Genomic DNA, 252825 nt, shown 5'->3' on the forward strand with positions numbered 1-252825 from the left:
ATTTATCTGAAAACATTTTTAACATGACACCTGTACTGATTTGAGTAGGCTATACATTTCTGATGAATATAAAAAAAATCAGATTTGTATGTAGGCTATAATTGACAGTTTCTAGACATGATAGGTTGTATCACCAAAACAATCGAAAACGATACTATGCTATTTTAAAACGTTACAAAACTCAAATCGTACGGATTTATTCGTTGACCACCTTTAATTAAAATGATATGAACAAATACATGGAAATTCAGGAATATCACATTTATTAATGTCGATGCTGAATTTCATTTCACATTCAGTTTTATATTTACCAAATGTTTAAATTATTGTTATCCAAAATTATACTGATATTCGTTATTGTCGGCATTTTATACATAGAGTAAAATTTTTAAACATGTTTTTAAGCGTGCTCATAAGCTCATAATCAATCTAGTTAGGCTATTTAAACAATTTAAAACTTTTGGTGAAAAATAACACAATTTCAGTCATTTATTTATTTTTTATCTGGAAATAAATTAACCACAAGGCATTCAGTTAAAATGTAGGTCGGAAGTATAGAGAGCAGTATCATAGTCATTTTGGAAGGAAAAGGGGAGGCTATAGGAATTCAAAGCAAATCTAACCAAACCAGGCAGGTATGTCTCTCAAATTCGCGTAAAGCAGGTGTACAGCAGGAGATACAAGACCAACATCGAACAGTACTGGGGATAGTAGAGAACACCATAGGCCTATAACTTGAATTTCGTCTACATACATACCTATGATAAAGTTAAATTATTATAATATTCCCAATAAGACATCAAAACCAATTACTAATAATAAAATAAGACAATTATAACAATATACGGTAATAAACGCTATATGAACGTGGTCTCTTAATCTCCGGAATCGCCACCGTAGTTCAGACGAACTAGCGCTTCTAAACAATACTTGTGGTGTGACGCTGTGAGTGAATGTGCGTATGGTTGGGGCGGAGATGTATTATTTTCATGGGAGGGGTATTGGGGAGCAAGACTGTATAGCTCCATCCTTCTATTCCTTTACTATTCCCGCTTATCCTATACGCAGGGTCGCGGGGATCCCCAACTTATCCCGCAAGCTACAGGCGCAAAGCAGGGAATAACCCAGGACGGGGGGCGGGGGCAAGCCTATGGGGAGGTAGGCTATCCAAAGAGGAAAAATTAAAGCTTTCATCCACTTCCTTCCAAATTCACAACATAAAAACTTATTTTCTCAAACTGTGCAATAATTATGGATATTACTTGTGTATACTTATGCTATTCTGGAAGCTAGTAAAATTATATTTGCGTCACTAACGTGCGTTTGGGAAAACTTCCATGATTGACAGCACTCATAGCCAATAGAAGTTAGGGGGCGATCAGAACAGGGCCTCCGCTCCTGGTGCACGGGAGTACTCTGATGAACTGTGGCCCCGTTCAATGCTGCTCTATGGTAGGCTTAGTTCTTCCCAGCATTGACTCCCTAATACTGTACTTCTAAAGGGATACACAGTTATCGAAGATAGATTAATTTAATGAGTGAATGAGTCACTGAGAATATGATTGCTGTAGAATGTATTAAAGGTCTTAACATAGCGGGAGCATGTAACGAATTGTTTAAGGCATCCTACTTTCTATCCGATGCTGCTACGCACTGCGGACATCTCCAAAGAGAGCCACGGAAAGCCGCGCAGAGCCATAAGGAGAGCTGTCTGGTCGTACTATTGACTGTGATTGTGTGTACACTGTTCTTTTAAAACCAGCAATATAACAGCATTGCTGAGATTAGGCTACATTGGCGGGTTTTTACTCCACTTAGAGAACAATAAGGAAATGGTTTCGAAGTCTCTAAAACATTAACCCACTCCAAGGGTCTGAGAGCTTGTCTCGTACCCTGGAAGGGAGCTATAGCTACTGAACTCCGCGGTTACCCCGAAATGCTTCAGGTTAAAGAACATGTTCTGCTGTGTACGTTTGCAAGTGTTGTCACTTAAATGCATTGGTTTTTAAAAATCCATTAGAAAAATTGCTAAAAAGCACCTTCAATTTAAGAAAGCTTAGACACCGTTTAGGGACACTGTGTTACTACGCGCTCAAGACATCGTCAAACGGATCTTCAATGTGAAATATCCCCGCAATAGTCATTAAAACGGGGGACAGTTTTCCCCGATCATCCAAGACAGATTCCTGCAGAAAGTTCTCCCAGAGTTGTGTACGTCGGTGTTAGTGTGGCTTCTGCATTATCAGCACTATACCGGAGTGTGTCTGAACTGGTTAGACTGGGGAAGGCTCAACGTTTTCATTTTTTAAAAACAAAGTAAGTCATTTAATTAGATTTTGTAAAGAATATTCACGCCGTCCCAGAAACTGAAAACTTTATTTATTTATGGTAATTTTTGGTCGAAATTTGGTGCTTTCTGTGGTAGGGGGTCTGTAGAGATGTTTCCGTTAGAGGATTACGGGTATTTACAGTTTGTTTACTCACCACTGTTCGGGGCGAAAAATATATGTTACAAAGGAGAAAGGTTGAAACGCCCACACTAAATTAATAAACACACGAACAGGCTCCGGCGACCCTATTCAGGATATGCATTTGCAGGCAGAAGGGATCGGCAGTGAAATGACTGTGCAAAAGAATAGATTCATAGGTATGTCGTTCTTTTACTAAATTAAGCTTTTCCGGTGATGGCACTTAAAAGTAAATCGACTTTGTTGGAACAATACATAGGCTATTAAAAGTGGTTCTGTTTAAACAAAGAGAAAAATCTGTTAATGGCGGACAGGTTAAATCCCCTTATTTAAGTTGTTGCAACAGATGATACAATTTTATACTGCACATTTAGTATTACATGGTTTATGCGTTTTGGCGGTAGAACGTTCGCTAGTCAGCTATGGTTTATCGCTACTGCACAGGTGCACTCACGGCGGTCAGGGTCCAATCTTAAAGCCTGGGAGGCGTTCAGAGCCAAATGCGAGTGACTGGAGCTCGATCCCGCATTATTTGGAAGCCCGTCGGAGACTGGAGGGAATCCCCTGGAAACACCCGGACTCGCACCCGACCCGCGGGACAACAACCACAAGGTCCGGCCACTAGAGGAGCCATATCCGCCTAGCACATGTCACGACGAAATCCAACCCACGACTCGTATCCCTTCACATATAAATATGTCATTTCTATATGGACTGAAGTAATTACATTTGGATGAGAAGGACTGTCGCAGAAGGCGGAAGAAGCTAATCAGCCGTGAAGGTTCACATTCGTCCTTATAAATTACATAGAGCCTATTAAAACAATACATCACATCATCGACTGTTTACAGGTAATTCAGAGTTGGGACAAAAGCGCAGTAATTTTACATTACTGATGGTCAGTTCTATTCTGGATTTTACAATCGTGTCTGTATATTTTACATCGCGTCACCTGAACACTTCGAGCGATTCATTCAAGCATTAGGAACATGCGTGCTATCGCTGAAGTATTAGCTTTTCTTCTTGGTTTCCTGAGTGTAATCATGGTCGGAGTTTCTTTGCAAAATCCGTACTGGAGAGTATCGAGCGATGACGGAAACGTGATCCGAACCTCCACCATCTACGAGAACCTCTGGATGTCCTGCGCAAGCGACTCCAGCGGCTCCTTCAACTGCCGCGACTTCCCCTCTCTCTTCGCGCTGTCCGGTAAGGTACTGAATGCCAGCGTCACACAAGTGGAATATCCATCTTTCAAACTCTTACTCTGGTCACGGTCGCTTGGGAATGTGGACGGTTTCCCAGGCAGCGTAGGGTACAAGGCAGAGGTGCACGCCGGACGGGATATCAGTCACTCGCAGGGCTGGATAACATAATTCAGCAAATCACACTTCCATCCATCCATCCATCCATCCATCCATCTTCTAAACGTTTATCCTAACCAGGGTCGTGGGAGGGCTGGAACCTCCCCAGGCAGCACAGGACACAAGGGTTCACTCAGGACGGGATGCCAGTATATTACACTGCGCGGTCTAATAATAATAGTCCTGCATGCTTAACCACATAAATAATATGCAGGCAAGTTTACTTTTATATTATTTTACAGAAGTGATTTCAGGTCAAGAGAATACAAAACCAGAGCAAGATTTTGTTTCAACCAACAGAGGGCACTCAAAGTGCTTTACAGAAATTAAAAGCACAGACCTAAATTAAACGTTAAAAAAATCAAATTCGAGTATGCGCATATGAAATAATAAACTTTTTTTTTTATAAAATGAGAAGGAAAACAGACTGAAAACGTAGTATTTGACTCTGCTACTTCTACTACTATTATTATTATCATTATTATTGACCGTAACAACAACAACAATTTGTAGTGTAAGCAAATTCTTAATTACATTACACTCTGAAATTGTTCTTTCCCGCCATGAAGGCTTATAAGTTGATCCAGGTTACTAATGATGCATGCAATGAAGTAGACGGCAGTTTAAATTTAAATAACATTTTCAGGCAATTGAGAATTCTTGTAATAGTCTTGGCAACTTAGAACAACTAATTAGTGCTTTGGCATTCCCCCCATTAAAGTGCTTAATGGAAAGAAAAAACTTATAAGGACTGAAGTTTACGGCCGGTGTTCTGTCGAGTTGAGCTACTTTGTCGAGTTAGGCTACCGTAGTGCTAATCGATAGCCCTAACCCTCCAAAAAAACCTAAAACCCTTACCCTACCCTAACCCAAACCCCTAAAACCTAACGCTAACCCCCAAACGGCGGGACTGCACATGCCCAATAAGGCTCGATAGTACATCTAGATAGGTAGCTCAACTCGTCAGAACACCGGCGAACGTTATAGCCTAGTATGGGAAAGTTATGCAAAGGGGGCTATTTCTGCAGGCATAAAACAATGAAGGCCGTGGTAAAACCGTGTCCCGTTTGAACATTGAACATTATCGAAATTTTTATATCGATAAACTATAATTCCTTAACAATCGTCATCTCACAGAAAAGTGCGCGAGGCTGATGTGTGTAAGGTTTTAACTACGACCAAGTCTTGTCGCAAAATAGTAATTATAAATACAGCCTGCAGCTGAGTGATGACCCGAAGATAAGCGGAACGTTTGCCCACATATTGACGTCAAATATAATTAGGTCTACGGAAAGTTTAAAACTGAGCTTGTGGCAGTTTTCGCAAAACATAAGTAGAATTAATGTCGTTGTTGAAGCAGTATCTTTCCTCCTTGGGCTTTTTGGGTGGGTTATGCTGGGGTTGCCTTACCGAACTGTTACTCCGGTATCCACCGTGAATGGAAACGTTATTACTACCGCAAACATTTATGAGAATTTGTGGATCTCCTGTGCGGCCGATTCCATGAGAATCAACAAATGCCGAGACTTCCAAGTCCCTTCTTGCCTTATCTGGTACGTTGTGCTAAAGAAACACTTAGCCCTTCCTCAATATGCGCGTTTGACCTTTCAGGAGGATGGAATGAACCTGAATTGAAAATGTAGACTTTGCCTTTTCTAGTTTGTGTGCTTTATGAAAATTCAAAGAAAAAAAGCTAACCAAGTTGAAATCCTTTAAAATAGGGCCCACCACCGTACACGTTACTTATATTTGCTTTGCCGTTTTTGACAGGGCCCCTTCAAGCGTCCCGAGCGCTTATGATTGCGGCCATATCGATGGGCACGGCCGGCGTCTTTGCCACCCTGGTCGGAATGAAGTGCTCCAAAGTTATGGGAGAAAACTATGTGCTGAAGGGGAGGATCGCTGGAACTGGGGGCGCATTTTTCCTGCTCCAAGGTGAGAAGGGACACTTACGTTAAATTATAGCGGCGCAGTAATTCAGGAATTTACTCCTTTCGTTTTTGTTCTTGTTGTTTCTAGGTCTCTGCACTATGATATCTGTATCTTGGTACGCGTTTAATATCACCCAAGAGTTTTTTGATCCACTCTATCCAGGGATAAAGTAAGTAGGCGTTCGTTAGGGCTCAGTCCCGTTTTTATGTTACGTTATTGCCATCTACTGTTATTGCAGTGTAATTTATCAGCGTCCATCTCGCGCCTGGAACCCTGTCTTATACGGGCTGCACTAAATACTTTCATCCAAAGCCGCTTTCTGCTATTCAATAACGCGGGTTCTCAGGGCGCGAAAGCCGCTCCCATTCTGTGCTATTTGTGTCGTCGGCACACGGAAATGAACGAAATGGAAATGTGCTGCTTCGCAGGTACGAACTCGGAGAGGCGCTGTATATCGGTTGGGTTTCGGCTACGATCGCCATCTGCGGGGGGGTATGTCTGCTGTGCTCCTGCAAGTCGGCGAATTCAGAGAAACTGTGAGTCCGGCAGAGTTCCGCTATAATGCATATTCCCTGTGCGGGTGCCCCTCCGAGTTCTGTACCCAGGGGCGCCGTATGGTGGGGGTGGAGTTAGGAGGATTCCAAGGGACCCGGGCCTAAAAAAAATTTTGAACTAGGGAGCCCAATATGATATTCTTGCATGGGGCCCAAAATCTCTAGAAACACCTCTGGCTGTATCTGCACAACAATTCAAACGTTTACAACAATAAAGTTGTGTTTCTATCGCTCTCTACCCAGGCCTTATCACCACGAGTCGGCAAGAGGTACAGTATACTCAGCGAGGCGAGGAATCGAGGACACTGGGCTACCGAACACGCCCAGTCACTACGGCAGGAATGCCTACGTCTGAGCCAGTCTAGTTCCGTATGAACTCCCCACGACTGTGCATTTCAAACCTTCTCTCCCTTTGGTCTGGAGAGTCTACTATAAAATATCCTGCATCTCTGAATAATAGCTACTTTTAATGGTAACTTTCAAAATGGAGAATATGCCACTGAGCATATTCTCACAATGCTGTAAAAATGTACCAGCAGCGTAAGCTGACGCAGAGGGGTAGCTGTGAAATAATCATATTGAATTGTTTAAATTGGTGCTATTGTATAGCCTGCAAGTGTCATTGGAAAAGCAGTCAAGTCCTGCGCATGTAACCATATGTTAGAACGAAAGTTCATCCTTAACTTAAAATGGAGTTAAATTTGGCATCGGGAACATTGAGACTGTTATTCTCCTGTTCTGCTGCATCATGATGGAAATTTTTATTCAATAATTTGTCTTTATGCTATCCTTTTAATGGGTGATGCTGTGAACGCTTGTGTTAAGACAAGAATTACATTGCTCTGCCGAAGCTATTACATATAACAAAGAAAAACCTTATAATTAACAAAACTATTTGAAACAATCAATGCAATTTAATATAATCAAACTTTATTGCACTCACCTGTTGTGCCGAAGAAATAATGTTTGCCTCCAACCTTAATGTTGAAACCTACTGCTTTTAATGTTTTAATGCCGTTTACCTGAAAAACGTTATGTCGAGGAAAGCGGTCTGTAAATCGAAACTCAAGACGCGTCTGACCGAAAGCAGTGTAAAGTGAATTACCGCAAATCGAAGGATAGCTGTGTATGTATATTTTGCATTGAATAAGGCAGAAATAATGCATGTATTCTTTGTAACGTTTAAATGTTTTTTTTTAAAGTGCGAACTATGTGTCATAAATAAAAAAAAAACACTAGTACATGAACTGGAAGTTATACATCTTTTTGTGTCAAGTTGTTTCTTTTTTGAAAGGAAGTCAATTGTTCATTTAGCAAATATCGATTTATGTAGGCTTATACTCCACTAGTGAAAGTTGTGATGAACAGTACTGAGTATAAAGGCAGGGATTCGTAGGCCTGCACGTCACCATGAAATCGTCAATATGTCCTGGCACTTTACTTAGCTGCCTGTCACAGTCAATAGCTACATTACAAAACAGGGAAAGGATCAAGGGACACAATGATGTACAACAGTGTTTCCCAACCCAGGCTTCAGGGACCCCTGGACAGTCCACATTTTTGCTCCCTATCAGCGCCCAGCCAATCAGGAACACCGAATACCTGGTACAGGCATGTTACAGTAGTAGTAGGTGGGAGCAAAAATGTGGACTGCCTGGGGGTCCCCAAGGTCCAGGTTGGAAAACAATAATGTAGAAGACAGAAAGGAGATGCAAAGCAGAAAAAGGCCTTCAGACTGACAAAACACAGGAAATACCTAAAATTGCCACATGGGGGTGCTGTAATCGTTGATAGTTTGTCCCTTTTTAACTGTTAATTTGTTTAAGAGCTGTAATATTGAGCCCAGCACCTAAGTAATTACTGTCAATCACTGTACTTCAGATTACAAAAATAGCTCTGAGTTGGCTTCTAGACAGATGTTCGCCACAAAGCACATGCCAGCATTAAAAAAAAAAAATGAATCACCAAATTACTCAAAAACGAGGCATAGAATGCGGCCCAGGTTCATTAAAAAGCCACCCGCAGGAATACTGCAGAAACACTGAACTTGTAACACACACAAATCCACACAAGACACGGTGTTTGAAGTAGCGATACTCTTCCAGTTCCAGATTTAGCAAAATCATGTTAACTATGAAATACTGTCATTGATCAGCTGACATTTTTAATCGATGCAACCTTCAGTTCATTTACAGTTGGGTGTTTCAATGAAAATGTTCAGGTTCAGCACCTTTAACACTACACTACGCTGAACATTTTACAGGACGGTGGTGTGTGCGTGCGTGTTACCTGCTCCCTTAGTCCACTTTGCTCCATGACTCACCGGTTTGTTATTCTAAGGCCAGAAATATTATTACTGGGTGACCTAAATAGGTCATGTGATTGAAGAATGTAGCTTTACCACAAGTCAAGTGACCTGTAGCTGGCAAAGACACAGCTACGGCAGACGGCAAAAAAAACCTGTGTGTGTTTGTATGTGTGTGTGTGTGTGCCCAAGCTGGACCTGTGGCATCATAAAGGGGCACAGACGGCGCCACAGCCAAATGAGGAACTGGGACGAATTTGAAAATGACTATATTAGGGAAAAGCCTGGAGTGAAAAAGGACCATTTGCAAGGAAAACTTGCCCTGCAACAGTTGAGCCAAAAACAACCCCAGAATAAAGAGTGAAAGGCTTGAGAAGAGAATAGGGGGGGTGGGGGGGGGTCACGTGGCAGCAGGGCTGAAAGCCGGTGTGACAGGGACAGGAGTGAGACGGACTTTAGAGGGAGGTCATGGGAAAGTGGACGCGACAAACAGGAGAAGGACAGGACGTGCACTCTGTGAAAGGAGAGAGGGGCCTTTGGGGAACAGCAAGTCTGGGTCTTCCAGAGAATCCCAGGGCAGCCAAATCCTCTAAGATGCGCGGCTCCCTCCATTACCCTGAACTGTCTGTCAGCTTTGCTTCAGGTTCATCACCTCCCAAACCCTAACCTTCTTCACTTGTCCTTCTTATGCTACAAGCAGTCTACATTTATCCCTTTCAACAGACCAAGGCATTGACTTCAGCACTGAAGATTGTGATACGCAGCAGAAAGGTTTATCACCCATCAGATGTTCTTCTGTCATTTTTGTTAACAAGTCAAAGGGAAAAAGTCCAAAAATACACTTTGGGATATTTATTTCATGGTGCACTTAATTTGGTTCCCAACTTGTTTACAATGTTTGATACAAACATTAATTTTTGGGTGCCATTTGCGCTAGTTTGTCCAGCGCCTCCCCATCAAATCGCAGTACATGCCAGCCCTCGCTGTCTGTCAGGTCCTGGGCACCCTTGGCTTTGTAAAAGTCCAGAGATGGAGTGTTCCAGTTAAGCACGGAAAACTGCAGACGCACACACTGCTGCTCCTTACCCACCTGCACAGGAAAAAACTACATTACCCACCATACACTGTTTCCTATCACCCACCTACAATGGCAGACACTGCATTACCCATCATGCATCAGTACTCCTTATATTACATTATCCAACATAGAGTGCTGCTCCGTATGCTTCTGCTCATAGGCAAAGAAAAATGACCTCACCTGAGCAACCTTACTCATTAATGCCGTGCCAACACCCTTGCCTGCAAAGCAAAAACAAAATCAGGACCCCCCTAACAAAACCCGGTCCTTATTAGACACAGAAAACTGCATGTAAATGCATTGCTTTGGATCATCACACAGCATAAATGGACAAGTGCTCACCTGGAAACTCACCTCTGAACTCTGGCATGACATAGAGGTCCTCCATGTACACGGAACGGCCTTTCCATGTGCTGTATGTGTAGAAGAACAGGGCATAGCCAATCACTGTATAACCTGCAAAGGCAAATATGGTCAATGTCTTTCTTGCCGAGCTCTGATTGGTTAGCAACACAAAGGGCCAGAATGTCAGATGGCAGTTAGGACCAATTGCAAGTGATGACAAAGGAACATGCTGTCTTGCATGAGATAAAGGCTGATCTGTGGCTGCTCCCCTCAGCAGATTCAGCAGTTAATCAGTCATTGAAAGCTTAGACGGATAACTATGTGGGAGGGTTTGAGTCTACACTGGAGTTATGACTAACTGATATGTCTCTGCTCCCAGTACTGAACAAGGCCTGATGTAAGCATGCAAACATGCAGGCCCATACTGATTCACTCATCTGTTTAGTGTTTACCTACCCTCTGTCGTTCTGTACTGTTCTGCCACCTCTGCAACAAGGCAGTGAAAGAAAGGATTTTTGCAAAACCCATCTTGTTCCAGCACTGGGGACATAAAAGAGAGCATTTGGGGGAAGGTGGTGGATTATAAGAAAATCCCCACTTTCTAACCATGGAGCTTCCTGAACAACTAGCCCACCCAGCTAAGCAGCGTTAGCATCTGCTGCCTGACTGTTACTGTGAATTAGGAGCTTTATAAGATAAAAAATATCGCTGGATGCATTAGATCCTAGCTGTCCTTCCGTGGGAGGTCTCAAATGCTGTTGTACCTTCATGTGAAATCTTCACTTGGTCAGGCATATTCTCATAAACCGCCAATTCCTAGAAGCGCAGAGAAGAGGGGAATTCAGTCACTTTAAGTGAAACCAAACTGATTCGATTTCAGTGATACAACTGTTAGGACATTAGATTTTGCATAGCGCCATACATAGTATGAGAATGAAAATGAGAGACGTACGTAGTTGTAAATCCCAGTACCAAAAATAGAACCGGAGCTGCACGTGACGCGTGTAACCGGCAAACTCGGAACATAATATACAATAGGAGAAGTGTTATTTTGCGGCTAACTGCCAATTTCTTTTCTGCACAGAATCTGATACGGACTAAAGGCAATGCGTTGCTGGGTTACCATGATCATCCGCGATATATCTTTGCAGTCCTCCGGCGTGGCAGCGCGAATCATGAAGTCCATTTCCAAGACCGTGTCCTCGGTTAACTTAACTGTGCTGAAATCGCTCAAACCTGGGATTTACTAAACGCATCCAGAATCCCTTTCGCCAGGCAGATGAATTAGCCCTCTTGGTTAAGAAGACGTTGGTGCAGCTCTACAAGTGTATTCGTTTAGTGCAAAGGGTTATTTCAGTCATGCAACCTGGCATCTACCGTGCAGAAATCCTCTAATGGCGCCTACACAGAAAGCCCTCGCATATCAATAGCAAATCTGCGTTTATCTATTGTAAAGGTGTGCAACCCCTGGACTTCCGCGACAGAGTCCGCTGGTTTTCGTAACCTGCTTGATCTTATTGTAACATGGATCAGTCTGCAAGCGCCACGACAATCCGTACAGATCTACGCCGTTTATTCATTATATATGCAGTACGTATGCAGTATACCTCATTGCATTAAGGCGTTAAACTTGCTTTTACGAGCTTAAATAAATGACCAGATTTAAAGGTACATTTTAATACAGGATGTAAGCTGCTTTAGAATTGATGCTTAACATACAAAATGGTAGAATTACACAAACTATTTGTAAATGACGCTACAGTAAGAGCCAATGATTTTGCAGGCTTTATATTTGACAGCAACATCTTGTTTGCGTCGCAGCGAGGTTACCGAGGACGCTCCTCGATCTTATTGGCTAAATGTCTTACGCGCGACTCAGTCCTTGGCGCTGATTGGATAAGCGGACTTCCGACCTTGATAACATTCCTGATAAACTACTAAAAACCGGAAACTACGCACATATTGTCAATGTGGCTTTGCTGTCTGCTTCTGCTGACGGTAAAAAAAATGTGACATTAGCAATAACAAATATTAAAACTATACAAGATCGGATTGCTCATAGGGTGCTTTGTATAAGGGAGTCAGGTTTACCGGGCGGGGGCGTAAAGTATGCGCTGAAGTGTAGAAATATTTGAAACTTTAAAAAAATTAAGTTTGATTTGGAGGTTTATGCAACTTTCCTCATAAAAAATTAATTGCGGCAAACCTATACGAGATTCTTCGCAAATTGTGTTAATCGTGCACCAGGAGAGTCATCTTACAGTTTAAAATAAACATAAAGTGATTAAAATCACACACCCACAGATTTCACCTATAAAGGCAGATGGCTTGTGTAAGTCAACCAACCTGCACAACCGCAGGTAACCGATCCGCTTCCACATGAAGGCAAACAGGAAATCGTTTAATTTCAAGAATAAATGCTTATTATTCAGACTGCCCATGCGTCAAAATCTGGTTTGGTTGAAGGCATGCAGTCTACCCTTGAAAGTACATGCTGACTGGATGGCCTTCATGGTATCGATTCCCATGCACTGTTTATTTTTGAACGAATCATGTCTGATTCATTATGGCAGTGACGTAGCTGGCGGCGGTAATCTTTAACTCCCACAGTCTTTTCGCCGCGCCGATGTCAGCAGACTCCAGACTAACGTCGCCCTTTTACCGTATTTGGACATTCTAACCACGATATCGGTGTGGTAATAGTTGTGCTGTTTGCGGAGTTTCTGCAATGACCTAAGTATAGCATGACCGAATGAATCCCAGGGCTCAAACTCACATAAATTTGGGTGTGGACGTTTGCTGTTAGAAAGAATTAGTCCTACTTAAAAACAGATGATGTCGCCCCACAAGTAACGTCACGTTGAAATATTCAAAGTTATTAATAAACATTTGTTACCATTTCATCCTACTGATTCTCACATGGTTCCTCACATACCTCTGTTCCACCAATTCAAACATCTAAATTGGCAGCCTGATCACTGTCCAATGCAGGCAAACATACTATGGATAATTTAGGCCAATTCATCTAACTATGTTTTCGGACATCGAAAGCGAACCATATCCTTATGTATCTGCTTGTAAACCATTTAGTCCCACAGAATACTTACACATTTCAAGGAAACTAATTGGATAGGCTTTTTTGCTTTGCGAAGGTCATATTAAATAATACAGTCGTTCAGTATTATTTTGAGTAAAATTAATTTATATAATCAGGTTATCATCTGAGGTGTAAGAATTACGGAGATACGGTGTGGTTTTATCACACAAGTGGCTTTAATTTATACAGGAGAAACGCATGTACCAGAGTACAGCGAGGGCATTTAGAAATAATAAAATAAAATAAAATAAAATAAAATAGACATCTATCACTTTTGTATTCAGAAATGTAATCTTCGTTAAAATCGATCAAATTAAACAGTGTCAGAAATAAAATGCATTTTTCCCACGGCCTTTTAGTTTAATAACGTTCAAACACCTGGACGTGCCGGATATCCTTGTCTTCCCCTATTTGGAACAAACCCATCTAACCAGAACATCCAGTGATCATTTACATATCTCCCCTCTTCTCGTTGTCACGTACAAATATCCTCCTTCAAATGGGAGAGAAAAGGAAAAAGGAGAGAAAGACGGGAGGAAACGCGTCGGGGAAAGTGGAGACGCGGAGGCGCGGGTAACGTCAGCGCTGCCACGCGGAGACGCCTACGGTGAAACGCGGCGAGCCAGAAACCGGCACGGTTCAGTTACATCTGCGGAATAACCGGAATAATTAAGCGACTGCTCCTTCTGCTCGTGAAGCAAAAGAAGTTTATCTCCATAATCCTGGATTCCTCGATAACAATACATTAACTCTGCCTTTTTCACGCAACTTGCATGGCTCAGGTATGAAGTATATTTAATTGTGTTTATAGGTTTCTTCCGGGAAAAGAACAAGAAAAACAGTTACAAGCCGGTCGCTTAGCTCCTTGCACGAATTACTGTGAGATAAAGTTTGCACCAAGTTGAAAACGTAGCCTACTAGATAATTAGCATCCGGCGTAGTTGCAGTTCGTGATGATTTCAGATATTTCGGGTCACCGGCACTTTCAGCCTGTTCATGCCGCCATCTAACTGCATGTGGCTACAGTTCAGGCGCGGACGCTTTGACTAAAGGGCGACATTATTGCAGGGGTAAATTAAAATGCATTGGCATAATTCCGTCTGTTGATAAAACAAAAATAAATGGCGTAAAATAATGCTAAGTTCATCACAAACTATTTTAATTTAATCACCACAATTAGGCTAAATCAAAATCGTTTGCGATTAACTTAATCTACGATTCTTTCTCTCAAGTCCGCCTATATAGTTAGGAAGAATCAAGAAATTAAGAGGTTCTGCCATAACTCCATAATGAAATCAATTGCTTTTTTGACCATTCAGCACTTTAGCAGTGTTCAACACATTTCTCGTACAGTTATTTTGTGTTTTATGTATGTTTATTGACATTCACCCACTTTATGATGTGTTTATATATTGTTACTGACTGAACTTAATTGTACATAGTAAGTGAAAACATTTTACTTTCAAACCATATCTATGAATCATCTTTTACGAAAGGAAGTAAAAGTCTTCTAGTAGTTCATCAGTATAACTGCATTTATTAAAATGCATTCAGTGGTTTACTTATCATTCTGGATATCAGTAGGCTAGATCATCGGTAGCTATTTGAAAGGTCGAGTTTTGGAAGACTACAGATAGTACAAGATAAACATTTGGAGACCAAGTTGGCTACATTAGACGAGGTTGCCAGAAATGTTACAGTTTTCAGTTGCGGGAAACTATGCTCTCGGAAAAAGGGTAAAATGTGTACTTTTGCTTGTCACTGCCAATTTTACCCTTAGCTGTAGGTAATTATACCTTTTAAGGTACAGAAATGGACAGAGAGGAACATGGTACACTAAAGCTGTTTGTACTTTTGAAATGTTCCTCAGAGTAAATTTTTGTACCTTCAAAGGTACAAGGGTACAGCCCCGGTGACAAGCAAAGGTACAAATTTTTACCCTTTTTTCTGAAAGTGTGCAGGATCTTGCAGCTTACAGTAATCAGACATGATAGTCAGAACAACAGTACAACATTTACGTCACGTCTCGGCCTGAAACCTGCATTGGCTTGTGTTTTTGTGCCGTTTTCCCGTTTACTGTAACTTAATAATCAAGATAAAATAGATTAGAGATTAAGTACTGGAAAACGTTTAGGTAATAAGATGCAGGGTATATTCACAAATATAAGTGGCTTCAGCGGTGGTGGAAGCGCTTTGTCAGTTCGGCGATTAGCGTGCAGAAGGCCGATAAAGCCGTTTATTCCCGCCGCTGGTTACGAATGCTCCATAATGATAAACAGCTGTGAGTGTGTTCCTGTGCATATCTGCATGTACACGTAGGCGTTGTTTATGCTTTTCTTCCTATGTGAGTGTTATCTGTGCCGTTTTTGACCGCATGTCTCTTTATGGGAAGAGTCTGTTTCTTGGAGACGTGGAAGAATATTTTAGATCTGTCGGAGATGTTGTTAGGATTAGTTTTATAATAAATTAAGAATTTGAAAGAGAGAGGATACACTGCATCATGATTGTTTGGCGGAGACACTATAAGAAACACTATTTTAACTAGTTTTCTTGTTATTTAATGTAGCTAGCTCTTACTAAATTAAAATAGATTAATTAAATTAATGAATCTAGGCAGCTAATTAAACCCTCACATTACAGTATAGTGAAGTTGATTCAAAGCTTTAATATTACATGCATAGCCTGTTTACATGCAGTAGAAAACTAATGACTGGTTCTCTACATATACACTTACCACACAGACTTCAAGCAAGGACTAGCTTTGCTAAAATAATAAAACAACACTATAATTCAGCATGTGCACTAAAACATACATACGTACAAAGACGCTGTCTAAAAGACGATCTATATCAGCACGAGCAGGGCTCGTGGCTAATTTAAACGAGCCATGGAGCAGACAGTGCGCAACGCTTTCATGCTGCTATTTTTATGTACTGCAAGTGTGTGACCACCTCTCATTAATATGTAATATGTTATAAATACCTGCTTAACTCCTGCTGTTATCAATACCGCGGGTGTGTTTTGGATCATGTAGGAACGTGTGCCACTGCCAGAGCTTTTAGCCAGTGACACGTCAGTAAGCAGCACGCACAGGGTACTGCTGCGTCGGGTTGCGTTCAGGGGCTCTCGGAAATTACGGTGTTCCGCTCAAATCTTTGCCCGATCTCCTCATTGGTATATTTTAATGTTTAGCATTTCCAGCGGGGTGGCACTGGGGGTGGCGAGGGCCCTTTGGCTCCGCCCATGTTAGCAGCGCACTTTACTGATTTTTTTTTTTTGTATCATCGGTCTTTTTGGAGAAATCGCCATGGGACATTGTGAGAAAATTAACATAACGCGATGTTTTTCTTTTACTAAACGGAAAAGAGAGGCCCCTTAGCTTTAGAGGCCTTATAGTTTACAGGCTGAATGTGTGTAGGCCACTGGCCCATGCGGAGTAATCTCAGGAGCAGCGTTTCGGCTTATGTGGTCACATATAATAAAAAGTAATCGAGGCTGAAAATAACTGCAGAATGAGCTGTCCAGGCTGCAGATCTACATTTTATTGATCAGCCCCATCACTGTCCCCCATCACTGCACATGCAGCCGATCTGCTTATCGATGCGTGAAGTGAACTCAGTTGAGGGGTGTTTGGGCAGACACTGTGTGCAGTGAATTTCTACATGATGTCATCCCAGGCAGAGAAAGCCGTGGTTGAGGTGACTAGGTACAGGTAGGGGGATAAGGGACTGGACTGGATATTTGTGGGGAATGTGGTTCTTTGTTTTTTAATGGCTTCTTTTTTCAGCACAGGCCCTCGACCCAGAGCTAGCATGTCCCTGATGCAGAGCCTGAAGAAGTCTCCCGCGGTGCTTCGGCGCCGGCTGCGCCGCGACAGGACCGAGGACCTGTCGCACGGCGACCCTCTCTTCAAGCTGCAGTACTTGGGCTCGGAGAACGTCTACTCTCTGGACCTGGAGCAGGCGCGGGATGCCATCGGCCGGCTGCTGGAGGGCGCCCCCAGCAGGCCGGGGAAGGAGCACGCGCTGGTGGTGCGTCCGCGCTACGTGGAGGTGAAGGAGCTCAGCACGGGCCGGCAGCTGTCCAAGACGTTCCTGCAGGACATCGCGTACTGCACCGCCGACACCGTGCACCCCAACGTCTTCCTCTACATCTGCAAGCAGCGCAACCGGCAGCTGCAGTGCCGCGTGTTCTGGTGCAGCCGGGCCGAGCGGGCCAAGGAACTCACCGCCTGCCTGGCCGCCGCCTTTCAAAGGGCGCTCAGTGACTGGCAGGGCGATTCCTCCAATCGGACGCAAGGGGAGGGCCCTGCCAGTGGTGGCTTCCTGGATCTGTCCAATCAGGAGTCCAGGAGTGCCGCACTGCTGACACACCTTGCCAAAGGTGAGGCTCGAGATGGTGATGTGGGCAGCCACGATACCCTACATTGTGAATTAGTACTATAGCTGCTATTCTGCCATTTTAATCGCCAGTATTCATAACTCAAGGCTTTTTGACCCTGAAGGATTCCTTGTTGCTTATCTCCAGGTTTACCAGTGATATATGGAACGCAGAATGTATCTCAGTAACAGTATGAATGTAGAAGGTATTACATGACAGTGCCATTAACACTTGGCCCCTCCCCGGTGTAGGTGGGTCAGTGGAGGAGGCGGAGCCTGGTTTCCTGCTGTCCAGTGAGAGCGAGCCAGAGGAGGGACATCCTGTTTGACAGCTTATCAAGTATTGCAGACCCCTCTACCCCCACCCCAGGGACTACTGGACCCAAAAGGACCCCTTACATTTTTCTCTTGTGTCAAGAAAAAGGAGTGTTTGGGGTTTTTTTTGGAGGGAGGTTGGCAACGAAAGAGAGATAAGTGACCCGGATGGGAGGCATTCCTTGCTGAAATTCCAGGGACACGTCGTTTCTGGTTAGTTTCCTGTTTATAGGATGGGCGCTCAACCCGAAGCTTGTAGATTCACTTTTACGGAGCAAGCATACGCCCCCACTGTGGGTATTTACCACATTTTCATCTGTGTAGGTCCAGACAAACTGGAAAAAATAGTACAGAGAAGAAAAGTTTCTGATGTTGTTCAGTGACTGTCCAGAGACCATCGCTGCTGCGGATTAAGTGATAGGGGGTTGGGGTGGGGTCGGGCGTCGGTGTGGTCCCCCGGCGAGGCTCAAAGACGGGACCAACGCCGACTCAGCTGACAAGCTGCCAGGAAACCTCAAAATGCAAAGATAAGGAGGAACGGAGCATTACAGGAAGCCTGGCTGGTGCATTGTGGGTAAACTGAAGCCTAACGTGGTGAGGTGAAATCTCACTCGTGGGAGGAGCAGCGGTTTGACGGCCTGTGGGTATCGTTACCGTCAGGCACAGACTGCCTTCAGGCACTTAACTCGCTTTATATCGCGCCACGTTCTTTAGATGTTGATGTTTTTCCAATCACGTTGTTTTAAAAATGTAACTGACTGAACTGTAAGTTGAGTTGTCACCTGAAATTAAATCCTCAATTTAACCTTTCTGGCTCGGCTGCACTTTACAAAGGGCCCTCGTTTATTGGGAAAGTCAGGTTAACCGCGGACCTGCTAGGGAAATGGACAGCTGGTGGAATGTTTTTGAGTTGCGTGGAATGTAAACAGATTCCAATGAGATTCAAAGTGGAAAGTGAGGGAGATGCGGCTGTACAGAAAGCTCCTTCTTCCCGTTGGTATAGAACACCCTGGGCTGGGGGAAAGAGCACATCCTGCTCCTTTTCTAAGTTTGTTTTGCTAGACTAACACTTTCCAGGCAGCCGGTCTGTCTGCTCACTGGCTATTCAGTCCGGTGATAAACATTAAATGTCAAACTGAAACGGCCAGAGATGGCATCAAAGGGGAAGTTAGGACACCCTACACCAGCGTATGTGTTCGACAGACTGAAAATCGTTTAAAATAAGGCGTGGTATAAATGCACAACCTCATCTCGTTAAACAATGGAAAGGAACAACATCACCTGAAAAATGTGTGTCGCCACACGCGCATGGGTACCGCCGCCCACACCCACCAGCCTGCGTGACGGTAACAGGGCACCTGTGTTGCTGTCTGCCCCCTGAACAAGGACTAGCTATTCCCCTGCCAGAATAATTGCTCTACTACACAGCTCACTTTATAGAGAGCCGGGAATTGGACTAACCAGGTCGTCTAGGTAACGTGACTGCACAGCTACAGTTCAGAATCCCTTGGCATGACCGCAGGCCAATTGCTGCACACGCCCAAACCATACTTGGGCTCCAACGCAGCAACCAGTCCTGCAATTTCACAGACCGTGAATCTGCTCTGTGTATTCAAGTGGCTTAAAATCTGAATGGGTACCACAATGGGTTAAACACTGACGAAAGCCAGCTACGCATTTCTGCACCTCAGAGAAGTTTCTGGAAGCAACAGGTTCATTTGGAGAAGGTCAGCAAAGTCACGCGTACATCGCAATAAATGCCAAACGTGACTATTTAAATATGCACTAAAAATTCTCAGCACTATCCTGCGAATCAGGGACAAATCTGCAGAATCTTAGTTATTTTCATTTTTTTTTTGTTTTTTTAGAACCAAGCTCTTTGTTAGGCAGGTGTTTTCCAGCATGTGTTGTCATGAAAGTTTATTTTTTATCAAGTCGGTACTGGACAGTGTGGATCTTGTGTCTGTACATGTTTCTTGGCTGAGTAAAGCCGCGTGACATGTTGCCAGTTACACCCCATTAAACGAATGTAGCACTGCAGATATTCCCAGGACCAGGTCAGCGACGATTAAAGACCTCCTGAAGCCACGGGCCATAGGTGACCAGCACAGAAGCTTCCTGACATCACGTGTTGCCAGAAATGACTCAACCCAGTTGCATTTTTACCTGGGGTCTGTCGAGTATAAACTTTGTGTAGCCAGCAGGTTCTCACAGGTACAACAAAAAAAAAAACACTTTCTCTGACCTACGCCATTGTGCTCTTAATAGGGTGACCAGATAATCCATGTTAGGGGGGGACACTGTGCTACAGGTTTTACAAACTACCTAAAGACTGAAAATCTCCTCCGCTTGGCTAAATACTTCAGTTATACTTGTGCTTTGACTTGTTTCCTTGACTGAAAGACTCATCCAGTGAAATACAGGTCCTTTCAATTGAAATGGTAGTTTGCAAATCCTGTCCTGGCTCAAAGCCTCCCCCTTGATCATCTGGCCACCCTACTTCTTAAACTTCGGCGATACACTGGTGGGTGTCACTTTTTGAGCCCTCTGTGAACCAGCAACATTGAGAGAAATCTGCGAGACCCCACGCGGTCCTGAAAGAGGAAGTTTGGAGTCCAGCCAGAACCCAGGCTGGATGTGGTAAAAACCACCACTGAACTGTGTGAAATATGAAAGTATTGAAAAAAAACCTGAAAAAAAAAAGTCTGAAATGAGATGGGATGGCACCCCCACTCTGGGTTATTCCCTGCCTTGCACCCGTAGCCTCCGGGATAGGCTCCAGACCCCCCGCAACCCTGAATAGGACAAACGTTTACAGAAAATGGATGGATGGAGGTTTGAAATGTTAGAAGCAGTGGATACTGTTCTGGCTGGCTTATTTTTCCCTGTCATTTCCCTTCTCCAGTGCTTCGCCCTATAAGGGCATAGGGTGACAACGTCCAATCGACTGAGGCGACATAACATTGTTCGTGATAATGCATGTTTATTCCATAGCAGTATAATTATCCCAGTGAAACTCACACCTGGCCCTTGACAGAGCGGGATCCTCTGATTACAGATCCCACATTGTACCAGTACTACAATAGATGAGAAATGCACCAGAGCAGCATATACAGGGCATAATATCAGTGCAAAACATGCAAACCGCGGAGCTCTGAGCGCATCCTGTCGTCTTTGGCGTCTATCAAGGCTCAGACAGCAGCTCAGAAATGCTGATCTGATACGATCTGCAAATTTTCTACCGTTAAGCACCCATGGATTTCATGCCATATAACATTTCCTTTCGACAAAAATAGATCACATGTATGTGAGCAGTGAGGCATCACGCTCTGTACAGAGTGAGGCAGCTGGAATTACGCAAGCCTGTGAAGTTCTGCTGATTGTGATTGGTGGGGGGGGGGGGGGAAGCAAGAGGGAGAGGAGGAGAGAGAGAGGGAGAAAAAGGGGGGTGGAAGGGAGAGGAAAGAAACTTTTCCTGTACGGTGTGAGACAAGTTTGTCCAACAACAGAAAGAACAGAGAGAGTATAAGGGACAACACGGCTCGTCCAATTCTGACTCTCACAGTGGTCAGGGGGCTGTCGGTGGGGGGCGAGCCTTCCTCAGACCTCATCAGCCCCCTCTTGGACGCTCTTTCCCAACACACACAAACAGAGCAACATGCAGCAGCCTCCGACTAACATGAGCCCCAGCAGGATGTAGCACAGTGTGGTCGTCCAGAAGGCGAAGAGGTACAGCGTCTTGTTGCAGTATGAGACGCCGGCCTTCGGGTCATAGTCCGGGGCGTAAATGGAGTATATCCACACATTACCTGCGGATACATCGTCACAAGGATCGTGAGTGTCACAGACACATGCCCCCACTTTCCGGGAGGCTGGACGCCACCATGTCAGATACTGGGGTTCCGCCATCAGTAACTAAGGAATTTACAAATAAATTTACAGTTGGCCTGCAAACCTCATCAAGAGTAAAACTAGAGGTATTTTTAAAAACTTTGGCTGCTTTTTTGCACCCGCGTTCAGGTCAAAAACCAAGCAGGGGAATTCGATTGCTAATTGGGCTGCGGATTTATACGTTTGAGGGCCTTTTCTCGGCAAACGCCGGCCTCCCGTCTGGAAGGTGGTCAGGCACCTCGCCGCTGTCCTGATGGAGAGCAACCTCATCGATCGGCGCCGACCCCCAGCAAACATCTTACCGGCGATGAACCAGCAGAAGAGGAAGAAGGAGACCAGGGAATTCCAGGTGGTGCAGAGCTTGTAAAGAGGCCCCTGATCGCCCTCGTCAGACTCCTGGGAACAGGGCAGGCAGGAGAGCACGGCGAGGGCCAGGCTGAAGGAGCCCGTCACCACCAGGTAGATGGGAATGTAGTGCTCTGCCGGACAGTCCTTCATGTACACGACACCTGTGGAGGAGGGGGGGGGGGGGGGTGCAGGAGCATTACGCCTGCCGCACATGGGGTGTTTTGGCGGTACGGGGCAAGGAAGGGTGACACTCACCTATGGCGATCTGCGCGATGGGCAGGACGATCATGATGAGCTTGGAAAGCACTGGCGAGGAGGAGGAAGAGGTCAGCACAGATATTCGCAGGCAGCCAGTTTACCGACACTCAAACCACACATTTGCATGGCGCCCCCTGTTGGCCATAAATGGTCACTACACTAAATATTAAATAAAGACATTTTGGAGATGATGGAGCAGCATGCTCTGCTAACCAGCTAGTATTTATACTCTACATGCTAGCTATTTATTTAGCTTTTCAAACAGCTTAGAGGCACAGTTTCAGGGACATCAACATCCACCAATGAGGCGATGGGACCTGAGCTTGTTATCAGCCTGCACACGGCCCTCATGGGGCCCCTGAAGAGCACAGTGCCCCCGGTGGCTCAGCCTGCACACGGCCCTCATGGGGCCCCTGAAGAGCACAGTGCCCCCGGTGGCACTCACACATCAGTACTCTGGTCACCAGAGCGAGGAAGCAGCTGTACCACCTGAGGCCGCTGAGGAGATTTAGGGTCACTCCAGTGATCCTGAAAACCTTCTACTCAGCTGCTGTGGAGATGATCTTGACCGTGAACATTACAGTATAGTTTGGGAGCTGTTCTCTAAAGGAGCACAAAGACCTGCAGAGGGTCATCAGGGCGGCCGAGCGTCCTGTCAGATCTCCTCTGCCCTCCCTGCTGGACACCTACAAAAAACGCTGCAGGTCCAGAGGTACTAAGATAATTAAGGACTCCTTACACCCCGCAAACTGCCTGTTCCGCAGGCTGAACTCAGGCAGACGGTTCCGTTGCCTGAGGTCCATGACTGAGAGACTCAGGAAGAGTTATTTCCCCCCAGGCCATAAGGCTTCTCAACTCAAACTAATTCCGGTCCTTCTGTACACTACGTATGTGTGTACTGGAATTCACATATACTGCACATGTTCACTTTACTGCACAAATAACTTTAGTCTGTACATCCTCGCCATTGCAGTATATTTTAGGTTGTATATTTGGATTGTATATTTTAGATTATATACTTGGTTCCATAGATTGTATTTATATATTGTAATTGTCTTTTTTACTCCCACTTCTCACCTCTTTTCTTCTATTTTTACACATCCAAACAGGGTGACTCAGAGATACATGTCACTGCATGTTGTACTGCATGTGACGAATAAATCTCTTAAATCTTGAAGAGCACAGTCCCCCCCCGGTGGCTCAGCCTGCACACGGCCCTCACGGGGGCCCCTGAAGAGCACAGTCCCCCCCGGTGGCTCAGCCTGCACACGGCCCTCACGGGGGCCCCTGAAGAGCACAGTCCCCCCTGGTGGCTCACCTAGTACAGGCAGGGAAGGCTTCGGGGTCTGTGGCAGGTTGCGGAGCAAGTTGCGGTTTTCCATCTTCACTTACTGTCAGCGGCCTGCAGGGGGCGAAAAGCAGGTCTGCTGTGAGGAAAAGGGGACGTTCTAACACGGGGTCCAAACCGGAACTAATTTCCCATCATTGGTGTAATCTGTCATTTTCAGCATAGTCTGTAATCGTTTACCTTCATGTTAACTAATGACGCATTCAACGTAATTTTTGACTCTATCTTGTAATTATAGGTATATCAGACGGCAGACTTACCGGTCATGGGATTATTTACACCCCCCCCCCCCCCCAAATAAATAAATAAATAAAACCACCATTTTGCAAAGATCACTTAGTTCAAGGCGATTCACTCCGTTATTCACTGACAATATTTACAATACAGGAACAGACTTAAGCCTATTACTACCAAAATAAGGTAAACATTCATGGCATTTTCAGTCATCTGCACACACTTATTTTCAGCAGCAATTATTAAACATTAAACCTTCCGCACAAGCGGAAATTTAGTCCATTACCGATATAGTTTTGTCTAATATCGCCGGTTACAGCAGTGAAACAACTAACTTATTAGCATGGCACCTTTGCATTGAAAATTAAAACCATGACGCGGGTCTAATAAATAAAATACTGTGGCGCTCGAGTGGCGAAAAGATCATGAGGCGGAAAACGAAGTTTAGTATTTAGCACTTTTTTATTGCGCGGTTCTTGAGAGAACAGCGGTAAAACAACCAGGGAGAATGTGCCTACGTTAATTTCCGAAACAAGTGGAAACGCAGGAATTAAGGTTCTCAAAAGGTACCAAGCGAGATTCAGCCCAGCACCGACTCCGTGTTGGTGGAGATGAGACATGAGATGCGGCAAATAATCAGATTTCTTGGTCGGAAGTAACTGTTGTATAATATACATGCATATATACGCTTATTTAATTCGGCCTACGTTATACAGCAAATGGTGATCCACCCAAATACACCCTAATGGCAGATCCACCGGTTTTATAAGAAACGTGCGAAGATCACCAGAAGCTCTCGTCCATTGATGGCAAGTATAACAAGTGGCTGAGGCGATCCGTTTGGTAAAGGGAGCCTCGAATCAGCCTGGTGTGTATTTTATGATCCAGCTGCATTAATTGCCATGTGAACATATTTGGAAAATCTGCATTCTCAGAAGGACTTACAAACTTTTGTCGATTTCGGTACTTGAACTGCAGGGCGATTTCCTAACTGCGTACGACTGATTTACACGTGACACGCCGCGTTTTATGAGTTAAAGCGCAAGCACCACTTCTACGAGATGGCAAAATAGACTATATAACTTCAAGATGGTTTGCAGTTTTTCTGACCGTGTTTCAGGCTGACAGTGACGAAACGGGCGGCACTGACACGCCCATGTGCACTAGGAAATGCATAGGCTGTGTTAAAAACGATAATACTACAATAAAGGACTTCATGAACTTGGTATCAATAAACATGCTAGGCTTAAATATGTGACATCAGTACAAATAAATGCAACTTGATCGCAGAAACACTGAAACTACAAAGCAGTAACCCAGCAAAGTTTTCCCATTTTTTAAAAATCCCTCGACAATCGTTTAGGTTCACCTTTCGACCAACTTAGCGCATAAGAATAATATTTAAGAGGGTTTTCCTCCTTGGCACTTACCAAATGGGGGTGAAAATGATCCTTGTTTGGAAAGAAAGCGAAACTGAATGTGCAGTGTCGCAGCGGGTGGCTGGGTTAGGGTCCGAATATCGTGCTTTCTCTTCCTCCACGGACCTGCTGTCAAATCAACCCCGGCACTCCTACTTTTAAAAACTGTTTCGTAAATAACTTTTAACGATGCATGAGTTAAAGCGGAGTCCCCCTTTTGAAAGTGAAAATACAGCAGACCCACTCCTCTTGAGCGCACGGGGCCAATGGGGCGTGGACAAGTAGCACTGACGTAAAGTACGGGGTTAAAAAAGCAGACCCTGGATAAACACAGCCGAAAGGCTGCCCAGCCGATTAGGATCGTTTACAGGATCCAAAGGGCTGATAGTTTATGATGTGGTAATGGTGCGGACGCTTGCGTACTTGGGATTAATTGCGATAAATTTACCTGCAGATAATTCCGCATTGCTGATCGCCGTACGTGGCATTTCAGGCAGTCGGCTAACTATTTAGTAATTCATTTCTGTGGGGTGTCATGTGAGGGATCTTGCAGAACCTGCAGTGCTTCCCCATTCAGTTTTTCTACTCTAAACTGATGAGATGAAGTACTTTTGACGGTGATCCATCCATCCATTTTCCAACCTGCTTATCCTACTGGGTCGCGGGGGGTCCGGAGCCTATCCCGGAAGAAATGGGCACGAGGCAGGGAACAACCCTGGACGGGGGGCCAGCCCATCGCAGGGCACACTCACACACCAGTCACCCACACATGCACACCTACGGGCAATTAAGGAACTCCAAGCAGACCCAAATACATTTGGGAACAATTATGGAAAATTTAAAGCAGACAATCCATGGGCGTCGCTAGACATAAAGCTGTACTGGGGCACGTCCATGATCCAGTCCATCTATAATGATTTTAAGGCTGCCGTATGTCCCTCATATCACAATAGCTTTTCAGACGTTGAGTTTGAACGGAGAAACAACGCCACAGTTATCAAAAAGATCTTTCAGCACGATCGCAGCAAACACACATTCCAGACAGATCACAGGTCCCAGTATGCACTGCGCGCGCGGAGCCCACAGCGCGACGGGTACTTCAATGGGGAGCATGTGCCACGCTCACCTCACTAACACTTGTCATTAACCCCCACCACCACCGCACACACATATACACACTCTCCTGGAGAAATTCACCAATGATGAATACTTATAATAACTTCTTTATTTGTAAAATAGTCACGTGTTAAAAAAAAACAACGAATAGCGTGCACATTGTGCCAAAACTAGTGAGGCTGGTTCCTTTGTCTCTGTGGGTGTGACGGGGTGTGTGTGTGTGGGGGGGGGTCATTGTGTGAAGGATCACTCTAGATAAAGGACCTAAGGCCTCATTCTTCATTTCTTTTTACAAAGCTGCTGTCAGTGTGGGAAGCACTCTGTCTCGGGAGTCAGACCATAGGCCTACCTGTCAAGTTTTGGATTTGAAAATAAGGGAAATTTTCCGGCACCCACCGCGAGCCATCCCACCACCCCAACCAAGCTCCAGTATCCCTTACATTTTAAGACATGGGTACAAGAAAACTAAAATAACCACTTGTCATTTACATTTTATTTTCATTACACATTTTCTTTTAATTTCTCATGTTCACTCATGTGGCTCTCTTGCATTCACTAGTGACTTATACAGATCTGTTGCAGACTTTGTATCCTTGTTGAAGTCGTCACAGAAGGTGAAAGTAACGTTGTTTTTGGCACACAGTATTGCCATTTTATCCTCCGCATTTATGACCTGGATAATGTTGTAAATGACCTGCAGGCTACTGCAGGTGGCAGTTCTCTCGAGGCTACTGACAGTTCAGTTTGGAGAGGCAGAGGAATTTTTTTTAAATGATATTATAATACGGGAGATTTACGGGAAAATACTACTACGGGAGGACGGCGGGAAAGAGGGGTAAAATACGGTAGTTTCCCGGCCAAAACGGGAGACTTGACAGCTATGAGTCAGACTATGGCAGGGATGTGCACCACGATGTACTTCTGTGACTCCACCAGAGGCGGGGTGCTGCTAGTGACTGAGGAAGTGAGGATTTCAGGGCTATTGCCTGGGAGTAGGAGGCCATGGTGACCAGGCAGGGACAAATCAGAGTCTTCGGTCTGCAGGGAACTGAACAGGCAGGACACTGGAGACAAATCAAATCAAGGATTAAAGCTCATAAAGTGTGTTATGGACAGAGTTAAGCTGAGCTTACTGTGTTTAATGCCTGGGTTCTGTACCCGAGGTGGTCGCCACCACAGTGTACTAGCTGGCCATCTTGATCTTGCTGGGGGCACGTGACCCCCCAGCTCTCAAGGTCATAAACTTTCTCAATCGTGGGCACTGACCATTGCGTGCTTAGCATTGCCAGTTCCAGCCGATGGGGTAGACAGTGGAAAGACTGAGCGTGCTCACCTCAGAGATCATTTTTTCCAAGTCAAGTCTCGAGTCTTTGTACTCGAGTCCAAGTCAAGTCTCAAATGGCTGAAATGAACGTTCTCTCATCAGATGCTATCTGAGATAATACTGCATTGCTGTATGTTTTGGATTGAAAGCATGTACTGTACTATCATCTATTATTATACACTACAGTATCAAAATATTAGAGCAATATTAACAGTAATACTGCAGTGGAATGGGCCTACAGTATTCTTGTGATAGACGTTCTGAAAGAAATTCTTCTTCATTGACGTTACGTTTAAATATTTTTTCCTGAATAAACACTTGGGCAGCTGAATGGAGTTTTACCAGGGGCACTGATATCATAACAGTAGCCTATTCTATAACAGCGATTAATGCATAGGATTAACGTTAGGCTACATCAATAGACTACATCCATATATACTCTGCTGCCATCTGCTAACTGGTAGCAGAGTATAGGGCTTCTATTGGCCAGCTACTTGCTGGTAGCCTAGGCTTGAACGTAATGAGATGCTAATCAAATAAAACAGGTGGGGAACAATAAAGCTGTAATCTGCATGTAGTCTGTAGAGCCTACAACTGTGGTTTAGTTTGTTAGCAGTAACGTTATTAGTCCATATGCGATAAGTTTCCCTTTCACCTAGCCAAATGACTGATCTATCCTTGTGTGTTTTCAGGTGCCTGATGAAGTTGGACGTAGTTGAGCCGGCATCATTTATCCTGATTCCACACACTTTGCAAGTGGCCGTTCGCTTGTTAGCTGTCTGTGTGAAGGCTTTATAACCAAATGCAATAAGAAATGGCACAGCTCCAGGTGAACTTGCCGTCGCCATGGTCTGTGTTGATTTGAAATCTGTGGCTGCACGCATGCGTTACGTTGCACGTAATATCAAGGGAGGGAAATATTCAGTCTGCTTCCGATTTTCACATAATACATTTGTACGAGAGTTATGGGAGCTTCTCAGGGATACGCTGGTTGAGTAGGTGAAGAAATGGTGGAAGGTGGTTCCGGTTAGAGTACACAGTGGCCCCTTTTCCACTCCACTGGTGCCAGTTCTGGCACTGGGGCTGGTGCTCGGCTGGTGCTGAAGTTGGGAACCAGCAAGAGCCGGCCTGCATTTCCACGGACTTCAGAGCCCAGTGGGAACCGGGTGACAACACTGCGCCCACGTCACAAACCACGCCCACTTTCCAACATTATCTTTACTTTGCGTTGCCTCGGTTACTCCACCCACCTCTCATGGTGACACGGGTGCTTCATCCAGACCAGAAAAGGTTTGGTGCCGGTGTTGTGAGCCAATTTTGCGGCACCGACGCAATTTTTTTTTCTGTGGGAAAAACGTGGCACTGGTTCCGAATTGGGGATCGGCACTGGATCGGCACCGGCGCCTTTGCAGTGGAAAAGGGGTATGCGAGCGCAGCGGACTTATTAACACTTTATTAATACAGGAAAGCAGATTGATAGCTGGTAAACAAGGTTACCATTCTGATCTGTTACATGGGCAGCTGTGATTAGTCTGCTGAATATAACTGGCTGTGGTCTACAACAGAAATAAACATAATCAGTAAATGATCACAATCTTACAGCTGGCATCTGCAATTTGGTAACTATTTAGATCGTTACATTACAAACATTCATTATAATGCAAACTTGCATATTCTAAATAATACAAATTAAATACAGACTCAGATCACAATATATTAAGTCAGATTAATAATAGTAATGTCAATTAGTTAGATAAATCTCTCAACTACTCTATATATATATGGCAGGGTACATTAACAGTCAACTCTGGAAAGAAACTTAACTCGTATTAACAACACGATTGCGCGTTAATGATTATAGATTTCCGGTTTACTCTAAATTAACAATGTTTGAGTTCTATTATAAAATACAAACCAGGATGTAACATATTAGTTACTTACTCATATAGTAAATCATGCACAGCAACAGATAAACGGTGTAACAGACATTCGCGCAATTACATGCCCTCCATTACTGCAGCAGGTACGCATGCATCAGTGACACGTATCACGCTCACATTTAGACCCCCAGATGTCACATCGGCCCTCATTTATCATCGTTTAACATTTTCTGTGCTTGGAACCAGCAAGTCAGTCAGTGTCAGAAGGAAACATGACTCTCCCCCCAGGCAACCTGATCTGTCAGCTGCCCTCCCCACAACACACACCCTCATCCTGGCAGCCAGAAGCCAAAGAATGCACCTGAAAAGCTTGCAACTTGCAAAGAGCCTTTACAATCAGACCTCTGTCCAAGCCAACAAACAGGTGTCTGTTCAGTCAGACTGTTTGGTCAGGTGCAAAAGCCCTGAGCCAATTGAAACTCGGCCACTCAAATTAGGCCAATAGAGACAAAACCATAGGATGCCCATAGCCTTAAACAGAGGTTCATCTCTTACTGAGACAAACCACAAACCCATATTACCCAGCTGAATGTCCGAAAAATGATATTTAAAGTGAGACACCACAGCCTAGAAGTAGAGAATGTGGACGATTATGTTGAGAGATAGAAAGAGAGATAGATGAATACTGGATAAAAGGTCACCATTACCCACTCAGAAGCCACGAGTGGCCAAATGTGTGAAGATGACCGAGGTCCCAGCTCAGCATTTAGTGCAGGATGCATGTGGTGGCTTTGGTATATGTAATATATCATCCCTGAAAGCGTGTGAGTGTGAAACTGTGAGAGAAGACGGAAAGTCAAGATGCTGGACAGGAACTGAGAAGGATCTCATGCTGAAGGTCATGCGCTTGCCTGGACTTTGGCGTTTCCTTTAAACCTCCCAAAGACTTTCACCACACCATTTCCTTCCTGTAAATAAACAATCTGATGGCCATCACATACTTTCGGTATTAAAAGGTCAGCAACCCTAAATTCACTCACTATCCTCCCAAGAGTCACGTGACGAGGGTTTGGTGGTTATGGGCGAAAACATCTGGCTCTGCTCCCAAACCAACCCGAGCGTCACGTACGGACCGGGGAAGCAGGAGCAGGGAGATGAGGAATCTGGAAACGAGGGGTTTATTGTAGAAAATAGCAAGGTAAGGCACACAGACAGACGTTAGACTTCAGGCTTCAATGGCTGGATTGGGGAAACAAACTTAACACAGACTTAAATGCATTGAACTGATAACAGCGACAAGAAACAGCTGGTAACACGGGGATTCCACACAGGGTAGATGAGGGGGCGTGGCACACAGGATGCGTGGGGCATGACACCGAGAGACTTCCTGTGGGTTGTGCCCCACCACTATGATTGGCCACAATAGCCCAGCCCTGATTCTGTTGACATTCCAGGAGGCGGCGACAAGAATTCCGTGACCAATCTAATCCTTCCATTCACCTTTTTCATCTCACCGGTCGCTGACAGCCCTATCGCCCCTGGCAGGTATCCCAGAAGAGACACTGTCCCGCACAGACACACGTGAACGCCGATTAAACTCATTCAGGCTGCTAAAGAAAAACAAGCAAACCTCACACACGCAGCGACACAGACCAAGAATCACGTACAGAGCTGCAGTCGGGCAGGAATCCACAAAGATGGATCACAACTTAGACAGCAGCCCTGAAATACAGGCCGCAATGTCAGCAAACTAAAAAAGAAAGTCTCCACATATCACATGTCTCTAAAGCAGCCCGAGTAATCTAATTTCGGTTTCATTTTGAGAAACAATCTGTTTTTACTGTGTAATCTTCCAGCAGGCTCTGATAGGCGACAGGGAGAGTGGGAAATGCCATGTTTGTCACACACATTGCATAAGAGGAAGACGGCTGCACACAGTTTTGCGTGTGTATCACTGAGGGATGAGTTGGTACTGCGTCCTAAGTCATTATCAAATGTGCCTTTACCCTGGTCATGGCTGCAGGAATAATAATCAGTGGTGGAGGAAGTACTGAAGCTTAGTACTTAAGTAAAAGTACAAGTATCCCGCAAAATATGTACTCAAGTAAAAGTAGAAGTGCTACATCAACAATCTTACTTAAGTGAAAGTACTAAGTACTTACTTTTAAATTTACTTTAAAGTATTTTTTTAAGTAAAAGTACTCACACAATGGTTTGTCTCAACGTCTGGGGTGTGCCATTTTGTAAAAGAATAGTAGATATACTGACTTACGCCTCTACCGATGTCATTGCTCGTAATAATTACAAGAAACTATACAGTATATGTGTATTGGAAAGTTTGGTGTGCTTATTGTGCGTGCACTCTGCAATACTGTGTGTACCCTAACTTAGAATTATGTGGATGACAAGTTATCTACTAGGTATTACCCACTAATATACCATTAAGATAAACCAATCAGGACATGATATATCTTTAAGTCATTTATGTACTTGCAAAACTATTCAACACATTTGTTAAGAGCAGTAAAAGGGAAACACAACAGTAACCAAACACTAGTGGTGGGGTGGCGCCATGTTGAATGTCTCGTCTTCTTGAAATCAAGCCAGTCTACCAGCTCGTGCTGCTAATTGACGCGCGCTCTGCCATCATTGGAACTAATTAAGTCACCTGATTGGTAGGAAATGGCAAACAATGCCAGAACGCAATAGGCTATTTTTTCATGCAAGATTTTGAGGAAATTGTGTTCATAAAATGTAACGACTAACGGCATAAATTGTAGAAATGTAGTGGAGTAGAAAGTACAGATAATTGCCGCAAAATGTAATGGAGTAAAATAAAAAGTATGCATTATTATTTTTACATAAGTAAAGTACAGATACGTAAAAATGTACTTAAGTACAGTAACAAAGTACAAATACTTTGTTACATTCCACCACTGATAATAATCACTATCAATACTCATTTGCTACAAAGCTAATTATATGATAACTACCACTACAATTTCACTTAATATAGTTAAGTTTTATAAGTGGTTATAAAACCTTCTCGTTACATTTTACATACGAAATGAAGAAAACAACTGATGAGAAGACGACGACGATGATGATGATGATGATGATGATGCTGATGATGGCACTTGCCACAAGCTCTGTTATTTAAGATGGGATCGGATAAGATGTACTTTATTCAACTTTACTTGCATATCTTAAATTGAATTTAAATTAAATCTTTGAGTGAGATGCTGGGGGGGGGGGGGGGCATGCTGTTATCACTCAGGCCCACCTCCTTCTCCACGGAGAAGTGCGGAAGTGCAGCTCCCTCCCTGCCAGCGAAACCGAACGGGATGAACTCCTGGCACTGGAGGTAGTAAAGAGGCGGGGGGTGGGAGTGAAGAACAGCCTACACACCTCCCAGCCCCCCCCCCCCCCCTTCTCATGCACGTGTCACTAACCTTCACCTTCTTCATCTTGAGGGTGTGGTTGATGTTGCTGGTGATCAGCTTCTGCCTCTTCCCGTGGCACACAGAACAGGACAGTGAAGACTAATCTCATATCAGGATAAGCGGGTAGAACATGGATGGATGGCAGAGCAGGCAACTTTAGTCAACTGGCTGGAGTCAGATTTTCAATTCAGTTTTTAATTGAGATTTTCAATATTCAGTTAATGGATGGGTGGATGGATGGCTGGATGGATGGAACTATAGCTGCTCCACACCCAAAGAGTCCACCAGGGTCTTCATGGACTCGACGAACAGCACCAAGCAGCTCGACTGAGCAGTGTCTATTCTGCCATGGGTCGAGACGTGGGGATAATGAGGATGACGGCTGGGAGAGTGGACACATTAACATATAAACATTTTACATCTGCATTTATATCAGACCACTAGCGTAGAAACGGATTCGCAGTTTTTGGAGGGTTTATGTAAGATGTTGGAATAGGGCTCCCCCTAGTGGAAAACTATAGGTACATTATCTCAGTGTTAACGATAGTACCCATAGTAAATATGCACACTGCAAGGTTAACTGGCATTTGTAAGACACAGTGAGGGTGCGCTTGGTTAACAGAGGGTCTGGCTAGAGTATGAGGACAGCAAACCTACGTGAAAACACACCTTTATGAAACTTTTACAGGTATCTGACGGCAGGCAGAGTCACAGTCATTAGCTGAAATACAAGTTTTGAATAGCATGGAAATGACTCTGCAGTATTGGTCACAAATTAAACAGTTATTTTTGAATATGGTTACACTTGCATTAGAAAAACACTACATATCATATATCTTTTCACATAGTGTAGTCTTTAAAAAAGAAACCTTGCAAAAATTTTAAATACTATCAGAAATGTAGATGTGATTCATACGAATCTCAGTACACTAAAGCCACGTTTAATTCTTGGTGACTTGGCAGGTCACAAAAATCATATAGTTTGTTTTAAAATAAATACACTCACTGGCCACTTTATTAGGTACACCTCGCTAGTACTGGGTTGAATCCCATTTTGCCTTCAGAACTGGCCCAATTGTCCTTGCCGTAGATTCAACAAGGGGCTTGAAACATTCCTCAGAGACTTTGGACCGTGTTGACATGATCACACAGTTGCTGCAGATTTGTCAACTGCACCATCATGAGGCGAAAATCCTGTTCCATAACTTTGAGTATTACGTTTTGCCATGTAAGTGTCATAACAACGATACTAGGCCAACTTGAAACGACAATGTTTTAAATCATTTTACGTATTTTTTCCTGACAAATTTTATACTGAAACTCCGCGCACATGTTTGGCGATGACAGCCGGGGTTGTGAGTGGTGATCTATACTGATATGCTTAGAACAGTCAGTGTAATCAGTGTGTAAATTAAACTCTGGTGTGCATTTCTTACTTAGTCTGTGCATGGGACCCTACTAGCCGTTGCTTGGTGGCTGTCAGAGGGGTAACATCGACCTTACTGACCCGAGCTGGCACAGTTAAGCGTTGTAGGCACTCATGGGGATCGTGGAAGTAATACGGAGTCTGATCGCTGACCTGTTGATAATTTCTTTAGTAACTGACTGCTACTACGTTGTGCCAGAACTAAGCAGCGCTCCTACGAATGAACACCGAAAGTCTCATCGGCTAGGAAGTAACTATGCATCTCCCAATTTGCTAAAGACTGTCAGCGTCAAATGCCGTGAGTCTGAGCTGGAGATTGCGGTGAAAGCCGATCTTTATAACATAGGTACCCCTATCAAGGGGGCCGATCTAAGATTAGGAGCGGATCCTGGCGTTAAGGAATCGTGCAAGGCTAAGGCTTCTGGACCATCCGCGTATACCATAATCGCTGACCTAAAGGACTGCGGCACCCACAGATTGGTTTGTATTTGAATGGTAACCTGCTCTTGGTGTTTCAGTGCAATGGTATACACCGCGTGCTGACGCATGAATTGCGCGGCTGTTTTTGAAATATCGGGGGGGGGGGGGGAGTTATCTGCACAGATGATTAGGAAACTGCAATGTTGTACCCACGTATTAAATTGATGTATGGAGCGCTTCTTTAGCTTATTCTATTAATAAATTGACTCCTAGGTATTCAGTGTGTACTCTATTCACGAACTGCGCATTAATGTCTAGAACAGACCTCTCGACCAAATACTGCTCTACAACAATATAATTAGTATTCATTTTTATTTTCCTCTCCTTAGGTCATAGAGGATTCATTGATTTATGCAAACCTTCTCGTCTATTCACCGAAACCATCTCCAATCGGCGTCGTGCGGATGAAAGGCGTTGCTATTCCGATTGAGTGCCGTTATACACGGTAAGTCGCGCTGGTGTGTGATGCTGCGTGATACAATAACAAAATTGAGGTTTGACTTGCCGTCCCTCTTAGGAGATTCCGTGTGGAAAGTAGTATCCTTAAACCAACGTGGATGCCCATCGCCTCAGCTCCGCCTGGGGATTTGCTGGATTTCTCCCTGAAACTCATGTCTAGTAAGAATATAATGTAAATAGTGGATGGGGGTAGATGGGTGGGGCCTTGTTAACTGGGACTCCATACCTTTTGCATTGCTATTTGTTGTATCCCCGGCAACCATAGCAGAATTTCCATGTCTTCCTCCGAATTTGAAACTGGAGATTTAATTGTTCAACTTGTGTCTCCAGGTGACTGGCGAACTGACCGAGCTTCTCCTTTCTACTTCCTGGGGGATTTCCTATACATCCAAGCCTCTGTCCGATCAGACAGTCGCCTTCCCCTCACCCTGTTTGTAGACAGCTGCGTTGCTACTCTACACCCATATCAGAGTTCTCGCCCGAGATACTCATTTCTCGAGAACAATGGGTGAGCAAATCCTTATGAATGATTGTAAAGCCAGAGCTGCAGCTGCTGATGTTCTGCTCCTTTGTAGGTGCCTGATTGACACTATGCTGACTGGGTCCAGCTCCATGATTCTGCCCAGAGTCCAGCAGACCACGCTGCAGCTTTTGCTGGAGACCTTTGTGTTTCCTCGGCAACCGGCAAATACGGTTGGTCTGGTTTTTGATTTCCCATCAGTAGCTGCTGGTTCCCATTCTTGATGCTGCCTTATTGCTTTTGACACACAGATGTACATCACATGTCACGTGGTGGCCACAGTCAGTGGGGAGACTATGGATGCCAAACGACGGGCTTGTTCCTTTGTGGATGGAAGGTTAGATCATTCTCAATCAGGTTTATTAGCCAAGTATGTTAGCACGCAGGGAATTCTGTCTGTTGTCTGTGCATTTACTGCATAAGACAATGGTCTATACAGTCTGTATACTATGTGTGGTTGATAAATATCAGTGCAAGGAATGTTGGAATATACAATAACTCAATGTTTCCCAACCCTGTTTCCTGCCACAGCACACCTCTCATTAGGTAATTATCACAGGGCACACTATTGATTAACACCTACTACTAATAGGCTCTTGCCAATGACTCGAATCTCGTTGATCCTGAAATTTATCTTTTTCAAAAATTTGCCCATGATCTTGTTTTTCTACTGCAGGACAGTTCGCAAATTGTTGAACATGCGTAAAACTTAACGTGTTCAGTTCAACTTTTTTTTTTTTTTTTTTTGTCTAAGCCACGTAAAGTACATTCATAATGTAACTAATACGTAAGCTTATAATTTAGTTTATATAACAGATCGGACTAGGTGTGCACACTAGTTCTCACACCATTTAACTGTACTTATTACAGCATTGAGGTCGCATTGCGTTGGTCAGTCCTGTCAATTGTACCTTTTTTTTTAAATTAGCTACTGAATTGTGGTGCTTTTCTACTGTCACTTAGAACTGAGCCTTACGGTGAATTGGTGGCTTTCCAATGTAATATATGCCAGTGATGATTGTGTCGCGGTGGCCCTGGTGTGACCTACCCAAGCTGGAACCGCACTATAACTAGTCTCTCCCCAGTACTGGTCGAGTGTGGCTGGCTTGGTTCCTGTACGCCAGTGGAAAAGTGCTGGACTTTGTAGATGCATGTATGAGCCAAGATGTATATTGATGTCATGTTTCTATTCCCAGTTGGAGATCTGCAGATGGGAATGACTGGGTATGCAGTGGCTGTGACTCGTACCACAGGTCTGGCCGGCCCATTTGGTCCACTGGCCCTGGCAGCCGCCAGTGGCCGGCTAGCATCTCCCGCAATGGCGTGGGCACTCCGAGAGGTATGGGTGCTGTCGTATGGTCCATTCTGTACTTCAATTACAGCTGCTTCTCTCTCCCCTTTAGGATGGGAAATGGAGATAAGCGTGGGGCCTGCGATCATCCTTCCAAACAACGGTGTTGACAACCCCTTGTTCCCAGGCATGCTGGTTCCAGCACAGCCATCTGGAGCTTACTGGAGACCTGTAAAGGATTCCATAAGAGGTTTATTTGGCACATTTCTACACTTCTGCAATAACTGTGTCTTAAGCTGAATTCTAATTTTTACGGTGAGAGCCTTTAAATGTTCATCAAATATCTTGCTTTGGCTCGAACTGATTACACATCAGTGGTTAACTGATGTTCCTAGACAAATGGGGTCTGACATAGATGAACCCTTCTTGGTCTGGCATTTCAATACCAAGAAGTCTGGGTGAATAGGTCCACCTCATTGCTGTGTCCACTGAGGTTCTTGAAACATCTTCCAGACTGGCAGAAGGATGGTAGTTCACACTCTATCCTGGACCTTGCAGAAGATGGTGGTCTGCCAAACAAAATGGCTGGTGAGAACTGTGGGCTGCTTTGTTGCTAAAACTGCAGAATGGGTGGTCTTTCATCAAAATCTCTCTCATTAATATTGAATTCCTCCTTTCAGAAGAGAAGGAAACCGCAGTTGGCCCAATAACACAACATGAACGAAATGGCACCTCCATAGTCCTTCAGCCTCAAGCAGATGTTGGATTAACCAGCTCTTTGGTTCTGTTGGGTGAACTTTCTTCTAAGCCTGAAGTTCTTAGAAGGAAAGACTTCATCCATCCTGTCCCACCATTTCATCAGGATGGCACCCTGGCACAGAGGCCTGCATCACAACCATGAAGCTGTCCAGGAAGGTACTTCAATCTCGTGTGTGTGTGTGTGTGTGTGTGTGTGTGTGTGTGTGTGTGTGTGTGTGTGTGTGTTTTTATTTTGTGAATTATAGAAGTTCGTCACTAGACTTGGAGCTAGAATGTCCTAGTGGACAGAATCTTCATTTTCTGTAACTAGACTCTTTTAACAATTTATGTATCTCCTCCAACACCAGCTCCATGGCCACTGGCTTAGTCATCTTGTGGAAGCCGCCCCACCCCCCCTCCACTCAGCGGTCCTCCCAGCATGGTCCCAGTTATGCCACCCAGCATTCCCTGTGCTAGGAAGTGAAAGTCTGCCCTACTGTCCCTGCGGTCACCACCTACTCTGGATGAGCAGAGAAATGGATTATATATTTTTATTCTGTCTTTTCTTCAGGAGTAAAGAATTGAGTATTTAACCGGGTGTCAGTTTGGTCTCTTGTCTAGATGTTTTCTGAAAGGAGACTGAGTCCAAGACATTGGGGCAGCTTAATTTTGTGTTTCTCAAAGCCTTCATAGTACTACAGTCATCTTAACATCAGAGTCAGAAGTCTATATGATGACCCTGGGCCAGAGGTGGAAAGTTCAGGTGCAGAAAGTACAAATCTAGACTGAGGGTTTTGTCTCAACCAACCAGTTCAGTATAAAGATTCCCAGTCACAGTACTCAGCTGACTGGTTGAGGCATAACCATGTTCTGGGTTTGTAGTTTCTGGACCTTAACTTTCTAACTCTGACTGGGGCCAATTAGGTCTCTGGACTGAGCCCGTGCTAAGATTCTACACCACCCCTGAATTCCTATAATGCACAAACTTTTCTCAGTTTGAATTAATCAGCACTTACTTAAAATAAATGCATTAATACAGTGAAATACTACACGATGGTCTCACTCTTTGGCAAACAAATTTAGCAGCAACATGTGTGACTGTGAGCTAGATGCATTGAGGAATTAAACGCTCATTTTCTAGTTAAGTGGTTGAAGGTAGACAGACCACGTGACGCCGCAATTAATGACAACATTACGGGAAGCCATGGATTTTGGTTCATCGTTACGTCGCGGTGAAACGGGGCAAGGTGCAGCGAGTTATTGGGGTTCGCGATGGTTTAAGGTGAAGGGCAGACATCACGAAATAGGGGGAAAGGAGGAGGGGGCGTCTGTGGGGGTGGGGGCGCGCTCTCGTGACGTCATACGCCGCGTTGGCTCGCGCTGGAGAAACTTTTGGACCCCCCCCTTTTCCCCTGGCAAGAGCAAGGAGCTAGGGAAGAAACTTACACCGTTTGGGTGAATGCATACCTCTGTAAGGAGCAGCTCCTTCAGCAAAGGGGGAATAAGACAGACGATTATATGGAAACCGAGAACAGTTTAACCTTTTAAACTCGGTCGCTATCTGGCTGGAACAAGCTCGGTATCTCGATTGCAATCCCCCCTCCTCCTCCTCGTTTGGTCGTGGGACAGAGAAGCGGAGCAGGGCGAAATGGCGGAAACCAAAATAATCTACCATATAGACGAAGAGGAGACGCCGTACTTGGTGAAAATCCCCGTCGCGGCAGAGGAAATCACGCTGCTGGATTTCAAGCAGGTCCTGAACAAGCCCAGCTACAAATTCTTCTTCAAATCCATGGACCAGGATTTCGGGTGAGTCTCGCATACGGCGGATTCTCTGCTGATGACCAGGGGGCGCCTGGAGGTACTGCCCGAAAAGTGGCCCTTTCAACACTGACATTACAACTTTTTTTGCGATTGCCACAGATTTTTAAACTTAAATACTTGTTACTTTCAGGGGTTTGCAGCGTCAGTAACGTAACAGCAGTTTTGAGAAACGTTTTAAAATGGAAAAATAACTATAGCATTCTCTAACTGGCCCAATGTATATCCACATTTAACTGTTTTATTTGCTTGCATTTGCAGTGTATGAGCAGTTATAATAGTGAAGTGGAAAGAATGACATATTTATGTATGCAAAAAGTATGCATGAAAAGTGTCTTTGGTTATTAAAATTCATATAAAATGTTAAGTACTTTTCCCCCGAAGCACATGTTACACTAATGCTTATTCTTTGGAGTTCATATACTTTTGAATGAAGATGTTATAGAAAAAAGCCGGAAAGTAACAATCTGCAGAGATAAACGTGTTTATATTATTTTGAATAATTTATTTAACCACATAATACATTTCTGTAAATATCTTGATTTGACTAAATCTTCTGTATTGATTAACTGTACCATGTGACTGAATCCACGTGATACGATTTATGACCTATAGTGTTTTCATGCTCATTGCTGCTAGGTATCTGTCGTTTAGCATAAAATACGGCCGATCAGTTTTACATAAATTCAGCCAATGCACTAGTCTAGCATATTTTGTGATTGGCTGAAGTAACTCGTTTCATCATTCTAAAAATACAATTTTCCAACACGTAGGCGCATCTCTTCTATGTAATATTATTTACGTAATTTCTACGTCATATTTTTTCTCATCGTGTCAAATGTAAGGTTGCGAAAGATTTTAACTAAATAGGTAAAAAGAATTTACATAATCTAAAATGCTTAAATATTTGAAATTCGAAGTATAAAAGTATGTATGCAGAGTGGAAATGAACCCTCCTCTGCCCTCTATTTTAGGTTTACTCATTTAAATACCAGGCTGCTCTCTTAAGCATCCAGGACAGTAAAATCCATTTAGCACACAGCGCCATTGTTTGTGTGTGTGTGTGCTGAATGGCGGTGCCAGGTTTAGCGGGGCGAGACTCTTTCTCTGGTAGCACATCTCCAGCAGGGTCTCCTGTGGGGTCCTTTCCTGCTCCTGAGGCATCCAGCGCGCTGCCTGTTGCTGGAATTAATCTGAAGCAGGTTGATGTTGCTCTAAAATTGCGCATCAGCTGATGAGCAGACAGAGGTCCTCTGAAAGCCCCCCCCCCGAGGACCTTGGCAAAAGTTTAAGAGACTTGATGCTGTAAGAGAGGAAGAATGATTCCCAAAGCCAGACCTTCTCCTTAAACCTGCAGCATTTACTAGCTTTGTTTTATGACCAGATCTTTGTGAGAACATACGGTTTGGCGCTATGGTAATGAGGTCTGGGGTTGGCTCAGGCTTTCCCAGCTGGCTTACTGCTTCCAGCTGCCCGGCTTCCCTCCAGACACACAAACCCCAAATGCTGCCCCTCACTCCCCATGATGCGGACTGAGGTATTCCTCAGAAATGCTGTAGTGCACAGGTCAGTGAGCATCCAAACGTAGCCGGTAAACAGGCTCAAGGTGAGACTCCTCGTTTTCTTTGTGTTGGGAAAATGTGGACGTTATGTAGGGATGGCCTGAGGGTTCCCAGCTTACTGGGACTTTACCTTTACACTCTCTCCTGGCGAGCGTGACTAGGAAGCAGCGTGTCGTGTAGGACGTGCTAACGAGCTTAAAGCTGCCATTGGGTTTCCTCGGGTGACGTCAACGGCTGCAGCTGTTCGGGGGTGGGGGGGGGGGGGTCTCTGGACCGCCACGCTGCGTATCGAGTTTCGTCGTCTGGACCTCCTGTAGGTTTCCGAAGCATTCGATACATTACCCCGACAGTTGAGCCGGTCATTTGCACCCGCCATAATATGTCACGAGTCTCTAATCGTCCGTGGAATGAAAATCGCCGGTGGGCGTGGCTATTGTGGCATGGGGTGCAGTCAGGGGATGGGCCTGCTCGTTCGCTTCGTCTGCCTTTTGTTTTGGTGCCTCTCCAGCGTTTTAGTTAAACCCGTTTCCCTGACTGTACTCAAAGCCTCCATTCATTCAGTCGAGGCTAAAATCACTTTGGCTGTTGGTGCTGTTTGCCGGTTGGGGTCCAGACGTTCATGGGGTCCAGCTCTCCTCCCGAAGCCGTCCATGGGGCCCGAGGGAAAGTGTTTATGCATGTGGCGCATGTTCCTCTCACTGTGTGTCTTGCACCCAGGAGATGGGAGGATTTATGGAGCTAACAGTTCCGTTCCTGCCAACCCATGTCTCCTACAACGAATCACAACGCCAGAACTGATCTGGCCCTGACATACGAGTCTGAATTGGTGACTGAAGTGGCTGTTTTTTTTTTTTTTTTTTTTTAAACTATAAATCCTGTTTGTTTTGCCCCGCAGTGAAACACTAGTAAACCTTTCAAAAGAGCTCAGACATGCCGAATAGCGCGGACTTGCAGGCTTTTAAGTGAGTGCATATAGTCGTCGAAAATAACCCGCTGCTGTAATTACGGTGTAATTAACGTCTTTGTCGTGAGCGCTGAAGGGCTGGAGTCACCGAGAGGGGTCTCCGTTCTTCACGTCGATGGGCAGCCGCCCTTTCCTGTAATGCAGATGCTGGTTTCTGAGCTCGAGTTTCGCGGGGCAGGCAAGCCACGGCAAATTCTGTGGCATAATAAGATAACGAGATAAACGTGTAGACAAAACACAAGGTGTGCGAGGGAGTGTAGAGTGCTGATTTTCCATTGTATTTTGTGTCTAGTGGGTGGCTTGCTGTTACTCATGGCTCCCGTGTGCTGGGGGGCACTATGACCCGGGGGATTTCAGGTGTCCTTATTCTCAGCACTAGAGATGTAACGATTTTCCAGATCTACGGTTTAGCTCAGACCTTTTGGAAAAAAATTTGGAACACTGACATGTGCTTTAGTCTTCTTTTGTTTAGATTAACCTCAGTTCACATGAAATAACTACGTAAAAAAAAAAAAGACATTTTTTTTTCTGAAGACCACTTAGAAACGCAGAAAACAACATGACTGCATTCCTTACGCTCCACAGGATAACCAAAATGTTCCCACACCGCTGACTTGATTGTGCTGGGGTGCTCTGCAATCTCAAGGTTATTATCCATCTTGAGCTAATGAAACTAGCCTAGCGCTTCCCACAGGCTCCATCACTCAATCATGATTGGACCAAAAGTTATGTGACACACGCAGTTGGACAACAATAAAATAGGCGTAATGTGTAAAATTTTACAAAACATACAGCTTGCCCCGATTTTAAGTAGAATAATAATTTTGTGTTTTACATGTGTTGCTGTGTTAATTGTGAAATGAAAAATGAGTTTTGTGCCAGAAGTTGTGTAACGAGAGCTCAACAGGCTGCAGCTGCGGTCGTGGCAGGAGGTTGGTGTTGGTGGGTGTGGAGATCGTGAACGAGACCGTGAATGTCTGTTTTGGGGCTTTGGTCTCAGTTTCAGAACCATCACACCACTACTCCCCACCAATGTATGATGGTGCACTTCTCTTCACTCTTGTGTGTCTGCAGGGTTGTGAAAGAGGAGATCTCTGACGACAGCGCCAAACTGCCGTGTTTCAATGGACGGGTGGTGTCATGGGTGAGTTCACATGTGGCAGCTGGGGGGGGGGGACCATGTCTCATGGCTGTTGGGCAGATGCATTGAATCCCCAAGCATCCCATCGCACTATGGGATTGGTGTGATTGTATCGACAGTCCTACTGCAGACATCCCACTTCTCCCGGAAGTTCTGGGAGTCTCAGTTAATTGGACAGCAGCTCCCTGACACCCGGAATGATGCGCGGTGTCCCGGAAGTCTGTCCTTCTGCTATTCAGCGATGGTACAATCAGCTGGCAAGTTTTACCACTGCAGGGTCCCCCCTGGAGTTTGATTTCAATTCTTCACTTTTCTTTGTATTTTTGCTTCTACTAATCAAATTCTTCACTTTTTTTTCAGCATCCGTTTTTTTTAGTCACTCTCTCGCTGCTTCTTAATAAATTAATCATTAAACTCACTGAATATACATCTCTTCTGACAATCACACTGTGATTGGTCAACTAACGGCATGGGCGAGTCACGAGTCTACTTGATAAGGTTGGGAGAATCGTGAATACTGTGTAAAAATTTGCGTGCTGGCGTGCTGAAAACATGATGAATAGTACGCATTTCGGAAATAATGTTCTAATTACTATATATATGGTAAGCTAATACTTTCCCGGTGTTTCATAGTACCTTTGAGAGGGACATTCTAAAACGCTTAATGTGGTTTAATGTACCAAAATAGCGACCAATAATCACCAAATTTCGCACACACACAAAAAATCAAAACCGAAATACAAGGAATATGGACTTTATTTTACGTTAAGCGTTTTCCCCTCCATTGACGCCCATTATAAGGAAAAGGCTTAATGTAACTTAAAGTACCAAGACAGCCACCAAAAATCACCAAATTTCTCACACGTATATCTGGTCATAAACACTTTCACCTGACAAAAAATCTAAACCGAAATACAAGGAATATGGACTTTATTTTACATTAAGCCTTTTCCTTATAATGGGCGTCAATGGAGGGGAAAACGCTTAACGTAAAATAAAGTCCATATTCCTTGTATTTCGGTTTTGATTTTTTGTCAGGTGAAAGTCTTTATGACTAGAGATGTGTGGGCGAAATTTGGTGATTATTGGTCGCTATTTTGGTACATTAAACCACATCAAGCGTTTTCATATTAAGCGTTTTAGAATGTCCCCACACCGATCGATAACATTTGCTACTTTTAGAACGGCCCATGCTCATTTGACATGGATGATCGACGATCGTGTGTCCGGGGCGCCGGGCCAGTTTTGATTAGGCCCTACGAGTGCTACGGTTCAAAATTGGGGAAAAATGAAATTCGACTTTTCAAAAATTCAAAATTCGTCATTTGAAAATTGAATTCCGTTTTTGTCAATGACGAGCGGCAGCGGGAACCCTGCCACTGCAACCTCGCCCCAAATTTGACCACCACTCTCTAGCAGCAAACTTTGTCTCTCCCACTCTCCCCCATCCCAGTCAGCTAGATATATATATGTATATGTGTGTGTGTGTGTGTATATAATATGTATGTATGTATGTGTGTGTGTGTGTGTGTGTGTGTGTGTGTGTGTGTGTGTGTGTGTGTATGTATATATATATATATGTGTGTGTATGTATGTATGTATGTATACACACACACACATATGTAAAATGAATATGATGACTCCCTGAAATCAATATCCCTAAGCTGGGGTGTCTGCTACACCCAACCCTAACCCTAACATGGAGTCAGGCAGTGAAAGAAATATGGAGATTAAAAAAAAAAAAATCTGTAAAAGAGAAAGGAAAGTTAGATGTGTGTCGTTACGGGTGTTGTAGATCATTAGTTGGAACCCCCCCCCACACACGATGTTCCAGTTGTCTATCCCACCCTTCACACTTCACCTTCTCCTGTTAGCTGGTCTCCTCCGAAGGCCCTCTTGTGGAGGCGGGTGCCCCCCCAGCAGAGGTGCGACCTGAGCCATCGCCCCCGCCGCCGCCTCTGCCCCCCCCACCTGCAGAGAGGACCGGGGGCATTGGGGATTCCCGCCCCCCCTCCTTCCAGTAAGTCTTCCTGGGAATCCATCATGTGACCATCTGGATTGTCACCATGACACCCTCCGTCCTGGGGGCTCCATTCGCCTCACTGAGTCCATTTGCAGTGTTTGCCAGCTTCTTTGATCCGTTCCCCACTTCTATGTACACTGCTAGTTGAAGGTTTTTACACACACTGAGATTTTCTACATTTGCATGTTACTTAACATTGACTAAAGATACACCTGATATTCTTTGCTAACAAACTTAGAGTATATTCACCATTCAGGTACCTTTATTAGGAAGAAAATGCCGTATCTTTGATTCATCAAAGTAACCACCTCCAGCAGTTATGAAAGCAGAGAAAATTCGAGGCATTCTTTCTACAAGGGACATTAAATATTGCTCTGTTTCATGGGATGAAATGGGTAACTAGTGTATTTAAAGTTAAAGGACAGCCTAGAATCTGACTCTGCCTTCACCACACAACCAGTTAATAGGGTGTCAGACATGCACTGTTACATACTCTTTCCATGTTACTGGTAGTGTAGGTGACAGTAATGGTCACATTGACTCTTCTGTGGAGAAATAATAGTTGCCATGGCAACCAAATTTAGATGTCAAATTTTGCTACCAAAATGGGCGTTGAGCCCCATGTGCCATCCTCTGTGCAGCCCTAATGCCACGGACAGCATGGAGAACCTGGATGAGCGTACAGAGACGGAGTCGGTGGTGTCGTTCCGGAGGGAGCGGCCGCGGCGGCGGGAGAGCGAGGAGCAGCACGGTGAGCCGCCGCCGACCGCTCGGTTCGTTAGAGCGTCAGCGCTCACATGCTTGACACCGCTGACCGGTCTGCCTTCGCCACCAGGGCAGCGCGTGAACGGGCAGAGCCGCCTAGAGCGCCACCTAGCGGGCTATGAGAGTTCCAGCACGCTAATGAGCAGCGAGCTAGACACCACTAGCTTCTGCGATTCTGAGGAGGACGATGCCATGAGCAGGTCGGTGTGCTAGAGAAGCATCAACTTCCTGTGTATTTTTCCTGAGGTCTTTGTCATTATCGTCATCCAGAACCGACGGTGTGAAACTTTGTGCTCCGTCCCCTCAACACAGGTTTAGCAGTGCCACAGAGCAGAGCACGGCATCCCGCCTGCTGAAGAGGCATCGCAGGCGGAAGAAACAGCGCCCCTCAAGGCTGGAGCGGGTATTGCACCTAGGGAAGAGGGGAGGGTGAATGTGGTCATGGGAAGGGGGTGGTTTATGGGGCTGCTATTGTAGCAAAATTATTTTCAAATCTGTGTGGAGAGTTGTGTACCTGTATCTCAATCTGTGTGTGAGTAATCAGATTTGTAAATGTGTGAAATAATCTCTAAATTTGAAATTATTCGTAAATTTTGAGTTTCAGTGGTTATGATTAAAAACCGAAATATCATACGACAACAAATATAGTGCATTACAGATTGAACCGTTTGCCCTTGAATAGGAATTATTAGCGTAGATATCAGTGCTGAAAGACCTTATTTAACAGGTACCTTTGTACTGTGTTGAAATGGTATAAAAATGCAAGTCTACCTGGGTTTTTTTAAATGCGTATTTTTATGCCATGTCTAAAGGGTAAAACTACCATAGAGACATAAAGAGGGGGGGAAATGCAGTGTCCAGACATATTCTGTCTCAGTTTATACCCTGACTGTGTTCCTTACCCAAGTCCTCAAAAGCTTGCGAGTGGGACAGCCCTCAAAAACGTCATCGATACAGTCACATCTCCACACGCATTTGCAGATCTCTCAGGGCAGAAGTGCAGCAAAAGTCACATGTAAAAAGACAGCCAATTGAGAATTCCACCTGAATTGTAACTGATGACTTTTCTGTCTTTACAGCGATGGAAATACAATACTTTAGACTTTTTATCCATTTGCAAATTTGTCTACGCATGTACAGTGGATTCTGAATACATATTAACAGACTGTTGTACGCATTTACAAATCTCAGTATGCATTTAGAGATTCTTTTACATGTTTTTCGAATCTGATTACACACACACACGGTCTGAGACACAGGTGCACAGCTCTCCATACGGCCCCACAGTGGCCACTAAACTGTCCAGGTTGCCAGATACAAAATCTATGGCACAGCGCTGATGTGTGGGGAATCGTCTGAGTCAGTATTGTGGAGGAGAGAGCGCTTTAATGCCTGCACGTTGGACCTCCCTCCAGTAGGTGTGCTACGCCTTGGGTGGGAGCTGCTTTGGAAGATGACCGTTTTCTCTGGTGTTTCAGGCGTCATCCTTCAGTAGTGTCACGGACTCCACCATGTCCCTCAACATCATCACAGTGACACTGAACATGGGTGCGTGTGGTCAGCTCGCTCCATCATCATCATCCTCTTCCTCGCTTCCCTCTCTGGTGTCGTTTATCTGTTCATAACTCCCACTGTGTGATGTTTGTTTATTGCCTGAGAAATTGTGGTGTTCATCAGTGCTCCTTTTTTGGTTTATTATGTGAAGTAATAAGATTAGTTATTGATTGGCTATGGCGCCCCTCTGCTGTCGAGCAGAGAAGTACAACTTCCTGGGCATCAGCATTGTGGGCCAGAGCAATGAGAGGGGCGACGGGGGCATCTACATCGGCTCCATCATGAAGGGCGGGGCAGTGGGGGCGGATGGCCGCATCGACCCGGGGGACATGCTGCTGCAGGTGAGGGGCATCGCCACGGTAACGCTCTGCTGTTCACTATGCCGGACCACTGTCTGTCTTGTCCTCACGCAACATGCTGCGCTCCCCAGGTCAACGACATCAACTTCGAAAACATGAGCAACGACGACGCGGTCAGGGTGCTGCGGGAGATCGTCCACAAGCCGGGGTAAGTCCGGCCCCCCTGTCGGCCTGAGGGTAGGAGAGGGGGGTCTTTCTCCAGGGTGATGAGAGAGTAGTTATCTGTGATGTCCCCAGTGATGGACTGTCCCCTCTCCACCAGGCCCATCATCCTCACAGTGGCCAAGTGTTGGGACCCCACACCTCAAGGCTACTTCACACTCCCACGCAGTGAGTACCACCACCTCCCCCCAACACACACACACACTGGTGTAGACCACACCACACATTCTCCAGGTCCAGGGTTGAAGTTGCTTTGCAGTGGGCAGCCTTGCATTTTGGGAATTTGGGCCCTGAGCTTACAGGTGAACATGTAGTGCTTTCGGTAAACCAGATGGTGAAATGCATTATGGGAATGGTACCGATGATGTCGCCGCTCCTCTTCCAGATGAGCCAATCCGGCCAATTGACCCCGCGGTGTGGGTGAGCCACTCGGTGGCCCTGACTGGGGTGTACCAGCCGTATCCTGGCAGCTCCTCACTCAGCACCATCACCTCCAGTTCCTCTGTGGCGGAGACCGAGCGTGAGTATTACACCGGCCTGCATCAGAACATGCATGTTTCACTGACCATCTGACACATCCATCAGTCCATCTCTGTCTGTCTGTTTAGTAATTCAGTGACCCTCTTTGCATCTCCAGGTTTTGATGAGTTCAGCCTGTCTCTGCACTCAGACATGGCGTCTGTGGCCAAGGCTATGGCATCCCCAGAGTCGGGCTTGGAGGTCCGAGACCGCATGTGGCTAAAGATCACCATCCCTAATGCCTTCCTGGGTGAGGGTGCAGCCGGGGGTGGGGAGGAGACAGGCCGCCCAGGGTGGATGGCCAGGGGTGAGATTAAAACGGGGGGGTCTGTCCACCTGCAGGCTCAGATGTGGTAGACTGGCTGTACCACCACATCGAGGGCTTCCAGGACCGGCGTGAGGCACGCAAGTACGCCAGCAACCTGCTGAAGGCCGGATTCATCAGGCACACCGTCAACAAGATTACCTTCTCTGAACAGTGCTACTACATCTTTGGGGACTTCAGCGACTGCGAGAACTGTAAGTGATGACATCACCCTGGGAATGTTCCGTGGATGTTCATACAGGGTAATTCAACAGAGCTTGTTTCACATTTAGATGCTGCTTATTATGGAATAATTCAGCTGTAAGTTGATTTCAGGAGAACCCAGGAAAAATCCCCTGACTCAACGGTTTCTGTAAAATGTTTGACCTTGACTAGCTTAGGAAACTTTGTGTCTTTAAATGGGTCTCTGTCTCCATCTTTGTCTCTGCCACTCCCTCACAGACATGGCAAACCTCTCCCTGAACGACAACGATGGCTCCAGTGGGGCATCTGACCAGGACACACTGGCCCCCCTGCCCCTCCCGGGGGCCACACCGTGGCCCCTGCTTCACTCCTTCCCCTACCAGTACCCCCACCCCTACTCCAGCCAGCCGCCGCCCTACCACGAGCTCTCCAGCTACAGCTACGCCCCTGGAAGCACTGGCAGCCAGCACAGCGAAGGTGTGCCAATCTGCATTTCCCTTTTCCTTTTATTTAGATATTCATTTAACTGCTTCAGTCTGGCTCTTTCATTTGTTTCTGTTTTGTTTAGCTGGATTTTTGGTTCAGTTTTGTTTAGCTGCTTTCGTTTTGGTTCTGTTTCATTTAGCCACTTTCATTCGTCTTGTTTGCCGGCTCACATTTGTCCACCTCTTTCTGCCAGGGAGTCGAAGCAGCGGCTCAACGCGCAGCGAGGGCGAGAGGCGTCTGGGAGGCAAGAGTGCAGGGGGCAGCACCCCGGGCAGCGTACGGGAGGATAAGTCACCAGTTGGGGGCGGGGCCGACTCATGCTCGGGCAGCGGCAGCGAATCTGAGTACTCCACCCGCAGCAGCCTGAGGCGTGACCACGGCTTGGCCACGCCCAGTGAGCACAGCCACACCAGCCAGCGGTCACACTCCCGTGCCCCACCCCCACACATGCCCTACCCCCCCGGCATCCCGCTGCCCTACAACCCCATGATGGTCATGATGTTGCCCCAGCACCCACACCCGGCCATGGGCCCCCCGCTGCCTCCACACCCCACTGGGCTCCCTCACCCCACCCTGCCTCCTACTAGCACCCCAGGGGGGCCGCCCGGCGCCCCTCCGACCCGTGACCTGGGCTCCGTGCCCCCCGAGCTCACTGCCTCTCGCCAGTCCTTCCACCTGGCCATGGGCAACCCCAGCGAATTCTTTGTGGATGTGATGTAGTGACGGATGGGGGGGGGGGGGGGGCTGTGTACCTGGCTGTGTATTACCATAGTGGTGGTGGGGTCAGTCTTCCTTGATGGACACCCCAGTTCTGTGCCCTAACAGCTACTACTTCCTCTCCGTCACTTGACCCAGTTGGGATCGTCTTGCGGTTTCCTGTCGCTGTCCAAGCCTTTGTTTTACAGGCAATCACATGACCACGGGCAGCGAATCACAGCACGCCTCCTCGGTCCCTCACTGACCTGTGGGTGTTACGCAGCTGTACTTATTCCCTGCACCTCCCTCCACTTAAGTAACATGGTTACACACTGAGAACATGAGTAGACTTGCTAGTCACTCTAAGGACCATCCTGATACAGAACATCCTGGTCTTCAGAACATTATCCCATCGGTTGGTGTGACGTCTCCGAATTCTGAAGGAGGTGCTTCAGAGGAGCTGTGGGTGGTCTGTCTGCGTTGACGAGGGGTGGGATTTTTTTTTTCTACCTCTGCTCTCAATCATCTGAGTGAAGAGTGACAGACAAGATTAAGCATCAGTCTCAGCTGCTGGAATTGAAGATGGAAGTCCGGGTGAAATGCAAATAGGCAGACTTAAAATGACAGCTTTTCTGTTTTTAACAGATTAGACTGTGGGACGGTACTGAGTCTGCTTGTTTTTTTTTTTTGTTTTTTTAAAGGGGGACAGTTTTATACTTCAGGCAGCATTTGGGGTCGGGCTATATAAACAGCCACAGTGAACGCCCCTTTAATGGCAGAATTGCACCCCAGCCACAGTGAATGCCCCTTTAATGGCAGAATTGCACCCCAGCCACAGTGAACGCCCCTTTAATGGCAGAATTGCATCCCAGCCACAGTGAACGCCCCTTTAATGGCAGAATTGCACCCCAGCCACAGTGAACGCCCCTTTAATGGCAGAATTGCACCCCAGCCACAGTGAACGCCCCTTTAATGGCAGAATTGCACCTCAAATCACGATGAATTTGTATTTGCACCCTCTTGTACAGAAAGGTTGAAGGTGCTGTTCACTTCTGGAAGGACGTGGGATATTTTTTTTGGTTCGGGTTTCAAGACGACACCTGAAATAATGTCATACTTGTCAAAGCCCGGCAAGGGTTATTGAGCTGAGGTTGCGCCTTTAATTTCACTGGGGACATTTTGTATTTTTCCTCCCCCCCCTTCCTGGTAGCCCCACATCATCGAGGCCTGTGCCTCAAGTCATGGCACAGCATCTAAGACGGATGAATCCTTCGATGACGGCTCCCGTAACCACGGGAAACCGCAACGTTACCGTGCAGGGGGCCGTGCGAATGCGTAGTTTGGTGCTGCTGCACACCATGTGCTCACCCCCATGGTGTGCGTCCACAGGGGGTGGGCTCGCTTCTCCCGAATGTTCTGAGCGCTGTGATGCCCACTCCTGTCCTTTTTTGGCTTTTGTTTGTCTGAGTACAATTTTGTATGTAAATTATATATAAAGTGAATCAAATTTGAAGGTCATGAATGAAGAGAAATCATGTCAATTTCAAAAGTCCCTCTTATTTGTATGGAATTGTCACTTTTTTCTATATATTAAAGTGTGCTGGATTTGCACTGGCCTGCAATTGTGTCTGCTCCCCTATTGCACCTGATATCTCTGAAGTTTTCACAGTATGTGATTGCGCGCTTGCGTGTGTCTCCTCACTTGTGTCCAGTGCCATTTGGGATAGACTCTGGGCCCCGTCGCCTCAACCAGAATATGTGGCCGAATGTTGGACTAAATTTTCAACTGATGTAGTTGCGAATTACACTTCTCAGGTTTACCTCGACCATCCAAAGGTGTTTCCATAATAGCCTGTAACAGTGTGGCATCCTGTATAGGGTGGAGTCCAAATTCAGTGACCCAATGTTTAGGATTTTAGATCTACAGGCAGGTACAGGTCGCTGTCGACATGACTGATCGACTTACGAGCATTTCGAGACCGCAAATACATGGCCGCGTCTGGCAGCGCGAGTGTAGCCCAGAGTCAATGACAGTTTCCGGTCCGACTGCCGGTGTTACGGGAAATTCAGTCCCCCCATGTTCCCCCTGTCACACGCTGATTCGAAATCCTGACATCACCCGCTACTTTAGTGTTAGATGGCTTCTCTTTCGTTGGACAGTTTCTCTGTCGTTTTAATGTCTTTCTATGAAGCTCTTGAGGTAAACAAGCCATATATTTTAAATCATCACATGCCTTTTCGATGTTTCTTTCTTTTTACAAATACTAATTGAACTAATTAAATTTGCTGGAAAGAGATATTTCTTGATGAAAACGGTAGTCTTGCTTGTAAGACTATATTATGCGTGACAACCTATTGTATTCACATGTAATAATGTACCTGAGTGATTTTCAGACATCTCACATACCTCTTTGCTTAGATACAGTTGCAAGAAAAAGTATGTGAACCCTTTGGGATTACGTGGAGTTTTGCATGAATTGGTCATAAAATGTGCTCTGATCTTCATCTAAGTCACAACAATAGAAAAACACAGTCTGCTTAAAATAATACTACACAAACATTATATGTTGTCATGTGTTTATTGAACACAACATGTAAACAATCACAGTGCAGGGTGGAAAAAGTATGTGAACCTTTGGACTTAATAACTGGTTGACCCTCCTTTGGCAGCAATAACCTCAACCAAACGTCTCCTGTAGTTGCAGATCTGACCTGCACAACGATCTGGAGTAATTTTGGACCACTCCTCTTCACAAAACTGTTTCAGTGTAGCAATATTCTTGGGATGTCTGGTGTGAATCACTCTCTTAAGGTCACCACAGCATTTCAATCGGCTTGAGGTCAGGAGTCTGACTGGGCCACTCCAGAAGGCGTATTTTGTGCTGTTGAAGCCATTCTTTTGTGGAATTACTTGTATGCTTTGGGTCATTGTCCTGTTGCATCACCCATCCTCTGCAGTGCTTCAGTTGGCGGACTGATGGTCTTACGTTTTCCTGCAAAATGTCTTGATAAACTCTAGAATTAATTTTTCCATCAATGACAACAATCCGTCCAGACCCTGAGGCAGCAAAGCAGCCCCAAACCATGATGCTCCCTCTGCCATGTTTTACAGTGGGGATGAGGTTTTGATGTTGGTGTGCTGAGCCTTTTTTCTCCACACATAGTGTTGTGTGTTATTTCCAAACAACTCAATTTTGGTTTCATCTGTCCACAGAATATTTTGCCAGTAGTGCTGTGGAACATCCAGGTGCTCTTTTGCAAACTTCAAACGTGCTGCAATATTTTTTTTGGACAGCAATGGCTTCCTCCGTGGTGTCCTCCCATGTACTCCATTCTTGTTTAATGTTTTCCTTATTGTAGATGTGTCAACAAAAATATTAGCATGTGCCAGAGATTTCTGTAAGTCTTTAGCTGACACTCTAGGATTCTTCTTCACCTCATTAAGGATTCTGCGCTGTGCTCCTGCAGTCATCTTTACAGGACGACCACGCCTAGGGAGAGTAGCGACAGTGCTGAACTTCCTCCATTTGTAGACAGTCTGTCTTACCGTGGACACATGAACATCAAGGCTTTTGGAGATACTTTTGTAACCCTTTCCAGCTTCATGCAAGTCAACAATTCTTGATCGTAGGTCTTCTGAGAGCTCTTTTCTGCGAGGCATGGGTCACATCAGGCAGTGCTTCTTGAAACCAGTAAACCCAAAACTGGTGTGTGTGTTTTAAAGGGCAGGACAGCTTTCAGCAACACCTGCAATCTCATCACACTGATTGGACTCAAGGTTGGCTCACTCCTGGCTCCAATTAGCTCTTGGAGAAGGCATTAGGCTAGGGGTTCACGTACTTTTCCCACCCTGCACTGTGATTGTTTACATGTTGTGTTCAATAAACACATGACAACATATAATGTTTGTGTAGTATTATTTTAAGCAGACTGTGTTTTTCTATTGTTGTGACTTAGATAGAGATCAGAGCACATTTTATGACCAATTCATGCAAAACTCCACGTAATCCCAAAGGGTTCACATACTTTTTCTTGCAACTGTATTAGCGGAAACATTATTTCCTGATATCCAGGATATTTGGTTTCCCCCTGTTCCACCCACTAGTTTATCCTCCTGTATTTATGTACCCGAGTGATTTTCAGACATTTCACATATTCTTTCCCCATAAGAGGGTGGGGGAACATATGTTTCACTTGATATTGCGTATTTAAAAATCACGTCAGTATGTCAAGTAATAAACCATCCTAAATATTGTATAGAACTACATAATATTGCACACATATATGAACACAACATAATTGGAACCACTGGTCACACTGGTCACAGAAATCTTAGCAGAATTATAAGTGTTACAAATCTATAGCTGTCTCATTAAGAACACCTTGACTGTATAGATCCTATGAAATAATTCTTTGAGAACATTTACAGCTGTGCTTCATACAGTTCGTCAAAGTAATAAATAATGCAGTATGTATGTGTGTATTTGGTATCCATACATGTGTCTATTACATGTCTCTGTTGTGACTAAAACTAGGTCCTAATAAAAATGTATCTGAGGAAGACTAGATAAAACTTATGTCTCTAGACATTTTACAATATGACTGATAAACAGATATTTAGAACATTTTAACCAGTTTACATTTTTAAAGCAATTTGTAAAAAGCATGTCTAGAATTTTACATACGCTGCACATCATTTCATTCAGGAGAACCTAGGCCTAATGACATTACATAGTCAATTATAAAACTATTCTAAATTAATAAAACTGCAAGCAAGCAGGCAAAAAATAAAAGAAAGCATAACGCATTAAAGAATAAAATAAAACAAACATACATAAATGTAAATGCATCATTACCAATGAATCTGTGTAATATGAAAATATCTGTGTCTAATATTTTAATTTATGTTATAATCACACCCAAGTAATTTAAAACTAATAACTAATGAGTGATGCTGTAAAGTACTTCACTATGCAAATGTGACGAAACTAAATGTTTCAGTTTTGCCATTCAACGATTTATGCGCGTTCTGCGGATAGTCAGGTGCATGATTTACAGTGCAGTGGAAGTTGAATAGCAAAGGGTTACTACCTAAAAAAGATAATAAATTAGATGTTAAGTTAAGCTGAAAAGAGTATAGGTTGCAAAATGGACCCAACTTTGTATGATGAGGTTCTGACTTATTTGACTTCTGGAAAATATCCTGAAAATCGGAAAGATATGTCATCCGACAACGTGCACATCAGTATGCTGTCAAAGGTAAGCACATATAAAACCTATATTTTCTGCATATTAATTTCTATAAAGTAATAATATTACATTAATAATAATTGAAAGTATATTTTTGTTGCAATTCTTTGTCATGTATTCAGAGATTGCAGTGTGACACTGTTTGTCTTGATTTCATCTGCCGAATGTCTTCACTAGGATAGTAATGCTAGACAGATGGATCTTGGAGCTACAATGATATATTATTAGAAAGCAAACTGTGTTTCTGAGTTCTGGTGGTTTGGGGCCAGACACTAAAAATGACAATAAAGGAGGAGGGGATTCTCTCTCCACCAGTGATCACCATCCAGTCTTGGTGGAGGGGAGTTGTGGACCGGCGGAAGGCCCGGGTTCGAAAGCAGGCTGCCGACACCATGCGCAGGTACAACCCATAACCGACAGTGTGTACTCGTCCATGAAGGAGGCACGCTCCGGGCTATAGCTGCATCTTCTGTGCTGAGGTCTTTAGGGTGGAGGAGGCACGCTCCGGGCTATAGCTGCATCTCTCCTTCTGCGCTGAGGTCTTTAGGGTGGAGGAGGCACGCTCCGGGCTATAGCTGCATCTTCTGCGCTGAGGTGTTTAGGGTGGAGGAGGCACGCTCCGGGCTGTACCTGCATCTCTCCTTCTGCGCTGAGGTCTTTAGGGTGGAGGAGGCACGCTCCGGGCTATAGCTGCATCTCTCCTTCTGCGCTGAGGTCTTTAGGGTGGAGGAGGCACGCTCTGGGCTGTACCTGCATCTCTCCTTCTGCGCTGAGGTGTTTAGGGTGGAGGAGGCACGCTCCGGGCTGTACCTGCATCTCTCCTTCTGCGCTGAGGTCTTTAGGGTGGAGGAGGCACGCTCCGGGCTATAGCTGCATCTCTCCTTCTGCGCTGAGGTGTTTAGGGTGGAGGAGGCACGCTCCGGGCTGTACCTGCATCTCTCCTTCTGCGCTGAGGTGTTTAGGGTGGAGGAGGCACGCTCCGGGCTGTACCTGCATCTCTCCTTCTGCGCTGAGGTCTTTAGGGTGGAGGAGGCACGCTCCGGGCTGTACCTGCATCTCTCCTTCTGCGCTGAGGTCTTTAGGGTGGAGGAGGCACGCTCCGGGCTGTACCTGCATCTCTCCTTCTGCGCTGAGGTGTTTAGGGTGGAGGAGGCATGCTCCGGGCTGTACCTGCATCTCTCCTTCTGCGCTGAGGTCTTTAGGGTGGAGGAGGCACGCTCCGGGCTATAGCTGCATCTCTCCTTCTGCGCTGAGGTCTTTAGGGTGGAGGAGGCACGCTCCGGGCCTGTACCTGCATCTCTTCTGGAAGCCTTGAGCAGTAGTAATGTTACATTCGAAACTGAGGCTTCGAAACGTGTATTGAGTATGAAGGGGCGTGTCCACTGAAGTCTCACTTTGAGGCCTGTAGCATTCTCAGAAAATCACATGATTGATGAGAAACAGAGCCTTGCTTCCCAGAGTGACATGCTGTTGATTTTACATTGATTTATTGATCATTCATTTAGTAATAGCACTAGCATTCTGTTTTTGCATATTTCTGTGCTGTGCAGCCACTTGCGCAGATCAGCCATCTGCGCAGTCAGTCAGGGGAGCTGGGCAGCATTGTGTGGGATGCAGGAAACATCATTGCTTTTTAATGACTGTCTACGAATTCGGCTTCTTTGGTTGTCATACTTATGTTTCTTACTCTTTCACGGTTTTTTAGCGCTATGCTTTAAATTCAATCTGTTCTTTCCTCCATTATTCTGTTCCTCCATCTCTCCTCTCTTCTGTCAGATGGAGCAAAAGGTGGTGGCTAGTGAGATCTTCAAGGATAAGGACAGCTATGCACAGAGTGTTCCTAGGCTCTTTGTCAGCACCAGACTAAGTGAGAACTAAATATATCTCTGTCACACACACACTCACACACACACGCACGCACGCACGCGCACACACATGTAGGGTATACATATCCTTATGGGGACCGCTCATTCATTTCAATGGGAAAAATGCTAACGCTAACTATGACAACCTTAACCCCTACCCTGCCCTAACCATAACCATAAGTAACCTAACAAAATACAAGAGTTTTTGCATTTTTAGTTTTTTCATAGCAGTCACCAATTTTTATAAAATAGAGTTTTCGCTTATGGGGACCAGTAAATTGGTCCCCATAAGGCAAAGAAAATGGATATGTATCACGTTATAGGGACATTATGTCCCCATAAGGATAGGTAAACCCGCTCACACACACATGCACGCACACTCGCACACACACGCATGCACGCACAAAGACGCACATGCACACACGCGCACGTGCGCACACACATACACACAGATACAAAAGCACACACGCACATGTAGGGTAAACATATCCTTATGGGGACCACTCATTCATTTCAATGCACATACATACACAAACATGCATACACGCACACACAGATACGCACACGCACACACACATAAACGCAATCACATGTTCTTAATTAACCAGTTGCTCATTGGCTCCACCTCCTTTGTGCTCCTGCCGTCTTATTGGCCACAGTTGCTCATTTGCCCCACCTCTTTTCCATTGCTGCCTCCTAAATGGCCATTTGTGGTGTGTGCCCTCCCTCAGACAGTGAAGATATCAAGCCCAAGGTGTTGCAGGTACTGGGTGATGACACAGTGCAGGTGAGTCCTGTAGCTGTCCTTGCTGTGTATGTCGGTGATGTGAAGATGTTCCCACAACATTTTGTTGGTTTGTTTTTCTGTTCTTTTTGGTATGGGGGTTGGACTTGCTGTCAAACAGCAGAGCTCAGCAGTGAGGGGCGGGGCCACACTGATCTTGCCTCAGTCATACAGCAGAGCTCAGCTATGAGGGGCGGGGCCACACAGGTCAGGCTGATGGGTTTGTCTCCATAGGCATCTCCGTCAGCTCCCTAAGCGATGGCATTTTTGTTCTGCATTTGCCTTATGAGGAGAAGAAGCAGAAGGTAAGAGTCGGTCTCAGACCTGATCATGTGACAGATTCTAATCATGTGACCATGTAGTTATGAGTCTTCACTCCAGACCTGCTGTGTGTGGTACGTGTTGATGTGCTAGTGTGTAAAAGTGCTGGCGTGTGGACAGGAAGGCATGTAGACATGCAGGCCTGTAGATGTGTACAGATACAGATGTGTAACAATGAAGACACGTAGATGTGCATACGTGTAGATGTGCAGACTTGTAGATGTGCAGGCATGTATAGGCATGTTGATATGTAGAGATACAGGCATGTAGTTATGAAGGCATGTGCATGTGCAGGCGTGTAGACATGCATGTGTACAGCCATGTAGGTGTGATGACATGTAGGCATGTAGATGTGCAGGTATGTAGATGTTAAGACATTCTTTGCATTCCAGGGTGATGTGGTCCTGCAGACTGAACATGTTATTGAGGCAGTGACCAAGCTAGCCATCAGCGCTGACAAGGTCCACAGTGTCAATGTCAGCCAGGACAGGTAAGGCAGTGCCAGATTGTCTGTCACCTCCTGGGATTGCATGTCTGCACCCTAAATCTGCTTGTGTGTCTGGTGTGCTGTGATTGGCTGATGTTGTATCCCTAACCCTGCTTTTGAATCACGAAGTGCCATGATTGGTTCAGGTGCTAAACATAACCCTACTTGTGTGTACTGGTGTACTGTGATTTGTTCAGGTTCAAACCCTAACCCTGCTTGTGTGTGTTGGTGCGCTGTGATTGGCTGATGTACTGTTTCCCTCCAGAGATGGGTTGCAGGTCATTAACTGGATTTGTCGTTTTTCCAGTTTTCATTCCATCAATTTTCCAGACATGTTACTTTTTCCACATTAAGTCTTTTTTTGTGGTAGAAAATGCAGGCTGACACAGTGCCTCCCCCCCCCTCCCCCTCCCCCAAGTATAAAGTTTGCAGTGGGCCGAGGAAAGGAAGCCGTCATTGATTTCACACCTGGATCCAAACTGGTGGTGGCCAAAGCCAAGAATGGACACCTGTCAGTGGTGAGTCCCAGTACTGACCTAGTTAAATGGAAGCAGGAAATCACATGTAAGCTCATTCAGCAATGCCTGTTAATCATGTGGGTTTAGAAAATAATTCACGTTTTGTTATTTAATCACATTAAATGGCCCCACATCTCCAATCCCGATGACAAGGTCCATCAACTCATCACAGAAGCAAAGCAGCAGCCAAAAGCCTTCTAGATGATTCTGATATAGCCAGGAAGTGATGAGCCTATCAGAGTCTGCATCTTCCTGTTATAACCAATCACGACAAAGCTCATCCCATACCAGTGACTTCAACATTCCAGAAATAAACATTCACAGTGTTTCTGTCTAATAAGGGGTGATTTAAGTGTTATGAAATCTTCTTCTGAAAGATACCTAGGTGCATTTGGACTAGTTCTGTGATGAGTTTTGCTCCTAGGGGAACATGATGGAGAAATACAGTAGATGGATCACCTCTGGGTTTGGTCTGAGAGGGAAATCTTTGCAGTTTCCTGTAGTCTAGTCTTCTATTACTTGGTGAATACGTCACATGATGGATTTTTGTAAACAGTGGTGGTCGCCCCCTTGTGTTAGCGATGGTGTATAGCATGTGCCAGGGCCAGTCCTTCTAATGCCATGTGTCAGACTCTAGCTCACAGTGTAAATATGGACTCACACGTGTGACTTGCATTTGCACCTGCTTGTTGTGCGACTGTCCATCTTCAGAGCAAAAACATATTTCAAGTCAAGCAGTAATTAAGAGAAAACTTCTTAATGGAGCATTGAAATTGAGCCAGAGAAACCAGCAGTTACAATCATCAGTCCAGCATTGCTACTGCACTTCCTGTTGTCTGCATGGGTGAGATTGTTCTTCCAGGAGCTTGTGTTGCACTTTGGCTAAAGGATGAATGAGTTAGTATCTCAGTTATCTGGTATCTGCACAGAAATATACCTTTTTGCTAATCATCAATCAGCGAACCTTTCTGAAAGTGATTTAAAAACTGTAATGTAACGTCACATAGTGTTACTGTAAACTAGGTGAAGATGAAGGTAAATGACATACTGACACAGCAAAACACTACAAGAAAATTGGAGTGGAGTTAGGAAATTACAGTTAAATGATTGTAAGTTTTCTGGTTTAGAGAGAAGACTTGGATCCAGAGAGAGAGAGACAGAGAGAGAGTGAGAGAGAGTGTTAATTGGAAGAGTGAAAACAGTGAAAGAAAGACAGAATGTTCCACTTGTCATGTTAGATTTAGCAAAGCGTAGCACACACACGGCAGAAACTGCCCGTGTCAGTAACCCAGTAACCCTACCTTATCACTTACACAGCTGTGTCAATGAGCTTTTTAAGATTTATGTTCCTTTAGAAGTGTAATCCACTTTATGTCTAACCCACCAATCAGAGATATGCACGCATGCACCAATCAGAAAGCTGCACTTGTGCTTGCCTTCAGGTACACATACATCACATATGCAATCTAACAAACCACAGCCACTCCTGTATATTAAACACGAGGGTGTATCCCAGTTCACTCTGATGTACCAAATTCAATACTTCATACTATTCCGTAGAAAATAATCTGAATAACCCATCAAGTCAAGAGCTTTAGGGTGAATTATCTAAATAAAAAGGTAAAAGTGAAAGATTTTGCCTGACTTTCTCCAGCCTCGTCTGAAACATCTTGTCTCTATCTACAGACGTGTTATTATAGGTTATTATAGACTCCTGTCTTCAATCTGACTTTTGTAGAGTCACTGCTGATGCGTGAAACAGATCTTTGATTACAGAGGGCAAAGCATCAGAAGCACAAAATAATGATTTGAGACGTCAACCAACGTCAAGCAAATATCAACCAGGAGTCTGGGGGGTTCATCATCCTCTAACAAACCCCAATTACCCCATTCTCAAACCACATCTACCCCAGACTCACTCCAATTACCCCATTCTCAGACCACATCTACCCCAGACTCACTCCAATTACCCCATTCTAAAACCACATCTACCCCAGACTCACTACAATTACTCCATTCTCAGACCATATCTACCGCAGACTAACCCCAATTACCATACTCTCAGGCCAAATCTACCCCAGACTCACTCCAATTAGCCCATTCTCAGGCCAAATCTATCTCAGACTCACTCCAATTAGCCCACTCTCAGACTACATCTACCCCAGACTCACTCCAATTAGCCCATTATCAGACCACAACTACCGCAGACTAACCCCAATTGCCCCACTCTCAGACCAAATTTACCCCAGACTAGCCCCATTCATCACACACACAGACCGCATCTACCCCAGACTAACCCCAATTATCCCACCCTCAGATCACATCTACCCAAAAGTAACCCCAATTGCCGCACTCTCAGACCACACCTACCCCAAACTAACCCCAGTTACCCCATTCTCAGACCACATCTACCCCAAACTAACCCCAGTTATCCCACACTCAGACCACATCTACCCCAATTATCCCACTCTTATATCACATCTACCCAAAAGTAACCCCAATTGCCCCGCTCTCAGACCACAGCTATCCCAGACTAACCCCATTTATCACACACTCAGTCCACAGCTACCCCAGACTAACCCCAATTATCCCACTCTCAGACCACATCTACCCCAAACTAGCCCCAGTTACCCTGCTCTCAGGCGACATTTATGCCAGAATAATCCATCTGGCCATAGAGTACTCAACATCTGTGGGAAGATGATTGGCAACCATTTAACCCTCATCCAACCAACTGGGGGCTGCAAAGACGTATATATTTTTTGTCATATCTCACAGGTGCTTTTTAAAATTCCAATTTTTTATGCATTTGTCAATCAATCAACATCATTATTTTCTATTTCTATTTTTAAAAATACAAATGTTTGTACAAATGCTGAACTATTTATTCAGTTAATGTTTGCCATGCGTCCTAATTTAAAGGATCACACAGTATCAAGGCATCTAGGGGCACTCTGCCAGTCAATTTGAAGAAGACAGGCAGAGATTTCCACATGGGCTCTGTAGACAACCTGACATACTGCTGTTCCTAAGGTAACATAATATTTAAAGTCCATCCATCCATTTTCTGCAACCGCTTATTCTATTAAGGGTGGTAGGGGGTCCGGAGCCAATCCCAGACACTATGGGAGCAAGGCGGGGGACAACCCAGGATGGGGCGCCCATCTGCTATGTTTTAATTTATACTGTGCATAATTTAAAATAACCTTTACAGTTCCTGTTTGCTATGTTGCATATACAGGAACACTACACCCCCTGCCAATTAATGTTTGAGTATTAAATACCGTAGTATCATTAAGGAAGGTTTACTGTTGATCGGTTGAGATTACGGTGTTCATGTGCTTTATTTATTCATACCTCTTATAATGTAATGTATAATCAGTTATGCACCTGTAGGTGGTGAGCTGAAATACAGCCTTGCAGCATTCATCACAAGTTCATTACAACTATATGACCATAATGTTTTTTCCCTACCATATTAATGTGGATTTGGATAAAAATGTCTTCCTTTTAAATAAATATAATTCATGTATATTTCTGTTAACCAAAGTCTCACTGTAGATAACAAAGGAGAGACATTTTACACCCTCACAGACCAAAAACAAGGGGTTTTAATTGCCGAGTTCAACATGTGACAACAACACAGTAATGACTGGCTAAGATGTTTCTGTGACTAATATAAACTCACCGTGTTTAGGGCAAGTACAGCAGTATGCATAATGCATCAGGACTCATACTGAAATACCCTATATTTGGATATATTATGTAACTCGTGATTTTGTAGGAATGTTGGTACCTTTGAGACACACATATACAAATATATCATATATGAATTTGGATGTGGCTACAACTGGAGAGGCTTGTAGTACATATTCTGCTAAATTTTTGTAATTGTTGTTGCAAATATTATGTACAAACCATGACAGAGACTTGAATGCATACATGGGTTTATATATCAGTTCATGAAATACATTACTGAGGAAACTGCGGTTGCTTTTAGTCCTATTTAATACGATTAAGCACAAACACACATCACAAGGAAGAGAAAGTATTATTTATAATTATTTATACAGCACACAATATCTACATATAAAAAAATATAGCATAGAAAAATCCAATAATACTATCGGACAAAATGGTGATGTAACAGAGAGCGGTGAGTTGGAGACCAGAGTCTTGACCCCGAGGAGTGAAACATAATTAATTTCTCTGTTGTGTCGCAAATCTTACAAATACCCTACTTTTCAAAAAGAAAAGAACTTACTTCCTCACGCATTTCCAAAAGTATGTTTTTGTCAAATCCCTCCAGCTCACTGGAAAACAACACATCAAGAGCACATATTATGGCCTAAATAAAGATATAATATAGGCATATAATATGAACAGTTCATGGTGCATCTTGTAATACTCAAGACATACCAAGGCCATGCAGAGTGCATACTGATAAAAGGGAGGGGAGGGGGGGAAAACACTTCAATACTTTATATCACAAGTGTTCAATTCAAGGTGGTCTCTTACAATTGTCACGCCCCGCTCGTCCGCTCCTCCCGTGTGCCACGCCCCCTCGTTAAACTAGTGTGGAATGCCGATGTCATTAGCTGTTTGCAGTTGTTTTCATTAGTCCTATGTATTTAAGTCCGCGTCAAAGTATGTTTCCCCAGTCCTGTCATTGAAATGCGTATTTATTGTATGTGCATTCATGCTGTTATGAGAAAAATTGCCGTGCATCTTAACATTTATGTGGATAATTTGTACTTCTTTCACATGCACAGTGATTTCTTGTCGTAACAGTGCGAATGCACATAGAATAAATACGCGTGAGTGAGTACTCTATGAGTACTTTCATACCAGTTATATGCCCCCTGCATATGATAATTTTTGCATATAAAATAAAGGGCCGACTTACGCAGGGTTGCCAACTTTGGTCAGCTGGTCGGCGTGACATTTTCAATTCGAGACAAGTCTACACACGTATTTACAAGTATATAACAGTTTTATTACCTTGTAGTCTGGAGGGTTTACAAACTGCCCCAACGCTTTAGAGGTAGCCAATTTTAGGTTTAAAATGGATTAAGAGATTCGCCATAAGATTTCTTGCTGTGCGCGTTTGAGTCTGAAAGCCCGAGTCTCGCGCCAGATGTGTCAGAGTTGGCAACCTGCTTACGGCCGAATCGGACCTACGACCGGTCAGTCCGAGCCGAACGCGGCCGAAAGTCGCCGATGAGCTGCACAGGATCGCATTGTGTGTTATGGTACGAATGGACGCCCGTGACAACAGCTTGATTACTTTTGAATCACATGCACTTATCTTCTCAAACTTCTTTCGAGATTCTTAAGCAGCGGTTGTATTTTGGAGACTTTAAGCATTCATAAAATGGAGAGCAAAGATATGAAAGTAGTTAAGATTATTATTAAAATTAAAATTAAAGTTAAAATAACAGCGAATGATTGTGAATCTTTTTCAGAAAAAATTCAGGAAAAGATCAACAGCGAGAAGAAGAAAGAAAAAGACGTGATGAAGATGGATGAGACGAACAAGCCTGCTTCGACACGGAGAGTGTGTGACATGCCGAAGGTAAAGCCCTGGCTTAATTAAGAGACCTTATTAGAACATAATTAGAGCATAAAATGTTCTATATCAATAATCTTTCCTTGTCTTAAAACAGAATACTGATAAGGCTGTCCGTGGTCAGAGGGTTTGCCGATGGAGCGGGAGGGACAGGCCACCCCCACAGGAGCAAGCAGGAGCCACTAAGAAGAGGCCCCAGTTAAAGTACCTCCACGGCACGGACAGCAACAGCTCCTGCGCCCAGCGACCAGAGAGGGGCCAGGGGCAGCGTCAGCGATCCGCGGACCAGCAACTCTTAGACAGGATACATGGACTCATGGGTTATGGCCGGAGACGGAAGACTGACAGAGACATTGCTGATGGACTTGTGGGTTATGGCCAGGGTAGGAGGGATGATAATAGAGACTTTATTGCTGATGGACTTGTGGGCTATGGCCGGGGTAGGAGGGATAATAGAAGTACTGTTTAATTGTTAATGTAGATATAAGATAGAATAAGATAAGATAGGATAAAATATGCTAAGTTAAGATAGGATAGGATAAGATAGGAACGGCTAAGATAAAATAGGATAAAATATGCTAAGTTAAGATAGAATAAAATAAAATAGGATAAAATATGCTAAGTTATGATATGATAAGATAGGAACGGCTAAGATAAAATAGGATAAAATATGCTAAGTTAAGATAGGATAAGATAAGATAGGAACGGCTAAGATAAAATAGAATAAGATATGCTAAGTTAAGATAGGATAGGATAAGATAGGAACAGCTAAGATAAAATAGGATAAGATATGCTAAGTTAAGATAGGATAAGATAAGATAGGAACAGCTAAGATAAAATAGGATAAGATATGCTAAGTTAGGATAGGATAAGATAGGAACGGCTAAGATAAAATAGGATAAGATATGCTAAGTTAAGATAGGATAGGATAAGATACGAAAAGCTAAGATAAAATAGGATAAGATATGCTAAGTTAAGATAAAATGAGATAAGAGCTTTACAATAAACCATATACTTACTATTTAAACAGTGTCTTTGTCATCTTTTCAGTGTTGTGTCTGTCTTGGGTTGAAAATTTTGCATCGTTGATTTATATTTGGCACTTTCCTAAACGTCAATAAGCAGAGATGGAGGAAAGGGAGGAAGGAACGGTTAAGTAAAATAATAATAATAATTAATTATTAAAAGCACAGTGTTACTTTATTTTGACATAGAAAGGGTCATTTCAGTGTTACTACCACCTATGAATTAATGGCTGCAAATGTTGATGTTAGACATTCCTGTAAAGAATGCTGAGTAAGTTTCATGATCAGGGTGTTAGTGTGGAACAAGCACAAATGTAACAGTATTTGAGGGAAGAGTGGGAAGGAGGGAAATGCAAGTAGACGGAGGTTCCTCGAAGCTCCGAGATGTGCTTGGCTGTAATAAATCTGGAATATAGCTATATAACATAGTTTTTGATAACAACAGCATTTGTTCTTTAGGCAAAATGGCAAGCAGATCAGAACTGGCCAGATCTGATGTTGCAGGTTTTATTGAAAGACAAAACAAAATTAAAAAGTGCTGAAGTTTGAATGACTGTGTATTTATTTCAGTTATTTTATATTGGGCTCAAGGATTGGTTTCATCATACAAATACAACATACATAATGTTTTCTTGAATTTACTGAAAAGTAAGTGATACCAGAATCAGAGGGTCAATAAGCTTTTAAGTAATAATTTGGATTGTGCTTGGGATAGAAGCTGCACGTTGTATTGAAGCAAAGTATAGATTTTCATTTGACAATATATGCAAATTAATTGTAATAATAATATTAGTAACATTCATCTTTAGATAACATTAATTACATAACTAATGATACTTTGAGAAAAAATGTTTTGTCATTATTATTTCGCTATTATCATTGCTTCTTACAGTAAATTATTCTTGATGCCCCCAGTCAGTAGCCCATGTTTATAAAATATGTGGGTAGGATGACGGTTAAACCCCCCCTGATTCACGTGCAGCATTTGATCACAGTTGATTGCATTCATGCTGGGAAGAGTCATCCCATCTTAGCAGAGTCGCTGCTGAAGCTGTGTGTGAGCTTATTCTCCAGGTCTGACTAGTCTTTGTGTGGCTGCCCACACTCCTGTCACAGTAGATAGTCCTGCCTGCCCTGCAGCTTCATCAATGAAGCGGCTCTTTCCTTGCATATAATTAATGTATCAGCTATGTACTTGCATCTATCACTGAAGCGGCTGCTTTCTTGCATTTGATCTACTACAGTTTTTTATAAGGTGTTTCCTTTGCTTTTGTCAGTCTCTGCCCGAATTCCCAAGTTTCTTTTGCAGTTTTTCCTGCTATCTCTGCCACAACCTCAGCTGCATTTTTTGCAGTCTCTCCTACACCGTCTGCTCTGGCTTTCAGCCCCTCTCCTATGGCTCCAGCTGCAGCCGAAACCCCCGCAGTTACCCCCCTGCCTGTCAGCAGGAGGCACTGTGAATGTGGTGATAATGAACACGAACATGCCATATTGCTGTGGAAATTAAGCATGTCTTGGGTGCAATTACTTTATGCTGTCAGGAGATGGCAGTGCAGAGCCACATAAAGCATAAGCACATGGGGAAGACATAGTGAGAGGTACTTATTTACAGTGGCGGATCTAGGATTTGTCTAAGGGGCCATCAGGAGGCCACAATATTCATAGGGGGGGCAAGTCTTTGTACTATATCCTTGCACACAATCCATGGATTTGGTAAGGTTTATACATTTCACCAGTCACACCATGTTGAAACACTTTAAATAAAAAGGCTTACACAGTAAATCTCCTTACCAATTTTACATACATTTTACTGTACATAGACAAAATACTCACAAACACACACAGCATGTGAGAAAATCCAGCTTTGTATTCATTTTTTAAAAACCTTTTTACTTTTTCACAAATACTCTCTCTCACAATCACAAAGTTCCATGTGGGTGACTACTGTACATTTTGCTCCTCTAAAACAACATTTGTCAGTTTTTGTGACAGGAACTGAATCGTCTTACAAATTCATTTATGTCTAATGCTTTTGCTCGTCGGGACTCAATACTCAGCACCCAAGATGACTGAAACACTCTTCTGTCATTGTTGTTCGTAAATGATTTTTAATCAAACTTAGGGCTGAAAGGCTGGCAGACTCACTCTTTTGGCCAAAAACTGAATTCCCGCCTGAGACTGACCCTTTCTTTTCATACTCTCTATCACTGCCAAACATTATAATATTAAGATACAAATGCAAATTACAAAGAAGCACATGAATTAGCATTACTTTTATTAGCGGAATGCTAATGTTCATGTCTAAACACAAGTAGGTAGGGTGACCAGACGTCCTCTTTTCCCTGGACATGTCCTCTTTTTGAGACCTTCCTTGCGTCCAGCCGGGTTTTTAAAATCGTCCGGGTTTTTGAGCTGCCCAAACATTCGTCACGTCATGGGCATCCTACACGCCTATTCACTTCCACTCACACTAGTGGATCGGATTCCCGCCCGCTCGCGCTACTCGAAATATTGCTAGCACCCCCCCATCCCGCTTGCTCTAAGGTGTCCTCCTCACCTTACAAGTAGGGCCTCAGATAACATTACTGTAAACCAGGGTTCTTCAAATCTGGACCTCGATTCCAAATCCAGGCCTTGTTTTCAGTTCTCCCAGGTAGTTAGTTTAATAATTACTGTTTCTAAATGGTCAGAGGCTTTGATGTTTGTCAGACTTAAGATACGTGACAGCTTTGAGTAAATAAGGATTTATGACTTACCAACAAACTCCTCAAAACGTTATCGGTTGAAAAACTTTCTCCGCAGTATCGTTCAAATCTTCTTCTTCTTCTGTAAGCTTTATTGACGCTTGACATTCCTATTTGGATCATTAGCACCATTAGTGTTTGGGCTTGGAATTGCATCCATCTAATCAGTCTCCGACGAAGGACAGATGAGTGACAGGACAGGGGCACTTCAGAGGGCCAGTCAGATTTCAGCTGGGGCCACTGCCACTGTGGCCCTGCCCTATAACCACCACTGCTTATTTACAATATCTCCTTTCATCACTGAACACAGGTTTCCTCATTCTGCTTAGCCAATGAAAAACCTAATTTCTCTATTTGTTTTTACCTGAACAGGCAGGTACTCTAAGCAGAAGCTGGGCTAAAATAACTGCAATTAACAGGCGGATTTCAGCCCTGCTGCTTCAGGGCAGTCAGTCATGCAGGAAGACAGTGTGCAGGAAGTCATGCAGGAAGACAGTGTGCAGGAAGTCATGCAGGAAGCAGCATGTCTACATCACCAGCAGCTAAACACAGAGATACAGAGAAACAGGATGTGATGCAACTACATACAGCAAAGCCCTATATATATATATATCCTCATGAGACCCAAGGAAAAAAGTCTACTTCAATTTTAGGTTATTTGTCTTTGGAGGAAATGACATCTTACAATATAGATTTTTTTAAAATGTATTTTTATTTTTAATTTCACAGCATGTCCTCTTTAGTGTACAACTGGAATAAATATGTTTCCTTACATCAGTGAAAAGATAGATGCAAAAACAAAATGTCCACTACAATGGACATAAATGAATGGGTGGGGTCTCAGGAGGTTACGACTGTAAAAGTGTCCTTTACAATATCTATGTGTATCGCTGTGATTGGCTGATGTACTGTTTCCCTCCAGAGATGGGTTGCAGGTCATTAACTGGATTTGTCGTTTTTCCAGTTTTCATTCCATCAATTTTCCAGACATGTTACTTTTTCCACATTAAGTCTATTTTTGTGGTAGAAAATGCAGGCTGACACAGTGCCTCCCCCCCCTCCCCCTCCCCCAAGTATAAAGTTTGCAGTGGGCCGAGGAAAGGAAGCCGTCATTGATTTCGCACCTGGATCCAAACTGGTGGTGGCCAAAGCCAAGAATGGACACCTGTCAGTGGTGAGTCCCAGTACTGACCTAGTTAAATGGAAGCAGGAAATCACATGTAGGCTCATTCAGCAATGCCTGTTAATCATGTGGGTTTAGAAAATAATTCACTTTTTTTTATTTAATCACATTAGATGGCCCCACGTCTCAAAACCCGATGACAAGGTCCATCAACTCATCACAAAAGCAATGCAGCAGCCAAAAGCCTTCTAGATGATTCTGATAGCCAGAAAGTGATGAGCCTATCAGAGTCTGCTTCTTCCTGTTATAACCAATCACGACAAAGCTCATCCCATACCAGTGACTTCAACATTCCAGAAATAAGCATTCACAGTGTTTCTGTCTAATAAGGGGTGATTTAAGTGTTATGAAATCTTCTTCTGAAAGATACCTAGGTGCATTTGGACTAGTTCTGTGATGAGTTTTGCTCCTAGGGGAACATGATGGAGAAATACAGTAGATGGATCACCTCTGGGTTTGGGCAGAGAGGGAAATCTTTGCAGTTTCCTGTAGTCTAGTCTTCTATTACTTGGTGAATACGTCACATGATGGATTTTTGTAAAAAGAGGAGGTCGCCCCCTTGTGTTAGCGATGGTGTATAGCATGTGCCAGGGCCAGTCCTTCTAATGCCATGTGTCAGACTCTAGCTCACAGTGTAAATATGGACTCACACGTGTGACTTGCATTTGCACCTGCTTGTTGTGCGACTGTCCATCTTCAGAGCAAAAACATGTTTCAAGTCAAGCAGTAATTAAGAGAAAACTTCTTAATGGAGCATTGAAATTGAGCCAGAGAAACCGGCAGTTACAATCATCAGTCCAGCATTGCTACTGCACTTCCTGTTGTCTGCATGGGTGAGATTGTTCTTCCAGGAGCTTGTGTTGCACTTTGGCAAAAGATGAATGAGTTAGTATCTCAGTTATCTGGTATCTGCACAGAAATATACCTTTTTGCTAATCATCAATCAGCGAGCCTTTCTGAAAGTGATTTAAAAACTGTAATGTAACGTCACATAGTGTTACTGTAAACTAGGTGAAGATGAAGGTAAATGACATACTGACACAGCAAAACACTGCGAGAAGATGGAGTTGAGTTAGGGAATTACGGTTAAATGATTGTAAGTTTTCTGGTTTAGAGAGAAGACTTGGATCCAGACAGAGAGAGAGTGAGAGAGAGTGTTAATTGGAAGAGTGAAAACAGTGAAAGAAAGACAGAATGTTCCACTTGTCATGTTAGATTTAGCAAAGCGTAGCACACACACGGCAGAAACTGCCCGTGTCAGTAACCCAGTAACCCTACCTTATCACTTACACAGCTGTGTCAATGAGCTTTTTAAGATTTATGTTCCTTTAGAAGTGTAATCCACTTTATGTCTAACCCACCAATCAGAGATATGCACGCATGCACCAATCAGAAAGCTGCACTTGTGCTTGCCTTCAGGTACACATACATCACATATGCAATCTAACAAACCACAGCCACTCCTGTATATTAAACACGAGGGTGTATCCCAGTTCACTCTGATGTACCAAATTCAATACTTCATACTATTCCGTAGAAAATAATCTGAATAACCCATCAAGTCAAGAGCTTTAGGGTGAATTATCTAAATAAAAAGGTAAAAGTGAAAGATTTTGCCTGACTTTCTCCAGCCTCGTCTGAAACATCTTGTCTCTATCTACAGACGTGTTATTATAGGTTATTATAGACTCCTGTCTTCAATCTGACTTTTGTAGAGTCACTGCTGATGCGTGATACAGATCTTTGATTACAGAGGGCAAAGCATCAGAAGCACAAAATAATGATTTGAGACGTCAACCAACGTCAAGCAAATATCAACCAGGAGTCTGGGGGGTTCATCATCCTCAAACAAACCCCAATTACCCCATTCTCAAACCACATCTACCCCAGACTCACTCCAATTACCCCATTCTCAGACCACATCTACCCCAGACTCACTCCAATTACCCCATTCTCAAACCACATCTACCCCAGACTCACTACAATTACTCCATTCTCAGACCATATCTACCGCAGACTAACCCCAATTACCATACTCTCAGGCCAAATCTACCTCAGACTCACTCCAATTAGCCCACTCTCAGGCCAAATCTATCTCAGACTCACTCCAATTAGCCCTCTCTCAGACTACATCTACCCCAGACTCACTCCAATTAGCCCATTATCAGACCACAACTACCGCAGACTAACCCCAATTGCCCCACTCTCAGACCAAATTTACCCCAGACTAGCCCCATTCATCACACACACAGACCGCATCTACCCCAGACTAACCCCAATTATCCCACCCTCAGATCACATCTACCCAAAAGTAACCCCAATTGCCGCACTCTCAGACCACACCTACCCCAAACTAACCCCAGTTACCCCATTCTCAGACCACATCTACCCCAGACTAACCCCATTTATCACACAGGCAGACCACATCTACCCCAAACTAACCCCAGTTATCCCACACTCAGACCACATCTACCACAATTATTCCACTCTTATATCACATCTACCCAAAAGTAACCCCAATTGCCCCGCTCTCAGACCACATCTACCCCAAACTAGCCCCAGTTACCCTGCTCTCAGGCGACATTTATGCCAGAATAATCCATCTGGCCATAGAGTACTCAACATCTGTGGGAAGATGATTGGCAACCATTTAACCCTCATCCAACCAACTGGGGGCTGCAAAGACGTATATATTTTTTGTCATATCTCACAGGTGCTTTTTAAAATTCCAATTTTTTATGCATTTGTCAATCAATCAACATCATTATTTTCTATTTCTATTTTTAAAAATACAAATGTTTGTACAAATGTTGAACTATTTATTCAGTTAATGTTTGCCATGCGTCCTAATTTAAAGGATCACACAGTATCAAGGCGTCTAGGGGCACTCTGCCAGTCAATTTGAAGAAGACAGGCAGAGATTTCCACATGGGCTCTGTAGACAACCTGACATACTGCTGTTCCTAAGGTAACATAATATTTAAAGTCCATCCATCCATTTTCTGCAACCGCTTATTCTATTAAGGGTGGTAGGGGGTCCGGAGCCAATCCCAGACACTATGGGAGCAAGGCGGGGGACAACCCAGGATGGGGCGCCCATCTGCTATGTTTTAATTTATACTGTGCATAATTTAAAATAACCTTTACAGTTCCTGTTTGCTATGTTGCATATACAGGAACACTACACCCCCTGCCAATTAATGTTTGAGTATTAAATACCGTAGTATCATTAAGGAAGGTTTACTGTTGATCGGTTGAGATTACGGTGTTCATGTGCTTTATTTATTCATACCTCTTATAATGTAATGTATAATCAGTTATGCACCTGTAGGTGGTGAGCTGAAATACAGCCTTGCAGCATTCATCACAAGTTCATTACAACTATATGACCATAATGTTTTTTCCCCACCATATTAATGTGGATTTGGATAAAAATGTCTTCCTTTTAAATAAATATAATTCATGTATATTTCTGTTAACCAAAGTCTCACTGTAGGTAACAAAGGAGAGACATTTTACACCCTCACAGACCAAAAACAAGGGGTTTTAATTGCCGAGTTCAACATGTGACAACAACACAGTAATGACTGGCTAAGATGTTTCTGTGACTAATATAAACTCACCGTGTTTAGGGCAAGTACAGCAGTATGCATAATGCATCAGGACTCATACTGAAATACCCTATATTTGGATATATTATGTAACTCGTGATTTTGTAGGAATGTTGGTACCTTTGAGACACACATATACAAATATATCATATATGAATTTGGATGTGGCTACAACTGGAGAGGCTTGTAGTACATATTCTGCTAAATTTTTGTAATTGTTGTTGCAAATATTATGTACAAACCATGACAGAGACTTGAATGCATACATGGGTTTATATATCAGTTCATGAAATACATTACTGAGGAAACTGCGGTTGCTTTTACTCCTATTTAATACGATTAAGCACAAACACACATCACAAGGAAGAGAAAGTATTATTTATAATTATTTATACAGCACACAATATCTACATATAAAAAAATATAGCATAGAAAAATCCAATAATACTATTGGACAAAATGGTCATGTAACAGAGAGCGGTGAGTTGGAGACCAGAGTCTTGACCCCGAGGAGTGATACATAATTAATTTCTCTGTTGTGTCGCAAATCTTACAAATACCCTACTTTTCAAAAAGAAAAGAACTTACTTCCTCACGCATTTCCAAAAGTATGTTTTTGTCAAATCCCTCCAGCTCACTGGAAAACAACACATCAAGAGCACATATTATGGCCTAAATAAAGATATAATATAGGCATATAATATAAACAGTTCATGGTGCATCTTGTAATACTCAAGACATACCAAGGCCATGCAGAGTGCATACTGATAAAAGGGAGGGGAGGGGGGGAAAACACTTCAATACTTTATATCACAAGTGTTCAATTCAAGGTGGTCTCTTACAATTGTCACGCCCCGCTCGTCCGCTCCTCCCGTGTGCCACGCCCCCTCGTTAAACTAGTGTGGAATGCCGATGTCATTAGCTGTTTGCAGTTGTTTTCATTAGTCCTATGTATTTAAGTCCGCGTCAAAGTATGTTTCCCCAGTCCTGTCATTGAAATGCGTATTTATTGTATGTGCATTCATGCTGTTATGAGAAAAATTGCCGTGCATCTTAACATTTATGTGGATAATTTGTACTTCTTTCACATGTACAGTGATTTCTTGTCGTAACAGTGCGAATGCACATAGAATAAATACGCGTGAGTGAGTACTGTATGAGTACTTTCATACCAGTTATATGCCCCCTGCATATGATAATTTTTGCATATAAAATAAAGGGCCGACTTACGCAGGGTTGCCAACTTTGGTCAGCTGGTTGGCGTGAGATTTTCAATTCGAGACAAGTCTACACACGTATTTACAAGTATATAACAGTTTTATTACCTTGTAGTCTGGAGGGTTTGCAAACTGCCCCAACGCTTTTGAGGTAGCCAATTTTAGGTTTAAAATGGATTAAGAGATTCGCCATAAGATTTCTTGCTGTGCGCGTTTGAGTCTGAAAGCCCGAGTCTCGCGCCAGATGTGTCAGAGTTGGCAACCTGCTTACGGCCGAATCGGACCTACGACCGGTCAGTCCGAGCCGAACGCGGCCGAAAGTCGCCGATGAGCTGCACAGGATCGCATTGTCTGTTACGGTACGAATGGACGCCCGTGACAACAGCTTGATTACTTTTGAATCACATGCACTTATCTTCTCAAACTTCTTTCGAGATTCTTAAGCAGCGGTTGTATTTTGGAGACTTTAAGCATTCATAAAATGGAGAGCAAAGATATGAAAGTAGTTAAGATTATTATTAAAATTAAAATTAAAGTTAAAATAACAGCGAAGGATTGTGAATCTTTTTCAGAAAAAATTCAGGAAAAGATCAACAGCGAGAAGAAGAAAGAAAAAGACGTGATGAAGATGGATGAGACGGACAAGCCTGCTTCGACACGGAGAGTGTGTGACATGCCGAAGGTAAAGCCCTGGCTTAATTAAGAGACCTTATTAGAACATAATTAGAGCATAAAATGTTCTATATCAATAATCTTTCCTTGTCTTAAAACAGAATACTGATAAGGCTGTCCGTGGTCAGAGGGTTTGCCGATGGAGCGGGAGGGACAGGCCACCCCCACAGGAGCAAGCAGGAGCCACTAAGAAGAGGCCCCAGTTAAAGTACCTCCACGGCACGGACAGCAACAGCTCCTGCGCCCAGCGACCAGAGAGGGGCCAGGGGCAGCGTCAGCGATCCGCGGACCAGCAACTCTTAGACAGGATACATGGACTCATGGGTTATGGCCGGAGACGGAAGACTGACAGAGACATTGCTGATGGACTTGTGGGTTATGGCCGGGGTAGGAGGGATGATAATAGAGACTTTATTGCTGATGGACTTGTGGGCTATGGCCGGGGTAGGAGGGATAATAGAAGTACTGTTTAATTGTTAATGTAGATATAAGATAGAATAAGATAAGATAGGATAAAATATGCTAAGTTAAGATAGGATAGGATAAGATAGGAACGGCTAAGATAAAATAGGATAAAATATGCTAAGTTAGGATAAGATAAGATAGGAACAGCTAAGATAAAATAGGATAAGATATGCTAAGTTAGGATAGGATAAGATAGGAACGGCTAAGATAAAATAGGATAAGATATGCTAAGTTAAGATAGGATAAGATAAGATAGGAACAGCTAAGATAAAATAGGATAAAATATGCTAAGTTAAGATAGGATAGGATAAGATACGAAAAGCTAAGATAAAATAGGATAAGATATGCTAAGTTAAGATAAAATGAGATAAGAGCTTTACAATAAACCATATACTTACTATTTAAACAGTGTCTTTGTCATCTTTTCAGTGTTGTGTCTGTCTTGGGTTGAAAATTTTGCATCGTTGATTTATATTTGGCACATTCCTAAACGTCAATAAGCAGAGACAGAGGAAAGGGAGGAAGGAATGGTTAAGTAAAATAATAATAATAATTAATTATTAAAAGCACAGTGTTACTTTATTTTGACATAGAAAGGGTCATTTCAGTGTTACTACCACCTATGAATTAATGGCTGCAAATGTTGACGTTAGACGTTCCTGTAAATAATGCTGAGTAAGTTTCATGATCAAGACAGGGTGTTAGTGTGGAAAAAGCACAAATGTAACAGTATTTGAGGGAAGAGTGGGAAGGAGGGAAATGCAAGTAGACGGAGGTTCCTCGAAGCTCCGAGATGTGCTTGGCTGTAATAAATCTGGAATATAGCTATATAACATAGTTTTTGATAACAACAGCATTTGTTCTTTAGGCAAAATGGCAAGCAGATCAGAACTGGCCAGATCTGATGTTGCAGGTTTTATTGAAAGACAAAACAAAATTAAAAAGTGCAGAAGTTTGAATGACTGTGTATTTATTTCAGTTATTTTATATTGGGCTCAAGGATTGGTTTCATCATACAAATACAACATACATAATGTTTTCTTGAATTTACTGAAAAGTAAGTGATACCAGAATCAGAGGGTCAATAAGCTTTTAAGTAATAATGTGGATTGTGCTTGGGATAGAAGCTGCACGTTGTATTGAAGAAAAGTATAGATTTTCATTTGACAATATATGCAAATTAATTGTAATAATAATATTAGTAACATTCATCTTTAGATAACATTAATTACATAACTAATGATACTTTGAGAAAAAATGTTTTGTCATTATTATTTCGCTATTATCATTGCTTCTTACAGTAAATTATTCTTGATGCCCCCAGTCAGTAGCCCATGTTTATAAAATATGTGGGTAGGATGACGGTTAAACCCCCCCTGATTCACGTGCAGCATTTGATCACAGTTGATTGCATTCATGCTGGGAAGAGTCATCCCATCTTAGCAGAGTCGCTGCTGAAGCTGTGTGTGAGCTTATTCTCCAGGTCTGACTAGTCTTTGTGTGGCTGCCCACACTCCTGTCACAGTAGATAGTCCTGCCTGCCCTGCAGCTTCATCAATGAAGCGGCTCTTTCCTTGCATATAATTAATGTATCAGCTATGTACTTGCATCTATCACTGAAGCGGCTGCTTTCTTGCATTTGATCTACTACAGTTTTTTATAAGGTGTTTCCTTTGCTTTTGTCAGTCTCTGCCCGAATTCCCAAGTTTCTTTTGCAGTTTTTCCTGCTATCTCTGCCACAACTTCAGCTGCATTTTTTGCAGTCTGTCTTACACCGTCTGCTCTGGCTGCAGCTCTGGCTCTTTTAGCCCCTCTCCTATGGCTCCAGCTGCAGCCGAAACCCCCGCAGTTACACCCACTATTTCTACTACTGCTCCTGCACTACAGATTTGTCTCAGTTTGACTGAAGGCTCATAGCAATGTGCTAAGATCAAGCCTGTCAGCAGGAGGCACTGTGAATGTGGTGATAATGAACACGAACATGCCAAATTGCTGTGGAAATTAAGCATGTCTTGGGTGCAATTACTTTATACTGTCAGGAGATGGCAGTGCAGAGCCACATAAAGCATAAGCACATGGGGAATACATAGTGAGAGGTACTTATTTACAGTGGCGGATCTAGGTTTTGTCTAAGGGGCCATCAGGGGGCCACAATATTCATAGGGGGGCCAAGTCTTTGTACTATATCCTTGCACACAATCCATGGATTTGGTAAGGTTTATACATTTCACCAGTCACACCATGTTGAAACACTTTAAATAAAAAGGCTTACACAGTAAATCTCCTTACCAATTTTACATACATTTTACTGTACATAGACAAAATACTCACAAACACACACAGCATGTGAGAAAATCCAGCATTGTATTCATTTTTTAAAAACCTTTTTACTTTTTCACAAATACTCTCTCTCACAATCACAAAGTTCCACGTGGGTGACTACTGTACATTTTGCTCTTCTACAACAACATTCGTCAGTTTTTGTGACAGGAACTGAATCGTCTTACAAATTCATTTATGTCTAATGCTTTTGCCCGTCGGGACTCAATACTCAGCACCCAAGATGACTGAAACACTCTTCTGTCATTGTTGTTCGTAAATGATTTTTAATCAAACTTAGGGCTGAAAAGCTGGCAGACTCACTCTTTTGGCCAAAAACTGAATTCCCGCCTGAGACTGACCCTGTCTTTTCATACTCTCTATCACTGCCAAACATTATAATATTAAGATACAAATGCAAATTACAAAGAAGCACATGAATTAGCATTACTTTTATTAGCGGAATGCTAATGTTCATGTCATGTAGGGTGACCAGACGTCCTCTTTTCCCTGGACATGTCCTCTTTTTGAGACCATGAAATTGCGTCCGGCCGGGTTTTTTAAATCGTCCGGGTTTTTGAGCTGCCCAAACATTCGTCACGTCATGGGCATCCTACACGCCTATTCACTTCCACTCACACTAGTGGATCGGATTCCCGCCCGCTCGCGCTACTCGAAATATTGCTAGCACCCCCCCATCCCGCTTGCTCTAAGGTGTCCTCCTCACCTTACAAGTAGGGCCTCAGTTAACATTACTGTAAAACTGTGCCACTGTGGCCCTGCCCTATAACCACCACTGCTAATTTACAATATCTCCTTTCATCACTGAACACAGGTTTCCTCATTCTGCTTAGCCAATGAAAAACCTAATTTCTCTATTTGTTTTTACCTGAACAGGCAGGCACTCTAAGCAGAAGCTGGGCTAAAATAACTGCAATTAACAGGCGGATTTCAGCTCTGCTGCTTCAGGGCAGTCAGTCATGCAGGAAGACAGTGTGCAGGAATTCATGCAGGAAGACAGTGTGCAGGAAGTCATGCAGGAAGCAGCATGTCTACATCACCAGCAGCTAAACACAGAGATACAGAGAAACAGGATGTGATGTAACTACATACAGCAAAGCCCTATATATATATCCTCATGAGACCCAAGGAAAAAAGTCTACTTCAATTTTAGGTTATTTGTCTTTGGAGGAAATGACATCTTACAATATAGATTTTTTTAAATTTATTTTTAATTTCACAGCATGTCCTATTTAGTGTACAACTGGAATAAATATGTTTCCTTATATCAGTGAAAAGATAGATGCAAAAACAAAATGTCCACTACAATGGACATAAATGAATGGGTGGGGTCTCAGGAGGTTACGACTGTAAAAGTGTCCTTTACAATATCTATGTGTATCGCTGTGATTGGCTGATGTACTGTTTCCCTCCAGAGATGGGTTGCAGGTCATTAACTGGATTTGTCGTTTTTCCAGTTTTCATTCCATCAATTTTCCAGACATGTTACTTTTTCCACATTAAGTCTTTTTTTGTGGTAGAAAATGCAGGCTGACACAGTGCCTCCCCCCTCCCCTCCCGCTACTGGGGAGAGACGGAAAGCCCAAATAAATATTAAAAGTAGACAATGTAAAAGGCCTACCATTAGTGGTCTGTATTTGAATGCTAGGAGTATTAGAAACAAAATTAATGACTTAGAGGCTTTAATTTCTTCAGACAATTACGACATTATAGGAATAACTGAAACATGGATGAGTGACAATGATGGTGATGAATATAATATGGATGGTTATACGTTGTTCCGTAGAGACCGGATAGGCAAGAAGGGAGGTGGTGTTGCAGTATACGTAAAAGAAAACTTGCAGGCAAGGGAACTCACTGATAAAAATTAAAATTCAGAAGCTGTATGGATCAAACTTGATGCTAAAGATTCAAATGGCCTAATTGTCGGGGTTTGTTATAGGGCACCTAATGTAGCTGTAGAGGAAAGCAGAATATTATATGATGATATCAGGATTATGAGTAATAAAAATGATGTGGTGGTTATGGGTGATTTTAATTTACCTGGGATACAGTGGGACACAGTCTCTGGCTCTTCTGTAAATGAACTTGAGATGGTGGAATTAGTACAGGATTGTTTTTTTACTCAGTTTGTTAATACTCCTACCAGGGGAGAAGCCCTTCTTGATCTCGTTTTTTGTAATAACCAGGATAGGATTGGAAAATTAGAGGTTTTAGACCCATTGTACGGTAGTGATCATAACATGGTTAAATTTGAGGTTAATTTTAGTGTCCGAAGAGCAAAGTCTAAATTAAAAGTATACAATGTTAGGAAGGCTAACTTTAATGATATGAGACGGAAATTAGAAACTGTAAACTGGACAGAGTTAAATAGCAAAACAGTTGAAGAGGCATGGGAATTTTTCAAAAGCACATTGTTGCAAGTGCAAGAGGACTTCATACCTGTTTCCAGCAAAACTAAATCTAGGAAACGACAACCAAGGTGGTTTACTAAGGAAATTAAGAATAAAGTCAGGAGGAAAAGGGCTCTGTTCCACAACTGGAAAATAACTAATGATTTCAAAATCAAGCAGGAGTATCTAAGTCTACAGGCAGAGTTAAAAAATGACATTAGGCTATCAAAGAGGGATGTAGAAAGAAAAATTGCATTGGAGGCTAAGCATGACAGTAAAGGTTTCTTCCAATATTTTAACTCTAAGAGAGCACTAAAAGCTGAAATCACTAATTTGCAGGATAGTAAGGGCCTTATAATTGATAACGAAATTGATATGGTAAACGAGTTTAATGATTATTTTTCAAGGGTGTTCACAATAGAGAACACAAGTAATTTACCACCAATTAATACGAATACAGCATCGTCTATGACCAATATATGTATAACTGAGGTTGATGTGATACTAAGCCTAGCTAAACTCAAAATAAATAAATCGCAGGGGCCTGATGGCATCTTACCTTTAGTCTTGAAAGAGATGAGGGATATTATTAGCCAACCTTTGACTTTAATATTCCAGAAATCGTTATCTGCGGGTGTGGTACCATCAGATTGGAAGCATGCTAATATAACACCCATATTCAAAAAAGGGGATAGAAGTAATCCAGCAAACTATAGGCCAATCAGTTTAACTAGCATTACTGGAAAAATAATGGAAGCTATAATTCAAGTGAAAATGGTAGATTACCTAGATGCAAATAACATTATAAAGGATAGCCAACATGGATTTAGGAGAGGTAGATCCTGCTTAACGAATCTGCTTGAGTTCTTTGAGGAAGCTACAAGTGAAATTGATCACAAAAAGGCCTATGATGTGATTTACTTAGATTTCCAGAAAGCCTTTGATGTTGTCCCCCACAAACGGCTCTTGTTAAAGCTTAAAGCTGCAGGAATTTTAGGAACTGTGGCAGCTTGGATCAAAAACTGGCTAACTGATAGGAAGCAGCGAGTAGTTATTAGAGGCACTATGTCACAGTGGGCCTCCGTTTATAGTGGGGTACCGCAGGGTTCAATTTTAGGACCACTATTGTTCCTAATTTACATTAATGATATTGACACGAATACATACAGTAAACTGGTTAAATTTGCAGACGACACTAAGGTGGGCGGGGTAGCAGATACTAATCAAGCAGCAGAGAGGCTTCAACGGGATCTGGATTTAATTAGCGAATGGGCTGATACTTGGCAGATGAAATTTAACACAGATAAATGTAAGGTAATCCATGCAGGGAGCAGAAATATACAGTACAGATATTTTATGGGTTCCACTGAAATAAAGGTAGCTGATTACGAGAAAGATCTCGGTATGTATGTTGATGCTTCCATGTCCCACTCTCGCCAATGTGGGGAAGCAATAAAAAAGGCGAACAGAATGTTGGGTTATATCTCTAGATGTGTGGAGTTTAAGTCAAGGGAGGTGATGTTACACTTATATAATTCCTTGGTAAGACCCCACCTAGAATACTGTGTGCAGGTTTGGTCACCATACCTCAAGAAGGACATTGCTGCCTTAGAAAAGGTGCAACGAAGAGCTACGAGAATGATTCCTGGTCTTAGAGGAATGTCTTACGAGGAGAGGTTAGCGGAACTGAATCTGTTCAGCCTTGAGCAAAGGAGACTAAGGGGGGATATGATTCAGGTCTATAAGATTCTAACGGGTCTGGATGCTGTTCAGCCAAATGACTATTTCAATATTAGTCTAAATACTAGAACTCGTGGCCATAAGTGGAAATTAGCGGGAGAACATTTTAAAACAAATTTGAGGAAGCACTTCTTTACACAGCGTGTAGTCAGAGTATGGAATAGTCTTCCTGCTATTGTAGTGGAAGCTAAAACCATGGGTTCCTTTAAATCAGAGCTAGATAAGATTTTAAGAACTCTGAGATATTAGCTAAGTTCTCCCCAAACGAGCTTGATGGGCCGAATGGCCTCCTCTCGTTTGTAAATTTCTTATGTTCTTATGTTCTTATGTTCCCCCTCCCCCAAGTATAAAGTTTTCAGTGGGCCGAGGAAAGGAAGCCGTCATTGATTTCACACCTGGATCCAAACTGGTGGTGGCCAAAGCCAAGAATGGACACCTGTCAGTGGTGAGTCCCAGTACTGACCTAGTTAAATGGAAGCAGGAAATCACATGTAGGCTCATTCAGCAATGCCTGTTAATCATGTGGGTTTAGAAAATAATTCACTTTTTTTTATTTAATCACATTAGATGGCCCCACGTCTCAAAACCCGATGACAAGGTCCATCAACTCATCACAGAAGCAACGCAGCAGCCAAAAGCCTTCTAGATGATTCTGATATAGCCAGGAAGTGATGAGCCTATCAGAGTCTGCTTCTTCCTGTTATAACCAATCACGACAAAGCTCATCCCATACCAGTGACTTCAACATTCCAGAAATAAACATTCACAGTGTTTCTGTCTAATAAGGGGTGATTTAAGTGTTATGAAATCTTCTTCTGAAAGATACCTAGGTGCATTTGGACTAGTTCTGTGATGAGTTTTGCTCCTAGGGGAACATGATGGAGAAATACAGTAGATGGATCACCTCTGGGTTTGGGCAGAGAGGGAAATCTTTGCAGTTTCCTGTAGTCTAGTCTTCTATTACTTGGTGAATACGTCACATGATGGATTTTTGTAAACAGTGGTGGTCGCCCCCTTGTGTTAGCGATGGTGTATAGCATGTGCCAGGGCCAGTCCTTCTAATGCCATGTGTCAGACTCTAGCTCAGAGTGTAAATATGGACTCACACGTGTGACTTGCATTTGCACCTGCTTGTTGTGCGACTGTCCATCTTCAGAGCAAAAACATGTTTCAATTCAATCAGTAATTAAGAGAAAACTTCTTAATGGAGCATTGAAATTGAGCCAGAGAAACCGGCAGTTACAATCATCAGTCCAGCATTGCTACTGCACTTCCTGTTGTCTGCATGGGTGAGATTGTTCTTCCAGGAGCTTGTGTTGCACTTTGGCAAAAGATGAATGAGTTAGTATCTCAGTTATCTGGTATCTGCACAGAAATATACCTTTTTGCTAATCATCAATCAAGCGAACCTTTCTGAAAGTGATTTAAAAACTGTAATGTAACGTCACATAGTGTTACTGTAAACTAGGTGAAGATGAAGGTAAATGACATACTGACACAGCAAAACACTACGAGAAGATGGAGTTGAGTTAGGGAATTACGGTTAAATGATTGTAAGTTTTCTGGTTTAGAGAGAAGACTTGGATCCAGACAGAGAGAGAGTGAGAGAGAGTGTTAATTGGAAGAGTGAAAACAGTGAAAGAAAGACAGAATGTTCCACTTGTCATGTTAGATTTAGCAAAGCGTAGCACACACACGGCAGAAACTGCCCGTGTCAGTAACCCAGTAACCCTACCTTATCACTTACACAGCTGTGTCAATGAGCTTTTTAAGATTTATGTTCCTTTAGAAGTGTAATCCACTTTATGTCTAACCCACCAATCAGAGATATGCACGCATGCACCAATCAGAAAGCTGCACTTGTGCTTGCCTTCAGGTACACATACATCACATATGCAATCTAACAAACCACAGCCACTCCTGTATATTAAACACGAGGGTGTATCCCAGTTCACTCTGATGTACCAAATTCAATACTTCATACTATTCCGTAGAAAATAATCTGAATAACCCATCAAGTCAAGAGCTTTAGGGTGAATTATCTAAATAAAAAGGTAAAAGTGAAAGATTTTGCCTGACTTTCTCCAGCCTCGTCTGAAACATCTTGTCTCTATCTACAGAGGTGTTATTATAGGTTATTATAGACTCCTGTCTTCAATCTGACTTTTGTAGAGTCACTGCTGATGCGTGATACAGATCTTTGATTACAGAGGGCAAAGCATCAGAAGCACAAAATAATGATTTGAGACGTCAACCAACGTCAACCAAATATCAACCAGGAGTCTGGGGGGTTCATCATCCTCAAACAAACCCCAATTACCCCATTCTCAAACCACATCTACCCCAGACTCACTCCAATTACCCCATTCTCAGACCACATCTACCCCAGACTCACTCCAATTACCCCATTCTCAAACCACATCTACCCCAGACTCACTACAATTACTCCATTCTCAGACCATATCTACCGCAGACTAACCCCAATTACCATACTCTCAGGCCAAATCTACCTCAGACTCACTCCAATTAGCCCACTCTCAGGCCAAATCTATCTCAGACTCACTCCAATTAGCCCATTATCAGACCACAACTACCGCAGACTAACCCCAATTGCCCCACTCTCAGACCAAATTTACCCCAGACTAGCCCCATTCATCACACACACAGACCGCATCTACCCCAGACTAACCCCAATTATCCCACCCTCAGATCACATCTACCCAAAAGTAACCCCAATTGCCGCACTCTCAGACCACACCTACCCCAAACTAACCCCAGTTACCCCATTCTCAGACCACATCTACCCCAGACTAACCCCATTTATCACACAGGCAGACCACATCTACCCCAAACTAACCCCAGTTATCCCACACTCAGACCACATCTACCACAATTATCCCACTCTTATATCACATCTACCCAAAAGTAACCCCAATTGCCCCGCTCTCAGACCACATCTACCCCAAACTAGCCCCAGTTACCCTGCTCTCAGGCGACATTTATGCCAGAATAATCCATCTGGCCATAGAGTACTCAACATCTGTGGGAAGATGATTGGCAACCATTTAACCCTCATCCAACCAACTGGGGGCTGCAAAGACGTATATATTTTTTGTCATATCTCACAGGTGCTTTTTAAAATTCCAATTTTTTATGCATTTGTCAATCAATCAACATCATTATTTTCTATTTCTATTTTTAAAAATACAAATGTTTGTACAAATGCTGAACTATTTATTCAGTTAATGTTTGCCATGCGTCCTAATTTAAAGGATCACACAGTATCAAGGCATCTAGGGGCACTCTGCCAGTCAATTTGAAGAAGACAGGCAGAGATTTCCACATGGGCTCTGTAGACAACCTGACATACTGCTGTTCCTAAGGTAACATAATATTTAAAGTCCATCCATCCATTTTCTGCAACCGCTTATTCTATTAAGGGTGGTAGGGGGTCCGGAGCCAATCCCAGACACTATGGGAGCAAGGCGGGGGACAACCCAGGATGGGGCGCCCATCTGCTATGTTTTAATTTATACTGTGCAAAATTTAAAATAACCTTTACAGTTCCTGTTTGCTATGTTGCATATACAGGAACACTACACCCCCTGCCAATTAATGTTTGAGTATTAAATACCGTAGTATCATTAAGGAAGGTTTAATGTTGATCGGTTGAGATTACGGTGTTCATGTGCTTTATTTATTCATACCTCTTATAATGTAATGTATAATCAGTCATGCACCTGTAGGTGGTGAGCAGAAATACAGCCTTGCAGCATTCATCACAAGTTCATTACAACTATATGACCATAATGTTTTTTCCCTACCATATTAATGTGGATTTGGATAAAAATGTCTTCCTTTTAAATAAATATAATTCATGTATATTTCTGTTAACCAAAGTCTCACTGTAGGTAACAAAGGAGAGACATTTTACACCCTCACAGACCAAAAACAAGGGGTTTCAATTGCCGAGTTCAACATGTGACAACAACACAGTAATGACTGGCTAAGATGTTTCTGTGACTAATATAAACTCACCGTGTTTAGGGCAAGTACAGCAGTATGCATAATGCATCAGGACTCATACTGAAATACCCTATATTTGGATATATTATGTAACTCGTGATTTTGTAGGAATGTTGGTACCTTTGAGACACACATATACAAATATATCATATATGAATTTGGATGTGGCTACAACTGGAGAGGCTTGTAGTACATATTCTGCTAAATTTTTGTAATTGTTGTTGCAAATATTATGTACAAACCATGACAGAGACTTGAATGCATATATGGGTTTATATATCAGTTCATGAAATACATTACTGAGGAAACTGCGGTTGCTTTTACTCCTATTTAATACGATTAAGCACAAACACACATCACAAGGAAGAGAAAGTATTATTTATAATTATTTATACAGCACACAATATCTACATATAAAAAAATATAGCATAGAAAAATCCAATAATACTATCGGACAAAATGGCGATGTAACAGAGAGCGGTGAGTTGGAGACCAGAGTCTTGACCCCGAGGAGTGAAACATAATTAATTTCTCTGTTGTGTCGCAAATCTTACAAATACCCTACTTTTCAAAAAGAAAAGAACTTACTTCCTCACGCATTTCCAAAAGTATGTTTTTGTCAAATCCCTCCAGCTCACTGGAAAACAACACATCAAGAGCACATATTATGGCCTAAATAAAGATATAATATAGGCATATAATATAAACAGTTCATGGTGCATCTTGTAATACTCAAGACATACCAAGGCCATGCAGAGTGCATACTGATAAAAGGGAGGGGATGGGGAGAAAACACTTCAATACTTTATATCACAAGTGTTCAATTCAAGGTGGTCTCTTACAATTGTCACGCCCCGCTCGTCCGCTCCTCCCGTGTGCCACGCCCCCTCGTTAAACTAGTGTGGAATGCCGATGTCATTAGCTGTTTGCAGTTGTTTTCATTAGTCCTATGTATTTAAGTCCGCGTCAAAGTATGTTTCCCCAGTCCTGTCATTGAAATGCGTATTTATTGTATGTGCATTCATGCTGTTATGAGAAAAATTGCCGTGCATCTTAACATTTATGTGGATAATTTGTACTTCTTTCACATGTACAGTGATTTCTTGTCGTAACAGTGCGAATGCACATAGAATAAATACGCGTGAGTGAGTACTGTATGAGTACTTTCATACCAGTTATATGCCCCCTGCATATGATAATTTTTGCATATAAAATAAAGGGCCGACTTACGCAGGGTTGCCAACTTTGGTCAGCTGGTTGGCGTGAGATTTTCAATTCGAGACAAGTCTACACACGTATTTACAAGTATATAACAGTTTTATTACCTTGTAGTCTGGAGGGTTTGCAAACTGCCCCAACGCTTTTGAGGTAGCCAATTTTAGGTTTAAAATGGATTAAGAGATTCGCCATAAGATTTCTTGCTGTGCGCGTTTGAGTCTGAAAGCCCGAGTCTCGCGCCAGATGTGTCAGAGTTGGCAACCTGCTTACGGCCGAATCGGACCTACGACCGGTCAGTCCGAGCCGAACGCGGCCGAAAGTCGCCGATGAGCTGCACAGGATCGCATTGTCTGTTATGGTACGAATGGACGCCCGTGACAACAGCTTGATTACTTTTGAATCACATGCACTTATCTTCTCAAACTTCTTTCGAGATTCTTAAGCAGCGGTTGTATTTTGGAGACTTTAAGCATTCATAAAATGGAGAGCAAAGATATGAAAGTAGTTAAGATTATTATTAAAATTAAAATTAAAGTTAAAATAACAGCGAATGACTGTGAATCTTTTTCAGAAAAAATTCAGGAAAAGATCAACAGAGAGAAGAAGAAAGAAAAAGACGTGATGAAGATGGATGAGACGGACAAGCCTGCTTCGACACGGAGAGTGTGTGACATGCCGAAGGTAAAGCCCTGGCTTAATTAAGAGACCTTATTAGAACATAATTAGAGCATAAAATGTTCTATATCAATAATCTTTCCTTGTCTTAAAACAGAATACTGATAAGGCTGTCCGTGGTCAGAGGGTTTGCCGATGGAGCGGGAGGGACAGGCCACCCCCACAGGAGCAAGCAGGAGCCACTAAGAAGAGGCCCCAGTTAAAGTACCTCCACGGCACGGACAGCAACAGCTCCTGCGCCCAGCGACCAGAGAGGGGCCAGGGGCAGCGTCAGCGATCCGCGGACCAGCAACTCTTAGACAGGATACATGGACTCATGGGTTATGGCCGGAGACGGAAGACTGACAGAGACATTGCTGATGGACTTGTGGGTTATGGCCGGGGTAGGAGGGATGATAATAGAGACTTTATTGCTGATGGACTTGTGGGCTATGGCCGGGGTAGGAGGGATAATAGAAGTACTGTTTAATTGTTAATGTAGATATAAGATAGAATAAGATAAGATAGGATAAAATATGCTAAGTTAAGATAGGATAGGATAAGATAGGAACGGCTAAGATAAAATAGGATAAAATATGCTAAGTTAAGATAGAATAAAATAAAATAGGATAAAATATGCTAAGTTATGATATGATAAGATAAGATAGGAACGGCTAAGATAAAATAGGATAAAATATGCTAAGTTAAGATAGGATAAGATAAGATAGGAACGGCTAAGATAAAATAGAATAAGATATGCTAAGTTAAGATAGGATAAGATAAGATCGGAACGGCTAAGATAAAATAGAATAAGATATGCTAAGTTAAGATAGGATAGGATAAGATAGGAACAGCTAAGATAAAATAGGATAAGATATGCTAAGTTAGGATAGGATAAGATAGGAACGGCTAAGATAAAATAGGATAAGATATGCTAAGTTAAGATAGGATAAGATAAGATAGGAACAGCTAAGATAAAATAGGATAAAATATGCTAAGTTAAGATAGGATGGGATAAGATACGAAAAGCTAAGATAAAATAGGATAAGATATGCTAAGTTAAGATAAAATGAGATAAGAGCTTTACAATAAACCATATACTTACTATTTAAACAGTGTCTTTGTCATCTTTTCAGTGTTGTGTCTGTCTTGGGTTGAAAATTTTGCATCGTTGATTTATATTTGGCACATTCCTAAACGTCAATAAGCAGAGACAGAGGAAAGGGAGGAAGGAATGGTTAAGTAAAATAATAATAATAATTAATTATTAAAAGCACAGTGTTACTTTTTTTTGACATAGAAAGGGTCATTTCAGTGTTACTACCACCTATGAATTAATGGCTGCAAATGTTGATGTTAGACATTCCTGTAAAGAATGCTGAGTAAGTTTCATGATCAAGACAGGGTGTTAGTGTGGAACAAGCACAAATGTAACAGTATTTGAGGGAAGAGTGGGAAGGAGGGAAATGCAAGTAGACGGAGGTTCCTCGAAGCTCCGAGATGTGCTTGGCTGTAATAAATCTGGAATATAGCTATATAACATAGTTTTTGATAACAACAGCATTTGTTCTTTAGGCAAAATGGCAAGCAGATCAGAACTGGCCAGATCTGATGCTGCAGGTTTTATTGAAAGACAAAACAAAATTAAAAAGTGCTGAAGTTTGAATGACTGTGTATTTATTTCAGTTATTTTATATTGGGCTCAAGGATTGGTTTCATCATACAAATACAACATACATAATGTTTTCTTGAATTTACTGAAAAGTAAGTGATACCAGAATCAGAGGGTCAATAAGCTTTTAAGTAATAATGTGGATTGTGCTTGGGATAGAAGCTGCACGTTGTATTGAAGCAAAGTATAGATTTTCATTTGACAATATATGCAAATTAATTGTAATAATAATATTAGTAACATTCATCTTTAGATAACATTAATTACATAACTAATGATACTTTGAGAAAAAATGTTTTGTCATTATTATTTCGCTATTATCATTGCTTCTTACAGTAAATTATTCTTGATGCCCCCAGTCAGTAGCCCATGTTTATAAAATATGTGGGTAGGATGACGGTTAAACCCCCCCTGATTCACGTGCAGCATTTGATCACAGTTGATTGCATTCATGCTGGGAAGAGTCATCCCATCTTAGCAGAGTCGCTGCTGAAGCTGTGTGTGAGCTTATTCTCCAGGTCTGACTAGTCTTTGTGTGGCTGCCCACACTTCTGTCACAGTAGATAGTCCTGCCTGCCCTGCAGCTTAATCAATGAAGCGGCTCTTTCCTTGCATATAATTAATGTATCAGCTATGTACTTGCATCTATCACTGAAGCGGCTGCTTTCTTGCATTTGATCTACTACAGTTTTTTATAAGGTGTTTCCTTTGCTTTTGTCAGTCTCTGCCCGAATTCCCAAGTTTCTTTTGCAGTTTTTCCTGCTATCTCTGCCACAACTTCAGCTGCATTTTTTGCAGTCTCTCCTACACCGTCTGCTCTGGCTGCAGCTCTGGCTCTTTCAGCCCCTCTCCTATGGCTCCAGCTGCAGCCGAAACCCCCGCAGTTACACCCACTATTCCTACTACTGCTCCTGCACTACAGATTTGTCTCAGTTTGACTGAAGGCTCATAGCAATGTGCTAAGATCAAGCCTGTCAGCAGGAGGCACTGTGAATGTGGTTATAATGAACACGAACATGCCAAATTGCTGTGGAAATTAAGCATGTCTTGGGTGCAATTACTTTATGCTGTCAGGAGATGGCAGTGCAGAGCCACATAAAGCATAAGCACATGGGGAAGACATAGTGAGAGGTACTTATTTACAGTGGCGGATCTAGGATTTGTCTAAGGGGCCATCAAGGGGCCACAATATTCATAGAGGGGCCAAGTATTTGTACTATATCCTTGCACACAATCCATGGATTTGGTAAGGTTAATACATTTCACCAGTCACACCATGTTGAAACACTTTAAATAAAAAGGCTTACACAGTAAATCTCCTTACCAATTTTACATACATTTTACTGTACATAGACAAAATACTCACAAACACACACAGCATGTGAGAAAATCCAGCTTTGTATTCATTTTTTAAAAACCTTTTTACTTTTTCACAAATACTCTCTCTCACAATCACAAAGTTCCATGTGGGTGACTACTGTACATTTTGCTCTTCTAAAACAACATTCGTCAGTTTTTGTGACAGGAACTGAATCGTCTTACAAATTCATTTATGTCTAATGCTTTTGCTCGTCGGGACTCAATACTCAGCACCCAAGATGACTGAAACACTCTTATGTCATTGTTGTTCGTAAATGATTTTTAATCAAACTTAGGGCTGAAAAGCTGGCAGACTCACTCTTTTGGCCAAAAACTGAATTCCCGCCTGAGACTGACCCTTTCTTTCCATACTCTCTATCACTGCCAAACATTATAATATTAAGATACAAATGCAAATTACAAAGAAGCACATGAATTAGCATTACTTTTATTAGCGGAATGCTAATGTTCATGTCATGTAGGGTGACCAGACGTCCTCTTTTCCCTGGACATGTCCTCTTTTTGAGACCTTCCTTGCGTCCGGCCGGGTTTTTAAAATCGTCCGGGTTTTTGAGCTGCCCAAACATTCGTCACGTCATGGGCATCCTACACGCCTATTCACTTCCACTCACACTAGTGGATCGGATTCCCGCCCGCTCGCGCTACTCGAAATATTGCTAGCACCCCCCCATCCCGCTTGCTCTAAGGTGTCCTCCTCACCTTACAAGTAGGGCCTCAGATAACATTACTGTAAACCAGGGTTCTTCAAATCTGGACCTCGATTCCAAATCCAGGCCTTGTTTTCAGTTCTCCCAGGTAGTTAGTTTAATAATTACTGTTTCTAAATGGTCAGAGGCTTTGATGTTTGTCAGACTTAAGATAAGTGACAGCTTTGAGTAAATAAGGATTTATGACTTACCAACAAACTCCTCAAAACGTTATCGGTTGAAAAACTTTCTCCGCAGTATCGTTCAAATCTTCTTCTTCTTCTGTAAGCTTTATTGACGCTTGACATTCCTATTTGGATCATTAGCACCATTAGTGTTTGGGCTTGGAATTGCATCCATCTAATCAGTCTCCGACGAAGGACAGATGAGTGACAGGACAGGGGCACTTCAGAGGGCCAGTCAGATTTCAGCTGGGGCCACTGCCACTGTGGCCCTGCCCTATAACCACCACTGCTTATTTACAATATCTCCTTTCATCACTGAACACAGGTTTCCTCATTCTGCTTAGCCAATGAAAAACCTAATTTCTCTATTTGTTTTTACCTGAACAGGCAGGTACTCTAAGCAGAAGCTGGGCTAAAATAACTGCAATTAACAGGCGGATTTCAGCCCTGCTGCTTCAGGGCAGTCAGTCATGCAGGAAGACAGTGTGCAGGAAGTCATGCAGGATGCAGCATGTCTACATCACCAGCAGCTAAACACAGAGATACAGAGAAACAGGATGTGATGCAACTACATACAGCAAAGCCCTATATATATATATCCTCATGAGACCCAAGGAAAAAAGTCTACTTCAATTTTAGGTTATTTGTCTTTGGAGGAAATGACATCTTACAATATAGATTTTTTTTAAATTTATTTTTATTTTTAATTTCACAGCATGTCCTCTTTAGTGTACAACTGGAATAAATATGTTTCCTTACATCAGTGAAAAGATAGATGCAAAAACAAAATGTCCACTACAATGGACATAAATGAATGGGTGGGGTCTCAGGAGGTTACGACTGTAAAAGTGTCCTTTACAATATCTATGTGTATCGCTGTGATTGGCTGATGTACTGTTTCCCTCCAGAGATGGGTTGCAGGTCATTAACTGGATTTGTCGTTTTTCCAGTTTTCATTCCATCAATTTTCCAGACATGTTACTTTTTCCACATTAAGTCTTTTTTTGTGGTAGAAAATGCAGGCTGACACAGTGCCTCCCCCCCCCTCCCCCTCCCCCAAGTATAAAGTTTGCAGTGGGCCGAGGAAAGGAAGCCGTCATTGATTTCACACCTGGATCCAAACTGGTGGTGGCCAAAGCCAAGAATGGACACCTGTCAGTGGTGAGTCCCAGTACTGACCTAGTTAAATGGAAGCAGGAAATCACATGTAGGCTCATTCAGCAATGCCTGTTAATCATGTGGGTTTAGAAAATAATTCACGTTTTTTTATTTAATCACATTAAATGGCCCCACATCTCAAATCCCGATGACAAGGTCCATCAACTCATCACAGAAGCAAAGCAGCAGCCAAAAGCCTTCTAGATGATTCTGATAGCCAGAAAGTAATGAGCCTATCAGAGTCTGCTTCTTCCTGTTATAACCAATCACGACAAAGCTCATCCCATACCAGTGACTTCAACATTCCAGAAATAAACATTCACAATGTTTCTGTCTAATAAGGGGTGATTTAAGTGTTATGAAATCTTCTTCTGAAAGATACCTAGGTGCATTTGGACTAGTTCTGTGATGAGTTTTGCTCCTAGGGGAACATGATGGAGAAATACAGTAGATGGATCACCTCTGGGTTTGGTCTGAGAGGGAAATCTTTCCAGTTTCCTGTAGTCTAGTCTTCTATTACTTGGTGAATACGTCACATGATGGATTTTTGTAAAAAGAGGAGGTCGCCCCCTTGTGTTAGCGATGGTGTATAGCATGTGCCAGGGCCAGTCCTTCTAATGCCATGTGTCAGACTCTAGCTCACAGTGTAAATATGGACTCACACGTGTGACTTGCATTTGCACCTGCTTGTTGTTCGACTGTCCATCTTCAGAGCAAAAACATGTTTCAATTCAATCAGTAATTAAGAGAAAACTTCTTAATGGAGCATTGAAATTGAGCCAGAGAAACCGGCAGTTACAATCATCAGTCCAGCATTGCTACTGCACTTCCTGTTGTCTGCATGGGTGAGATTGTTCTTCCAGGAGCTTGTGTTGCACTTTGGCAAAAGATGAATGAGTTAGTATCTCAGTTATCTGGTATCTGCACAGAAATATACCTTTTTGCTAATCATCAATCAGCGAACCTTTCTGAAAGTGATTTAAAAACTGTAATGTAACGTCACATAGTGTTACTGTAAACTAGGTGAAGATGAAGGTAAATGACATACTGACACAGTAAAACACTACGAGAAGATGGAGTTGAGTTAGGAAATTATGGTTAAATGATTGTAAGTTTTCTGGTTTAGAGAGAAGACTTGGATCCAGAGAGAGAGAGACAGAGAGAGAGTGAGAGAGAGTGTTAATTGGAAGAGTGAAAACAGTGAAAGAAAGGCAGAATGTTCCACTTGTCATGTTAGATTTAGCAAAGCGTAGCACACACACGGCAGAAACTGCCCGTGTCAGTAACCCAGTAACTCTACCTTATCACTTACACAGCTGTGTCAATGAGCTTTTTAAGATTTATGTTCCTTTAGAAGTGTAATCCACTTTATGTCTAACCCACCAATCAGAGATATGCACGCATGCACCAATCAGAAAGCTGCACTTGTGCTTGCCTTCAGGTACACATACATCACATATGCAATCTAACAAACCACAGCCACTCCTGTATATTAAACACGAGGGTGTATCCCAGTTCACTCTGATGTACCAAATTCAATACTTCATACTATTCCGTAGAAAATAATCTGAATAACCCATCAAGTCAAGAGCTTTAGGGTGAATTATCTAAATAAAAAGGTAAAAGTGAAAGATTTTGCCTGACTTTCTCCAGCCTCGTCTGAAACATCTTGTCTCTATCTACAGACGTGTTATTATAGGTTATTATAGACTCCTGTCTTCAATCTGACTTTTGTAGAGTCACTGCTGATGCGTGATACAGATCTTTGATTACAGAGGGCAAAGCATCAGAAGCACAAAATAATGACAAATTTGAGACATCAACCAACGTCAACCAAATATCAACCAGGAGTCTGGGGGGTTCATCATCCTCTAACAAACCCCAATTACCCCATTCTCAAACCACATCTACCCCAGACTCACTCCAATTACCCCATTCTCAGACCACATCTACCCCAGACTCACTCCAATTACCCCATTCTCAAACCACATCTACCCCAGACTCACTACAATTACTCCATTCTCAGACCATATCTACCGCAGACTAACCCCAATTACCATACTCTCAGGCCAAATCTATCTCAGACTCACTCCAATTAGCCCTCTCTCAGACCACATCTACCCCAGACTCACTCCAATTAGCCCATTATCAGACCACAACTACCGCAGACTAACCCCAATTGCCCCACTCTCAGACCAAATTTACCCCAGACTAGCCCCATTCATCACACACACAGACCGCATCTACCCCAGACTAACCCCAATTATCCCACCCTCAGATCACATCTACCCAAAAGTAACCCCAATTGCCGCACTCTCAGACCACACCTACCCCAAACTATCCCCAGTTACCCCATTCTCAGACCACATCTACCCCAAACTAACCCCAGTTACCCCATTCTCAGACCACATCTACCCCAGACTAACCCCATTTATCACACAGGCAGACCACATCTACCCCAAACTAACCCCAGTTATCCCACACTCAGACCACATCTACCACAATTATCCCACTCTTATATCACATCTACCCAAAAGTAACCCCAATTGCCCCGCTCTCAGACCACATCTACAGTACCCCAAACTAGCCCCAGTTACCCTGCTCTCAGGCGACATTTATGCCAGAATAATCCATCTGGCCATAGAGTACTCAACATCTGTGGGAAGATGATTGGCAACCATTTAACCCTCATCCAACCAACTGGGGGCTGCAAAGACGTATATATTTTTTGTCATATCTCACAGGTGCTTTTTAAAATTCCAATTTTTTATGCATTTGTCAATCAATCAACATCATTATTTTCTATTTCTATTTTTAAAAATACAAATGTTTGTACAAATGTTGAACTATTTATTCAGTTAATGTTTGCCATGCGTCCTAATTTAAAGGATCACACAGTATCAAGGCGTCTAGGGGCACTCTGCCAGTCAATTTGAAGAAGACAGGCAGAGATTTCCACATGGGCTCTGTAGACAACCTGACATACTGCTGTTCCTAAGGTAACATAATATTTAAAGTCCATCCATCCATTTTCTATTAAGGGTGGTAGGGGGTCCGGAGCCAATCCCAGACACTATGGGAGCAAGGCGGGGGACAACCCAGGATGGGGCGCCCATCTGCTATGTTTTAATTTATACTGTGCATAATTTAAAATAACCTTTACAGTTCCTGTTTGCTATGTTGCATATACAGGAACACTACACCCCCTGCCAATTAATGTTTGAGTATTAAATACCGTAGTATCATTAAGGAAGGTTTACTGTTGATCGGTTGAGATTACGGTGTTCATGTGCTTTATTTATTCATACCTCTTATAATGTAATGTATAATCAGTTATGCACCTGTAGGTGGTGAGCAGAAATACAGCCTTGCAGCATTCATCACAAGTTCATTACAACTATATGACCATAATGTTTTTTCCCCACCATATTAATGTGGATTTGGATAAAAATATCTTCCTTTTAAATAAATATAATTCATGTATATTTCTGTTAACCAAAGTCTCACTGTAGGTAACAAAGGAGAGACATTTTACACCCTCACAGACCAAAAACAAGGGGTTTCAATTGCCGAGTTTAACATGTGACAACAACACAGTAATGACTGGCCAAGATGTTTCTGTGACTAATATAAACTCACCGTGTTTAGGGCAAGTACAGCAGTATGCATAATGCATCAGGACTCATACTGAAATACCCTATATTTGGATATATTATGTAACTCGTGGTTTTGTAGGAATGTTGGTACCTTTGAGACACACATATACAAATATATCATATATGAATTTGGATGTGCCTACAACTGGAGAGGCTTGTAGTACATATTCTGCTAAATTTTTGTAATTGTTGTTGCAAATATTATGTACAAACCATGACAGAGACTTGAATGCATACATGGGTTTATATATCAGTTCATGAAATACATTACTGAGGAAACTGCGGTTGCTTTTACTCCTATTTAATACGATTAAGCACAAACACACATCACAAGGAAGAGAAAGAATTATTTATAATTATTTATACAGCACAAAATGACTACATATAAAAAAACATAGCATAGAAAAATCCAATAATACTATCGGACAAAATGGCGATGTAACAGAGAGCGGTGAGTTGGAGACCAGAGTCTTGACCCCGAGGAGTGAAACATATTTAATTTCTCTGTTGTGTCGCAAATCTTACAAATACCCTACTTTTCAAAAATAAAAGAACTTACTTCCTCACGCATTTCCAAAAGGATGTTTTTGTCAAATCCCTCCAGCTCACTGGAAAACAACACATCAAGAGCACATATTATGGCCTAAATAAAGATATAATATAGGCATATAATATAAACAGTTCATGGTGCATCTCGTAATACTCAAGACATACCAAGGCCATGCAGAGTGCATACTGATAAAAGGGAGGGGAGGGGGGGAAAACACTTCAATACTTTATATCACAAGTGTTCAATTCAAGGTGGTCTCTTACAATTGTCACGCCCCGCTCGTCCGCTCCTCCCGTGTGCCACGCCCCCTCGTTAAACTAGTGTGGAATGCCGATGTCATTAGCTGTTTGCAGTTGTTTTCATTAGTCCTATGTATTTAAGTCCGCGTCAAAGTATGTTTCCCCAGTCCTGTCATTGAAATGCGTATTTATTGTATATGCATTCATGCTGTTATGAGAAAAATTGCCGTGCATCTTAACATTTATGTGGATAATTTGTACTTCTTTCACATGTACAGTGATTTCTTGTCATAACAGTGCGAATGCACATAGAATAAATACGCGTGAGTGAGTACTCTATGAGTACTTTCATACCAGTTATATGCCCCCTGCATATGATAATTTTTGCATATAAAATAAAGGGCCGACATACGCAGGGTTGCCAACTTTGGTCAGCTGGTTGGCGTGAGATTTTCAATTCGAGACAAGTCTACACACGTATTTACAAGTATATAACAGTTTTATTACCTTGTAGTCTGGAGGGTTTGCAAACTGCCCCAACGCTTTTGAGGTAGCCAATTTTAGGTTTAAAATGGATTAAGAGATTCGCCATAAGATTTCTTGCTGTGCGCGTTTGAGTCTGAAAGCCCGAGTCTCGCGCCAGATGTGTCAGAGTTGGCAACCTGCTTACGGCCGAATCGGACCTACGACCGGTCAGTCCGAGCCGAACGCGGCCGAAAGTCGCCGATGAGCTGCACAGGATCGCATTGTCTGTTATGGTACGAATGGACGCCCGTGACAACAGCTTGATTACTTTTGAATCACATGCACTTATCTTCTCAAACTTCTTTCGAGATTCTTAAGCAGCGGTTGTATTTTGGAGACTTTAAGCATTCATAAAATGGAGAGCAAAGATATGAAAGTAGTTAAGATTATTATTAAAATTAAAATTAAAGTTAAAATAACAGCGAATGATTGTGAATCTTTTTCAGAAAAAATTCAGGAAAAGATCAACAGCGAGAAGAAGAAAGAAAAAGACGTGATGAAGATGGATGAGACGGACAAGCCTGCTTCGACACGGAGAGTGTGTGACATGCCGAAGGTAAAGCCCTGGCTTAATTAAGAGACCTTATTAGAACATAATTAGAGCATAAAATGTTCTATATCAATAATCTTTCCTTGTCTTAAAACAGAATGCTGATAAGGCTGTCCGTGGTCAGAGGGTTTGCCGATGGAGCGGGAGGGACAGGCCACCCCCACAGAAGCAAGCAGGAGCCACTAAGAAGAGGCCCCAGTTAAAGTACCTCCACGGCACGGACAGCAACAGCTCCTGCGACCAGCGACCAGAGAGGGGCCAGGGGCAGCGTCAGCGATCCGCAGAGCAGCAACTCGTAGACAGGATACACGGACTCATGGGTTATGGCCGGAGACGGAAGACTGACAGAGACATTGCTGATGGACTTGTGGGTTATGGCCGGGGTAGGAGGGATGACAATAGAGACATTATTGCTGATGGACTTGTGGGCTATGGCCGGGGTAGGAGGGATGATAAGAGACATTATTGCTGATGGACTTGTGGGCTATGGCCGGGGTAGGAGGGATAATAGAAATAGGCCTATTGTTTAATTGTTAATGTAGATATAATATAGAATAAGATAAGATAGTATAAAATATGCTAAGTTAAGATAGGATAGGATAAGAAAGGAACGGCTAAGATAAAATAGGATAAAATATGGTAAGTTAAGATAGAATAAGATAAAATAGGATAAAATATGCTAAGTTAAGATAGAATAAGATAAGATAGGATAAAATATGCTAAGTTAAGATAGGATAAGATAAGATAGGATAAGATATGCTAAGTTATGATAGGATAGGATAAGATAAGATAGGAACGGCTAAGATAAAATAGGATAAGATATGCTAAGTTAAGATAAAATGAGATAAGAGCTTTACAATAAACCATATACTTACTATTTAAACAGTGTCTTTGTCATCTTTTCAGTGTTGTGTCTGTCTTGGGTTGAAAATTTTGCATCGTTGATTTATATTTGGCACTTTCCTAAACGTCAATAAGCAAAGACGGAGGAAAGGGAGGAAGGAACGGTTAAGTAAAATAATAATAATAATTAATTATTAAAAGCACAGTGTTACTTTATTTTGACATAGAAAGGGTCATTTCAGTGTTACTACCACCTATGAATTAATGGCTGCAAATGTTGATGTTAGACGTTCCTGTAACAACAGCATTTGTTCTTTAGGCAAAATGGCAAGCAGATCAGAACTGGCCAGATCTGATGCTGCAGGTTTTATTGAAAGACAAAACAAAATTAAAAAGTGCTGAAGTTTGAATGACTGTGTATTTATTTCAGTTATTTTATATTGGGCTCAAGGATTGGTTTCATCATACAAATACAACATACATAATGTTTTCTTGAGTTTACTGAAAAGTAAGTGATACCAGAATCAGAGGGTCAATAAGCTTTTAAGTAATAATGTGGATTGTGCTTGGGATAGAAGCTGCACGTTGTATTGAAGAAAAGTATAGATTTTCATTTGACAATATATGCAAATTAATTGTAATAATAATATTAGTAACATTCATCTTTAGATAACATTAATTACATAACTAATGATACTTTGAGAAAAAATGTTTTGTCATTATTATTTCGCTATTATCATTGCTTCTTACAGTAAATTATTCTTGATGCCCCCAGTCAGTAGCCCATGTTTATAAAATATGTGGGTAGGATGACGGTTAAACCCCCCCTGATTCACGTGCAGCATTTGATCACAGTTGATTGCATTCATGCTGGGAAGAGTCATCCCATCTTAGCAGAGTCGCTGCTGAAGCTGTGTGTGAGCTTATTCTCCAGGTCTGACTAGTCTTTGTGTGGCTGCCCACACTCCTGTCACAGTAGATAGTCCTGCCTGCCCTGCAGCTTAATCAATGAAGCGGCTCTTTCCTTGCATATAATTAATGTATCAGCTATGTACTTGCATCTATCACTGAAGCGGCTGCTTTCTTGCATTTGATCTACTACAGTTTTTTATAAGGTGTTTCCTTTGCTTTTGTCAGTCTCTGCCCGAATTCCCAAGTTTCTTTTGCAGTTTTTCCTGCTATCTCTGCCACAACTTCAGCTGCATTTTTTGCAGTCTCTCCTACACCGTCTGCTCTGGCTGCAGTTCTGGCTCTTTCAGCCCCTCTCCTATGGCTCCTGCTGCAGCCGAAACCCCCGCAGTTACATCCACTATTCCTACTACTGCTCCTGCACTACAGATTTGTCTCAGTTTGACTGAAGGCTCATAGCAATGTGCTAAGATCAAGCGTGTCAGCAGGAGGCACTGTGAATGTGGTTATAATGAACACGAACATGCCAAATTGCTGTGGAAATTAAGCATGTCTTGGGTGCAATTACTTTATGCTGTCAGGAGATGGCAGTGCAGAGCCACATAAAGCATAAGCACATGGGGAAGACATAGTGAGAGGTACTTATTTACAGTGGCGGATCTAGGATTTGTCTAAGGGGCCATCAAGGGGCCACAATATTCATAGAGGGGCCAAGTATTTGTACTATATCCTTGCACACAATCCATGGATTTGGTAAGGTTTATACATTTCACCAGTCACACCATGTTGAAACACTTTAAATAAAAAGGCTTACACAGTAAATCTCCTTACCAATTTTACATACATTTTACTGTACATAGACAAAATACTCACAAACACACACAGCATGTGAGAAAATCCAGCTTTGTATTCATTTTTTAATAACCTTTTTACTTTTTCACAAATACTCTCTCTCACAATCACAAAGTTCCATGTGGGTGACTACTGTACATTTTGCTCTTCTAAAACAACATTCGTCAGTTTTTGTGACAGGAACTGAATCGTCTTACAAATTCATTTATGTCTAATGCTTTTGCTCGTCGGGACTCAATACTCAGCACCCAAGATGACTGAAACACTCTTCTGTCATTGTTCTTCGTAAATGATTTTTAATCAAACTTAGGGCTGAAAAGCTGGCAGACTCACTCTTTTGGCCAAAAACTGAATTCCCGCCTGAGACTGACCCTTTCTTTTCATACTCTCTATCACTGCCAAACATTATAATATTAAGATACAAATGCAAATTACAAAGAAGCACATGAATTAGCATTACTTTTATTAGCGGAATGCTAATGTTCATGTCATGTAGGGTGACCAGACGTCCTCTTTTCCCTGGACATGTCCTCTTTTTGAGACCTTCCTTGCGTCCGGCCGGGTTTTTAAAATCGTCCGGGTTTTTGAGCTGCCCAAACATTCGTCACGTCATGGGCATCCTACACGCCTATTCACTTCCACTCACACTAGTGGATCGGATTCCCGCCCGCTCGCGCTACTCGAAATATTGCTAGCACCCCCCCATCCCGCTTGCTCTAAGGTGTCCTCCTCACCTTACAAGTAGGGCCTCAGTTAACATTACTGTAAAACTGTGCCACTGTGGCCCTGCCCTATAACCACCACTGCTAATTTACAATATCTCCTTTCATCACTGAACACAGGTTTCCTCATTCTGCTTAGCCAATGAAAAACCTAATTTCTCTATTTGTTTTTACCTGAACAGGCAGGTACTCTAAGCAGAAGCTGGGCTAAAATAACTGCAATTAACAGGCGGATTTCAGCCCTGCTGCTTCAGGGCAGTCAGTCATGCAGGAAGACAGTGTGCAGGAAGTCATGCAGGAAGACAGTGTGCAGGAAGTCATGCAGGAAGCAGCATGTCTACATCACCAGCAGCTAAACACAGAGATACAGAGAAACAGGATGTGATGCAACTACATACAGCAAAGCCCTATATATATATATCCTCATGAGACCCAAGGAAAAAAGTCTACTTCAATTTTAGGTTATTTGTCTTTGGAGGAAATGACATCTTACAATATAGATTTTTTAAAATTTATTTTTAATTTCACAGCATGTCCTCTTTAGTGTACAACTGGAATAAATATGTTTCCTTACATCAGTGAAAAGATAGATGCAAAAACAAAATGTCCACTACAATGGACATAAATGAATGGGTGGGGTCTCAGGAGGTTACGACTGTAAAAGTGTCCTTTACAATATCTATGTGTATCGCTGTGATTGGCTGATGTACTGTTTCCCTCCAGAGATGGGTTGCAGGTCATTAACTGGATTTGTCGTTTTTCCAGTTTTCATTCCATCAATTTTCCAGACATGTTACTTTTTCCACATTAAGTCTTTTTTTGTGGTAGAAAATGCAGGCTGACACAGTGCCTCCCCCCCCCCCCCTCCCCCTCCCCCAAGTATAAAGTTTGCAGTGGGCCGAGGAAAGGAAGCCGTCATTGATTTCACACCTGGATCCAAACTGGTGGTGGCCAAAGCCAAGAATGGACACCTGTCAGTGGTGAGTCCCAGTACTGACCTAGTTAAATGGAAGCAGGAAATCACATGTAGGCTCATTCAGCAATGCCTGTTAATCATGTGGGTTTAGAAAATAATTCACGTTTTTTTTATTTAATCACATTAAATGGCCCCACATCTCAAATCCCGATGACAAGGTCCATCAACTCATCACAGAAGCAAAGCAGCAGCCAAAAGCCTTCTAGATGATTCTGATAGCCAGAAAGTGATGAGCCTATCAGAGTCTGCTTCTTCCTGTTATAACCAATCACGACAAAGCTCATCCCATACCAGTGACTTCAACATTCCAGAAATAAACATTCACAATGTTTCTGTCTAATAAGGGGTGATTTAAGTGTTATGAAATCTTCTTCTGAAAGATACCTAGGTGCATTTGGACTAGTTCTGTGATGAGTTTTGCTCCTAGGGGAACATGATGGAGAAATACAGTAGATGGATCACCTCTGGGTTTGGTCTGAGAGGGAAATCTTTCCAGTTTCCTGTAGTCTAGTCTTCTATTACTTGGTGAATACGTCACATGATGGATTTTTGTAAAAAGAGGAGGTCGCCCCCTTGTGTTAGCGATGGTGTATAGCATGTGCCAGGGCCAGTCCTTCTAATGCCATGTGTCAGACTCTAGCTCACAGTGTAAATATGGACTCACACGTGTGACTTGCATTTGCACCTGCTGGTTGTGCGACTGTCCATCTTCAGAGAAAAAACATGTTTCAAGTCAAGCAGTAATTAAGAGAAAACTTCTTAATGGAGCATTGAAATTGAGCCAGAGAAACCGGCAGTTACAATCATCAGTCCAGCATTGCTACTGCACTTCCTGTTGTCTGCATGGGTGAGATTGTTCTTCCAGGAGCTTGTGTTGCACTTTGGCTAAAAGATGAATGAGTTAGTATCTCAGTTATCTGGTATCTGCACAGAAATATACCTTTTTGCTAATCATCAATCAGCTAGCCTTTCTGAAAGTGATTTAAAAACTGTAATGTAACGTCACATAGTGTTACTGTAAACTAGGTGAAGATGAAGGTAAATGACATACTGACACAGCAAAACACTACGAGAAGATGGAGTTGAGTTAGGAAATTACGGTTAAATGATTGTAAGTTTTCTGGTTTAGAGAGAAGACTTGGATCCAGAGAGAGAGAGAGAGTGAGAGAGAGTGTTAATTGGAAGAGTGAAAACAGTGAAAGAAAGGCAGAATGTTCCGCTTGTCATGTTAGATTTAGCAAAGCGTAGCACACACACGGCAGAAACTGCCTGTGTCAGTAACCCAGTAACTCTACCTTATCACTTACACAGCTGTGTCAATGAGCTTTTTAAGATTTATGTTCCTTTAGAAGTGTAATCCACTTTATGTCTAACCCACCAATCAGAGATATGCACGCATGCACCAATCAGAAAGCTGCACTTGTGCTTGCCTTCAGGTACACATACATCACATATGCAATCTAACAAACCACAGCCACTCCTGTATATTAAACACGAGCGTGTATCCCAGTTCACTCTGATGTACCAAATTCAATACTTCATACTATTCCGTAGAAAATAATCTGAATAACCCATCAAGTCAAGAGCTTTAGGGTGAATTATCTAAATAAAAAGGTAAAAGTGAAAGATTTTGCCTGACTTTCTCCAGCCTCGTCTGAAACATCTTGTCTCTATCTACAGAGGTGTTATTATAGGTTATTATAGACTCCTGTCTTCAATCTGACTTTTGTAGAGTCACTGCTGATGCGTGATACAGATCTTTGATTACAGAGGGCAAAGCATCAGAAGCACAAAATAATGACAAATTTGAGACATCAACCAACGTCAACCAAATATCAACCAGGAGTCTGGGGGGTTCATCATCCTCTAACAAACCCCAATTACCCCATTCTCAAACCACATCTACCCCACACTCACTCCAATTACCCCATTCTCAGACCACATCTACCCCAGACTCACTCCAATTACCCCATTCTCAAACCACATCTACCCCAGACTCACTACAATTACTCCATTCTCAGACCATATCTACCGCAGACTAACCCCAATTACCATACTCTCAGGCCAAATCTACCTCAGACTCACTACAATTAGCCCATTCTCAGGCCAAATCTACCCCAGACTCACTCCAATTAGCCCATTCTCAGGCCAAATCTATCTCAGACTCACTCCACTTAGCCCACTCTCAGACTACATCTACCCCAGACTCACTCCAATTACCCCATTATCAGACCACAACTACCGCAGACTAACCCCAATTGCCCCACTCTCAGACCAAATTTACCCCAGACTAGCCCCATTCATCACACACACAGACCGCATCTACCCCAGACTAACCCCAATTATCCCACCCTCAGATCACATCTACCCAAAAGTAACCCCAATTGCCGCACTCTCAGACCACACCTACCCCAAACTATCCCCAGTTACCCCATTCTCAGACCACATCTACCACAGACTAACCCCATTTATCACACAGGCAGACCACATCTACCCCAAACTAACCCCAGTTATCCCACACTCAGACCACATCTACCACAATTATCCCACTCTTATATCACATCTACCCAAAAGTAACCCCAGACTAACCACATTTATCACACACTCAGTCCACAGCTACCCCAGACTAACCCCAATTATCCCACTCTCAGACCACATCTACCCCAAACTAGCCCCAGTTACCCTGCTCTCAGGCGACATTTATGCCAGAATAATCCATCTGGCCATAGAGTACTCAACATCTGTGGGAAGATGATTGGCAACCATTTAACCCTCATCCAACCAACTGGGGGCTGCAAAGACGTATATATTTTTTGTCATATCTCACAGGTGCTTTTTAAAATTCCAATTTTTTATGCATTTGTCAATCAATCAACATCATTATTTTCTATTTCTATTTTTAAAAATACAAATGTTTGTACAAATGCTGAACTATTTATTCAGTTAATGTTTGCCATGCGTCCTAATTTAAAGGATCACACAGTATCAAGGCATCTAGGGGCACTCTGCCAGTCAATTTGAAGAAGACAGGCAGAGATTTCCACATGGGCTCTGTAGACAACCTGACATACTGCTGTTCCTAAGGTAACATAATATTTAAAGTCCATCCATCCATTTTCTGCAACCGCTTATTCTATTAAGGGTGGTAGGGGGTCCGGAGCCAATCCCAGACACTATGGGAGCAAGGCGGGGGACAACCCAGGATGGGGCGCCCATCTGCTATGTTTTAATTTATACTGTGCAAAATTTAAAATAACCTTTACAGTTCCTGTTTGCTATGTTGCATATACAGGAACACTACACCCCCTGCCAATTAATGTTTGAGTATTAAATACCGTAGTATCATTAAGGAAGGTTTACTGTTGATCGGTTGAGATTACGGTGTTCATGTGCTTTATTTATTCATACCTCTTATAATGTAATGTATAATCAGTCATGCACCTGTAGGTGGTGAGCTGAAATACAGCCTTGCAGCATTCATCACAAGTTCATTACAACTATATGACCATAATGTTTTTTCCCCACCATATTAATGTGGATTTGGATAAAAATGTCTTCCTTTTAAATAAATATAATTCATGTATATTTCTGTTAACCAAAGTCTCACTGTAGGTAACAAAGGAGAGACATTTTACACCCTCACAGACCAAAAACAAGGGGTTTTAATTGCCGAGTTCAACATGTGACAACAACACAGTAATGACCGGCTAAGATGTTTCTGTGACTAATATAAACTCACCGTGTTTAGGGCAAGTACAGCAGTATGCATAATGCATCAGGACTCATACTGAAATACCCTATATTTGGATATATTATGTAACTCGTGGTTTTGTAGGAATGTTGGTACCTTTGAGACACACATATACAAATATATCATATATGAATTTGGATGTGGCTACAACTGGAGAGGCTTGTAGTACATATTCTGCTAAATTTTTGTAATTGTTGTTGCAAATATTATGTACAAACCATGACAGAGACTTGAATGCATACATGGGTTTATATATCAGTTCATGAAATACATTACTGAGGAAACTGCGGTTGCTTTTACTCCTATTTAATACGATTAAGCACAAACACACATCACAAGGAAGAGAAAGTATTATTTATAATTATTTATACAGCACACAATGACTACATATAAAAAAATATAGCATAGAAAAATCCAATAATACTATCGGACAAAATGGCGATGTAACAGAGAGCGGTGAGTTGGAGACCAGAGTCTTGACCCCGAGGAGTGAAACATAATTAATTTCTCTGTTGTGTCGCAAATCTTACAAATACCCTACTTTTCAAAAAGAAAAGAACTTACTTCCTCACACATTTCCAAAAGGATGTTTTTGTCAAATCCCTCCAGCTCACTGGAAAACAACACATCAAGAGCACATATTATGGCCTAAATAAAGATATAATATAGGCATATAATATAAACAGTTCATGGTGCATCTCGTAATACTCAAGACATACCAAGGCCATGCAGAGTGCATACTGATAAAAGGGAGGGGAGGGGGGGAAAACACTTCAATACTTTATATCACAAGTGTTCAATTCAAGGTGGTCTCTTACAATTGTCACGCCCCGCTCGTCCGCTCCTCCCGTGTGCCACGCCCCCTCGTTAAACTAGTGTGGAATGCCGATGTCATTAGCTGTTTGCAGTTGTTTTCATTAGTCCTATGTATTTAAGTCCGCGTCAAAGTATGTTTCCCCAGTCCTGTCATTGAAATGCGTATTTACTGTATGTGCATTCATGCTGTTATGAGAAAAATTGCCGTGCATCTTAACATTTATGTGGCTAATTTGTACTTCTTTCACATGCACAGTGATTTCTTGTCATAACAGTGCGAATGCACATAGAATAAATACGCGTGAGTGAGTACTCTATGAGTACTTTCATTCCAGTTATATGCCCCCTGCATATGATAATTTTTGCATATAAAATAAAGGGCCGACTTACGCAGGGTTGCCAACTTTGGTCAGCTGGTTGGCGTGAGATTTTCAATTCGAGACAAGTCTACACACGTATTTACAAGTATATAACAGTTTTATTACCTTGTAGTCTGGAGGGTTTGCAAACTGCCCCAACGCTTTTGAGGTAGCCAATTTTAGGTTTAAAATGGATTAAGAGATTCGCCATAAGATTTCTTGCTGTGCGCGTTTGAGTCTGAAAGCCCGAGTCTCGCGCCAGATGTGTCAGAGTTGGCAACCTGCTTACGGCCGAATCGGACCTACGACCGGTCAGTCCGAGCCGAACGCGGCCGAAAGTCGCCGATGAGCTGCACAGGATCGCATTGTCTGTTATGGTACGAATGGACGCCCGTGACAACAGCTTGATTACTTTTGAATCACATGCACTTATCTTCTCAAACTTCTTTCGAGATTCTTAAGCAGCGGTTGTATTTTGGAGACTTTTAGCATTCATAAAATGGAGAGCAAAGATATGAAAGTAGTTAAGATTATTATTAAAATTAAAGTTAAAATAACAGCGAAGGATTGTGAATCTTTTTCAGAAAAAATTCAGGAAAAGATCAACAGCGAGAAGAAGAAAGAAAAAGACGTGATGAAGATGGATGAGACGGACAAGCCTGGTTCGACACGGAGAGTGCGTGACATGCCGAAGGTAAAGCCCTGGCTTAATTGAGAGACCTTATTAGAACATAATTAGAGCATAAAATGTTCTATATCAATAATCTTTCCTTGTCTTAAAGCAGAATACTGATAAGGCTGTCCGTGGTCAGAGGGTTTGCCGATGGAGCGGGAGGGACAGGCCACCCCCACAGGAGCAAGCAGGAGCCACTAAGAAGAGGCCCCAGTTAAAGTACCTCCACGGCACGGACAGCAACAGCTCCTGCGCCCAGCGACCAGAGAGGGGCCAGGGGCAGCGTCAGCGATCCGCATAGCAGCAACTTGTAGACAGGATACACGGACTCATGGGTTATGGCCGGAGACGGAAGACTGACAGAGACATTGCTGATGGACTTGTGGGTTATGGCCGGGGTAGGAGGGATGATAATAGAGACATTATTGCTGATGTACTTGTGGGCTATGGCCGGGGTAGGAGGGATAACAGAGATACTGTTTAATTGTTAATGTAGATATAATATAGAATAAGATAAGATAGGATAAAATATGCTAAGTTAAGATAGGATAGGATAAGATAAGATAGGAATCTGTGGAATTACAATTCTGTCGCCATACAAAACTAACCCTTGGGAATAAGACAAGTGCTGTCTTTCTTTATAGTATGGCGTCACTGTATGTGGAATGGTGGAAGCATACTTAGGCCAGCCATCATTCACATAGCGTATTACCTGTCCCAGGACTCTGTCGTTCCCTGTCTCAGCCTTCACCATGTCCAGTTTTGTGGATGAAATAGGCCACGCATTGCATACAGCTTCTTCATGGGCCTCTACCTCTCTTATCAGCTCACAGACTTCTGCAGTGACCACCGCTTGAGGATGTCTTGAGAGTGTGTCGGCCACCACCAGCTGCTTACCTGGCACATATACCGCCACAGGGTTGTAGCGCATCATTCGCAGGAGCAGTCTTTGACACCTCAGTGGAACTGAATCAAGATCTTTGGCATTAATTAGTGGAACCAAAGGCTTGTGGTCAGTTTGAAGGGTAAAGTTCTCTAGAACATAAAGGAATCTTGAGAATTTCTCACAGGCCCACACAGCAGCGGGACACTCTTTTTCAATTTGGGCATAATGTTTTTCAGCATCAGTTAAGACTCTTGAACAATAAGCAACTGGCTTCAGCACTCCGTCGTGGTCCTGTAGGAGGACTGCACCTAAGCCATAACTACTAGCGTCCGCACTCACTATAGTGGGTCTAGTAACATCATAGAAGGCAAGCACAGGCGCCTCTGTGAGTAAACGCTTCACTGAGTTGAAGGTTTTGAACTGTGCAGGGCCCCAGGTCCACGCTGTCTCTTTCTTCAACAGCTCACTAAGTGGCTGAGTTACCTCTGATAAGTGTGGAACATACCTGCCGAGGTAGTGAACCATGCCCAGCATCCTTCTCAGGCCTGAGATGTTATTAGGTGGCTCTAGAAGTGATATGGCCTTAATCTTGGCCTTATCTGGACGTATGCCCTCCTTGTCAATAAGGTGGCCTAGGTAGTGGAGTTGGTTTTGTCTCAGTAGACATTTCTCTGTATTCAACACCAAGCCTGCTTCATGAATCGTCCTCAATGTGTTTTGAAGTCGTTTCTCATGTTCTTCATTAGAGTTTCCATAGACAAGGATATCATCCATGAAAATGGCTACTCCTGATTGATGCTTCAACAGCTCAGAAATTTCCCTCTGAAATATTTCAGGGGCACTAGTAATGCCAAACGGAAGTCTACGAAAAAAAATACCTTCCAAACGGAGTTAGGAAGGTTGTCAGTTTAGCACTGTCTTCATCCAATGGCAACTGCCAAAATCCACTAGCTGCATCCAGAAGTGAAAAAACTTTGGCATGTGCTAATCTGGGAAGGATGTCGTCTATTGAGGGAAGCATGTATCTTTCCCTCTTAACGGCCTTGTTAAGCTGTTTTAGATCTACGCAGATGCGTATCTGTCCATTCTTCTTGGGCACAGCAACCATTGGAGCGCACCACTCCGTAGGCTCTTTTTATTTCTTCAATGATGCCGCACCGAACCATTCGCTCCAGTTCCTTTTTGACTTTTTGGAGCATGGGCACAGACACACGTCTGGCTGTGGCTATACTGTATGGGATAGCGTTGCCCTTTAAGTGGATCTTTATCGGTTTTATCTTTAACAGTCCGACCTCTTCAGGAGCGGCTGACTTCAGGTCTTCCAATCTCTTTATCAAACCCATTTCAACTGATGCCTCACGACCAAGAAGGTTGTTCACAGTAGGTCCGGTAACTACAAACACTTTGAACTTGAACTGTTTATTCTTTATAGCAGTTGTGGCTATGAACTGTCCTTTACAATGTAGTTTTCCACCAGGACTTTCCAGGTTTACTTTGGCAAACTTTAACTGGGGCTGGTGCTTTAGGCTTGAAAGGGTCTTTTCTGATATTACACTGATATCTGCACCGGTATCAATCTTAAACTCCACCTCCGTTCCATGTATAGGGAGTGAAACTGTCCATTCCTTATTACTTTCAACACTTTTCCTCAGTTCTCCTAAGAAATGTGTTGCGACAGCGCCATCTAGTGATGTGCATACGTCATTAACTTCTCGTGTGCGACAAACTGCTGCGAAGTGGCCCCTCTTTTACATTTCCGACATTCTGCATTCTTCGCAGGACAATCCTCTTTCCCGTGGCTTCTTCCGCATCTTTTACATCGGAACCTACTAAAATTTCCATTCTGTTTAGAACTTGAGTTTTGCAAGTTTCCGCCTCGTTTGGGTCTACCATTCTCACCACCATGATGCTGTCGGCTTCTGGCTACTTCATTGAGCTGCGTGCTGCATGCTGTCTGCTCGTTTACATGCTCTTTCACTTGCTCGGATTGTCTAATGAGATCGACTGCTTTGCCGAGTGTTAAATCTGCCATCAGCTGGAGCTTTTCGGACAACTTCCGATCTAAAATTCCGATAACTAATCTGTCACGAATATTCTCTTCTTTCGCCGTTCTAAATTCACGTGTGTCGGCTAGTTCGTGAAGGCTACGGATATACTCTTCCGCAGACTCCCCGTGCTTCTGGGCACGTTGATGAAATCGTGCCCGCTCGTGGATCACATTTACTTTCGGCACAAAATAGCTGTCTAACTTCTCTAGCACAGTCTCGTAAGTCTCATCTTCATCCGATCCAAAACTGAATGTTTTATATATTTGTTCATCCTCTTTTCCGAGTGCATAAAGGAGCGTACAGACCTGCACATCGTCATCCTCTTTGTTTAGTTTGGTCGCAATCCTATAGCGGGAAAATCGCAGTTTCCATTCCGGCCAGCGTTCAGGATGACTAAACTCAAAACTTTCTGGGGGATTAAACTTCGCCATAATTCCACTTCTGACACCATGTGTCGTTAAGGAGACAGACACGACCACGTAACTCTAACAGTTTATTATTAACAGCAGGTCAGAAACGCCATTAACCATTACCGTACTCGGCGGAGTAATACCCCCCAGCAACCCTCGATCCTAACGCATCCTTAATTGGAATAAAGGTGCATGACAAAATAGATCCTCACAACACAAAGATAGGACATGATAAGAAAAGATAGGAACGGCTAAGATAAAATAGGATAAGATATGCTAAGTTAAGATAAAATGAGATAAGAGCTTTACAATAAACCATATACTTACTATTTAAACAGTGTCTTTGTCATCTTTTCAGTGTTGTGTCTGTCTTGGGTTGAAAATTTTGCATCGTTGATTTATATTTGGCACTTTCCTAAACGTCAATAAGCAGAGACGGAGGAAAGGGTGGAAGGAACGGTTAAGTAAAAAAATAATAATAATTAATTATTAAAAGCACAGTGTTAACTTTATTTTGACATAGAAAGGGTCATTTCAGTGTTACTACATTTCAGACGTTCCTGTAAATAATGCGGCGTAAATTTAACTCCGGTGTATTTCTGAAAAACGCGCCGCCTTCTGCCTGCTGTCATTTGGCGAACGTATATGAGACTATTCTGGTAAGTAACAGGTAAAGTTACCATGTAACGTAATGCTAACGTGCATTACCAGTTAGTAACTGTTTTACTATATCACGCACCTTACGTCCTTTATAGTTTTAGTCCGGGGTACTCTGTATCCATGCTAACTAGCTAGCTAATATTAACATGACGCAGTACAGTCTTCCAGCTTTGGGATTGGCACCCCGGTCCGCGGCCAGTATTCCGTGGGGGGGGGGGGGTACAAATGCAAACGATCCCTTCATGTTCGTGCGTTGTGTTCGGATGTGAAAATGAAAGATAACTATCAAGTTCAATGTTTATGTCCTATTATACAAGATAAGACTAAAGTAGTTTGCCATGCATATGGATGCCATGCAGTCAGAGCATGATCAAGACAGGGTGTTAGTGTGGAAAAAGCACAAATGTAACAGTATTTGAGGGAAGAGTGGGAAGGAGAGAAATGTAAGGAGAAGGATGTTCCTCGGAGCTCCAAGATGTGCTCTATCTCTGCCACAACTTCAGCTGCATTTTTTGCAGTCTCTCCTACACCGTCTGCTCTAGCTGCAGCTCTGGCTCTTTCAACCCCTCTCCTATGGCTCCTGCTGCAGGCGAAACCCCCGCAGTTACACCCACTATTCCTACTACTGCTCCTGCACTATAGATTTGTCTCAGTTTAACTGAAGGCTCATAGCAATGTGCTAAGATCAAGCCTGTCAGCAGGAGGCACTGTGAATGTGGTTATTATGAACACGAACATGCCATATTGCTGTGAAAATTCTTTAGCATGTCCTAAGCATGTCTTGGGTGCAATTACTTTATGCTGTCAGGAGATGGCAGTGCAGAGCCACATAAAGCATAAGCACATGGGGAAGACATAGTGAGAGGTACTTATTTACAGTGGCGGATCTAGGATTTGTCTAAGGGGCCATCAAGGGTCCACAATATTCATAGAGGGGCCAAGTATTTGTACTATATCCTTGCACACAATCCATGGATTTGGTAAGGTTTATACATTTCACCAGTCACACCATGTTGAAACACTTTAAATAAAAAGGCTTACACAGTAAATCTCCTTACCAATTTTACATACATTTTACTGTACATAGACAAAATACTCACAAACACACACAGCATGTGAGAAAATCCAGCTTTGTATTCATTTTTTAAAAACCTTTTTACTTTTTCACAAATACTCTCTCTCACAATCACAAAGTTCCATGTGGGTGACTACTGTACATTTTGCTCCTCTAAAACAACATTTGTCAGTTTTTGTGACAGGAACTGAATCGTCTTACAAATTCATTTATGTCAAATGCTTTTGCTCGTCGGGACTCAATACTCAGCACCCAAGATGACTGAAACACTCTTCTGTCATTGTTGTTCGTAAATGATTTTTAATCAAACTTAGGGCTGAAAGGCTGGCAGACTCACTCTTTTGGCCAAAAACTGAATTCCCGCCTGAGACTGACCCTTTCTTTTCATACTCTCTATCACTGCCAAACATTATAATATTAAGATACAAATGCAAATTACAAAGAAGCACATGAATTAGCATTACTTTTATTAGCGGAATGCTAATGTTCATGTCTAAACACAAGTAGGTAGGGTGACCAGACGTCCTCTTTTCCCTGGACATGTCCTCTTTTTGAGACCTTCCTTGCGTCCAGCCGGGTTTTTAAAATCGTCCGGGTTTTTGAGCTGCCCAAACATTCGTCACGTCATGGGCATCCTACACGCCTATTCACTTCCACTCACACTAGTGGATCGGATTCCCGCCCGCTCGCGCTACTCGAAATATTGCTAGCACCCCCCCATCCCGCTTGCTCTAAGGTGTCCTCCTCACCTTACAAGTAGGGCCTCAGTTAACATTACTGTAAAACTGTGCCACTGTGGCCCTGCCCTATAACCACCACTGCTAATTTACAATATCTCCTTTCATCACTGAACACAGGTTTCCTCATTCTGCTTAGCCAATGAAAAACCTAATTTCTCTATTTGTTTTTACCTGAACAGGCAGGCACTCTAAGCAGAAGCTGGGCTAAAATAACTGCAATTAACAGGCGGATTTCAGCTCTGCTGCTTCAGGGCAGTCAGTCATGCAGGAAGACAGTGTGCAGGAAGTCATGCAGGAAGACAGTGTGCAGGAAGTCATGCAGGAAGCAGCATGTCTACATCACCAGCAGCTAAACACAGAGATACAGAGAAACAGGATGTGATGTAACTACATACAGCAAAGCCCTATATATATATCCTCATGAGCCCCAAGGAAAAAAGTCTACTTCAATTTTAGGTTATTTGTCTTTGGAGGAAATGACATCTTACAATATAGATTTTTTTAAATTTATTTTTAATTTCACAGCATGTCCTATTTAGTGTACAACTGGAATAAATATGTTTCCTTATATCAGTGAAAAGATAGATGCAAAAACAAAATGTCCACTACAATGGACATAAATGAATGGGTGGGGTCTCAGGAGGTTACGACTGTAAAAGTGTCCTTTACAATATCTATGTGTATCGCTGTGATTGGCTGATGTACTGTTTCCCTCCAGAGATGGGTTGCAGGTCATTAACTGGATTTGTCGTTTTTCCAGTTTTCATTCCATCAATTTTCCAGTCATGTTACTTTTTCCACATTAAGTCTTTTTTTGTGGTAGAAAATGCAGGCTGACACAGTGCCTCCCCCCCCCCTCCCCCTCCCCCAAGTATAAAGTTTTCAGTGGGCCGAGGAAAGGAAGCCGTCATTGATTTCACACCTGGATCCAAACTGGTGGTGGCCAAAGCCAAGAATGGACACCTGTCAGTGGTGAGTCCCAGTACTGACCTAGTTAAATGGAAGCAGGAAATCACATGTAGGCTCATTCAGCAATGCCTGTTAATCATGTGGGTTTAGAAAATAATTCACTTTTTTTTATTTAATCACATTAGATGGCCCCACGTCTCAAAACCCGATGACAAGGTCCATCAACTCATCACAGAAGCAACGCAGCAGCCAAAAGCCTTCTAGATGATTCTGATATAGCCAGGAAGTGATGAGCCTATCAGAGTCTGCTTCTTCCTGTTATAACCAATCACGACAAAGCTCATCCCATACCAGTGACTTCAACATTCCAGAAATAAACATTCACAGTGTTTCTGTCTAATAAGGGGTGATTTAAGTGTTATGAAATCTTCTTCTGAAAGATACCTAGGTGCATTTGGACTAGTTCTGTGATGAGTTTTGCTCCTAGGGGAACATGATGGAGAAATACAGTAGATGGATCACCTCTGGGTTTGGGCAGAGAGGGAAATCTTTGCAGTTTCCTGTAGTTTAGTCTTCTATTACTTGGTGAATACGTCACATGATGGATTTTTGTAAACAGTGGTGGTCGCCCCCTTGTGTTAGCGATGGTGTATAGCATGTGCCAGGGCCAGTCCTTCTAATGCCATGTGTCAGACTCTAGCTCAGAGTGTAAATATGGACTCACACGTGTGACTTGCATTTGCACCTGCTTGTTGTGCGACTGTCCATCTTCAGAGCAAAAACATGTTTCAATTCAATCAGTAATTAAGAGAAAACTTCTTAATGGAGCATTGAAATTGAGCCAGAGAAACCGGCAGTTACAATCATCAGTCCAGCATTGCTACTGCACTTCCTGTTGTCTGCATGGGTGAGATTGTTCTTCCAGGAGCTTGTGTTGCACTTTGGCAAAAGATGAATGAGTTAGTATCTCAGTTATCTGGTATCTGCACAGAAATATACCTTTTTGCTAATCATCAATCAAGCGAACCTTTCTGAAAGTGATTTAAAAACTGTAATGTAACGTCACATAGTGTTACTGTAAACTAGGTGAAGATGAAGGTAAATGACATACTGACACAGCAAAACACTACGAGAAGATGGAGTTGAGTTAGGGAATTACGGTTAAATGATTGTAAGTTTTCTGGTTTAGAGAGAAGACTTGGATCCAGACAGAGAGAGAGTGAGAGAGAGTGTTAATTGGAAGAGTGAAAACAGTGAAAGAAAGGCAGAATGTTCCACTTGTCATGTTAGATTTAGCAAAGCGTAGCACACACACGGCAGAAACTGCCCGTGTCAGTAACCCAGTAACCCTACCTTATCACTTACACAGCTGTGTCAATGAGCTTTTTAAGATTTATGTTCCTTTAGAAGTGTAATCCACTTTATGTCTAACCCACCAATCAGAGATATGCACGCATGCACCAATCAGAAAGCTGCACTTGTGCTTGCCTTCAGGTACACATACATCACATATGCAATCTAACAAACCACAGCCACTCCTGTATATTAAACACGAGGGTGTATCCCAGTTCACTCTGATGTACCAAATTCAATACTTCATACTATTCCGTAGAAAATAATCTGAATAACCCATCAAGTCAAGAGCTTTAGGGTGAATTATCTAAATAAAAAGGTAAAAGTGAAAGATTTTGCCTGACTTTCTCCAGCCTCGTCTGAAACATCTTGTCTCTATCTACAGAGGTGTTATTATAGGTTATTATAGACTCCTGTCTTCAATCTGACTTTTGTAGAGTCACTGCTGATGCGTGATACAGATCTTTGATTACAGAGGGCAAAGCATCAGAAGCACAAAATAATGATTTGAGACGTCAACCAACGTCAACCAAATATCAACCAGGAGTCTGGGGGGTTCATCATCCTCAAACAAACCCCAATTACCCCATTCTCAAACCACATCTACCCCAGACTCACTCCAATTACCCCATTCTCAGACCACATCTACCCCAGACTCACTCCAATTACCCCATTCTCAAACCACATCTACCCCAGACTCACTACAATTACTCCATTCTCAGACCATATCTACCGCAGACTAACCCCAATTACCATACTCTCAGGCCAAATCTACCTCAGACTCACTCCAATTAGCCCACTCTCAGGCCAAATCTATCTCAGACTCACTCCAATTAGCCCTCTCTCAGACTACATCTACCCCAGACTCACTCCAATTAGCCCATTATCAGACCACAACTACCGCAGACTAACCCCAATTGCCCCACTCTCAGACCAAATTTACCCCAGACTAGCCCCATTCATCACACACACAGACCGCATCTACCCCAGACTAACCCCAATTATCCCACCCTCAGATCACATCTACCCAAAAGTAACCCCAATTGCCGCACTCTCAGACCACACCTACCCCAAACTAACCCCAGTTACCCCATTCTCAGACCACATCTACCCCAGACTAACCCCATTTATCACACAGGCAGACCACATCTACCCCAAACTAACCCCAGTTATCCCACACTCAGACCACATCTACCACAATTATCCCACTCTTATATCACATCTACCCAAAAGTAACCCCAATTGCCCCGCTCTCAGACCACATCTACCCCAAACTAGCCCCAGTTACCCTGCTCTCAGGCGACATTTATGCCAGAATAATCCATCTGGCCATAGAGTACTCAACATCTGTGGGAAGATGATTGGCAACCATTTAACCCTCATCCAACCAACTGGGGGCTGCAAAGACGTATATATTTTTTGTCATATCTCACAGGTGCTTTTTAAAATTCCAATTTTTTATGCATTTGTCAATCAATCAACATCATTATTTTCTATTTCTATTTTTAAAAATACAAATGTTTGTACAAATGCTGAACTATTTATTCAGTTAATGTTTGCCATGCGTCCTAATTTAAAGGATCACACAGTATCAAGGCATCTAGGGGCACTCTGCCAGTCAATTTGAAGAAGACAGGCAGAGATTTCCACATGGGCTCTGTAGACAACCTGACATACTGCTGTTCCTAAGGTAACATAATATTTAAAGTCCATCCATCCATTTTCTGCAACCGCTTATTCTATTAAGGGTGGTAGGGGGTCCGGAGCCAATCCCAGACACTATGGGAGCAAGGCGGGGGACAACCCAGGATGGGGCGCCCATCTGCTATGTTTTAATTTATACTGTGCAAAATTTAAAATAACCTTTACAGTTCCTGTTTGCTATGTTGCATATACAGGAACACTACACCCCCTGCCAATTAATGTTTGAGTATTAAATACCGTAGTATCATTAAGGAAGGTTTACTGTTGATCGGTTGAGATTACGGTGTTCATGTGCTTTATTTATTCATACCTCTTATAATGTAATGTATAATCAGTCATGCACCTGTAGGTGGTGAGCTGAAATACAGCCTTGCAGCATTCATCACAAGTTCATTACAACTATATGACCATAATGTTTTTTCCCTACCATATTAATGTGGATTTGGATAAAAATGTCTTCCTTTTAAATAAATATAATTCATGTATATTTCTGTTAACCAAAGTCTCACTGTAGGTAACAAAGGAGAGACATTTTACACCCTCACAGACCAAAAACAAGGGGTTTCAATTGCCGAGTTCAACATGTGACAACAACACAGTAATGACTGGCTAAGATGTTTCTGTGACTAATATAAACTCACCGTGTTTAGGGCAAGTACAGCAGTATGCATAATGCATCAGGACTCATACTGAAATACCCTATATTTGGATATATTATGTAACTCGTGATTTTGTAGGAATGTTGGTACCTTTGAGACACACATATACAAATATATCATATATGAATTTGGATGTGGCTACAACTGGAGAGGCTTGTAGTACATATTCTGCTAAATTTTTGTAATTGTTGTTGCAAATATTATGTACAAACCATGACAGAGACTTGAATGCATACATGGGTTTATATATCAGTTCATGAAATACATTACTGAGGAAACTGCGGTTGCTTTTACTCCTATTTAATACGATTAAGCACAAACACACATCACAAGGAAGAGAAAGTATTATTTATAATTATTTATACAGCACACAATATCTACATATAAAAAAATATAGCATAGAAAAATCCAATAATACTATCGGACAAAATGGTGATGTAACAGAGAGCGGTGAGTTGGAGACCAGAGTCTTGACCCCGAGGAGTGATACATAATTAATTTCTCTGTTGTGTCGCAAATCTTACAAATACCCTACTTTTCAAAAAGAAAAGAACTTACTTCCTCACGCATTTCCAAAAGTATGTTTTTGTCAAATCCCTCCAGCTCACTGGAAAACAACACATCAAGAGCACATATTATGGCCTAAATAAAGATATAATATAGGCATATAATATAAACAGTTCATGGTGCATCTTGTAATACTCAAGACATACGAAGGCCATGCAGAGTGCATACTGATAAAAGGGAGGGGAGGGGGGGAAAACACTTCAATACTTTATATCACAAGTGTTCAATTCAAGGTGGTCTCTTACAATTGTCACGCCCCGCTCGTCCGCTCCTCCCGTGTGCCACGCCCCCTCGTTAAACTAGTGTGGAATGCCGATGTCATTAGCTGTTTGCAGTTGTTTTCATTAGTCCTATGTATTTAAGTCCGCGTCAAAGTATGTTTCCCCAGTCCTGTCATTGAAATGCGTATTTATTGTATGTGCATTCATGCTGTTATGAGAAAAATTGCCGTGCATCTTAACATTTATGTGGATCATTTGTACTTCTTTCACATGTACAGTGATTTCTTGTCGTAACAGTGCGAATGCACATAGAATAAATACGCGTGAGTGAGTACTCTATGAGTACTTTCATACCAGTTATATGCCCCCTGCATATGATAATTTTTGCATATAAAATAAAGGGCCGACTTACGCAGGGTTGCCAACTTTGGTCAGCTGGTTGGCGTGAGATTTTCAATTCGAGACAAGTCTACACACGTATTTACAAGTATATAACAGTTTTATTACCTTGTAGTCTGGAGGGTTTGCAAACTGCCCCAACGCTTTTGAGGTAGCCAATTTTAGGTTTAAAATGGATTAAGAGATTCGCCATAAGATTTCTTGCTGTGCGCGTTTGAGTCTGAAAGCCCGAGTCTCGCGCCAGATGTGTCAGAGTTGGCAACCTGCTTACGGCCGAATCGGACCTACGACCGGTCAGTCCGAGCCGAACGCGGCCGAAAGTCGCCGATGAGCTGCACAGGATCGCATTGTCTGTTATGGTACGAATGGACGCCCGTGACAACAGCTTGATTACTTTTGAATCACATGCACTTATCTTCTCAAACTTCTTTCGAGATTCTTAAGCAGCGGTTGTATTTTGGAGACTTTAAGCATTCATAAAATGGAGAGCAAAGATATGAAAGTAGTTAAGATTATTATTAAAATTAAAATTAAAGTTAAAATAACAGCGAATGATTGTGAATCTTTTTCAGAAAAAATTCAGGAAAAGATCAACAGCGAGAAGAAGAAAGAAAAAGACGTGATGAAGATGGATGAGACGGACAAGCCTGCTTCGACACGGAGAGTGTGTGACATGCCGAAGGTAAAGCCCTGGCTTAATTAAGAGACCTTATTAGAACATAATTAGAGCATAAAATGTTCTATATCAATAATCTTTCCTTGTCTTAAAACAGAATACTGATAAGGCTGTCCGTGGTCAGAGGGTTTGCCGATGGAGCGGGAGGGACAGGCCACCCCCACAGGAGCAAGCAGGAGCCACTAAGAAGAGGCCCCAGTTAAAGTACCTCCACGGCACGGACAGCAACAGCTCCTGCGCCCAGCGACCAGAGAGGGGCCAGGGGCAGCGTCAGCGATCCGCGGACCAGCAACTCTTAGACAGGATACATGGACTCATGGGTTATGGCCGGAGACGGAAGACTGACAGAGACATTGCTGATGGACTTGTGGGTTATGGCCGGGGTAGGAGGGATGATAATAGAGACTTTATTGCTGATGGACTTGTGGGCTATGGCCGGGGTAGGAGGGATAATAGAAGTACTGTTTAATTGTTAATGTAGATATAAGATAGAATAAGATAAGATAGGATAAAATATGCTAAGTTAAGATAGGATAGGATAAGATAGGAACGGCTAAGATAAAATAGGATAAAATATGCTAAGTTAAGATAGAATAAAATAAAATAGGATAAAATATGCTAAGTTATGATATGATAAGATAAGATAGGAACGGCTAAGATAAAATAGGATAAAATATGCTAAGTTAAGATAGGATAAGATAAGATAGGAACGGCTAAGATAAAATAGAATAAGATATGCTAAGTTAAGATAGGATAGGATAAGATAGGAACAGCTAAGATAAAATAGGATAAGATATGCTAAGTTAAGATAGGATAAGATAAGATAGGAACAGCTAAGATAAAATAGGATAAGATATGCTAAGTTAGGATAGGATAAGATAGGAACGGCTAAGATAAAATAGGATAAGATATGCTAAGTTAAGATAGGATAAGATAAGATAGGAACAGCTAAGATAAAATAGGATAAAATATGCTAAGTTAAGATAGGATAGGATAAGATACGAAAAGCTAAGATAAAATAGGATAAGATATGCTAAGTTAAGATAAAATGAGATAAGAGCTTTACAATAAACCATATACTTACTATTTAAACAGTGTCTTTGTCATCTTTTCAGTGTTGTGTCTGTCTTGGGTTGAAAATTTTGCATCGTTGATTTATATTTGGCACATTCCTAAACGTCAATAAGCAGAGACAGAGGAAAGGGAGGAAGGAATGGTTAAGTAAAATAATAATAATAATTAATTATTAAAAGCACAGTGTTACTTTTTTTTGACATAGAAAGGGTCATTTCAGTGTTACTACCACCTATGAATTAATGGCTGCAAATGTTGATGTTAGACATTCCTGTAAAGAATGCTGAGTAAGTTTCATGATCAAGACAGGGTGTTAGTGTGGAACAAGCACAAATGTAACAGTATTTGAGGGAAGAGTGGGAAGGAGGGAAATGCAAGTAGACGGAGGTTCCTCGAAGCTCCGAGATGTGCTTGGCTGTAATAAATCTGGAATATAGCTATATAACATAGTTTTTGATAACAACAGCATTTGTTCTTTAGGCAAAATGGCAAGCAGATCAGAACTGGCCAGATCTGATGCTGCAGGTTTTATTGAAAGACAAAACAAAATTAAAAAGTGCTGAAGTTTGAATGACTGTGTATTTATTTCAGTTATTTTATATTGGGCTCAAGGATTGGTTTCATCATACAAATACAACATACATAATGTTTTCTTGAATTTACTGAAAAGTAAGTGATACCAGAATCAGAGGGTCAATAAGCTTTTAAGTAATAATGTGGATTGTGCTTGGGATAGAAGCTGCACGTTGTATTGAAGCAAAGTATAGATTTTCATTTGACAATATATGCAAATTAATTGTAATAATAATATTAGTAACATTCATCTTTAGATAACATTAATTACATAACTAATGATACTTTGAGAAAAAATGTTTTGTCATTATTATTTCGCTATTATCATTGCTTCTTACAGTAAATTATTCTTGATGCCCCCAGTCAGTAGCCCATGTTTATAAAATATGTGGGTAGGATGACGGTTAAACCCCCCTTGATTCACGTGCAGCATTTGATCACAGTTGATTGCATTCATGCTGGGAAGAGTCATCCCATCTTAGCAGAGTCGCTGCTGAAGCTGTGTGTGAGCTTATTCTCCAGGTCTGACTAGTCTTTGTGTGGCTGCCCACACTCCTGTCACAGTAGATAGTCCTGCCTGCCCTGCAGCTTAATCAATGAAGCGGCTCTTTCCTTGCATATAATTAATGTATCAGCTATGTACTTGCATCTATCACTGAAGCGGCTGCTTTCTTGCATTTGATCTACTACAGTTTTTTATAAGGTGTTTCCTTTGCTTTTGTCAGTCTCTGCCCGAATTCCCAAGTTTCTTTTGCAGTTTTTCCTGCTATCTCTGCCACAACTTCAGCTGCATTTTTTGCAGTCTCTCCTACACCGTCTGCTCTGGCTGCAGCTCTGGCTCTTTTAGCCCCTCTCCTATGGCTCCAGCTGCAGCCGAAACCCCCGCAGTTACACCCACTATTTCTACTACTGCTCCTGCACTACAGATTTGTCTCAGTTTGACTGAAGGCTCATAGCAATGTGCTAAGATCAAGCCTGTCAGCAGGAGGCACTGTGAATGTGGTGATAATGAACACGAACATGCCAAATTGCTGTGGAAATTAAGCATGTCTTGGGTGCAATTACTTTATACTGTCAGGAGATGGCAGTGCAGAGCCACATAAAGCATAAGCACATGGGGAATACATAGTGAGAGGTACTTACTGTATTTACAGTGGCGGATCTAGGATTTGTCTAAGGGGCCATCAGGGGGCCACAATATTCATAGGGGGGCCAAGTCTTTGTACTATATCCTTGCACACAATCCATGGATTTGGTAAGGTTTATACATTTCACCAGTCACACCATGTTGAAACACTTTAAATAAAAAGGCTTACACAGTAAATCTCCTTACCAATTTTACATACATTTTACTGTACATAGACAAAATACTCACAAACACACACAGCATGTGAGAAAATCCAGCTTTGTATTCATTTTTTAAAAACCTTTTTACTTTTTCACAAATACTCTCTCTCACAATCACAAAGTTCCATGTGGGTGACTACTGTACATTTTGCTCTTCTAAAACAACATTCGTCAGTTTTTGTGACAGGAACTGAATCGTCTTACAAATTCATTTATGTCTAATGCTTTTGCCCGTCGGGACTCAATACTCAGCACCCAAGATGACTGAAACACTCTTCTGTCATTGTTCTTCGTAAATGATTTTTAATCAAACTTAGGGCTGAAAAGCTGGCAGACTCACTCTTTTGGCCAAAAACTGAATTCCCGCCTGAGACTGACCCTTTCTTTTCATACTCTCTATCACTGCCAAACATTATAATATTAAGATACAAATGCAAATTACAAAGAAGCACATGAATTAGCATTACTTTTATTAGCGGAATGCTAATGTTCATGTCATGTAGGGTGACCAGACGTCCTCTTTTCCCTGGACATGTCCTCTTTTTGAGACCTTCCTTGCGTCCGGCCGGGTTTTTAAAATCGTCCGGGTTTTTGAGCTGCCCAAACATTCGTCACGTCATGGGCATCCTACACGCCTATTCACTTCCACTCACACTAGTGGATCGGATTCCCGCCCGCTCGCGCTACTCGAAATATTGCTAGCACCCCCCCATCCCGCTTGCTCTAAGGTGTCCTCCTCACCTTACAAGTAGGGCCTCAGTTAACATTACTGTAAACCAGGGTTCTTCAAATCTGGACCTCGATTCCAAATCCAGGCCTTGTTTTCAGTTCTCCCAGGTAGTTAGTTTAATAATTACTGTTTCTAAATGGTCAGAGGCTTTGATGTTTGTCAGACTTAAGATACGTGACAGCTTTGAGTAAATTAGGATTTATGACTTACCAACAAACTCCTCAAAACGTTATCGGTTGAAAAACTTTCTCCGCAGTATCGTTCAAATCTTCTTCTTCTTCTGTAAGCTTTATTGACGCTTGACATTCCTATTTGGATCATTAGCACCATTAGTGTTTGGGCTTGGAATTGCATCCATCTAATCAGTCTCCGACGAAGGACAGATGAGTGACAGGACAGGGGCACTTCAGAGGGCCAGTCAGATTTCAGCTGGGGCCACTGCCACTGTGGCCCTGCCCTATAACCGCCACTGCTTATTTACAATATCTCCTTTCATCACTGAACACAGGTTTCCTCATTCTGCTTAGCCAATGAAAAACCTAATTTCTCTATTTGTTTTTACCTGAACAGGCAGGCACTCTAAGCAGAAGTAGAGTGTAGAGTCTAAAATAACTGCAATTAACAGGCAGATTTCAGCTCTGCTGCTTCAGGGCAGTCAGTCATGCAGGAAGACAGTGTGCAGGAAGTCATGCAGGAAGACTGGAATAAATATGTTTTCTTACATCAGTGAAAAGATAGATGCAAAAACAAAATGTACACTACAATGGACATAAATTAATGGGTGGGGTCTCAGGAGGTTACGACTGTAAAAGTGTCCTTTACAATATCTATGTGTATCGCTGTGATTGGCTGATGTACTGTTTCCCTCCAGAGATGGGTTGCAGGTCATTAACTGGATTTGTCGTTTTTCCAGTTTTCATTCCATCAATTTTCCAGACATGTTACTTTTTCCACATTAAGTCTTTTTTTGTGGTAGAAAATGCAGGCTGACACAGTGCCCCCCCTCACCCTCCCCCAAGTATAAAGTTTGCAGTGGGCCGAGGAAAGGAAGCCGTCATTGATTTCACACCTGGATCCAAACTGGTGGTGGCCAAAGCCAAGAATGGACACCTGTCAGTGGTGAGTCCCAGTACTGACCTAGTTAAATGGAAGCAGGAAATCACATGTAGGCTCATTCAGCAATGCCTGTTAATCATGTGGGTTTAGAAAATAATTCACGTTTTTTTTATCTAATCACATTAGATGGCCCCACGTCTCAAATCCCGATGACAAGGTCCATCAACTCATCACAGAAGCAACGCAGCAGCCAAAAGCCTTCTAGATGATTCTGAGAGCCAGAAAGTGATGAGCCTATCAAAGTCTGCTTCTTCCTGTTATAACCAATCACGACAAAGCTCATCCCATACCAGTGACTTCAACATTCCAGAAATAAACATTCACAGTGTTTCTGTCTAATAAGGGGTGATTTAAGTGTTATGAAATCTTCTTCTGAAAGATACCTAGGTGCATTTGGACTAGTTCTGTGATGAGTTTTGCAATAATTCATGTATATTTCAGTTAACAAAAGCCTCACTGTAGGTAACAAAGGAGAGACATTTTACAGCCTCACAGACCAAAAACAAGGGGTTTTAATTGCCGAGTTCAACATGTGACAACAACACAGTAATGACTGGCTAAGATGTTCCTGTGACTAATATAAACTCACTGTTTTTAGGGCAAGTACAGCAGTATTACGCTGCTATATACAACACGTAACAACACCACCGGGTCCCTGAAAGGAAATCAATACACTACAGTCCATGTCCACCAGTACTGTGCAATTTATTGTGTTTGTCCCGCTAACCTAAACCTACACATATAGGAAATAAAAGTCAAACCATAACTCCAGGGGTAAGCCAGGCCAAAATAACAAACATAATCCCAAAATGTCTCCACCCCAACACACACTCTATACTTACCTAACCAAAAGAAAGAAAAGACATGCATCTGCCCTATCTCCCTAACTACACAAAAATAAGAACAAAGGAGAAGTACAAATGAGATGGCGCTTACCCCCTTCCAACAATGATGGGCAAAAACTAACAAAGTACAATACAACACAAATATGTGCACAGTGTCACAGTCCAACACTGGGGGAAACGCTCACAACACAATAGACATAAAGTACCAAAGCACAGCAGAGAAAACAAGCACAATCCTCTCTCCTCGGTCTTCTTCTTCTGACCTTTATCATCTCTCTCTGGACTTCCTTCCACCACGCCTCCAGATGTCATATCGCCCCCTGCAGGACAGGAGAGGAACAGGTATCGAGGAAAAGAAGGAAAGAAAACAACGGGCAAGCCCGTAACAAGCAGTATGCATAATGCTTCAGGACTCACAGTGAAATTCCCTATATTTGGATATATTATGTAACTCATGGTTTTGTAGGAATGTTGATATATTGTAGTACATATTCTGCAAAATATTTATAATTTTTCTTGCAAATATTATGTACAAACCTTGACAGATACGGTTGCTTTTATTCCTATTTAATACTATTAAGCACAAACACACATCACAAGGAAAATAAACTGTCATTAGCTGTTTCCAGTTGTTTTCATTAGTCCTATATTTTTAAGTCCCCGTCAAAATATGTTTCCCCAGTCCTGTCACTGAAGTCGCTACCTGTATTGACCCGTGTTCCTGTAGCTGTTTTCCCCAATAAATCCCTTGTTTCCCGATTCTCCGTCTTTCTGCTCCTGCTTCCCCGATCCGTGACGTGACAACAATCAACATGAACACAGCACAGTCCACAGAACCAATCTGTTGAGGAACATCCTGCAAAATACAATATAATACTAACAAAGACATTTTTTTATAATTCTAATACAAGTGTAATAACAGAAAATGCTGAAATCCACTTTACCAGGTTTTTCAAGTATTTTCCAGTGTCCTGGGCTTATTCGGTTTGTCAGTTTGCTGAAATAGAAATGTGGGATTGTCAGGGGCAACGTAACTATACAAGTTATGATTAAAAAACACCAAACAATACAACTTAAATATTATATCATTTTATTGTACAATAATAGCCTACTATACATGCGGTCTGTAACCCGCAAGTACGCATTCCCCGTACCCACGCGGCAATTCCTTGTTGTAGCAGAGCAAATGCGTATTTATTTTGTGTGCATTCGCGCTGTTAAGTACTTTGTACTTCTTTCGCGGCATGTAGGCTAGAATGCACAGTGATCGCTTGTCAAACGTGGTAAAGTTAGATTTTTTTTTCGATATTCGTTTGATATTCGGATTTGCCTCCCCTATATCTTTGAAACGACACCACCAAAAATCACAAAAGTCATACTTTCTGTTTCAGGAGAAAATACCGATTGTACTACAACATTGTATAGTGACTGATATGTGCATTAATTATTGTAGTGACGAGGCATTTTCTGCGAAACTAATAAGCCAGCATTGGAAGCGCAGCCTTTTGCTAGTGTCCGTCTACAAAGTGCAAAGTGCATTCTGGAGAACCAAGCATTGCTACTGGAGCATTTCTGCTAAGAAATTCTAGTACAAACATCTGTGAAATTGCAATAATTTCACATTCATACTAAACCAATTTGTTACACTTCAAAGGTTGTAGTGGTTGCCAGAGGTGCTCCCTGAATTACTACAGGTGGAATTTCTCAGAAATATCCAATTAGGAGTGTACAGTAATTCAATACGTTTTTTGAAAAATTACTGTGAAACACACAAACGAATATCTCCCACTTCAAAGGTTATAGTGGTTGCCAGAGGTAATGACTGACTTACTACAGGTGGAATTTCACAGAAATCTCTCATGTCAAGTGAACAGTAATTCAATACTGAAATGATCTTGCAAATTAGGCCATGAAGTGTATATGTGACCAGATAATGAACTCTGCAAATGAAGTAGGACGGGATAAAATATCTAACCAGTTGTCTTAACTGTAACAGAAAATGGAAAAAATTACTGACTTGGGGAGATTTCAAATGGTTGTTCAAGGTGAGAATAATGGGCCTAAAAGCAAAACAATAAGGGCGAAGACTGGTGGCAAATAAAATCAATGTCCAAAATGGATAAATTAGGGAAAAGTAGGTAGTGTGTCACAGAAATGACCTGGAGACAGAAATGTGGTTCAGAATCCCGGAGTGGTGAGGCGGAGTGTGTAGGGACCGGTTTGGGATTGGGCCTTAAACCTCGTTTTTCATGATATGGTTAGATTTTTTTTCCAGCGCTGCAAAACGTCGTCACGCGTCACCACATCACATGGTACAAAAACCTTGTAAGAGCAAGACGACTTAAGACAGATCGTACAGCACCTCTCAGCTGGCTGAACAAACTGGAACTGCCTCCGTGACGACACAACTTTATTATTATTATTGGCTGAAGAACGTGATGTTTGTATAACGTTTGTATCCCAGGAAGTTCCAATGCGTAATCTGCTATTTCTCCCGAATATCACGTAAAGCAGTGACAACTGGTTTTCAGTTAATTTACCTGGTAAAATAAAGTTTAAATAGATGACATAAATGCTCTAATAGTACACGTAAGTTAGTGGTTTATTTATTATTTGTTACTGTAATATTGCGCTGCTTTATTTGTTTAATCGTCCAGTCTGTGAAGAGATTATTTTAGGATGGCACATGCCCCTGAGGCTATCCCATTGGTGCGCCCCTCCACAATACCTCTGTGCCCCCCAGTTTGGGAACCACTGCTCTAGTCAATGAGGTGATATACTGGCTCAGACAGTCCAGGAGGACCCCACAACTCGAGCCCTTGCTATACAGTCGAGGGATAACCTGGAAGAGATCTCCTCATCCGAAGACCCGCACTGTGTGGAGGAGGTGCGAGAAAGCCTTCTGCAGCTGAGGAGTGGAGTAGCAGAGATGATGATCAGGCAGGTATCCCTGGACTATGGACTGGCTTGTTCTCTGTTAGAACTGCCTGAACCATCCCTGGCTCTGACTGAAGCTGCAGGTAAAAAGGAGTGGAAGAATCGCGGAGAAGCAGATTCCTCAGGAATCCTGTTAAAACCCCACGAGAACCCCGCTTGCTTCCCAGTGGTTAAGCATGAGGCGTATCACACAGTACTCGAGCTGGCGGTGTTTGTCACACCCGGGTTGTCAGCCACTCGTCCGTATCTGTCCCAGTTCCTGCACGTGTCCCAGCTTCAGGTTCCATTCTGGCTCCAGTTCCCGTATCCACTACAGTCCCCGTCCTGGGTCCAGTTCCTGTGTCTGCGTCAGTTTCTGTCCCGGCTCCAGACCCTGTGTCCTGGCTCCAGTTCTTGTCCCAACTCCAGACCCCATGACCAGTCCGTTTTGGAAGATCCCGGCCAGGACCCTGTCTCTCTGTCTCTTGCAGTGGGAGAGGCCACTTACACCAAGGTCATATCCCACCCACCCTGCCCCCGGGTTTTCCTTCAGTCCCCTTTGCTTCTGCCCAGCAGTCGCTGACGGTTCCTCCACCTCCTGCTTGGCTGTCGCCTGCAGTCCCCCATGTTCCCTCCTCGTCCACTTGGTTTTCCCGAAGTTAACAACAGGTGCACTAGAGGGGCAACAATGAGATGACCCCCAAAACAGGAGTCGTTTAACAGGTGGAGGCCACTGACATTTTTCCCTCCTCATCTTTTCTGACAGTTTTTGTCACTAATTTTGCATTTGGCTACGGTCAGTGTCACTACTGGTAGCATGAAGAGATATCTGGACCCTACAGAGGTTGCACAGGCAGTCCAGCTCCTCCATGATGGTGCATGAATATGTGTCATTGCCAGAAGGTTTGCCTTGTCTCCCAGCACAGTTTCAAGGGCATGGAGGAGATTCCAGGAGACAGGCAGTTACTCTAGGAGAGCTATACAGGGCCATAGAAGGTCCTTAACCCATCAGCAGGCCCGGTATCTGTTCCTTTGTGCAAGGAGGAACAGGATGAGCACTGCCAGAGCCCTACAAAATGACCTCCAGAAGGCCACTGGTATGAATGTCTCTGACCAAACAATCAGAAACAGACTTTATGAGGGTGGCCTGAGGGCCTGACATCCTCTAGTGGGCCCTGTGCTCACTGCCTGGCACCGTGGAGCTCGATTGGCATTTGCCATAGAATACCAGAATTGGCAGGTCCACCACTAGCGCCCTGTGCTTTTCATAGATGGGAGCAGGTTCACCCTGAGCACATGTGACAGACATGAAAGGGTCTGGAGAATCCGTGGAGAACGTTATGCTACTTGTAACATTGTTCAGCATGACCGGTTTGATGGTGGGTCAGTTATTTTTAAAATAATCTGTCATTGAATAAATTGTAGAGCATCGGTCAAGATGGTGGTCGTAAGGTGTTGGGTGATAAGAGCCACACACTGTTGCTAAACAGGTCGGCAAGAGGTAAATTGTTCTGAGCAAGAAAAGCTGCTATTTCAGCTCGTAGTTCATAAAAACGGGACAGTACCTTTCCCCTCAAAAGCCAGCGAACCTCGGGATGACACAACACCTGCACATGCTCACTACCAAGATCTTGGCACAGTTTCTGAAAACACCAGTGGCCTGTACTACGAAGCGGGGTTACTGGCTTATTGGGGTAACTTGTCGGATTTAAGGTACCACAGTTTAAATGGACTTCACATTCGTTCACTTACATTTTGCCCAGACTACCTTAAATCCGACAATTTACCCCCATAAGCCAGTAACCTGGCCCGCCTCGTAGCACAGGCCACCGGGGTTCTTTTCACCATACTCAATTAGCATATGTAAACAAAGTTTGTGGGTCTTCTTCTATGGTGTGAAACGGCGGTTGTAAACTCGCATTACAGGGCATTATCACCACCTACTGTTAAGGAGTGTGAACAGACGACACTGTTAATTTTTTCCTCATTTCCACATTTTTTTCCCCAGACAAAGGCCCGCGACCCACTGAAAACGGGTCCACAACCCACTTTTGGGTCGTGACCCACCAGTTGAGAATCACTGGCCTAGACGATCAAGAATGCTGCCAAATAATATAGCTAACTATACCGGCAGACCTAGTGGAGTCACTCCCAGAGAGTCTCAGAATGGCTGTTGATGGTGAATGGGCAACTGATCAGCAGAGAGAGACAGCACTGCTGAACCTGACTGGCAATCCACAGCCTAATTGGGGGCGGATCCAGGACACTAAGCCAGAGAAGGGTGAAAACCCTTTGGCAGGGGTGGCCGATCTTATCCGCAAAGGGCCGGTGTGTATGCGGGTTTTCGCTGCAACTCCCTAATTAGATTACTAATTAGAGGACTGATTGGCTGAAGAGTCCTCACACCTGGATTTGAACAGCTGACCTACAGATTATCCCAAACACCTGTATACACACCGGCCCTTTGCGGGTAACATTGGCCACCCCTGCCCTATGGCCTATATGAATCATCTGTTTAATTGGTATGCTAGAAATTCTGGAATTCCACAACCACAGAGGAATGATCCTGCATTCCTGGCATTAGTAATGCAGCAGTATTTTTCAATAATAAATGATGCCACAAAGCTAGAGTTGAATCAGAAACAGAAGGAAGGTAACTTGACCTTTGCAGATATTGGAAGTCAGCTTAGTAGCTGCTATGAGACAACGCATAGCAGTCCAAGCCATAAGAGAAAGGTATCAGCAGTAGTCACCAATGAGGGTAGGCGTAAGACCACTAGTAAGGATGCTTGTCTCAACTGTGGTAAGGTGGGACATTTCAAGAGAGATTGTTGGTCAAAGGGTGGAGGCTCAGCAGGATATAGGCCTAAACCTAGAGTGCAGGGAGCAGAGGGATCCAGGGATAAGCCGGAATCAACCCCATCAGCTCCAACTATGACATACGAGGATATGAATAGACTGCTAAATGAAATCAAACAACTGATGGCTCAGGGTGATGCTCAGACTGACTCAGGTGTCAAGTCCAAGGAGAATGTGTATTTGAAACAATAGCCTGGCCTCTATTAGAAAGGTGGGTGTTTTGAAATCTGATAGATTTGGCAGACCTAGTGTTGAAGTTGCAGTTAGAGGCCACTGTGACAAATGGTTAGTAGACACAGGAGCTGCAATCACCCTCTCTCATTTGGATTTTCCCACCACTGGTAAAACAACATTAGTTAATTGGGGTTGGTAGTGGAGTGATAACGGCAAAACAGTCTGTTCCCATACAAGCACAGATTGGTAGTGATTCAATTGTAATGAAAGTTTGGATGTCAAAGACACATGAGGACTCCATTCTTGGGGCAGATGTGATGAAAGACAACAATTACATTGTTGATCTGGCAAACCAAACACTTTGGAAAGGTGGGGGAGATACAGATTATGTTGTCATCCCAGACAGGCATGCAGTAGCTATGTGGAAGTAAAATTGGACATTAGTAGGCCCGGGAGGGGAGGCATATTGGGTCTGTTATGTCTTAGGCCTTAGGCCAGAAGAGATTGTTTTGAATACTGTGTGACCTCCCTTTGTGATAGCTGCCTGCAGTTGGCTCCGCAGAAGCTCGGACCTTGGAGGGGCAGACAGTGGCGCAAAGGGGGGGAGAAACCACTTGCAGGAAGAGACTCGAAGCCACCCCAACTGGTGCACAAAGAGTTATAAAGCTTAATAGAATAGTAGTAGTAGTAGATATATAATATGTTATATGCAATTGATCGCATCATGTTAATCATACTTATGTTAATCATACCAATCATATGTTAACCATGTATTTTCAGTGATTCAGGGATAATACGTCAATGTGTTAATCATTAATCAATGGAACACCCAAACATTAACAGTGATTCAATGTCATATAATTAATATCTATATACATATCTCATGTAGAGTCTAGAAGCCGAGGCTGTCTCCAGTAAGTTCCGTACAATGGGTGGATTTTACCTTGCTACCAAAGTGAACCAATGGAGCGGGAGAATTGTGTTTGTTATACGTTTCAGCTTAGTTTGTTGATGTTTCATGACCAATCAGGCCTTAGAAGGCCTGGTAGTTATGTTTTATCTACTGGTTGCTCTGTGTGCCGGGTGTGACTTGGTACCAAGTGCCAGAGTGTGATGGGAGCGCTTTGCTGAACTTGCTGGAATAAAAGAGATTTTCTTTACTCACCAAACTAAGAGGTCCAGACTTTTATTCTAAGTCCTTGATTTATAATTTTTCTACCACAGTTTGGCGCCCAACGTGGGGCAGCTGAGTTCTTTGTTTGTTCCAGATGATGGGATCCTGCGATAGAAGTAGGTAAGGCGTAGAGCCTGATGGGACCAGATCCAGATGAGATTGAGGATTGGCCCAGTCCCTCGTCGAGGAACAACGGAGACCACGCTGTCCCAGACCTGAACATTCCTGAGACTGATTTGGCCGGACCTGTTTTGGTGAGATAAAGGCTTCTCTGTTTAGTCATTCTTGCTGCTGCTTTGCTTGTTGCTGAAGGTTATGTGTTTGGTAGTGTTTGAGTGTGTTATGTGAAAGTCCGCCGTGACTGAGGGGATCCAAGCACGGGGAAGCGCTGACCACGGTTAGGAAGGCCGGTGGGAGAGCGCTCATCCACCTGTAGTAGGGAAAGGGTGCTGTCCAAGTGGAGACCTGAGTGACCTATTACGTGGAAGAGGTGGATGCACGAGACCTTTGGGAAAGTCCGTGATTTTGGTGGCGCCACTGTATATTTGTGTGACGGGGCACAAGGAAGGCGGCAGGGAAGCCGTCACCCGCAGGGGGTCCAGACACGACGGTGATAAGGCTTGGTGAAGCAGGGGCTGAGGGCAGGGTGGTGTGTGCTCTGCGTGGTGCGGCATTGTGTGGTGAAGGCTGGACAGTGAATGTATTGCATGCGGTAGCACAGCACTGCGTAACAGGCCAAGGACGGGTAAGATTCCTGTGTGAGGACAGGAACAACCTAAGACAGGCGCTGTCGTAGACCCCTGGCACTGGGCTGAGGCACTGTTCGGGGTTTGGCCCACTCTCGGTCCCACGGGAGTATAAAGGTGTATGTTGATAGGGTGTGTGGGTATTGGAGAATGCGTACAAGGTAAAGGGTGTGGGGTCTCCCAGGTGCAGTATCCTCAGTGGGATAAACAATACATGGTTGATTTTGCTCCACACTGTTGCATGCAGGTGCTAACATTAAAGGGAATAGTGGAATAGCCCTGTGGACTAATATAGCAAATAGTGTCTGGGGAATCATGTGTTGGACCTGAGATATACTGGGATAGGCTTGTTAATTTGCTTTTAGGACACTAAATGTTTGGAATAACACTTAGTTCTTTTTGATTCTTTCGTCACCCAGTAACAAGGTGTCTTGTTTAGTTTAGTGACCACCCAGCAGCTGCATGCTTTGTACAGACAGCAACTGCCTTGAGAAGGGGAGTTTGTAGGATATCAGGGTCAGAACAGATATTTCATAGGTCTTATGTTCAACGCCATTTGTTAGAGGGTAGATATGGGGAGTGCGTCAAGTAAACATTCACACCCTCCAGAAAGGGACTCAGAGATCAAGGGAGAGATAATGAGGAAATGTAATAAAAGGGTTAAGGGGAAACAGTCTCCAAGGCAGATAATGGAACGGGTTACTGGCCTGAGACTAAAAAAGGCTTGTAGAAATTGGAATCGTCAGACTGGGGGTAGATGGCCAAAGGAGGGCACTCTAAACATACTGGAGCTAGAATGTTGTGAAACAATGTTAGAAAGCAGGGAAAATGGGTATTGGGGTAAGGGAATGTGCAGGCCAGAATATTACTATCAGTGGTAGTCTGTGGCCTTGAAGAGAGCTAGGAAACCTAGGGAACAGCTAAGTGATAAGGAAAGCCGTGTAATGGTTAGCAGGGAGGAAAGGGGGGCCGATCCGACTGCTGCTGTTTCTCCGCCTGAAGCTGGTGATGAGAAGAGGAAAAAGCCTAATTCAGATATCTGGTCCTGCCTGAGGTGTTCCCTCCTCCACAGCCATCACCTTCACCTCGTCCTCCTGCCTATGCTCCTCCTCCTTTTTTGGAGAGCTGAGCCTTCTGCCCCTGATGCTGAAGAAGGGGGGGCAGTGGGACTGATGCCACAGCATTCTGTGAAACAGGAAGACTTTCTCTAAGCCGAGAATGAAGGTGGAAATGGGGGAAGACGGTTTCACAGTGACCTCAGAGGCTTTGGGACTGTTTTGCTTATCTGAGAAGGATATCTTTGCCACTTGGTGGCTAGTGGATGACACAATCCTGAGAGACTGTATCCCTGAAGGACAAGATCAGCCTGACAGATTGCATTGCACTGCTCAGTTTTCTAGACAAGGAGGATTTTGAGACTGTTGTGCTTGATTACCTCTATGTGGCAGAAGACAGGTCTGCGGCATCTGTCCGTTTGTCAGCTGGCCAGGAACAGTGGTACGTGGGAGGTTCGGTCCCCCATGTATCATATGGGAAAAAGGGGTCGCTAGAATGGAAGGATTTAGGACCCTGGGTCGCTGAGTGTGAGAAAAGGACTGAGTGGGTACGTGTGGAGGAAGGTAGGTGGATGAGTAGAGATGGTCAGGTGCAAAGGTATAAAATAGACCAGTGCGTGGAGGTACAGAGAAAGGGGGATGTAGAAGAAGATAAGGAGAAAGGTGTTGATCCTCTGCCATACTGGTTAGGGGATGTACCAGATTGCTTGTGGGCAAAAGGGAAAAATTTTGGTCGAGTGGTGTCAGTTGAGCCTTTGGTGGTCCACCCCAAGTCTGACTTTCGGCCTCACAAGGCCCAGTATCCCTTATCTAGAGATGCAGAGGAGGGAGTGAGAGAAGTACATGCAGATCTGGTGAAAAGGGGGGCTATTAAGGAAATAGCCTATTCTCCAGTTAATTCTCCTATCTTACCTGTGAAAAAGGCAAATGGTACTTGGAGATTTGTACAGGATTTGAGGGGTGTCAATGCAGCCATACACCCCAGAGCTCCTATCGTACCTAATCCAATCACGATTCTGGCTTCCATACCAGCGGAGGCTAAATGGTTCTCTGTCATTGACTTGGCTAATGCTTTCTTCTCTATCCCAGTAGTAGGTGGACTTGGACAGTGATGCCCCAGGGCTACACAGAGTCACCTAGCGTGTATGGACAGGAGCTGGCAAAAAATTCGGAGGGATTTACTGCGCCTGGGGGTAGCACACTGGTACAGTATGTGGATGATTTGTTGCTTTGCTCTCACACTCGTGAGTCCTGTAAACAGGACACCATAGCTATGTTAGACTTCCTGGCAATAAAAATTGGGCACAAAGCCTCCAAAGAAAAGCTGCAGCTGGTGTCTCAAAGGGTTAAATACCTTGGACATGTGTTGACAAGTGAGGGAAGGTCATTAGGACCAGACCGAGTGGCATCCATACAGGAGATGCCCAAACCAAAGACTAAACAGCAATTGCTTTCAGTCCTAGGCATGATTGGCTATTGCAGGCCTTGGATTCAGGACTATGCACAGAGGTCACAGCCCTTGGTTGATTTGACAATTGGGCTAGGACTGACAGACAGACTGACGTGGACGCCCGAAGCTGAAGACGCCCTGATTGACTTAAAGCAGGCGTTAATGTCAGCCCCAGCTTTGGGGGTGCATGACTATCAAAAGCCATTTGTGCAATATGTGGACGAGAAAAAGGGGTTCATGACTTCAGTCCTGACTCAGTATCACGGGGGGAGGTGCAAACCGGTTGCATACTACTCAAAGCGTTTGGACTCGGTGGCTCGAGCATTACCACCTTGCCTTCGAGCGGTGGCCGCAACAGCTGAGGCAGTGATGGCGAGTGCAGATCTAGTGCAGCTGCATCCACTGACACTTCGAGTTCCCCATGCGGTGCACGCGATCCTGACACAGGCCAGGACATCTCATTTGACGCCTGCGCGATCAGTGCATTATCAGAATGTTTTGCTAGCACTGACAAATGTGACTGTGGAAAGGTGCTCTGCTTTGAATCCAGCGACCCTCCTTCCCCCGGGGGTGGACGGGGAACCGCACGATTGTTTGCAGGTCATCGACTGTGTGTGCAGACCTAGGCCAGATCTGACTGACATCCCACTGGAAGGACAGAACCTGTTTGTTGATGGGAGTTCTTTGCGGCTGGAGGATGGATCGCCAGCGACCTCCTATGCTGTGGTGCGAGATGGATCACTTGTGGACGGGGGGCAGCTGCCTATAGACATTGGTCCGCACAGGCGGCTGAGCTGTTTGCACTGCAACAGGCCTGCAAACTGGCTGAAGGACAGAAAGTCACTATCTACACAGACTCAAGATACGCCTTCGGGGTGTGTCACGATCATGGTGCATTGTGGAAGCAGAGAGGTTTTCGCACCAGCACTGGAAAACCCATTCAGCATCATCAATTAGTGGAGCAATTGTTGGACGCTCTCATGCTGCCCGACCAGGTGGCAATAGTGAAGTGCCAGGCCCACACAAAACGGACTGATGAAATCAGTCAGGGGAATGATCTCGCAGACCAGTGGGCTAAAAGTTTAGCTAAAGGCTCCACTGGGTTTGGGAATAAGGTTTTGCTAGCAAAGGATGTTGATAAACTATGCGTTGATAATGACCTTGTTTTGATTCAAACAGGTGCTACAGAGGGTGAGCTCCGTGGATGGAAACGGAGCGGTGCACGGTGTGATGGGAAAGGCGTGTGGCGACATTCTGGGACTAACCGACCTTATCTTCCTAGATCTGCATATCCAGGAATGGCCAAAGCCGTTCATGGCCTGGATCATGTGTCTTGTGACAGGATGGTGGCAGCTGTGACTCGGGTGTGGCATGCCCCTGGGTTTGCCGCAGCTGCTGCCCAATTCTGCGGGAGGTGTATGGTGTGCATGAAATTCAATGTGGGGAAGGGCATTCCAACCGACCCGGCAGTGACCCCGAGTCCCCAAAGTCCGTTTGATCACCTGCAGATGGATTTCATTGAGCTAACGCCGTGCAGGGGATGCAAGTATTGTTTGGTGATTGTAGATCTGTTTTCCAGGTGGGTGGAGGCATTCCCTTGCCGTCGCCCTGATGCTCTGAGTGTGGCTAAATGTCTGCTAAAAGAGGTGATTCCGCGGTGGGGCATCCCATCTAAAATCACCACAGACAATGGTCCTGCGTTTGTTGCAGAGACCCTGGCTGAATTGTCCCATTGGATGCAAGTCGATTTGAAACATTGTTGCGCCTATCACCTCCCGAGTGGGGGGATGGTGGAGAGGGCGAATCAAACTCTGAAACTGAAATTGGCAAAAATTTCAGAGACGACTGGCCTGCCCTGGGTTGATGCCCTGCCCCTGGCATTGTTATTCATGCGAGCCAGGACACACCGCCTAACAGGGTTGGCTCCTTTTGAAGTGTTGACAGGAAGGCCAATGCGTGTTTTGTCTCCCTCGCGATATGTCACACTGGAAACTGTGGATGGGGACTTGCTGACTTATCTTACAGGTCTGCGGCAAGCGATAGGTGCAGCTTGGGACCAGGTTCGTGCCCATTGGAGGACTCCAGAGGGAGAACCACTACGAGCTGTGACACCGCTTGACCCAGGGAGCTGGGTGTTGGTTCGTGACTTGAGGAGAAAGAGATGGAACACGCCGAGATGGAGGGGACCACACCGGGTGCTGATGGTGACCCCTCACGCAGTGAAAGTGGAGGGAATCGACGCCTGGGTCCATTGGGTCCACTGCAGATGCGTGTCCGACCCTGGTGGTTCTTTCAAGACTGGCCCCTGAGAGGGTCACAACTGTGTTGCCTTTTTGTGATAACTATTTTTATTGTGACTGTTATATTTGGGGTTGATGCTATAATGTTTTGGAGAACCGCTTTTTCCAGCTGTGTCACCCACTCTTCTCCGACAGTGCCAGACCCACGGGTTCTGGATCGAGGGAAAAGGGGGGTGATGGATGCCAATGCTGTGGAGCTTTTGTCCCGAGCGGTGACTGCTGAACTGAATGTTTCTGACTGTTGGGTCTGTCATTATATGCCCCACACTGCTGCGGCGTGGCCTTTTTTCGGGGTTCCGTACACCTATCATGATATGGCAGTCCTAAATCAGACATGCTCTGGCCTTATATCTGTTATGGCTGGGCTGCTGACCCGCGAACTAGGGTCGTTGTCCTCGACCCAGCCACCACCTGTATGCCGCATTTCTGGTATCGCTGTTAAGTCACGGGCAGTGGAGGAGGCCCTTAAGGCCACACATGACCGTTTACAACTAGAGTTTGCTGGGAACAATCCAAACCTCTATCTGACTCAGGCTGATGAGTCCAATCACTGGGGTTTCACTACGGTTCATTTGCTGGTAGGCGTGAATAGTACAGGTGAGGGATGGGTTTGTTCGACCCAGGTAATTATCACATGGACTGTTGATGCAGCATGGATGGCTGAGGACCCCGAACGCTACGGGGCGCGGGTCTGAGAGCTGACTGTAACTGCCCTACATTGTCGACGAAGCCCTGATAACTGTACTTATTCTGCTGTGTCCTGTCCATCGGACGCACATGTGAGGGCGAAGGGGAAGACCCTGCCGGAGGATGGCTTGGCTGTCATCCCTGTGAATGAGACTGTGTGTTTCCACCTGTTTAATTCGGCCCAGTCGTTAGCCCTTTCCTCCCCGCCTTTGCACTGTAGGGCTTATGTTAACTTCTCTGTCCTTGGTGATGTCTTGCTAGTGGCACCACCACGTTCAGTGTTTGTCTGTGGTCGCAAGGACTCTCTTAAGGGTTACATTGTTTTGTCTCTTTCGACGGCGAAGGTTGGTTGGTATTGTTATCTGGCTTATCTTGTTCCTCCTATTCGCGTGGTGCCCAAGGAGCAGATGTCTTTGGCTGTGCGTGCATATTCCCGCAGCAGGCGGTGGCTGAGTCGGACTGAACAGTGGTTTGGGGTGTTTATTCCATCCCTTGGAGTGTCAGACCTTCAGACTGAGGTGGCTGCCCTGCAGACTGCAGTAGAGAAGGTGGCCAATCAGACACTTGATACTGTACAGGCCGTGCAAGGTGAATTGTCCGCGGTTAAGCAGGTGGCTCTGCAAAACCGTATGGCATTGCATATTCTATTGGCTGAGAAAGGTGGTGTTTGTGCTGTAGTGGGGAGAGAATGTTGCACGTACATCCCTGATTCCTCTCAGGCTGTGCAGGATCTGGAAGACGTGGTTCACGGGCAGATGTCCACGATACATATGGAGCATGGCCTGTTTGAGTACAGCTGGGACAATTGGTTCTCCTCACTGATTCCGGGTTTATCTGGGGTGTTTAGACCTTTAGTTTTTGGTATGTTGCTTTTGCTTGTAGTGTTGCTGCTAATCATTTTACTGTTTAGGTGTTGCTCTAGTGTTCTGTCTTCCCGGCCGAGCTCTGTCATGTTGCAGCGGGCTTCCCATGATACATACGGGGATGATCCTCTTCTTCCTGCCTGGCTCTTCGACCCACAGCCCCAGATCGTCATCGATTTCACCTGCGGCGCCGACTCTGCTGGTGACTCGTGGTCCATCCAGCCGCCGCCAGCGCCCATCCCCCCGCTGCGCTATTGTCTGGAGTTTTACTACACTGTGTACTCTGATTCTGTGTGAACAGCGCGGATTTTGCGTGTTCAAAATGGGGGAGTGTGGAAGTAAAATTGGACATTAGTAGGCCCGGGAGGGGAGGCATATTGGGTCTGTTATGTCTTAGGCCTTAGGCCAGAAGAGATTGTTTTGAATACTGTGTGACCTCGCTTTGTGATAGCTGCCTGCAGTTGGCTCCGCAGAAGCTCGGACCTTGGAGGGGCAGACAGTGGAGCAAAGGGGGGGAGAAACCACTTGCAGGAAGAGACTCGAAGCCACCCCAACTGGTGCACAAAGAGTTATAAAGCTTAATAGAATAGTAGTAGTAGTAGATATATAATATGTTATATGCAATTGATCGCATCATGTTAATCATACTTATGTTAATCATACCAATCATATGTTAACCATGTATTTTCAGTGATTCAGGGATAATACGTCAATGTGTTAATCATTAATCAATGGAACACCCAAACATTAACAGTGATTCAATGTCATATAATTAATATCTATATACATATCTCATGTAGAGTCTAGAAGCCGAGGCTGTCTCCAGTAAGTTCCGTACAATGGGTGGATTTTACCTTGCTACCAAAGTGAACCAATGGAGCGGGAGAATTGTGTTTGTTATACGTTTCAGCTTAGTTTGTTGATGTTTCATGACCAATCAGGCCTTAGAAGGCCTGGTAGTTATGTTTTATCTACTGGTTGCTCTGTGTGCCGGGTGTGACTTGGTACCAAGTGCCAGAGTGTGATGGGAGCGCTTTGCTGAACTTGCTGGAATAAAAGAGATTTTCTTTACTCACCAAACTAAGAGGTCCAGACTTTTATTCTAAGTCCTTGATTTAAAATTTTTCTACCACAGCTACTGTAAAGGGTGTTTTAACATATGACTTGCCCGACCTTTTGAGAACAGACAACCAGAAACTAGCAGAGATATTGCAGCAACACGAAGATGTGTGGGCCAGACATAAACATGACTGTGGGAGAGTCAAAAACATGGAAGTGTATGTTCAAGGGGATGACCCCCCAGCGCAGAGACAATATAAATATCCTAGTGATGCAGAAACAGACATCGCTCATGTCACTGATTCGCTGCTCAAACAAGGTTTCCTAAGGACATGTGTATCCACAGTTAACTCACCTGTGTGGCCTGTAAAGAAACCTGATGGTTCATGGAGGCTGACCATTGATTACAGACAAATAAATGCTCCAACACCTTCCGCGGCTACGGTGGTGGCAAGGACGCCAAGCGTAATGGCTAGTTTACAAAGCACATCAAAAATATACTCCACTCTGGATGTGTCCAATGGATTCTGGTCAATTCCAGTGCATCCTGACAGCCAGTATAAATTTGCTTTTACCTTTCGAGAAAAGCAGTACACTTGGGTTGTTTTACCACAGGGTTTCCACAACTCACCAACACTGTTTCATCAGTATATGGCTGACATTAAAGAATGTGAGCAAACCAGAGCAGGCTGTTCAATATGTAGATGATTTTGATCCAGACAGAAACTGAGGTAGAGCATTTTGAAAAAAGCAGGGCTGAAGCTGAACCCAAAAAAGGCCCAGTTATTTGTGTCGGAAGTGAAATTCCTTGGTGTCCAAATAACTGAGGGGGGTCGAACACCAGACCCACAGAAGGTAGCAGTGGTGCAGAAGTTGCCAAGGCCACACACAGTAACAGCATTAAGGTCATTCCTGGGCATTGTAGGTTTTAGCAGAGACTTCATAGAGAGTTTTGCAGAAATAGCTGCCCCATTACATGACATTTTGAAAGGAAAGAGAAATAAAATGTTAGGGTTAATGTTGCATGACTAATTTATAACCACTGTTTCTGAGAATTGCTGCACATCTATGTTGTATGGAGTCGACCAACTTCTGGCACCTGAGAACAGGTATTCCAGCCCAGGATGATTGGACTGCATTCTACAGTTCTTCTGCACTTCTTGGTTTTGCCTCAGAAGCAGCATTTTTGATGTCACCCCACAAGTTTTCTATTGGATTAAGGTCCGTGGATTGGGCTGGCCGCTCCATAACATCAATCTTGTTGGTCATGGAACCAAGTGTCAGGGTCGGCCTCCCGCTGTGGTCCTTCCGTGCCCCTTCCCCGTTTGACCAGCAGGTGGTGCTGGTCATCCCGTCCATACGTCAGTCCTTGTTTCTCCCCTGTCACTTGTCTGGTCTTGTGGCTCAATGTATTAAGCATGTGCTGTCTGTTTGCCCCTCGGTCCTGAGTTCCCTCTTGTTGTGAGTTCGAATCCCGCCTCCTCTGTTTTTGTATTTAGCTCCCTGGTGTTTTCCTTTATGCTTAATTATTCCTGGTGTTTGCTTTGTAATTGGTTTTGGTTTTGTTTCTTGTTCCCCTGCTTATGTTATTGCCTATGTACCTTCCGTGTGTTGATATATGCTTCCTTGGTTAGTGTTTAGTTTCCCTGATTGTTAGTGTCTTTGAGTTAATTGGTTTCACCTGTGTCCTGTTTCCCTAGTCTTTGTTAATCAGCCTCACCTGCCCTGTGTTAGTCATTACCCCCGTAGTATATTAGTTCCTGCCTTTGTTCTGTTCCCCGCTGGTTCATCGTGTCGTGTCTCGTGTCTAAACTATTGTCTCTGAGGTCTACGCTCGTCTATGGTTTGTCTAAGTCGTCTATGCCCTTGTCTAGGCTTGTCTCTGGTTTTTCCCTTGATTGTAGTTTACCTTAGTGTCGTGCTAGTTAGTTTTCCTTGTGTGTTATTTAGTCTAGTTAATTCCACCCTGTTTTAGTTTTGACCCCTCGTGGTCTTTTTGGTTTTCTTGTGTTTTGTTGTCTTTGTTAATAAACCCCTCTATTGTTCCTGGAGCCGCAAGTGGGTCGTCCGCCCCTTATTTGTGCACCGTTCCCGTTCCCGTGCCCGAGATGCCCGCAACCATGACACCAAGATGTTGCTCGTTCACTGTGTTTGGGGTTGTTGTCTTGTTGAAACACCCATTTCAAGGGCATTTCCTCTTCGGCATAAGGCAACATGACCTCAAGTATGTTGAGGTATTCAAACTGATCCATGATCCCTGGTATGTGATAAATAGGCCCGACACCATAGTATGAGAAACATCCCCTTAACATGATGCTTGCACCACCAGGCTTCACTGTCTTCACAATGTACTGTGTTTGGGGGTCATTTGACAAACTTTCTCTTTAGGCCAGTCAGTGTGTTTTTTGGCAGATTGTAACCTCTTCAACACGTGTCTTTTTTTCAGCAATGGGATTTTGCAGGGGCTTCTTGCAGATAGCTTGGCTTCACATAGGCGTCATCTGATTGTAACAGTACACAGATAACTTTAGACCTTCTTTGATCTTCCTGGAGCTGATCATTGGCTTCGCCATTTTGGCTATTCTTCGATCCATTCGAATGGTAGTTTTTTCGTTTTCTTCCACGTCTTTTAGGTTTTGGTTGCCATTTTAAAGCATTTGTGATCATTTTAGCTGAGCAGCCTATCGTTTTCTACACTTCTTTATATGGTTTCCCCTTTCCAATCAACTTTTTAATCAAGGTACGCTGTTCTTCTGAACAATGCCTGGAACGACCCATTTTACTCAGAATTTCAGAGAAATGCACTATAACCAGCATGTACAACATTTGCTGCCTTCCTTACTTAAGGCCCATAATTAGCACCTGGTTTTTCACAGAACGAATGACCTCACTAGTTGAACTTCACACTGCTATTATTTTGAACACGCCCCTTTCAAGTAATGATTGTTACACATAATCAGCAGCATGCATGTCATGACTGTTGGGTGTTTTGGTTTCCGTTACTCTACATCTACTAGTAAATTATTTGCCATGTAGAAATATAATTTCTACCAAAAACAGTGACTGATCAGGTTAGTGATGTCGGACTGCTATTATTTTGAACACAACTGTATAAAAAGTTTCAATTGACCCCAAAAAAGCAACTCCAAATTATCTTATTTTATCTGGGTAAATTCTACAGGTTATTTTTTTCCCTGTGCAGAAAGAGGGATCTGTGTACAGCAGCTGTGGCCCGTGTCAGCTGTGAATCTCTTCTCATCCACGGATACGGTGGAGACGGCATACTCCAACAATAGTGAATTGTGATGAAGAAAATTGTGTGTTGATGATTTAAGTGTGTTAACGACTTAAATCTCACTGCAGTTCCGCGCATTTATATTCAGGAATATGACGCAGAATGTAAGTTATAACAAAATTATTTGGCGGTGAGAGCTTGTCCTCTTTCTCTCATTGTTCCTAATTCTTAAATCACATGGATAATATCCTCAAAAATCCTACCCTGCGTCATAAACCGCTTCTGTGTTTGGTACGATACTGATAATTTCCTGTCTGTAAATGAAAGTGAAAGAGAAAAAGTCAGAGTCGCCATTTTAGCAAGAAACACGAATAAGACGCTGGAATAATATAAAGATATTTTTTATTGCAAGGTAAGATTATAGTCAGCAGATACAAATAATAAAATAATCATGTTTAACCTGCGGCGTCTGCAGAAAATTTTGATTGGGGGGAGGGGGGGGGCGTCGGGATACAGTTATATTTATGGGGGGCGCACTGTACCATGTCTGTTTTGTGCTTCTGCTTAGAAAATAAAATAATCCAAATTTCGTTTTTTATTATTTTGATGTGCGGTGTCCGCCCCTAAAATCTGCCCCTGTTTAACACACATGCTGGATTTAATACTTCTCAGTATAATTAGACGTTTAATGTAATTTGATACACTGTAAATAATCGCATGGGGTAAACGTTATGGAATAATTTACCGAATGTTAAGCGAATTAATACGTTTATATAGAATGTTTTAATGACTTGAGTTCACCTGAAATACAACGCTGCCGAACATATACCGTGTGGCACTACGGGAATAAAGTACATAAAGCTCGAGAAGCCTCTGGCTGCAGCCTGCGGGAAGGCGGGGTTGGACACCTAACACCGCCCACATCCAATACGGCCTACCCTACGTCACCCCACGAGCCCGTCAATCGTGCCGTTCATTCGTCCTTCGTTTACGCAAATCATGCTGATGTTCTGAACTTCTGAAGAAGCATTTTACAGCGATTGGTTTAAGCTTTAACCCAGCAGTTTGCTTTACAGTAAACTTCTTTTTTCTTTAGTAAGTAAACAGTATAGTAAACACATAAACCAGTAACATAGCTGTTTATTATCAATTACAGTATTATTACAAATTATGATTTTTTTATAATCGTATAGGAGCAGCCTCATGTATGGAGTCCGAAACGTCGCTATGCGGCGCATGATGGTGCTTCATTCATGGTCATAACGGTCACATGGTGGGCACATCAGGACTGTATTTAAACGTTTTAGGACTATTTACCCTTGTTTATGTCGCTGTATGATGTCCATAATATAATTTCAATCTGATATCAATCTAATGCTTGTCTGTGTTGATTGGTTAATATATTGATTGGTGTATTAATATAGCCGGAGAGTAATAAAACCCATTGCAATCAAGTATGCAGTGCATTATAAAAGTATTCAGTTATCACCATTTTACTCAATTACAAAGGATAGTTAAACGTTTTCCAAATGAGCATTTTATTGCATTTCCAAAGGCACTGTAAGTTATTTCTGTGCCAACATTAATTAATTAAATAAACTTAATTAAATAAACATAATTTAATGTAGATATAGATGACAAATTATTCACAAATGATACAGAGGACAAAAAAATATATATTTTATATGATTTATTCAAATTAGATTTCAGTCTATTCGAGTCACCCTTTTCATGTTCTGAATCTAAGGGCAATTCTTAAGGGCATTTCAAGGAAAAATGGAGCACTCATAGTAATACAAGAATGACTTGAATTACACCATGATAATTATCAATATCATTTGATATGATCACGATAAAAATATTTTGCTATATCACACAGCCCTAATGGATGCTACCACAGTGGCGTTGCTAGTAACCCATAGGAAGCATGCTGAACAGTCATTTGAGCAGACAGTAATATCTGATGACGCACAAAGTCTTTAAGTGTTAAGTCTTGTTAACTACACGGAAGATATATTATCAGCAAGAAGGTCTTTACCTAGTTACCATAGTTTTGGTAGTGAGCTAACTGATGGAAACGTTTAACCAGCTGCAAAGCAACCACATGCAACCATGCGGGTCCCACAGCAAATCTTTGTGCAATAATTGACAGTCAATAGTGTGTCTAGCAGAAACAGTAACAAACAAAATAATAAATAATAGATAGCACTGTTATTACACTGGGACACAAACTAAAGATTTTTAACTTACTGACATAACAGGCACTACAATGCTTCCGTTCTGCAAGTTCGCTTTGGCTTCCGCTTTAATTAAGACATGTTGGACATGGGCGTGGCTTTCACGGTACGAATGGGCTGTGTTGGATGTGGGCGGGGTTGGATGTCCAACCCCGCCCTCCCGCAGGCTGCAACCAGACATACTTGTAAAGCTCTGAGGCTGTGTGGTGTTTTTTTAAGAAAAAAATGGCGATAACTGCTAGTGTGACATTGTTATTCCAACAGTGTCCAGTTCAACGTAAAATTGTTGATTATTAGATATTGTATTTGTATGTGTCTGTTTACCCTTCATGTTCACAGAGGCCTCAGCAGGAATCATCTGCTCTGGATCAGCACCAAAATGGGGGGAGCTGCTTCTGAAATGACCCCCCCTGTGGAGTGTAAATCAAAGAGGCCTGAGAGGTAACAGTGTTACAGCCCACTAGCATGCATGTCTCTGTGGGTCTATAGTTAGGCCATAAGGTAAAAGTAAACAGGGTTCCTAGCTAAGGCTGGGGGGCACATTAATATTTGTAGTTTAATAATAAAATACTGCATTTTTTCTTTCCCCTTCCTTCCAAAATCAGCCAGTTCTTCTATTTTAGCGGGAACCATCACATCATCCCTCCTACCCTAAATGACCACACACCGTAAACGCTGTAGAGAACAAATATATATACAAACTAACTGGGAAAAAGGAACAGCAGCCAAGTCTAGTGACAGAGGCTGTATCAGTGATAACTAAACCTTTCATACAGGAATATTAATGTTAGATAAGACAGTTTATTTCACATTAAAACTAAAAGTCTGCTTGCATGAAGAGCTTCACAGCAGCTTAAGCAGAAGACTGATCAACTGAAGGTTTAATGTGATGCTGCAAACATTGTATGAATTACATTTATATAATGAGGATTTGTTTCCTCTCGCTGCCCACAGTGTCCTGATGGAGAGAGCAGGCTCACCTGTACCCAGCTGTGTTTCCCTGAAGAGTGACAGGTCAATGGGGCTCCCACCCAGATTCAGAGAGGGACCTTTTCATACAGATCAGAGGTAAATGTGCATTTAAAGAAACACTGTTTAAAACAATCACAGTCAGTCAAAAGGCATACAGGCACACAAGCTTATAATAGTTACTTCAGCATTAGTTCAAATACAAGAACTCGTTGCCATAGGTGGAAATTAGCGGGAGAACATTTCAAACTGGATTTAAGGAAGCACTTCTTTACACAGCGTGTAGTCAGAGTATGGAATAGTCTTCCTGATAACGTAGTGCAAGCTGAATCCTTGGGTTCCTTTAAATCAGAGCTAGATAAGATTTTAACAACTCTGAGCTATTAGTTAAGTTCTCCCCAAGTGAGCTAGATGGGCCGAATGGCCTTCTCTCGTTTGTATAGTTCTTATGTTCATATGAAAATAGCTTTTTAAAGAATGCTATTTAAAGAATAGCTTTTTTAACTTTCACAAATCCTATATTTTGAAAATTTTAACAGAAGTTTTTTCTTTATTTGATATAAACTTCATCTGAGGATGAGGATTACTGCAAATAATGGAATTGGAAGTTAGTTAATTGAAAATTGTATTTCAAATTTCAATTCTCAGCGTACAACTGGAAAAAAGCCAGCTGACCTGTACACAGCTGGTATCCATTAAAAATGACTGAACAATAAATTGTCTTCTTCTGGGACGGATGTTTCTGTTTCATTAAGAAACTAAATGCATTCTCATGGACTCAGATTAACAGGTTAAATGGACCAGTCCCTGTTAACATTTACAGCTTTTTGCAGACACTCTTATCCAGAGCGACTTCCATTTTTCCTAAATTCAGGAACAGTCCCCCTGGAGCAAGTTGGAGTTAATGGTCTTGCTCAGGGACCCAACTCTGGTGGTGGTAGTACAAGAGGTGGGTTTCAAACCCATGATCTCTTAGTTTAAAGGCAAGCATTCTAACCACTAGACCACCTAGACACCAGTCTGTTAACAACTCACTGGGTTGTCCTGTTATTTTATCAGAAACGAAAAAAATCAAACAATTGCTTTCTTACAGTTTGCACACAGTACAATCTTGTCATGCCCACTTGGAGTGTGCAGCCTGGATTTTTGGTCTATTGGACTTTTTGTGAGTCTGGACATGTCAACTGTGCATGTACAATTGTTCCTCAATTCTGGTGGAATATCATTGCTGTATTCATGCACCAACCATGACTGCCTGTGTCGACTGACAAATGCAGTATACTGTATATGCAGACTTCTTAACCCACTATCAGTGAATGTGCTCCAAGATAGCGCCCCCTGGAGTGGATGGCAAGAATGATGTTCTTGAGTTTTGCCATCATCCTCTTCTCCACTACTGCTTCCAGTGGGTCCAGGGTCAGTCCTGTGATGGAGATGGCCTTCCTGATGGGTTTGCTCAGGGTCAGTCCTGTGATGGAGCTGGCCCTCCTGATGAGTTTGTTCAGAGTCAGTCCTGTGATGGAGCTGGCCCTCCTGATGGGTTTGCTCAGGGTCAGTCCTGTGATGGAGCTGGCCCTCCTGATGGGTTTGCTCAGGGTCAGTCCTGTGATGGAGCTGGCCCTCCTGATGAGTTTGTTCAGAGTCAGTCCTGTGATGGAGCTGGCCCTCCTGATGGGTTTGCCCAGGGTCAGTCCTGTAATGGAGCTGGCCCTCCTGATGAGTTTGTTCAGAGTCAGTCCTGTGATGGAGCTGGCCCTCCTGATGGGTTTGCTCAGGGTCAGTCCTGTGATGGAGCTGGCCCTCCTGATGGGTTTGCCCAGGGTCAGTCCTGTAATGGAGCTGGCCCTCCTGATGAGTTTGTTCAGAGTCAGGCCTGTGATGGAGCTGGTCTTCCTGATGAGTTTGTTCAGAGTCAGTCCTGTGAAGGAGCTGGTCTTTCTATTAAGTTTGTTCAGAGTCAGTTCTGTGATGGAGCTGGCCCTCCTGGTGACTTTGTTCAGAGTCAGGCCTGTGATGGAGCTGGTCTTCCTGATGAGTTTGTTCAGAGTCAGTTCTGTGAAGGAGCTGGTCTTTCTATTAAGTTTGTTCAGAGTCAGTTCTGTGATGGAGCTGGCCCTCCTGGTGACTTTGTTCAGAGTCAGGCCTGTGATGGAGCTGGTCTTCCTGATGAGTTTGTTCAGAGTCAGTTCTGTGATGGAGCTGGCCCTCCTGATGACTTTGTTCAGAGTCAGGCCTGTGATGGAGCTGGTCTTCCTGATGAGTTTGTTCAGAGTCAGTTCTGTGAAGGAGCTGGTCTTTCTATTAAGTTTGTTCAGAGTCAGTTCTGTGATGGAGCTGGCCCTCCTGGTGACTTTGTTCAGAGTCAGGCCTGTGATGGAGCTGGTCTTCCTGATGAGTTTGTTCAGAGTCAGTTCTGTGATGGAGCTGGCCCTCCTGATGACTTTGTTCAGAGTCAGGCCTGTGATGGAGCTGGTCTTCCTGATGAGTTTGTTCAGAGTCAGTTCTGTGAAGGAGCTGGTCTTTCTATTAAGTTTGTTCAGAGTCAGTTCTGTGATGGAGCTGGCCCTCCTGGTGACTTTGTTCAGAGTCAGGCCTGTGATGGAGCTGGTCTTCCTGATGAGTTTGTTCAGAGTCAGTTCTGTGAAGGAGCTGGTCTTTCTATTAAGTTTGTTCAGAGTCAGTTCTGTGATGGAGCTGGCCCTCCTGGTGACTTTGTTCAGAGTCAGGCCTGTGATGGAGCTGGTCTTCCTGATGAGTTTGTTCAGAGTCAGTTCTGTGATGGAGCTGGCCCTCCTGGTGACTTTGTTCAGAGTCAGGCCTGTGATGGAGCTGGTCTTCCTGATGAGTTTGTTCAGAGTCAGTCCTGTGATGGAGCTGGCCCTCCTGGTGAGTTTGTTCAGAGTCAGTCCTTTGATGGAACTGGCCCTCCTGATGAGTTTGTTCAGAGTCAGGCCTGTGATGGAGCTGGTCTTCCTGATGAGCTTGTTCAGAGTCAGTCCTGTGAAGGAGCTGGTCTTCCTATTGAGTTTGTTCAGAGTCAGTCCTGTGATGGAGCTGGTCTTCCTGATGAGTTTGTTCAGAGTCAGTCCTGTGATGGGGCTGGCCCTCCTGATGAGTTTGTTCAGAGTCAGTCCTGTGAAGGAGCTGGTCTTCTATTGAGTTTGTTCAGAGTCAGTCCTGTGATGGAGCTGGCCCTCCTGATGAGTTTGTTCAGAGTCAGTCCTGTGATGGAGCTGGCCCTCCTGATGAGTTTGTTCAGAGTCAGTCCTGTGATGGAGCTGGCCCTCCTGATGAGTCTGTTCAGGGTCAGTCCTGTGATGGAGCTGGCCCTCCTGATGAGTTTGTTCAGAGTCAGTCCTGTGATGGAACTGGCCTTCCTGATGAGTTTGTTCAGAGTCAGTCCTGTGAAGGAGCTGGCCCTCCTGATGAGTTTGTTCAGAGTCAGTCCTGTGATGGAGCTGGCCCTCCTGATGAGTTTGTTCAGAGTCAGTCCTGTGATGGAGCTGGCCCTCCTGATGAATTTGTTCAGAGTCAGTCCTTTGATGGAGCTGGCCCTCCTGATGAGTTTGTTCAGAGTCAGTCCTGTGAAGGAGCTGGTCTTCCTATTGAGTTTGTTCAGAGTCAGTCCTGTGATGGAGCTGGTCTTCCTGATGAGTTTGTTCAGTGTCAGTCCTGTGAAGGAGCTGGTCTTCCTGATGAGTTTGTTCAGTGTCAGTCCTGTGATGGAGCTGCCTTTTCTGGTGGTTTAGTCATTTTGGCAAGATCGCCGACTCCAGATGGTTGATTGCGTTAAAAACAAAAGAGCACATTAAGGCTTCCAGATCAATCACAATCCTTTAACATTAACATTGACACCTCTAAGGTGTAATATTAGTGATACGCCAATAGTACGGTATTGCTGGGAATTTTTCTCTGATGGTCTCACTGCTTGTCATATAGAAGGTGCGTTTGGTTGCCACACGCTTCATATTGATAAATAAAACTTTGTGTCCTGTTTTGAACCAGCATGAGACGCGACTGAAAGTCGCAGCACTGATTGCTGGTGTCTGTGACTGTAAGCACTTGCATTCTCTATGTCCCAGTAGATCACGATGATTCAAGGGGTGAAATAAGTTTGTAGTATTTCCAGTTTTAGTTGGCACAAATTTTACAGTTACAAACACAGCACCAGTATGTTGTGTGTTCGACTTCTTGAAACTGCCAAAGTATCACAGCACCACTGATGTCTTTTTACCTGGTTTATCCACAATATCTGCGTTTTAACCCTTTCTCGCATATTTCAGTTCGTAACTCGCTGAAATCTTATTATAGAAACGTGAAAAAATGCTGACTAAATCCGTAATTTATCTTCTTTTCAAAACGTCAATTGTCGGAAGTAAAATGAGGTTGAGTCGGCAAAAAAGTAAACCATGTCACTTGTACAGTAGTACAGCTCTCACCTGAAGATCGCTATTCACATTCTAAATAGCCGCATTAGCGCGTATTCAAATTGCATTCGTATGGTAATTTGATGAACAACGCAACAGTGAAACGCGATCCAGATACATCCCCATCAGCACCATAAAAGGGAGGGGGGGATGTGAACAGGTGTGAATGGTTCATACATACACATGAGAGCTCCTACATATTCAATGAAAGGAGCCAGAAATAGTTACATGAGTTAGATTTTTCTTATTTATTTATCCAACTGAATGTTGCAACTACACCATTTAGTCATCTTCATGTAGCCAAGACTTTGGTGATCATTTGATGTCAAATTACAAACTTCACATAAATCTGACATATTTACAAAGTACACTAAGAATAAGATGAGTTACATCTTAAGTTGATTCGTACTTTACAAGACATTTTTCCAGAGTTGTCCACAAGAAGGTTGGAGCAACACAAATATTACAAATATTACAAAGACTGCATAAATGGATACTTTGTTAAATGTTTGCTTTTCTTTTCTTTTCAGTTGTGTGATTCAATAATTGCATATATTGCAGGGAGGAAAGGCAATAAGTATCATAGGACTGGAAGATATTAATACCAACATATCATGTTATGCACATGCAGTTCTTACACCACTAGTCAGCTAAATTAAGATCAGGGTTTTTTCACTTTCAACTCTGTACGGTCATTATAGCGCGGGGAGTTTACATTTTTGCTCTGTCATCAGTTTGTGGAATTTTAATTATTCCTTTTCAAGATGCAAGCAGAGGTAAAACTACTGGCTCAGCATTTCTGCCTGACGCCCCTCCTACGGTGCCGCTTGGCCGGCTGCAGGGTCATCAGCCGGGAGCCTCCCTTCACAGATGTTTCGCTCCTTTAATCCCGGAACATCTCAGGGTGGTGGAGCAGCGAAAGGGACGTCTCCCTAACACTCCCTGCAGCCTGCCCTGAGATCCCTCTCTCCCCCACGCCTTGTCCTTCCTTCGCAGCCAGAGCCAGAAGCTCCCTTACTCTGCCTCATGGGCTAGATCTTGCATTGCTCTCCTCTGCCTGTGGCCTGTGAGACCAAAGGTGTTCAGGAGCCACTGCATGGATGTTCCAGCAAAGCCCCTGCACCTGACTTCCACCGGGAGTGTAAGAGCCCTCCAGCCGGCTTGAGAGCATGCAGCAGCCAGGTCTGCACATCTCTCTCTCTTCCTCTCATAGGCAGCCTCCATCTGCTCCTCCCATGGGACGGTCAGCTCGTTGGCGGGTGTTGACCAAAGCACTTTGTCAGGGCGAAGGGGTGAACTGGTGATCTCAGCCGGAAATTTCAGCTGGCGACCTAGATCAGCTGCCAGCTGCCACTCTCCCCCCGGGGACGAGAGGGTGAACCCTGCGTTGGTGCTGCGCTGTGCTACTCCCCCCTGCCTAACGAACTGGATCCATCCCTGGGATGATGGGATGCTGGTACGGTTTACCTCCAGCCTCCGTGTCTCCAGCAGCTCAGCCAGCTTGCACAGGACTTTGTCGTGCCGCCATCTATATCTGCCCTGTGCCAGTGCTGCCTTGCAGCTGCAAAGGATGTGCTTGAGGCCTGGGTTTGGGGAGCTGCAGAGGTAGCAGGGTTCTTCTGAGCCATACCAGGCTGGGGAGTGTGTCATAAGTGGCCCTGATGAGGAAGCTCAGCCTTGCCTGGGCTGAGCTCCACATCTCCGCCCAGGTAATGGTCCTGCTGGTCACAGCTTCCCAGGTGGACCATTTGCCTCGCTGTTGTTGGCTCACTGCTGTAACTTTGTTGTACTCCTCATCCATTCTGGTCACCTTGGAGATGATGAGATCTTTCCTCTCCTTCTTGTTGGCTTTAGACCATCTTAGTACTGGTGTTCCCCATCCTAGTCCAGCTCAGCCAGGCTGCATAAAGCCCACGATCTCCTGGTGTTTCAGCCTCTCTGTGGCCATATCTACTGCTTGTGCTACATTCCACTTTCATCCGGTCCGGACTTGTAGGTCTGCATTTCGGATAGACGGGTCTGGCGAGTCTCGTAGCTCCAATAGGAGTCTCACCTTCTCCTTCTTGTAACCCAGGCTGATTGACTGAAGTGGGAGCTGTAGCATATTTTTGCCAAAGAGTGCTGCATTGGAGAGGCAGTGGGGGAGAGGCAGCAGGGGAGAGGCATCGGGGGAGAGGCAGCGGAGGAGAGGCAGCAGGGGGAGAGGCAGCAAAGGGGAGAGGCAGCAGGGGGAGAGGCAGCAAAGGGGAGAGGCAGCAGGGGGAGAGGCAGCAGGGGGAGAGGCAGCAAAGGGGAGAGGCAGCGGAGGAGAGGCAGCGGGGGAGGCTGAGCCAGTTCCTGATGTAATTGTTGGCCTTTGCTTCCAGTTTCAGGACTGTTGTCATGGTGATCTCGCACAGCTTCAGTGGCCACATCATGCGTTGGTACAAGGTGACCTGGTAACACCAAACCTTGAATTTTCTGGGCAGGGAGCACTGATTGATCTTGTGAAGGCCGTCCAGGAGTTGGGTTGTAATGGCTAAGGCCATATGCTTGTCGGAAAGATCAGCCGTCTATAGCCTTCCGAGGCTTCACACTGGTTCTTCCACTACCAGGAGAATCCTTTCGCCATCCATGGTGAAACAGATATTGTCATTCCTAACCCCCTTCCGGATTGAGAGGCTACGGGACTTTGTGGGCTTGATTTTCATGCGGACCCATGCTAGCAATTCCTCCAGCCTTTTTAGGAGTCTTGCTGTGCACGCTGCTGTTTGGAGGAGCGTGGTGACATCATCCATGGAACTCCGTATGGGCGGGAGTCTTTGGCCTGTTTGGGACTTTGCCCCTCCAACCATTTGTCTCCCACCTATCAGGATGATCTCGAATGCAGACGTAAAGAGGATGGGAGAGATGGATCATCCCATTGCTATTCCCTTCTCCAGCTGGTGCCAGGCAGTTGTGATGTCCCGGGTTGTGTAGCAAACATATAGGCTATTGAAGTAGTTTGCTATCAGCTTCTGGATGCTTGGTGGTACATAGAAAAACTCCAGGGCGAAGGTGATGAGCTGGTGGGGAACTGAGCCGAAGGCGTTTGCGAGGTCTAACCAGACAACATGCAGGTCCGACTTGCTGTGCCTGGCTCTCTGGATTTGTTCCCAGATCATCGTAGCGTGTTCCATGCAGCCGGGGAGCCCTGGGACGCCTGCCTTCTGGCAACCAGTATGGATGTCATTGTTGACCAGGAGGAAGTTGGTCAGGCATATAGCCAGGATTAATCTAATATATGTTTAAAACTCAGTTTAAAGTTTACCTCCACTGTTTTTGCATGAGCACTGCATACATTCTCTCTGACAATCATAATCATTTTGATCCTTGCTGCTTATACAAATTTGTGAAAAATTTATGCTGAACTTAATTTTTGATATATAAATACACCAATTTCTTACAACAAAATAATAAAATAATACCATGCTGTCCTAGTATATTATACAAAATATTTTATCCCATGTTCCTGCTATCTTGTTGTATCTGTTCTGATCTGTTCTTCTAATTGCAATTTAAGCTTTGGGTCCTTCCTTTGTCCACATATCCATTATTATTACTTTTATTTTTTGTTTTATTTTGTTTATCATTGTTTTCTGATTTCGCCACTTTTTCAAGAGGCAGTTGTATTGTGTTTCAGAAGCAGGCTACTTGCATAACCATAACCAAAGACAGCATTTCAAGTCCCACCCCAAAGTATCAAAGTACCAAAAAAGTACCTCAGCTGGTTTGGCAATTTCGGTACTGGAAAGTACTATACGTACTACAAACTCCTGTGCAGTGACACTATCAAGGCAAAGTATGACCCTGAGGGTGCTGCTCTGTTCCCACATTTCATCCCTGAATGTAAGAACATTGTAAGAACATAAGAACTATACAAACGAGAGGAGGCCATTCGGCCCATCGAGCTCGTTTGGGGAGAACTTAACTAATAGCTCAGAGTTGTTAAAATCTTATCTATAGCTCTGATTTAAAGGAACCCAAGGATTCAGCTTGCACTACGTTATCAGGAAGACTATTCCATACTCTGACTACACGCTGTGTAAAGAAGTGCTTCATTAAATCCAGTTTGAAATGTTCTCCCTCTAATTTCCACCTATGGTCATGAGTTCTAGTATTTAAACTAATATTGAAATAGCCATTTGGCTGAGCAGCATCCAGACCTGTTAGAATCTTATAGACCTGGATAATGTCCCCCCTCAGTCTCCTTTGCTTGAGGCTGAACAGATTTAGCTCAACTAACCTTTCCTCATATGACATTCCTCTAAGACCAGGAATCATTCTTGTGGCCCTACGCTGCATTTTTTCTAAGGCCGCAATGTCCTTTTTAAGATATGGTGACCAAACCTGCACACAATATTCTAGGTGAGGTCTCCCCAAGGAATTGTATAATCTTAGCATTACCTCCCTTGACTTAAACTCCACACACCTGGAGATATACCCCAACATCCTATTGGCCTTTTTTATTGCTTCCCCGCACTGGCGAGAATGAGACATGGAAGCATCAACATACACACCAAGGTCTTTCTCATAATCAGCTACCTTTATTTCAGTAGGTCCCATAAAATACCTGTACTTTATATTTCTGCTCCCTACATGGAGTACCTTACATTTGTCTATGTTAAATTTCATCTGCCAGTTATCGGCCCAGTCACTAATTAAATCAAGATCCCGCTGTAGCTGCTGAGCCGCTAGTTCAGTATCTGCTACACCACCCACCTTGGTGTCATCTGCAAATTTCACCAGTTTACTGTATATATTGGTGTCTATATCATTTATGTAAATTAGGAACAATAGTGGTCCTAAAATTGAACCCTGCGGTACCCCACTATGAACGCAAGCCCACTGTGACATTGTGCCTCTTATAACTACTCGCTGCATCCTATCTGTTAACCAGTCATCAATCCAGGTCGCTACAATTCCTAAAATACCTGTCCCTTTGAGTTTAAGTAAGAGCCTCTTGTGGGGGACAACATCAAATGCCTTTTGGAAATCTAAGTAGATGACATCATAGGCCTTCTCTCCGCCTATAAGCTGCTCAGATGCCCTGCACATGCGGCAGCACATGATGAAGTGATGATTTGAGGTGTGATGAAGACAAACAAAACTTCACACAGGAATCATCTCAGTCAGTATGTTTACATGCACACCAAGAAAAACTAATTATTGTGTTAGTCTGACTAAACCCAGACTTTTAAAGTGCATGTAAACGGCCCTAACCCCCCTCAAGGATATTTACACTGGCAGACTCCACCAGTAACAGAGCCAGTATCATCAAAGACTCCTCACACCCTGGACGCTACCTCTTCTCCCCCCTCATCCCAAGAAAGGTTATTCAGGGCAACTGGACTTGTTTAGTTCATTGAAAACATTCCGCCCTTCAATCCAGAGGGCTTTCTCAATTCTGACTGACTGGTTAGAGTAGCAGGTTTATAAACCCTGCGGAGCCCTGAAGTCGTTAATACTTGATGGTCACATGTGGGTTGTTGTGTCCCCTGGCTTTCATGTACGTCACTGTGACCACCTGGGCCAGGGTGTGAATGACTGTGAAACCGTCTGGGTAGAGTTGAAAGAACAGCATTGTAAGTGGGTGAATTATGCCTAAGGCCGCCTCTTCTGTTTAACGAGGGTCGTTTTCTTGCAGTAAACTGCTTCTCTCACACCTCGTTTGAACCAGTCAGCCTCCCGGTTCAGAATCTTAACGTCCTGGTCTTCAAAGGACTGGCCCTTGTCTTTCAGATGTACACTGTAAAAAAAAATGTTCAGCCAACTCAAAAATTCAAGGCAACATGCTGCGATAACATTTTTGAGTTAAGCTAGCCAACTCAATTACAGAAGTTTAACAAACCTATAGACAGAGGTTCAGCTAACTTTGACTTCAGAGTTAAGGCAACACTGTAATACAAGTTAGATTAACCTAGGTATAAAGTTTCAATAAACTTGGATTGTTAAATTGTCAACACTATTTTGCAAGTTCGATTAACATAGGTACAGAGGTTTAGTCAACTTTGTTTGAGGAGTCAAATTAAATACCTCCTGAGACCCAAGGAAAAAAGTGTCCTTCAATTGTAGGTTATTTGTCTTTGGAGGAAATAAGACATCTTACAATTTAGATTTTTTCAAATTTATTCTTATTTTAATTTCACAGCATGTCCTCTTTAGTGCACAACAAGAATAAATACGTTTCCCAACATCAGTGAAAAAATAAATGCAAAAATACAATGTCCACTACAATGGACATAAATGAATAGGTCGGGTCTCAGGAGGTTAAATAAACCTGCCTTGTTTAGGTGACATTTTAAGAGTTAATGTTTTCATTAACTTTTTTAAATAGCAAGATTCAACTGTAATATTTCAAGTTGCCTTGTTTAGCGTAATAAAAAACTTATATTACCATTAGAACTCACTGAAAAAATTTTCACGTAGGATTGATGTATAATTTTCTTTAATGTGTTCAACTTTAATTTTTTAGCTGCCCCATTTTAATATGCGCACAAGAAGTCATGAGGATCAGAAGAGCCATCCCAGATTTACCCACCATCATGAGAAAGACTCTGACCAAAAAGGACCTTGCAGCTTTTTTTTTTTTGTCTTATATTGAAGTTTTGCTGGCTCTGTTCTGACTGATCTTAGAGGTTAGAGAGCTGTGGTCTTGGTGGTTTTATAGCATGTTGATATCAAGACAGATGAAAAACTCTAGGAAACGTACTGGGTGTGTCTCCCGAGTGATTTGTATTTTAATGTTGTAGTGGTGTATTTGATTGCAGGTCCCGCCCTTTGATGATTAACATATTTGGAAAGGTTTCAGGACAGTTTCTGTGCAGCTCCTGGTACCACCCACTCCCCTTTAGACCAATGGTGCTGGATGTATATTTGCATAGTATGATATAGTACTGTCTTTGACTTAAGATTTTTTTAATCCACCATGATTGTGATGAATAGGGCAAGAGAACAAAAACCACATAAATGGCTTTAGTCTGCTTGCCAGTGAGTAGTTCAGATGGAGTATCCTCTACGGTTCAAAGAAAATGATATGGAAAATGATTTGCTTTGATTCACAGCCAAGACCCTCTAGGAAATGCATCCAGATCATACAGTATGTACCTCTATAATTGATATACTTTGAAAGAATGTGTTGCAAAGCACAACAAGATTTCTTGGGGATGCATACACATAAGAACAACAGCACTTAGACCAATTAATATACATCAAACCAAAAGCAGTAGCTGTTAAATGTGGCAAAGACTAATATCAGTGCCATACCATCCTCAATTGTGGTGGGTTTCTAAAAATTAAGCTTAATGAAAATCTGAATATTAAATGAGCAGAATGATTTCATTGGTTTTCAATCCAAGTTGTGGTCTAAAGACAAAAGGTACTGTTTCTGGCCACTGTATCTTGTTTATAGCTATTTATGCAAGGATGCAACAATGTGTTGTAATAAAGTGGACTGTTGCAGTAAACTGGCTTTTGGGTTATTTAGTTCTTTCAAATTATATTTATTAGTTGAGAATGAGCAGTTTTATTGGTTTTAAGTGCAAAAATCTAATGTATTAGCTTGACTACTTTAAGTTGAACTGACTTGAAAAAAATATATTAACCAAACTTGAAAAAAGTTTGAAAAAATTAAGTAATATTTTAAGTTGATCCAATGTTTCCTTTTTAGCCTGTAGGTTCTAATAGTAATATGTTTTTTAGTACTCTAAACAAGGCAACTTGAAATATTACAGTTGAATCTTGCTATTTAAAAAAGTTAATGAAAACAGTAACTCTTAAAATGTCACCTAAGCAAGGCAGGTTTATTTAAATTTAACTTGACTCCTCAAACAAAGTTGAATAAACCTCTGAACCTATGTTAATAGAACTTGCAAAATAGTGTTGACAATTTAACAATCTAAGTTTATTGAAACTTTGTACCTAGGTTAATCTAACTTGTATTAGTGTTGCCTTAAGTCTTAAGTCAAAGTTAGCTGAACCTCTGTCTATAGGTTTGTTGAACTTTTGTAACTGAGTTGACTTAACTCAAAAATGTATTGCAGCATGTTGCCTTGAATTTTTGAGTTGACTGAACATTTTTTTACAGTGTAGGTTAATCTAACTTGTATTAGTGTTGCCTTAACTCTTAAGTCAAAGTTAGCTGAACCTCTGTCTATAGGTAATTTGTTGAACTTTTGTAACTGAGTTGACTTAACTCAAAAATGTTATCGCAGCATTTTGCCTTGAATTTTTGAGTTGGCTGAACATTTTTTTTTTTTACAGTGTAGGTGAACTGCTGAGTCTTGTCCTGATTGGTTGGCTCTTCTGTGCCGTGCCATGTGTTTATTGAGCTGCTGTTTGGTTTCTCCTGTGTACAGATCTGTACATTCCTCACTGCACTGAACTGCATATACTACGCTGCTCTGTTTGTGTCTGGGTGTTTTGTCTTTGAGGTGGACCAGTTTCTGTCTCAGTGTGTTGCCTGGTGTGAAATGTGTAGCACTGCTACAACTGACAGGGAAGAGAACAAACGTAAGAGTGTTATCATCCCTTATGTTGCAGGGGTGGCTTAAAAGCTCAGGAGGATTTTCACGGCATCCCTGTACATTTCAAACACATTGTACTCAGACACTCACACTGTAAGAGGATGGCTGCTTCTTTTTGTATGTTGTTCTTATTTCTTATTTATTACTTTAACTTATATTGCTAAACAGAAAGCTGCTGAACTATTATTTCACTGTTTCTGTAATAGTGACAATAAAGGTCTGTCTGCCTGGCTGAACTTAATTTATGATGTAAGAAATACTGGTATATTTATATAATAGAATAATACTGTGCTGTCCGTCTGATGATAAACTGAGTTTATCATTTGCTCAATTTAGTTGTCTGTCCAGTATAGTTGTTTATGTATGACAATTACACATGGTGTTGGCATAACTGTGTAGTTAATTTACCATTCATAACTGTGTAGTTAATTTTACATCCATTAATGTGTAGTTAATTTTACATTAATTTTAACAATATAACTGTTGTTGGCTGCATTAGTTGATATTAGTTGTACCAATTTGATTTTATTTGTCAATCCAGATGTATAGCATTTCTTTCTAATTTAGATAGAGTTTTTAAATGAATGGAGGAAATATTTTTACAGTGCATCAACAATTTAAGCATGGACAGAAAATAAACACTTTTTTTTAAGGTCTATTGTTTGTAAAAATGTTGATATTGAGCTGTCAGAGACCATCATAAATTCTCAGGATATTTACTCAGTTTGCTGCCTGAGGATGGTGAATGAATATTGTTAGTTAGCTCTGCTAATTAAGCTGAAATCTGTTTGAAATCAAGTTACTCCCTCTGAAAGCCATTGAATACAAAGGGCTACATATCAAACTGTCCGTCCTGTCTGCCGTATCTCTGTGTGGTGGAGCAGGATGTCACTGGTTCTCTTCTGCTGTTATGAGAAGATTGATGTTATGAAGCTGCCCTAATGAGTAAAGTTTAGAATGACACCTTACATTTTTACACATTAAAATACACCACTAGGTTATTCTGTGTCAGCAGCAAGAGCACTTTTAATGGGGACCATTACAGACTTTCTGTTACACTTGTGTAGATTTGAGATCTTTATATTTCTGCCTTATTCACAGAGACCAAATGGAAGGATGCAATTCAGATCTACAGGATAAACTGGGTCTATATTCCATACTGAAGGTTTGTATTCATTGCTGAAATATATTTTCTGAAGTGTTGTGTGAATTGGCTTATATTTTATACAGCTGTACAGTAAGAAACTAATCATGTTAAAGGAAAGACATTCAAACCTGCAATTACAAATGAAACTATGAAATGGTTTGGCTCAAATAGCAACAATTAACTGTGATGGTGTATTTTAGTCACTAGAGGAAAATGCTGTGAGGTTCCTGAAGGACGAGCTAAAGAAGATCACGAGGTGCCTAGATCAAAATTACCCAGAATGTTCTGAGCCTCAGCTGGAGGAGGACAATGACCTGGACAGTGATGGTCAGATGCAGACGACCTGTGGTAGAGAGGGAGCTCTGAAGATCACACTGTACATCCTGAGGACCATGAAGCAAAATGATCTCGCCGATATGCTGGAGAAAAGTAAGAGCTAAATCTCATTCTGTGTGTGTTTGTTTTGCCTCAAAAAAATAGTATATGGAAAAAAACATGTATTACATTTCAGTTTATCATTTAATTTAATTTGATTTAGTTTTGTTTATATCAGTAAAAAATGTGTTTTTTCATTTCAGGGCATCTTCTGTTACAATGTCAGTGCAGAATCAAAGGGACCCTGAAGCAGAAATGTGAGTGTGTATTTGAAGGGAAAGCTAAGGAAGGACAGCCAACACTTCTCAATGAAATTTACACAGAACTCTACATAACTGAAGGTGGAACTGGAGCAGTCAGTGATGAACATGAAGTGAGACAGATTGAAACAGCATCCAAGAAAAGGCAAACAGAAGATACTACAGTCAAGTGCAATGATATATTTAAACCCTTATGTGGGCGTGAGACACCTATCAGAACTGTACTCACTAAAGGGGTGGCAGGTATCGGGAAAACAGTCTCTGTGCAGAAATTTATTCTAGACTGGGCAGAAGGAAAAGCAAACCAGGATGTTCACTTCATATTTGCTCTTCCTTTCCGGGACCTGAATTTGATTAAGGATGAATACAGTCTGATTGAACTGCTTCACCACTTTGTCCCTGATCTCAAATCAGTTGAACCCACTGAGCTGTTTAGGTACAAAGTCTTGTTCATCTTTGATGGGCTGGATGAATGTCGCCTTCCTCTAGATTTTCAGAACAATGAGAGCTGGTTTGATGTAACAAAGAAAATGTCACTGGATGTGCTGTTGACTAACCTCATTAAGGGGAATCTGCTCCCATCCGCTCTCCTCTGGATAACCTCCCGGCCAGCAGCAGCCAATCAGATACCTCCTGAGTGTGTCCACCAGGTGACAGAGATGCGAGGGTTTGGTGATGCCCAGAAGGAGGAGTATTTCAGGAGGAGATTCAGTGATCAGTGTCTGGCCAGCAGGATTATCACACATGTGAAATCATCAAGGAGCCTCTTCATCATGTGCTACATACCTGTGTTCTGCTGGATTTCAGCCACTGTCCTTGAGAAGCTTTTTAATGAAACTGACAGGGGAGAAATTCCAAGGACTCTGACTCAAATGTACACACACTTCTTGATCTTTCAGACAAGTTTAAAAAATGACAAGTACATGAAAAATAGTGAAACTAAGCTTAAGGAATACAGCAAGAAATTCCTGTTAAAACTTGGTAAACTGGCTTTTGATAACCTTGAGAAAGGCAATCTCATATTTTATGAGCAAGATCTGACAGAGAATGACATTGATGTCACTGAAGCTTCAGTTTACTCTGGAGTGTGTACAGAAGTCTTTAAAGAGGAGTATGGGCTGTATCAGGAGAAGGTGTACTGCTTTGTGCATCTGAGCATCCAGGAGTATCTCGCTGCTTTATGCAAGTTTCTGTCAAACTCATCAGCTGACCTGCTGAAGACTGCAGTGGATCAGGCATTAAAGAGCAAGAATGGACACTTGGACCTCTACCTCCGCTTCCTACTGGGCCTCTCAACAGACTCCAGTAAGACTCTTTTACAAAGGCTACTGGGAGAGACAAGAACCAGCTCATATGACATTAAAGAAACAACTAAATACATCAAGGGGAAAATAAAGGACAATTTATCTCCAGAAAGGACCATCAACCTGTTCCACTGTCTGACTGAGCTGGGTGACAATTCTATAGTAGAGGAAGTACAAAGATACCTGAATTCAGGAAGCCTTTCAGCAGAAGACCTCTCACCTGCACAGTATTCAGCTCTGGCGTTTGTGATGCTGATGTCAGATGAGGAGCTGGATGTGTTTGATCTGAAGAAATTTGTCAGATCAGATAAGGAGCATTGGAGGCTGCTGCCTGTGGTCAAGACATCTAGGACAGCTCTGTAAGTAAGGATTTGAAAATGTATCTTGTCTGGCAGTAACATATTAACATTGTTTAAAATATGTAAAATATACAATTTATTTCGCTTTGTCGGTTAATACCTGGGCTGGATTTGTTTTTGATAATCTGGGACCCAAATTTTATAATGACTGAGGGTAGTGATGTAATAAAAAAAACAAAAAGTAACATTTCCATTGCATTACCAAACGCCTCAGTAGTGCCTCATTGGACCGGTGTTCTATCAAATTTTCCTACCTTGTCAGAATTTCCTACTGCAGCATGTATTTATAGCAACATCTATCGGTTTTTGCTGCACTATCAAACAATCCTACCTGGAATCCTGCCAGAACATACTACCATCAGTAATTAACCTGTTTTAACATTATGTCCATCACAGTGTCATAATTAATCTACAGGTAGTGGATTCTGATAGTTCAGATACACCCATCAGAACATACTACCATCAGTAATTAACCTGTTTAAACATTAATTATGACACTGAAATGGACATAATCTACAAGTAGCGGATTCTGATAGCCCAGATGCACCCATCAGAACATACTACCATCAGTAATTAAATTGTTTAGATATTATGAAACTTTAATGGCCAATAAACCACATCATATTCTGATAGCTCAGATACTGTACATATCAGATGTTCTGATGGCTGTATCTGGGTTATCAGAATATGCTACCTATAGTTTATACATACACACACGCACAGTCTTCATTTATTTGTTCTATAACAATAATAACTAACAGTCATTTCTTATGTTCTCCAAAAAGTTACTGACATCTTGCTGGATTGCTAGATGAACACTGCTTCAGTTCCCAAACCTCTCCTCAGGGGCACCTCAGCCATTCCATGTATTTGTAAAGTTTCACCACCAGCTCACTTAATTCACTAATTTAACTGATTAAGAAAAGTCAATGAGGTATTGAGTTATGAGATGTGTTAGGGCTTGTCCTTTAAGGTGCGCAATTGCGCGTGCACGCCATCACGCGCCTAAAATGGTGAAGAGCTGCGCAAAGAAATGCGCGCCTATCAATAAAAAAGACATGATGTATTTATACTACTATTTCATTTGAAATCGTATCAGTTATTGTTAATATTGTATAGGTTTACATTATGAGTAACATTACAGTAATGGAACTTCAGGGAGCATTACATTACTTAGCAACATATGATAGGTGACTTCTGAATTGTGTCGCATCTGTTAGCCTCTGTAATTACAGTATTAACAGTATTTCAATTCTTTTCAGAAAACACTTCATTGTCTAATACTCGGTCGTGAGATATTTTAGACCACGTTTTATGACCTTGAAAATGTACGTATGCATTTTCTCCGTCGTCAATACGTTGCTAATAAGCCTGCCTGCTTTTGTTGGCTGCAGTGGTATTGGACTTTCTTTACAGCGTTGATTTAAACTCCTCATAACCTTGCGTAATCAGCATGCAGTCTTCCTCCGTGAAACATAGAGATCGCGCTATGCGTCAAACGGTGCCTTGCGTTGCCGAACATGCTCTACATATGTGAACGCGCACAAACTCCAATGCAGTTAACCCTTTCAGGCTCAAATTGAGTTTTTGTTGCTAAAGGACAACCAAGACCTGCAGTGGTACTTTTGAGTAAAAAAAACTCATAAATTATGTATCTGGGGTAATAAGGTAGTTAGTTTTTAACTGTTGCAAATCAGCAACGCCTGCCTTGAGAGGGTTAACACCGATTTAACTAACCAACTTCTTAACTGGCGTCGTAGTACAGCATTTATTATGTCCGTAGATAAGATCGATTAGAATGTACACACACACACCACGCATATGACCTGTACAAAATGCATGCATGAGAAATCATGGTAATGTATTCATGTACATGTATGTCAGGGTTACCCTATGCCACACAGCAAATGTGCCAGTGTTAAATTAACACTGCATGGTGTCTATATGTGACCACAACATTCAGTGTTACCTTTAACACTTTTCAGTGTGCAGTGAGTGTTGTTTTTAAAGTGTTAATATTTATTAACTCTTATAGTGTTCAATTTACAACCTAGAGTGTTGTCAAAGAGTCTCCACCTCCACATATCTGCCCCATTTTAATATGCGAACAAGACATCATGAGGATCTGAAGAGCCATCTCAGATTTACCCACCATCATGAGAAAGACTCTGACCAAACAGGACCTTACAGCTTTTTCTTATTTTTTATTAAAGTTTTGCTGTCTTGAAGATTAGAGAGCTGGGAGCATGTTGTTGTCACAGAAAAAACTCGAAGATGTACAGAACGTGTCTCCAGATTGGTGTTTATAAATTAATAGTGTGGGAGTATGTTTGACTGCCAGTCCTGCCTTTGGATGATTAACATATGTGGGAAAAGTGTTAGGACAGTTGTGATACCCTTTTCTGTGCAGCTCCTGGTACCACCCACTCCACTGTAGACCAATGGTGCTGGATGTATATTTGCATAGCATAACAGTACTGTTTTTGACTTAATAGATTTTTTTTTAATCCACCACGATTGTGATGAATAAGGCAAGAGAATAAAAACCACCAAAATGGCTCTTGCGTTCCAGCCAAGGACCAGGTGGGGAGATTTACCTAGAGAAGGCATTGGCTGGGAGTAATTTGCTATGGAAAACCAATCATTTTGTTTCTTTTATAAGTCTGCTCTTTCCAGGAAGATCATTTGGATCTTCTGTATCTTTACAAATGAGATTACTTCAGGGATATAAGAAAACACTGCCCACATCATTTAACATACAACAGACACCTCAAAAATACAGATAATGAAATGTGGTAAAGACTAATATCAGTGCCATACCAGCCTTGATCGTGGTGGGATTCTAAAAATTAAGCTTAATGAAAATCTTAATATTAAATGAACAAAGTGATTTGATTTGTTCTTTTATCGCAAGTTGTGGTCTAAAACCAATGAGGCCACCACCCATTATATCTGCTTTAGCAGAAATATTATGGTGCCCTTCCTCTCTGAGCCTTCTGCAGCAAGTGTTATGCAAATTGAGGACAAAAAATACTGAATTCTGAATTGCAAATTTTATTCACCAATAAAAAGTGATTCACTTTAAATGGGTTTCTACAAAATATGTTAAAGCATTAAAACTAGGACAAAATTCTCAACTAACACTAGGACTACAAAAAACAGAAATATGTACAAATACAAGTACATTTTGACCCATTGCACCAAGGTCCAACCACATTTTAGGCGCACAAAAAGGTAAAATTGTGCACCTAGCACTTTTAGGGTGCACAAAAAAAATAGTGCACCTAGCACTTTTTAGGTGCACAAATTTGTGTGCGCCTGCATTTTTCAAAGGACAAGCCCTGTGTTACTGGTCAATTAAAAAAATACATGGGTGTATTGGATGGTTGCTGCAAATACTGTGGTGACTATAGGAGAGGTTCTGAAATGACTAAGCTGGCAAGCTTTAACAGACATAATATACTTCTACATCAACATGATCATTTGAACATCATTTTCCTTGACGGCCCAAGACTTTTGCACAGTACTGTGTGTATATTGTACAAGTCTGTGTGGATTTTAGGAGAGTAAAACAAACTGCAGTGGAAACATTTACACAGTTGTTCACTGAAAAATGAATGAGTGCTTTAAAGGGCTGTGCATTGTGTTAGAACTGACCCATGTTGATAATGACCTCACTGGCTCTTGAGAAACAATATTTAACTAAATTAAATACTAAGGTAATACAAGTCTGCTCTATTCTGTATTTTTCCTTAATATGCAATGAAATGTGAGAAATGTCTGCATGCTCAGACACTGAAAGACTGGCAAATCAACATTCACTTTCCAGCCCATTGGAGTCTGCTCTTACCTTGACATTCCAGCAGTTCCTAGTCACCTAATTGGACAGGTAGAAGATTATTTTCTGCTTGTTCAACAGTCGTTTGATAAATAGCTAATAAATTCTGGAAGATCTGAAATGTCAAAGTATTATTCTTCTCAATTATAAATTTGGCACTAGTGATTTTCCTTTGGCTGATGAAGTTAAAACCTTGTGGGGAGGGGGGGGGGGGGGTCACCAAAAGTCCACTAAGTAGGAAACACTCTGAAAAAGGCATCAATGTATAGGTAGGCCAGGTCAAACATGCAAAAAAGACCAACTAACTGGTCAACCAAAAAGCATCAACCAGAAAATACAGGAAGGTATCAATGAACAAACAGGGCAGGTCAAACCTGCAACAAATGAGCAAATGGCCAAGAACACTGATAGCTTAACAGGAAAAGTGGAGTTTGTGCCAAAGCAACCGCCAACTTTTGAGGGAACACTGCCATTTAGTATTCATTTAGCTGATTAGCTCAGGCGGCATGGTGAGAGCTTTGTGGTGGTGTGGATCTTGGACCTCAGTGAAAATAGCGTAGCCTTCAGATAGATGTCCCATTCATTCAGCTGCTCATTTACAATTTTCGTGAGAGCTCTAAAATGTAAATAAATAAATACATTTTTAAAAATTGTTGTTATTTGTCCCTATACATAGTTCCACTTTCTGGTGCATAGGAACAAGTATTTCATTTTAGGTCCTTTTGTGTAATACTGTTTTTTTTAAGGAACTACAAACAAGGAACTTTGTGAAACTGATATTGCAGTTAGCTTACGCACCAACAAGAACTATGCTACAAGACGTCACTCACATCTCATATCAGACACAGGGTTAGTTGATCAGATTATCAACTGGAGTTCCTGAAGGGACTAAAAAGGTTCAGTTCCTCTGGTGCGCCCACAACATTTGACATGTAATACATGTATAACTGAGTATGTGACATATAAATATTCTAACAGTAATAAGTACCTTTAGATGTTATCATTTGTTTTTTCATTCAAGGCATATGTTTGGGGATGATATGCCACTGTGACGCTCCTTCATATGCAGAGCATTTCACAAATACAGTGGTACCTCAGTTCTCGAACTCACTAGAACTCGAATTTCTTGAAAGTCGAACAAACCAGTTTGACCTAGAACTCGATCTGAATATCAGAAGTCGAACCGTGAACGCTGACCTAATATAAATTGTACGCGCCAGGAAATGAGTCATACTACAATGCAATTCTTACTTGAATGCCTTCTTCAGACTGGACGATTAACCAAATAAAGCAGGGCAATATTACAGTAACTAACAATAAATAAACCACTAACTTACGTGTACTATTAGAGCATTTATGTCATTTATTTAAACTTTATTTTACCCGGTAAATTAACTGAAAACCATTTCTCACTGCTTTACGTGATATTCGGGAGAAATAGAAAATTACGCCACTGCTGCCAACTCCTCAGCAAGGAAAATCGCTATTGGTTGTCCTAAAAGTCGCTAGAAGTCGCTAAATAACGCCATCGCCTAATTTGCATGATGTGCATGTAATTATAATGGACTCTGTAGGAGAGAGGAATAATGTCGTGGGAGAGACAAAAGGTGGTTAAAAACCACCCTAAATACGTTTAGAACTGCAAATGAACTCTCTTCTGTCGATTCTTGTTTTTTTATATCATAATTCCAACCCTCCTCCTATATCCGGGCTTGGGACCGGCAAAAGTGACCCCAAAGAGACACTCTGGCGGAATTACTTATTCTTAAAAACTGTCATTTAATTGTTTACTTGGCGGAGTTTTTGGCAATAAGCCAGGGCAGGATCAGCCAGTGGTGGCTTCGCGCATGCGTAGTTCATTTGCAGTCTGGACGCGGAAAGGTAAACATCTCCTGCTCTGACTGCAGCTGGGCGGGGCTGCTGCGTGAGAACTGTCCGCCTGTGAATGCTTTGGGACGGGAGGGGAGCCCACGGCAGCACCCGCTGCTCGGTGAGGAGAGTAAGAACGATACGTGCAAAAGTCCAAAAGTCTCCAATAACACTAGAAAAAGGCGCTAGATTTGTCGCTAGTTGCTTTTTTGAAAACGAGTCGCCAGAGAGGTCTAAAAACTCGCTATATATAGCAACAAAGTCGCTAAATTGGCAACACTGGATTACGCATCGGAACTGCCAGGGATACAAACGTCATGCGTGTAACTAAATTCTTCAGCCAATAAGGGCAAAGGTGTGTCGTCACGGAGGCGGTTCCAGTTTGTGCAGCCGGGTGAGAGGTCGCAATGCATCTCACCGTAATGCATTGCGTCAGGATCAGAATACGTCAAGAGTGTCCAGCTGCAGACGCCTGTAGAGTGGAGCTCCACCGGAAATACGTCATCTCCACAGGAAATACGTGATTTTAAGGGGCGTAAAGTGGAGCTCCACAGGAAACACGTGACATGGAATTATTTTTACATGCCTGTGTTGACCAGCGGGGCCTCCGGGTTAATTCTGTCTGTTATGAGAAAGATTAAATTACTGGCACATGAGTGTGTTGATTGATTTTTTTTTTTATTTAATTCTGTTTGTTGTTGCTGTCTAAATAAATTTAGCAGTTGATTGAATATAATTGTTACATGTTGATCATCATTTATACAACACATACAGGGCTGCATATAACTGGTACGCAAGTACGCATTCACCTTTAAAAGCGATACGTGCGGCAATCGATTGCTGTGACAGTGTAAATGCGTACGTATTTTATGTGCATTTGCGCTGATAAGGCAAGACCAATATATATATTAGTAATGTGTATGGAAAGTAACATAATAGCAATTGCGTATGTATGGCATGTTTATAACTGCTCATCTTATGACCAATATATATATTCCACAAACTAGATCAGACCAGATATATATATATATGTGTATATATATATATAATAATTTCTCTAGCGTATAAATGAACAAAAACATACTTTTTGAGAATTTTACAACTGAAATTGCGCTGTAACACACAGTTTGGTCACGTGTTTCCTGTGGAGCTCCACTTTACGCCCCTTAAAATCATGTATTTCCTGTGGAGGTGACGTATTTCCGGTGGAGCTCCACTCTACAGGCGTCTGCAGCTGGACCCTTCTCGAATACGTTGCTTTAAGCCAGCGCTGTAAGCAAGTTGAACGCACCCAATGACCGGACTGGGGAAACAAACTGAAACGCAGACTTAATACAGCAGGGCTTGTCCTTTGAAAAATGCAGGCGCACACAAATTTGTGCACCCTAAAAGTGCTAGGTGCACAATTTTATCCCACACGAGGTTAACGAGGGGGCGTGGCACACGGAAGGAGCGGACGATCGGGGCAGGACAGGGGTAATGTTGGGATAAGATCTTTATCGGTTTGGAAGCCATTAAGAAAACAATGCTCTTCTTGTTTTATCCTGTTCATTTTGTGCTTAAATGCTTAAAAAAAACTTATTTAGGTGTAATTTTGGGGGGCCGGGAACCAATTAATTGGTTTTCCATTATTTCTTATGGGAAAAATTCGATCAGATCTCGAACTTTTTAGGATTCGAACGGATTAAGTTTGAGAACCGAGGTACCACTGTACTTTGGTTGAGCCTCATGAAGATAAAAGTAATTAATAATATATCATTAATAATATATAGATATAGATATAGTTTGAGACAACTGGTCAAATATATTCCCATTAACCATCAAACTTACTTCATTTACAAATTCTCTACCCTAACCTGAAAGAATTCCTTTTAGTCCTTTAGGACTCTCCATGGCGGTATGTAAATGTGCACAGACGTCTGGTAACTTCAGCAGCAGACTTGGTTTTCCTGGGGAAGGCCTCAGCCCACTTTGAAAAGTAGTCTGTTGCTGTTAATATGTACTGGAATCCATCTGCTGTTTTTGGAAGCGGTCCAGTTATATTAATCCCAATAAGTTCCCAGACCTCAGACACCTATCAAAGCAATAGCATGTATCAATGGATATAGGTCATACATTACCTGACTGCTATTGATATGATGTTGTGGAAGTGTTTACCTTAATACACTGCAGTGGTTGCACATCAGCCAGAGGTTTTCCAACTTTTTGGCAACTATCACATTCCAAAACCTTCAAACAAAACACACATTTTAAACATGATTATGATACAGTATGTTGCTCACGTAATTATTTTCAGGGACAAATACATACCCAGGAACATATGGCCATTCTTGTCTTTATTATCCCAGTATGTCCCCCAATTGGGGACGAATGAAACTCCTCAAACAGCCTTTCTTGCTTCCTGTTTCTCCTAAACCACCCATCTGTTACCGAAGAGGAGTTCTCCATCTACATAAAAAAATATAAAAAACCATTTAATGTCAGTGTTAATAGAAAAGAAACATAACACTAACTTTTGTTACCATAATACTAACCTTTCATCTTGAACCTTGACGCGTATCTCCGCAGATTTTGTCTTTGGGATTTATCATATCCCGAAGGATATTTTCCCGAAGACATATAGTCAAAGATGTCACTCCTCTTCTTTTCCATAACTAAAATATGCGTAGTTTTTTTGCTTGCTAGCACATATACAAAAAGTCGACATAATGTAAATTTTATAAAGTGTTTCAAAACATCAATCGATCGATATATGCCTTAATTATAGTAAGCAAAAGTCCAACGAACGCCACATGCAGTGAGTTAACCCTAACCCAGTTCTACTTTTTCTTGCAAAAATCTCACAATTAGCATGCAATAACAGATGATTTTATTTTACTTTTAAAACCATGTAGTTGTAAGCTGGTGGGATTAAAACAAATTAATTTATAAAATGAGTAAAGCTATGCTGATGTGTGTATGTTTGGTGTATCACGGCAGGTTTTTGGGTTAAATTAACTTGCTGGACAACATGGATGGGGAATGTCAAAATGTGACCTTCAAGCATTGTTAAAGAGCTGCATAATCGTTTACGCGTCTTGATTACACTTCACAGCTTCAGTTATGGCAAAAAACACTTTTCAACTATGTAAAATTAATTGAGCTGTACTTGGGGATCTACTAACCATGCTCTCACTTAGCTGCTAATCATCGAGAAAGACGTGGCGGTAGGACGAATTTATGGGCATGCAGCCACAAAAACTGAAATGGCCGTGCGAGTGTGCAGTAGCCTTTGGTAGGTTTTGATAGGTAGGATCTTTTTTTTTTTTTTTTAGGTAGGTAGGATCAAATGACAGAACACGCGCGATCGGACCAAATTACAATGATCTCGCAACCACACACGTGAATACACACATACACACACACACACATGCATACACACGTAACAATGACTGTTGTTAAAAATTTTTTATTGAAATTGAATACTACACAGTACTATTAGCAATGTATATGTTGTGTATATGGCTGTGTCTTAAAATGTTTTCTTTTCCAGGTTGGACAGCTGTAATCTCACGGAGAAATGCTGTGAGGTGCTGGCTTCAGCTCTTAGAACAAACTCCTCACACCTGAGAGAGCTGGACCTGAGTGACAATGACCTGCAGGATTCAGGAGTGAAGTTGCTCTCTGCTGGACTGGGGGATTCCCAGTGTAAACTGGGTATACTGAGGTCAGTATTACTGGGTATACCACACTGTAAACTGGAGATACTGAGGTCATTATTACTGGGTATTCCACATTGTAAACAAGAGATCAGATCTGAGGTCAGACCTATTTGACAGTTCAAATACTAAACTGGTACTTTAATACAAAGTATGACAGGTGCAAGGCAAGTCAGACAAGCGAACTGCTGCACTCACACCATTTCATTCCCACTAGGCATGTATAGATTTCATCTTTTATTTGGTTTTTATGCTTTTTGTTTTTCAGAAAAGTGGATATTATGCTCTGGTGCCAGTTTTATTTTAAAATTGTTATATTCCCTTAGTTTTGTTCTGCTGTGTACTAGAGTCGATACATGGGCTGGAATTTTCACAGCAGAGGAACATTTCCTCAGGTGTAATTACACCAAATAAAATACACTTTTATCTTGGGTACCTGCTGCATGGGCACCTTCTTGTGTCACATCAGCCGCCTGTCAGCTATGAGAGAGGAATCACTCCTGTAATCAGTTCTCACTGTACTGTACAGATCTGTGTGGACCACAGCATTTAAAATGTTCATGTGCTAAGGTCTCAAACAGAATTACTGTAAGTTGTGTTGCATCCATATATTTTGTTCCAATTGACATCTAACTTAATAATTTCTTCAGTTTTAATACAAAACAAGCCAGACATCAGCAGGGTGGAATGAGAACTAACACAGCCTGACAGGCCTGCAATAGCTGCTGGGGATGTTCACATCTCCTCCTTTCAGAGTTACTAGTCGGTTTAGGGACACCTGGCAGAATGATGGCTGACAACTGCAGTGGAAACTGTTTCATTGGTCTGAATATGTTACAGGAGGATTCACATGTAATAATCACATTGCTTAAAATCATAAATCTGCATTTATTGAAATGTAACCTTCTATTTATGTAAAGGCTGAAATGAAAACATACAATGTCAGCTGCATTTGTCTGGAGAAGAAGGGGAACTTTTTCTAGAAAATTACTTAAAAAGCTTTAGGTCAGCCACAGTTGCAGTGGGGGTGTCTATGCCTTTGACAGCCACTGTACACATACTGTATTCACCTGCTGCCAGTGATTTCACAGCCAGAACATGGCAGACCCTGTACCCCCCCTCTCCTTGGGGGGATCGTCAGTGACTCTCCTAGACAGTCAGATGGGGGTGATTCCCAGCTCTGTTCTGATCATGGTTCAGGATGTGAAGGTTAATCTTCCCAAGGTTAGTCCCCTCTGGTGGGTAAGGAGGCAGGAGACACAGGGTTGCAGTGGACACCCCCAAAGGGGCAGTGTTTATTTTAGGGGTGAAGGGGGTACATTTATAAGAGGCAGCTTAAGGGCAGCCAGAGTGTGGATGCTATAGCTCCTTGCTCACGCGGCTGGGCCTGGCTCCTTGGCCGCTGGCTGAGCAGGCGGGAGGCGGCAGTCCCTTCTGGGTGGTTATCCTGCAGGCGGTCTGTGTTCAGAGAGAGACGACAAGCAGGCTGCTCACCTGAAATTTTGTGATTTCCTGTCTATAGGCTGTCAGGCTGTAGAGTCACAGAAGAAGGCTGTTCTTCCCTGGCTTCAGCTCTGAGGTCAAACCCCTCACACCTGAGAGAGCTGGATCTGAGCTACAATCACCCGGGAGACTCAGGAATGAAGCTGCTCTCTGCTGTACTGGAGGATCCCAGCTCTAAACTGGAGAAAGTGAAGTGAGTACAGTATATGCTTTTTATATCCATCCATATATCCATCTTCCAGCTGCTTATCCTGGACAGGGAGTCTAGATCATATCCCATACAGTAGGCTATAGGGTGGAAGGGAGGGTGACACCCCAGGCGGGATGCTGGTTTGTCACAGGTCACACGCTGACACACACCACAGGTAATTTAGAGACACCGATTAGCCAAAATGCACATTTATGTGAGGAAACTGTAGCACACAGAGAAAAGACATGGAACATGGAGAAAACTCCCCTCACAGCAGAGAAACAGTAGGATTCAAACCCCAAACCCAGGAGGTGCTGCCCACTGACTCACTGTGCTGTTTTTGCAGGGACCATATTATTTTAAATATCTGTTAGTTTAGGCCAGTTAGGCTTAATCCCTGCCAGTTAAGTGGTGTCAAAGCTTTTTTCCTGGTAATCACTTGTTTGATTTCATAATTAGTACAATTTTGACATAAAACAAGCCATGCATTAGATAGGTTGGACTGAGAAGCAACACAGCCTGACAGGCCTGCATTAGCTGTTGGGGATGGTCACATCTCCTCCTTTCAGAGTTACTAATCAGTTGGGGGAAACCTGTACAGTTATGCAATGAAAAGTATAATGATTTGAGGTAAGATTAACAGACTCAGTCAGTCAGCAAATGACTGCAGTAAATAAAAGTTCCCTCTCACCTCTCCTCTCATCTCAAATTACCCAGAGGCACAGATCTCTGCACACTGTACTTTACTTCAAAACTTCAGCCGTGCTGTTTCTTATATTGGAAATCAATGCTTGTTCTGTTGTTTCCTTTTCCAGGCTGAACAGCTGTAAATTGAGTTGGGAATCCTGCATAGTGCTGGCCTCTGTCCTCAGCTCAAACTCACACCTGAGGGAGCTGGACCTGAGGGACAATGAACTGCTGGATTTAATAGAGAATCGCCACCCAGGGTGTAAAAGGCGGATGCCGCAGTCAGCATTACTGGGTTTTACACGCTGCAAACTGGACGTACTGAGGTCAGTGTTACTGGGTATTCCACACTGTAAACTGGAGATTCTGAGGTCAGTATTACTTGGTATTCCACACTCTAACTAATAAGATAAGGACAGTCATTTTTGATACTCCATAGAATGGCTCAATCAGTAAATCATTTGATCCTGAATTCAAGCTGTCCTAGTATGGCCTGTGCCAATAACTCAGTACTATAAAGCATTTCACATCAAAGAAGTGGAAGCTATTTTATTCATCTAAATATTGTCAATGGAGGATTCACATATAACGTTTACATACTATTTTCACAAACATTGTTAATAGTACAGAGTACCACTAAAGATGTGCAAGCTGTATATTTGGTTGTGTTTTAAAATGTTTTCTTTTCCAGGTTGTACAACTGTAATCTCACAGAGAAATGCTGTGAGGCGCTGGCTTCAGCTCTCAGATCAAACTCCTCACACCTGAGAGAGCTGGACCTGAGTGACAATGACCTGCAGGATTCAGGAGTGAAGTTGCTCTCAGCTGAACTGGCGAATCCACACTGTAAACTGGAGATACTGAGGTCAGTGTTGTTTAACTGTTCAAATACTAAACTGGTACTTTAATGCAAAGTGTGACGGCTGCAAGGCAAATCAGCCAAGCGAACCAGTGCACTCACACCATTTCATTCCCACTAAGCAGGCACAGATTTTGTGATGGCCGGCAAGTTCAGAGGAGGCAGACCCAGTAATGCGCTAGCGAACAGGTTTAATAAGCAATCCGGGAATGAACACAGCCAAAGGGGAAATCCAAAATCGTAGTCGGAGGGCAGGCAAGAGGTCGGTGTCCGGGAGAGTCAGTCCTACGAGGAGAGACGGGACAGGACGACGGTGGGAAGGGAGGAATGAAGTGGATGGGGTAGCAGGGCAGGACGGAGCAGGCAGGCAGGGTAGACAGGAGAAGGCAGGTCGATGGAGCAGACCTGACAGGCAGGACAGCAGGGCAGGACACAGCAGGTAGGGCAATCGGGGAGAACAAAGTACAGAGAATCGCTCGGTAAGGGAGATTAGAAATAAGGGCAACAATATTTTGCACTGAGCTTCTGGGCTCGTTAGCTTAAGAAGTGGAGTAATTAGCTGACAGTTGTCTGCAGGTGCTTGGTCCCGCCTGTGTGGGCGTGACAGATTTCAGCTTTTTATTTTTTTTATAATTTTTTTTGCAGAAAAGAGGATATTACACTATGATACCAGTTTTATTTTAATATTGTGATACTTAATATTGTTCTGCTGTGTAGTAGAGTAAATACATGGGCTGGACCTTTCACACTTTCACAGCAGAGGAACCTAAATTACATTTCCTCAGGTGGAATTACACCCAGTAAAATACTCTTTTATCTTGGGTACCTGCTGCATGGGCCCCTTCCTGTGTCACATCAGCCGCCTGTCAGCTATGAGAGAGGAATCACTCCTGTAATCAGCTCTCACTGTACTGTACAGATCTTTGTGGACCACAGCGTTTAAAATGTTCATGTGCTAAGGCCTCAAACAGAATTACTGTAAGTGGTGTTGCATCCATATATTTTGTTCCAATTGACATTTAACTTAATAATTTCTTCAGTTTTAATACAAAACAAGCCAGACATCAGCAGGGTGGAAGGAGAACTAACACAGCCTGACAGGCCTGCATTGGCTGCTGGGGATGTTCACATCTCCTCCTTTCAGAGATACTAGTCAGTTTGGGGAAACCTGGCAGAATGATGGCTGATGACTGTAGTGGAAACTGTTTCATTGGTCTGAATATGTTACAGGAGGATTCACAGATAATTTACACATAATATTTTCGCATGCATTGTTTATGGTACATAGTAATTACTGGTATTCCACACTGTAAACTGGGGATACTGAGATTAGTATTACTGGGTATTCCACACTGTAAACTGGGGATACTGAGGTCAGTATTACTGGGTATTCCACACTCTTCACCAGCATCCAGCGTTTTCACAACAAGACCATGGGAGACTCTGTACACCCCTCTCCTTGAGGAGATCCTCGGTGATTTCCCAGCTTTGATCTCTTCATGGTTCTTGATGTTATTCTTTCCCAGACTGGTCTCCTTGCCCTTGACATCCCTACCAGTCCTCATCCTCACTGCCATCAGGGTTTGCTTGGCACAGCACTGTGGATGAGGGAGGATGGTGGTAGACAGGAGGAGACTGAGGCTGCTGCCTGACCTCAGATCTGGGCTCACATACCATGAAACCATGAATTTGTTTGTACTTTTACTGTAATTTCAGCTTCAAAACACAATTCCAGTTGTTTCAGGCAGTGTGCAGTTTTATTGTAGTGTGGTATGAGTTTAAGGACATACAGGCAGCGATGGGTGACTGGACTGAAGCCTCAGTGAGGCAGACTTTATTAATAAATACAAATGACAGCAGGAAGAGGAAAGTTTGGGGCAGCTGGTGGCAGTCAGCGGTGTACCATCATGATGATGGTTTAGTTTGGAAATGAAATGCTCATTTATGGCCGTTAATTCACTGACTTCAGGAATGTCAGATTAAAAGGTGAGCTTCAGTGAGTCATGTAGGATCACTGTGTTAGAGTTATATCTTTGCAGACGAGCAGCCGCTAAACCTCTGAGAGTCGACCATTGCTGCTGGTCTCTACCTCACTTTATACAGTTACTTACATTTAAATAGATGGCTGTAGAAAACAATATTTTGATTTCCTTTCTGCAGGCTGGCAGGCTGTAGAGTCACAGAAGAAGGCTGCTCTTCCCTGGCTTCAGCTCTGAGGTCAAACCCCTCACACCTGAGAGAGCTGGATCTGAGCAACAATCACCCAGGAGACTCAGGAGTGAAGCTGCTCTCTGCTGTACTTGAGGATCCCAGCTGTAAACTGGAGAAGCTGAAGTCAGTATAGAATATGCATTTTACAAAAAACAAACTGCAATCAGCAGTTATATAATAAACAAACACAAACAGCTTCTGTTTTCTTCTCCTACTTCCTTATATCCCACAATCTTATCAGCCCTTGATCTATGTTAGAAATAATTAAGCAGTGAAGCAGGAAACATCCATTCAACCATATAATCCTTGCAGAACATTTGTATGGGTTAGCAAAGTTCATGGTACTATTACAGTTAAACATGCTGACGTTAACATATGTTATGCATAAAAATATAATGGACACCAATCAGAATTGCGATGGTTGTTAAAATGATTTTTAGTAAATTAATTGTTGTTAAGTGGATTTAAATGTGTTTAATTTTTTTAAGGGTGAACCAGTGTGAACTCAATGAGAAATGCTGTGAGGTGCTGGCTTCAACTTTAAGATCGAACTCCTCACCTCTGACAGAGCTGGACCTGAGTGACAATGACCTGCAGGATTCAGGAGTGAAGCTGCTCTCTGCTGGACTGGGGGATTCACACTGTAACGTGGAGATACTGAGGTCAGGATTATTGGGTATTCCGCACTGTAAACTGGAGATACTGAGGTCACTATTACTGGGTATTACACACTGTAAACTGGGGATACTGAGGTCAGTATTACTGGGAATTCCACACTGTAAACTGGACATGCTGAGGTCAGTATTACTGGGTATTCCACACTTTTAACTGGGGATACTGAGATCAGTATTACTGGATACACCACACTGTAAACTGGAGATACTGAGGTCAGAATTACTGGGTATTCCACACTGTAAACTGGGGATACTGTGGTCAGAATTACTGGTATTCCACACTGTAAACTGGGGATACTGAGGTCAGACTAACTGGTATTCCACACTGTAAACTGGGGATACTGAGGTCAGAATTACTGGTATTCCACACTGTAAACTGGGGATACTGAGGTCAGACTAACTGGTATTCCACACTGTAAACTGGGGATACTGAGGTCAATATTACTGGGTATTCCACACTATAAAATGGAGATACTGAGGTCAGTATTACTGGGTATTCCACACTCTTCACCAGCATCCAGCGTTTTCACAACAAGACCATGGGAGACTCTGTACACCCCTCTCCTTGAAGAGATCCTCCGTGATTTCCCAGCTTTGATCTCTTCATGGTTCTTGATGTTATTCTTTCCCAGACTGGTCTCCTTGCCCTTGGCATCCCTACCAGGCCTCATCCTCACTGCCATCAGGGTTTGCTTGGCACAGCACTGTGGATGAGGGAGGATGGTGGTAGACAGGAGGAGACTGAGGCTGCTGCCTGACCTCAGATCTGGGCTCACATACCATGAATCCATGAATTTGTTTGTACTTTCACTGTAATTTAAGTTTCAAAACACAATTCCAGTTTTTTCAGGCAGTGTGCAGTTTCATTGTAGTGTGGTATGAGTTTAAGGACATACAGGCAGCGATCGGCGACTGGACTGAAGCCTCTGTGAGGCAGACTTTATTAATAAATAAAAATGACAGCAGGAAGAGGAAAGTTTGGGGCAGCTGGTGGCAGTCAGCGGTGTACCATCATGATGATGGTTTAGTTTGGAAATGAAATGCTCATTTATGGCCGTTAATTCGCAGTGACTTCAGGAACGTCAGACTAAAAGGTGAGCTTCAGTGAGTCATGTAGGATCACTGTGTTACAGTTATATCTTTGCAGACAAGCAGCCACTAAACCCCTGAGAGCCGACCATTGCTGCTGGTCTCTACCTCACTTTATACAGTTACTTACATGCAAATAGATGGCTGTAGAAAACAATATTTTGATTTCCTTTCTGCAGGCTGGCAGGCTGTAGAGTCACAGAAGAAGGCTGCTCTTCCCTGGCTTCAGCTCTGAGGTCAAACCCCTCACACCTGAGAGAGCTGGATCTGAGCAACAATCACCCAGGAGACTCAGGAGTGAAGCTGCTCTCTGCTGTACTTGAAGATCCCAGCTGTAAACTGGAGAAGCTGAAGTCAGTATAGAATATGCATTTTACAAAAAACAAACTGCAATCAGCAGTTATATAATAAACAAACACAAACAGCTTCTGTTTTCTTCTCCTACTTCCTTATATCCCACAATCTTATCTGCCCTTGATCTATGTTAGAAATAATTAAGCAGTGAAGCAGGAAACATCCATTCAACCATATAATCCTTGCAGAACATTTGTATGGGTTAGCAAAGTTCATGGTACTATTACAGTTAAACATGCTGACGTTAACATATGTTATGCATAAAAATATAATGGACACCAATCAGAATTGCGATGGTTGTTAAAATGATTTTTAGTAAATTAATTGTTGTTAAGTGGATTTAAATGTGTTTAATTTTTTTAAGGGTGAACCAGTGTGAACTCAATGAGAAATGCTGTGAGGTGCTGGCTTCAACTTTAAGATCGAACTCCTCACCTCTGACAGAGCTGGACCTGAGTGACAATGACCTGCAGGATTCAGGAGTGAAGCTGCTCTCTGCTGGACTGGGGGATTCACACTGTAACGTGGAGATACTGAGGTCAGTATTATTGGGTATTCCGCACTGTAAACTGGAGATACTGAGGTCACTATTATTGGGTATTACACACTGTAAACTGGGGATACTGAGGCCAGTACAACTGGGTATTTAATGTTGTAAACTGTAATTTAGGGCTGTCAAGATATCAGATTTTCACCACACGATTATTGTGGCCAAAAGAAGTAATGCCATTATTGTGATATCTGTAGAAACTTTGAACAAAACAATTATAATGATGCAGAAACCAGTCAGATTCATCTTCAAATTTGTTTATTGTGTGTCTTCTCTCTTTTTTGGCAAATGAGATACATTCAAAACACGAGTGTAGTGAGCTGGAGAGTCTGTAACCATGATTGTATAGAAGCACATGTAAAGAACAATTACACCCCCTAGTGGATGATGGAGGGATAACCAGGGCTAAAGACCCCTTTTGCACTTACTGTTGATTGGCATATCCTGCAAACTGGGGTTTCTAAGACCCCGTCTTTTTCACAAAATCCTGTAGTGACACCATTCATTTTTATTTTTATTCTAAGTGTTATTTACTTTTTCCATTTTATATCTGATCCCACTGATCTGGGGTGAAATTAATATGGCTACAACAAATGCAAAATAGGCCAAACTTCATGTATCTGTTCAGAGTGAACCAAAGCTATAAGTGACTAAAATACTTGAGTAAAATACTGGATTGCAGCAGTTTAAGCTGATAGAAATATAAGGTAATATTTAAGATACAGGATGTTTAGGTAATAATGTTGATCAAAAAACTGGAAATAGACAACCGGAGCAAACACTTAAAATAACAAGCAATGGAGATCATGTGATTTCCGGTCCCACAGAGGATGTTTTGGAAACATCTTAACACTTAATGGCAGAATCAGAATGGTATGTACTGGAAACCTTTTAATATAAATGACCAAAATAGACACCATTATAACTGAAGATTTACTTACATTTATTTGCTATTATTTGCAAGGAGAGAAAACACAACTGCTAAAGCAGACCTTTCTTCTGATGACATACATATATGTAAAGCATGCGGGAGCAGCAGAGAGACAGAAAATTAAATACCCCCTTTTTAACATCAAATAAAGGCAATGTAAACAATAATAATAATTGATACTTAATTAATAGAAATTGTCTTTTACGCCTCCCTCAACTTGCTCTTTGTAGAGTAAGCTGTCTGCAAAGGGCAGCCACCTGTAGCGGCACCCAGGGAGCCGGGGGTTAAGGGCCCGCAGATGTGCTGAGGCCTTTATCTCTTTATAAACCATGTCACGTTGATTAAACTTTTCACAACATGGCAGAGACTACGGTGAAATATGGTTACAAAACAACATCAACCTGTTAATTTATTGTCTCTGCACCACTTGTGACCTTGATCATTATTTATTTGTTTGCTTGTGTTTAATCACACACAACAAGTTAACACTAAGGCATTAATCTGAAAAGTAAAAGAAAAACAGCAGGAAGGAAGAAGGAGAGAGAAAGAAAAAATCAGCATGAAAAATTGCAGTGACAGAAGCACTAGGTGTTATTATGCAGTATATATGTGAGGACTGTGAGGGTGTGTACTGTACTTTACCCTTAACGAGGGGCGTGTGTGTGTGTGTGTGTGTGTGTCACTGTGTGTGTGTGTCTGTGTGTGTCACTGTGTGTGTGTGTCTCACTGTGTGTGTCATTGTGTGTGTCTGTGTGTGTCACTCTGTGTGTGTCTGTGTGTGTGTCTCACTGTGTGTGTCACTGTGTGTGTGTGTGTCTCACACTGTGTGTGTCATTGTGTGTGTGTGTCTCACTGTGTGTGTCACTGTGTGTGTGTCTCACTGTGTGTGTCATTGTGTGTGTGTCTGTGTGTGTCACTGTGTGTGTGTGTCTCACTGTGTGTGTCACTGTGTGTGTGTGTGTGTGTCTCACACTGTGTGTCATTGTGTGTGTGTGTCTCACTGTGTGTGTCACTGTGTGTGTGTCTGTGTGTGTCACTGTGTGTGTGTGTCTCACTGTGTGTGTCACTGTGTGTGTGTGTGTCTGTGTCCCTTGGTGTGTTGGGGAAAGTGAATGTGATACATTGGGTGGCAGAGATGAAAGTGATGAGAAGGACGAGATAAGGGAAGATTGATGGGTGGGGTGGTTTGGCCAGAATACCTCTGCGTCCAGCCGAGGCCTGATGAATCGCCCCGTGTTCCCCATGGGCCCTGGCAGGCCGACCCACCGCACACCGTGAGCGGGCCAGAGGGAGGGGCACGGCAACCTCCAGGACAGGGCTCCACTCATGACCCCCCACCCCAGGCAGACCACACCCTGCATGTCATGCCGCCCCTTTTCTAGGGTGTTTTTGTGTGTGTGTCTGTATGAGTGGGAGACAGAAGGCTGTTCTGGTGTGATGCATTAAAAAAAGCGGAGTCTGCAGGTTGGCCCAGCCCAGGGCGAGAGAGACCAGTGGGCGGGAGGGCGGCCCCTGGAAAGTGGCCCCTGGAGGGCCCCCACCCCACGGCAGCTCAGTGACCCTGCTCTCTGCTGCTCAAAGAGAAAAAAGTAAATAAAAAAATAAATAATTTCACATATACTGTATAAAAATGGAACCCTTTAATCAGTGTTGTGAGTAAAAGCAAGACGAGAAAGCAGAGAATAACAACCATCTTTTCGGAAGTAATCCTCTGCGTGATACTTCCATAATATGGAGAACAGAGCTGAGATTGCTACATAATCAATATAATAAAGCCTATAAAATCACGTCTTAGTATTCCAATTAATTCCAAAATAATTACAGTAAAATCCCATTATAGTGGACTCGCTTATAACGGAATATTGTCTATATAACATCTCAGGCTCTATTGCCCCCCACCACACTCCCTGCTGGTGGATGAGGCCCCCGGCTGCCGATGCGTTGGTGGTTCTCGATGTCCGGGGCTGGATGCTCTGGTGTGTGCTGACTCACTCTCAGCGGTTGCCTGGCGGGGCCTGGTCCTTCCGGCTCTGTCGGGTCCCGGCTGGGGGGTGGGGGGGCCCTTGGACCTCTGCGCCCGGGGTCCGGTCTGCCCTGGTGTGGCCGGCCGCCGACGGAGCCTGCGTGCTCGCCGCCACGGCCCCCTGGGGCTCCTGCGATGTGGCTGCCGGATGGCCCCCCTCCGGAGCGCTCCTCTGCCCTTTTTTGGGTGGGGGCTGCAATTGTCCCTGCGGTGGTCCTCCTGGGGTTCCCATGCCCTGGGGGGCCTCTGGATGTCTGGGGCCTGGGTCTCCTCCGTGTCGGCTTCATGTCCTGGGTGGGCGGGGCTGTGGCTCCCCACACACACTACTAGACAGTTACATGGAGAAACCTTAGGAACACCAGCGCGCTGACACACACAGGTGTGCACACAGGTGCTCACAGACACGTGCTCACGGACACACACTGTCTTGATCAGCTGTTGCTTCTGGGCATGTGTTGTAATGCGGGTTGTGTGTGCTGTTCAATAACATTTAACGTTGGATGGTTGTTGTGATTAGTACAGGTGTTGTATGTTGTCTTTCTCTTTTCAGCAGATATGGAAGCAGATTATCTGTTTTGGTTTTTTTTTTTTTCTTTTCTCTTCTTTTTTCTTTCTTTTTTCTTTTCTTCTCTCTCCCTCTCTCTCTCTTCCCCCCTTCTTCTCCTTTGTTCCCCCCCCCCCTCCCTCTCCTTCTTTTGAGGAACTAAATAAAAATATAAAATAAATAAATAAATAATAAAATAAATAAATAAATACAAATAAAGTAGTCCTCCGCAGAGGGGGGGTGGAGGAGGGAGAAAAAAAAGAAGAAAAAAAAAGGAATATTGTCTATAATGGACAAGGTCCGCTGGTCCCGGCCGTGCGCCTTTAAGAACATGCAGAAAAAGCATCGGATATAGCAGACTCGCATATAACGGAATTTCGCTTATAATGGACAAACAATTTGGTCCCTAGGGCCGCTTTTAGCTGTAGTTCTCTTGGACATGCAGTTCTGCCTACAAGGCATGTGGTGTGCCGGTGATATCCAGCGCAGATACGTACGTAGTTGGGATTATTAATAGTCACGCATCTGGTCAGGTAAAGTTGGATTACTACATGTACAATATAATAATCTATACCACAAGTGTGTCTGCTGGGGTGTGGCAGTAAATGGTGTCCTGTAGTTGTGTTCTGGGCATACAGCAACTCTGGATATAACGGGCTGTTTTACCAGGTCCCTTGAAGTCCGTTATAACGGTATTTTACTGTAAAATAAAACGTACGCATATTACAAAGGTGAAACATGAAATGCAATGACTGTAATTGAAAAAACAACGTTAAAATAATACGAACAGGAAGATATTTTTATATTTTGTTTAGTCACTGTCTACTTTGAAAGTTTACTACTAAAATAGCAAAGACAACATACGGTTATTTGTGCAGAACATTTCACACGGATGTGATTTAAAGTACTAGATCAAATAATATTACACAGTAATAATGACCTGTGAAATCAACCCAGAAGGTTCCCTGTTGGTTATGGGGTTAGAACCAGCAACTTTCGCATTGCAAGGCGACAGTATAAACCAGTGTACCACCGTAATAAGCATTTGTAACATTTACGTAACTTATGCATTTAGTCTGTCTGCAATTCATTGACAAGCCAACTCCCTGGCTGTGTTTATGGCCACAGTATTGCCTTTTTTTAGCGATTACATCTTTGTATTTTTTATAGAGCTCCATCAGCAGCGTTTATTCTGTGGCGGAAAGAAACACCACTCTCATTTTACAGGCTTTCCGACTCATTTGGTCGATCTATCGCTCATCCATTTATATGGGCTTCTTCAATGTCGCGGGTGTGCGCACTAAGTGAGACTATGCAAGTCTGTCTTGAATGAGCCTTGATTAGTTAAAACTGAACTGCGTTCGTGGAACGACATGAAGTTTAGAGACGGAGCTAGTTTGAGTCTGACTTTTTCTGGAAAGTCTGCCTTTCTTTAGCTACTTTCATGGAATACCCCCAGGCGAGCCATAACTTAAATTAAACTAGAAGTAAAATTCATATCCCTAATAGTTTTACGTTAGTCTACCATATTAACATAAATTAGAAGTGCCAGAAATCGTTCATTTAACCACATATACTACCATATACTAACCAGATGTATGGTTAATGTTTATGTTATCGCTCGTGTATATAAAGCTTATTCTCATATGTATCATAAGGTAATGACAGACCTGAGAATCCAGCATTTGTTTTTCTGAAATCCCGGCACACGCCTCCTCTGTACCCCGACCTGCAGAACTGTCGTTAACGTGGAAATGAGTTGTGTTGTGAATCTGTGGTTGATTACTTTTTCTCAAGGACCCGGATGTGTGTCACACTAGATTGAAATTGAATTCGCAAACTGAATTTTTCGAGGTAGGATAAATGCTATTTCGAATTACTGGAATTCAAATTCAAACTATTCAATTCAGGAATTGCATTTTGTAATGCGGATAACTGCAGATTCAAATATACAAAATTCATATTCAGTTTCTAGTGGCACAAATATCAGCCCATAGTTCTTCTGATGTTAATGCTGCATCAAGAGTATCTGCTATTTCATTGCTTAATATGGGTACATCTAGATTATTTAAAAATTATTCTATATCAACTGCATCTGGTTCTTGTTCTGAGGAGTATAGGTTCTTATAAAATGTTTGGAAGGTGGTGTTAATTTCGTGTGAATATTGAAATATTGATTACACGAGTCACATTTAAAGTAAAACTTGTAATGATGAGTTGATCTTAGTTATCTGAGAGTTTTTGTCTGTCTCTCTGCAGGCTGTCAGGCTGTAGAGTCACAGAAGAAGGCTGTTCTTCCCTGGCTTCAGCTCTGAGATCAAACCCCTCACACCTGAGAGAGCTGGATCTAAGCTACAATCACCCAGGAGACTCAGGAGTGAAGCTGCTCTCTGCTGTACTGGAGGATCCCAGCAGTAAACTGGAGAAGCTGAAGTGAGTACAGAGTGTGTGTCTGACACACTACAGATACTTATGCATGTATGTGAAGAAGAGGCACCAATAAATAAATGGATACAGCAGTACTACTGTATGTCATTCTGCTTCTCCTATAGTGTGGACCACTGTGGAGAGTACAGGACCAGACCAGGCTTACAGAAATGTAAGTGTGTTTGCATGTTTTTATTAATAATACCTGCTGGGAACATCTGGCGGAATCCCCTGTCAGGAGGAGTTTCAACTCCAGCAGAACTTCTCCCATGTCCCGAGGGAGGCGGGGGACATCGAGTCCGAATGGGCCATATTCTGCACCTCCATTGTGGAGGCGGCTGACCGGAGCGGTGGCCGTAAGGTGGCCGGTGCCTGTCGCGGCGGCAATCCCCGAACCCGCTGGTGGACACTGGTGGTGAGGGATGCCGTCAAGCTGAAGAAGGAGTCCTATTGGGCCTTTTTGGCCTGTGGGACTCCAGAGGCAGCTGACAGGTACCGGCGGGCTAAGCGGAACGCGGCTTCGGCGGTCGCTGAGGCAAAAAGTCGTGTATGGGAGGAGTTTGGTGAGGCCATGGAGAACGACTTCTGGACGGCTTCGAGGAGATTCTGGTCCACCATCCGGCGTCTCAGGTCGGGAAAGCGGTGCAGCATCAACACTGTTTATGGTGGGGATGGTGCGCTGCTGACCTCAGCTCGGGACGTTGTGGGTCGGTGGAAGGAATACTTCGAAGACCTCCTCAATCCCACCGACACGCCTTCCAATGAGGAAACAGAGTCTAGGGACTTAGGGGTGGATTTACCTCTCTCTGGGGCAGAGGTCGCTGAGCTGGTGGCCGGGCCCCGGGGATGGATGAGATCCGCCCGGAGTTCCTAAAGGCTCTGGATGCTGTGGGGCTGTTTTGGTTGACACGCATCTGCGGCATCGCGTGGACATTGGGGGCGGTGCCTCTGGATTGGCAGACCGGGGTGGTGGTCCCCATCTTTAAGAAGGGAGACCGGAGGGTGTGTTCCAACTATAGGGGGATCACACTCCTCAGCCTCCCTGGTAAGGTCTATTCGGGGGTGCTGGAGAGGAGGGTCCGTCGGATAGTCGAACCTCGGATTCAGGAGGAGCAGTGTGGTTTTCGCCCTGGCCGTGGAACAGTGGACCAGCTCTATACTCTCGGCAGGGTCCTGGAGGGGGCGTGGGAGTTTGCCCAACCAGTCTACATGTGCTTTGTGGACTTGGATAAGGCATTCGACCGCATCCCTCAGGGAGTCCTGTGGGGGGTGCTCCAGGAGTATGGGGTGCTGGACTGCCTTATAAGGGCTGTTCGGTCCCTGTACAACCGTTGTCAGAGCTTGGTCCGCATTGCCGGCTGTAAGTCGGACTCGTTCCCGGTGAGGGTTGGACTCCGCCAGGGCTGCCCTTTATCACCGATTCTGTTCATAACCTTTATGGACAGAATTTCTAGGCGCAGCCAGGGCGTTGAGGGTGTCCGGTTTGGTGACCTCAGGATTAGGTCTCTGCTTTTTGCAGATGATGTGGTTCTGTTGGCCTCATCAGACCGTTACCTTCGGCTCTCACTGGAACAGTTCGCAGCCGAGTGTGAAGCGGCTGGATTGAAAATCAGCACCTCCAAATCCGAGACCATGGTCCTCAGCCGGAAAAGGGTGGAGTGCTCTCTCCGGGTCGGGGAGGAGGTCCTTCCTCAAGTGGAGGAGTTTAAGTATCTCGGGGTCTTGTTCATGAGTGAGGGAAGGATGGAGCGGGAGATCGACAGGCGGATCGGTGCGGCGTCAGCAGTGATGCGGGCGCTGCATCGGTCTGTCGTGGTGAAGAAGGAGCTGAGCCAAAAGTCAAAGCTCTCGATTTACCAGTCGATCTACGTTCCTACCCTCACCTATGGTCACGAGCTGTGGGTAGTGACTGAAAGAACGAGATTGCGAGTGCAAGCGGCCAAAATGAGTTTTCTCCACAGAGTGGCTGGGCTCTCCCTTAGAGATACTGTAGGGTGAGAAGCTCGGTCATTCGGGAGGGACTCAGAGTAGAGCCGCTGCTCCTCCGCATCAAGAGGAGCCAGATGAGGTGGCTCGGGCATCTGCTTAGGATGCCTCCTGGACGCCTCCCTGGTGAGGTGTTCCGGGCATGTCCCACTGGGAGGAGGCCCCGGGGAAGACCCAGGACACGCTGGAGGGACTATGTCTCTCGGCTGGCCTGGGAACGCCTCGGGATCCCCCCAGAGGAGCTGGATGAAGTGGCCGGGGAGAGGGAAGCCTGGGTTTCCCTGCTGAGACTGCTGCCCCTGCGACCCGACCTCGGATAAGCGGAAGTTAATGGATGGATGGATGGAATACAGTAGATCATCACGCATAATATAGTCTTATAAGCAATACTATAACGTTTTCATCAAGAAATATCTCTATCCAGCGAATTAAATAATTTCATTTATTATCTGTAAAAACAAAAAACATCGAAAAGGCATGTGATGTTTTAAAATATACGGCTTGTTTACCTCAAGAGCTTCGTAAAAAGACATGAAAACAACAGCGAAACCACGTACAAATCAGCGCGCGACAGGGGAAACCTAGGGAAACTGAACTGCCCGGAACACCGGCTTTAGCGGTTAGAAGGAAGTTCGTCTTTAAAGTAAATTCACTGACTTTTAGTATTAATATCTGGTGCCGTTTTGTGGTAAATATGCTTGTGATGAATGTGTCTGATGAATGTCGCTGCTTTGTAATTTTGTTTACCCGTAATTAAGCTGTTAGTTTAGCTCGCGCCGCATTTTGCCGGCTCTTCCCGCCGGCGTGTGCGCCGTCTGACATTTCCTGAGCTATTTCATAAACTTCACTTCCCGCTTCGTTCGGGGAAGCTGTGCTGTTTTATATTGTACACAAACATAAAGTACAGGCTGCCTGATGGTATTAATAATTCTTCCTCCTGCCTACAGACTCCTGCCAGCTGACGCTGGACCCCAACACAGCAAACAGATACCTGTCTCTGTCAGAGGGGAACAGGAAGGTGACAGGGGGGGCAGAGCAGCCATATCCTGATCATCCAGAGAGATTTGACCGCTGGTGGCTCCAAGTTCTGTGCAGAGAGAGTCTGACTGGCCGCTGTTACTGGGAGGCTGAGTGGGATGTAGGTGGAGCCCTGATAGGAGTGGCTTATAAAGGGATCGAGAGGAAAGGAGAGAGTGTCTGTTGGCTTGGATACAATTACAAGTCATGGAGTCTGTGCTGTAATCCTGGCAGTTACTCTGTCTGTCACAATAAGAAAAAGACTGCCATTCCCATAAAGCCCTCAGGCTCCCGCAGAGTAGGAGTGTATCTAGACTGGCGGGCTGGTGCTCTGTCCTTCTACAGAGTCTCCTCTGATGGACTGACCCCCTTGTACAGATTCACCTCCTCATTCAGTGAGCCCCTCTATCCAGGGTTTCGGGTTGGTATAAACTGCTCAGTATCACTGTGACATGTTGCTGGTTCTCCTTGCAAAAAGGTAAAATCTCTGCTTTTTAACCTTTATATTCCTTTTTACTCTGAAATGAATGTTTGACAAAAACAAGTTTTTCTCTCTGACTAAAATGTAACTAAATATAATCCTGATGAGTGGAGGGGGATTTCCCCCTCCCCTGTATATGTACATTTTATATATTTATGCATATTTACTGTATTTCCAATAAAGACTTTCTGTTCTCTCCTATTAATGTCCTGCTTCAGCGTCACCCAAAACATAACAGTAACATAATGAAACTACAGTCTGGTGGATTAAATTAAATAAATTCACTTCACTACTAACACAATGAGAATAAATCAGTGTAAATAATGATCATTTAACTGGAGACATAACAGAAACAAAAAACACTGGAAAATATAATTATGTCTTGTTACTACTCTGGTTCAGTGGATTAAAGTAAACAAAATTATTATGAATTTATGTGATTAGATAAAATTTCTTTTATCAGATAAATATGCCCCCACCCCCCCACTGTAGAAGGTCTGGCAACGTCCCTGTCAGACAGAAGGGGCAGGTGCCCAGGCACCCTTACCCCCCCACATGCCTGACCCAGAGCAATTGATACATAGATACTGAATCCATTGTCTCCGATCGGAATAAGCCACTTAATTTACCTACATGCATTATTATTAATAATAAACGTGTATACAGACATCCATTAAGCAATCTGCCATTGGATTCATTATCTATTGCAGATTAACATTCTATACAGTGACTGTAGTCAGTTATAATGTCTTTCTATCAAGCTGCTGCCATATTTCTGACATCCACTGGACATGTCATTTCACATAACAAGCGATCCTTCCGGAAACAATGTGTACTTTTCAGGGAGGCCAATAGGTGGACACAAAACATCGATTACTAAATAAAATAGGTTCATAGATTAAGAGAAAACGATTTGTACGTCAAAGGAGAAAAATGTGAGTTTCATAAAACCTCCCTGAAGTTTCTCATCCAACCAGGAGCAGTGGCGATGGACGAGCAGAAGGTGACCGCGGTGCGTGACTGGCCAACGCCCTGCACAGTCAAGAAACTTCAGAGATTTTTGGGATTCGTTAACTTCTATAGCAGGTTTATTCGCAATTTCAGCATCAAAGCATCCAAAGCCAGGGGAATTCTTAATGCCAAAGTTCATGTTCACTTTAAAGGTGTTGTAGTCGTCCAAAAGAGTCAGCATTAAAGTGTTGGCACATGTATTTGAACTGGTGAGGAATTGAAGGCCTGGCCGAGGATCCATGCCAGTGGGAGGTATGCATGGCACACCTGTGGCAAACATGAAGATCTCCTCCAGGGTCACTGAACTGTCATTTTCTGAAAGTAGAGAGCATTGGGACTAATTCACTTAACATGGTAACCCCAAAAAAAACAGGGATTATACTTTATGTTGATAAAAAGGACTTTGACTAACCTTCACAATCAAGTAGGTAGTCCGCCCAGCAGGGTTGGGGCCATTCCGGAATGCATTGATCAATTCCAGTCCAAATCAGGAAATGGAACTGGAGCTGGGATTGGGAAAAAAAAACTACGCAGAACAGAATTGGAGTTAAATCTCCCTGAAATTCAAATTCAACTCCAATTCTGTTCCCTGTAGTTTTTTTTCCCCCAATCCCAGCTCCATTTCCTGATTTGGACTGGAATTGATCAATGCATTCCGGAATGGCCCCAACCCTGCCACCCAGAAACTTCTTGTTTTGTCCTCTAGGACCCCCCTGTTGCTTCAAACTGGACTAAGTTGGGGTTGGAATAGGTTTTCCATGTCTGTAGCAGATAGCTTGTCATTCGAATAGCAGAGAATAGGGGTTAAGACTGTAGGATGCTGCTGCAGTGCTGTTAGAAACTGCAAGCTGGCAAGTCCATCCTTGAACCTAAAATGCAATAACACGGTGGCTTTAAGTTACAATGAGGCAGCGACACCATATTTTACTGTGAACATTTCAAAGCAACAACAATAATACACTACCTTTCAATTGCTTTGTGGTTCCTGTCAATTATATACCACCTAAGGTAATCCTTGACAACAGAGTGTTTTTCCTCCACTGTCATAACATGTTTGAAACACCCAGCAGTCTGCAACATGGTACTGTTCTGTACAATCAGGTCCTGAAGACTCTCCAATGAGTATGCATTCTCAATCTAAAAGTAGGATGTACTTCATCATTTCAAATGCAAAACATAACCATAACTATCAGAAAGCTATCATGATAGTGTCATGGTTGCGGGCATCTCGGGCACGGGAGCGCGGCATGGTGCACGAAAAAGGGCGGACGACCCACTTGCGGCTCCAAGAACAAAAAGGGTTTATTACAAAAGACAGAAAAACTACAAACACAAAGAAACCAAAAGGACCACAAGGGGTCAACAACCAAAAAGGGATTAATTAGCAAAATCCAATAACAAAACCTAACTACACAACTAACACGGGGAATCTCAGAAACAAACCATGAAACAAGCAATACTAATCAACTAACACGCAATCACAAACAACCTAGACATAGACAATGAACCACTAGTGAACTAAACACAGGCAGGAACTTAAATAGGAACACTGAACAGAGAAACGAGGCAGCAGGAGTGAGACAAGCAATTAACCAATTGGGGAAGGTGCAGGACAACGAGCAATCAGGAAAACACACAAGGGCAGGCACAAGAACAGGAAACAGGTGGAACTAATTAACTCAGGGAACTGGGATGGGAAAACTAAGACTGACAAAGAAGGAAACAGCATCTACACTAGGGGAATAACAGACAGGTAGAAACACAAGCAGGGGCACATAGAACTGAACCAAATACAAATCACAGGAACTAGAAAAACTTATACAAAGAAACACTAGGGAATTAAACAGGTAAGAACACAGGCAAGGGCACAAGGAACAAAACCAAAATACAAAAACAGGAGGTGGTGGGATTTGAACACAGGACAGAAGGGTACTCAGACAATCACATGCTCAACACGTTGAGCCATGTGGCTAGACAGGTAACAGGGGAGAACAAAGACTAACACAAAGAACGGGATGACCAGCAGCAGCTGCCCTGACAGTACCCCCCACCTAACGCGCGGACACCGGACGCGCGCAAGGGCACTGCCAGGACCACAAAGAACAGGCGGACAGGACTAGGACGTAGAACCAGACGGGGAACAAGACAGGGAACCCACTAACGAAAACCAAGGAACTGGACAGACAGAACCAAGAACTCGGACAAGAAGGGAACAAAAACAGATAGGGCAGACACCAGGAGCTGGGACAAGAACACTAGACGAGGGATCACAGTAGGGGGCAGAACTTGGGGACCTGGAACAAACGGACGTGGACTCTGAGGAACAGGGCTAGGGACACGAGGTGGAAAAGGAAATGGTGTAGGGGAACCAGAAGGGCAAGGAACAAAAGGAGCATGGTGAGGGAAAGGACCAGGAACATGGGACTGGGACTGAAATGGGGCAGATGAACTGAAAGGGAAGGGTAGCAACGGGACTCTTTGGGACTGCTGGCCAGGAAACATAAAAGGGAAAGGTTGGGTAGGGTGTGGGCCTGGTGGCCGATTGGAGGGCGAGGTGGAAGGGACTGGAGGACGGGAACTGGAGGGTGACGGCGAGGAAGGGACTGCAGGATGAGGACGGGAACTAGGACCAGAGGGTGACAAGGAAGGGACTGCGTCTAGGCGGTTGGACCGCCTAGTGTGTCCCCGTCTCCCCTTTCGGGAGACAGAGAACCGGCCTGGCCCTCTGCTGGACCTCCACCAGCGCCATGAAAGGTCCGCTTGGGTGGAGGTAGGCGTCCGGATCTTGGGGCTTGGGGCCAGGACGGTCTTGGGCGGAGATGCAGGGGCAAAGTCAAAAGGCTTTAATCCCTGTGGGCCGGGCGCGGGCAGAGCAGAAGCAGAGGCGGCGGCCCCCTGTGGGCCGGGCTCGGGCAGAGCAGAAGCAGAGGCGGCGGCCCCCTGTGGGCCGGGCGCGGGCAGAGCAGAAGCAGAGGCGGCGGCCCCCTGTGGGCCAGGCTCGGGCAGAGCAGAAGCAGAGGCTGCTGTCCCCTGTGGACCGGGCGCGGGCGGCCGGGGCAGAGCAGAAGCAGAGGCGGCGGCCCCCTGTGGGCCGGGCACGGGCAGATCAGAAGAAAAGAACCATTTTCTTACTCTGCATCCTTTTGAGCATTGCTACTGTCCTCATCACTGCCAGAGTCCTCCTTATCATCTACTACAATTGGTGCATACAGGTGTGTGTATTTGCTGAGAAATGAACACAATTATACATTGTTGATGTTTCCAAATCAACAGTTACACATTAAATTTGGAGAGTAAAGAATAATACCTACAGTATAGCATGCAGTTTCCAGTGCACACCTTGATGTTCCTGAGCCCTCTTCAGAGTCAGAAAGTACAATTTGTTTCCCAAAACATAAAAAAGACAAGACAGGTGAGTGAGTTCAAGTACTAAAAGGTTAAGTAAAAGAGCTATCAGATTTACTTTTTAGAAAGAAATGCACTCTTATAAACAAAAATAATATGGATGTCTAGATCATTGTGTCATAGTGTTGTAGTCAAGACCGCCTAAACCGAGACCAAGACACTGCCAAGACTTGAGGGTACCAAGGCCAAGACCAAGACACACTAAGGCGAGACCAAGACCAAGACCGGTCGAGACCAAGACCGAAAACAGACTAGGGCTAGAATCGACATCACATTACTCAGATCAACTGTAGAGAAAAAAGGCATTGCTGTAAAGTGTCATTACTCGTTAAATCAAATTCATGTTATCTTTTCAATTATATTGTCCATATGTCTATCATTTAAAATCTCCCAGATTTGTCATAGTTATGAGGCCTGATGGAAAATAATATTCTCAGCAATCCTCTCCTATAACCATTTTATCAGACCTCGTCAAGGGAAAGAGATGGGATGTACCAGAAAGATGTTCATATTAAGTACCAGAGAGAGCGGCCTTGGGTAAGCTATGAATACGGCTATGTAATGATCCTTTACTTTGAATTGAAGAGAATGAGCCTCCAGATTGACTTGCACCTCCAAGACCATGCTTTCTAATGAATGTAAAATACCTAATTTAATTGAATTATAACTATGCTATTAGTGCTGGGCGATAAAACGATCTCGATTTTTTTATCGATAAAAAATAAGGACGATCACGATACACACAGACTATAAAACTCGATCAACCAAATTTGCTCCGTTTTAGAGAATGCGCTGAGACAGACAACTCTATGGCCTATCGAGCAGAGGTTTACTGAATGCCAGCACAATAGCCAATCACCAACGACGTTGTAATTTTGCCCATGCTCCCTTAAAGAAGCAATGGGTGCGTTCGACTTGGGCTTAGGTCTGTCTGCAGCTGACGCAACGTGGAGCGCGATCTGCCGGCGGCTGCAGGGGTGGAGTATAAACTGACTGTAGCCAAGTTGGACAACTTCTACTCCTCGTAGTCTGTGAGACCTGACTGCAATGGCCGCACTGCCAGAAGGGTGTAGATAAATCTATACAAATATCACCTGCATGCCTTCTTCACAGATTGGACGATTAAACAAACAAAGCAGCACAACATTACAGTAACTAACAATAAATAAACCACTAAATTACATGTACTGTTAGATCATTTATGTCATTTATTTAAACTTAATTTTACCAGGTAAATGAACTGAAACCAGTTCTCACTGCTTTATGTGCTTTTCAGGAGAAATAGCAGATAGCGCATTGGAACCTCCTGGGATACAAACGTCATGCGTGTGACTAAAATCTTCAGCCAATATGGGCAAAGTTGTGTCGTCACGGAGGCGGTTCCAGTTTGTGCTGCACGGTCTGTCTCAAGTCGTCTTGCTCTCGAGAGGATTTTGTACCATGTGACATGGTGACGCGTGGTGACGTTTTGGAACATTTCTTTGCCGACTTCGCTATCATGCAATGTGTATGAAGTTTGTGGACTTTGAAGCACTGGCAGTGTCCATTGAGAAAATGTATACAATGTAATGTTTTTAAAGTAGATGCATCTGACTGGTTGCATTTGAATTGAGGCACGTAATAAATAATGATACTGTTCTGTGAGGATGTGCTGTTTTCTCTTTTTTTCCCCATCCCATCGAGACCGCTATGTTCGAGACCAAGACAAGACCGAAACCAAATAGGGTCGAGACCAAGACAAGACCGAGACCAAATAGAGTCGAGACCAAGACAAGACCGTGACCACAAAAAATTGGTCTCAAGACCGGTCTCGAGACCAAGACCAGTCTCGAGAACTACAGCACTATTGTGTCATACATTAGTTTACAGTAATTCATTAGTAGTAGTTTTAAAAATTGTTATTAGAAGAACAAAGTAATTGAAAATATTTGCAAAAAAGCTACATGTGAACAACAGACATTGAAGTTATATCACATATTACTTCTATAGGATCAATGCATGATTCTCTGCCAGAATTGCTGGTACTGTTCAAAGCAGGATCCCACAGCTGGAAATAAAAATAAAACTTGTAACTATTACAGTAGCACTACATTTGATTGGCAGCACTATGTGGAATGATTTTTACTGTAATTGCGACATAATACCCCTGCAGCACAATATTTAGTGGTATTTTGACATTTTTTAATATTCCATGCCGACCTGCTATTTCAAAATTGCAGTGAGTTGCATTGAAATGTTGGTGACTTTGTGCAGTCTTAGAACCTACAGATTTTCACAACAGCATGTTATACTCACCACTGTATCTGCTGAATTGAATTCTGCAGCTCTTCTGCTTGTAATGACCACTTCAGAATCAGACTTGTCAGAATCTGAGCTGGACTGAGCTGTGAAGTACAAGATCAGACATAGGATTTAAACTTGGATAGCATTTTACAGACAGTATATCAGTTTAAGAAAACTCTTCTGGTTTGTCTGGTTACTAATTTCAGAATAACTTACAATATGTAAGGAAATCTTCAGCTGTACAAATGTACACTGTGATGCGTTGGTAAGTCTTTCCCACTGCATCCTTGAAACCTTTTAGCGTGAACGGTGTTTCTGTTCCTGGTATGTTGATTGTCCTTGTACCGTCAGGGTAGAGAAGAAAGTAGGGGCCACCTTGCAAGTTGCTTTTGAAATCCTTCATTTTTTGCACAGCAGCTTTTTGCAAGTGCTCAGCATCCAACTCTGGATTCACTGCAAGTGGGAGGACTGTTCCTCTTTTTGATTGCTCCATCCTTCAGTTGCATAAGGGCTACTGAAATCTAGGGGGAAACAGAGATGAAGACCAATGTTAATAGGTTCACTGTCAATAAAATACACAATAGAATGGACTACATAAAAATCATTAGCCTTCCTCCACAGAGGTTACCTTCATACTGCTCTCTTTCAGTTGTATTTTTTTCCTTTTGAAACATGATTGTCTCTCCTTCTCTTTTAAACCCGGAAATTATGAAATGACTCCATTGCACTTTTTACTGTGCTTCCTCGTACAAAATATCATCAAATTTCATTAAGTCACTCACTGATAATCCTGTTGTTAAAACATCATGTATTAATTTATAATTATTCTGTACAGTAGTCTCACTCGAATTTAAAATGAGTAGTCTTTGAAACGCTAACCTTCAGTGCCAATCAACTTCACACAAGATTTTGATGTCCTTGCCACATGAACTGCAAAATGCTTTTAGCGAGTGCAGGCTGAAGCCACAAAAAGGACAATACATTGTGCTCTATAATAAAACAAATGAAGTATTATTAAGCAATTGCCCCGAATGATGGACCTTTGTAGTTGACGTCTATATACAATATATACTATATATAATATTATTATATATATACTAGTATGTAGGGATGTAACGGTATTGTAAATACCGTCGTACCGCAATAGCAAATTTTTTCGATACTACCGTGGTCGCATGACTCGATAAAACGATAGGTCTTCTGAGAAAAGTTTGCTCAGGCGAATGGCGAACGGGAGGTAGCAGGAACTACAATTCCCATCAGCCCAGGCGTGGTCATCATCCTTTGCGGTCTGTTGTCGCTACAGATCCAGTAATGCGGAAATGGCGGGTGCTGCTAGTAGCGGCGAAGGAAAAGAGATGGAAATACTAAATTGAAACTTTATTTTTTTACATGGTTTAATAATTTTTTGTTATTAAAATTGAAAAATTGAAGTTCCTGTTTCAAAGTTTACAGATAGATGGCTAATTTGTATGCCATTGATATGTTCAGTGTTCATGTAAACTGTTTAATAAACACTTCTGGCACTTTTTTCGAGTCTCTTCATTAGTTTTGTTTTTCCTGTAAATGATTCAATAAATACCGTACCGTGCCATTCATACCGAGGTATTACCGTACCGTGAAGTTTTGATACCGTTACATCCCTACTATTATGTTATTATTATTATTATATAATACTATTATATATATATACAATATATAATATATACTATATATTTTGTGACAGTGTAATGTGTTATATCAAGAACTGCACAGACATTGTCACAGTGGATAAACGTATTTGCGTTTACCCCAATCAGAAGCCCTGGATGACCAGGGAAGTCCAGAGGCTGCTGAAAGAGAGGAATACTGCCTTCAGGTCTGGTGACAAGGCTCTCTACAGCTCAGCCCGTGCTAGCCTGAAGAGGGGCATCCGGAAGGCCAAGTCAGATTATAAGAGGAAGATTGAGGAACATCTGGACAGCAATAACAGCAGGCAGGTGTGGATGGGTGTCCAGCATATGACCAGCTATAGGACCAGTGCCGGTGATGTGGGGGGTGATCTATTGCTGGCGGAGGAACTCAATCACTTCTTTGCCCGGTTCGAGGTGGACCACCCAGAGACAGACGGACTCCATTCAGAAACCAACAATAACCCCATCTTCACAGTAGGGGAGCACGAGGTGAGACGCACGCTGAAGACTGTCAACCCACGGAAGGCAGCTGGACCCGACGGCATCTTGGGACGCGTGCTGAAGGATTGTGCAGACCAACTGGCTGGGGTCTTCACCAGGATATTCAACCGGTCTCTGTCCCAGTCCACTGTACCGCTCTGCCTGAAATCCTCTATCATAGTGCCTCTGGCCAAGAAACAGACCATCACCAGTCTTAATGACTACAGGCCAGTTGCACTGACTCCCGTGGTTATGAAGTGCTTTGAGAAGCTACAGGTAGTCAGGAACCACATCATGTCATTCATTCCTCCTATGTTTGACCCACACCAGTTTGCCTACAGAGCAAACAGGTCTACGGAAGACGCTGTGACCACTGTTCTCCATACTGTTTTGTCTCACCCAGAGCTGCAGGGAAGCTATGCACGGCTGCTCTTCATAGATTTCAGTTCTGCGTTCAATACGATCCTCCCCCACACTCTGATAACCAAACTGAAAGACATAGGACTTCCACACTCCACCTGTCGTTGGATTAAGGACTTCCTGAGTGACCGCACTCAGAGGGTTAGAGTGGGCCCCTACTACTCCACACCCATCAGCATGAGCACTGGCTCTCCACAGGGCTGTGTGCTGAGCCCCCTGCTCTATACTCTATACACCCACGATTGCATTCCTGTCCACTACAGTAACAACATTGTCAAGTTCGCTGACGACACCACTGTCGTAGGGCTTATTTCGGGGGGAGATGAGTCTGCCTACAGGGACGAGGTGGAAACACTGACAGAATGGTGTAGTAATAACAACTTGCCCCTCAACACAGCAAAGACGAAGGAACTCATCGTGGACTTCAGGAAAAAGGCAGACAACATCCAGCCATTCATCATCAAAGGGGTCTGTGTGGGGAGGGTCTCAGACTCCCGCTTCCTAGGAGTCACCATCAGCGAGGACCTGACCTGGGGGACACATACTGCAGAGGTAGTGAAGAAGGCCCAAAAGAGACTGTACTTCCTGAGGGTTCTCAGGAAGAACAACATCCCAGAGAAACTGATGGTGTCCTTCTACCGCTGCACAGTAGAGAGCATCATGGTCTACTGTCTCTGTGCATGGTTCACCAGCTGCACAGCGGGACACAGAAAAGAGCTTCACAGGGTTATTAAGGTCGCTCAGAGGATAGTTGACTGTCCTCTCTCCTCAGAACTTCAAAGCTCCTGTTGTCTCAGGAATGCAAAGAAAATTCTTCAGGACCCATCACACCCAGGACATGTACTGTTTGAACGCCTACCCTCAGGCAGACGTTTCAGATCCATAAAAACCAAAACAAATAGACTGAGAAACAGTTTTTACCCCTCAGTCATCACCATGCTGAACACTGCTAAGTGGTGAATTTGAGCCAGGGCACCGTTCATGTTTACATTACTACAGTGTTATTTTGTTTACGTTACAGCCTTATGTTTCATGCCAAAACTGGCTAAGGAAACAAGTGCAGCCTCAATATGTTTGTAACTGTTTGTTTGTAGGTACGAAAGAAAGTAGCGTTCAGGCTCTTTCAGAGTGACTGTGTTTTTATTTTGCACTGGAGAATTGCACTTTAATTTCGTTGTACAATGTCTCATTGCTACAATGACAATAAAGATTCTATTCTATTCTATTCTATACTGCGCTAGAGCTGCTCAACATGAATGTTAGAGCATGTATAAGAACTTTATTTGCATAATAAAGATGCAAATATTTATTTCACATAATAATCATGTAGGCCGCCTCGGGGTCCCCCTGCCTCGGCTCATCGGCCGCCTGCGGGTCCCCCCGCTGGGGCTTGGTGTCGGACGGCGCCTTCCCCGGCTGTGGCTGCCACATCGCCTGCTGCGGCTTCTCCCTCCTTCTCACCTGCGGCAGGGTCCCCTCCGTCTTCCTCCTCGTTTCCTCAATTTGTCCCTCCTCCCCTGTGTGGTCCCCTCCGGCTCCATCCTCCCATCCGCCTGTGGTCCCTGCGGCTGCCTTCCCTCACCCACCGGGGTTCCCTCGGGCTTCCTATTGTCCTCCTGCCTTTGTTGCTCTGCCTCCTTCCTTCGTCCCTCCTGTTTCTGCTCCTCGTCCCTCTGTGTCTCCTCTGTTCCCTCCTGGTCCTTTTGTTCCTCCGTTCTTTGTGCCCTCTGTGTCTCCTTTCCTGGTCTGCCTCTCTGTGTTCCCTGTTTTGTGTCCTGTCCCTGTGTTTATTCTTTGTTTCGGTTTTGTACCCTGTGTCTTGCTGATGTTTTGCTCTTGTTTTTCAGGTCCCGTGTCCCCAGTCTTGTCTTGTCCGTCGCCTTCCCTGAGGCGTCCTCAGAGTGCGTGCCTTTTGGAGGAGGGGTTCTGTCATGACCTGCTCGTACGATCCTCCTGTGCGCCACGCCCCCTCATTACCTACGGGTAATACCCCGATTGTGATCACCTGTTTCCTGTTATTTTTGGCTTGTCTTGTGTATTTAGTCCGTGTCTGAGTCCGTTTTCCCCAGATCTGTCATTGATGTTTGTCGCCGTCTGCCCTGTTCGTCAGAATAAAACCCTTTTGCTTTTGGATTCTCGTCTGCCTGCCTTGTATTTCCCCGCTTCCTGCCTGCTCGCCGGACAGCGGTCATTACAGTAAGAATCAGAGGGTCAATAAGCTTTTAAGTAATAATGTGGATTGTGCTTGGGATAGAAGCTGCAGAAGCTGGTATTGAAGAAAAGTATAGATTTTCATTTTACAAAATATTCAAATAATTGTAATAATAATATTAGTGACATTCATCTTTATATAACATTAATCACATAACTAATAATACATTGAGAAGAAATGTTTTGTCATTATTTCGCTATTATCATTGCTTCTTACAGTAAATTATTCTTGATGCCCCCAGTCAGTAGCCCATGTTTATAAAATATGTGGGTAGGATGACGGTTAAACTCCCCCTGATTCACGTGCAGCATTTGATCACAGTTGATCGCATTTAATCTGCTACAGTTTTTTATAAGGTGTTTCCTTTGTTTTTGTCAGTCTCTGCCCGAATTCCAAAGTTTCTTTTGCAGCTTTTCCTTCTCTCTCTACCACAGCTTCAGCTGCATTTCCTGCAGCCTCTTTTGGTTTGTTTGCTCTGGCTGCAGCTTTGGCTCCTTCAACCCCCCCTCCTATGGCTCCTGCTGCAGCCAAAACCCCCGCAGCCACACCCACTACTCCTACTACTGCCCCAACTGTCCCAGCTTCTGCTGCTGCTGCTCCAGCTGCCCATGCTCTTAATACCTCAACTGCTGCAGCTTTTGCGCATGCATCTGCTTTTCCGTAACCTCTGGTTACTGCTCCCACTAAGAAGCAAGCTGCCTTTTTTAAAAAAATTTTTTTAATGCACTATATTGCCAAAATTATTGGACACCTGCCTTTACAGACATATGAAATGACATCCCATTCTTATTACAGAGACTTTAATATGGAGTTGTCCCCACTCTGTAATTTTATGTGGCCTACCACTTCGTGGCTGAGTTGCTGTTGTTCCCAATTGCTTCTACTTTGTTATAATACCACTAGCAGTTGACCGTGGAATATTTAGTAGTGAGGAAATAGTAGTAGTTTCAGAATAATCCATCTGGCCACAGAGTACTCAATATCTGTGCAAAAATGATTGACAACCATGTAACCCCTGTGTTCACTTGGTTTATTAATATTATTATTAATAAACACCACCAGCGAAACTGTCATCCAGTTAATTAATAGTACAGTGCAGCATGAACACTTTGCAGAGTGACTACCAAGTAATGGGGTGCAGCAAGCGGGAGGCCAGAGCAGGCGAACACCCAGAGTGCATGTGCACGACCGCACCCATTGCACCAGGCCCTGATACATGCTAAGCAACACAGATGCTGAAACTCTCATTCATGCCCTAACCTCTTCCCTCCGTTATTACTGTAATTCTTTATTTGCTGGTCTTCCAGCTAAAACACACTCTAAATTACATTGCATTCAAAATTCTCGCTAGCACTAAATGATCTGCACATATAACTCACATTTTCTACACATTTCACTGCCTACCTGTCCCTCTCTGTGCTTGTGATGACTTTTAAGGTCATAAATGGTCTTGCTCCCCAGTATATTGAACATCTCCACCTTCCTTATATACCTGCCCGATCCTGTCTTGATGAGCAGAGGGGGTGGATAGAAGGTGTGCATCAGTAGAGCGTAAGGTGTGGGTGGGTTTGTATAAGGTGAGAAGATCGGCGAGGTAGCTGGGTGCTGGGTTGTCCTGGGCTTTGTAGATGAGCAGAAGGAACTGAATCCAAGATTGATCTGGAAACCAGTGTGACTGATAGAGGATGGGAGTGATATGTTGACATGGTCTTGTACGGGTGAGAAGTCTAGCTGCAGAGTTTTAGATATGTTGTAGTCTGTTTAATGATTTTGCTGGGAAACCAATAAGGAGGTAATTGAGTCTGGAGGTTATGAACGCATGAATGAGGGTCTCAGCAGTAGCAAAGTTGAGTGAGGGGCGGAGTTTGGAGATGGTTTTTAGATGAAAATAAGCCGTTCTGGAGACACGTTTTATACGGGAATCAAAAGACAGTGAAAAATCAAAGATGACACCTAGGTTATTAACTCCAGAGGTAGTAGTGGTGAAATAGCCAGGTATGGAAAACTGTGACTGATTTATCTTCTTCAGCAGTGTTGGTGTGGCAATAAGAATGACTTCAGTCTTGTCACGGTTGAGTTTGAGAAATTTGTGTGCCATCCAGTTACTAATGTCATTGAGGCAAGTGACCAGATTCGAGGGAGGGAGTGGATGGGAGAAATGTAGGTGTGAATGTAAATTTGTGTGTCATTGGCATAGAAATGGAAATTTATGCCGTAATGACGGAGAATGTGACCAAGAGGCAGGAGGTAGATGAAGAGCAGGGGGCCAAGGACAGAACCTTGTGGGACACCATGTGAGAGGGGGGCACTAGGGGACCTGAAATCACCAATAGATACAAACTGTTCCCTACCCATGAGATATGATGTAAACCAAGCAAGTGCAGTGCCTGTGATGCCCAACAGTGCCTCCAGCCGGGTGAGCAGTGTGTTGTGGCAGACCGTGTCAAAAGCAGCTGTGAGGTCTAAAAGCAGGAGAATACTGACATGGCCCGAGTCAGCAGTAATGAGCAGGTCATTTACGACCTTGACCAGGGCCGTCTCAGTGCTGTGCTTTGTCCTGAATCCAGACTGAAACTCCTCCCATAGGCTGCAAGAGGTCAGGTGATCTTGAAGCTGTGTACTAACACTGATTATGCTACTGTTCTCAAAACATGCTTCTTAAGTTTACATGCTTCACATTCTTAAGCTCAAATTAGTACATGCAAGATTCTCCCCTTCCAGTTTCTCATACCTCTGCCCATTAACACCGGGGCACCCCACCCCTCACATACTCGTTTTTTCCTGTCTAGCTACCAGATTTATTCTGTCTTTCCTTCCTCTAACCATACAGAATGTTCCCCACTCAAGTGCACACCCATCCATCCACAAGAACAAGCAATATCTTCTATGCCTAACGCCCAAGAGAGTACAGCAATCTCACAATGCAGCTAACTTTCAATTTCTATTCCATAAGAGGAACCTTGATAAACACTTTCAGGGTGGGGATCTATTTGCAATATATACAATGGCATGCAGCTTTGCATGATGGGAAATGTCAATGTCACTGCAGGAACAGGTTAATACCTTTGACGCATATAATCTAACGGCAGGAGATCAGCTGCAGACACTTCAGCTACAACTGTATCAGGAGACCTGAGGTGACTGTACCTTATTTATGCATATTTATAATCATTGTCAATGTTTAATGTTTATATTTTTGTACTTTTCTGTTTCCTGTTAAAACACAAAGTCTTGGAGTCAGACAACCAAGAATTTCACTGGATATTGTGTTGATTGTAATTGCATATATGAAAAATAAAACTTGATTTGAATTAATTCAGAACTCATTGAAATTTGGTGGTAAATTCAGTAATAATGGAAAGAAATTATAAGGGGATGAACATTGACCATTTTTACCTGTTTAGTTGCTTTTTAAATACATTCAGTTTCATTTATACAGCTTGAACTTTTACTGGAACAATTCGTACTAATTTACATTGATACAAAATTTACTTTATTTAGTTATTGTATAGGTCACCAGAAACATTAGTAATACATAAACTGCACCTTCATAAAGCATTCATAGAACATTCATAAGCAGCCTGTAAGTATACATCCTAACATACCTTAAGAGCTTAAATAACCATTAATAAACATTATATATAATATGATCATAATATTTGGTATTATCATGTCATTGTAATTATATAATGTTTATTAAAGTATATTAAAGTATGTTAGAATATTACGATATACTTACATCCTGCTTATGAATGTTCTATGAATGTATTCTAAATGCATTAGAAAGCTGCACTGAATATTCTACGAATATTGCATATATAATGCATTATTAAGGCACTATGAAGGTGCAGTTAATGTAATTACAGATTTTAATTTTTTTTTTTATAGAAATGTATCCAGTCTGCTCATGTTGAATAAGTTTTTTAAATTATACATGAATTATGTTTTATGCCTCCCATCTCGTTATTCCAGACATGTGTAAAAAGTTCCTTATTCATATATTTATTACCTGTAAAAGAATTTTGAAACAGTTGCGCCAATGTGAGACTTTGTGTGAATTTATACCTGAAACAGACCATAACCTTCATGTTTCTTCACTTGCAGTTATAGGCGCTCAGTGCAAAGCATCTTCTGACACCGACCTATAAGAAAGCATGGCTGGTGAGTCAGTTACCACACTGGCTTTTCTGCTCTGCTGTCTGGGTCTCCCAGCTGTGCTCCGTCTATCTCTCTCTGAAGCACACAAGTTGATTTTCAGAGATTTTGTAACTGGGGTATCGGCTTTACCTGGGGTCGGCAACCTGAGGCACCTCCAAAGCGGACTATCATGCATACGTACTTCCAGCGAAATTCAGTACATCCGGTTCTGAATACTGCAGCGCCTCAAAAAATCTTTAGTTAAGGTGGCTTATGCTGATTGGATAATATTGGTCCAATAGGTACTTCATTTTGAATCGAGCAAAGCGGTTTTAAATAATAGCCTATAACAGTAAAAGTATCGAAACAAATCTAAATAAATTTTGTCGCAAGGCAGCTAAAAACAGTTATCAAGATGTGAAATAGGGAAAAAAATAGATGTATATCGAGAATTTATATATGAATGGACAGTAGCATATGCATTCACAGCTATTTTGTCAGCTTGTGCTTTAAAAGTTGTGCCACAGTTGCTGCCAGTTTTGTGGCGTCTCGGGAGATTATAAAAATGGAAAGCCCTACACCATGCTGAATACGATAAAGACTGTTTAATCAGTAGTGGAACACCTTAACCTGTTAATTTAAAAAAGAAAATGATATTAATTAATAAAATTAGGGACATGGCATTTGGTCGAGGGTCCATGCTACACTGAAAATTATTTGTTTCTTTACACTTTATTGTTGTTGTCTATAAAAATGTTGACAAAATATTTAGAATAAATGTTTGTTTCCAGTAAAATTCTGCGGCTCCGATGGTTTTCCAAAAGTGGGCTTTTTGCAATTTGGTTGCCGACCCCTGAGCCAGACTGACATCCACTGAGCTGGACAGAAGCATCTGTCGTGAAATTGCTAAGTGTGGCTGCATGTCTAAGCTTTTCTGTTAGTGTTCAGGTAATCAAGCTATGTATAGAAATGAGGTTTTCCTTTGGCTAAGCAGAAAGAGTTCATATCTGAGTAATATAAGGAGTTAAATAAGTACCTCTCACTGTCAGGGTCTTTACCATGTGCTCATGCTGTGTGTAGCTCAGCACTGCCACCTGCTGAAGGAATAAAGTAATTGCATTCAAGATCCGCTAAAGATGATACAGAATGTTAATTTCCACAGCATAATGAACATGTTTATGTTCATTATGACCACATTTATGGTGCCATTCATTGTAACTGATACCGTGTTTCTTTCCCAAAGCACCTGCTGAAGTAAGAATTGTGCTTTTGGGAAAAACAGGATCTGGGAAGAGCAGCGCAGGAAATGTTATCCTGGGGGAAGAGAAGTTTGACGTTTCCTCTGATCCTATCAGTGAAACAATAGACTGTCAAACAGAAGAGGGGAACATAAATGGCTGGAAATTTACAGTAACTGACACACCAGGGATCTTTGACACTGGCAGGTCTGATAATGATCTGAAGTATTCCATAATATCCTGTCTCACTGAGTGTGCTCCTGGTCCACATGCCTTCATCTTAGTGCTGGAAGTGGGAAGACACACCAAAGAGGATGAAGACACTGTGAGGAAGATACTGAAGTGGTTTGGGGAGGAAGCCCTGAAGCACACAATTGTCCTCTTCACACGTGGTGATGAGCTTAAAGAAAACCAGACCATTACAAAGTATGTAAAGATAAAAAAGGATCTGGAGGAACTTGTTGATAAGTGTAAAGGCCGAGTCCATGTCATTGACTCTAAGCAGTGGAACAGAAAAGATAAACATGCTCAGTCTGAAGATCTCCTGGAACAACTAAGTAAAATGATGATAAAGAAGAGAGAAGCTGGGGAATCACAGGCTGCTCAGGCACTGGAGGAAATGAAGAACTGGCTGTTAGAACCAGAATCAACATTTGATCATGAACCAGGCCAAGGATCAGAAAAATCTAGAAGTTCTGGAGGAAACCTGCATGAATCAGAGAACAGAAGCAACAGCTTTCAGATTAAACAGCTGCTCACAACTATAGAGAACATGGTGAGAGACAACAGAGGCAGTCATTACACAAATAAATCACTCCAGGTAATAGCAGAAGCTATAGAGATGGAGGTGAAAAAGATAAAAGAAGAAATGAAGGAGGAAACAGAGAAAGCAAAGGAGTCTGAGATCAAGAGACGAGCAAGAGAGAGAGTGAGGACCAAGTCTCTGAGATTAGTGGCAGGAGTGACTACTGGGGCTTTACTGGGGGCTCTGCTGGGTGTGGCTGTAGGATTATCACTGCCAGCTATATTGGCAGCTGGACTCCTGGTGGGAGCGGTAGCCAGAGGTTATGGAAAATTTGTAGCTGAGTCAGCAGGTGCAGCATGTAGAAGTGCTATGGTAGCTGGGGTATTAGGGGCAGGAGCAGCGGGAGCAGCAGTGGCAGAAGCTGGGGCAGTTGGGGCATTAGGGGCAACAGGAGTAGCAGCGGCAGAAGCTGGGGCAGTTGGGGCATTGGGGACAACAGGAGTAGCAGCGGCAGTTGGGGTATTAGGGGCAGCAGGAGCAGCAGCGGCAGAAGCTGGGACAGTTGGGGCATTGGGGACAACAGGAATAGCAGCGGCAGAAGCTGGGGCAGTTGGGGCATTAGGGGCAGCAGGAGCAGCAGCGGCAGAAGCTGGTGCAGTTGGGGCATTGGGGACAACAGGAGCAGCAGCGGCAGAAGCTGGGGCAGTTGGGGCATTAGGGGCAGGAGCAGCAGCAGGAATAGGAGTGGGTGTGGCTGTGGGGGTTTTGGCTGCAGCGGGAGCCATAGGAGGGGGGGTTGAAGGAGCCAGAGCTGCAGCCAGAGCAGACAAACCAAAAGAGGCTGCAGGGGATGCAGCTAAAGCTCTGGGGAAGAGAGCAGAAAATGTGATAAAGGAAGCTTGGGAATCAGGGCAGAGAGTGACAAAAGCAAAGGAAACTCCTTATAAAAAACTGCAGTAGATGAAATGCAAGTAAACAGCCGCTTCACTGATTAAGCTACAGGGCAGGCAGAAGTGTAGGATGCCAAAATAATAGCTAGTCAGATCTGGAGAATCTGTTAAGATGTGATGGCTCTTCCCAGCATGAATATGTGATCAGCTGTGATCAAAGGCTGCATGTGGATTGGGGGGGGGGGGGTAATGAAGAAGCTTCCATGTCATTATAACCATCAGTTTGCTCTGCTGGGCTTTAAAGGGGCATTTCAACCCAAAACTGAAAGCAGATATGTTTTAGGGGGGCTTTAGTGCTATTTATGCTATCTATCCATCTAGGTTGTTCTTCTGGGAGTTGCCTAGTTTTTGAGATGTTGGCTGTAAAACATGTCAGGCTTCTATTGAATATAATGGGACTCAATGGCATTCTTTCTGTGGTGATTAAAGCACCAAAAATATATTTAAAACAGCGATGTCTCTTACTAGAAATCATGACCCAGTTACTGAAGATTATCCACAGACTTTGTAGTGAGCAGTTTAATCTACAAACTATTTTCTTCTACTTGTATCACATTGCAGAAATATCACCGGGCTGCTCATACTGTATCACCTGCTCATACTTCTATCACTGGACTGCTTGTACTTGTATCACCGGGCTACTCGTATTTGTATCTTCTGCGCAGTGATACAATTGATTTGTGGAGTTTCATAGAAGAAATCCTAAAGAAATGTTTAAAAAGCATACCTGTTTCTCTGCAATGGCATTTCCTTAGTTGTGTTATCAAAACATTTTAAAGGATTTTATCCACTTAATTTCAGACATAAGTATATTACGCCTTATTACTGATTTAAAAAACATCTGGTCCTTTCATGTAATCATACTCTTTAATGAAACAAACAAAAATATATGTGTATTAAGCAAAGAATAAACCAATCATTAAAAAAATCTTTCGAGTTCCTCATTGGAATTAAGCCCGCACTGTAATTGAAAGGACATTTGGATTACTGAAAATGTGTCTCAGATATTTGCTAAGTCAGGTGGAATATTACTGCTTGGCTGCATGTGCTGATGCCGACAATGGAGAGCACGCCAGAAGCAACATGGGTAAGGAGGGATCAGCAGGCAGAAGAGCTGAATCGTCTGTAGCCTGGTAAGGAATCTGAACTGTTAGAGTAGAAAAATAACAGCCCCATTGCCTTTTATTTTAACATTTTAAAACACTTTAAAAACTGCAGACCCAGAATTAAATTAAAAGCACACATGTATAATTAAGTCCCTATTCCCAGCCCCTGCTCTTGTTCAGCAGCGAGCTTCTGCTTTCCCCGTCTTCTGATATCATCATACCGCTTTTGGTGATGCTAGAAAATGAGGACACACTCACTGCCACCTCATCCCATGCCTGCTTCCCCTCAAAAGGCTCCGGTGGAACCATTTACCCAGATAGCACACATATGTTGAAATGACATCGATTACATATTAAACAACGTTGATCATCAATGCTGATTTAGCATTGATCTTTCTCGTTGAAAAGGCCATCTATCCACCGTTGAAAAATCGACCATTTTTGATAAGGATTCAACGTTGTTTCAACACTTGTTTGGCAACTTCTTTATCCATTGATTTAATGTTGAATTAGTGTATGTTGAATCAATAGTGGGCTATAATTGTTTCACAAGTGAATTAATGTTGAAATTATGTTATATCCAGCAGCTTAATAAAAAATGAACATGTACAAATATTCAAATTGAAATATATACATTCACAGAAAAACAGCACAATGGTAGTACTGTAATTTGTTAGTAATTTGATAACAATCACAAAAACATTGAAGTGCTAACTGACCCTCCCAACCCACCCACACCCACTTCTGTTCATTTTCTCTTTGCACCTCTCTGACGTTCTGGTGCATATCAAAGCCATTTTGTAAGTCTTTCCACAATTATGCACATTCTTGACTCGGCTAAACTGGGCACCAGATATAAGAAACAACTCACAACCGAAGTACAGAAATAAGCATTTATTACCAGGATTCCACAGTTCAGTGTCCCTGCCCCAATCAGTAAGTGAAGCCCCCGGGCAACACCGCAACCCCCACACAATGATCTAAAGACAGCAATCTCTAAAACACTGGTTAGAATATTTCACAATCAGCTAACACACACTTCCAAAGCTCACACATGTAAAATAAAAGGCCCTGGACAGCTCACATCTGTAACAAGGGGCCAGGAATACAGATTAACATGTGGTTCCTCCTAAATAACAAACGAATACAAAAATCAATTCATATCAAAACAATATTATTTGAATTACTAGTCGGGGGGAAGACATCACAATCCCCTGAAAACAAAAACCACAAATTCTAGAAGGAACCACAAACCTTTCACGTGGGGCCTGGAGTACACACTGCTAAACGCGGGCCTGCGTTATGTACGTAAATAAAAACTTTTTGAAAGAGCTGTGAAAGTAATTTTCTGATCTCTGCTGTCATGACCTGCGCGTCCAATCCTCGTGTGTGCCACACCCCCTCATTACGCACATGTACTACTCTGATTGTTCCCAGCTGTTTCATGTTATTTTAGGCTTGTTTAGTGTATATCAGTACACGTCTTCATCCATTTCCCAGATCTGTCATTGATGTTTTGTGCCGTGTTTCCTTGTCTGCCATTAATAAACCCCGTTTGCCTGTATTTATGGCTCCACTCCTCTGTCTGCCTGCTCGTCTGAAACGTGATAGTGACATCTGCAAACAGAAAAAAATAAGAAGAAAATATAATTGTGCAAACCTTTTAAACATGCAAGATTTTTAAGCAACTGTAAAAAGTATTTCTGAAGTTTAATCTAATAAGTCTGTCAAAGTGAAAATAAACTTTAGTCATCTCAGCTATATATGAGACCAGAACACATGGTTCCAGTTATTACAGAGTACAAGACTTTTTATGAATAAATTACAAATATCAACTCTAAACACAAAAAGCTTACAATGGGTATTTTAGACATCCAGAATTTGTGCAAATGTTGCAAAATCAGTCAAGTAGAAAACAATTTGAATAGTGGAATGTGTCAGGGTGCGGGACAAGCGAGCCGGAAAGCAGGGGAGAGGAGCCAGTAGGTAGGGCAAGACGGGGATTTAATCAGAAGACAGGACTAACCAACCAGGAACAACGCATGACACTACAATGACGGATCTGGGGAAGACAGACTGAGACTCGGACTAAATACAAAAGACTATCCAGAAATAACAGGACACAGGTGATCACAACCAGGAATTGACACGAGGTAATGAGGGGGCGTGGCACACACAAGGGTCGTACGGAGCCGGGCGTGACAGAATGTAATTGTGTGCATTATATATGTGTATGATCAGCAGGGTTAAAATGAGAGTACAGTCAATCTAATTCAATACTTCTATATCGTACAGCACAATACTATATACAGTACTATATCTATATAGTATCTAAGTAGTACTGCATTTGTAAAGTGCAACTAGAAAACCCCTTGTCTCATGCTCTCTTGCCATGCTTCCCCGAAGATAATAATTGTCAAATTGTAACGAGTGTCTTCTGTTCAAGTAATTTAGCTGTGGAGTTTAATGAAAAATGGCAGGACCACGATTCACGTCAGTTAGCATAGCACCGCGCTAGCAGACCATAGCTGCTCTGGGTAAAATTGTTCTAATACATGTTACACAGCAAATGTGCCAGTGTTAAATTAACACTGCATGGTGTTTATATGGGCCCACGCCATTCAGTGTTAAAAAAATTTCCTAATGTTAAACACAGAAAAAACAGGAGTACTGGTGATTGGTCCCAAGGCTGCAAGAAATGTTTCACCACCTCAGCATTAGTGGCCTTCCTACACAACCTAACACAGTGGTTAGAAATCTTGGTCTTCTAGTAGATTCAGATCTATGTTTTGATGCTCACATAAGAAGTATTACTAGAACTGCGTTTTATCATCTACGGAACATAGCCAAGCTTAGTAAGATGCTCTCACTTCGTGATGCAGAAAAATTAATACATGCCTTTGTAACTTCCAGACTGGACTACTGTAATGCCCTCCTTTCTGGTTGCCCGTCTGGTTCCTTACATAAACTTCAGCTGGTACAGAATGCAGCAGCCAGAGTTTTCACAAACACTGAAAAATTTGATCACATCATACCAGTCTTATCCTCCCTTCATTGGTTACCAGTTAAGTCTCAGATTGACTATAAAATACTGCTATTAACCTATAAAGCACCAGAATACCTTAGTGATCTGCTGACCACATACAATCCCCCACGCTTGCTTCGATCTCAAGGTGCGGGATATCTGTTAGTACCTACACAGCAAAATCACCAGTGTTAACACCAAGAGTGTGAAATGTGACACTGGAAAAGTGTCTATATGCGTCCACTCTTTTAAGTGTTAATTTAACACTTTTGAAAGTGTTAATCTTGTAACACTGACTCAGAGATATTTTAACACTGTAGGGAGTAAGACAATTACACTGGCCAACACTGAGTAATGTTAATAGCACTCTAGACAAGTCTAAGTTAGAAAATAAACACTGGCAGACTACACTCAGCTGCAATACAATAAACACTGACGGTGTAGAATGCCATTGCCGCAACTCTAACCAATTACACACACACACACGTACAGAAATACACCACAAGACAATTTGCACAGCAATACTGTATTTAAACAGCAGGCACACTACAAAAAAGTAAACAAGCTTCAGCATGGGAGCTGAACAAAGCAGCAGCATGGGACAATGAACTGGTGATCAGTATCAAATGAAAACTGTCTATCATATGGTCTGTAGTACACCAGGTCATTGACACAGATAAGTTTGAATACATCTGTGCCTTCCTCAATAGCATATGCATTTAAGTGATCATCAAAATACATAGTTGAGACTTTACAAGTCAGTAGATAAGCACTGTCATCTCTAACAATTATACTGACAATCCTATTCAACAAAGGCATATCATTTTCAACACCATAACATACATACCTGTACATCCCAGCTTGATACTCTGTGCCATAGTTTTTGACCCAGGAAGTTGTGGAAACAGAAGATGCATCAATACTTTCACTCAGAGCATCACTGCCCTCTAAATCGCTGACTAAGACTTCAGTGATATGGCGAAATTGTAATCTTTTAAAACAGAAATTTTCAAAATGAAAAGCCAATTGTTTCTGATGTTTTTTTACCAGTGTCTTTGTAATATTTTTGAAATTCTTTACAGACTTTTTGAAGAATTTGTGTTTACCTTCAAACCTCATGCAACATGTGTGTATGAGAGGCCCAATTTTTCTGATACATCTTGGGTAATGGATCATTAGATGGTGTTTTGGAGTCAAATTTTGGTCTTGAAAGAGAGATTTAAAAAGCTTGTGATGATCGAATATCAGATGTTTCAAATAGCAAGTCATACCATGGGTTAGAGTAGGTGAAAACACAATGTTTACAATTTGAATCAATAGCAGTAGCAAGTTCCAATAACTATCACCCCTGCAAATTAAGTCTCCAAACATCAATGGTGTATTACGCAAGAGGCACCATGACTGGACAGCATTAAGGCAAAGACTTTTGCTACGGTCATTCAGTTTTAGGCCACTTGGCCTGTTTTTTCTCTGTGTATATCAATAATTAAAACTCAAAATTCTCTCTGATATTGAAGTCAAGGATATGGAGTTCTTAATCAAGTACTGAAATACAAGCTTTAACTCGTACTGTACCACTCCTTCCAGGAGATCATGCATTATATCCACTGCGTAGTTGTCTGAAATATGGAACAACTGCAGGGAATTGAGGAGACAGGTTCTTTTGACACCAAATGTTGAGGCCAAATCAGGATTTTGTTGAATGGCACAGCAATGCTCTGAATGAAGTTCTTTTGAACAGAGACCTGGATGATCTTCACTAAAAACTGACTGCAACTATTTTATCAGTTAAACAAAACCGACAACAATAATTGGCACTGAATGATTCAACAAAACCAAAAAGGCCATGTAAAGCTAAGTTGTCACCTGTAACCTGGAAAATTGACCCTTTCACTGGTGTGGCTGAAAAGGGCACCTTCATTCCTTCAGTCTCTAATACCTTTAGGTCATCAACAAGTGGCTTTAAAATAGGGTCAAACCTGGATTTGAATAAAGCGCTTCTTTGACAGTCTGAAACAAGAGGGTTGTTCATGTTATTCATATTCAGGCTAACAATCCTACTGTACCCAGTGAAGAAATCAATATTTCACTCAAAAAAGTGGCATTTTTTATAGTCTTTGGAAAATATAAAATTTGCACAACAGCACTGGGATAAATTCCAATGCAAACGAAGAAATAAAATTCAATTCAGTGAAAGTCTGTCAAATTCCAGTGATTGCTGTTTTACTATTATTTGGGAATAAATATAGTGACATGCATATATGAACTGTATTTTGTGCTATACAAATACCGAATTACGTATGAGAAAGTTTAGGTAAACAAAATTGAGGACTGAACACTAAGTTTATAAATGATGTGATGGTGGCCTTCATTAGGTTATAAAGCTTCCATGGAATTCTGGGAAATGTAGTTATGAAACGACAAATTTCATATTTAAGTTTTTCGATTAACATGCATAATGTATAAAACACACATTACTGTAATATTTTTACGTTTGTGCTTTATGCGATTCATAATTTTTAGTTTAGTTCAGGCTATTTAAAGTCCAATTATTTTAAAAACTGGAATTTCAATGAATTTATTTGATTTCAATTCTGTTTTCTGTCATTCCAATTCAATTTCCCTTCAGCTTCATGCAATTCTAATTCTACTTCCAGGAAGCGGATTCAAACTTACCATGCTTTCAATTCATGAATGGTCCCAACAATGCAAAATATTGGCTATTGGCAGGCCGTTTTAAAGAGATCAGACCATATTTTAACACTTACATCTCTTGCAATGTTGCTGTCAGGGGGTCCTTCAACCATCCTTTTTTTCGGACATTTCTTGGTTTTATGTGTTAGTGTCAAGTCTGAACCTGATGGCCCTTCTGATTCACAAGATCATGACCACTCTGCTAAAGATGAGGCCAGTGAAGAAGACTCCTCAACACTGTTATCTAAGAACACATGACCTTGTGTTAATTTCAATTTGCAAAATACATAACAGAACTACACTACAATTTTGCATTGTGAGAGAAACCAAAGGCTGCAATTTCTTACCACTGCAACCTTCAGTGAAAACCTTGAAGGACACCTGAGATGACTTCAGAAGTTCATCAAATATGTCCGAATCCACTTTGACTCCTGCAGAATCCTTTATGATCAAGGAAGTAAACGCTGGCAAATTGAATTTTGCCAGCACTAAGACAGAAAAGATGACTTCATTAAGGGTTTTAAGACAACATGAAGAGTGAAACCTTGAATGCATGAATAAACATGACAGTCAAATACATGGAAAAACTAATTCGATCTAGATCTATTAGATCTAGTAGCAACATCACAGTGCTGTATTCCTGAGTAACAAGTCATGAATTTAACTTATAATAGCATCAAATAAACATATCCATTGAATATTAAACACCCTTATTAAGAATTACATGACTGATCCTATATTGTTTAAGATTATTGTCATTATTTATACTATATAGATTATGTAGGAGCCATTCTTTCATTTGTTTATTAAACATAATTTAGTTTGTATTTATATTGGAATTATTTATAAATATTGTTGATATTTATTTATTTAATGTTTATATTCATTTGTATTTATTTATTATATAATATATATATTTATTATTGTAATAATTGTAATGAGATGTAATGATTTTTATTATTGCCTGAGTGTATTCCCACCTATAGGGAGGCGATGGTTACAAAAGCAGCTAAGATGACGTGGCCCAGGTGTGAAGGTGCAACGCGAAACAGTCATTGACCGTATTTGCCGTGTGTGATGGTGTCTGCATTTCGGCCAAACTAGATCAAAGTATATTGTGGGTTAAAATATCATAAGAATAAATCTACCCATCAGGAACAGAACTGGGTGTCGTATCCTCATCATTTACGCGTCAGACTTTTGCACCTTCTACCACCAGGTAGTGGATCTCGATCAAAGAAAATTTAGCCTGTTTTTCCACTACAGATTATCTGCTGGGTATCTTGTAAATTGTGCCTTGTGGATCAAAATTTTTTTACTCTAAAGTAAGTAACTCAAAAATGTATAATTGATTGAAACTATATCACTGCACTAAAATTACCTGCGTCTGAAAATTCAGGGTAACTGTAGACATCTTCTGTCTTTGGTACCCTGACCCATTTGCTCATTCCTTTGTAGTCTACTGGAACCAGCATTTCATCACCTTCAAATGGTGGTGTGGAATATACTGTATAACGCACACTAGTAAATATATAGTCTACTTCAGAGCCAGGCACTTCGCTATACTGTACTTTGTTAGAGTATGGAATAGTCTTCCTGCTAGTGTAGCGCAAGTTAAAAACCCTGGGCTCCTTTAAATCAGAGCTAGATAAGACTAACAACTCTCGAGCCATTAGTTAAGTTCTCCCCAAACGAGCTTTATGGGCCGAATGGCTCCTCTCGTTTGTAAATTTATTGTTCTTATGTTCAGTGTGCCGTCTAGTGAAATGCGGCAGGCACATCAGCAAAACGTTGAAATGAAGCACTAGTTGTTGCTAACTCGCCAACATTGACGAGCCCGGTGCTCTTCTAAAAATTCAACTGATTTCAACTTGATACGCCATAGGAAAAACCGCTCTGTTTGTTTTTTTTTCAGGCGCGACCAGATTAATTTAATACGCGATACACAATATTAAAAATTAATCGCAATTAATTCATTGCAAAATGTGAAATTTATTCGTTATTTATTTTTTGTTAATTGACAGCCTTAGTAATTTCGTAAAAGTTGTCCAGGGCGTAGTTTTCCCGCCCGTTAGTCATGTGCTAGCAGCGCATGAATGCTTAGAATATATAAAATTAGCGCCATGGAGGCATCAAAATTTCTATAACACATCGTAACGTTTATGCAATAACTACAGCCGAAAAGTAAAATTCACTCAAAATCATTCTAGAACATGTAAAGGAATTACATAACTTACCTGCTGCCAGTGTCTGTACTCGTTAAATGGCCGCCAAAATAAGCAAGACAGTTTCTTTCCAGAGATGGATTCTTCACCGGAAAAGGAGGTGTGGTCAATTTAACACTGACCGTGTAAAAATAAATAAACGACCGATATATGCACCGACACTTTCAAGAACGGATTCTTGAAGTGTTACTCTTGCTAGATTATGTGTTGAAATAACACTTACCTTTGTTGATTTCAACTAACACTGAAAAATTAACACTGTCAGTTTTGCTGTGAGGGTAGAAAGAGCTACGGCAGGCTGCAGAGCTTTCTCCTATAGAGCTCCTCAGCTGTGGAATGGTCTTCCACCGGATGTGCGGGTTTCAGGCTCACTCTCAATATTCAAGTCTAGACTAAAAACACACCTGTTTAGTTTAGCTTATAGGGACACTAGTTCTAGCTCTAGCTAGCTTCTCACTCCCAGTTAAACCTATAGTGTGAGGTGTAGAGCTGGGTGGGGATCGGTGCCATTGGCTTTGGATAAACTGAATTGACAGTGCTGTCACTCTAGCTTCACAATTGCCTGTGGGATTGGAGTGCTGTCATTTCAGGGACTCCCCATGCCTGCATTCCCACCTGCCTCTCCCTCCTACTTATGCTGCCATAGCCATATCTGCCAGAGCTTGCACATTGCACTTCATATTGCACTCATCTAACTTTTAGCACTGCCTATAGTCTCCCCTACTTTGACTAATTGCATTTATTTCCCCTACTCCTCCTGGGGGGTGCTGCCTGGAGCCCTCACTGTATCAAGATGTCCAGCACACCCTGCTACATGTGACGTCGCCACTACCAATGACGTCCGTGCATGCAGCTCGCCATTCTGCCTGTGTCATCTTCCTTGTATGACCCGCTCCCTGCCCTCTGGTTGCCTGGCGATTGGAGGGAGCGGTGGCACCGGCTTGTCATCTCCCCCCTGCTCCCCGTTTTCCTTGCCTGTCGCCTATGGCTTACTCACTGGGGGCTTTGGGTGGGGATGCTGTAAAGCGCTTTGAGACAGTGTAATGTTGTGATAATGCGCTATACAAAAATAAATTTGTTGTTGTTGTTGTTGACAAAATGATATGAAGTTTCTATGGCAGCAATTCCCCAATAGTCTGCTTGGCCCCCTCATTGCTGCATGCAGCTATATTTTCACATTATGTTTGATATAAAAACAGTATTGTAAAAACATCAAACACTATTACACATGTGCATTGAACATTTTATTTATTCACTATAAACACTCGTCAATGCACATAAATGTTACAATTCTAATGCTACTGTGAAGCCCATATCAAATAAAATAAAATATATGATAAGCTATCCAAAACACAAGTCATTGTAATAGTGAAACATTGTGTCCTGCCTCCATCTTTCGCTCCTCCCGTGTGCCACGCTGACGTCCGTTCTTGTGCCTAGCATACAGTAGCTGTTTTCCTAATAAATCCCTCATTCCCCAATTCTTCATCTCCCTGCTCCTGCTTCCCCAGTCCTATTGCAAGATAGAATGACCGGACTCGGAGAGAAGATTCTGCACGTCAGCAAGGCGGAATACACGGACCTCATGAACGAGGTCATTTATTGGCTGCAACAGCCCGAGGTCCAGGAGGACCCTACGGCTCTCGCCCTGGCTGCTCGTACCGGGGATATTTTGGAGAGCATGTCCCCATTCGAGGATGTGCACCTCACTGATGAGGTGCACGAGAATGTGCCGCAGCTGAGAAGAGGTGTGGTGGAGTCCACGATGCGGCGGGTAGCCACGGACAGTGTATTACCCTATGGTCCGCTGTCAGCTACCTGAGGTGCCCCAGACTCCCCTGGCATTAAAAGGGGCCAGGTCCATAAGGGATACCATCCCGCATGTCCCCAGGCTCGCTAAAAAGGCTCCACCCTCCGAGGTTCCAGTCCCGGGGGCGCACATCCCGGTCCCAGCAGTTCTCTCATTGTTTAGCTGTTTTCCTAATAAACATTGGGGAATGTTCCCTCATTCCCCAATTCTCTGTTTTCCTGCTCCTGCTTCCCTGGTCTTATTGCAAGACACATTATAAGCTTGTCTTTATGGCAGATGGCATTAAGAAAAAAAATGCCTCAGATTAGAGGGTCTGATCTGGTTTCTTTTCTGCTATGTTATCTGCCCCGTTGTGAAGAAGATTCTTTCTGAATATAAATAACTAAAGTCTTGTATTAATATTTACAAAAAAAGAGAAAGAAAATCAGCTCTCAGATTGGAGCTGCCCCCATTGTTCATGTAAAAGGGGCTCATAGAGCTGACTCACTCATGACTAACACCTCACTACTGTATTCTGCGTGAGAGAGACACACACACACAGTATGCAGAACTGATGGTTCATAACTGTTCTTCAAAACCTCCCTGATCCACATGCAGCATTTGAAGAGTCACCAAATCTTCAGAGAGTAGCTACAAACGTTTTTTGTAAGGACTATCCTTAAAACTGACTGGTTTTTGTGTGGCATCCAACCCTTCCTTCACTGCAGATAGCTCTGCCTGCCCTGCAGCTTTCGCAGCTTCCTTGGCTGCATGGTTGGTATCGACGCATGTTTCTCCAGCTTTGGCTGTTGCCCCTGTTGCCCCCACTGCTGCTGCTGCCCCTGTATCCCTAACTGCTACCCCTGCCGTTGTCCCAGCTATCTCTGTTACTCCTTCAACTGCTTCTACAACTGTTATATTTCTTGGATTAACTTCTGTTTTTTTTGATCTAATGCCCAGTATTGACTTTACTCCTGCAGTGAAAAGTCCACCTAATGCCACAAATGGTACAGCTGCTCCAACAGCGACTCCATGCAGGAGCCCCAGCAAAGATCCAACTGCTGCTCCTGCTACTCCTGATTTTAAAATCTTATTTCTGGCTTCTTTCCAAATTTCTGTCTTTCTCTCTTTTATTATTTTATATATCTCATGCTCTATAGCTTCTATGTTGTCTAGCTTCTGGGATTCAGTCATACTGTCCCTATTCCTTCTAACTCTACTTTTGGCTTCAGCAAAAAACTCTTTCATTCTGTCTTGTATTATTTTATTTACCTCATCCTGTATAGCTTCTGCAATGAGCTCAAGTGATTCATTTGTGTAACAACGACCTTCATTCCCTTTCACCATGTTGTCTATAGTTGTCAGCAGCTGTTTAATCTGAAAGCTGTTGCTTCTGTAATCTGATTCATGCAGGTTTCCTCCAGAACTTCTAGATCTTTCTGATCCTTGGCTTGGTTCATGATCAAATGTTGATGATCCTTGATATAACAGCCAGTTCTTCATTTCCTCCAGTGCCTGAGCAGCCTGTGATTCCCCAGCTTCTCTCTTCTTTATCGTCATTTTCCTTAGTTGTTCCAGGAGATCTTCAGACTGAGCATGTTTATCTTTTCTGTTCCACTGCTTAGAGTCAATGACATGGACTCGGCCTTCACACTTATCAACAAGTTCCTTCAGATCCTTGTTCATTCCTACAAACTCTTTAATGGTCTGGTTTTTTTTAAGCTCTTCACCATGTGTGAAGAGGACAACTGTGTGCTTCAGGGCTTCCTCCCCAAACCACTTCAGTATCATCTTCACTGACTCTTCATCCTCTTTGGTGTGTCTTCCCACTCTCAGCACTAAGATGAAGGCATGTGGACCAGGAGCACAGTGAGTGAGACAGGATATTATGGAATACTTCACATCTTTCTCATCCCTGTTTGGGTCAAAGATCCCTGGTGTGTCAGTTACTGTAATCTTCCTGCCATTAACGTTTCCTTCTTCTGTTTGACAATCTGTTGTTGCATCATATGGATTACATATAACTTTAAACTTCTCTTCCCCCAGGATAACATTTCCTGCGCTGCTCTTCCCAGATCCTGTTTTTCCCAAAAGCACAATTCTTACTTCAGCAGGTGCTTTGGGAGAGAAACACAATATCAGTTACCATGAATGTTATAGATTTGTCTCAGTTTGACTGAAGACTCATAACAATGTGCTAAGATCAAGCCTGTCAGCAGGAGACACCGTGAATGTGGTCATAATGAACATGAACATGCCATATTGCTGTGGAAATTCTCTAGCATGTCTTTAGCATATCTCAGGTTCAATTACTTTATGCTGTCAGCAGATGGCAGTGCAGAGCCACACAAAGCATAAGCACATGGGGAAGACACAGAGAGGTACTTATTTACAATAACTCCTTTCATCCCAAACACAGGTTTCCTCGTTCTGCTTAACCAATGAAAAACCTAATTTCTCTATTTGTTTTTAGCTGAACAGGTAGGTGCTCTAAGCAGAAGCTTGGTTAAAATAACTGCAATTAACAGCCAGGATTTGCTCTGCTGCTTTAAGGCAGTTAGTTAAGCAGGAATCAGGAAGTTATACCACCAGCAGTCAGACACACAGATACAGAGGAACAGGATGTGCTGCAACTACACACAGCAAAGGCCTATCTGTCTGTAAAAGTGTCCTTTACAGCCAGCAGAGCCCTTCAGAGTAAGACCCTCAGTCACACCTCCACCTCAGAGATTCATCAGCTGGTCTGAGTCCAGCTCAGAGGATGTCAGACTAGCTGATGTCCCAGTTACAGTATCTCTGATCATCAGTCTATGTGCTTCAGAGAGAGAAAGACCACAGCTGGGAGGCATATCAACGCAAATACATGCGCATTTGCGCCGTTACAATAATCGATTGCCACACGTATCGCTTTTAAAGGTTAATGCGTACTTGCGTACCAGTTATGTCAACCCCTGCCTATACAGACATTTGGAATAAGAGTGACTCAGCTGTAACAATATCAGCTACATCTCTCTCCCGTCATCACTGAGCTTTGTGGTGGATATAGAAGATCTTACCACTCATGTTGGGAGGTGATCCAATGCTGTTTGACCTGCTCCTCCGACCTGCATGTATTACAAATGAATGGAAGAAAAACAATCAGTTGCAATTTTGGGCACATTTGTCAGTTTGGCTCATTTTCTGACTGTGTGGAGGATATAGAATATCTAAGCCCTCATCATGAACTCTCAGGACCTGTGTCAGTGCTACATATCCAACCTCAAATTCCTTTGCATGTGTCATTAAGCACGATGACAACACAGCCTGTTTACTATAATCTCAGTACATCAGTCTCAGTCTACAAGGAGGACGACTGCTCTGTGACCCAGTTACACTGAGTTCTCTAATACAAAGATACAGTGACCTTGATAAATTACTGCATTTCTGTTTCTGTATTACAGAACATATCACTGCAGAATGAAACATGGGAACGCCTTCATAAACCAACCTGAATGTCATGCCCACACGGGTGGGACCAAGCACCTGCAGACAACTGTCAGCTAATTACTCCACTTCTTAAGCTAACGAGCCCAGAGGCTCAATGCGAAGTATTGTTGCCATTATTTCTAATGTCCCTTACCGAGCGATTCTCTGTCTTTTGTTTTCCCCGATTGCCCTACCTGCTGTGTCCTGCCCTGCTGTCCTGCCTGTCATGCCTGCTCCACTGACCTGCCTCCTCCTGTCTACCCCGCCTGCCTGCTCCGTCCTGCCCTGCTACCCCATCCACTTCATTCCCCCCTTCCCACCGTCGTCCTGTCCCATCTCTCCTCGTAGGACTGACTCTCTCGGACACCGACCTCTTGCCTGCCCTTTGACTACGATTTTGGATTTCCCCTTTGGCTGTGTTCATTCCCAGATTGTTTATTAAACCTGTTCGCTACCGCATTATGGGGTCTGCCTCCTCTGTCCTTGCCGAACGTCACACTGAATGATTCCTGAATGATTCCTGGTTTTATGCGGAGAGGTTAGCTGAGCTGAATCTGTTCAGCCTCAAACAGGGTTTATGCAGGAATCCTAGAGCTGAATTTACTACCTTTTACTACCTTGTTTACTACCTCCACAATATTTTTTACTACCAACAATCGGGCAGCGGCCTTTATTTTTTATTTTTGGGGGGGGGGGTTAAATCTTCATACCCATCATAAATATTAGGTAAATTAATGTTTAACTGTTTTTATTAAGTATTGTCATTAAATATTATTTGGGTTTTTTTGTAGTGTCAAGTTGAGTTTCCTTTCCTATCCTAACCATAACCCTAACCCCACCTAATAAAGTCAACTTGACCTTAAAACAATGACACTTGACAACAGCCATAAACATCAATAAAATTTTATGTGTGTCGTGACACACACTCTCATACACACAGTAGTCATACACAAAGTAGTGAATTATTTCATAACGAGGCAACTTGTAACAATAACTTACACTTTGGATTAAAAAACTGTCCAAAGAGTCCATGGAATGGTGATGGGTGGTAACCATTGGTATTTATTGGTTGATGCAACGTGAGATGAAAGTCTGAAAATGTCCCAAAATAAATCTTAAGAGAAAAGTTTAACAATTTTACCTGTATTGTTTATAAGTAATTTCTTAAAATGTGGCGCAATGCCGAATAAAATCATGTATGCAGTCTTATCTAGAGATAGCAATTTCGGCACCCAGGATCGATCCGTTCCGAAGACATCCGAAACTTCTGGTCTCGATACGGAGTTTACGAAATGTTTCGAAGCATCAGTCACGTGACCGCCGTGTCATTGTTCACGGCAAGAGAAAAAAACCTATTAAAAAATCGGTGCGTGTTTGGTGTTTGTGGCGTTGTTGGTTTGAGCGAGTAGTTTGGTGATTATTATTATTTGAAATCCAGTTGTATTAGTGAAACAGGTTAGCAGTAAGTGTGATTTAGGCATAAGTATAGTGAGGGACATATAGTTATAGTAGGTGTAATATCAAGGCCAAACAGACAAGGTACAAATACTGTACATATGGTGCGAGCAAAGTAGACATATACTGCAGCAGATTTATAAAGTACATAGTACACAAATGGATGTACAATCTTGAGGAGCAGAATGTGAAACTAAACGTGAATATTTAAACATGAGAATAATAATCATCTGCAAATAAATTATGTGCAGTTAGAACACAAGGCACCGGATTGTATTATAACAAGAGAGGATGCTTCCTGACGTATTATGGCTATGGATGGGGAGAGTAACGTCTGGAGAAAGTGTGATGTCGGTCATCAGTTGTCTGACGGCTTCGGGCAGCGATAATCCCCAGTAGCATTTTTAGCACAGCATGGTGGAATGAGCCGGTGGCTAAATATGCTCCATTATAGAGGCCACTGAAGTGGATGTGCAGACTTGTACATAATATTGCTAACATCCTCTTCTCTGCTTCTGATATTATAGTGCAAGAGACATTAATAATCTAACGTTTTTATGATTCGTACTAATTGAATTACGGCTGGCAAAAAGTCACACGCTAATTGCAGATATAGGATACCTAAGACAGAATATAAAAATAATCAAAAACAAATTATATTGTATTATGTCCATTTTTGACAGTTCGAGCTTCGTCACATTCGAAACTTGCCGGTATAGCACCGCAGGTTTTTATTCTGCCGTATTTGCTATAGCTGCAGTTCCAGTTTTTGCAAGCAGGCTGTGCACAACTAGTGTTTCAAAACTTTTCAAAACATTGTTTGTTTCCAATGTTTCGGAAATTGTTTTGATGATTCGAAATTGCCATCTCTAGTCTTATATCCTTGCCACATGCAAAACATTTAGCTATATCGGAGTAAGTGAACATGCTTCCGATCGAATAGTTCCCCAATACCCTCGTTCGAATTGTATGAATGATGGCTGGCTGCGGTGTTCAGGCACCAGAGAACTTTGATCAGCTCTGAGAGCCGACGTTGGTGACAGTAATATAGGTCTGCTGTCTGTCTGCTGCAGCCGCTGTGGTGCTAGTCGCACTAGTTTGCTGCTGAGGTGGTGTGATGGCAATGTTTGTGCTCATAGCTGACCTTATGTTTGCATTTGCCCCGGTCTGTATAGCATCACCAAACAACGAAATAGGTAACTGCTCCCCCCGCACGCGAATCCGCTGCCGATGACTGTGAGATTCTTGGTGAGATTTGATTGCGGTAACGCCGTTCCAAGTTAGATTTAGAGTTTTTTTTGCATATACTGCAGAATGCTTTCCGGTCATACCCCATGACCGGCTTAAGCCAGTCTTTAAATGACGAGTTATCAAGCCAACTTTTAGAAAACTTACATTTCCCCATTTCACCGCCAACTGGCTACTAGCCAATTTCAGAGGCTCTGCTGATACCAACACATTAGATCACCCTGGCTCAACTGAGGTAAAAGGCGGAGAAATGGCGTCAGCGTCACTCTGATAGGCTATTAATTCCGACTCAAGTCCTGCTAACACGTATGTTATATATTTTTTAATAAGATGAAGTTAAAACACATAGACAAATGGGAAACTCATAATATATTGAGGTGGATGATGAAAAATTTACTAGCAAGTCAAATTCCATGTACTACCTTTTAATACCTTTCAAGGGCCTTAATTTTGTCTGATTTCTTTTACTACCGAGCGGACACCCTGGAGATAGGGGAGGCATGATCCAGGTATATAAGATTCTAACAGGTCTGCATGCTGTTCAGCTAAATAGTTACTTCAGTATTAGTACAAATACAAGTACTCGTGGCCAAAGGTGGAAATTAGCATGAGAACATTTGAGAAAGCACTTCTTTATACAGGGTTCCTTTAAATCGTGAAAATAAGATTGTCACGTATGCCGAGGCACGGAGCGGGAATAGAGAACCAGGAGTCAAGGAGTCTGGGAAACATGGGGTTTAATTCGGAGTGAAGACAAGCAGGAACACAGAACAGGCAGAAAAGACTCAATGACCTTAATGGCCGGACTGGGGAAACATACTTTAACGTGGACTTAAATACACAAGACTAGATAACAACAACTACTGACAGCTAACAACACGGGGATTCCACACAGGGTAGATGAGGGGGCGTGGCACACGGGAGGACCGGACGAGCGGGGCATGACATAGATACAGTTTTAACAACTCTGAGCTATTAGTTAAGTTCTCCCCAAACGAGCTTGATGGGCCGAATGGCCTCCTCTCCTTTGTAAATTTCTTCTGTTCTTATGTTCAGATGCATTTAGGAGACCAATGATGTAATAAGTCCCCAATTATGTAATAATTACCAATTAATAAACAGGATGTGTTTAGCAGGACTGTAGAAAAAAACCCAGGTGTCACCTAAAGCTGACTCTGATGCCATTATCCCCTCTGTCACCGATTGCATCGTGACAATAATGTTACAAGTGACCACATGTTATGTTTATAAAATGTTGGCCAATTAATATTAAGTTGTAAACATAATGATGATGATGTTGCGGATATTTCCCTTCCACCCTGAAGCAACATTGTTTGAAATATGGATTCTATCCAGGACTGTCCAGCTTTGTGTCTGGATATTACTTCCTGGTGTATTAGTAATACTAAGGAGATCTCACCATTACAATTGTGTGATTGGGGGGGGGAGGGTGTTCACAATTTGTTGGGTAAAACCAAGTGGTTGGGGCGGTATTTTCGCACATTTCAATAAAATTGATATTTTTAGTCTTTGTTGGTTTTATGAATAAATTTGAATAAAATTGTGGTTTTATTTAGGATATTTTAGAACGGTGTATAGGGGATGTATTGCATTAAGGATGTTAATTGTTAGATTATTTGCTCCAAGGGGAGGGGTTAGAACAGGGGTCTCCAACTCCGGGAGAGTTACTATGCAGTCGGTTTTCAATCCTACCCGGCTTCTGATGAGCCACACCTGTTCTCGGGTAAATACCAGGAGCAGGTGTGGCTCATCAGAAGCCAGGTAGGATAGAAAACTTACTGGATAGTAGCTCTCCAGGACCGGAGTTGGAGACCCCTGGGTTAGAATCTATATAAGCCCTGAGGAGTGTGCTAAAGGGAGAGGTTGTTATGGATGCAGGGTCTGCCAAGATACAGCCTGTTTTAGGTGATTATTTTCTCTTTTTTTGTTAATACTTTGTATTTTTGCACTTCTGTGAGAGAACAGAATGAAAGTTTGTACCTTTTGGAGCTCCATGGCCTCCTCTGGTTTCTGAAGCCTCTGGCGTCTCAGCCATTCCTAACACCCTCCTTCTCTCTGTGAGACAAAGTGAGAATTTACAGTTTACAGGTGAATTTACATGTGACAGTTATAGATACTCATCAATGATAATGATAGACTATATGTGTGCTGTATTTTGTTTTACTAGGTGCCATATAGTTTGCGCTTAAGTCAGGGATTCTCTCTGTAGATAAAACACTAGATGATCTAAGTCCAAGAACTGCGTTTGTCCATTTAGAAAGAGCATCAGTGCAAAATGAAAACTACAATAAATTATTTTGGATTCAAGTGTCTGTTAACAGAAACAAAAAATCATAAATTTACAGAATTTAAATTCAAATTCAGATTACTTTATCTCTAAGGGGATAAATGACAGGAACACACAGACGTGAGGTAAGCATACAGGTAGACATAACACCAAGTTGCAAAATGCAAAAATATATCTTGAAATATGCTAATTGTCCAAATATGTTAAATGTACAAATGTGCAAAAACACCTCTAGTGTGCAAAATCAATGTAAATGTGCATTGTGCTTTATGTATTGGCTCCGAGGAGGAGATTCCTCTTCCCGCACAGAGAGGAGTTGTTATAGAGGCATTTAAATAGTACAGCAGCCTTTATGTGGATATTCTCACAAAAAAGTGTTTGTAATAAGAACCGTAGATGAGTGAACAGTAACTGAATTTGAAAACTCAGCTCACCTGAATGTGTGTCGCTGCTGCTTCTCCACACCTCTGTCTGAACAGCTCAGTCTTAGGCTGCGTTGCTGTGTGAAGCTCCGCGTTTCCTCTGTATGAAGTGACACTGATGTGCCCATTAGAGAGACATGAAAGTTTATACTTATATAATGATCTCAGCATTTGCACACAAAGTATAGATGTGTTATCTGGTTCTGCCAGTTATTCAGTAAAGGGAGAATAACTGCTGTTGACCTGTATTTATTAAAATCCCAGTTCGTTGCTATGAGTCTGACACACAGATGCTGTATGGACAGCTGTATGACAGGAGTCAATTAGCTGACATTTTTTTTCAAATGTCTGTTCATCTCATGGACTGTGTAATAAAGCTGCCGGCTGAGGACCTGACAGTCGCCTACAGGTGGCTGCCCTTCGCGGACAACTTACTCTACAAAGAGCAATCTGAGGGAGGCGTAAAGACAATTTCCCCACGGGGACAATAGCGAATCTATTATTATGTGATTTTGAAACATGAGTTTTCAAAAATTAAGTTAATTATGGCCATTTGCTGATGAAATCATGTGATTAGCTGCACTCAGGGACGGATTACGGACCGGGCCAGCGGGGCCGCTGCCCAGGGGCCCTTGGGGTGCAGGGGGCCCATGGGGCCCCTAGCCCAAAACAATTTGCAACGCTTATCAACAATATATTTTCGTTTGTCTATTTTAGAGGGCCTACATTCTTTGATCCTCTGCCTACAAGGGCCCCTGACCCTATAGGGCCTCTGATGGAAACATGGAGGGAGGGCGTTTGGCTGCCAAGGACCCTTGAATTGTGGTGGTTGTGGTGGTGGGGGGGGGGGGTCGGTGCTTTCAGGGGGCCCCCGGCCCTGCTATAGGAACTTTAAAGGGAAATGGGTGCATGGGAGCCTACTTTTAGAAGGCCCTCTTAGGCCCTCCTATTATGGTCCTGGCTTCTGGCTACCAGGGGGTCCTAGGGAGGTTGGGGGCTTTGGGGGCTTTTAGAGGGCCCTCTGATTATGAGGGCCCTACTAGGAGGCCCTAGGGAGGAGAGTGTAGTGTACCTTTAGAGGGCCATCTGATTACAAGGGCCCCTACCATGGGGCCCCTGGCTTCTGGGGGGAGGGGAGGGGGGCGTGTTAACAGCCTTACAGAAGGCCCTCTGACTAGGGAGCGGTAGCATGGTGGGATGGAGGCGGTTAACCTGCCCGCTGAGTGGCCCCCAGACCAGTGTAGCAGTGTAAGAGTTTGACCAGTGTAATCACTCCCAGGGCTGTAGTGGAGGCTAAACGCAAGTAAACACGGTTTACCCACCTCTGAAATTTCAGAATTAGAGTTTACCCACTTCTCAATTGATTTAAATGCACATCATAGTATAGTTTATGCACAAAATGTGATCACAGAATTCGTAGTTCACCCACCTCTTATTTTACCACTACACCCCTGATCACTCCTTTCTGTAAGGGGATATGGCACACAGGTGGATTCTGGCATGGTTCAGCTGGACACGGTGCCGCATGATGACGTAGCTACTAGCCATCCCAGACAATGCTAGCGTTTTTTTTTTTTTTTTTTTTTTTGAGGGGGGGCCTCGCGAACGTTTTGCCCAGGGGCCCACACAACCCATAATCCGTCCCTGACTGCACTGTATGAATTGTTACATTGACTGCACTTAAAGTTTTGCTAATTTTAAAAGTGCAGTAGAAAATGAGCTTAAACCATTTACAAACCTGTAATTTGTTTCTAATTCTTTTTGATATTTAGAAATCTTATTTTGTATGTACCTTTATATTTATATGCTTTTAAAATTAATCATTATTTATTTTTATAGTTCCAAAAGACATAAAAATTTCAGGGCTGAATTATTTTGTTGCTGGTCGGGGGGGGGGGGGTTGCCCAGGCGCAGTACAAGTTAGAACCACCACTGACTGTAATAACAGAACCATGTCCCATGTCAGGACACTAGGGGGCACTAAAGCATTGGGTGAGGGGAGGTACAGGAAAAGGAGAAGGTACAGAAGTAAAAGACTGAGTTTGAATGCATCTGTCGTTGTGGTCTGTTGGAAATTCTAAGATTCACAGCAAAATATTATACATGGAGTCAGAAGATTGGCAGCAGGAGCCCGTGAGCAAAAAACCAACATTAGTTATAAAGTCAGAGGAAATACAGGATCTGGCAATACTAGAGCCTTGCGAGCCACTGCTAAGTGAGGGAGCTGGCCAGCTTACAGATGCCTTTCCAGGAGTGGAAGGAAAGAAAATAACGTGAGAAGTGGAGAAGATATTTTCACTAGAACCTCCAGGAAGCTTTAATTTTGACAGGCCAAGCAGCTGGACTCAGTTGCTACGATGCTTTGAGCGATTTTGAGGAGGTTCAGGATTATCTGAAAAGACTGAGGAAAACCATTCAACTCGCTGCTGTACGTAACTGGGGAGAAAAGCAATGACACGCTGGTTTTGTCTGATGAACAGAATTAGTATGCAGAGATTACCAAAGCCCTGGCTGAACATTTTATTATTAAACACAATATAATATATGAGAGAGCAAATTTTAACAGCAGAAATCATCAGGCAGGTGAAACAGCAGAAAGTTTTATTATAAGATAGAATTAGCTGAGGGGGCAACAGCATATGCACTGTCAGCCCCTCGACATGGAGCATCGCCTCTTCTGGACGAAGTGAAGGCAGAGCTGCATTGGATGGAGGATATGGGAGTCATCTGACAAATCCAAGAGCCCACAGAGTGCTGTGCTGGGATGGAGGTCGTACCAAAGCCCAATGGAAATAATAATAACACTTTATTGATCCTCATGGGGAAATTCTCTTTCTGCCTACCCCATCTTTCTCTCCATGACCCACATGTAGGTGAGAGTAAGCTTGGCAGGGAAGGGCAGCCAACTGCAGTGGCACCATGGAGCTGGGAGTTAAGGGCCCACAGACATGTGACTTTTCTGCCAAAGCCAGACTTGATCGAGCAACCTTCCGATCTTCCGAGGCTTAGCCCGCTCTGCCACATATTAGGATCTGTGTGGACCTAACAAGACTCAATGGAAGTGTGCTCTGAGAGAGGCACATACTCCCAACTGTGGATGACACACTTGCAAAATTGGACGGGGCAGTAGCGTTCTCCAAACTGGATGACTCATCGGTATTTGGGCAGATACCCTCATATAAAGACTCTGAGCCCTTGATGACCTTCATTACACTCATTTGACAGGGTCTGTTTTAACAGACTGCCTTTTGGGATCTCCTCGGCAATTGAGCACTTCCAGTTGAGAATCTTGCAGATTGTTTCAGGCACATTAGGAGCAATCTGCAATACCGATGACATTTTTTTTATTTGGCAAAGACCAGGGGGAGCATGGGAGCTATGCAAAGTTCTCCAGAAGTTTGAGAATGCAGACCTCACTCTAAATGAACAATGTGAGTTCAGAGTGAATGATGTGAAGTTCCTGGGACATAAAGTAAGCGCTCCAGGGACTGAGGTGAACCCCGACAACATTAAAGCCATTATCAACATGCCGAAACCTCGGAATACTGAAGGAGTGAGACGCTTCATGGGGATGGTGAACTACGTTGGCAGGTTTTCTCCCTGCCTGCTCCCAGCCAGATGGAGAATACAGCCCAGTGATGTACATACAGTATCTATGTAGGAGTCTGACACCCAGTGAAACCCGATATGCACTGATCAAAAAAGAGGCCCTTGGTGTGACACGGGCATGTAAGTGAATGATCATATGTCTCTTGGGATTGGACTTCACGGTGCATACAGACCACAAGCTCCTGATCTACTTGATAGGTTCTCGACCACTTGATGACTTCCCTCCATAAATACTCAGACTCAGATTGAGGATTAAGAGATTCAAATACAGAATCATTCATGTTGCAGGATAACAACTGGTGGCAGCTGGTGTGTAATCACAAGCTCCACTTGGATCCGAAAACACAAGGGAGAGTGACACACTGAAAGGGAGTGTGAAGTCTATATTGATCACATCATGGAGCACATACCTGTGACAAAAACTAAACTAGGTCAGATTAGAGACATGCTGAATAAAGACAGAACTATGAGGCACTAAGACAGTTCACAGACAGAGGTTAGCCTATGCACAGGAAAGCAGTCCCAGGGAATCTCTTGCCTTACTGGTCGTTCAGAATGGACACACATGTAGCAAAGGATATCCTGCTAAAGGGAGATCAAATCCTTATTCTAGCACCCATGTGTAGAGAGATGCTTAAAAAAAAATCACCAGGGACACCAGGGCAAGACAAAGTGCATCACTAAGGAGCAACAGTCCATATGGTGACCTGGGCTGACCAGAGATATCGGAGAAATGGTGGAACAATGTGACTTAATCTGCCAGCATGCTGGTCAAGTAACAGAACCTCTCCTCACAACACCTTTGCCTGCAAGACCATGGTAGAGAGTGGCTACAGATATCTTCCAGTGGGAAAAAGGTCACTACTTAGTTGCAGTGATTACTTCACCAGATATATAGAAGTAGCCAATCTGTCAACTCTCACAACTTGAACATGTCACTAGTAGTCCCTGAGTATTCCCAGTGCAACAGAGAGAGCTGTTAGACCAGTCAAACAGATACTGAATAAAAATTAGGATCAGAAAGCTCTCTTGGCTTACAGAACAACTCCATTAGGACATGGAGTCTCACCAGCAGAATTGTTGATGGGGAGAAAGTTAAGGTCTACAGTTCCGGTCCCTCCTCAAACACTCAGAGCGGAGTGGCCAGACCTCCAAGCCATCAAAAGGAAAGACACAAAGATAAAATGAATCAAAGAAAGCTTATGGAGCAAAATGCAGAGCAAGAAAGCAAAAACTCAGGCAGTCTACCCTTTCCCTCAGCTTAGAAAAGAAAAATAAGCTTAAGGCTGATCATGTTTGCAGACAAATAATAATGCTGTCCATGATTAAAGAACAGACAAAATACTGTTACAATACTGTTGGGTTCTATTACCAGCCGGGGAAGATTCAAAAGAAGAGTAAAGAATTATGTTAATTGAGTAAAAGGGGGGTATAGTAATACCATGTCAGGACACTATGATACGCTAAAGCAGGGTTATTCATCATGGTCCTCGAGGTCCGAGCACTGCTGGTTTTCCAGCCTTCCTTTACCTGTCAGTCAGGTGTGAAGCCTCTGACCAATCAGAATCAGTAATTATTAAACAACTACCTGGGAGAACTGAAAACACGGCCTGGATTTGGAATCGAGGTTCAGATTTGAAGAACCTTGCGCTAAAGTATTTGGGAAGAGGACATGAGGAAAAGGAGAGGAAATAAGAAAGTAAAAAACCTGAGTTCACCGAACGCATTTCTGTCTTCTTTGTCAACACAGAACATTATACACCTACAAGCTGAAGACTTTGTAAATGTGGTGTGAATTTATAGAGAACATGAATTTTGTTATGTTCACATGGGTAGCGGAGAGACTTTTAGACAGCAGAAGAATCCGCGCTACATGGATTTAATGCAGCAAGTCATTGTATTTGTTGATACAAACAAATGTTTTGCAATAGCATAATAAGATGATTTGCCCATTTCCTTATACATACAGTATGAGCCGAGTTGTTGGTTTGATCAATGCAGTCTTTATTACAGATGGAACATTCCATTCCAGTCGAGTTTTCCTTTTAAGCCATTAAGATGACGAGAAATCATCAAGTTAATTTCAATTGTTCCCTTGCCAAATCAGTGCTAATCAAAGAGAGTAAATATGTTTTTAAATAATTGAAATGTCACTACTTTTGAATAATTGTACACCTAAAAAAATCAAAAGCCATAATGATAAAGACAATATAGTAGCTCAAAAATTATTTTAGACGCTGCGCTTGTGCAGGCATTTGTAAACAGGCCTAATAGCTTTTGTTTTTTGACACGGTCTGCAAATGGTGGTTGTTGGGTGTATTTTTCAGACATTATTTTCAGGCATTATTTCAGACATTACGATTTAATTCAAGAGAGAGAGAGAATTTCCAGATTTAAGACTATAAAGTATATATAGAAATATACAAATGCAAAATTAAAAACAAAGTGTGCCATACAAACGTAAACTGGTAGTTTTAATAAACGCAGACATTTATTTTAACGTAAGTAAATGATTATAGATCGATCGTAACAAACTTAGGTATATAGTTATATTGGCTATATTTGATCAGACGTACAGCACGTGTTATAACCTGAACGGTGAACATAATATGAAATGTGGTGATATTTTCGTTTAAAAGCTATTGAGCATTTCTTCGTACCTGATAGTGAAGATTTCTTTCCTGCGTCCCCATCTCAAAATGGCGACTGAATGAAGAATGCTCAGAACTTTTACTTTCGATTTTTCTGCATAAATTAATGCATAGTGTCAGGCAGAGAGTGGAACAGACGGACAAGGATCCAGGAATGCAGGGAAACGACCGGTTTATTGAGAGAACAGCGGCAATGCCGAGGCGGTCACCGACCGGAACCGGTGGTGCGGGGCAGTGGATCCCGAGGCGGTGCTCAGGGGAGGGGAAAGGTAGACGGAACTTGGAATCGGCAGGCGAGAATCGTAATCGGTAGACGTGGGCGATGGTCGGTACCAGGAAGAGCTGTCCAACACTGAGGCACAGGGCACGAAGGGGGACGACGACGAGGAAGGCGGAGGACGTCGGGACTGGAGGATCAGGTATGACGAGGACGCTGAGGAGGGAAGGCAAACAGGTGAGGTACAGACAAAGGTAAGACAGGCAGATCCGGGAAGGTAGGGCAGACAGAAGACAAGTAGATTGCTTGGTATGGCTGTTAAACATCGGCTCAATACTTCGCAATGTCCTTCTGTTCAATAGGTTCTTTTATCCTGCGGTTTGATTAGCGCTAATCGGCGTCACTTGCGGGGTTCCGCCCCCCAGGGGCGTGACACATAGTAACAGTGAAAACAGGCAGTCATTTGCCAGGCTTGAGTACATACGGACTGAGACGAAGGGCCTTTGGCTGACATATTTGCTCTTGTGGTGTGATGACACTTAGTCCCTGGTGTCCAAAAGGCTCTGATCTAACATTAACGTTTGTCTCAGTATTTTATCTTCATTACTTTTATGGTAAATTGATATTATTTATGAATTGTATACATCTGAAGGCTGTACCACTTATTCAGTCTGAAGATTATGCTCAATTTAGTAACAATTAAATTGAAAGAGAATCAAGCATTACTTTTTGTCAGTACACTGTAAAAAAAAAAAGTTTTTTTATGAAAATTTACCATAAGGATAAAACGGCATTTTACTATATTTTTCATTTTACAAGAATATACCTGTAAAATACAAAATACTGTTTTTAAATACCTGTGTTCTGACGAGTTGAGTTACCTATCGAGACGTGCCATTGAGCCTTTCCGCGCATGTGCAGTTCCACCGTTTTGGGATTAGGGTTAGGTTTTAGGGGTTAGGGCACTGATCATCAACTGACCGGCCCGCTGAGCCATTCAATCCGGCCCACGACTGGATTCCAAAATTGTGAGGATCAAAAAGAAAATAGTGGTCCACACTATTAAAGCAACTAAAAATAACAACAACTGAGTCTCTTGTCAGAATAACCACCATTTATGACTATATTTAGGCTATGAAATGGAAAAAGTATAAACATTAAATATAATGTTAAGGCAAAATTAGATTTTTATTTGATTTTCTTCTTGGGGGTCCGGCCCCCAAGGAGACTGTCTGGTAAAACTCTGGCCCCCTGACAAATATAGTTGATGACCCCTGGGTTAGGGTTAGGGTTAAAGTAAGGGTTTTAGGGGTTTTTGGGTGGTTAGGGTAAGAGTTAGGGCTATCGATTAGCACTACGGTAGCCTAACTCGACAAAGTAGCTCAACTCGACAGAACACTGGTATGCATAAAACTTCTGAGAGTAAAATTTCACTCTTAACCCTCAATGGTTCCTTGAGGTGCATTTTGCACCCCCTGGCCATTTCTATGGCTACTACCATGTTATTATTAAAATTACAGTTATCCTCTAGGACATTGTAAGTGCACCAGTTTTACATACGTTCATGCATAAAATGATAGAAAAAGTGTTGACGTCAATTACCGCTGGCATATTTTCATCGGGGGTGCACCCCAAAAAAAAAATAATTTATGACAGATGTACAGTATGTGGAGATTCTCAGTTATCCAGGTCATGGTTATCCTAAAAAAGGGTGATGCAATAGCAACTGGACTTTGTTTTTCGTAGAAGACGTTTCGCACTCCATCCAGAGTGCTTTCTCAATTCTGACTGACTGGTTGGCATAGCAGGTTTATGAACCCTGTGGAGTCCTAAAGTCGTTAGCACTTGATGATCACCTGTGGGTTGTTGTTGTTCCCCCTGGCTTTCATGTGTTTCACTGATACCACCTGAGGCCGAGCGTGAACGACTGTGGAACTGTCTGGGCAAAGTTGAAAGAATTGCATTGTAGGTGGACCGGGAGGACGATTGGTTCAAATGAACGACTGTTGTTGAACATAGGAGGTGGCCTTAGACATAATCTATCACCCACCTACAATGCAGTTCTTTCAACTTTTCCCAGACGGTTCCACAGTCGTTCACGCTGGGAGGACGACTGGTTCAAATGAACAACCATCGTTGAACATCATTGGACCTTAGACATAATCTATCACCCACCTACAATGCAGTTCTCTCAACAGCCCAGACGGTTCCACAGTCGTTCACGCTATTTAACTCTATTTAACGCTATTTAATCTCACTACATAAGCTGTGCATGTCCTGGTTGAATGTACTTTTTATACACGGTACCGTCATGGGCCTAAATTTCATTTAACAGTAGGGGGGGACAATAAATATAAAATTTCTCATGACCAATTTTTGAAGGGGACACAAATGATAAAGTCAAATTGTACTTATAACAGTGGAGATTTCTTTAAGACTGCAAGGGAAGCTCAGCTTCCCCTATAATGTCACAAAATTAATGGTCAAATTATGTACTATTGTATTAACATTTGATTGACTAAAAATGCGTTAGAAAACGTTCATCTCAAAGACGAGTTCGTTCAGAATCAGTTAGATATAGCAGGTCGGCTGACTTGATTTTCTTCTCATACATTCCCGTAGCGTCACAGTGCATTTCCCCGTTGAAGCCCAGCGTCCATTGACTTGAGAAGGGTCTGGCTGCAGACACTGTGGAGCTCCACAGTAAGCGGAAACACGTGACCTCCACAGTAGGCGGAAACACGTTTAGCTCCACAGTAAGCGGAAACACGTGACCTCCACAGTAAGCGGAAACACGTGACTTCAAATTTGAACAAAGTTACGTCGCACGAGAAATGTTTTTGTGTTGTATCCCGTATTGCAATATATTGGAATAAAAGGTTTAAAAAATATAGGATGTACTTAAAATAGACAAATTAAGAACAATAGACTTTGACAGCGAAAACTAAATTGCGTTTTTGTTACTGTTGATAATGCTGAGAAATAAACATGGTTCTAATTAAGTGTTTTTAATTCGTAAAATGTATAAAAATATTATTGATTACAAGCTAATACATTACTGTTAATAGCAACTAAGCTTTTTAATGTTACAAGTATAAACAATGCTGTTACATTTGCACTGTAATCTTTTATTTTAAATTGTAGTAGTATAATTTCTTCAAGACTTCAAGACTTTTTATTGTCATTGTACAGTTGCCTGGACAACGAAATTAGCTAGCAAGACCACAAAGATGCAAGAAAGTGTCAGTACAAGATATAAGAATAATAAACACAGTATATACAATGTATAGGTACAAGAGACATTGGGGGGTTTATGCAAGGGCGTCATAAATATAATAAATTAGGGGGGAGGGCTTTTGTCATAGATAAGTGACACTATTGGGTAGGTTGGTAATTGCACATTTGCCAAGATATTGCACAGAGCCATAGTCAGTAGCAGCAGTGAGTATGGAGTATGGACGAAAACTGCACAAACACGTGCACACGCACACACCCACACCCATACACACATACATACTTATGGACACCATAAGCTTAAAAAGATAGCAGAGGGGAGGATTGAAGGAGTAATGTTAGTGATCTGGTGCATTAAGAGTTCTGACTGCCCACGGGTAGAAGCTATTTTTTACTCTGTTGGTTTTGCACCTGATGGATCTGAACCTTTTTCCAGAGGGCAGTATGTTGAATAGGTGGTGGTTAGGATGGAGGTGGTCTTTTATGATCGCCCTGGCTCTGGAGAGACACCTAGAGCTAGCAATGGAGTCCAGGGAGGGGAGTGGACAGCCAATCACCTTCTCTGCTGTTCTAGTGACCCCCTGGAGTCTCTTCTTATCGGCAGCTGTACAGCCAGCGTACCACACGGAGATGGCATGTGCCAGCACACTCTCGATTGTGGCTCGATAGAAGGACACCAGCAGATTGGTCTGCAGCCTGTTCCATTTCAGAACCCTCAGGAAATGGAGGCGTTGCTGGGCTTTCTTCACTAGGGCGGTAGTGTTTGTAGTCCAAGACAGATCCTCGGAGATGTGGGTCCCGAGAAACTTCCCCATGGGGATCAATAAAGTTCAACTATAAGTATGAACATGGAAACAAGTGAACAAAATTTTGAAATAAGTTTAATTGTAATTTTTTATTTACATTGAAAAAAACAACACATTAAAAAAAACAAACAGCCAGTGCCTTCCTCCGTCCATTATATTTCAAACATAGCATTGACCTTTAGCCCCTGCTCGTCAACACATGCCTGTAGAAAGAGCTCCATGTCCTCCGCACACTGAAAAACAAAGATGAAGAAGTCCCTTGTTTGTGTCTTCTTCCTCCAGCATCTTTCTTAAGACCCTCTGCTGGTCCTCTTTATTTAAGGACAGATATTTTGGCATGGTTACGTGTTCATGGAAAAGCGCCTTATTTTGGACAACCCACTGCACAGCAGTATGCAGATCTTGAACAACTGCTGGCTCCTGTGTCAAGCAAATGGGGATAAAAACTTAGATATTCTCTGAAGCAGAACGGTTATTTTAACAGTGAGTCAAGTCACTAACCATTTAATTACACTAATGTTTAAAGTGAATACTGACCTGACTGACTTCCGGTAACTTGCGCCTTTTCAGTCTGAAAATGGGCACATGTTGTCCTTGAAGCACAACTTTGGCATCCTCTCTCCAGTGTGCAAAAAGCTTGCCATAGCTTAACAGAAAATTTTGATATTGTTAATGTGTCTAAACCTTGAGACAATATAGCACAGAAGCCAAAATATAAATACCTCCTGAGATCAAAGTTCTCCATCAACAGCAAGCACCACCATTTCCGCAAGTAGGGCATGTCTGACTGTAAAATATCAATATGAAACATGTTTAACAACTTTCAAAAGATTCAAGACTCCATTGCTCTCAAATGAAATAGGATACTTACTATAGTATAATCAAATGGTGCATCCAGTGCCACGTAGAGAGCAGACTGTTTGGGACAAAAAATAAAAATTACATTGTTTTGGAGCTTAATTTAACTTTTGTATGAATCTCAAGGAAAACTGAATAACAGAAAAATAACCATTAGCATGAAGATCCCACAGTCAATTCCAAAGTCTTGGCTCGGAAAACCCTTTATTACAGAGAAAATAAAGGTTCATTAATAAAATCCCTTAAAAGACGACTAGCGTAATTCATGTAATTCACCATACACTCACACCATTACATACCTTCAAGTCAAACCTATTTTTTTCTGACCACTGCCCTGGAATGATCTTCACTGCAAGATTCCTTTTTCCAAGACAATTACATTCACAAGTTAACAGACATCATCATGATGGGTGTGAAATGCTATTTGCTAATAGCACCAACTTTAGGAACACGGCCTTAGGAACACGGCCTTAGGAACACGGCCTTAGGAACACGGCCTTAGGAACACGGCCTTAGGAACACGGCCTTAGGAACACGGCCTGGACACAACAAAATGTAAAAGTACAGTCACATGCTCCCAGTTGGTTAAAGTGTGTCATACATAGCAATTTCAGTTTTATTTTCAGGTTGGCATAATTTATAAACTGATTTTTACTGGTGCTTTATGTTAAACACTATATTTTGAAAACCCTATTAATGTGTGAAACTCTCATCTAAAGACAGCATCGTTGATCTGTACACCATGTGGCACTGAGGACACAATCTATGGTATGTTGAAACATCTGTTAAAACAAACCACATTAATTTCAAAACATTAGTATAGGAGCAATTATAAGTCATAATTCCACACTGAGATTTAATCTGATTCATTACAACTTACTCTCAATCATTCCCATCATGCTGACAATCCTTGCTTTATTAGTAATTAGAACAGCCTCGTCAAGTTTAGGGTAGTCTGGGCACACCTGGCACAGAGTTTCAAAAGGAATGAGCTGTGTCTGATGTTCCATTTTCTGTGACATGACATCTTCTGGAAGAGATTGAGAATTTTTTTTCTCTTTAAATATATAGCGGATACTCCTTTCCGCAGCAGCATTGTCCTCACAGGAAGAACCCTCCTGAGTCATCAGTGATGGGGGGCCTGATGATGGCACATTTGACTGGAAGAGGTCTCTCTCTGTCTGAAAGAGATGCCATTTAGCAATGCTTTTATGAGGGCATGATATTCGTGGCTTTGCACAAGCACAATGCCAGGTATTCCTCTGAGCATTGTAAGTCACAAATATTCTGCCAAGACGGCAGAAACTGTGTATTTCAGGCTCAAGTACAGAGAAACATATCTGTGAGGAGGATCCACCAAAATCTACCCTCACACAAAGTGGAACATGTGTCATCTGGGCAGCTTTCTGTCTCCTTAAGCATGCTGCAGCCTTGTCCTCTCCGAAGAATTTCAGGACCACCATTTCCATCAAAACAGCTTCTTGAAGAAATACCTCTTTCACAGTTTCTCTACAGTAATCTAGTGAGCGAATGTGCTCACATAAACTGTAGCCTAATCCGCTTCGCTGAGCCAGCAACTGATATTGCTGACATTCCTCCAGCTCACATCTGACATTGTGAGATCTCCCCCATGTTTTCCTCTGAACGTGAACTGGCACAGAAAACCCATGGCCAGTTCTCTGCACAGCAAATAAGCCAGTAGTCTCATCTACACAAACACACTGCAGATGACAGGCCAGGTAAACATCCAGTGATCTGTTTGAATGCCTCCTCATCATGTGAGCCTTTAAGTTTTTTTTAAGAAGACTAAGACCACAGTGAGGGCATTTCATTCTTATTGACTTCCCATAAGCCACAGTTTCATTAAGCACAGAGGGTAGAGCATATGAATGTTCTACCAAAGGTTCAGAAGACTGTTTAGACACTGGACAGAGGACATCGGGAGGGAGGCGGCGCTCCTCGGAGAGTGCAGCGGGAGGGAGACTGCGCTCCTCAGAGTGTGCAGCGGGCAGTGGTGTAAAGTACTTGAGTAAATGGACTTCGTTACTGTACTTAAGTATTTTTTTGGCTACTTTGTACTTGTACTGAGTATCAAAAATATAAGCAACTTTTACTCTCTACTCCACTACATTTGTGACTGAATATATGTACTCTTTACTCCACTACATTTGAACGGACGCTTACCGTTACTCGCTACATTGTGATTGCGTGCGACAAGTCAGGATCTTTATCTACCACGGCTAATTTCTTCAAGTATGTCTGGCTGCAGCCTGCAGGAGGGCGGGGTTGGACATCCAACCCCGCCCACATCCAACCCGGCCCATTCGTACCGCGAAAGCCACGCCCTTGTCCAACACGTCTTAAAGCGGAAGCCAAAGCGAACTCGCAGAACGGAATCGTTGTACACTGTAAAAAAAAAATATTTTTTTACAGTTTTTGCCAATGAATTTGACAGTGTTTTCCCTGTTTTTTTAAATTACAGAAATGTTTTATTACAATTACAAAAAAAAACTGTTTATTGACTCGTGTGATGTAATTTAACAGAGAAACTTTGTATAAATGGAATACAGTATATATCTGTTTTTTAACAGATTTAGGGCTGGGCGATATCAAATCGCGATTAAATCGCGCATGCGCAATAATCACTAGGGCTTCAGATGACAGGCGCAACATTTGGTGGTGCGCCAGCTTTTCTGTGCTATACGGACATTTATTTACGCCCACAATATAAGCAGCTTAGTATGGCTAAATTATTAATGAGGCTTTGTATCAGAGCATGTGAGCGGAGTGGAGCTCACGAGGCTGTTGGCTCCGCCCGCTTCTCCGTTCTAATTCCCACTAAGCCGCTCCGCTCAACACCGCTCCTCACTCCACTAAAATTTCCTCCCGCTCCAGTCATATCGCTTCACGCTCACTCCAATTTAAAAGAGGGACAAATATTCTGCATGCCTAACAAATGTCACCTTTAACCGAAGCCTTATATCAAAAAGAAATATGAGCAATGGTAACATTGCCACTCAGAAAATATTTATTTTTAAGCAACATATAGGCAACAACGGACAGGTTTGGCAATGGCATTCCACACAAAAATAGGCTTAACAATAAAGGAATCAGTGGGCTTAATAGCCTAAAGAATATACAGGCTAAGCATCCACGTTTTAAATTCCTCCATTTTTTTCTGTTGATGCTGCTGCTGCGTCTACAAAATAAAATTTCACTGACAGCGTTACGTGAAATTAAAAAAATCCTATTAGACCTACTTTGAATGACAAAACGAATTTATTTGATTAGCAATATTTACTTTATAGGCTTTTATACTTTAATTTACTTTATAGACTTGATATGCTACACCCATATAAAACTTGCTCAGGTTTTGCTTGCTTCCGCCTCTTCGCGTACACTGTAAAAAAATCTATTGTTAAATGTCAGTCAAAAGTCTGGCAGGTCCTGAAGACCAATAGTGCTGATGTATATTTGCATAGCATGACAGGGTACTGCCTTTATTTCAACTTTTTACCATGATGGTGTTGAATAGGGCAACAGTATAAATTCCCCAGCCACGGTTGTGAAACAACTTTTGCCCCGGCATTGTATTCTCGTAGAATCTTTTGGTGTGGCAGTCATAAAAATAGATTCAGATAATTTTTTTTGCTGCACTATTGAGCCCCTCCTCACGTATCGAATTTTCAGGCACGTGAGCTATACCCCAAAAGACCAGTGAGTTTTTGTCATGTGTTGGACTTACCCCTGCGGCGCCTTATGTTTAAATTTCCAAAGCAGGGTGGACGAAGATTGACGTCACACGCAAAACAGAGCTGGATTACTCTTGGTAATCACCGGCAATAGTCAGATTGCTGACACTGAACCCTAGATAAACAGCTATCACGCTGGGCTGTGACATACCTAATAATACATGGGAGAGAGTAATATTTGTGGCATTCCATTTTCAGTTGCGGTGGGTTTATAAATATGGGTTTCCAAAATTCAAGCCAAATAAAAAATTTAAATATTAAATGAGCAAATTAATTTGATTTGTTCTTCTGTCCCAACTTGTGATCTAAAAGCAATGAGGCTGCCACACACCGCAAAAATCTACTGTAAAATAACAGTCAAAAGTCTGGCAGCAGGAGTGCTAGACAAAACCTGTTAACAGTGAAAAACATTTTCACCAAAAGTACCTCAGCACTATTGGTCTTTATGAGAATGGGCAGGTTCAGAAGCTGCAGAGAATAACAAACTTCATAACCTGCATCAAAATAAGCATTGAGGAGATTATGCCACTAATCTCTGACTTAGCAAATCTTTATGACTGCCACCCAACAAGATCCTACGAGAATCTACTGTTGTGGCAGAAAGTGTTTTGTATCGTGGCTGGGGAATTTATACTGTTGCCCTATTCAACACCGTCATGGTTAAAAGTTTAAACAAAGGCAGTACCCTGTCATGCTATGCAAATATACATCAGCACTATTGGTCTTCAGGACCTGCCAGACTTTTGACTGACAATAGACTTTTTTACAGTGTACGCGAAGAGGCGGAAACAAGCAAAACCTGAGCAAGTTTTATATGGGTGTAGCATATCAAGTTTATAAATTAAAGTATAAAAGCCTATAAAGTAAATATTGCTAATCAAATAAATTCGTTTTGTCATTCAAAGTAGGTCTAATAGGATTTTTTTAATTTCACGTAACGCTGTCAGTGAAATTTTATTTTGTAGAGACGCAGCAGCAGCATCAACAGAAAAAAATTGAGGAATTTAAAACGTGGATGCTTAGCCTGTATATTCTTTAGGCTATTAAGCCCACTGATTCCTTTATTTTTAAGCCTATTTTTGTGTGGAATGCCATTGCCAAACCTGTCCGTTGTTACCTATATGTTGCTTAAAAATAAATATTTTCTGAGTGGCAATGTTACCATTGCTCATATTTCTTTATGATATAAGGCTTCGGTTAAAGGTGACATTTGTTAGGCATGCAGAATATTTGTCCCTCTTTTAAATTGGAGCGAGCGTGAAGCGATATGACTGGAGCGGGAGGAAATTTTAGTGGAGTGAGGAGCGGTGTTGAGCGGAGCGGCTTAGTGGGAATTAGAACGGAGAAGCGGGCGGAGCCAACAGCCTCGTGAGCTCCACTCCGCTCACATGCTCTGATACAAAGCCTCATTAATAATTTAGCCATACTAAGCTGCTTATATTGTGGGCGTAAATAAATGTCCGTATAGCACAGAAAAGCTGGCGCACCACCAAATGTTGCGCCTGTCATCTGAAGCCCTAGTGATTATTGCGCATGCGCGATTTAATCGCGATTTGATATCGCCCAGCCCTAAATCTGTTAAAAAACAGATATATACTGTATTCCATTTATACAAAGTTTCTCTGTTAAATTACATCACACGAGTCAATAAACAGTTTTTTTTTGTAATTGTAATAAAACATTTCTGTAATTTAAAAAAACAGGGAAAACACTGTCAAATTCATTGGCAAAAACTGTAAAAAAATATTTTTTTTTTACAGTGTGGTTAAACGTTTCCATCAGTTAGCTGACTATCTAGCCGACTCACTACCAAAACTATGGTAACTAGGTAAAGACCTTCTTGCTGATAATATAGCTTCCATGTAGTTAACAAGACTTGACACTTAAAGACTTTGTGCGTCATCAGATATTACTGTCTGCTCAAACGACTGTTCAGCTTGCTTCCTATGGGTTACTAGTTATTAGCTAGTTAGCAAAGCCACTGTGGTAGCATCCATTAAGGCTGTGCGATATAGCAAAAATATTTTTATCATGATCATATCAAACGATATTGATAATTATCATGGTGTAATTCAAGTCATTATTTTATTACTAGGAGTGCTCCATTTTTGCTTGAAATACCCTTAAGAATTGCCCTTAAGAATTGCCCTTAAGACACCATTAAAGTCAGCTCTGAATTTGTTTTTTTATTAGTTTTTTTATTGTTTTACCTTTTTTTTGAACATTTGAGTTTGACTGAGACTGACTTTTTGTTCTATTTTCTTCTTCTGCCATTTTGAAACATTGAGGTGTTCAATTTCATGTCTATATTAGGAAATAAAGCCTCATAAATAAATAGTTCCTTGTTTTCCACATTTCTTGGTGTTCTTTGAGCCTACATTCAGTACGAGTAAAATACTTAAGTTCTTTTAAAATTGGATACTTTACGACTTTTACTCAAGTCTTATTGGAATTTGTGACTTGTAACTTGTAATGGAGTAATTTATACAGTAAGGTATCTGTACTCTTACTCAAGTATGGTTTTCAGGTACTCTTTACACCTCTGGCAGCGGGAGGGTGACGGGGCTCCTCGGAGTGTGCAGCGGGGAGCAGTCCTGACAGTGGTGGCTGACTTGGTATTGAAGAATGCTGACATGATAATAAATGCCTTGCCATATCCCTAGTAACAGGGAAGAACCCTCCTGAGTCATCAGTGATGGGGGGCCTGATGATGGCACATTTGACTGGAAGAGGTCTCTCTCTGTCTGAAAGAGATGCCATTTAGCAATGCTTTTATGAGGGCATGATATTCGTGGCTTTGCACAAGCACAATGCCAGGTATTCCTCTGAGCATTGTAAGTCACAAATATTCTGCCAAGACGGCAGAAACTGTGTATTTCAGGCTCAAGTACAGAGAAACATATCTGTGAGGAGGATCCACCAAAATCTACCCTCACACAAAGTGGAACATGTGTCATCTGGGCAGCTTTCTGTCTCCTTAAGCATGCTGCAGCCTTGTCCTCTCCGAAGAATTTCAGGACCACCATTTCCATCAAAACAGCTTCTTGAAGAAATACCTCATTGAGGTGTTCAATTTCATGTCTATATTAGGAAATAAAGCCTCATAAATAAATAGTTCCTTGTTTTCCACATTTCTTGGTGTTCTTTGAGCCTACATTCAGTACGAGTAAAATACTTAAGTTCTTTTAAAATTGGATACTTTACGACTTTTACTCAAGTCTTATTGGAATTTGTGACTTGTAACTTGTAATGGAGTAATTTATACAGTAAGGTATCTGTACTCTTACTCAAGTATGGTTTTCAGGTACTCTTTACACCTCTGGCAGCGGGAGGGTGACGGGGCTCCTCGGAGTGTGCAGCGGGGAGCAGTCCTGACAGTGGTGGCTGACTTGGTATTGAAGAATGCTGACATGATAATAAATGCCTTGCCATATCCCTAGTAACAGACTACTACTCTTTATCCAGAGGTTTGTAGACAGCCCACGACAACAGCAAGGCTGTGATAACATCCATGAAAGCCATTTTCACCAGACATGGGATGCCAGGGGTGGTCTTTACAGATAATAGACCGCAGTTCTCCAATGAGAGCTTTAGACGCTTTGCTGAAGAATGGAGCTCATGTGCATACAACACCAAGTCCCCATTACCCACAGTCAAATGGGTTAGCAGGAAAATCAGTTCAGATGGTGAAGAGACTGCTGTGCAAAGCAAAGGACTGTGGAGATGATTTCTAGCAGAACTGCTTGTATACCGCACAACGCCGCTGGAGTGTGGCATGTCGCCAGCTAGACTCCTCATGGGACGTCGTCTAAGATCAAACCTGCCCAATCAGGAGAGACTGCTGACAACTCAGGATGGGGAGAAGGTACTGTAAGGAGGCTCAAGGAACAGCAAAAAGCAAAGCAGAAGTTCTGCTACGACAGAGGAACAAGGAGCTTACCTGACCTGCACACTGGTGACCAGGAGAGGCTCAAAGACAAAACAAACACATGGACGCAGAAAGCAACCATTCTCAATGAAGGTCAGCCAAGGTCACACAACGTTCAGATTGAAGATGGAGCAGAGCTGAGATGGATTCGGCGTGATATCATGGGACATGTTAAAGCGGAACAGAGGACTGATGATGCTGCTGGACAACCTTCATACTCAGAGAATCCATTACCTGAGGCACAAGAACAACCCCTCAGAAGATCGTCAAGGAATGTGGAACCATCAGAGAGACTCACTGAACATATTTAGAACAATAATTAAGTTCTAAATAATGTTAATTTTCAGCTGATAAGCTTTCTGGCTGTGTTATAGTTAAATGCTGGAATTGATTGTGTTAAGATAAAATAAATTAAGATTAATTGTTTAGTATTAGTTAGAGATGGCCATCGTGTTCCAGAGGAGGAAGTGACCGGAAAGTGCCGTCGTCGATCCCACGCTGCCCGGAACCTCCTACTTGAACCCGATACTCTGCCTTTTCTCTGTGTCCTTTTATTTCCACAGTCATCTGAAGCTCCAAAGATATTTGCACTGTGTCTAATTCCTCTTCATTTTGGGTTTTTATCGTTATATGTATTATGTAACTGCATTGTACACATTTTCCATGAATTCCATGATTTCCAGTCTAATATTTGTAATATAATGTATGGACCCACATTCCTTGGGTCCATACATTAACTGTCCCCAGTGACCTAGTGATGGGGTGTCATGTGGGGGCTCCCTGGCTGGTATTGTATCCTTGTACCTCCTGCGCTGTGCCGCTGATTCCTGCCTATGGTGTTTGCGTGTTTCTCCCTGTGATCATGGAGTGACAGTGATCCCCTAATGGTAAGGGAAGCGCACTTGTAATTGAAAGATTGCTGGATCGAATGCCCAACCAGCAAGGCACCACTGAGGTACCCTGAGCAAGGTACCGCCCCCAAGCACTGCCCCCCGGGCGCTGAATTAGCTGCCCCCTGCTATGTCACATTGTCACATATGGTTTAAATGCAGAGGACACATTTTGTTGTTATGCTGTGGTGTGTCAACAATGGTGACTGATCACCAAATTCTAAAGAGGGCAGACGCTATGAGACAAGGCTCCGGGATTGGCTGGGGCTGGGGTCGCATTCTGATTGGTGTGGCCATGTGGCAGTAACAGTGGTCAGAATTATGTCACACTGCTTAGCAGTGGTGGATCTAGACAATTTTACATGGGGGTGGCAAGATATTTTGGCAGGGTGGCATGGAGGGTCTCATATAGAAATACAAATGTACTTCTATAGGTAAATGTACCCAATGAAAGAAGCACAAATACATTTTTACAATATTTATTGACATTATATTAATACAGACGCCCCAAGTTTATCTTAATAATCAACAACAAGAACAACAGACCAGTGTAGCTCCTGCTGGCTCTGCACTGCCCACCCGGTCACGTCTGACCACATTCTTCTTAAGACGCCTTAAGGCGACGGTTGTGCTGAGCAGCAGAACGTTTCACAAGCATCTAAATTAAGTGCTTTTGCAGGCTGGTTCTCAATGCTGAGATCAGCTAGATTCCACACACGCTCATCTGCCACGGTTGAGCCTGGTGATTTTTTACAAGTTTCAACGCTGAAAAGCTGTGCTCACACCCTGCAGTACTCACTGGCAAAACAACAGCAATCTCACACAGAGGATAAAGTCCAAAGAAGACCTCCTTATAGAAGCCAGGATCCTCACTAACTCTGTCAGACTGGATGGCTTCACATTACTATTTGCTCTATTTTTTTCGAGTCTTTATATCTGCTGCATCTCACTTTTCAAACCTTGCAAATCAGAGCCACCTGCTTCAACCATTAACAAAACCAGCTCCTCCTTTAACGAGGGGGCGTGGCACACGGAAGAAGCAGAAGATCGGGGCAGGACAGGGGTAATGTTGGGATAAGATCTTTATCGTTTTGGAAGCCATTAAGAAAAAAATGCTCTTCTTGTTTTATCCTGTTCATTTTGTGTTTAAAGGCTAAAAAAAAAACAATTTTGGGGGGCCGGGAACCAATTAATTGGTTTTCTATTATTTATTATGGGAAAAATTCGATCAGAACTCGAACTTTTTATGATTCGATCCGGAGTCCGGAACGGATTAAGTTCGAGAACCGAGATACCACTCTATCGCGCATAGGTAAGGTTCCTTATAATTTAATTCTGAACCTCTTATGTTTAGTAATCTGTGTTTTGTCTCCCCCTAGTGGTATCCCTGAAAAGTACACATTGTTTCCGGAAGGATCGCTTGTTCTGTGAATTGACGTGTCCAGTGGATGTAAGAAATATGGCAGCAGCTTGATAGAAAGACATTATAACTGACTACAGTCACTGTATAGAATGTTAATCTGGAATAAATAATGAATTCAATGGTGGATTGCTTAATGGATATCTGTGTATATTCTTACACGTCTATTAATAATAATAATGCATGTAGATACATTTAGTGCCAGTCGGGGGTGGGAGGGGGCCATGGATTCAGTATCTATCTATGTATCAGTTTCTCTGGCTCAGGCACGTGGGGGGTTGGGGTAGTAAGGGTGCCTGGGCACCTGCCCCTTCCGTAAAATAATTTTGTTTACTTTAATCCACTGAACCAGGGCAGTAACTGGATATAATTATATTTTCCAATGTTTTTGGTTTCTGTTATGTCTCCAGTTATTATATTTATATGTATTATTATTAGTGCTGTCAAACGATCAAACGATTTTAATCAGATTAATCATAGGGTTGCTGTGGATTAATTTTGATTATACTGTACTGTATACGGGACCGTTGAATGCTTGAATCTGATTGGCTGACGAACGTTCTGAGGTGTGCAATTATTTTCAGGGAAACGCACGGCGAACGTAGTTCCAGGCAGCTCTCTTGACCGCATTACAGTTCCATATCACTTCGCATAGTTAACTGTAATAACGGAAATTAGCATACAGTACCTATACAGCACACAGGACTAACAAAAACAACAACATGACAGACGATTTTCCGAAAGTAAATTTTAATATTTACGGTGAATATGAAAATTTCAACAACTGGGCTGCAGAAGTATTAGACAGTCCAGATGAAAAACAACATAAACGGAAGCGGACATCAAAGGCAGCCGGCAACAACAAAAGACATAAAACGATCAGCGAAGAACAGCTAGACATACTCGAGGGAGAAAAACACGAAGAAAACACCAAAAAAAACAACAGCTAATGACG

General features: G+C 42.8%; 9 protein-coding genes and 12 long non-coding RNA genes across 44 annotated transcripts; 13 read left to right on the forward strand and 8 right to left on the reverse strand.

The window, feature by feature from the left end:
* The first annotated feature begins 2494 nt into the window (after window positions 1-2494).
* Window positions 2495-7568, forward strand: LOC111850617 (claudin-15-like). 3 transcript variants are annotated; one of them, XM_023824678.2, is made up of 7 exons: window positions 2496-2647; window positions 2913-3319; window positions 3505-3674; window positions 5600-5764; window positions 5849-5930; window positions 6190-6297; window positions 6559-7568. In XM_023824678.2, exons 3-7 carry the CDS (start codon window positions 3512-3514, stop codon window positions 6668-6670), a joined length of 630 nt encoding a protein of 209 aa, XP_023680446.2. In that variant the 5' UTR covers window positions 2496-2647; window positions 2913-3319; window positions 3505-3511; the 3' UTR covers window positions 6671-7568. The 3 variants fall into 3 exon arrangements, with proteins under 3 accessions (XP_023680445.2, XP_023680446.2, XP_072562856.1); XM_023824677.2 differs by having other exon boundaries at window positions 2495-2647; window positions 2913-3674; XM_072706755.1 differs by lacking the exon at window positions 2496-2647 and having other exon boundaries at window positions 2789-3674.
* Window positions 7569-9457: 1889 nt separating this feature from the next.
* sat2b (spermidine/spermine N1-acetyltransferase family member 2b) lies at window positions 9458-16025 on the reverse strand. Of its 7 annotated transcripts, none has more exons than XM_023824761.2 (6): window positions 15875-16025; window positions 10808-10859; window positions 10500-10583; window positions 10041-10154; window positions 9879-9919; window positions 9458-9710 (listed from the first exon to the last, which is right to left on the reverse strand). In XM_023824761.2, the coding sequence occupies exons 2-6, from the start codon at window positions 10836-10838 to the stop codon at window positions 9531-9533; spliced, it is 450 nt and encodes a 149-aa protein (XP_023680529.2). In that variant the 5' UTR covers window positions 10839-10859; window positions 15875-16025; the 3' UTR covers window positions 9458-9530. The 7 variants fall into 7 exon arrangements, with proteins under 7 accessions (XP_023680529.2, XP_023680527.2, XP_023680525.2 ...); XM_023824759.2 differs by lacking the exon at window positions 15875-16025 and adding an exon at window positions 11651-11841; XM_023824757.2 differs by lacking the exon at window positions 15875-16025 and adding an exon at window positions 11167-11829.
* LOC111850641 (low density lipoprotein receptor adapter protein 1-B-like) lies at window positions 13545-18639 on the forward strand. Of its 2 annotated transcripts, none has more exons than XM_023824756.2 (3): window positions 13545-13922; window positions 16933-17523; window positions 17772-18639. In XM_023824756.2, the coding sequence occupies exons 2-3, from the start codon at window positions 16953-16955 to the stop codon at window positions 17846-17848; spliced, it is 648 nt and encodes a 215-aa protein (XP_023680524.2). In that variant the 5' UTR covers window positions 13545-13922; window positions 16933-16952; the 3' UTR covers window positions 17849-18639. The 2 variants fall into 2 exon arrangements, with proteins under 2 accessions (XP_023680524.2, XP_023680523.2); XM_023824755.2 differs by having other exon boundaries at window positions 13547-13922; window positions 16928-17523.
* A 2158-nt stretch (window positions 18640-20797) lies between these two features.
* Window positions 20798-25744, reverse strand: LOC140582221 (transmembrane protein 272-like). Of its 2 annotated transcripts, none has more exons than XM_072706416.1 (5): window positions 25344-25744; window positions 23650-23733; window positions 22329-22379; window positions 22028-22234; window positions 20798-21643 (listed from the first exon to the last, which is right to left on the reverse strand). In XM_072706416.1, exons 2-5 carry the CDS (start codon window positions 23711-23713, stop codon window positions 21435-21437), a joined length of 531 nt encoding a protein of 176 aa, XP_072562517.1. In that variant the 5' UTR covers window positions 23714-23733; window positions 25344-25744; the 3' UTR covers window positions 20798-21434. The 2 variants fall into 2 exon arrangements, with proteins under 2 accessions (XP_072562517.1, XP_072562518.1); XM_072706417.1 differs by lacking the exon at window positions 25344-25744 and adding an exon at window positions 24859-25012.
* An 8789-nt stretch (window positions 25745-34533) lies between these two features.
* LOC111850613 (zona pellucida sperm-binding protein 3-like) lies at window positions 34534-38601 on the forward strand. Of its 3 annotated transcripts, none has more exons than XM_023824663.2 (11): window positions 34534-35000; window positions 35330-35445; window positions 35518-35618; window positions 35790-35967; window positions 36035-36152; window positions 36231-36316; window positions 37176-37318; window positions 37383-37529; window positions 37784-37858; window positions 37951-38185; window positions 38377-38601. In XM_023824663.2, the coding sequence occupies exons 1-10, from the start codon at window positions 34635-34637 to the stop codon at window positions 38169-38171; spliced, it is 1551 nt and encodes a 516-aa protein (XP_023680431.2). In that variant the 5' UTR covers window positions 34534-34634; the 3' UTR covers window positions 38172-38185; window positions 38377-38601. The 3 variants fall into 3 exon arrangements, with proteins under 3 accessions (XP_023680431.2, XP_023680433.2, XP_072562854.1); XM_023824665.2 differs by having other exon boundaries at window positions 34535-35000; window positions 37383-37520; XM_072706753.1 differs by lacking the exon at window positions 34534-35000 and adding an exon at window positions 35148-35166.
* A 754-nt stretch (window positions 38602-39355) lies between these two features.
* LOC111850646 (segment polarity protein dishevelled homolog DVL-2-like) lies at window positions 39356-52182 on the forward strand. Its single transcript, XM_023824766.2, has 15 exons — window positions 39356-39817; window positions 43430-43499; window positions 45371-45516; window positions 46161-46270; window positions 46355-46484; window positions 46597-46687; window positions 47763-47832; window positions 48040-48179; window positions 48269-48345; window positions 48460-48527; window positions 48745-48879; window positions 48997-49128; window positions 49221-49397; window positions 49645-49863; window positions 50066-52182. Exons 1-15 carry the CDS (start codon window positions 39657-39659, stop codon window positions 50590-50592), a joined length of 2253 nt encoding a protein of 750 aa, XP_023680534.2. The 5' UTR covers window positions 39356-39656; the 3' UTR covers window positions 50593-52182.
* Window positions 52183-54598: 2416 nt separating this feature from the next.
* LOC140582405 (uncharacterized) lies at window positions 54599-72646 on the forward strand. Of its 3 annotated transcripts, XR_011985365.1 has the most exons (8): window positions 54599-55827; window positions 56134-56218; window positions 57595-57685; window positions 58415-58772; window positions 59181-59278; window positions 59694-59793; window positions 65259-65368; window positions 65460-66154. It is a non-coding gene; the product is annotated as an uncharacterized lncRNA (long non-coding RNA). The 3 variants fall into 3 exon arrangements; XR_011985364.1 differs by lacking the exons at window positions 54599-55827; window positions 56134-56218 and having other exon boundaries at window positions 57241-57685; XR_011985366.1 differs by lacking the exons at window positions 54599-55827; window positions 56134-56218; window positions 65259-65368; window positions 65460-66154 and adding an exon at window positions 70428-72646 and having other exon boundaries at window positions 57244-57685.
* LOC140582410 (uncharacterized) lies at window positions 63833-100208 on the reverse strand. 7 transcript variants are annotated; one of them, XR_011985373.1, is made up of 8 exons: window positions 100127-100208; window positions 97947-97995; window positions 89756-89843; window positions 87367-87415; window positions 76678-76765; window positions 74514-74562; window positions 66382-66469; window positions 63833-64106 (listed from the first exon to the last, which is right to left on the reverse strand). It is a non-coding gene; the product is annotated as an uncharacterized lncRNA (long non-coding RNA). The 7 variants fall into 7 exon arrangements; XR_011985375.1 differs by lacking the exon at window positions 100127-100208 and adding an exon at window positions 98684-98944; XR_011985374.1 differs by lacking the exons at window positions 97947-97995; window positions 100127-100208 and adding exons at window positions 92601-92698; window positions 92953-93055.
* Window positions 75521-76685, forward strand: LOC140582408 (uncharacterized). The gene is made up of 2 exons (XR_011985369.1): window positions 75521-75824; window positions 75916-76685. It is a non-coding gene; the product is annotated as an uncharacterized lncRNA (long non-coding RNA).
* LOC140582402 (uncharacterized) lies at window positions 83089-83524 on the forward strand. The gene is made up of 2 exons (XR_011985358.1): window positions 83089-83197; window positions 83320-83524. It is a non-coding gene; the product is annotated as an uncharacterized lncRNA (long non-coding RNA).
* Window positions 99132-100134, forward strand: LOC140582409 (uncharacterized). The gene is made up of 2 exons (XR_011985370.1): window positions 99132-99257; window positions 99349-100134. It is a non-coding gene; the product is annotated as an uncharacterized lncRNA (long non-coding RNA).
* Window positions 100209-107192: 6984 nt separating the features above from the next.
* On the reverse strand, window positions 107193-125721 carry LOC140582411 (uncharacterized). 2 transcript variants are annotated; one of them, XR_011985379.1, is made up of 5 exons: window positions 125394-125721; window positions 122544-122631; window positions 120155-120203; window positions 109865-112911; window positions 107193-107917 (listed from the first exon to the last, which is right to left on the reverse strand). It is a non-coding gene; the product is annotated as an uncharacterized lncRNA (long non-coding RNA). The 2 variants fall into 2 exon arrangements; XR_011985378.1 differs by having other exon boundaries at window positions 107193-112911.
* On the forward strand, window positions 115838-116270 carry LOC140582406 (uncharacterized). Its single transcript, XR_011985367.1, has 2 exons — window positions 115838-115943; window positions 116066-116270. It is a non-coding gene; the product is annotated as an uncharacterized lncRNA (long non-coding RNA).
* On the forward strand, window positions 121172-122551 carry LOC140582407 (uncharacterized). The gene is made up of 2 exons (XR_011985368.1): window positions 121172-121465; window positions 121557-122551. It is a non-coding gene; the product is annotated as an uncharacterized lncRNA (long non-coding RNA).
* A 30666-nt stretch (window positions 125722-156387) lies between the features above and the next one.
* On the forward strand, window positions 156388-192184 carry LOC140582482 (NLR family CARD domain-containing protein 3-like). Its single transcript, XM_072706896.1, has 9 exons — window positions 156388-156522; window positions 163186-163414; window positions 163564-165283; window positions 176211-176384; window positions 180088-180261; window positions 182081-182254; window positions 188563-188736; window positions 188856-188902; window positions 191664-192184. Exons 1-9 carry the CDS (start codon window positions 156388-156390, stop codon window positions 192182-192184), a joined length of 3348 nt encoding a protein of 1115 aa, XP_072562997.1.
* Window positions 192185-206501: 14317 nt separating this feature from the next.
* Window positions 206502-211492, forward strand: LOC111845506 (uncharacterized). The gene is made up of 3 exons (XM_072706697.1): window positions 206502-206835; window positions 207803-207859; window positions 209079-211492. Exons 2-3 carry the CDS (start codon window positions 207853-207855, stop codon window positions 210776-210778), a joined length of 1707 nt encoding a protein of 568 aa, XP_072562798.1. The 5' UTR covers window positions 206502-206835; window positions 207803-207852; the 3' UTR covers window positions 210779-211492.
* A 1113-nt stretch (window positions 211493-212605) lies between these two features.
* On the reverse strand, window positions 212606-220370 carry LOC140582398 (uncharacterized). Of its 2 annotated transcripts, XR_011985353.1 has the most exons (6): window positions 219831-220370; window positions 217941-218081; window positions 217668-217837; window positions 214996-216909; window positions 214773-214885; window positions 212606-213491 (listed from the first exon to the last, which is right to left on the reverse strand). It is a non-coding gene; the product is annotated as an uncharacterized lncRNA (long non-coding RNA). The 2 variants fall into 2 exon arrangements; XR_011985352.1 differs by having other exon boundaries at window positions 214996-217837.
* A 1789-nt stretch (window positions 220371-222159) lies between these two features.
* Window positions 222160-224629, reverse strand: LOC111857952 (uncharacterized). Its single transcript, XM_072706898.1, has 2 exons — window positions 224614-224629; window positions 222160-223724 (listed from the first exon to the last, which is right to left on the reverse strand). The coding sequence occupies exons 1-2, from the start codon at window positions 224627-224629 to the stop codon at window positions 222259-222261; spliced, it is 1482 nt and encodes a 493-aa protein (XP_072562999.1). The 3' UTR covers window positions 222160-222258.
* A 34-nt stretch (window positions 224630-224663) lies between these two features.
* Window positions 224664-230711, reverse strand: LOC111845185 (uncharacterized). The gene is made up of 3 exons (XR_011985303.1): window positions 230518-230711; window positions 229777-229851; window positions 224664-224711 (listed from the first exon to the last, which is right to left on the reverse strand). It is a non-coding gene; the product is annotated as an uncharacterized lncRNA (long non-coding RNA).
* Window positions 230712-236666: 5955 nt separating this feature from the next.
* Window positions 236667-243370, forward strand: LOC140582361 (uncharacterized). Its single transcript, XR_011985304.1, has 2 exons — window positions 236667-237219; window positions 239605-243370. It is a non-coding gene; the product is annotated as an uncharacterized lncRNA (long non-coding RNA).
* On the reverse strand, window positions 241300-243850 carry LOC140582360 (uncharacterized). Of its 2 annotated transcripts, none has more exons than XR_011985301.1 (5): window positions 242761-243850; window positions 241894-242240; window positions 241745-241809; window positions 241560-241668; window positions 241300-241442 (listed from the first exon to the last, which is right to left on the reverse strand). It is a non-coding gene; the product is annotated as an uncharacterized lncRNA (long non-coding RNA). The 2 variants fall into 2 exon arrangements; XR_011985300.1 differs by having other exon boundaries at window positions 241894-242662.
* Between the last annotated feature and the right edge of the window lie 8975 nt (window positions 243851-252825).

The sequence above is a fragment of the Paramormyrops kingsleyae genome, chromosome 24 (genome assembly GCF_048594095.1).
Source record: "Paramormyrops kingsleyae isolate MSU_618 chromosome 24, PKINGS_0.4, whole genome shotgun sequence".
Classification (NCBI taxonomy): domain Eukaryota; kingdom Metazoa; phylum Chordata; class Actinopteri; order Osteoglossiformes; family Mormyridae; genus Paramormyrops; species Paramormyrops kingsleyae.

Bases quoted from the DNA above. Each gene is read 5' to 3' on its own strand.
- LOC111850617 (XM_023824677.2), top strand. From the start codon at position 3,458: ATGCGTGCTATCGCTGAAGTATTAGCTTTTCTTCTTGGTTTCCTGAGT. The intron at 5,931-6,189 runs GTAAGTAGGCGT...GCTGCTTCGCAG, and splicing joins CCACTCTATCCAGGGATAAA to GTACGAACTCGGAGAGGCGC. The intron at 6,298-6,558 runs GTGAGTCCGGCA...CTCTCTACCCAG, and splicing joins TCGGCGAATTCAGAGAAACT to GCCTTATCACCACGAGTCGG.
- sat2b (XM_023824757.2), bottom strand. From the start codon at position 11,229: ATGGACTTCATGATTCGCGCTGCCACGCCGGAGGACTGCAAAGATATA. The intron at 10,155-10,499 runs GTAGGTAAACAC...TTGCCTTTGCAG, and splicing joins ACAGTACAGAACGACAGAGG to GTTATACAGTGATTGGCTAT. The intron at 9,920-10,040 runs GTGAGCACTTGT...TTTGCTTTGCAG, and splicing joins GTTCAGAGGTGAGTTTCCAG to GCAAGGGTGTTGGCACGGCA.
- LOC111850641 (XM_023824756.2), top strand. From the start codon at position 16,953: ATGTCCCTGATGCAGAGCCTGAAGAAGTCTCCCGCGGTGCTTCGGCGC. The intron at 17,524-17,771 runs GTGAGGCTCGAG...TCCCCGGTGTAG, and splicing joins GCTGACACACCTTGCCAAAG to GTGGGTCAGTGGAGGAGGCG.
- LOC140582221 (XM_072706416.1), bottom strand. From the start codon at position 23,713: ATGGAAAACCGCAACTTGCTCCGCAACCTGCCACAGACCCCGAAGCCT. The intron at 22,380-23,649 runs GTGAGCCACCAG...CCTCCTCGCCAG, and splicing joins GCCTTCCCTGCCTGTACTAG to TGCTTTCCAAGCTCATCATG. The intron at 22,235-22,328 runs GTGAGTGTCACC...CCTCCTCCACAG, and splicing joins CATCGCGCAGATCGCCATAG to GTGTCGTGTACATGAAGGAC.
- LOC111850613 (XM_023824663.2), top strand. From the start codon at position 34,635: ATGGGGATCGTGGAAGTAATACGGAGTCTGATCGCTGACCTGTTGATA. The intron at 35,001-35,329 runs GTTTGTATTTGA...TCCTCTCCTTAG, and splicing joins ACTGCGGCACCCACAGATTG to GTCATAGAGGATTCATTGAT. The intron at 35,619-35,789 runs GTAAGAATATAA...TTGTGTCTCCAG, and splicing joins CTCCCTGAAACTCATGTCTA to GTGACTGGCGAACTGACCGA.
- LOC111850646 (XM_023824766.2), top strand. From the start codon at position 39,657: ATGGCGGAAACCAAAATAATCTACCATATAGACGAAGAGGAGACGCCG. The intron at 46,688-47,762 runs GTATTGCACCTA...CTGGTGTTTCAG, and splicing joins GCCCCTCAAGGCTGGAGCGG to GCGTCATCCTTCAGTAGTGT. The intron at 49,864-50,065 runs GTGTGCCAATCT...TCTTTCTGCCAG, and splicing joins TGGCAGCCAGCACAGCGAAG to GGAGTCGAAGCAGCGGCTCA.
- LOC140582482 (XM_072706896.1), top strand. From the start codon at position 156,388: ATGCAGGTCCGACTTGCTGTGCCTGGCTCTCTGGATTTGTTCCCAGAT. The intron at 176,385-180,087 runs GTGAGTACAGTA...TCCTTTCTGCAG, and splicing joins TCTAAACTGGAGAAAGTGAA to GCTGGCAGGCTGTAGAGTCA. The intron at 188,737-188,855 runs GTGAGTACAGAG...CTTCTCCTATAG, and splicing joins AGTAAACTGGAGAAGCTGAA to TGTGGACCACTGTGGAGAGT.